This window comes from Antechinus flavipes, chromosome 2 (genome assembly GCF_016432865.1).
Source record: "Antechinus flavipes isolate AdamAnt ecotype Samford, QLD, Australia chromosome 2, AdamAnt_v2, whole genome shotgun sequence".
NCBI classification, from domain to species: Eukaryota; Metazoa; Chordata; class Mammalia; order Dasyuromorphia; family Dasyuridae; genus Antechinus; species Antechinus flavipes.
In genome coordinates, this window is record NC_067399.1 from 479,304,094 (window position 1) to 479,552,356 (window position 248,263).

A 248,263-nucleotide genomic window follows, 5' to 3' on the forward strand; every position below is an offset into this window, starting at 1 on the left:
GACCAATATATGTTAAATATGTAAAAGTATATGTTAAATACAATATATGTATACATGTCCAAACAGTTATTTTGCTGTACAAAAAGAATCGGACTTTGAAATAGTGTACAATTAGTCTATGAAGGAAATAAAAAATGCAGGCAGACAATAGTAGAAGGATTGGGAATTCTCTGTAGTGGTTCATAGTCATCTCCCAGAGTTCTTTCTCTGGGTGTAGCTGGTTCAGTTCATTACTGCTCTATTGGAACTGATTTGGTTCATCTCATTGTTGAAGATGGCCACATCCATCAGAATTGATCATTATATAGTATTGTTGTTGAAGTATATAATGATCTTTTGGTTCGCTCATTTCACTCAGCATCAGTTCACCATGTGGAATTTTTAAAAATTAGCTGTTAATAAAACAGCACAGAGATATAGCAAACAAATGTAAAAAAGGAAGAAAAAAGTAAAAACCAAATTTATAGAAGATAACAAAAAATATATTGATTCAGGGACCAAAAACAAAAGACAAGAGACCCAATAAAGATTTAATGAAATTTTACATAACCAGTGGGTCAAGGACTAAATTAAAGAAACAATAATTATGTTAAAGAAAATGATACTGATGAAACAACATACCAAAATTGTTGGGATGCAGCAAAGATAGTTCCCAGAGGAAATGTCACATCCCTACAAATATATATTAATAAAATAGAAAAAGAGGATTGATAAACTGAATGTGTGTTTAAGAAATTAGAAAACCAATAAATAAAGCTAAAATAAGCACAAAAGTTAATTATTAAAAACCAGAGGAGGAGGATGGAACCAGAAGTCATACTGCAGAGCTGAGAAGTGAATGAAATAAAAGGAAGTTAAGTCAATAAGTGTAGATAGCTTTTTCTAGGAATCTGGTGGTGAGAGAAATATAGGATGATAGTGTGAGGAAATGGGAAGATCAATGAAGTGTTTGGGTTTGCTTTTTTTAAGGGAGATCTGGATAGATTTGTAGGGAACAATCAAAGAAGCAGAAGATGATGACAAGATTATAAAGAAAAAGAGGATGGCTATAGGGGCAATCTGCAAGAAGAGATGGGAGATGATGGAATCAAGAGTTCATGCAGTAGGAAGTCTTGGTGAGAAGTGTGGACTATTCACAGATATTGGAATAACAGGAGAAGACAATACAGATGTTAAGGGTTTTAAAATCTAGAGAAGAAAAGTAGCTCACAGAAAATTACCTTTATTTTTTAAATAAAATATGAGTTGAAGGCCTCAGCTGAGAAAATGGGGAAAGGCAGAGGTGTGAAACACCCTTTGTGGATAGTATGAGGTATAAATTTTTGTTACTTAGTTGTTTCAGTCATGTTTGATTTTTCATGACCGCATTTTGGGGTTTTCTTGGCAAAGATACTGGAATAGTTTGTCATTTCCTTCTCATTTTATAAATGAGGAAGTGAGGCAAACAGGGTAAAGGGACTTGGTCGGGGGGAATTGTTTGGGGTTGGATTTGAATTCATGAAGATGAGTCTTCCTGATTCTGCTCTTTCCATTGTACCACCTCCATGACCCTTAATATAAATCAGAGAGATGTAAAAGGAGTATCTTGGGGCAGGGCCCAGCTGAGATTAGGTAACAAATTTGCAGGGGACCTAGCTGGCTTTTTTGGAGAGGAGGTAGCTGGGAGAAGTAACACCAGAGTTAAGCATGGGTAAAATAAGGGGACGAGAGATTAGGAGTAAAAGGATAGTGTGTATGGTACTGAACTGATGAAGAATAAAGCTGAGACTGGCTAGGGAGAAAGCGAAGCCTGAGGAGACCCGGGGAAGGACCGAGGAGGGGTCGAGGCTGGGTTTTTAAGGCATGGGCAATGGCACATTGAGAAGGGATGGGAAGGCGAAGGTTGTGTTTATTTCAGTGTGACTGGGAGAGGAAGGTAAATGAAAGACCCGAGGATGGAAGGAAACATGAACATATATGTTTGTCCTTTTTATTTAAAGGTATAGTTGGGATAGAGAGGAAGATGAAGAAAGAGTCGAGAAGAAGTGATACAGGAGGAAAGAGAAGTAGTCGGAGGTCAGAAACGGGAAAAATATTAAAACTTCTAGTGTAAGAAAACCCTAGGCACATAATTTCAAGGCAAACTCGGGGGTAGGGCTGAGAAGGGGAGATGCAGCCAAGAGGGAGCCCTTTGCTCTCCAAGGGACTTCCAGAGGCACCCAAATGACCCTCATGCTATGACCCCGACCCGCACCTCTGAAGACTTCTCTCTTTCAAATGCCTTCCCTCAGACCTATCCCTAAATTAGCCGAGACACGCCCCTTTCCCAAAAGATCTTCAGGACACCCGCCTCCTCCCTAAAAGATTCCTCTTCCCCCACAGTGCCCCCCGACACGCCCCTTTTCCATATGACCTCGTGACACGGCCCCTCCCTAAATGACCCCTGTGACCTTCGTTGACCTCCCCGCCCCTGCTTCTTCCCTAACCTCCTACAGCGGGAAACCTGAGGTTCCGCGAGTCCCTTGGGACCAGACACTGCCCCCGCTCTGCCCGCCCTGGCTCCGTCTCTGGTCTCGTGCGGGGAGGCAAGGACGCGGCGGCGGCGGCGGCGGCGGCGGGTGGGGGTGGGGGACGGCGAGCCCAAGCCTGGAGACCGGAAGAAGGCCGGGCTTTTCGGCTCCCTCTTTCCTCACGACTTCTGAGGTTTTGTCGCGACTGGCGCAGTCTGTGACTGCGGCGGGCAGCTGCCTGAGAGGCAGGTACGAGCGGGCCCCAGAGGGGGAGGGCCGTGAGTCAGCATCAGCCGAGGCCCAGAGTCCGCCGCCTGAGCTCAGGGACCAGGCCAGGCCCCGCGCCGCTTGGAGAAGGGGACGGGGCCGGATCTCGCCCCCTTCCCCTCTCAACTGTCGGAACTTGTCTGGACCTGATTCCCATAGAATACTGTCCCTCCCATTGATGCCCTTCCTCAGGGTTCCTAAAAGCCTCGGTTCAAGCTCTCCCCAACCTGGTGGAACCGAGGCGACCCCCGACTCGGGGGCTTCTGACCTCCATGGGCCCAGCGAAGCCCGGGCACCCCTTTTCCAGAGGACTGTTTTCTAGTCGAATCGGGCCCATAAGGTTTTATCTGGAGCCTCCCATGGGCCAGGCCCTGGGTGCTAAAGCTGCCGTTTTAAATGTGTAAAAGAAAACGCGTTTGACTACAAAGGAAACCAGTGATGCTAAAGTACCACGGGAACATTTCTCTTTAAATCTCGTGGATTCCAGGTTGAGAAGTCTTTCGAATGCATCTTAACGGGCTTCTTAAGGCCTTGGGGACGCAAGGGCAGGGCCAGCACAGAGGGGGCCCTTCCAGGAGAGGGTTCTGGGGCTTAGCCTTGCGACTGGGAGGATTTTCGAAAGGTTTTGAGAGAGAACCCTAGACCGTTAGGAGACCCGCGCAAATGTGCCTAGCCAACCCCTTCCTTTTGCAATTGAGGCAACTCACGTGGAGGTGTTAAATGATTTCCCTGTGATCGATCCCATCAATGCTGGTAGGAACCTTGGATTCCCTGTCCCGGCCAGGGGACGCCTTACTGAAGGAAGACTTCCAGCTCTGTGAAGCCTCCTCCTATTAGCTCACACTTTGGAGGTTTGACAGATCAAGGAGTAACGGGGCGGCACTAGACATCAGGAAATTGCTTCAGAGACTTTGCTGATGGGCAAGGTACATTAGCCCTCAAAGCTTCTGTTTTCTCACCTGTATAATGGGGAAGTAATAATTAGTAATGCCCACCAGAGAAATGTGGTGAAGTACCTACTGTGTGCCTGCATTAAGTTCCTACTGTTGTGACAGGCACCAAGCCCTGGAGATAAAAAAAAAAAAAAAAAAAAAAAAAAAAGCAAAAGCCAGGCCCTGTCTTCAAGGAGCTTATAATCTGATGGAGGGGACAACATGCAAACAAATACTAGACCAAGCAAACTGTGTCCAGGTTAAATAGGAAATAATTACTAGAAGGAGGGTATTAGAATTAAGAGGGGTTGGGGAAGGCTTCCTGTAGGAGATAGGATTTTAGTTGGGACTTAAAAGGAAACCAAGGTCAGTAGGTGAAAAAAGATTAGGGAGAACCTCCGGGCCTAGGAAACAGCCAGAGAAAATGCTCAGAGCCAAGTGATAGCGCTAGGAGGCCCTTGTCATATCGAGGAGTATGTCATGATATAAGGTGTAAGATTGGTGAGGTAGGGAGATGGACAGACAGGAATAAGCATTTATTAAACACCTTCTATGTGCCAGGTACTGTGCTAAGTATTTAACAATTATTGTCTGATTTGAGCCTCAGTGCTCTTATTCTCACTTTATAGTTAATAAAACCAAGGCAGGCAATATTGAAGGGACTTATCAAGGATCACATAGCTAGTAAGTGTCCTAGGCCCGAACTCAAGTCTTCTTGATTCTACTTTAGGTCTATCCACTGCCACCTTACTCCCTCTAGGCTGGAATCAGTAATTGTACAATTATATCTCCAAATATTGAGAATTTGAAAAAGTGCAATCACTTCATAGGATTCATTATTTGTCCTAATTGGTACCTAGCTTTACTTTCCACAACTATTTTGTAAATTTTAGCTGATTGCAGGATTTAGAGCTGGAAGCAACTTTAGAAACTATCTAGTTACAGTCCTTATTTTTTAGATGAGGAAACAGGTCCTGAAAAGAGAGTCACTTACCCAATATCAGAAATCAGTAAGCAGAAACAGAAACCAGGTGTCTTGCTTCCAAATTCAATGTTTAATATCACAGAATGTCTTTCCATGGTGTTTGGCTGGGTGATCAAATCATGTTTTTAGTAGCATTGCCTCCTTTAATTACTGAGAATTACTTTGTAAAAACTATAAATTAGTATTCACATATGAATTGTTACTATGAGTATGGATCCATTGTAGCTTTTATTTCTCATCATCAGATCAAGATGAAATTTTATTTTCACTACTGTGTCATTTGTGCCTTAAAGCAGGAGTATTGGTACTCTCGACCACATTGACCTCTCAAGCACCTTGCTAGTATTTGAATATTAACAAAGATCAGGATAGACAGATGATGAGCTGGCACAAATGTTACTTTGTATTAGAACAGTTAACACCTGCTTGGTTAACACCTGCTTGTTTCTGGTGTCATTCTACAAAAGTAGTCTTCATCCTAGATGTATGCTAAGGGAAAGAATTCAATTGAACAAACGTATTAAATATCGTCTTTGTACAGAACACAATTAGGCAAGTGAAGAGATAACCAAGCTTTAATAAAATACTGTTTCTGTCTTCATGAAGCTTATATGCTAGTAGAGACTAATTCATAAATATAGATAACCATAATACATAATAATATGCTATTTTTAAACTATATATAGAAGGTGACATATGATGCTCTAAGGTTTTAAAGATATTTTGCCAACATTATTTGATTTTTAAAACAATGATAGGGACTATATTTCATATATTAACCATTTTACAGATGGAGTAAGGTGAAGGCCAGTGGATATCAAGTTTTGCCCCTGAAAATCTGGACAGATTTTTTTTTTTTTAAATTACTAAAGCTTTTCATTTTCAAAACATATGCATGATTGATCCTTGCATAGCCTTGTGTTCCACATTTTCTCCTCCTCCCCACCCTTATTTGGCAAGTAATCCAATATATGTTATACATTTAAAATATATGTAAACATATTTATAAAATTATCTTGCTGCACAAGAAAGATCAGATCAAAAAGGAAAGAAAATGAATAAGAAAACAAAATGCATATGAACAACAAAAAGAGTGAAAATGGTATGTTGTGAATCACACAGTTCCCACAGTCCTTTCTCTGGGTGTAGATGGTTCTCTTCATCATGAGATTATTGAAACTGGCTTCAATCATCTCATTGTTGGAAAGAGTCACATTCATCAGAATTGGTGGTTGTATGATTTTGTTGTTGTCATGTACAATGATCTCCTGGTTCTGCTCATTTCACTTAACATCAATTCGTGTAAGTCTCTCCAGATCTCTCTGAAATCTTCCTGCTGATTGTTTCTTATAGAACAATAATATTCTATAACACTTATATATCATAAATTATTCAGCCATTCTCCAACTTCTAGGCATCTAGTTTCTTGCCACTGTGAAAAGGGCCACTTTGGGCAGCTAGGTGGTGCAGTGGAAAGAGCACCAGCCCTGAAGCCAGAAGGACCTGAGTTCAAATCTGGCTTCAGACACTTAACACTTCCTGGCTGTGTGACCCTGGGCAAGCCACTTAACCCCAATTGCTTCAGCAAAAAAAAAAAACGAAAAGGGTTGCTTGACAGATTTCTTAACCTCTCAGTACTCTGGGCAGTTCTTTAAAACTATCACTTGTAGGAGTATCACTTTTCTGGGAATTCCCTATACCAATAAAATCACAAGTCTAGCCCTATCCTTTTTCTACAGATGAAGTGATAGCGGAGAGGAGAATGATTTGTCCATAGTCATACCTAAGAAGCAGGAAAAATTTACCATTCTTCACACTTACTCCCCAAAGCCCTATCTGCCTCACAGTGGTAAAATGCAAAAGCAGAGTGACCTCTGAGGTCTGAGGTGGGGCGTCTTTGGAGGAGATGTCTACCATTTGAGCTCAGCTCTAAAGGATGGGTTGAAATCAACAGGCAAAAGAGGATATTTAGGGAACAAGGAACAGGGTGAGTAAAGGGATGGGCATGGAAAAACTCAGGGAATGTTTGAGAGAGTTTGGCTGAAGGTGAGAGGAAACTGGAAAGGAAGGGTGGGTGTTAGCAGATTGTGGCAGGTCTTGAATGCAAAGTAAAGAGGTTAGAATTTTGTTCAGTAGGCAGTAGAAGGCCCCTGAGAAGTATGACCAGATGACTGAGGAGGAGAAGTGTTGGAAGTAACATGAAATGAATGGAGGGTAACAAATAGAAATAGGAAAATTTAGAAGGTGACTATTAATTTCTTTCTTTCTTTCTTTTTTTTTTAATAGCTTTTTATTTACAAGTTATATGCATGGGTAATTTTACACCATTGACAATTGCTAAACCTGTTCCAATTTTTCCCCTCTTTCCCCCTACCCCCTACCCCAGGTGGCAGGTTGATCAATACATGTTAAATATGTTAAAGTATAAATTAAATACAAAATAAGTATACATGTCCAAACAGTTATTTTGTTGTACAAAAAGAATCTGACTCTGAAATAGTGTACAATTAGCCTGTGAAGGAAATAAAAAATTCAGGCGGACAAAAATAGAGGGATTGGGAATTCTATGTAATGGTTCATAGTCATCTCCCAGAGTTCTTTCACTGGGTGTAGCTGGTTCAATTCATTACTGCTCCATTGGAACTGATTTGGTTTATCTCATTGCTGAAGATGGCCAGGTCCATCAGAATTGATCCTCGTATAGTATTGTTGTTGAAGTATATGAAGATCTTCTGGTCCTGTTCATTTCACTCAGCATCAGTTCATGTAAGTCTCTCCAGGCTTTCTGAAATCATCCTACTGGTCATTTCTTACTGAACAATAATATTCCATAACATTCATATACCACAATTTATTCAGCCATTCTCCAATTGATGGGCATCCACTCAATTTCCAGTTTCTGGCCACTACAAAGAGGGCTGCCACAAACATTCTTGCACATACAGGTCTTTTTCAGAAGGTGACTATTGCACTGGAGTAGAATGTATAATGGAAACGGTATTGTGAACAAAAAGGAGGTGATGGTTATGAAAGATGCTATAGAGTTTGAATGGACAGTACTCTTCCTTTCTGTTCCTTGTCACAACCAAAATACTCCCTTAGGTTTTGAATCTGAGATCCTGGATGAAGTTAGAGAAGTCAGTTTAGGGGAATGGAAATAAAAGCTAAATTTTAGATATTTGGAGGTTTGAGGTGTTGAAGTACATTTCTATAGAGATTTCCAACATCCTTTAAAGCGTACTTTTGGAGTTCAGAAGACAAGACAAGCTTGAAGATAGTGATTTAAGAATCATGTTCATAGAAGGTATATTTGAAGCTGTGGAAGTGAAAGTGGTAACCAAGGGAGAGAGGAAAAAGACAAGGACAGAAGTAGTCTTTTTTTTTTTTTTTAAATAACTTTTTATTGATAGAACCCATGCCAGGGTAATTTTTTACAGCATTATCCCTTGCATTCATTTCTGTTCTGATTTTTCCCCTCCCTCCCTCCACCCCCTCCCCCAGATGGCAAGCAGTCCTTTACATGTTGAATAGGTTACAGTATATCCTAGATACAATATATGTGTGCAGAACTGAACAATTTTCTTGTTGCACAGGGAAAATTGAATTCAGAAGGTATAAATAACCTGGGAAGAAAAACAAAAATGCAAGCAGTTTATATTCATTTCCCAGTGTTCTTTCTTTGGGTGTAGCTGCTTTTGTCCATCTTTGATCAATTGAAACTGAATTAGCTCTCTTTATCGAAGAGATCCACTTCCATCAGAATACATCCTCAAACAGTATCGTTGTTGAGGTATATAATGATCTCCTGGTTCTGCTCATTTCACTTAGCATCAGTTCATGTAAGTCTCGCCAGTCCTCTCTGTATTCATCCTGCTGGTCATTCCTTACAGAACAATAATATTCCATAACATTCATATACCACAATTTACCCAACCATTCTCCAATTGATGGGCATCCATTCATTTTCCAGCTTCTAGCTACTACAAAACAGGGCTGCCACAAACATTTTGGCACATACAGGTCCCTTTCCCTTCTTCAGTATCTCTTTGGGGTATAAGCCCAGTAGAAACACTGCTGGATCAAAGAGTATGCACAGTTTGATAATTTTTTGAGCATAGTAGAAGTAGTCTTTTTTTTTTTTTTTTTTTTTTTTAGTTTTTTATTTAATAATTACTTTATATTGACACTCTTTTCTGTTCCGATTTTTTTTTCCCCTCCCTCCCTCCACCCCCTCCCCTAGATGGCAAGCAGTCCTTTATATGTTGGATATGTTGCAGTATATCCTAGATACAATATATGTTTGCAGAACCGAACAGTTCTCTTGTTGCATAGGGAGAATTGGATTCAGAAGGTATAAATAACCCGGGAAGAAAAACAAAAATGCAGATAGTTCACATTCGTTTCCCAGTGTTCTTTCTTTGGGTGTAGCTGCTTTTGTCCGTCATTTATCAATTGAAACTCAGGTCTCTTTGTCAAAGAAATCCACTTCCATCAAAATATGTCCTCATACAATATCGTTGTCGAAGTGTATAATGATCTCCTGGTTCTGCTCATTTCACTTAGCATCAGTTCATGTAAGTCCCGCCAGTCCTCTCTGTATTCATCCTGCTGGTCATTCCTTACAGAACAATAATATTCCATAACATTCATATACCACAATTTACCCAACCATTCTCCAATTGATGGGCATCCATTCATTTTCCAGCTTCTAGCCACTACAAAACAAGGCTGCCACAAACATTTTGGCACATACAGGTCCCTTTCCCTTCTTTAGTATCTCTTTGGGGTATAAGCCCAGTAGAAACACTGCTGGATCAAAGGGTATGCACAGTTTGATAACTTTTTGAGCATAGTAGAAGTAGTCTTAATGTTAATCCAAGTCACTTAAAAGAAATTTTAACCTACTGTTTTGTTCTATATAATCTATGTACTCTGTCTTATATTGTATGAGGAAATCCAGCAACCATAAGTGGGGGTAGGGAGTTGGGGGAAAGTATATTAGGTGAAGATTAGTGAAAGGAGAAACAGAAGCACCCAAACAAAAAGAGGAAATACATGTTTGGAAAACAGCACAAGACTGACACAGAAGCATGCCTATAGTAATGACAATTCTTCATTTATCCAGAAATCTGTTCAAGCTATCTCTCTCTCTCTCTCTCTCTCTCTCTCTCTCTCTCTCTCTCTCTCTTTCTCTTTCTCTCTCTCTCTCTCTCTCTTTCTCTCTCTCTCTCTCTCTCTCTTCTCTTTCTCTCTCTCTCTCTCTCTCTCTCTCTCTCTCTCTCTCTCTCTCTCTAAATAACTAACTTGAAATCCTTAAAGATAATTTCATCCTTTAAGAGGTGGAAAAATCAACAAGTAGAAATTCTGTTCTTTGATTCAAATGGGAAGGAACTGGTTGCTGGGATGGAATGATAGAAACCTTGGAAGATATGAAAGCTGTCTTTTAGATTTTATGCTAAAGAAGGAGAAGAAAGTTGGACAAAGTCTGACATGTGACTGGTTTTGATAAAGTAGTTTTCAGAAGAAGGGTAGATTGGATCCTATGAACTAAAATTCAGTTAATAATGGTGAACTCTCATTCCATGAAATTTTGAAACATAGAATTGCTTTGATGAGGAAAACCAGGAAATTGATGTGATTGTACAGAGAGCTCAACCACCAACTTAGACTTTAAAAAGATTTGAATAGAAGATTAGAGCCAAGGCTGGTGATGAAGGATGAATGCAAAAATGTGCATAACAGTATAAGAATGTTGTCAGGACCTATTCCAAGATAAGGTTGAAATGGGTTCGTGATTTTTAGATATAAAGAATGATACTATAAGCAAATTAGAAGAATCAAAGGATGTCTACCTTTCAGATCTGTGGAGAAGGAAGGAATTTGTGGCCAAAGAAGAACTAGAGTACATTATATAATGCAAAATGGATAATTTTGATTATATTAAGTTAAAAGGTTTTTGTACAAACAAAATCAATGCAGACAAGATTAGAAGGGAAGCAATAAACTGGAAAAAAATTTATATCCAAGGGTTCTGGCAAAAGCCTAATTTCTAAAATATGTAGAAGATTGACTCAAATTTATAAAAATTCAAACCATTCTCTAATTGATAAATGGTCAAAGGATATGAACAATTTTCAGATGAAGAAATTGAAATCTTTTATAGATATATGAAATTGAAATCTAATATTCATATAATAGATATGTGAAAAAGGTGCTTTAGATCATTATTGATCAGTGAAATGCAAATTAAGACAACTCTGAGGTATATACCTCTCAGATTGGCTAAGATGACAGGAAAAGAGAATGATGAATATTGGAAGCGATATGGGACATCTAGGGGCAGGGATGAGGGAAAGGGAGGGAGAAAAATTTGGAACACAAGATTTTGCAAGGGTGAATGTTAAAAATTATGCATCTGTTTTGAAAATAAAGAGCTTTAATAAAAACCACAAAGGAATGGCATCAAGAACACTAAAACATAGATTGAGTTGAGGTTGGGGATGAAAACTAAAGCAACATTAAGGGATGGATTGGAGAGCTTTGTAGAGGAAAGAGAATTAAAGAAGGGATGGCACTATTGATTGAGGTAGAAAGGTTGATTGATCATTATCAACAATGAGAGAAGTTGGTGTCATGCAATTCATTTGCTACTGTTTTTTCCTGCCAAGAACTATGCTCTTTGGACTCAAAGGTCAGAATGGAAATGGTTAATAGAGATTGATACCCAAGATAAATAAGGAGATATGAGAAGAAGATTTGCCGTCCTTAAGGAATTCAAGGCATTTGTTCCAAATGAACTACATCCTTGAGTACTGAGAAAATGAATAGATGTCATTTGGTCAACAGAAATTAATTAAATGCCTGCTATGTGTCAGACATTGTATTAAGTGTTGGGGATACAAAGTTTAAAATAGTCCCTTATTTCAAGTAGCTTATGTCCATTGGAAGAGGCAGTATGCAAACAACTATGTATAAACAAACTCTATTCAGGATAAATTGGAAATAATCAGCAAAGGAAAGGCATTAGAATTAAGAGAGATTAGGAAAAGCTTTCTGTAGAAGGTAAGATTTAGCTGATGTGGTTAAGTCCCTATTAGTGATATTTGAAAGTTTGTAGAGAACAGGAGAACAAGGTTAGGATAAGGCAGATATCCTCATCTTCAAGAAAGGAAAGAAGATGGAATATGCAACCTAGGAAAATTCTAAAATATATTTATGTGAAGTATTATTTTTTTTTCTCATCCAAATTCATCAACTCCTCTAGATTTCAGGTTAAAGATCCTTATTATAATAGCAAGAGAATTGGCCCTAGTCTCAGGACAGCCCAGGCTTGAGTCTTGCCTTTGACACATATTGGACATATAATTGTGAGCCAGTCATTTAAGGTCCTAAAAGTATTTTAAGAATGTACTTTGCAGAAGAGTTACCCCTCTGTCTTACTAGGAAGAGCATTCTTACTGATGAAATCACAAATCCAGATCACAGAAAATAGTGTTTTGAAAACGTTTAGTAATGAAGACAGGAAGGAATAATCACCAAAGAGCTAACATGACTTCATTAAGTCATTAAGACGATAGTAATCTAGTGTTTGACAAACCCAAAGATCCCAGCTTTGGGCATAAGAACTCACTATTTGACAAAAACTGCTGAGAAAATTGGAAATTAATATGACAGAAACTAGGAATTGACCCACACCTAACACTGTATACCAAGATAAGATTGAAATGATCTAGACATAAAGAGTGATATTATAAGCAAATTAGAAGAACCAACAGATGTCTACTTCTCAAACCTGTATAGAAGGAAGGAATTTGTGGCCAAAGAGGAACTAGAGTACATTATGTTATGCAAAATGGATAATTTTGATTATATTAAGTTAAAAGGTTTTTGTACAAACAAAATCATTGTAGACAAGGGATTAGAAGGGACGCAATCAGTAAACTGAGGAAAAAAAATCTATATCCAAGGGTTCTGGTAAAAGCCCCATTTCTTTTTCTTTTTTTTTTTTTTTTTAATATTTTATTTTATTTTATTTAATGATAACTTTATATTACAGAATCCCCAGGGTAGTTTTTTTTTTTTTTACAACATTATCCTTTGCACTCGTTTCTGTTCCGATTTTTCCCCTCCCCTAGATGGCAAGCAATCCTATATATGTTGGATATGTTGCAGTATATCCTAGATACAATATATGTTTGCAGAACTGAACAGTTCTCTTGTTGCACAGGGAGAATTGGATTCAGAAGGTAAAAATAACCCGGGAAGAAAAACAAAGATGCAGATAATTCACATTCGTTTCCCAATGTTCTTTCTTTGGGTGTAGCTGCTTCTGTCCATCATTTATCAACTGAAACTCAGGTCTCTTTGTCAAAGAAATCCACTTCTATCAGAATACATCCTCATACAATATCGTTATCGAAGTGTATAATGATCTCCTGGTTCTGCTCATTTCACTTAGCATCAGTTCATGTCTCGCCAGTCCTCTCTGTATTCATCCTGTTGGTCATTTCTTACAGAACAATAATATAATAACATTCATATACCACAATTTACCCAGCCATTCTCCAATTGATGGGCATCCATTCAATTTCCAGTTTCTAGCCACTACAAACAGGGCTGCCACAAACATTTTGGCACATACAGGTCCCTTTACCTTCTTTAGTATTTCTTTGGGATATAAGCCCAATAGAAACACTGCTGGATCAAAGGGTATGCACAGTTTGATAACTTTTTGGGCATAATTCCAGATTGCTCTCCAGAATGGTTGGATTCGTTCACAACTCCACCAACAATGCATCAGTGTCCCAGTTTTCCCGCATCTCCTCCAACATTCATCATTATTTTTTCCTGTCATCTTAGCCAATCTGACAGGTGTGTAGTGGTATCTCAGAGTTGTCTTAATTTGCATTTCTCTGATCAATAATGATTTGGAACACTCTTTCATATGAGTGGTAATAGTTTCAATTTCATCATCTGAAAATTGTCTGTTCATATCCTTTGACCATTTATCAATTGGAGAATGGCTTGATTTCTTATAAATTAGAGTCAGTTCTCTATATATTTTGGAAATGAGGTAAAGGCCCCATTTCTAAAATACATAGAAAATTGACTCATTTATAAGCATTCAAGCCATTCCCTTATTGATAATGGTTGAAGGATAGGAACAATTTTCAGATGAAGAAATTGAAACCATTTCTAGTTACATGAAAAGGGTGCTTTAGATCTTTATTGATCAGAGAAATGAAAATTAAGATAACTCTGAGGTACCAGAATACACCTCTCAGATTGGCTAAGTTGACAGGAAAAGATGAATGTTGGAGGGGATATAAGAAAACTGGATCACTAATATATTGTTGATGGAGTTGTGAACTGATCCAACCATTCTGGAGAGCAATTTGGAACTGTGCCCCAAAGGACTATCAAACTGTGCACACCCTTTGATCTAGCAGTGTTTCTACTGCGCTTATAACTCAAAGAGATCTTAAAGGAAGGAAAGGGACCCACATTTGCAAAAATGTTTGTGGCAGCCCTTTTTGTAGTTACTAGAAACTGGAAACTGAGTGGATGCTCATCAATTGGAGAATGGCTGAATAAGTTGTGGTATATGAATGTTATGGAATATTATTGCTCTGTAAGGAACGACCAGCAGGATGAATACAGAGAGGACTGGCGGGACTTACATGAACTGATGCTAAGTGAAATGAGCAGAACCAGGAGATCATTATACACTTCGACAATGATATTGTATGAGGACATATTTTGATGGAAGTGGATTTCTTTGACAAAGAGACCTAACTGAGTTTCAATTGATAAATGACGGACAAAAGCAGCTACACCCAAAGAAAGAACACTGGGAAACGAATGTGAACTATCTGCATTTTTGTTTTTCTTCCCGGGTTATTTATACCTTCTGAATCCAATTCTCTCTATGCAACAAGAAAACTGTTCGGTTCTGCAAACATATATTGTATCTAGGATATACTGCAACATATCCAACATATAAAGGACTGCTTGCCATCTAGGGGAGGGGGTGGAGGGAGGGAAGGGAAAAAAATTGGAACAGAAACGAGTGCAAAGGACTGGTTTTTATGATATTTTAAAACATTTTTATTATTTTTTTAAAAAATATTTTTAAAAATATTTTTTAATTTTCAACTTATTTTTTAAATATCAAAAATTTGATATTTTTGGTTCTGAGTAATAAAAAAAAGAAAACAAGAAAAAAAAAAAGAAAGAAAGAAACGGATCAGCAGGCTGATTTAGGAAAAGCCTGGAAAGACTTACCTGAACTGATGTTAAGTGAGATTAGCAGAACCAGGAGACATCGCACACGACAACAAGATTATATGATGATCAACTCTGATGGACATGGCTCTCTTCAACAATGAGATGATTCAAGCCAGTTCCATGATCTTGTGATAGAGAGAGTCATCTGCACCCAGAGAGAGAGGGCTGTGGGGACTGAGTATAGCATTTTGCTATACTGTAGCATAGCATTTTCATTCTTTTTGTTGTTATTTGCTTGCATTTTGTTTTCTCATTTTTTCTTTTTTAATCTGATTTTTCTTATGCACTATGATAATTGTATAAATATCTATACATATATTGGATTTAATTATATATTTTAAACATGTTTAACATATATTAGATGACTTGCCATCTAGGGCAGGGGTAAGGGGAAGGGAGGGAAAAATTTGGAACACAAGGTTTTGAAAGGATCAATGTTAAAAATTTACTCATGCATATGTTTCGAAAATAAAAGGCTATTTAAAAAAAAAAAAACAGGGCAGCTAGGTGGTAGAGTGGATAGAGCACCAGCCCTGAAGTCAGGAGGACCTGAGTTCAAATTTGCGTTCAGTCACTTAACACTTCCTAGCTGTTTAACCCTGGGCAAGTCATTTAACTCCAATTGCCTCAGCAAAACAACAACAACAACAACAACAAACAAGTTAAGGACAACCTTATCTCACTTTTTTTTTTTTTTTTTTTTTAAAACAAACTAGATTGGTCCCACATGGGAATACTGTAGATATCAGTTACTGGATATGGCAAAGTCTGTCCTGCTTTTCTTGTGGGAAAAGGTGGAGAGATGTAGACTAGATAATAGTTTCAAATAGGGTGGATTTGGAAGTGTTTGGATGGGTAGTTTCAAAGAATAGTTATATGCTTCATATTTACTCAGAAGGAAGTCTTTAGTGGAGTGTCCACTTGATCCTATGCTTTGAATCTTTTTGTCAATAGCTAAAATAAAGACATAATGGTATCCATATCATTTTTATAGATGACTCAAAGTTGGGAAGTATAGTTGACGTAATAGATGATAGTTAGGATCTAAAGCTCTTTTACAGGCTAGAGCATTGGGTGTGATCTAAGAAGATGAAATTTAAAAGGTATAAGTGTAAAATTTTACACTTAGCTAAAAAAAAGATAAACCTATCACATGCAAGAGTGTAAGACACTGGAGGCATGATTATATACCAGTTTATTTGGAAAAAATGAATGGAGTTTAGTGAACTGTATCAGCACTGTTATATGGCATTCCAAATGTGACCTTGATGTGATCTTAGGTCTATGGCTCCATTAAGACAACACAGAGTTATACCTTCTAGGAATAAGGAGAAGATATCCCTTTTTAATCTGCTGTGGTTAGACCGCATCCAGAATTTGTGTTCAATGCCAGAAAGAACATTGATAAGCTTGATAGTATCCAGCGAAGGGCCCCCAGCTTGGTGAGAAACTTTGAGTGTTTGTCCTGAGGAATGGTAAAAGAACTGGGGACTGTTTAGCTTGAAGAAGAGGAGTCTTAGTATTCAAGGACTTGAAAGGCAGTCATATGGGAGAGAGATGAAGCATTTTCCGTATGGTTCCAGAAGGCAGAACTAGGAACAATAAGTGAAAATTGCAAAGAGGCAAATTTAGGTTTGAGGAAAGGAAAAATATCCCACAAATAAAGCTATTCAAAAATAGAATGTACTTCCTTGGGTTGTAACTAGTTCACTGTCACTGAAGTGTTCAAGCCAAGACTGAATTTGAACTGGACTGACTTTGAGATCTCTTTAAACTCTGAAATTCCAATATTCTGAATCTATGACTTTTTTTTTTTTTTAACATTTATGTGGAGGTTTCCATGCTTACTGAGGAAAACTTTATCAAAATGAAGTAAGTCACTTAAATATGCATAAAGTAAATTCTAGGCTTCTCTTGAATCTGACCTTAATTATACCCCTAACTAAAACCTATGCTGTTTCTTCATTCATGAGCTCTCTCTCGGCTTACAGACTTTGGAGGGATATTGATGAGTTGGTTTTAATTGAATTTTTCAGTAAACAGATTTCTACCTGAAGAAACTCTCTTAGAAGATAAATAGGAAACTATATATGGCAGAGTTCATTTTAGTTGGACATCAAAGCCTTCTTTGCCCCTTTGTAAATAAATGAAATTACATTTGAGCTCATATTTCAGGTTCTCAACAGGTTCCTTTTTATATTAGTTATTACAGGGTGCATCGAGGTAAATAGTTCTCATTAACTTAGAAGCTTTCTAAATCTCATTGCTTTTTTCACCATCACTTTCTTTTGTTCGGCACAGTAAGCCTAGTTGCCGACTGAGTGATCAGACATACAATATTATTCTCTTTCTCTTCTATCCCTTGAGACCTAAACATTTAATTTAAGAAGACTGTAATCAAAGAGATCAGTCCAGTTTTTTCACAAATAACTAAGGCTTTGGATTGGTATTTGCCTTACAGTGCAGTGGCAGGTGGGTTTTCTGTTCCCTTGGCCTATCTCATAAACAAAAATCTAATTGTGAATTAGGTGGGAGATTAGGTAAGAATCCAGAATTTCAATTTCTTTGAGATACAGCCCCTGACAGAGTTTATGTCCATTTACCATTTCCACACCTTTTCAGTTATTGGAGAAAAAAAAAATGAAAGTATGATTGACAGCACTCTTAATAGCTAACAGACTCGTAGAATTTAAAAAAGCAGTATTTAAGTAAAACTGAAAAATAGTTTATTTCACACTGTTTACCTTTGTATATTTTATGCTTAAGTAAAACTAGATTATTTTGCATCCTTGGTTTATAACCCACTGTCCTCTTTTTCTGCTTTTTTACTTATGCAATGTGCCATACAAGGAGTGGATTTCCTTTCCTTCCTTCAGGAATAAGCTGTGATCGCACCAGGTCTACAAAGCTTTCCCTCATTCCTCTTGCTGGATTGATCTGTGTCTCTTGAGTTTCTCAAAGCATTTGGTATGGACCTTTCCTATGACCAATCACCTTTTGCCCAGTGTCATATAATTGTGGACATGTTCCTACTATTAGACTGTAAGTTTCTTAAATGTAGAGGCTATCTGTCTTATTTCATCTTAGTATCTCTAGCTCTCAGTACTATGTCTTGTACAGAGTATATGCATAACACATTTTTGTGTTTTCTAATCGAATTTATCGAGAAATAAGGCCTGGGAAATATGTTTCTCAGGTCATTTAGACTGGTCATTAATCAATAATGAACATTTATTAAGCATCGACAATGCTTAGGGATAACATGTTAAAAAAAAAAAAAAGTTCAAAGAGGACAAGCAAAAGGAAGCTGAAAAGGGGAAGTTTGGGGAAGGTAGAGTACCAGAGATAGCATTTCTCACCTAGCATTACCAGGTGAGAAATGACATGTTCTGGTCTGAGCTCCCTCCCTCAATAGAGATTCACAGTTATACCCTCAGTGAGAGGGATGCAGGATGGTGATGAGGTGGAGTACCAAGGCTGATGGGATGATAAGGTTGAACTAGCATCCTCATTTTAAAAAGGAGAAAAATGAGTCCTAGAAAGAAGGAAAAAGTGGCTTACCCAGAGTCACACAGCTGGACTTTAAGCACAGATCCTTTGACCCAAGATTCAGCATTCTTTCCACTTCACCATGCTGGAACAAACCTTTCCTCTGCTATTGAAATCTGTTGCTCTTTGTATTTCTGAAGTCATTTTATGAAAAATACATTTCTCTTTGGATTTAGGCAGCTGTGTTTGAGCCAGTACTGCTAGTAAGAGAAGGGATTTGAATTTTCTGGGATTACCAAAGCCACTCTTGGTGGTACTCTTTGGAGTGAATCCATTGAAACATAGTTCCAATCTTCCAGGCTTCCTTTCTTTTAAGCTCTTACACTCCTGGACATCAGCTGGTCCCTCTTTTCCTTCTAGTATATTGAATTTATTTTACTTAGTTTCATGGTACAGTTATGTGACGTCTGTTTCAAAAAAGAACTGATTATTGTCATTAAAAATTTTTGACTTTGTCATCTCAGATTAAAATTGTTGTCAGGAACTTTTTTCTTTCTTAGAAGATAATGGATGAAATAAGATACTTTCTTATTATTTTATATTCTTCCTTACATAGAATTAAACTGGAGTCCTAGAAAATAATTTCTGCAAAATATTTATTAACCTAAGGACAGTTCAATAAGATTGCTACTTGTGAAGTTGCAGAATGTGAGGTTTCTCCATATTCTCTTCAAATATAAAGTTTTCCAGAATTTGATTAGAAAATTCCTGAGAATGCGGATTTCTTCTTCATTGCCTACCTCTTTCACTCATTAAGAATATTCAATGTGTAATATTGAATATGTAAATATTCTTTAACATGTTGGGAGAGAGATACATTTTACAAAAGAATTCTCTATTAAAAGGTATATCAGAGTATTCTTTTGTGTATCAAACTCAAGTTGTTAAATAGATTTGAACTATAATTCATTTTGTCTATATTTAGTTTATTTACTTTGAAATTTTCTGGGGTATCTCTCTTCTATAAAATGATATCTGTACTGTTTCCCATCTATTCTGGACACCTTCTGGGGTTTGTTGGAGTGCCTTTTCATTCTAATGCCAGCTTAAGGTGATGAATCAGATCAATATAGTTTATTCATGGATAGGGGCACTTGTTTTAGTTGACTAACCTGTCTTATAGCATATGAAGGCAGCAGTCACTGTTGGGCAGAACAGATTTGAGTGTACTTACCTACAAAACAAAGTTTACCACCAATTACTTTGCCACATGGGGATCAAGAAGAGTGTCAGATAGACCCTCTGGTCCTGAGCCGAATGGGCAGCGATAAATTTAGTTTTAAAAGTTTCAGATCTTTATTCCAGCCTCCTCCTCATCTTTTTCTTCTTATTCCCAGCAGGTGCTACCTTACAACCATAATTCCTCCATTTCACAGGGACACTTTCCTTGAGGCAAAAGAAAAGACTGCCCTTTCTTGAATGACAGAATGCTTTTTAAAGCAGTTAAGCTAACAGCAGGAAAGGGCAGGGATGATCCAGGCTGCTAACAGCTCTTAATTGGCCTATGTACCCTTCCTCTTGGACCAAAGTTGTCAAAATGGTCATGTGATTAAAGTGAAAACCTCATAGGAAGGAAGCAGCTACAATGAAACGTGGAACCCCACACACTATGATAGAGCTATTTCTTCAGCAATACCTTTTAAACATATCTGGTGGGCAGATCAGTATGGAACAGGAATAGTTAGATACTTTTTCAATATTCACCCAGGTAGTTATTTCACAGACTTCCTTATAAACCATCCAAGAAAATCGGTCTCAGTACCATAGAATCATTCAAGCCTTATGTTTCAATTCAATGGACAATTTGTTAAAGTATTTGCTACGTGTAGAATACTAGGCTAGATGTTATGGGGAGATAAAAATTTAAATAAAATCTTGAGTTCCTTGAGCTTATACCATATTTTTCCAAAGTCATAAATTTAGACCTGGGAAGGATTGTAGAGATCATCTGATTTTTTTGTAGTTATGTGATAGGAGAAGAAATGGTCTCAGAAAGGGGAAATTCACACATTTGATTTGTAACAAAAGCTTAAACTGGAACCCAAATCTCCTGTCAATAAAGTGCTCTTCTCACTATCCCAAGTTATCTACTTAATTATATTATGTCCTTGGAAAAATTAATAGAACTTGTTTCCAGGATAGAGGTACCCTCTGTGTTTGGAGACAGGTTTGTTGAGTACATAAAATAGGGAATCCTCAAACACATTGTTATAGAAGTGGGTTAAATGGACTATTGAGAAAATGTTTAGTATTGGAATTGTTAGTGTATTTGTCATATGCGATAGGAGCTTAAAGAAAGATTGATGTAGGAAAAATTAGTCTCTAGGAAAACAATCAGTATTTGTCAAACCATTTTTACTTAAGACTCTTGTGTAACATTCTGTTAAGTGTATTGAGGATGGGGAGCTGCGAATGAGGTAAGGGAAGAAGAAGGCAGCATTATTTACCAAAAGATGAAAAACAGAGTGTCTTTACTCTCTGAGGTCTGTGCAAGATCATTTAGAAAACTTGATGAAGTTTTTGGTAATACTGCATATTTATGCAAGCATATGATAAATATTTATAGATCACTTACCATGTGTGAGGCCCAGTGAAAAATGTCATGGGGCAATACTATTTTTGTTTCTTCTACCTTTCATCATTCTCATCCTGGAAATCCTTATCCCTTTGTAACCCCCTCCCAGTTCATACTTTTGCATTTGTTGAATTCTTAGCCATCTTCTAAATTTCTTCTTCCATAGGATAATTAAACAGTAATGAAGAAATCAAAAGATTGGGCTGCCTTTACCCATTACAAATTTGTTATATTATCTCAACTAGACTCTTGCTCCTTGATGCTGGTTTGAAAGTTCTTATGTTCTACCCTTATTGATTTCCTCATTCATTTTCCCCAGAGTATCTGTTGTAAATTTTCTCTTCATTCCTTTCCTTCACCTTTTTCTTTTCCCTTAGCATTGAATTCACATCATATATCCTGGCCTTGTACTTCACTAAGAAGATTGAGGCTGTTCAACATAACTTTCCTCAGCCTTCTTTATTCCTCAGCAACATCAGTTCCTTTCCTCCCTCCCTCTAATGACAAAAGGAGATATATCTTTACTCATTAATAAGGCAAATTTACCAGTCTTCAGTCATTCTTCTTGTCTCTTCAAGGATCTAGTTCCTTATAGATCACTTATCTATTGTTGTGTTAAGTAGAGATCATTTCTTCTTTCTCATGCATTGTCAGTCTTTTTCTGTACACTGATTTTTTTTCACCTGCTTTCAAATATGTTCAGGAATCCTGAGTGTTAAGCCAGCTTTCTTGACTTTCCTAGCCAATTGAGCTTCTTTGCCCCTCTCCACCTTTTTCCTAAGCTTGGGGAGAGGGGGAAATGTGTGTGTATGTGTATATGTATGTTCCACTTTATCACTACTTCTTTTCTCCTCAACCCTCTAAAACTGGTTTCATTGTTAAGAGGATTGTCTTATATTGAACATAGGTTTATCTCTCTTCATCTTCCATTGTTTGCTTTTAAAATTAAGCAAAACAAGCTTTTTTTTTTTCTTCCCACAGCATTCATACTCCCCTCCCTTTTGTGTTCCATATTGATTGTTCTCTAGGTTTAATAGTCTCACTGCCTTCATTGGATCCTTATACGTATGGTTTTCAGTCTCATTACATCATGTTTGTCCTCTTTCATTTTCATCCTAAAATGAAGTACCCTCAAATCAAGTCTAATACAGTAGATTTGAGCTGACCAAGGATGGGGACAGTACAATATGAGCATCCTGTTTCTTGGAAATCTTTAGTGCCTTCCTATGGCCTCCCAAGTCTAGTTGAGACTCGTGGCTGACATTCACAACCGTTCACCTTTCCCATCTTTTCCTCATATTACTAACCAATATATTGTATTTTCATATTTTTGTTCCTTGAGTTCTCTGTGCATGCATTTGTGCCTTTACACAGGCTACTCCTTTAGCCTCACTGCTCTCCCATCTTCTCCAACTCCATTCCTTTATTGAATTCTTTTTTTTTTTTTGTTTGTTTGTTGAATTCTTAGCCATTCTCCAAAATGTAACACAAACAGTACTTAAGAAAGTCTTCCCTGATCCTCACCAAGAGGTGAGTAACAATAATCTTCTTCATCAAATGTCATATGACAGTTGTTTTGTACTTCTAGTGCCATCACCTTGTGATGTTGGCTGTTTCAGTAAAGGAAGGAACAGTGTGGTAGCTAAACTTGCTATCTCTCTCAATGTCCAGAATAGGATTCTTTATGTAGCAGGCTCTTAACAAATGTTTATTGAGTGAATGAATGCAATTATGGAACTTATGTAGAAATAGGGCTGAAGATCGTCATTATGGTATATCACTAACCATAACACTGTAGAGAAGCTAGCAAGAATTGGAAGATACCATAGAAGTAAGTCATCAAGGTCATCCTCCTCATTTTGCCTATGAGCTGAGAGCAGAAGAGGTTACCTAAATCTCATAAGTAGTAAAGAGAAAAGCCAAGACTCAAACCCAAGTTCCCTGATTCTAAAACTAGTATTCTTTTCATTGCAAATTTAGCTATAGAATTTACATCTGATATATCAGAAGTCCTTATTTGGGCCAGAGAAAACTTATTCTGATGTCTAAAAATTAGGAAATGTTTTTTATTTTACTCTTGTTTAGTCAGTGCAAACTATCAGTAATGAATTTGTTTAGACCCATCTTCTGTCATAGTGTGGCTCTATAAAGCTTAACTTCTGATAGAAAGTAATGATAAATTCTTTTACCAAATATTTTAATGTTTTTAGCAGTAAATTTAAAGGAATAAGCAGTGCTAGGCACTTACTATCTGCTTAATAAATGCTTGTGTGCTAGCTTGATTAACTCAAAATCTCAAATCTTAGAGTTAGAAGGCCGCTGTCCATCCTCCGTGCTAGACATCATATTGCTTGAGCTTGTGAAAGTACTTCACCAAATATTTCTCACAATAACTTGGTGGGGAAAGATGGAGAAATGGGGGTGGTGAAATAAAGGGCAGAAAACAGAGTATTTAATGTATTTTTTAAAAAGCTGTGACAGTGCTAAAATTACTTCAAAATTAAATGCCTACTACGTACAAGGCACTATCTTTACAGATCATCTCATTTAATAAGTTCTTTCTTTCAGCAGAAACCTTTCTCACTCCTGTTGGTTTGCTTTTCATTCAGTCTCCCTATCTCCCGCCGTGACCTCTGTGACCTAACCAGAGTCTGCTGGGCAGCAGAGAGGCACCTTCTTTTCTTCCTTGCCCCTGTCTGACGATCACATTTGGCAGGCTCCATCCTCTTTTTAAACAAACTTCCCTTCATTCAGAGACACAGCTTTTGCTTATAATGGGACAATGTTTCTTATTCTATTTCAAAGTCTTTTTCTGTTTCGTTTTTTTCTTTTTTAAATGTTCCCAGGCTTTTAGTTAACATGATTTCCATCTTTTTAACAATTTCTCCTAGAAGCAAACCAGAAAGTGAAGTGTGTAGGTTTCCACGCAGTTACCGTTCCCTCACCCCAGAGCAACTGAATAGAACTGCTTAAATGATAATGTCTGAAGAGTGAGGAATGTGTGGAATGGCGTTCTGGTAGAAATAAGCTTGCAAGTATTATTGTAGAAGGGTCAGGGAAGAGAGGCACCTTGGGTTTTAATAGAGTTAATTCGCTCTACAGCCCCAGAACCTGTCTGACCTTGTCCCTCAAAAAGAGTTGCCTGCGTTGTCATTTTGAGAAGCTTCCTAGGCAACAGAGTGTTTTCCTTCAGTTATTCTTCATACCCTTTCCCCAGTTGCTTTTTCTTGCACAAGGTTGACATGTTCTGGACCTGAGAAGGCCTGTGGGAAAACAAAAATGTAAAAACTAAGCATGAGAGGGCTGTGTTCTGGGGTAGAAAGTGCTCTGAATGTAGCAACATGTTTAAAAATGTTTGCGCAATTAAGTCCATTGTTTTCCAGCCTCAATAAGTGAGGCCCCTTCCAGCTCTAAAATTCTGTTTCTAGGATTCTGCAAATATAGTTAAATGCCTGAGGACTCTAATTCTGCTTTGTAAAGAGGCATAGAATAGTATACTCTTTTGTGGGTTAAAGTGAACCAATCATAGAACGGGTTCTTTATCTTGCCAGTGAACGTGTATATGTCTACCTAAGTGTATGTTTGTATCTGGGTAATCAGGTAGGTACAGGGAATTACAGCAAAATATTTTAATTTTTGCTAATTTTTTTCCTTCAGAGTTACATCATGACAATAATTGATTTTAATAGAGATTTTCTCTGTTGATTTTTGTGTAAAAAAACAAAAAGCACTAATTTCAGCAGTGTTAGCTTTTTAAAAAAGGCCACTGTAAAGGCACTGACCCATTAAACATAAATATCCTACCTTTGTGTTCACACAGACATGAACTGTACCAGAAATGGAAAAATAGAAAACAGAATTTTAATAATTCTGCCATTCATATGGGGACTAAGGGATTGCCGGAGTCAGTAGAAAAATGGCTGATGCAAGAGGACAGACTTGATTTACTTGGATGAGGAAATGCTAAAATGGATGGCTGCAGTGGTTGCTTTTGAAATCTGGTCATAAATCAGCAGTCAATCAGAAAGCAAGGACGACCTTTAATCGGCTCTGTTTCTGTTTGCTTATTAACTAAACTCCACTCCTCTTTATCTAAGGAGATGTTTTCACAAAAATTGATCCTTTCTGTCTTGTACCCAAGAGACTTCTCTCTTCAGAGAACAGGGTTCATTTTGTTCAGTAGCCTAAGAAGGTGAACATTTGAATGGAAATCCTGTTAAATTAATTCTTTTAAAATACTCTGTTTCCAGGGAGCCCTGTGCCAGTCAAAATGCCAGTCATGGTAGAAGACATTATGAAACTGCTCTGTACTATTTCGGAGGAGAGGAAAATGAAGGCTGCATTCAAGCATTCAGGGAAGGGGGCGCTGGTGGCAGGGGCCGTGGCTTTTGTTGGGGGTTTGGTGGGCGGCCCCCCCGGAATAGCTGTTGGTAAGTCTTTTTCTCTAATATAGCCACTGAAACTAGAGGAAGAGTGGTATTATGCACATGTATAGCTTTAGTGGCACATGCTTATTGAGTCACAGTTCTTTTCTTTAAAAATAGCTTTGTGTATGTAATTTTACAAATATTTATCAAGTACCTGACACACACACACACACATGTTCTCTCTCTCTCTCTCTCTCTCTCTCTCTCTCTCTTTCTCTCTCTCTCTCCCCCAGGGAGAGATACTAAGTTTACACTTAGGGAAGGCAGAGATATCCAACACACAAAAAAATAGTATTCTAATATAGCCATAATAAGTGCATAAATGATGGGTAGAATGCTATTAGGTTTCAGAAAAAGTTAGGATTTTTTTTTTTTAATTAGAGAAGTTTGACAAAAAATTTATTCAAGAAAATGATAGTTAAGTTGGGTCATGAAGGATTATAGGATTTTAACAAATGGGCTGGAGAGATAAATTATTTTAGGCATTCTACATGAATGAATATTTTGTCACTAAAGGTGGCATTAAAATCACCATTTTTATTTTTTACGTAATGAAGAGACAGTTGCTTCAATATTAAGAAACCCAAGCAAGAAGTTTAGAAGAAAAATGCCCATAGCCCACCATTACTCTTCCCTACCTTGAGGAAATTTGGGGCCTTGCCATTCACCCCATTGCAACACTTCAAGCATCACTTACTTAGTTTTATTTTTTCTGAAACTGATCTTTCCTATATATGTTGCCTCTCCCATTAGATTGTGACCTTCTTTGAGAGCAAGAATTATATTGGTTTATGTGTTTGTTTTTCCAGTGCTAGTCACATAGTAAGGGCTTAATGTTTTTTCATCCATCCATTCATTCATTCTTGCCTCTTGTTTGTACCCAAGAATACTAGCTTGCATGGTGTCATCACTAACCACTTTAAGAGATAGAGATGATGCTTTATGGTGCCGCATTCTCACTCACACTGAACTCCAGGAAACCTACAAGGTCTTGATGATAACATATCATATAATTAAACACAGTAGTGAAAAGGGGGAAAAAACCCCAAAACAACATCCCAAAGATGGTATCTGTCATTTTGTTTTACCATATTTCCATTTTAGGATTGTGTTAAAAATGGATAAGGTGTATGTGGGGCAGGGTGGGGTGGGGGAATGGGGGCAGTGTTTTCACACAAACAGACATACAATTTCTAGGCAATGAATAAATATTTTGGATGATTCCCCAAGAGTACAGTGCAGCTGGATCTGATAATTACCTTGTCAAAAGATCATCATTACTTTGAGGCACAGGACTGAGTTTTTCCCTTAGGCTTAAGAACAGAAGAAACTCCAGTGCACCCAACATTGGAAGATCGGACTGTCTGACTCACAGTTGGAACCTCAGCCTTAGACTGATGAAATCCTAAAATCAGCCAAGTTGTCACTCACTTGTGGTTTTTACAAGGCCAACTCAGTGACTTGGGCCAGATAGGGCTTCCCAAGAGGTACCACTCATATGAAGTGTTCTCCAATCTATTTTAATTGGTATTATCATGATGATTTAGTGTGCTTTATTAACTCTTCCTAACATCTTCCTAACATCACTGAGTTATGTTGTAGTATTCTATTTGTACAGGTGGAGAAACTAAGGCACAGGGAGTTTGAATTATGTTATCTAAGAAGTCCAAAGCTCAGGTGGGATTACAATCAAGTTGTGATGAGAGACATTGATGGGAAAAGTAGTGTGAACAATTAGTCCACATGTTTTTGTCTTTATTTTTCCACTTTGAAATTATGTGTGAACCAATAAATTATGACATATGCTTCTTGCTCACCAAAAAGCAACTCCAGAAAGAAATTACCTTTCTTTATTCTTTGCCAAATAACATCTCATAACTTCTATGCTCTTATCCTTTATAAGTGTTTCAGATTGATCAAAATAAAGAGAAGAACTTGTACAGTGGGTTTAACATGAAACTGTCTTCAGCTGTCAGGAGTGGGGGGGGTGGAAAATGGGGTGCTTCTCTTATTTTGTACAAATTACATGAACATTCACAGAAAGTGGAATGTCTCAAAACCAAACCCAAGGGATTAGCTACTACTATTTTTTTCTTGGGTGGGTAGGTAGTTCTGGTTAGAAAACAAAAGAAATTTTTTCTGTTGAGGTGGTAACTTGTTGGTCGATATTCCTTGTGACTTTTTGTGTTAAGTGCTGCTCTAAATCAAATATTGATGTTCTCATAAAGATTTAGTGTAGATGAGTGCAACTCTTGTCAGCTTTAAGCATTTCACTATCATCCTGGGGAAAAGTTCAGTAAAACTTGTAAATTAGCCAATTTTTACTCTTTGAAATGCTTTGCCCTTCTGGGAAAGAAATGAGCATTGTATGTTCCTTACTGTAGCAATGTATAGCCTTCAGACATAGGGGCAGGTGTTGTCCCTCTTAACAATGGGATCTTGCTCTTGCATGGCTTTCTATATGAGAGCCAAGTCATCGGTAGAATGCTGATGGGGGGGACTCGGGAAGCAGGTGGTGAGAGGGCTGATCTGTAGGGCCTTCCTTTGCTACCATTCTTTAGACATGGTACATGGGTAAGCCAACTTAGGTGGCACTTATCAGATCCAGAAAGTCATTTGCATCTCAAATCTCTTCATTTTTGAAATGGCATATATTTGCCTGTTAATTTTGACCTTTAAGATAATTAAAAAAGAAAATGGGTTATGTTTTTCCCCTTTCCTTATCTCCAGACTATTGTAGACAACAGAAGAAATGGTTGATTACATTAACTTATTTTCTTGTTTCCATATAGTTTAGGGATATTGTGAATAGCCTTAGAAAAATTTTATTTCAAGAGCAAATAGCCTTCTTACCTGCTGCTAAGGGAGTACTCATAAGGATTTTTTACTACTTTAGCTGGTTGGAATGAAGATGATACTTAGAATCAAAAGGGTTTGTCTCAAATCCTGGCTCTCCCATTTATAAGATCTGTAATCTTGGATGAGTCACTTATCCCTATTTTACAGATGAAACACAAGGAGGCAAATCCTGATTTCACAAGGTTGTTGTGAGAATCAAATGATATAATGTATGCAAACCCTATAGCACTATATAAATCTGTTATTTTTGTTGCTATTAGTTGAACAAAAGAGAATTCTCTAAGAGTGTGAGGGCCAGAAACTATATCATTAGTCATGAGGAAGATATGATTCAACTTCACCAATGTGTTGATGACTCTCAAATCCAATTTCTCTGTATCTTTTATCCCACAATGGAAATAGAATTATATGACTAATCAACCAATCTAATCAGTCACTTTATTGCCAAGCATTTATTAAGTGCCTATTATATTCTAGGCACTATAGATGTAAAGAACAAAAGTTCTTTCCTCTAAATCTAGCAAGGGGAGACAATATGAACATACCTAGGTATGTACATGATAGATGCCAGAATCTTGTGGGGAAGGCACTAGTAATGGGAGCATCAGGAAAGGCTTCATGTGGAAGGTAACTATTAAGCTAAACCTTGAAAGAAGGGGAATGAATATTCTAGGAAGCAGCATTGAAGAGGGCGCACATTTCAGATACTGGAAACAATCAGGACAAAGGCACAGAGATAGGAACTGGCTGGAACACTAAAAAGAGCAATTTGGCTGAATTTCGATGTGTGAAGGAGAATAAATGTGTAATAAGACTGGAAGGATACATGGAGGAATAGCCTACACACACACACACACACACACACACACATTCCCCCTGCAATATTTTGGTTCACTATAATTGTGGCTCTTTGTGGGGTTTGACACCAATAGATATGTCTATTGTGTCCATTTGTATATGTACCATTTTGCATCTCTAAATTGAATATACTAGCTAAGATATTAAGTGTTTAGGTATTAAATTGAGTGGACCTTCAATTACATAAGCCCACTCTACAATTCTAGTAATCTAGAGACAAGGATAAAAATTCTTTGCAGAATGGAACTACTAACTCTGATGATAGAATGTTCTCATATTGCTATCCTGATCAGTAAGAATTTAAGTATAATTTATGAGAGAAAATCATGACTAATTAAATCTTTATTTGTTTTCTAGGGGGGACAGTTGGTGGCCTACTTGGTGCTTGGATGACTAGTGGACAATTTAAACCAATTCCTCAGATCATAATGGAACTGCCCCCTATTGAGCAACAGAAGCTTTTTAACGAAGCCTTTGCCATTATCAGAGACTTGGACTGGACGGATGCGGTGCAGCTGACTGCACTGGTAATGGGGAATGACGCCCTTCAGCAGAAATTGGCATCAGTGATAGTAAATTATGTCTCACAAACGCTTCGAGCAGAAGTACAGTATGGAGACTAGCCCTCTCCAGTGAATGGTTTTTACTGTGTAATGCAGGGATTTTCATTTGGATGATTTTGATGACTTTAGTATAGAAAAATAGCTAGTAATTGCTGCTGCTTATGTTTGAGGTGCCGGAACACCCTCATTCCAGGTTTCTCCAGAAACCCGTGATCCTTGAGTTATCCCCAAACTGGGTTAAACTACCTAAATTTATATTAAATTGTTGAAGAAGTATGGTAACAAGTTCCCATAATTATTTATAAAACAACTGTGGATCCGGGTCCTACTCAAAATGATACCCATTAATATACTTTTAAAGACTGTGAAGTTGTCAAAAACAAACAAAATCAACAGTAAAGTTTGTGGCAAACGTTAATTGCACTTTTCTAAATTCACTTCATCTCTTGTAAGAGTTTAAAAACATGATTGCCTTTTGGACTACTTTTCATTTTTCCTTCTTGCAATTACTTTTTTTGTAGCACCTGGGTAGTAGTTTCCTGTTGGTGCCCTCTCTGCCTTCACGGTTTTTAACAGAAAGCATTTGTGAAAATGTGTTTCACGTCTTACTTCTCCCTGTCATTGTATACCTCCCCAACTTAAGAATCTGAATTACCGTGAAATTTCTCAGCAAGGGGGAAGAGTAATCTGCTGATTTCAGCGCAGTCCCATAGGACTGAAGAAAGAAATATAATAAAGGCTGTTCAGTGTTTGTGTCTAAGTCCCTTGACCTCTCAGTGCCTCGCTTTCCTCATCTATAAAATGAGGGTAATTATTATTATTTTTTAATTTTAAGTGGTTATTTTCAGAGCAAACTCTTGTTAGTTCTTCTTTCCCGGGATCATGAGCCACCTCTCACAAATGTTTCTTTTGACTTGCTAATTGATGTGTTGAGCTTCAGCTATGCTCCACTTAAAACATTTAGCAAAGAGGTAGTTCTTATAGCTAAGGAAAAAATTCAGATTAATTTTTTCTGAATAAACCCTTTTTCTTATTTATTTCATGATGACCATTCTATAATGCTTTCCATAACAGTTTACCAGATGAACTAGATACCACCAGGACCTGGAATTAAGGATTGCGCTGTAGTATATAAGTCTTTTTATGTTGAAAACACACACACAACAAAACTCCCTTGAATTGGTTTGAACCTAACTTAGACACAAGTTCTTTGGGGAAGTTTAGCTTTCCCCATCCGGTTACTGCTAAGATATAGGTGCATAGTTCTCTCAGCACCACCACCCCCTAAACCCCCAATTTCTAGTAGTTGCTGGAAGGCAACTGAAATTCTTTCAGAAATTTCCATGCCCTTAAGACAAGTATAAAAAATTTAGAGTAATGACTTTCTGCTAAGAGCTGTGATAGTGATAAGAAGATAGTCAGTTTGTGAGTGAGGTTAGCTGCTTTACTTAGAGCCTTAGTTTTTCATTTAGTTTGTGGGTTGTTTTTTTTTTTTTTTTTTTTTTTGATAGAGAAAAGTTCAGATTGACCCAAAACTCAGGTTAATTTAAATCCATGGCATAGAAAAAAGTCAAAGCTAGAAAATACTGAAGATGAAACTACAATGGAATGGAGACTGTATTTTTCAGTGAAACTTTTCTTCAAAATAAGCTTTATCTTCTATATAGAATACCATATCACAGACTGTATTCTCACTATTTTCCCCACATATATGGTACTGACATGACATAGCAACTATGACATTTAAATGTGTTGTTTATAATCGTGTTGGACATTGCCTCATTTTTCTTGTTCATTACCAAACTCCCAAATGCAATCACTAAAGATTTGTATTACCTGAAGTCAGAATTTGAACTGTATGTTTGATGCTGAGTTTTTTTTTTTCCTGATTTGTAACAAACTCGTAGAAAGTTGCTTTTTTTTCTATGTGAAGGGAAAATTTAACCAATTTTGAAAAAACAATAAAGATCTTTTAGTGTGCATTTGAATTGGAGGACATTTATTTCATTATAGTTACAAAAACGCATCAAATTCTAATTGTAAATATAATCGCCTGTAAAAATTAGAAATTTATTATAATGGCTTTATATATTTAAGGAACGAAGAATAAATGTGATCTCTCGGCACAAAAGGGAACGAAACACAGAGAATTAATAAGCTTGGAAGGGGCCTCCAGGGGGCATGTAGTCCAGCCTGAAAACAATCTCCCTCTACAGTGTGTTCAACAAAGGGTCGTCTAAGAGCTTGCCTGAAGAACTCCAATCAGAGGGAACCCATTACTTCTCAGGGGAGCCTATTGCATTTTGGTTTAACTCTATTTTTTACATTAAATTTAAATTTTGCTCTGTAATTTCCACCCAATTTCTCCTTGTTCTGCCCTTTGTGCCTAAGTAGGACAAGTCTAATCTCTTTTTCACGTGACAATTCTTTTGATACCTAAAGACATTTATCATATCTGTTCTCTTCTACTTCTTCTACTTCTGTCTTTTCTTCCCCAGGTTAAATAGCCCGAGTTCATTTAGTCAATGCATGTATGGCTTGACCTCTAGGTTCTTCACCATCCTGGTTTTTCTTCTCTGATTACTCTTAAGCTTATCAGTGTTCTTCCTAAAATATGGCAGCCAGAATTGAACACAATACTCTAGATGTTATCTGACCAAGGCAGAATTTAGTGGGATTATCATGTCATTACTGGATGTTAGACCTTTTTTAATGTACCCTAAGATCCTGTTACCTTGCATGACTGCCACATTATACTGTTGTCTCATATTAATCTTGCATTTCACTAAAACCTCCAGATCTTTTAAAAACCTATTACCTCGCTGTGCCTCTGCCATCTTGCACTTGTGAAATTGATTTTTTTGAAACAAGTGTAAGACTTTGCATTAATGATTTGTTTCATTTTATTAAATGTAATCCAATTAGATATTTTCATGTCATCTTGGCCAGTCAGTCTGGCTATAGGTCTTCTGAAAATTTGATGTTTGCCATTTATACTTTTATAACAATCATTTATAAAAAAGTTAAACAGTACAGAATCAAGAAGTACTGCACTGTGCCCTTCCTCCAACTTCTCAGGATTGATTTTTGCACCCAAACCAGTCATCATGTCTAACCTCATAATTATATCAAACCCAGACATGTTAAACAAATCTGTCAAAGTCAAAGAAATTGGAACTAATAAAACCAGCATTTGAAGTCGGATTCTTTGACTGCAAAGCCAGTACATTTTGTACTGCAATAAATATCTGTTCTCATTGACAGAGAACCAATAATGACTAGTTTTGGGATCTTGGTATTCAACCAGTTCTGGATTCACCTAACTGTATTGTTTTGTACATAGGTAGCAAACTCAGGCAAAGAGATGAAAATGCAAATAGGAAATGTTTAAAAAAAAAATACAACATAGTTAATGTTAATTTGTAGTTTTCTAAGTCAGCCTACAGGATTCTATTTGAGTATAACATCACTGATATACATCTTTTCCACAAGAGTAAAATGAAGTATATCAAATGTTTTGCTAAAATCTAGATAAAATATATCTACAACATTACTCCAGTTGACAGTGCTGAATAGAGTGCTGGGCCTAGAACTAGGAAAACTAGAGTTCAAATCCAGCCTCCTATAATAACTATATAACTCCTAGCAAGTCACAACCTCAGTTTCCTCAACTACAAAATGGAGATCATAATAGTATCCACTTCCCAGGGCTATCCTGAATGTTTGCAAAGTACTTAGCCCATAGTAGTGCTTAAATACTTGTAGCCTTCTATGTCAAGCTTAGTGCATGGTTTCTTGATGAAGATAGCTTTATTGACCTTTTTTTGTGATTGCTGCTTCCTTTTCTGGCTGTCTGCTAGCTTTCCTTGTGATCTTACATTATAGAATTTGTCCAGAAGTTTCATTGACAAAGAGTTAAATACTCCATTCTCATTTCTGGAATATTGGGACCTTTGCTCTTTAACAGTCCTTGTCCTGTTCTTCATGATACCTCAGATATCACTGACAAGGATTCAGCAATCAAATCCTTCTTTCCCTTTTGTCACCTAAGGTGTAATTTATTTGCTTCAAATGACTTGAACTTAGTGAGGACGGCAAGGTGTGTACCTCAACCTTCACCTTATCTCCTTATTGGCCATCCCTCCCCTGCCCCCCCAGTATTCCAAAGGTGAATTGTCTTTGGCTGAGAAAATAAAACAAAAGTTGAGCAGCTCTGCATACTTTCTACATCCACAGAATTTTTATCTCTTACTTGATTCTTCTCTTTATTTGCTATAATTACACATACACAGAGACACCTACACATGTTTGTTTACATGCCAATCTGAAGTCATTCTAGATTTTAGCACTCCTAACTTTGTTGGCAGAGAAGTCTCCTCCAATTCTCTTTGTGAAAAAAGGAATATGATTTGATATAAAATTTATATATATGTATGTTTATATATATTTGAATGTGTAATTTGAGATCTTTATCAATCTTGGTTCACTCCATCACTGATAAAGTAGACCTGGTCCTGAGCTCCATGAACTAGGCAAAGTTAATTCCTCAAACAGAAATCACTGTGATACTTCATAGGTTTTGGAAGAGTAGTGTTAGAGGTAGACCAGGGATCCAAGAGTCAGCCCCTGCCCAATTTCCCTAATTCTTCCCTCTTGACTTCAGCTTTGAAGAGCCCAATCCTTGGCTTGCTTTTCTCCTTGGTCATTCTCCTCCTGCTACTATTCTCTATTTTGGGGGGTAGAAAACTAGTAGTACCAAGAAGATGGGCCCAGAGGGTAGAAGAAGAAAGGAGGAGACTTTGTTTTCCCAGGCTAGTTTTCTGAGAAGATAGGTCTGACCTGACAGTGCACTGACTGGCCCAGAACTGATCCTCTAAGGATTCACTTTATAAAATCCTTGTTTCCCCAGCTCCAGGCCTGGAGGTTGACCCTCTGTTCTCCACCTGGCCTAGTCAAGGAGAGAATCGGAAGAGGTTTGGAGAAGTCCTCAGCAAATTTGGTCGCTGGAGCAGAAAGGGCACTTTGTAAGACAACGCATTAGCCTCCATCTGTTGCTGTGGTGAGGTTCAGAGCCGTCTTCCCACCCTGGCCTCCCTTGTTGGGATTGGAATCAGTGGCAGGCAAGAGATGGCAACTTCAGAAATCCGCTCCAGCTGCATAATGCCTGTGCTGAGTGTAAGACACACTCATCACCTAGGAAACGAGGTAAAGTGTTGCCAGCAGTTTGAGGAAGCAGCTGAAGAAGAAGCCACTGTGGGGAGATCCGCATATTTATAAAAAGAAACCATCTGCTCCAAGGCCGGTTATTAACCTGGTTCGGTTGTAGATGTGACAGAATCGAGCTCGATTTTTCACAGGCAGATGGTGTATTTTTAGCTAAAATTATCTTTTTTATTTTTCTGTTTTTTGAGATGTCTGGCTTTAAAGTAAACATGATGGGAGAGTGTTATAATAGAGAAGACAGGGGAGGGAAATGGCTTGGTTTTTGAAATGATTAAATTCTTCTGATTCGTTATTGAGAGATGCCATCTAGTGGAGGAAACAGATTTTTGTTGCTTTTTTTTTCTTTTCCTTCTCTGCCATTCCCTATATACATGTGCCCTCTTCACCATATTATCCCCACTTAACAAAGAGAATCTTGACCTTGCTTACTGCTCTATTCCTACTACTAACTCCGAAGCAACTTGTTTTATGAGTTCACCGTTGTGAGGAGGGAAAGACTTTACTGAGGTTTTAATAGGCAATAAACAGATAGACCATATTTCCTGCAACCTTTTTGCATATAAAACAGAATGTCTCTCAATCCTGAACAATCAACATATGGCCATTAAGAAATGCCAGGATCCGTCTAAACCTCCTAGGGAATGGGGAATGTTTGATGCGTTTTCAGTTTCTTCTGGGGAGATAAATTGCTTTATTAGCCGAAGGAAGTTTCTCTGGCCATTATAATAATGGCAAATGAGAAAGCTGGACTGAATCCTGGCCAGCCTCATCATAGCCTCTGGGCCAGCAAGTGTTGCCCTATCAATCTAGGGAGAAATAGATACAAATCATTAAGATAAATAGCCAGGACTTTGACAGTGCTTGTTTTTAGACTCTTTTCATGGTTTTACAATGAAGGATTCCTCCCCCTTCCCACATACACACACCCTTCTCTTAATGTCTACACACTGAGTGCTGCTTGTAGTAGTATCATAAAACTACCGAACATTAGCGCTGGAGGGGGCCTTCCCAAGAACAAAAGCTGATATTAATAAAGCGCTTTGCAGAGTAGTTCATATGCTCTATCCCATCTGATCCTTAATCCTGTAAGGCAGTGCTCTGATTTTCTTGATTTTACAGAGTTGGTGGGGGAAGAACAAGCATTTACGTGTCTGCTCTGGGCCAAGCACTGTGCTGAGCACTTTACAAATATCTCATTTGATCCTCACAAGGAATTAAGACTGAGGTAACATCAACTCTGACACCAAGTCTTCCTGGCTTCAAAGTGAGGGCTCTCCTCTCATCTCTGGCCCACCTCCCTTCATTTTGCAAATATAATGCTATGACACGGATGCCAATCAGCTCAAAACGCCTGCTATTTCATGTATTTTTGGTTTCCTTGAGTAGTAATAAAAAGTCCAGCCTCTCTGATTGTTAAGAATTGGCTCTATCTAGACAAGAGATTATCCAGATTCCTCACCTAAAAACTGGACAGTAGAAAGGAACAAGAGAAAAAGCATTTCGTTGTTCTTCAGTTTCTCAGGTAGAAGGAAGGGACAAGAAAGAAACAGAGATGAAACACTGGTCAGACCATAGTGCTCTTTTCATCTCTGATAGAAAAACTGGTGGGCCTATTAATAATAATTTGAATGTATCTAGGATTAATGATAGCAACAAATAACATTTATAAAGTGCTTTATGGTTACATAATGCTTTGTCAATTAGATGGCTCAGCAGATACAGCACTAGGCCAAAAGTCAGGAAGATCTTAGTTCAAATGCAGCCTTAGATACATTCTTTCCCTCCTTCTTTCTCTCCTTCCCTCCTTCTACTGCCTTCCTCCTTCCCTTTCTTCCTCCTTCCCTCCTCCTTTTTCTCCCTCCCTCTTTCTCCTTTCTTCCCTCTTTCCTTCCTTCCCTCCCTCTCTCCTTCTTCCCTTCCCCCCCCATCCTTCTTCCCTTCCTTCCCTCCCCAATTACTAGATTTAAAAGTATTTGAGACTGAGTTCAAAAAAGACAAGAGAGCCATCATGAATATATACTCTATGTATTAGCATTTTCTTTAATTTTTATGGCTACTTATAAATAAATAAATACATAAATATATATATTTAGCAAGTACTTATATATGCCAGACACCATGCAAGGGAATACAAATTGAGAATCCAAAGACAAAAAAAAAATCAAATGCCCTCCTACCCTCATACATACATACATACATACACACACACATATACACACATACACACACACACATTTTCTTTGATAGGTTATAAGGATATACAAAACAAGTAGCCTTATGTCCACATTGTGAAACAGCTGAGGGGAGGAGAATCAATCAATAAATATTAAGCACCTATTTTGTTCTAGACTCTGAGTTAAGCCCTGGAGTTGCAGAAAGACAGCCCTTGCTCTCACAGAGGATAGTTTCACAGGGGAGATAGCAAACAAACAAAAACAAAGAGGTAAATAAGAAGTCACAGAGGGAAAGCATCAAAATGAAGAGGGTTTGGGGAAGGCTTGTGGTAAAAGATGGGAAGAAGAAAGAACACAGAACCAGAGAGCAGGGGACCCTGCTTTGCTTCCTTCACCACAAACTTGTTGTGTGATCTTATACTCTTGTAGCCCTCAGTTTCCTTCCCTGTAAAAGTGGACCAGCTGCCCTCGAAGGGCCTCACATCTCTAACTCTGTGATTCGACATGATTTCTGAAGTTCCTTTCTGCTCTAACAAGGTATGATTCTATGAAGAGTTCTGTCTAACCATGAATCTGAGTAAAGGCCTCATGTTTGACAACCAAGATCTCCCTGGGGAGTTCAGCTTTTCAAAATCTTAACAGCTCTAATTATTCTTCCCTGTGCTTTTGCAATCTGCAAAGGCCTCCATTTGAAAGCAAGCTGCTGAAGGCAAGGATGATTTAGGATTTTATATTTGTATTTGTGATGCCAAACATAGTGAACTCCACAAAGGGGGGGGAGGGGGGCGGCAAGAGAACAAACATCTATTAAGTGTCCAGGCACTGAGCTAAGTGCTTCACAAATAGTACTGCATTTGAGGTTCTCAACTACCCTGTGAAATAAATACTATTATCTTCATTTTATAGTTGAGTAAACTGAGGCAGGCTGCAATTTAAGTGACTTATCCAGTGTCATACAACTAGTAAATGTGTCGGGATGAATTTGAACTCCTGGAGTTTTCTTGATTCCAGATGTGGCAGCTTTACTCAGTCAGCCACCTGCCTTAATTTAGGCACTAAATAAATGTTTGAAGGACCTGAAGGGGAGGCAGTAATTCCAGGTTTCACTACTGACTAATTGGGAGAGACATCACAGGCAAGAGCCTCAGAAATCATCAAGTCAAACCCTTATATTTTATAGATAAAAAGACTGAGCCCATAGAGGTTAGTGACTTTTCCAATATTACACAGCATGACTGATTAGAGCCCAGATCTCCTAACTCCCAAACCATTATTCTTTCCATTGTAATCAATTTGCATGCATTTATTGAGCACCCGCTATGCGACAGGCATTGCCATAGGTACTGGGATTACAAGCACAGAAGTCTTGTCCTCCAGGAGCTTATATCTGCTGGACCATCCCATGCTGTTTAGTGACTGCCTATTTGTGAACTATCTCTAAGACTAGACAATTGAGAGATGTCTTGCATAGAAGGCCCAAATTACCCAGAAAGGGTGATGTGAGAATAAGTTAGATGATGGTTAGGAGGTAATAAATGCCTTCAGGCTAAAAGGCCTCTGACATTAATGCCCCATTTTAAGAGTAGTTATCACAGTCCATCCCCTTTAACATCACTCCATATAAGTCCCTGGGCTCATTTGACCCGAGCAGTTCTTCAAAAATCAATTTGACTCTAAGCAGTTTACTTCCTCACCTTTGGAGGAAAGATCAATGTACAGAAATACCTTTGAGTCTAATATGCAAGGACACTTGAAGCAGGTTCTTTGCTCTAACAAAGTAAATCATTAGTCTTTCCCTATCTTAGGGAGAACAATGTTGCTTGAGAGTGGGTTGCTTTTGTTTCCCCAAATCAGGTTTACATCTGAATTATGTTCCTTCATGTGAGTTTTGACTCATGTGATAATCAGCTTACTGTGACAGTTTCTGAGTGAGACATCTCATTGTTTTCTTTATTCAAGGAAAAAATAATCAGTGTCAATTATGCTTTTGAAGGTTCTGTTTTCATATCTTGTAGCTTTCCCGTTCTTGTGGAAGTTATCCCTCTTTACTATGATTTTTCCCTAATTGAGCTGAGACTGTGTATATATGGAGCATCCCTAGAGTTGGGCTATATTCTGACTTTCTTCATTATGAGATCATAGGGTAAAGTTTTACCCTTGGAAGGGACTGTGGAGGTCATCTTGTGTACACGCTTATTTTTGCCTTGTCACTCACTCCAAGACACATTTGTGAAGCCGGTTGTCCAAATTTGGATCCTCTGTGCCATCCCTGCAGACATCCCCTTCTGGAGGCTGAAAACAGTTTGAGAATTCACATTGAAATGTCAGTGAGATCATGGTTTAATGTTTTTTCTAGATGTATTTGTATTTTTAACATGGGATGATGCTTTGAATCAAAGCAAGGAATCCCCAGTGGTAGAATTTCAGACATGGGAGAAGATTGGTACATCAGACATTGTTTGGGGGTTGGGAATGAAAGAGGCCTCTGAGTGTGGCTTACATCACCATCTGCCCTTTCTCCGAAGGTCAGCCCTGCTTCTGTAACTAGTCTTAAAGGCTCTATAGTCTTTCTGAAGAATAATCTAAATCAAAATTGCTTCCCCAAAATTCCTTCTTGGCTCTTGAATCATGGAGAAGGGTTTAGAGTAACATCTGCATGATGGTATTCACATTTTATTTAATGTCTCATTTCTTCTAAGGTTGATTTTCCCAATTTTTTCCTTTTTTCTTTTCCTTCCTTCCTTCCTTCCTTCCTTCCTTCCTTCCTTCCTTCCTTCTTCCTTCCTTCCTTCCTTCCTTCTTCCTTCCTTCTTCCTTCCTTCCTTCCTTCCTTCCTTCTTCCTTCCTTCCTTCCTCTTTCTTTCTTTTTCTTTTTTCTTTCTTTCTTTTTCTTTTTTCTTTCTTTCTTTTTTCTTTTTTCTTTCTTTCTTTCTTTCTTTCTTTCTTTCTTTCTTTCTTTTTCTTTCTTTCTTTCTTTTTCTTTCTTTCTTTCTTTCTTTCTTTTTCTTTTTTCTTTCTTTCTTTCTTTCTTTCTTTCTTTTCTTTCTTTCTTTTTCTTTTTTCTTTCTTTCTTTCTTTCTTTCTTTCTTTCTTTCTTTCTTTCTTTCTTTCTTTCTTTCTTTCTTTCTTTCTTTCTTTCTTTCTTTCTTTCTTTCTTTCTTCTAGAATTGCTGCAAAAACATCCTTATAAAAACACTTGGGAATTGTATCAGATAGTGATGATATGCTAAAAGGTGCTATAGAGGTCTATGATAAATGGCTTGGTGAAGGCCATCAAGGAAATTTCTGGCAGGAAATTCAGAGTCTAAATTTTATTAAAATGAACTAATGTGGCATAACTCCTTGGGAAGACAAATTCATATTTGGACTCTTGATACCAAGAGTATCAAGCATCGAAATCCCAGTGAGAAGACCCCTCAGAGGTCAGCTGGTCCTATAATTCTTGTTCTGAGATTTACTTACTTCACGAGAAAAATGAGGATAAAGCCTACCACACATAGTTGTGTCAAGATTGAATAAAATAAGTGATTTACAAAGTTTGAGACCATATGGAAATACTAGTGATTATTAGTGAATACATTTTAAAACACAGCCAGGGTCTTTTGGGGGCAGCTACGTGGGACAGTAGAGATGTGCTGGATCTAAAAGACTCATCTAAGTTCAAATCTGACTTCTTTAGCGTGTGACCTCTACCAAGTCATCTGTAAAATGAGGAAATGGCAAATTGTTCCAGTATTTTTGCCTAGAAAACCCCAAATGGGGCCACAACTGAAGTGACTAAACAAAAGGGGTCTGATACCCAGGAAGGAAGATTGGTTCTAATCCTAATGCTGCTGCTTACTTTACTTTTACTTTAACAGCCTGATGATATAATGGAGAGAGGACTGGGCCTGGAGTCAGCAAGACATGAATTCAAATAAAACCTCAGAAATTTATTAACTGGGTGATCCAGGGTGAGGTCTTTGTTTTCCTCAGTTTCCTCAATTATAAAATGGAGTATAACAAGGGCATATGCTGCAATATGGGGGTGTAAACTCTCAAAATATATTGAGGTTTTGGGCTGGTGTTGTGAAGTATCTCAAAAGAATTGTATATAGATCTTCTCCAAGTCCAAATCCAAAGACAACAGACTAATTTCTAAAAGTGAATTAATAGTTACAGGGGAAGACTCCATTAAGGGGAAAAAGCATATAAATTTAGACTAAGTTCCTAATAAACTAGCTATTGTGAGGTTTAGTAAGTAAACTAACCTTAAAAGGAGTTAGGGAGTTAGCAAAGAAGTGGGGTAGCAGGAGGTACCTTTGTAGGAGGAAAATTACCTCCAGGGTTGACATCATAACTTGGCTTTCTGACTGGATATAGTAACTGGGTTCATGATAATTTTGTCAGGGAAGGGATTCAACAAGGAATTACAAAATAATCCTGTCAATGTTCCTCCCAGCTTGTCTCAAGGAGTGGCTGTGGGAATTCAACTAGGTAGGGTCCATTGCAACAGAGGCCCACTTAAATTCCTCTTGAATTCAACGGAAGCCTTCTGTCAACGCCCTTTCCTATGGCCCACCTAGACTTTGGGTTGCTAACAAAGACATGGCCTTTTGCTGACGTCTTATTATCTACTTGCCAGGCTGGTTGTGAGGATAAGATGAAATAATTGAAAAACTTAGCTGCCTGGTATATAGTAGGTGTTTAATAAAAGTTTGCTTCCTTCTCAGAACCACAGAGTCCATATCTTTAAAATGGGGCTAATAATCCACTCCCTACCCTCAAGGGTTGTTGTGAAGACAGCACTTTGCAAAATGCTCTAAAAGTATGAGCTGCTAAAATGGGAATGATGAGCAGACTCTGCCCTTCTCATCACATAGAGGATCTGAGGAAAATGCTCTGCCAGTCTTAAAGCACCATAGAAATTTGAGCTGATACTGTGACTAATAAACATCAGATGAAATCAATTGGAAATACTCCCAGTATTTATTGCTTTTGACTTTGGACTAATCTGTAAAATTGAGATAATGAGGCGCCAAGAGGTAAATCCACAATCCTGGTCTTTTGATTGTGAGCTCTGATTCTCCCACTGACCAGTTCTGTGACCTTGGTCAGAAGCACAGGACTTTTCTAATCATTGCACCTTGCTGCCTCCCTGAGGGAGATGGGAAACCAATGCTGCTACTGCAGACCTCAAAAGTGCCACCTTTAGTGGTGTTTTTGTTTTGTTGTTGTTGTTGTTTGTTTTGTTTTTTAAGAAAGGAAAATATAGAAAATTTCCCAAACAAGAAAAAAGGAAAAAAAATCCCCATTACTATATTTTATATATAAGCTGGAGAATATCAGGATGCTGAAGAGCCCTAAATCATGTCTTCTGAGGACCTGATTCATTTTCACATCCTTAGGCTAAAAAAACTGAAAAAACCCAACCGTGTGTGTGTGTGTGTGTGTGTGTGTGTGTATGTATATACAGAGAGAGACAGAGAGAGAGAGAGACATATGTATATACTGTATATATTTTTGCATATATGTTGGAATGGAAAGAGAATCAGTTTCCAGGTAAGGAAGATCTGTGTACAGGTTCTGCCTTTAACATATCTTGTTTATGTAATTCTGGTCAAGTAACTTAATGTCTTGGTGCTCCGGGCTAGATTTTAGGATTAGTGGTTGTAGGGCAGGTATTGACTTGTTTTGGTAGAAGAAGCTTCCCATATCCTGATATCAAGAGCACAGGTCTACTTCCTATTCAATTTCTAATTCTTTGCCCCTACAAAAGAGCTGCTATAAATACCTTTACACATATAGATCCTTTTCCCTTTTGTTTTTTATCTCTTTGGGAATACATAGTAGTGGTACCACTTAGTCAAAGGCTATGAATGGTTTTATAGTCCTTTGGGCATAATTCCAAATTATAGATGGTTTAATCAGTTCACAACTCCACTAACAGTGCATTGATGTCTCATTTTTCCAATATCTCTTTCACTATTTGTCATTTTCCTTTTCTGTCCTATTAACTAATCTAATAAATATGAGGTAGTACTTTAGTGTTGTTTTAATTTGCATTTCTCCAATAAATGGTGTTAGAATTTTTTTTTTCATATGGTTTCAGATAATTTTGATTAGTTCATCTGAAAACTGTTTATATCTTTTTGATCATTTTTCAATTGAGAAATGACTATTATTTTTATAAATTTGACTAAATTCTCTATATGCATGACATAAAACCTATATTAGAAACTTGCTTCAATTTTTTCCCACAATTACTATTGCTAACTGTTTCCACCCTAATTTCCCACTTATTCCATTCTCTCTCTACTTTCCAATTCCTCCTCATATGTTTTGCTTCTGACTACCCTCTCCTCCAATATGCTTTTCCTTCTATCATCCTACTCCTCTTTATCCCCTTTCTCTCCTACATTCCTGTAGTGTTAGATAGATTTTTATTTGGATTTTTGTTATTCCTTCTTTGAGCCAATTCCAGTGAGAATAAGGTTCATATACTCTCCCCTTTCCTCTCTATGATAAAAGCTTTTTCTTGCCTCTTTTATGTGAGATAATTTAGTCTATTCTACTTCCCCGTTTATTTTTCTCCCAGTACATTTTTCTCTTACTCCTTAATTTTATTTTTTTAAGCTATCATTCCTTCATATTCAATTCATATTTATGTTTTCTGTCTTATAATTATCCTAACTCCTTCTAACTGCTCTAATAATGAGAAAGTTGTGAGTTACAAGTATCATCTCACTCATTTAGGAATGAACAGTTTATTAAGCCCCTTATAATTTCTCTTTCCTGTTTATCTTTTTGTAATTCTCTTGAGTCTTGTATTTGAAAGCCAAATTTTCTATTCAGTTCTGGTCTTTTCATCAAGAATGTTTCAAAGTCCTATATTTCATTGAATATCCATTTTCCCTCTTAAAGGATTATACACAGTTTTGCTGGGTAGGTGATTCTTGGTTGTAATCCTAGTTCCTTTGCTCTCCAGAATGTCATATTCCAAGCCCTCTGATTCTTTAACATAGAAACTGTTAACTCTTGTGTTATACTGACTATGGCTCCATAATTGAATTGTTTCTTTATGATTGCTTGAATATTTTCTCCCTAACTTGGAGATTTGGGATTTAGCTGTGATATTCCAGGGAGTTTTCATTTTGGCATTTCTTTCAGGAGGTGATTGATGTGTTCTTTTAATTTCTATTTTACTCTGGTTCTAGAATATCAGGGCTATCTAAATATCCTAGATATCTAGGATATCTTTCCTTGAAAGATGATACTTAGGCTCTTTTTATGATCTTGTGTGACTTTCAGCAAATTTTATTCTTTCAATGGAATTTTTTTTTAAAGCTTTTTATTTTCAAAACATATGCACAGATAATTTTTCAACATTGACCTTGCATAGCCTTGTGCGGCAAATTTTCCCCTCTTTCTCCCCGCCCCCTCCCCTAGATGGCAAGTAATCCAATATGTGTTATACATGTTAAAATATATGTTAAATTCAATGTGTCTAAACACATTTATATAGTTCTCTTGCTGCACAAGAAAAATCAGATCAAAAAGGAAAGAGAATGAGTAACAAAACAAAACACAAGCAAACAACAATAAAAAAAGTGAAAATGCTATGTTGTGATCCACACTCAGTCCCCACAATCATCTCTCTGGGTGTGCATGGCTCTCTTCATTACAAGATCATTGGAACTGGCATCAGTCATCTCATTGTTGGAAAGAATTATGTTCATCGAATTGATCGTCACATAATCTTGTTGTTGATGGGTATAATGATCTCCTGGTTCTGCTCATTTCACTCAGCATCAATTCATGTAAGTCTCTTTAGACCTCTCTGAAATCATACTGCTAGTCGTTTCTTACTGAACAATAATATTCCATAACATTCATATACCATAACTTATTTAGCCATTCTCCAATTGATGGGCATTCATTCAGTTTCCAGTTTCTTGCCACTACAAAGAGGGCTGCCACAAACATTTTGGCACATGTGGGTCTCTTTCCCTCCTTTAAGATCTCTTTGGAATATAACCTCACTAGAAACACAGCTAGATCAAAGGGTATGCACAGTTATTCAATGAACTTTGATTCCTCCTCTGTAAACTGAGGTGGGTTGTATGAGATGATTTTTTCAGGCATATTTGTGATCTAATAGGATGTTCAAGAAGATGATGGAAGCAAGGGGAGTTAAGGGAGAGTAAATGTAAGTTGTGGCATAGTCCTGTAAGGATAGCATCAAAATGCCTGTCAATTGGAAAATGAATATTCAATGAACAGAGTGGAATATTACTATGTTGCAAAAAATGACAAATAGAATATAGAAAAACACATAAGCAAAATAACTAACAATACAGGCAAAGGATACAATGGAAAGATCACCATCAGAAAACAATCAGAAGAAAATGCTATAAAATTAGAAAGAAAAATGGCATAAAAAGTCACCTCCCTCCACTTCTTTGCAGAATTAAGATATTCATGATTGGAGAATGTTGTATATAATATCAGATTTTTTTTGATATATTAGTTTTGCTCAGTTTTTTCCTCTTTTTTTCTTTAAAAATTATTTGTTATAAATTTAGCTCTCTGATAGGTGGGTGGGGAAGTGATAGGGGGAAATTTAGATGATATAAAGACAATAGTTAATAATAAAATTTATTTTAACTGAAGAAAAGCAATAACATCAGAGAATTGAAGAAAATCTAAGGACAGCTAAAACTCCAAAGGGTTTTTTAAAATTAGTTTAATTTTATTTTTATTTAAGTATGTGTTTTTTAAAAATAATAATGGAGAAAAGAAAATAATACTGTGTATTATTTTTAAAAATAATAATGACAAAGTTCAGGGGGGAGGGAGGAAGATAACAGTGTATGATGGACAGAAGACAGACCTGCTTAACCTTTATTTGGTTCTTATTGTTTCCACCAAAAAGAATGATGTTTGATGAGGAGACAAGAAAAAAAAAAAAACACTTAACTGCCCTTAACATAAGCAAGGATTATACTTAAAGAATTAAAAGGAACCATAGGTATTTCTTGTCCAAATACCTCACTTTACAAACAAAAAAGCTGAAGCTCCAAGACATGAGCTGATTTACCTGAATTCACAAAGGAAGTAAGTTGTAGGTCCAGGATTTTCATATAGGTCCTCTGATTCCAAATCCCTAATTTGTGTCATGTTACTGAAAGAGCTGGCAGATGTGATTGCTGATCTACTCAGTGACCTCTGATTCTAATAACACTAGGGGATTTTGTAAGCATTTGTAGTCCATGGACCATGAGTTTGATCTCCACTGAACATCTATGTTACCAAGATTTTAGTAAAGCTTGGATGAAAATTCTCTAGAAAATATGGAGGTTTACTATACAACAGTATAGATAAGAGATTTAGAATTGGTCAAATTGTCAAACCCAAAAAATGATCATTAGTAGCTCTATGTCAGCTTGGAAGTCTCCATTGGAGGCCACAAGAAATAGCTTTTAGCTAGTTAACTTATAATTAAAAACTGTATTACAGATAGAGATTTCTTACTTATCAAATTTTCAGATAATATAAATGTGGGAGAGTTAAACTCAGAATTCAAAAAAGATTCTAGAGAATAGAACTTCAAGCTAAAACTATTAAGACAAAAGTTTTATATTTGTGTTTAAACAATCAGCTTCATGTATATAACTTGGAAAGCAATTCATCTAAAAATATTAGTGGGTTTTAATGGACTGTCAGCTCAAAATAGATTAACACTGTGATTCTTCAGATAAATCTATGAGCTAATCAATGTTAACATTCCCTAAAATACAGATTTTGGCCCATTAGCACCTTCTGTGTAATTTGTGTCTATGTCCCCTGAAAAGTTTGTCATAGGGTAGATTATCCAACCGATTAGGGACCAGTCTTGATTTCTGTTGGCATAGTGAAGTTTCTAATGGGGCACAAAGATGAAAATACTATGCTTCAATCTACATTCATTCTTCATACTTCTCTCTCTGGATGCAGACTTCCATTCCAAGTCTGTTGGAATTGTCTTGGATAACTGCATTGCTTAGAAGAACTAAGTCTATCACAATTCATCATCACATCATTTTGCTGTTACTGTGTACAATGTTGTCCTGTGAACCTTCATTTTAGAGAGAATTTAGAGTCATTAAGGAAGTTCTCCATTTACCTATAAGCAATCCAGCCCATTCCTCTCCCCATATTTAATTCTGGAACCATCTTGCTCATTTCCACTGTCTGTCCAAGGTACAGATACAATAATTCATTTCTATCAATTGTTCATATATATAATTGCATGTCATAATATGAGCAACAGGCATTCTTCATCCATTTGGTTTTTCCTGTGTGGATAATTAAACCAAACTGTCTTTTCAGACTTAACACAAATAATTCAATGACACTTGAAAAGAGAAGGAACTAGAGGACATTGCCATCCACAGGAGACTCCTTTTCAACTTGTACTCTGTGATGAATCTATTGCATGGCAGGGTTAAACACTTTTGGCGAGTATGTACCTTCCTGTTAATTCATTCTTCAATAATAATGATAAAAGGTTTTCTGAATAAGCTTATGTCTATTGTTACAGTTTTCAAGGAATATTGCATAATTATGATGTATTAATAGGAGTTACCTTAATGAAAGAAAGCCTTTATGGCAATATTTTGCTCTGTGGAATCAAAAGCTTTTTAAAAATAGTCAATAAACAATAAGCACAGGAGAATCTTGTATTCACTACATTTTTTATACAGTTATGTGTTGTGATACTCTGAAATATCACTTATAAAAGTATTCTCAATTAGTACCTATTAAGAAGGCCTTCATTGCATATTTATATTATTCTCACAGATTTTTTAATGAAAAAATAGCATATTAGTCAGTATTAACAGGTCTGATTTTTATGTTATTACTTCATCCTTCAGATATTTTCTTAATCCCCCATAACCATCACAACTGCATAGGTGTCCTAAATATTCCTTTAGTCTAATCCAGTTACTTTTCTTGTCTTTATTGCCTTTGTGCTATAGCAGATCTACTTTTCTTTTTTGTGCTAAAAGTTCGCTTTGAAAATCTTTGCAGATCTTTTACATTTTTGGTCTATTTGTTGTTTACCAAGTTTTAGTTTTGTCCTTAAATCCACATAGGATGACTTTGCTTAGTTGGCTATTTCATCAGATTTTCTTTAAACTGGTTTTGTATTCCATGACTTCTTTCTCTTTTATGAGATGATACTGCTTATAATTTTTCATCATCCTTTCCCTTCATCTTTTTCTGTATCTTACAAATTTCTCTTTTCCTTGTGGAAAGGGGAAGAATGGGAACATTATTTATACTTTCAGACTCAATTAATAGATTCAGTTGGTCAATTAGCATTTATTAAGATCTCACTATGTGCCAGATATTTTGCTAAATTTTGGAGCTTAATATACCAATTTTGTCAAAATGCTTTGTTCTTCCTTTCCTCCCTTCTTCCTTCTCTCCTTCCTCCCCTCCTTTTCTTTCCTTCCTTCCTTCCTTCGTTCCTTTCTTTGTTCCTTTGTTCCTTCGTTTGTTCGTTCCTTCCTTCCTTCCTTTGTTCCTTCCTTCCTTCCTTCATTCCTTCCTTTCTTCCTTCGTTCCTTCCTTCCTTTTCCTTTTTGTTTTTCTTATGCTTTTTTGCAAAGAATGGCTTTATGGGGAGGAGAGGAAGAATAGATATATTAAGAGATGAAAGCTGTGTTAAAGCAAAATATATCGATAATTTTTTAAGAAAAATTTTAAGAAAAGTTTAAATATGTGTTCCCCTTGGCTACCATATTTCTCTGTTTGGTAAGCAGGTCAAGAGTTTCTGACTAGGGCACTTTGAAGGCTCTTTTGGTTTTCTCATTGTTACCATTGTTTTACATAGATTGAACGTTTATTAACATTTATGTAGCATTTACAATGTGCCACACACTATGCTACAATTATCATCTCAGTTGATCCTTGCAACAACTTCCAGGAGGCAGATGCTATCTTTATCCCCATTTCTATGCATGAGGGAATTGAGGCAGAGATTAAGTGAGCCCATGATCACACAGGTGTCTGAAGCCAGATTTGAATTTGAGTCTTACCTGGCTCCAGGCTCAACACTCTATGCTCATGAGACCTAGATACCCTTAATGAAACCGAAAAGTTGTTTCTATGTCATTTCTTTTATCTGTAATATTCTCTCTAAAATGTAATATTCTTTTGTTGGGGTTTCCTTGGGGTCTCTGGAAGCAGTCTTCCTTTCAGTTCAGTAATCACCACAAGTGCAGCCAGGGATTAAAGTCCAAATCCTTTATTGTCTCTTTCCAAGTCTTGTCTCCTTTCCTGTGGCCCTATTAGTTTCTTATAACCCAGATCCTTGATTATCTCCTTCTTGGGGCTGGGCAGCTTTCTGGAGAGCCTTTCAATCTGGCCGTGGTTCTGAGAGCCTGAGCTCCCCGCCTGCCTTCTCTGGCTTCTGAATCTTCCAGACTGAATCCTAGCTGAGGCTCCTAGCTTATATATGCTCTCTTATCAAAGGTGTGGATCTTGTAAAACTATAGTAAGTACTAAGTACATGTACTGAACTAGAAAACTGTTAAGCACCCTGTTAAATAACAATTGTCTCTATCAGTTCCGCTGACTTAGCACCTTGTTTTATGTTCTGGCCCATAACATCTATCCACATCTTATTTTTTAATTATCAAAAACTTCTTTAGGTAGGTCGGATTAGAATGGTCTTAATTGTATACAATTTATTTTTTCTTATTCTAATTTTTTTCTTCCAAGGTACTGATTTTGATTTTTGTTCTAATAAGTCAGTCTATATTCAGACAGCTGATTCAAGAATGACTTCTACATTAGTAATGAGTAGTTAGCAATTGTTAAAATAAAAGCATTTCTATTTTGTGATTTTTTGCACTACTGGCTATGCCCAATATTTTCTGCTTTTATATTAAGAAAATATTCTGGATGAAGAAATATGAGATACCTACAAATCTTTGATCTCCTTTTTCATTTTGGATCCATATTTTCCAGCATATTTTTTGACATTCTCATCTATTGCTATCTTTGATTGAAATCATGGAATAGCATAGTATATGCTAACTTACTTTGGAAGATCTTATAAAGTTCTTTGTGAAATTTCTCTTCCTCTTTTTGCCACAGATCTCTGTATATCAATTATAGTAATTTTCATGTTGGTCTTTTTGCAAATAATTGTCATGAGCACTGTGAGATGAAATAACCAGATATCCCACAAAATAGTGTTTCTTTTTACCTTTGGATGTATAATAAAACCATCTTTTTTACTTCCCTGACCAAAGAGTATTTGTGATCCATCATTCCCCTCTAAACCTGAAGTTTCCATAAATACACACAGGACCAATAAGTAGAATACATCCTTAGTATACTGGTAGTGAGAGCCAGGTGTAGAAAACACAGAGGGCCGAGGCAATTCATGTCTCCAAAAAGTTACAATTTCTGTGGCACCCACTCTGGGCCACCTTCCCAAGTCATCAATCACAAGTTTGGTGCTGAGTGATAGGGGTTCAAAGATACAACCCCTGTGGATCTGCACTCCTAAAACTATAGTTCTTAAGCACTCAACAGTGAACTTACCTTTGATAGCCCACTGGAAGATTCAGTATCAGTGGTACCTCAGTACTTGTTCATTGGTTCCAGAAGACTTGACGAATGGTGAAAACAATGAGCACCCAAGGAATTTTTCTCAGAAGAAGCATATCTCCAGTCCACAGCCTAACAATCCCTCTCACCCAGTTCCTCAAAGGGGCCAGTGAGGCTTCCAGCTGCAGAGAAACAAGCCAGCCTGGGCTGGGCTCCTTCCTTCTTGGCCCAACTTACTTTCCTTTCTTTTCCCGGAGGCAATTAGGGTTAAGTGACTTGCCCAACATCTAGTTAATAGTGTTAATAATGTCCATGGTTGGATTTGAACTCAGATCCTCCTGACTCTGGGGCTGCTCTGTCCACTGCGCCATCCAGCTGCCCCTACCCAACTCACTTTCTGGGAGGAACTGTGACCTTTATACTCTCCCCTCACTCATGCAGGGCAAGCTTCCTTGGGCGGCTGGGGCAGGCAGAAGCTATGGTCCGCCAGCCTGGGCTTGGGGCTTCCCGAAGTCCTGGTCCTCTGTCTGGGCCCCCACCCCTGCTCCTCCTGAGCACTCCCTCTACTCCTACTGTTTGGAGAGCCGGGAGACTGTGTTGTGTGGCCCATTGTCCTGTAGGAATCGCCTCTTGACTTGTGGGCCCACTGGCACCCCCTCAGCATCCTGGGCTCCAACCTGACAGTCCTGCATCTGCAGCCTTTGCTACCCCTGCCCATGACTGAGTGCAAGAGCAGCAATGACGTGGGCTTCAGGGTGCTCCTCTCATGTCCCCATGGCTCCAAGTGCTGAAGCAGGTTTTTTTTTCCCCTCAAAATGTGTCAGAGATTGAATTTGATGAGTTTTGAAGGAGTGCCGAGGTACCGCTGTATTTCGAAGCAAAGACTTTGCTAAGATTGCATGGTAAGAAGAGAGCTGCACTATATGTCCTACGGTGCTCTGCACCCCGGGCATGGCAACTTTCCTGGGAAAGCCATTCAGCTAGGTTCTCTGGATCTGTTCCTTTTGGTATATGAAGCCCAATACCAGGATCAATCCCAATCCATGACTGGTTTTTCCCTCTGCTTCCAAAGGTCAATCTCCTTGAAGCTAATTCCTGAGCATCATCTCTCTCTGTGCCCATCTCTTCCTAGAAAAATATTTATCTGTGCTCCCTCTGGGTTTCATTGTCTCCTGATGGACAAGCAGCTCAGTTATAGGTTGCAGTGGCTAAGAGAAAATTCCCTTCCCCACCTCTTTTGTCTTCTGGAAGAGGTGCAAGAGTCGCCACTAAATAACCCCTAACCACTTTTCTTTCTTCCTAAAATGTCTGAGGGTTGGCAGGGGCAGCTTTCTAAAGGCCACCAATGGCATGGTCCATCTTCAGCCAATGCTGAAGGCCCCCTTCCAGTTTAATCAGAGAAACCTTTTCACACTTGGTAAAGGGATAGCAGGGTATTAATAATGTGAACAGTATATTCTGCTAATATATACATTTTATGTCTATTATCTGTTCTTTTCTTTCTGTGACTACATTGACTGAGGTGGCCCTTGGGGATGGGGAACCAAATTCCATCTCACCACCCTTGTCTTCTATACTTAGTTCCTTCAATTTTCTGATTTATTTTATTATGAGAGTGGCAAAATGGATAGGATCCAGTTCCTCTAGTAGTATATTTTCTCATTGATCATTGAACAAATATTTTTGGTTTAGAATATCATTAGCTAAGTTATAGCATATGGATGATCCCCAAATCATGTTATTCTTAGCACCCTCTTGCCCTTTTCCCACTGCTTTTGTCTCCCCCTTTTCCTGTTCTGTCATGGTCATGAAGCAGACAAGAAAATGGTTGTAATCTTAGGTCTCATAGAAGGGCAGAGTATCCAAGACTAACAAAAACGACAATTCCCACTGTACCCTGCCCTGGTAAAATGCTATTAATGGTATTTATTCAGTTTAAGAAATCATATATTAGAAAGCACATTTACAAGTTGGAGAATACCCCGAGTTTTGCTTTTAATAGTTATCAGTAAGGAAAAGGATTTAGATTTTGTGTCGAAATGTATGTGAGGGTGTTGAGCACATAATTTTTCCTCTTACATAAGAGATTAAACTATAATCTCTGCCCTGCAGGAATCTATAATCTAGTTGGGGGAACTTCTTCCCATAAAGTGATGAATAACAATACAATACTGTGGGTCAAATAAAAGTACCAAGAGTATAATAATGGCTGCATAATGGGTATTTTTTTCTATTAGCATAGGACAAATTTATCTCCATCCCTTCCCTAAGGGTAACACATTATCACATATTTGGAACAAAGTTTACAGTAATGGCTTTGATCTCAGTGTCTAAGTATTCCCCTCTCCCCCAACATAATTCATAGACAGTACTTTGATTCACAAGTTGATTCCCACTTGTCTCTGCTAACTGTTGTGGTCTCTACCAACTCACCCAACCTGAGCTGTGTGAGTCACTGAGTTCTCCCCCGAGCACTAAGGGCAAAGAGGAGAGAGTCGGAGATGGAGGCCTTTGGGAATGCTTCCCGAGCCTATCACAGAACTCACTAGTCAGTCAGCATGTGCTCAGTTCCAACGCCCATACATGCTTCGGGGTCTCTCCAGGGTACTGCATCCTGAGAATTCTCTTGAATTCTTTGGAGAGACACACCTGTCCTTGAGAATTCCTCTCCCATTTTCTTATTACTATAGGAGACAACCTTCCTCCCAGCCCCTCATGCTTAAAAGTTAGTCCCCAACCTGGCGATTTCACTTCTGCAATAGCCCACCAAAACAATTCCTTTCTCTTCTCTGACATTGCTACCATTCTGGTTGGGGTCTGGTCACCTCACCCCTGGATTATTGCAATTATCTGCCCCTGGACCTGCCTGTTTTTCCCCTCTTCAAACAACTTCCATTCAGCCTTTAAAATGATTTTTCTAAAACACAGGTCCAATCATCACTTCCCTACTCAATAAATTCAGTGGCCCCCTATTGCCTTTAGGAGAAAATTCACAGTATTCTAATTAGCATTCAAAATCCTTCATAAACTTGTGCCTTCCTTCCTGTCTTTCCAATCTTCTTACACCTCTCTCACCTACTGGTGGTACCTTTTTATTTAGTAAAACTGTCTTTTTAGCTATTCTTCAAACAGGATATTTCATCTCTAAGTACTGAGCTTTTTTTCTGGCTGTCCCTTATATTAAATGATCTCCTTATTCATCTCTAATTACTTAATAAGAATTTAAAATGTTTTTTTAAAAATTCTTTTCAAATATACACTAGTGCTTCTTTAACTTCAATACAAAAAGAAAAAAAAAAGAACATTTCCAAGTACACACTAGAGTATAAAAAGAAGATTCAATATAAAACCATGAATTTCCATTTCACACTCTATTTTTTTTAGCTATGTAATAAATACTACATACTGTTTTCAAAGCTACCCTGTTTTTCTGTGCTTTCTTCTAAGTTTTTAGTTCTCTGCTATATACTTTTTTTTCCTCTCTCCCCATCCTGCCCTGGAGAAGGCTGCCATTAGACATAAATATGTATATATATATAAAATCATATTAGACATATTATTATTTGTTTTTTCTCTGAAGGTAGCTAGCATCTTCCTTCATAGATCCTTTCTAGTTGATTTGAGTATACTACTAAAAATGACTTAGTTATTCAAAGTTCTTAAAACAATATTGTTGTTACTGAATACAACATTCTTTTGGTTCTGCTCTTTTTACTCTTCATTATTTAACACATTATTTAATTAATTAATAACAATCAATTATTTAATACAGCATTTAATATTAATAAAACCCACCAGCTCATCATTTCTTACAGCATAGTAGCATTACATTATAATCATATTTTACAACTTGTTCAGCCATTCCCCACTTGACAGGTATCCTCTCAATTTCCAGCTCTTTGCCACCACAAAGAGAGCTCCTATAAGTATTTTAGAACCTATAAATTTTTTTCTTTTTTGCCTAATTGCCTTGGGAAATAGACCTAATAGTAGTATTTCTACATCTAAGGTCATACACAATTTTATAATTTGGGAGGGAGAATAATTTCAGATTGCTCTTCACATAATAGGAACTTTAAAAATTTTGTTGATTGATTATTTCAGTGTTTTCCTTTGTTGTATCAAAAATACTTTTAGATAATTTCTTCTGTTTTGAGAGTGTAGCCCCACATCTGGAGGTGACTAGGACACACAGGGGCAGCTAAAGGATATCACAGTGCTGGCCCTGAAGTCAGGAAGACTTGAATTCAAATGTGACCTCAGACATTTAATATCTGTGTGACACTGGACAAGTCATTCAACTTCTATTTACCTCAGTTTACTCAACAATTGAATGAAAATAATAATAGCATCTACTTTCCAAGTTTGTTGTGAGGATCAAATGAGATAATATCTGTAAAGCACATAGTACAGTGCTTGGAACAAAATAAGAACTTTATATATTAGCTATTTTTATTATTAGTTAATAAGGCCATAATCCAAATCTGTCAGAGTCTGACAGATTTGGATTATGGCCTTATTAACTAATAATAAGAATAACTCCAAAATATAAACCCTTATATTTGAAGAGTGCTTTAAACTTTTCAAAGAATTTTCACATATATTATCTTATTTGATCTGCATCAGTTAGATGATATTCTGTCTATCTATGTAACCTTAGGTTTAACCTTAATCACTTACTCTCTCTGGGACTCATTTTCCTTATTTGTTAAATGAGGCAATTACTGAGGAACTACCTCATATCCATTAGATTAGCAAAACTGACCAAAAAAAGAAAAAAAGGAAAAATTACAAAAATGTTAGAGGGGCTATAGGAAAACAGGTACCTTAATGTACTGCTGGTAGATCTATGAACTGAGTATAGCCATTCTGGAAAACAATTGAAAACCATGTCCCCAAATTTATTAACCTAAATTAAATTAGGTATTAAACCCAGTTTATCTTTAAAAGATCAAAAAAAAAAAAAAGGAGGAAAAGGTCCTATGTATATAAACATATAATGGCTTTTTTTCATGGTGGCAAAGAATTGGGAAACTGAGGGGAGTAGATTCTCAACTGGGGAATGGCTGAAAGGTTATATTATATGAAAATGGTAGAATACTACTATTATGCTATAAGAAATAATGAAGGGGATGGTTTCAAAGAAACCCAAAAGGGGTGGTATGAACTAATGCAAAGTGAAATTTCAGAAGGAGGAGAAAATTTTAAACAGTTAACAGTGAAAAAAAATTTCTTTTCCAGAGGCAATTGAAATTAAGTGACTTGCCCAGGGTCACACATCCAGAAAGTGTTAAGTATCTGAGGCCAGATTTGAACTCAGGTCCTCCTGACCTCAGAGCTGGTGCTCTAACCACTGCACTACCACTTTTTGAAAATATTTTTTGGGGCAGTTAAGGGGTGCAGTGGATACAGTATTAGCCCTAGAGTCAGGTGGGACTGAGTTCAAATCTGGTCTCAGACGCTTAACATTAGTTGTATTATTCTGGGCAAGTCACTTTATCTCAATTGTCTCAAAAAACAACAATAACACAAACCAAAACAAAATTAATAATGATGTTATATGGACAAACAACTTGGAAAGATTTCGGAACTCTGATTAACACAATGGCAATGTATTACTGACAAATACAAAGGCCACCAATGATGGAGCAAGCTGTCCACTTCCTGATAAGAGATAATAGACTCAGTAGGTATGTGTGTGTGTGCGAGCGCGCTATAGATAGTACGTGTATTTATATAGCACACACACAGAGTTAATGCAAAAATTTATTTTGCTTGATTATACATGTTTGTAACCAGTTGTGTCCCTTACTTTCTCAATGCAAGGAAAGGTAGGACGTGAGGAGAAGATAGGAACTAAACATAAAGTATGATTGAATATTTAAAATTAAATAAAATTTTAAAAAATGAAATACATAAGACCAGTTATTGATTTTTAGTAGGCAATTTCAGTAACTAAATTTGAATGTATTTGTCTTAATAAAGTGAGGGAGTTGGACTAGTTGGCCTCTAGACTCCCTCCTAGCTTGAATTCTAAAATCCAATAAACTCAGCTCAGTGGAATGAGTGCTGGCTTTGGGTCAAAGGTCCTAGATTTGAGCCCCCTCTCTGGCTACCCTCTTACTACTTAATCAATCATGGACAAATCACTTAATTTTCCTAGGTCTGAGTTTCTTCAACTGTGAAGTGAAGAATTGGACCAGATGGCTCCTTTCCCATTCTAGAGTTATGATCCTTCATATCACTTCTTTGGGCTTCCATGAAATGAAAGACTTGGGCTCGGCCATTGAAAAGGTCCTTTCTATCTCTACATCTAAACTCTTATGAACCATATCTGAAAATGGGTAGGGAAGCTCTTATCTCCATTTGACAGATGAAGAAACATATGAAGATCCAGAAAAGCTCACCCATGAGAAAGCCTGGGTTGGATCCCAGCACTTCAGTTCTTAGACCAGCGACAGTATCAAGGTGAGTGGGGCAGAGGAATCCCCCAGCTTTCCCACTGAGAAACTCAGGGCTTCCTGTACTGATGTGTTAGCCGCCCTCCGTCCTGGCCTTGGAAACGAACCTCAGGAATGGGATCCACAAGCTGGGGCCTGGATGCCGGCCTTTGACCATTTAACCACTGTGGAAACAATCTGCGCCTGCCAGATTTTCTTGGGAGAGTTTGGTAGGCCTACAAAGGGCTCAGATGTTGATTAGGAAGCCGACCAAGTTGCTCTGGCACTTAGAGGAGTCAGTGGTTTGTGAGCAGCATAAAGTTTCCGTGTGTGTGTGTGTCTGTGGGCAGAGACCCTAGGAGCCACCCTCAGTTTCCAAACCACAGCATGCTGATGTGGGGAGTGGGAGGGAAGTCACGTTTAAAGCACAGTTGTTGCGGCTGAGAGATTCCACAGAAACGCTATTTCCTGGTCATTCTCTTGTACTGTGTTTTCCGTAGGTCCGTGTTACAGGGAAGCTAATCCCTCCTAGATATAGGGGTGGCAGGGTAGCATCCACCCTGTTTCTCTCCCTAGCCATTTGGGGAGCAGCAAGTCTGAAAAAAGCCTTGGGCCGAGGCATTTAGGTGACACAGTGGAGAGAGCGTGAGATTTTGGGTTAGAAAGCCTTGCACACTTCAACTCCAGCTTTAGACACTTACTAGCTGTGATTTCCTACAGCCTTCATTTTCTTAACTGTAAAATGGGGATAATAATAGCACTTATTTCACACTGACCTCATTGTTGTGAAGATCAAATGAGAGAAAACACACAAAATACCAGTAGATAGAGAATTGGTATTAAAGCCAACAAGACTTGAGTTCTAGTTCTGTCTCTTATATTCTGGCTGTGAGACCTTAGCTTAATTAAATCACTTAACTTGTCAGAGAACCGCCAAGACTCTCTAAGTTGCAGAGACAGTGTTAACCTGCTTTGGTAGAGGGAATTCCTCCTCTGGGAGTTTTCTGTATCAATGAAATCATAGTTCTTACTATTTCCATTTCCTTTTGAGACAATAAGAAGTCTGGCAGGACATTGTGATGATCTTTATGGATTAGAAATTTCCCCTTGCTTTTTGACTGATTCTTGAGCCCTTCCCTCCTTCTACATAATTTTTTTTAATATTGAGATTTCAATTAAATCCAACAAATGTTTATTAAACACCTACTGTAGACAGAGTCCTCAGTTCACTCCTGAGGAAGATATAAGGACCAATTTTAAAATATCATGATTTAGGGAAACAGATAGACTGATATGGTATAAATGACATGGTATTTGAAGTCAGAAGACCTTGGTGGGACACAAGATTTGAAGTCAGAAGACCTTGGTTGAAATTCAAGTATATGTTGAAATCCCAGCCCTGTTGCTGTTCTCCTGTATGAACTCGGGGAAATCACCCAACCTTTCTGAGCCTGTTTCTTTGTCTGTAAAATTAAGATGAGGTCTCCTCTAGCTCTAGCTCTGTGATCCTATGAGTCTATAAGAACTGGGTTAGAATCTTTAAGAGTTACTGACTGTGTGATGCTATGAAATCAAGTAATCCTCACCTATAAAATGGGAATACTAACACCTATCAGCCCTAGCCAGAGAAAACGTTACATATGAGCATGGTGTGATGTTTTAGAGTCTTGGACGAGATAATCTTAAAAGTCCTTTCTAACTCTGAGACTTAGTTTCCTCATCATAAAATGAGGGGGAAAGAGCTGAAACTAAGTTGTCCAAAGTCAAACAGATAGTGTAATGGAATCTGCTAGTCTTTTCTGTTCTGAGGTAGGCTACCAGACTAGAATATTGCTGTGTTGAGATGATAAAAGGTGGGTGAAGTGAGCTTGAAGGCCTGATTACTGTGATTCATTAATCATAAAGTATGGCTCTGGCTATGGCCTTGACTATTTCCAATGTCTGAAGCAGAAACAATGGTATCTGTAGGGTTCAATTTTAATTTCTACATAAATGATGCCTAAATCTATATATCCGGTTTGAACCAATTTGCTGAACTCCAGTTCCAAATTACCAGCTGCCTATTGGATATGTCCACTATATTCCATGGGTGTCTCCAACATGTCCAAAACAGAACTCATCATTGCCTACCCTAAAACTCCTCCAAACTATCTTATTTCTGTAAAAGCAACACTATTATTTTAGGCACTTCAACTCTCATGACCTTTTCTCTGTCTCCCTCATCTTTCATGTTCATCCACCAAGCCCTATTGATTCCATTTCTACAACATTTTGTGCAGCTTCTGTTCTCTCTTTTAACATAGTTAATACCCTATTCAGACACTGATCACTTCTCAGCTAGACAATTGCAATAACTTCCTACTTGATCTCTTTCCTTCCTTCTTTTCTAATTCATCCTAATTCATTTACAGTTGCCAAAATACTTTTCCACAAGCACAAATCTGGCCATGTCACTCCACTGCTCAAAAATCTTCAGCTGTTCCCTATTGCCTTTAAGTTAAAAATACCAACTCCTAAGTCTCACATTTAAAGCCTTACACAATCTGGTTCCTACCTACCTTTCCAGACTTATTTCATATTATTCACTTTTATACCTTCTATCTTCCAGGTCAAATTGGCCTCTTGAGTGTTTGCAGAACTCAACATTTCATCTCCCATCTATCTCAATGCCTTTGAAAAGACCGTCCTTCATGTATGGAATGCATTTTTTTTTTGCCTTTGACATTTGAATTCAATAATCATTTATTAAGTGCCCAACATGTGCCAGGTATTCTATTAGATTCAGAGACAAAAATGAAACATTTCTTCTCCTCAAGGAACTTACACTCTATTGGGGAAAATAAAAGGCACACAAAAATTGAATATAAATTGTATACAAATTAATTTCCAGAAAGGGAGGGCACTAGCAACTGGGGAGGATCGGGATAGACAACCTGTAGGTGACAGCACTTGAACTGAGCTTTGTAGGAAGCTAGGGATTTTGTGAAGCAAAGATGAGGTGAGAGTACATTTCAGCTTTTGGGATTTATGCAAAGGCATGAGAATGAGAGATGAAATGCTATGTAAGGGGAAGAGAAAACATGTTAGGTTGGCTGGAATGTACAGGATAGCAAAGAAAGCAATGAGTCTGGAAAGGTAGAATCACATTGTTAAGAACTTTAAAAACCAGAAGTTTTTATTTTATCCTAAAGACAAGAGGGAACCTTTGGAGCATCTTGAGCATGTAAATAACATTGTCAGAACTATGCTTTAGAAGTGTCAGTTTGGCAGCTGTATGAAAGATGTGTGGAGATGAGAAAGACTGAAAACCATGAGACCAGTTAGAAGGTTGTGGAAATAGTACAAACAAGAGGTGACAAGAGCCTAAAAAGGGTGGCAGTTGTGGGTGTAAAGCAAAAGGGCTGGGTATGAGATCTATTATAGAATTGATGAGGTTTAGCAACTTATGGAATGTAAGATTTAAGGAACAGAGACAAGGCTTGGATGATCCTGAGAGTGTGAATCTGGGTGACTTGAAGAGAGATAATTCTCCACAAAAGGAATTAGAGAGATTAGGTAGAGAGAAGAGTGATGGGGAAAGCATGAGTTATACTTTAGATATATTGAGTTTGAGATGCCTATTGGACATCCAGTTGGAGATGTCTAAGATAAAGAATAGCTGAAGTAAGATTTAGGAGAGAAATTATGATCTGGAAGTTGTTTGCCTAGAGACTGAACCCATGGTTATTAATGAGACCATTGAAAGAGTATGTAGGAAAAAAAGAACTCAGCCTGGAGTTTGGGAAGTTCAGGGTGCTGCTGGTTGTTGTAAGAATAACAAGTATGATGATCTTACAAAATGTGACTGAGAAGGAGCAGCTAAGTATATAGCAAAGTCAGGAGTGAAAAGTGCCAACAAAACTAATGACATTGTCTAGGAAAAGGGAATGGTGGTGAAAGAATCAAATGCTGCAGAGAAGCCAAGAATGATAAGAATTGAAAAGATACCAAAATTTATGGCAATTAAGATATTTTGGGTGAAGAGATTAAAGAAAGAAGAAAATGACCCATATGTAAAAAAACTGTTTATAGCATCTCTTTTAGTTATATCGAAGAACTGGAAAGTGAAGGGGTGCCCATCAGCTGGGAAATGGTTGAACAACTTACGGTATATGAGTATGATGGAATACAATTACACTATAAGAAATAATAAAGAACACGATTTAAGAGAAACCTGAGAAGACTTCTATGATTTGATGTAGAGTTATGTGAGCAGAATCAGGAGAACAATTTATACAATAAGAACAATAGTGGATAGACAAACAACTTTGAAAGATTTAAGAATTCTGAACAATGCAATGATTTTTTCAATCATGATTCCAGAGGAGTTATGATGAACATACCCACACCTGACAGAGAGTTGTACTTAGAGTACAGGTTGAGACATAGGCAATATAGGAATTTGTTTTGCTTTTTTCTTCCAAGGAGGATGAAAAGATAATTTATCTCTCTCTCTCAGAAATATATTGAGATTCTAGGGAAAAAAAGGTTAAAATAATCCACTCTGATCCTTATCTCAAGGGAATCATTTAAGAAAAATTAATGAATAATGATAATTAACTGGGTGAGATAAACAGTTTAAATGCAATCCTTGTATTTGCTCCAGTAGACTTTAGTATCATTAATAAGTTGCTTATTCCAGTTTTTCTGTGCTCACATTTGGAAAAGAGAACAATGTGATCTCTTCTAGATGTCCTTGTATTAAGAAAGAATGCAGAGCATTTGATCTAGTAAGGACCTTAGATCATTCCAGTCTACCTCTTTATTTTGCGTATAGGGAAACTGAGGTCCAGAAAAGCAAAAATTCCTTCTCTGAGGTCACAGTAGAGAGTTAATGGCAGAGCCAGCACTAAAACTTTCTGACTCCCAGTTCACACTCTTCACATGTACCTTGTATGTATGTGTATTTATACACACATACATATATAAATATATGTATTTATATAAAACATACATATATACTTAAAATACATATATGTATATAGACACATATACATATATACATTTATATATACTTAAATATATATTTATACAACATGCATACACATATTTATACACATATGTAAATTTTAGTCTATATGTATATACACATATATACACACATTTTAAATGGAAGAATAACGAGGCATCCTGTCTCTTTAAGGAAGAACTTCAAGTCAAAGGTAGAAGTGGGGTATGTAGCATGCTGCTTGCTTTTCTGTCCCTCTTAGAAATGGCTCTAGATATAACCTGTGGATAATTTGGTAAACATCTGTGAAATTTTGCAAGTGAGGAGTGAAGACAGCAAACTTCAGCAGAAACAGCTCTTTGAGAAACATATGCTTAAGCACTGGCTGGGGCACTCTGTCCAAATAGAGAGGCTCTGATCGGATGTGGTAGAAATCTGTCACCCACATGGGCCAGAGCTGGAGGGAGAGGCAGGGCCCCTCGTTCTCCTCTTGAGCCTGCTCCCACTCCCACTCCCCCTGAGGAAAAGGAGCTTCCATCCTCTGCATAAAACCGTTGCCACTCTGTTGGGTAGGCTCAGGGGGATGTGCCTTATTGGAGATAGGAAGTTCCAACAATACTAATTTCATGCTGTAAGTTTTATGGGGTAGGGGCCGTGACTTATTTGAACACTCTTCCCCACAGATCCTACCATAACAGGTGCTTTCAAAGAGTGTGTTGAATTGCTCTGGGCTAGTAGAAAAAGCATTGGATTTAGAATTAAGAGTTGGGTTCAATTCTGGCTCAGCCTTCACTCCCTTTCTTACTTCCTTTCATATGGAGGGTCCCTTTCAGCTCTAGATCTATGCACTTGTGATTTTAGAGACCATGGCGTAAGAGAGGTCAGCATAAATTATTTGCCTCGTTTTATAGAGGTGTAACCCAATAAGATCCAGAGATTTGCTTCTATCTGCAGAGGTTTTGTATGTAGTGGGGAGGTGAGGGAAAGTTGAAGGGGGAACTGGTGGCCGAGGTAACGTGCTTGCATGCTGTTTGAGAGCTCCCTGATGACCTAATCTCAATCTGACCCAGAGAAGCCACTTCCTCAGCTGTGGGGCCCAGCGTTGGCAAGTGACTGTCTCCTTCCCTTGAGAACAGCAGAAGCAGCCGTGGCTCTGGCAGCCAGAATCACACATCCTGTAGTGAGGTAGCTGGTGGAAGATAGATGCAGGGTCACCATGTGAGTTCTAGGGTAGGCGAGTGAGTGGGGGAAGGCGAGTGAGGAAGGAATGACCTACTTTGTGGATGTGACTCAGAAAGAAGAAGGACATTGGGTAACTCCTCAAGTCTGAGCCTTTAAACAGGTTATGTTTTAGCAATTTCTTCCATTAATCACTTAGCCTGATAGCTCTCAAGTTCCCAAAATTCCATTGTCTTTCCTTTTTTTTTTAAGTTTCTGTTCTTAGCACAGATGGGACTTGCCATTTATCCATCCATACCTCACATTTGTTATATATATTACTTGTCATTCATATATTCCAGCACTCATGAAATATATCAACCACCTTTTTAGCACTCTCCCCACCATGGTCACTTGAGCATAGGAAAGTAGATGAGATAAAGAGAGAAAAAGGAATGACTAATTAATTCCAAAGTGTTTATTAAGTGCTTATTACTATGCCAAGACACTACTATATACTGGGGTTAGAGATACAGAAGGGAGACATTCCATGATCTAAAGGAGCTTATATTCTCATGGTCGAAAAATACATGGTGGTCGAGGGAAGAAGTCTGAGAAGTCACAGAAATGGTGGAAATATAGATACCCATGGACATACTCTTTCCAGAGGCAATGTTAGTAGAAGGGGTGGAGGGTGCCTCAATTAAATCGCTCCATTTCACCCCACTGAAAGTAACTGGCCAGGCCACACACTGATACCCTTAGTAGTTAAGAAGTATTTCAGTTGAATCAATCAATTGGAGCTCAGAACCAAATGTGAACAAAGCATCTGTATCTCTATTCAATTCCTTCAATCAAGGCATTTCAATCAGGTACCCAAGAATTCTGTTCAAATTGCTCACACAGGCAGCTCATTTGGAATCCCAGGGGTAAGCAGGTGTTCTCTTCCTGGAGGTCTTCAAGAGAGTTCTGGCTACCTGCTGGAGCTTACGTAAAGGGAACGCTGGCCCAGCTGTGGCTCGGTCTAGAAGGTCTCTGCCTCCCCTTGGAACGTGGGGTCCCTGAGGCGCTCCCAAGCACCAGGCACAGGGATTTCATTACCCAGGGCTGCTCCTCTCGTGACAGCAGCCCTCTCATCTACAAATGGAGGCCAGGCCGGCTTGTTTCCTAGAACAGGAAACATGTGTCTGGATAATCTTTCCTGGAAGTGCTGGCCAGTGTCTGGGGCCTTTGTGTCTCTCTGCTGGAGGGGATCACTCAGCAGGGAGGGCTGTTTAGTAACAACGACACCCCTATTTGGGGGCCTCCCTTTACATCTCCACGCAACTCCCTGTGGCCTTGGGGAGAGAGCAATGAGGGAACTGTTTCCATGCAGCTCTAGGAATTGACGGCATTGGGCCCAGAAATGCTATTTGCATGGTTGCTCTGGGAACACAAAACAGCCCTGGAGATTACAGATAGGCCTTGGGAGACCCATCCAGGCTGCTTGTCTCCACAACCTAACTCAGAATGCTCAGTGCCATCTAGGAAGACCAGAAACACAGGTCCCATTGAAATAGTTAGGAGATTAGTGTGTTTATTATGTAGGATCAAGACAGAAACAAAGTTTTTCAGATACCTTCTAGCTGTAGATTCTGTGGTCCTTTGGAGAGAGTCAATAAATGCTCTTGGACCTATTACCTGATTTCTTTTAGACCTTGCACCCAGGGATGCCCGATTCTATGGCAAATCCAATGAATCCAATGAGTTCCCAAAATAGTGCCTGAAAGTCTATAACATCCAGCTTGTCGCATATAATTCCAAAGAAGTTACCTAAATTTTATAAATGCTTGTAGTGGGTCTTGTTTCATAAGAACTTGACATGAAAAATTCAGATTTTCAAAATGGATGAATCAGATTGATTGCCAGTCTTTAAAAGAATTCTTAGAAGTCATGATTTCTAGATTGCTACTCTAGGGGTCTTGTCCCTCCTGTTAATTACTTATATGTGTAATTTTGAATTAGACATCTGACTTCACTGACTCTCAATTTCCTCTGAAAATGAAAGGGTTGGACCAGATGACCTCAACGGTCCATTCCAGTTGAAAATGAACCTATTTTCATGGGAAAGGAAATAACACTAGCTTTCGAAAGAGAGGATCTTGATTGACATCTCATCTTTGATGTTTATTATTTGTGTGACTTTCAGCAAATAATTTAACCTCTCTAGAGCTCAGTTTCCTCATCTGTCAAAGGAAGCAATGAAATAGATGACCCCTAAAGTTCCTTCCAATTAAAAAAAAAACATAATCCTAGTATTCTACCTTGAATGTGCCACTTTCCTTATTCACGACTTAGTTTATTTTTCTATTAAAAATTAGGGGATTGGTATTGAGGGCACCAACAGTCCCTTCCAACTCTAACATTCTAGGATTCTATAAGGCTCATTTTTCTTTGAAAATCCAGCCAGGACATACCCGTGGAGACAGGAGCTTATTTCTTTGGGGACCTGAAGTCTGCAAGTCAAATCAGCTCCTGGCAGAATCATCACCAGCCTTTGCTTCCCTTGTGTTTTGCGGAAGGAACAAAGTCTTTGTGGCTGGAAACATCCACAGGATGAGACAGTTCCTACTGTTCTCTGCACAGGGGCCAGTGGTTTTGGAAACCTGAAGCAGCCACAACTAATGGAGCTGCACATGGAAATTACAGTTGGCGGCTTCCCACCCCCACATAAAAAGAGTATTTCTTCCAAACCTCAAGCACTCTCTTTAAAAAAAAAAAAGAATATTAATCTCCCCTGACATGGGAGAGGAAGGAGGAAGAAGGGGGAGGAAAGCAAAGTTTAACCTGAAAATTCACAATCCTAGCAGAATCTTCCAGCTGGTCCCGATGTGGGTGGTGTTTTTCTATTGCCATCTTCACATTTAGAAAAAGGGGATAATTTGCCAATGCCAAAAAGCTTCCTGGGGGCACAAAGGCAGGATGCTACAAAGGAGGCCTATCCTTGAAAGTGGGGACGTTAGCCCCCACTGTCCTCCAGATGCCCCGTGCACCACCAGGCAGAAACGGTTGCAGATGTTTCCCAAATTATCCCTCCACGTTCCATCCGCAAGATTCCTCGAGAAGCGACAACCGCAGACTTCAGCGGAAAGGGATCTTCGAGAAACAGAGGCCCAGGAATTAGTTGTTCCCATTCCACATTCCCAATGAGCCCAGACAAGATTGCTGGCTCACATGTCCCTTTGGCTTAGCAACTTATGATCAGAGGATCAAAAGATTGAGAACTGGAATGAGACGTTATAGATCGTTTAGTCCACCCCCTTCACTCTGTAGAGGAGGAAACTGAGGACCAGGGAGAAGTGACTACCCCCACCCCAAACACACACTCAGAGCTAATGGGTGGTAGAGCTAAGATTTGAACCCAGAGCCTCCACATCTCTGAATGTGGTCTCATTCTGTCTCCTGGCACATTATCTTAGCCACCAGCCTGGCCCAGAGCAAAGACCACTGGTCTTCTAGGTAGAAGATCTAAATTCAGATCTTACCTGCGATGTTCACCACTAGTGTCATCTTGGGCAAGGCATTTTTAGCCAGGGGCCTCAGGTTTTTTTTTTTTTTTTTTTTAACTATAAAAATGAGAGACGGTTGGACTGGATGGCCCAAGGTCCTGCCCAGCTCCAGATCTCTGATCCTTTCCCCTTGTCTCCCAGCTGCCCTTTATAACCTTGGACAACTTCATGGGACAGAGGTGGAGGGTGGTCCTATGAGCTCTCAGGCAGAGCAGGCTAGTTTTCAGGGGTAGCAATAAGATCTGCTGTCCAGCTCCAGGGACCCTGGGACCCCAGGTTAGGAGAGGTGCTATAAATCCAGTTCTTTCTCCTTGTTTTCCTGTAGAGACGGGCTCCATTTAATTCACAAATAGGTTTGCTTGAGGAGTTTGCTTTAAGATAAATGAGTTTAGGGTGAGTGTGTGTGGAACCTCTGCTCCCACTTAGTGCATGCACTCACAGTGATTTGTCAAAGAATCAGACTCCAAGTTCAACAAAATTCAGACACAGCTTTGCATATACCCATCGCACAAAGTCCCTAATGATACAGGGACCCTCTCTAGGAGGGTTACGTGTCATCCTTCAGAACAAGGGTCAATACAATTTAATTCTTTTAGGCTATTCTCAACCTTGGGAGGGGGAAGGAGATAGGGAATGGCTTTGTCAACTGCAGTGCTCTATTAGCGGAAGCAGAGTGATGAATATTTTCATTCATGCATTTCCTCCTACAAGGAGGTGGAAGAAGGAAGAAGAAAGAAGAGAGAAACTAAGAGAGGGAAAGAGAGGGAAGGGGAAAGGAGAGCCAAGATGAAGTGCAGAGATCAACAACCTTCTATTCAGGATTTACCATATGCCAAGTAGGAAAGGGGTACTAGGAGCTGTTGGAGACAGTATATGAGTAGAGCTTTTAAAAAAGCTAGGGATCCTTATAATATCCTTATAAATCCAAGCACGGGGAACAGCATATACAAAGGCATGGCGAAGGCAAATGAGGAAGGAACAACCAGAAGACAATTTTAGCCAAAAAGTAAAGTTCATGAATGGGAGTAATATGTAATAAACTTGTAAAGGGAGCCTAGAGTCACATTGCAAAGGGTTTTTGTTGCCAAGCACAGGAGTTTGTATTTTATCCTGGGGGCAATAGGAAGCCTTTCTCTGCTCATTGGGAGCAGAGTTATGACATGGTCAGAGACATTTTGGGAATAGCACTTTGGCAGCTGAGTGGAAATCAGATTGGGGGAAGGAATTGTCAAGAGAGAGAGACCAATTAGAAGGCTGTTGCAATAGTTCAGGCGAGACGGGTGATGAGGTGATTAGGGCATTAAAAGGATGGTGGCTGTATGAATGGAGAGAATTAATGAAAAGATGCAGAAAATGAAATATTGGACAGTTGATGAGCCCTTCCTCCTTGATACTTTCTCCTGAGTTTTTAATTGAACAGGTATCTCTTGGTTCTCTGACTTCTTTGCCAGTTCATCATCTATAACTTGCGCTCCAAATGTGGGGACAACCCAAGGTTCTGTGTTGTGTCCTTTTCTATCTTTAGGCCAGGGTTTCTTAATTTTTTTTGTGACCCTTTTGGCAGTCTCACAAAGCCTACAGATCCCTTTTTCGGATGTTTTTAAAATGTGCAAAATACATAGGATTACAAAACAACTCAATTATATAGGAACTCAGTTATCCTAATATTTAAAAAAAAATTTACAGACTCCAGGTCAAAAACTCCTGTTTTAGGTTATTTCATCAGCTTCCATAGGTTTAAATGTCATTTCTACAGAGATTTATATATCCAGCCTTAGTCTCTCTCCTGAGTTCCAGTATCTATTACTCACTACCTGTTAGACATTTACTACTGGATGTCCCATAAGTATTCAAAGTCAACATGTCCAAGAGAACCTATTTTCTATCATACCCTCTTCCTCACATTCTACTTTCCCAGCTTCAGCATTATTCCTGATTCCTCATTCTTGTTAATTCCGAACATCCAGTCTATTGTCAATTTGACAATTTGACAATCTATTTCTCAATTTGACCTGTAAAACATCTTTCACTCCTATTTCCCCCTCCATTCACATAGCCCTCATCACCTCTTCTCTGCAGCATTGCAGAAGCCTCCTAATTAGTTTCCTTGCCCAACTGGTCTCCTCTCTAGGAACCTTTCCAACCTATTCTTCACACAGCTTCCAAAGAAATATGTACTTAGAGCATGTCTAATCATGTCATTCCCTTGTTCAATAAACTCAAATGGCTCTCTATTATATCTAGGATTAAATACACAGAATTTTGGTTTTACTTGGTATTTACATTCCTTCATCTTGGCTCTAATCTATTTTTTCAGATTTATTATATTACTCCCCTTTGCACACACTACAGTAGGCAAACTGGCCCTACAGAACACATAACAGTCCATTTCCCATTTCCATGCCTTTGCCTAGCTGTATCTCATGCCTTCAACACACTCCTTCCTTAAATTTATCTCTCAGAATCCTTAATTTCATTCAAAGGTCACCTCAATGCAATATCCTGCATAAAGCCTTTCTCCATCCACCAGCCACCTGTGCTTCTACTACTAATTTATCTTGTATGTCTTTTATATGTTTTCTCTATATTCTGAAATGTGTGTGTATTTTCTCTTCCCAGAGAAGCTTCTTGAGGCAAGGAATTTTTTTATGGTTATCTCTGTATTCCCAGCACCTTAGCACACTGCTAAAGTAGACATGGTAGACACTTTGTTGATTGATGAAAGACTGAAGAGTCAGTGATGACTCCATTGTCACCAATCTAAGTGCCTGGTAAGGTGGTGCTGCTCTTAAGGGAACTAGGGAAGTTAGGAAAGGTATGGGTTTTGGGGGAAAAGAAATTGAGTTCTGTTTTAGACAGATTGAGTTTGAGTTACTTATGGCAGTTTAGGAGAAACACTAAGTCTGGATCTTTAGATCTGGGCATTGTCTACATAGAAATAATGAATGAGTCTATGGGACCAGAAGAGATCATAGAAAAGGTTCAAGGTAGAGTCTATGGAGATAACCACAATTGGAAGGCAGGCCTTGAAAAAGGATCCATCAAAAGGGATCAAGGTTTTGTCAGATAGGTAGGGGAGAACCAAGGCAGAGCAGCAAGAAGAAGACTCAGAGCAGTGAGGGTGGTCAGCACTTTGGGGACCAGACAGGAGAAAGAAAGAGAAGTGAGGAGGGAGGATAGGAAAGAAAAAGAGAGAAAGATGGAAAGAAAAAAGGGAGACGAGGAAGGAGAGAATGAAATATAGCTAGATGGGGAGCTCCAAACGATGTGGAGCCATGTGGAATGCCCTCCAACCCACAGGCCTTATTTGCCTGCCAAACCAAGCCCTCTGTCTTGTGAGTTTCCCAAACCCTGAAACCTTTATCCCCATTTGGAGGTTTCTCAGTCCCAAATGGAATCTGGCTCCTGAAAGAAGTTGCTGAGGCAGCTATTACCACAGAAACTTCCCACTCATCCTTGGGGCCCTAGTTTCTCTGGGGAAAGCACTGGACTTGGTTCTGAGGAAAAGGAAGACTGGGTTCCCAGGGCAAGATATTTCTTCATAAACCAGATGCTGGGGGTTGAGGGCAAATTCCACTTTGACCCCAGTCTATAAGGAAAAGGGCTTTATACTGGATTTTGAAGGGAGGAAAGGGAAAAAAGGCTTTGAGAGCTGCTGCTTATTAAGTTCTGAATGCCACCCCAATTTTTTAAAGGTAGGGAAACAAGTCCTGGATTGTGTTATATTTGCTCAATTCCCCACTTTATGTTTTCGCTATTCTTTTGTATTTCAGGGGATTGAACTCCCAGGGGTTGTAGCTCATTAGCAAACCATCCAGACCAATTGGAACTATTAATCTGGGTAAGAGAGAGCCCTTATGTTAAAAGATCTGGGGAGGGAAGAGTAGGAAAGGACTCCTTAACTATGACTAAGTTCTCAATAAGGCTTCAAAATGATGAGGGTCTGAGGAATACTAAAGACAATGCCTCCATTTTTTTGCTGGTTTTTCTTTGCTTTTCTTTTGAGGGCCCATGGCCAAAGAGGAAAAACAATCTCACTTGCATTAAGGTATGGGGAGCTAATTAATTTCTTCTAAGGATAATTGAGTTTTTAAGAGGAAGAGGACCTTTAAATGTGAAATTTCACCCACCCATCTTAGTTACATTTACAGAATGGGGAGATTTATAGTGGTAATGGTGAGATGGAGTTGGCCTTCCCTGTGCCTTCTTCATCCCTGGGCAAAATGAGCTATGTGCCTGAGCCAATGTAGATAGGGGGGAAAGAGCCAAGGGTAAGATTCCCAAAACTAAATGGCCAGAAATATCTATTCCAGGCTAAGACTGTTCCCTCCAAGCCAAGAGAATATATCAAAGTATGGTTTTAAAATAAAATAGCATTCAGCTGAAAGGGATGCTGAAAATTTTTCCTTCTTTCAAGTCATCAATTAGACAGTTTAAACCAAATAAGACAGATTTACTGAATTCAGCCAGGAGAGAGCAGACCTTGCTGAGCTAAGGAAAAGGATGGAGAGCTTTCCTTCAAAGCAGAAAAGCCAAGGAAAACAGATTTCTGCTTCAACAGACAAATATGTCTCTGCATCTGCGTCAATGCCTTATAAGCATCTCCCTCCCAATCATGTACACATGCTCCCCCACGATCTCTTGGCCTTTTCCTCCTAATTCTGCCTTCTTTCCCCTTTCTCCCACTGTACCCACCCAGACTGGTAGCATGAAGAGAAGGAAAGAATGAAATGTGGAGGAGATGTGAGATGTATTACGATTATGAACATTTGGGCTGATACAACATATAGGAAGTCCCACAGTCATGTGCCCTATCCTTTTCTAGACTAAAGAAATGTGGCTTTTTCATTGCTGCACGGCACCTCAGGCAGGGAGTCAGCATCGGGTCCTTCTGGACACCCTGGGGAGAGCTCTGATGGAGAAATTTTGGGGCTCTTTGGATTGCAGTTTTTCTCTACAAGGGAGGATGGCTGCTGAGATCCCTGGGCATCTGGCTTCAGGGTTCTTGGGACCCCTACTGGTTCCTTAGGTCCCTCCCAGAATGGTTCCTGGGATGAAGAAATGTTTCCGATCACCCAAGGAAGCCTTCTGTAGCAATGATGTGGCAGAGAATTCGGACTGGAGCGGCTAGGGGCAGCTAACCAGGGCAGCAGCTTGGCCTTGGGGCAGTTGGCTCTTTTGGGTGTAGATGGTCTTGGGCTGGAGCTCCAAAAAACGAAGGAGATAGCTGCTCCCTTGGGTCTCTGGGGCCTTCCCCCACCTCAGGTTCTAAAAGCCTTTTGCATAATGCTCCCCTGACTCAGGCGCGGAGAGGCTGAGACTACGGGCGGGACCTCCTAATATACCCCGCTCCGCGGTGGGAAGAGCTTGACTAAAGGAGCAGGTCTTTTAGGGGCGTGGGAGCGCTGAGAGCAGCGAGAAGAATGACCTGGTTTCTCCAGCGGCTCACTCCCTAACTATAAAGCAGCACAACGGGGCTCTGTGGACAGCCGTCAGAGAACTTAGTCTAACCTGTCCAGTAGTGTCCAATTTCCAAGCCTGCACCAGCGGGGACGACCCTGCCTGCTTCCCAGCAGACCCCGGACGTTGGCGGACAAAGGTTAGCTATGGAAGGATGACCACTTAACGCCGGAGGCATAGAACTCCAGCCCCGTGGGCCAGGAACCCGCTGAGCCCCCATCTTTGTCCTCATCTGACTTGTCGCTTTCGTCCTCCCCACTGGATGCCCCGTAGGCTGTCGCTGGCGGGTGAGCAAGGCCCCGCTGGGGCCGCCGCTGCCCCTCCTCCCCCGCTTCGCCCTCTTCTTTCCGCTTCTCCGCCGCCAGCTCCCGGTAGCAGAGGCCACAGACTCGGAGGGGCTTGGAGGAGAGGCGGGGCATGAGGAAGCGCTCCCGGGAGCAGTCCCCGCAGACCACGAAGCCGCACTTGCGGCAGTGGTGCCGCCGCGTGAGGGCGGAGAACTTGGTCTGCGTGCAGCGCATGCAGATGTCCGTGGCTTTGTCCGGGATCCAGGGCGCCGCGTGCTCCGTGGTGGGCGGGCGGCCCGTGGCCCGCAGTTGGCGCCGCACGCACTCCTCGATGTGTCTGATCCACTCCTCCCGCTCCGACACGGAGGCGGCCGACACCACAAACGACTTCTTGGAGGTCTTGATCATCCAGCGGTTTTTGGCCTGCCAGGTATTGGGGAGGGTCTCCAGGGTCACCTCCTCCAGAGGGATGATGTGCTGGCTGCTGTACTTGCGTTTGTTGATGACGATACTTCCGTAAACCAGAATGTCGTTAAAGAGGAAAAAGATTCGTGGCTTGGCCTTTTTGCGGCACTCTTTAGTCAGGATGCCCTCGCCGAGGAGCACCCGGCCTGGTAAGGCGAGAGGCTGCCCGGAGGCCCCAAAGCAGTTCTCCACAGCGGCGATTCTCTGGCTGTTGATCTCTGTGTTCACCAGGTGGTCCACCATCTTCTCGATCTTCCCTAGACACAGGAAGAAAACAAGAGAAACTAGTCGGTATTGTAGCAATGACCTAGGTACCACGTCAGGGTCAGTGCAGCGACCAATCAGTGTGTCCGACCCCGTCCCAGGTACCAGCGGGAATGCCAAAGGAGTGCCCCCTGGGCATCCAAGGCGACTTCCAGGATGCCTTCAGGAGTGAGTTCATTTGAGCCAGATGGTAGCCTATGACTCCCTAGGGGCACTTCGTTCATTCAGCAGTCTACTGCTTAGGGTACCTATTACTTACAAAACTGTATGTGAGGTAGGGAACACAATGATGTGAAAGCTGAGGAGGACTCTAGTAGCTAAGTCCATTCATTCACATATTTTTTCATTCATTCATACATTCAACATAGTTAACTCTCATATGAATTAGGTTTGACTTTACCACTAGATAATAAATCCTCCTAGAGTGGTATCTTAAGTCCTCTTCTATGTACACTTTATGGATGTAGATGAATATCCATAACTATTTGTATGTTGTTTTCCCCCATTAGAATGTGAATTCCATAAAGGAACAGATTATATATATATATATTTTTTGCCTTTTTTGTATCTCCTGCACTTAACCTGGCATATATTAAACATTTAATAAATACTTGTTGACTGAAGGTATTCTCTTCAATACTGGAGATATAGAATTACAAAAGATATCAAATGCCATCCAGATGAAATAATGAATAATTTAAGCAAAGTTACAGGATGTAAACTAACATAAATCATCAGTATTTCTGCATATTATGAACAAAATCCAGCAGGAAGATAGAAAGAGAAGTTCCATTTAAAATAACTGTAAGCATTAGAAAATCCTTGGCAATCTACATGCCAAGACAAACCCAAGAACTATATGGAAACAATTACAAAATACTTTTCACACAAATAGAGACAGATTTAAACAACTGGAGAAATAGTAATTGCTTATAGGTAGGCCAAATCAATATAATAAAAATTATAAGTTTATTTAAATTGATTAACTTATTCAGTACTATCCAATTAAACTTTAATTAAAGAATTATTTTATAGACTTAGAAAAAAAATAATAACAAAGTTCAGCTGGAAGCACAAAAAGTTGAGAATATCAAGGGAATGAATGAAAAAAATATGAAGGAAGGTAGTAGTAGTCTCAGATTTCAAATTATGATACAAAGTGGTAGTCATCAAAACAATCTGGTACTGGCTAAGAAAAAGAGTGGTAGATCAATAGAATAGATGAGGTCCTCCTCAATACACAGTAATAAATGATCATAGTAAGTCTAGTGTTTGATAAACTCAAAGATCCAGACTTTTGGGGTAAGAACTCAACAGTTCAAAAACTGGAAAACAATTCATTGCCAAGATAAGGGTAAAAGGAATAAATGATTTAGACATAAAGGGTACTATCATAAATACATGAGGGAAACATGGGAAAATGTACCTGTCAGATCTAAGGCAAAATTAGAAGGAAAGTAAGAAACTGGAAAAACATGTTTTCAACAAGTTTCTTTGTTAGAGACCTCATTTCTCAAATATATGGAGAACTAAGCCAAATTTGTAAAAAGAAGAGCCATTCCCCAGTTGACAAATGTTATCAAGGATACGAACAGGCAGTTTTCAGAAGAAAAAATGAAACCTATCCATAACCATATGAAAAATGCTCTTTATTATTATTAGAGAAAAGTAAATTAAGACAACTATGAGATATCTCATACCTACCAAATTAGTTAATATGATAGAAAAGGAAAATATTGGAGGGGATATGGAAAATAGGTTCACCAATGCACTATTGGTGGAATTGTGAACTTGTTTGACCATTCCATTCATTTGGGACTATACCCAAAGCACTTTAAAACTATGTATACCCTTTGATTCAGCAATACTATTATTAGGTCTGTGTCCCAAAGAGATAAAAAAAAATGGACCTCTATGTAAAAAATATTTATAGTAGCTTTCTTGTGGCAGCAAAGAATTGGAAATTGAGAGGCTACCCATCTATTGGCTGTACAAGTTGTAGTATATAATTGTGATGGAATAATATTGTACTATAAGAAATAGCCTTCCTTCACATTTTTCCCATTGATTCCCTTTATATTCTTGACCTTGTATTCTACCATATGAATTTTATTATTATTCTTTTTGGATGGGAGCAGCAAAACTTGAGAAGACTTATATGAACTGATGCAAAGTTAAGTGAGCACAACCAGGAGAATATTGTAAATAAAAACAGCAATATTTTATTGATAATCAACTATGAAAGATTTAGCTTTTCTGATCAATAAATACTATGATCCATCTAATAATTTCATAGGATTCTTGATGAACAATGCTATTCAGCTCTAGAGAAAAAATGATGAACTCTGATAACATATTGAAGCATAAATTTTTTCACTTTATTTTTCTTGGTTTTCTTTTTGCAACGTGGCTAATATGTAAATATGTTTTCCATGATTTCATATATATAACTGATATCACATTGCCTGCCTTCTCAATGGAAGGACAAGAAATTGGAACTCAATTTTTTAAAAAGAATGTTAAAAATAATGATTTTTTAAAAAGGCTATCTATTCTAATATATACCTGAAAAAGAATCCTATCTATAAGAGGTAGTTAATCCAGTCTTTGGATTCATTACTTTCTGACACAGTTCATTAAGCATTTGGTCTTAATTTTTAGGAAGCTTTCCCTCCCATCAAGCTGAAATCCACCTTTCTGATAGATCTATTCTGTTTTTCATGTGTCTGTTCTTAGGGTAATCTGGCCTAATTGGGTCTCATGACAAGCTTTCTGCAAACTCACTTTTTCTTTCACCTTTATTTGCTGTTTTATGAAGTTAATACAACTAATAATAAGTAGAAAACACAAAGTGCCTGTCCTTGAAGTGTCATGTGGAGATATGAGAGATGAAATTAAGTACAGCTAAATATAAAGCTTTTTGTAAAACTAATGTTTTTGAACCTAAGCATAGAAGGGGAATGATTGGAAAGCAATTCATCTGGGGGGAAAAAAAGGCTTTGAGTGGACTGAATGCTCAAAAGCAGTCAATTTACACACTACTGCTTCTGGCCTTGAGAGCCTAGCAGAACATAGCTATTCCTCTTCCCAAAGGTAGCCCTTCAGATACTCAAAGGCAAGTAGCATACTTCCTTACCCCTTTTCTCTGATCCCATTCCCCTTTTTCTCTCCCCTATTCCCCTTTTCTCCAAGCTAAACACCTCCAGGTTTTCCAGCTGACCTTATTTTGCCCTAATTTTGAAGCCCTTTACCATTCTGACCACTATATTTAGTAGACTCCATTTCATCCAATTTACCAAGCATGTAGAAAGAATCTACTGTGTGGAAATTACTGTGCTAAGTGCTGGCATTCTCGTAGTTGGGTTGTTTGTAGAGAGAAAGGGGACATTGGAACATCTAAGTAAATATTTAATTCTTGTAAGAGGGATTGAGCAGTAATATCTAAGGGGATCAGTATTTGCCTTCCTATGGCAGTTGAAGGGATTCCAAGAGGCAGAGATGAGGAGGGAGGATATTCCTGGCATGGGGAAGAATGAGAGAAGTCTGTAAAAGAGCATGGAGGGGGAAGATGGTAGGGAAGGTATGGGGAACAGCATAGGCCAGTATGGCTGGAATGCAGAATGTCTAGAAGGGAGTAATGTTCACTAAGCCTGGAAAAGTAGGCAGAAGCCAAATTGAGGAGGATTTTAAATGTTGAGCTGAGAAATTTGTGTATTATCCTGGAGGCAATAGGAAGGATGGTTTGAACAGGTCTGTGACATGGTCTGATTTAAATTTTAGGAACATTATTTTGGCAGCTGTGTGAAGGATGGATTTGAAATAGCAGAGATTAGAAAGTGAACGTCAATCAGGCAGCTGTTAAACAGCCTAGGTGAGAGATGGTTAGGTACTGAACTGGCATGGTGGTTATGAGAATGGAGAGAAAGCAATGTCTGATGGTAAAGATATTGTGAAAGCAGAAACTTGACATGGGAGATACCTTGTTAGGGAAGTGCCTTCAAGTCTACATTTTGATCATTAAATGAAATACTTTAAAAAATTCAACAAATAATAATAATATAAACTCAATACATAATAAACTTGTCAGCTTATTGGATATGAATTAACTAGATGATGCACTCAATAAAGATCTGAACTTGAATCAGGAACACGAATTCAAATCCTGCCTCTTACACTTAAGAGCTGTGTAATTCTGGAGAAGTCACTTTACCTCCCTCAATCACAGTTTCCTCACCTGTAAAATGGGGATAAATCATAGCACCTACCTCTCCAAGTTATTGTGAAGATGAAACAAACTTTAAAATGTTGCCATTGTTATTATCATTATTCATGTGGGAAAGAGAGAACTGAGAAACAGACTAAGCTTTCCAAACCCAGGTGACCACAAGAATAGTGATAATTTTGGCATAAATGGGAAACTTGGAGGAGGATAGTGAATTTGAGGGGAAATATGCTAAGTTCTCATTTGGATATAATGAATTTGAAATACCTACAAGATCTGCAGATGCCCAGAAGGGTCAGAGGATGATGCAGGAATAGGAGAGAGAGACTAGAATTAGATATAAGAGCTGGGAATCATCTTCCTGGAAATGATCACTGCATGCACGGGAGCATATGTGAGCAACAAGACAGAGATTGTGGAAAAAGTAGAGCAGAGGTGGGGGATATACACTGTTATCCTGTCCTTTCCTTCCCAGGATATGGCATCCAGAAGAGAACACAATGGTCCATCCATGATGGGACCCAGGCGGGAGACAGAGTGAATGTAATCTCCTGAGTCTTGGACACAAAGTTTCATTTCATGCAGCCTAAGATTACACAAGCATTTCTTTTTGGTGGCCAGACATAACACTGACATATTGAGCTTTCAACCCGCTCAAAACCTTGTATCCTTTTCATATGAATTTCTTACTGACCTTGTCCTCCTCTATTTTGTACTTGGGTTCAAAAAATATCAACTTAGCAAGTAGAAGGCTGCCCTACTACAGTTCAACTTGGCTATCTCTCTAGGACACTTCAAGGTAAGGACGATTTGTCCCCTACTTATTTTTTGCTGTATTACTCCATCAAACATCAAGTAATGGTGGAGAGAAAAATAAATTTGCAGAAAGCTTGTCATGAGACCAAGTTGCATGAAAAATGGAACGTGTATCAACATTTCTATAATAAACTAAGAAATTATTTTCTTCATTGATGGAAGTAGAACAACCACTTATTTGGATGGTAACATTTCAGGCCCCAGTGTGTCTTATTAGGAAGTGCAGATGCTACCAAAGAAAGGAAAAATAGCTAGAACAATCATACCCAGAGAAAAATCTGTGCTGGAGGGCTGGTAGAGGGGAAGGTTGAGGAAATCTTAAGATAGCTAAGAGAGAAAAAGATGATAAATGATTGGAGGAAAAATCAGAGATGATTTTATTCTCTCCCTCCTCCCTGTTCTTTAAAGGAGATACAAAGAGAACAACAGCAATTGTTAAAGTATGCCTACTACTCATCTCTGTAAAAAAAGAGAATAATGTATACACATATGCATACACAAATACACACATATTAAAGATAAAATTATAAGAAGGAAACAAGATATTCACACCATTTTTTCTCCAGCAAATCATAGCTCCACAGTTCTGCAATTCACAGACTTTTATATCATTGACTGAAAGGTGCAGAAAAAATTGAGGTTTTTTGTTCATTAGTCTTGAAAAATTATTTAACTTGGTAGGAAAAAAAATCTATTCTTATAGGTACTTCTCTTACATGATGTCTTCCCTGTGTAAGTTAAGCTCACACAAAATTTCTTGACAAATGTAGCCAGAGGTAACTATTCAACACTTCTTTAAATATCAATATTAACATAATCAGTATTTTGATGGGATCTATGGCCTCAGGCCTATGGATATTTTCTCCATCCCTGCAGATCCAGATATATAGATCTTGCCATCTGGCCAGACTAACTGTTGCCACTCCATCACTGGGACTGACCCAGTCCTATCTTACCTCCATCCCCCACCCTTCTTGCTGGAGAGAGGGGAGGAGTAGAAGGGAAGAGGAGAAAGGAGAAGTAAAGGCTACCCAGAAAAACACCTACTTTTCTTGATTGCATATTTTTATTCCTCCCTTTTGCTTACCTCAACCCTCACCTTCCCTTTCCCCTTCCATCATACTCTCTGAAATCCATTTCATGATTAACAAACCTCCTTTCAGATCAGACTTCTTCCTCTGAGCTTCTTCCATCTTCTTGCCACCACAGAAACTTGGCTCCTCCCAGGAACACTGCATCTCTGACCACTGTCTCTCAACACTGGATTCAACTTCTCTGATTCTCCTCCCCTCCACAACACACTGAATCACGTGGAAAAATAGACAAGCTCCTTGCTTCTCCAGCTATTTCCAGAACCATCCCCTTCAGCCATTATCAATCATCCCTCCTGCTTCGGGGTTCATTCTTTCTAGCTAAATCATTTTGGTAAGATCTGGGTGGGAGTTATCTATTGACCCCTAAGTCATTCCCTCTCAATTCCAAGGAGTTTAGTTCCTAGCTCACATCTTTATATATGTTCCAGGCCTGGATCTCATGGTTAGGACTATCAATATACATGTGGATATCCTGAATTCTCAGTTCATTAACCTTTCTAAGTCTCAAACTGCAACTTTATTACACATCAGTCTCACAAGGGTAAGGGAGGGCATATTCTTTATCTCAGCACACACAAATACTACATACCTCCATCATTTAGAACCTCTCCTAAATCTATTTCTCGTCCTTATTACAACCTTCAGTTACTATTTGTCCTGACTTTCCCTATTAATCACCCCTGTTCTGGTCTCACTTTTTTCCTTTTGCAATCTTAACATTATACTTAACCATCTTAATCTTATGCTCTTGTCTGCCCTTAGAGTCTTTGACTCATAATCAGTAAGCATTTATTAATAATAAAAGCAATTTATTAATAATATATGTCAGACACCATTCTAAGTGCCAGGAAACAAAAAGAGGCAAAGGCAGTCATTCATCTCCAGGCACTTAAAATTTGATGGGGGAGAAAACATGTAAGCATATATACAAAGCAAGTTATATCAATGGAAATAGTTATTCGAGGGAAGGCATTAAAATTAAGAGGGGGTAGGAAAGGCTTCCTGTAGAAGGTAGGATTTTAGTTGGAGCTTAAAAGAAGCTAAGGAGATCAGTAATCAGAAAGAGGAGAGAAAGCTTTCTAAGCATGGTGGACATCCTGTGAACATCATCCCTTTCTAAACTCCAAACTTGGAATATATCTACTATCCAGTCTCTCTAATCTATCCTCATACTCTAGAACACTACATGGCTGGAAGAAGTCACAGAACTGAGAGGCATTGTAATACATGCCTGTAGTTCCTGAGACCAAGAGAGGCTAAGGCTGGCGGATTGCTTGAGTTTGGGAGTTGTGAGCCTCAGTTGGGCTAAAGCCAAACAGGCGTCCCTGGAACCAAGATGGGGAACCTTCCTACTAAGGGGTAAACCTGTAAGGCTGGAAACAACATTCTAGTTAAAACTTTAATATCAGATAGTACTGAGGTCAGGCCTGTGAGTGATCACTGCCCTTTCCACATGGAAAAGATAAAGGAGACCTAGACTTAAAAAAAAATCCCAAGGAGAGCAATTTGGAACAATATCCTAAGGGCTATCAAAGATGAGTTTGAGAGTGCATACCCTTTGACCCAGCAGTGTTACTACTGGGCTTATATCCCACAGAGATTTTAAAGAAGGGAAAGGGACCCGTATGTGCCAAAATGTTTCTGGCAGCCCTTTTTGTAATGGCCAGAAACTGGAATTTGAATGGATGCCCATCAATTGGAGAATGGCTGAATAAGTTATAGTATATGAATGTTATGGAATAATATTGTTCTGTAAGAAATGATCAACAGGATAATTTCAGAGAGGCCTGGAGAGACTTACATGAACAGATGCCGAGTGAAGTGAGCAGAACCAGGAGATCATTATACACAGCAACAAAAAGACTATACGACGATCAATTCTGATGGACGTGGCTCTTTTTTTAATAATGAGGTGATTCAGGCCAATTCCAATAGACTTGTGATGGAGAAAGCCATCTGCATCCAGAGAGGAGAAGGACTAGGGGGACTGAATGGGGATCACAACATAGTATTTTTTACCTTTTTTTTTGGTTGTTTGCTTTTTTTCTTTCTTTTTTTTCCCTTTTGATCTGATTTTTCTTGTGCAGCATGATAAATGTGAAAATATGTCTAGAAGAATTGTACATGTTTAATCTATATTGGATTACTTGCTGTCTAGGGAAGAAAGGAGGGGGAAAAAGGAGAAAAATTTGGAACACAAGGTTTTGTAAGAGTGAATGTTGAAAACTATCTTTGGATGTATTTTGAAAAATAAAAAGCTATTAATATAAAAAAAGTCCCAGAACTATGTTGACTGAATCTACTACCAACTGATGCAACTTAATGTCCAGATACATTCTGTCTTTTAACTCTTGCATGATTATTCTGTTTCATACCCTCTCTTTTCTCTTCAAGTCACCTACCCCACTTCATTCCTTCCTTTCAGATGACTTCATTTCCTCATTTAATGAAATACTTGAAATAATCATGAACTTTCTCCAGTCCCCAATTCTATACCTCAGACCAGCTCAACATTAATTCCATTCTCTATTCCTTTGTACCAATGTCAGAGAAAGATGTTGCCTTTCCCCTTCCCAAAGGCAACCCTTTTACTTATAGCTTTGGTCCCTTTCCTCTCATCTTGTCCATGAATATGTCACTTTGATCTTTCCTTTTTCTAATATTTAATTTCTCTTTATTTAATGGGTCTATCTCTGTTGCTTTTGAATATACCCAAATGTCTTCCATCCTTAAAAAAAAAACAAAACCAAAAACCCTTCACTTGATTCTACATATCGTACCCCTCCTCCACTTAGTATTTTACCTTTCCTCCCTTTCACAGCTAAACTCTTAAAAACAAACCCCGCTCCCCCAAACCAAAAACTACCTGCATTCATTGCTTCCATATTCTTACCTGCCAATACCCTGCAATTTAGTTTCCGATCTGACCACCCAACCATTTTCTCTTAATAGCTAAATCCAGTGGTTCATTTAAAAAATTTCAATCTACTTAATCTCTCTAAAGCTTTAATGCCCAGCTATTACTTTTCTTCTCTTTCTTCTCTGTTTTCATGGCTGGTTCTCCTATAGGTTGCCCCTTAGTCTTTTTGCTGGATATATTTATAAAGAGAGTATAAATATAAAATGAATAAACATGGATACTATTTTGTAGCAGCTAAAAATAAAGGTAGTTGAGATGGAGCACTAGCAGTTGAGAAGATCAGAGAAAACTTCCATGCAGATGATGTTTGACCTGCATCTAAGAGGGAGAAAAAGTACTCTGTGAGATAGATGTGAGAACATGGGATGGACAGAACACAAGACCAAGCAGAAAAAATGGGATTATGTGTAAGGAAGAGAGAGAGAAGGCTGATTTGGCTGGATCCTAGAACACAGGAGAATTCTGTCTAATGAGGCGGGAAAGGGAGGTTGGGGCCAGATTGGGTATGGCTTTGAAAGCTAAACAGAAGAGTATCTAGGGGTAATAGAGAACCATTAGAGTTGATCAGGTGACATAGTCAGATTTGTGTTAAAGGAAAGCTACTTTGATGGCAGTATGCAGGAGGGATAGGAGTTAAGGAAGATTCGAGAGCAATTAGGAGGCCATTGCAGTAATCCAAGTGAGTGGTGAGAAGGGCCTGAACTAACGTAGCAGCTACATGGATAGAAGGAGTCAGATGCAAGAGAAGTTGTGGAGATAGAGATGGTAACATCTGAAAGGATCTGGATACATATTGTAAGGAAGAGTGAGGGGTTAATGATAAGCCTAAGGATAGAAATCTGGAAAGATTGGAAGTGGGGAGGAGATAACTGGGACTGACATTGTGCAGTTTGCACCAGGACCCAATATATTCTACAGCCACTTGAAAGGACTGGGTTAGAAATTCACACAAGAAAAGCCAAGGAGGTAAAGAATTCCTATTGTGCACATTATAACCTGCAGCTAGATAGACGTCCATGGAGCTGGTCCATCAGGTTACATATCTTGGATGGGACATTGCAGAAGGATAATTAGCTGGGACCAGAACTGAACAGAAGAAACAGGTTAGATTGCATTTGAGAAATTACGCAGGGCTTTCAATGATCCCATGCTGCCCCTCGAAACAAAAACAAATTCTTAATATCACTCTTTTTTTCAATGATGATGTGAATTATGGAATGCCACCATTTCTGAAGAATAAAAACCATTGGAGATGCAGAGGAAAATAGAAAGTCATGTGTTGAGTATAAATAGACTAGTCTATTGTCAGTGATGATCTGTGTGCAAGAAATTATATAAAAGATGGTATGTAGAATACATATGGTTGGATAAGGGTATGGGCTGGTCACTTAGCAAGCACAAGGACTGACAGAGGAATAGTCTAGTACAAATGGTAGCCACATGGCATTAAAAGACCTGGTGAATGGCTTCCTATGGACTGGATGGCTCTTTTCCCTTTCCCCTGCTCCCAAATATGAAGAATTTATGGGAAAATATGGCAAGAGTTATGAAGGAAGGAGGGCTGGGAGAGGTTGCAATGAGCACAGTTTGATGAAGTATCCACATAGATGAGATCACAGAGCCATTAAACAATTGAAATAAGAAGTAGCATTATAGGCAAAGAAGATAAAAAAGGAAAATGTTGGTTGTAGGAGGGAAGTGGGAGAACAGGCATCCTAATCTTGCAGGACAGACTCCAATTCTGATGGACCTATGAATTGGTCCAATTGTTCTGAAAATCATTTTGGGATGAAATCCTACACCTTTCCTTCCCTCACTAAATTGTATATGCCCTTTGATCCAATAATAGTGCTATTAGGCATATACACTAGGGGGATCAAAGACAGAAGGAAAGAGCCCACACGTACCAAAATATCTATAGCAGCACTTCTTACTACAGCAAGTAACTAGAAACAAAGTGGATATCCATTCATTTGATAATGGTTAAGCATGTTATGGTATGTGAAAGTAGTACAGAATTACTGAACTATAAGAAATGACAAAAGGGACAGATTTGGCCTGTATCAATTGATGGTGAGTGATGTACACAAAAGCAGAACAATTTATACAATGATTTCAAGAATTAAAAAGAAAATAACTTTGTAAGATTTAAGGCCTGTGATCAATGCAGTGACCAATAATGGCTCAGTAATAAGGCATGCTTTCTATTTCTTGGCAGAGAGAGAGAGATGAACTAGAAGTGAAGTATGATATACATTTTCTGACATTGTCAATGTGTAAATTTATTTTTCTAGATTACTCTTAAATACAAGAGAACTTTTTGGGGGGTAGAGTGGGGGAGAGGCCATGAGAGGAATGTGGGGTAATGCCAAAAAAAGGAAGAAAAGAAAGAAAAATACATCAATGAAATATTTAAAAATACAGAGAATAAAATGAAGTTCAGAAGGAGACACAGAAAAGCAGAGCAGTTTTGGTACCATTATGTTAAATGACAAGATGTCACTTAAAACTGGGAAACACTACCCTCCTCATAATTAATTAAAAATTGCATATAATAGAAATTCAGTTTCACATGGAATTCTCTCTTTCTCTTCTTTGTGGAATAAAAGGTTGATGTTGATTGTCAAAGTCATAATAAAAAGCAATATAATAACACATTTATAAAGCATTTTAAAGTTTACAAAGTAAACTTATAATAATGCAGTGAAATCGATAGTTTCATAGTGAGGATACTGACATTTAGAGAGGGAAAGTGATTTGTCTACAGTCATATAGCTAGTATGTCAATATGTAGTGTAAGGGAGCCAAAATTTTAACTTACTGTGTCCTGATTCCAATGCTAGGCTTTTCCTACTATATTAAATAAATCAGTCAATCAACAAGCATCTATTAAACAGCTACTCTATGCTGGCCAATGTCTTAGATGTTAAGGTGACTCAAAAACAAACATAGGGACCTTTTCACTCAAATTCTCAAAGAATTTACATTCTATTAATGAGCTCTTTTTATTTTGTATCCCACTCCCCACCCCCTAATACCTCAGGCTCTGCAAGATCTCCCCATTTGGGTTTTCATTGCCAAGTTTATCAGCCACAGCTGAAGTTCGCCAACATTCAATCTGGGAAGCAATCTTTGGGAACCAGTTATGTTCTAGAAAGAACTAATTTACACCTCAGGTATCCTGTGACATACAGAACAGATGAATTTGAAACAAGTTGGCTGTACAGCAAAATTCTGTATAGCAAACCTCACCTTCTTAGAGACTTCCTTTGAAAGTGGGAGGTGAGCTCCTTGGGGGGCAGCAGTAAATGCTTTCTTACCCATCCTGATAGCTTATTCTACTAGGCAGTGGGATATCCAACTTGTCAATATGTAGAGTGGGCTTAAAAGTTTTTTTAAGTTCAATTAAATTTAATCATTTTAATGGCTACAAATATGTATATGTGTGTATATATATATTAAAAGATCAGAATGCAGTTAGGAAGACAATAACCTGGACCTCTGACCCTAGTTTTTAAGTGCTTGCTCAACTTTATATATCTAAAGTAATTTTTGGGTATTCTTCTGTGACATTCTCATGGTGCAGAGAAAACAAGTATTTATTAAATGTCTATTACAAGCAGGCAATAATCCTGGGAGCTAGATGCTAGTATTGTATTTATTGTACAATTGAGGAAATTTAGTGAGTCAAAGGTTAAATGACTTACTAGTGTCTTGAGGCAGAATTTGAATTTAGGTCTTCCTCAAAGTAGGCACAGAGCTTTGTTCACTGCTCATCCTTGGTTACTAGCTTTGGTGGCACAGGATCCCAAATCAGAAATTAAGAAGGGATACTATTCCTACCCCAAGGTATTTCTAACCCTAAATCAGAATGAAAACTTTGAATAAGCGTCATCCTACTCTTGGAGAAGAAAAAATGGAATATGAAAGCAATAAGTTAGCAGGGACTAATTTGCATTCTTTTAAAAATTTATTAAAGCTTTATATTTTCAAAACATATGCATGATACCCTTTGATCCAGCAGTGTTTCTACTGGGCTTATATCCCAAAGAAATCTTAAAGAAGGGAAAGGGGCCTGTATATGCATGAATATTTGTGGCAGCCCTCTTTGTAGTGGCCAGAAACTGAGTGGATGCCCATCAATTGGAGAATGGCTGAATAAATTGTGGCATATGAATATTATGGAATATTATTGTTCAGTAAAAAGTGACCAGCAGGATGATTTCAGAAAGGCCTGGAGAAACTTACATGAACTGATGCTGAATGAAATGAGCAAGACCAGGAGATCATTGTACAGCAACAGCAAGATTATGTGATAATCAATTCTGATGGACGTGTCCATCTCCAGCAATGAGATGAACCAAATCAGTTCTAATAGAACAGTAATGAACTGAACTAGCTACACCCAGCAAAAGAACTCTTGGAGATGACTATGAACCATTACATAGAATTCCCAATCCCTCTATTTTTGTCCGCCTGCATTTTTGATTTCCTTCACAGGCTAATTGTACACTATTTCAAAGTCCGATTCTTTCTGTACAGCAACATAACTGTTAGGACATGTATACTAATATTGTATTTAATTTATACTTTAACATATTTAACATGTATTGGTCAACCTGCCATGGGGGGGGAGGGGATGGGGGGAAGAAGGGGAAAAATTGGAACAAAAGGTTTGGCAGTTGTCAATGCTGTAAAATTACTCATGCATAAAACTTGTAAATAAAAAGCTATAATAATAAAAAAAATTAAAAACCATATGCATGGATAATTTTTCAATATTAACCCTTGCAAAACCTTGTGTTTCAATTTTCCCTCTCCTTCCCCCACACCCTACCCTAGATGGCAAGTAATCCAATATATGTTAAGCATGGTAGAAATATATGCTAAATCCAATATATGCATATATATTTATACAATTATCTTGCTGCACAAGAAAAATAAACTCAAACAGGAAAAATAATGAGAAAAAATAAAATGCAAGCAAACAACAATAAAAATAGTGAAAATGCAAGGTTGCATTCTAATTTGCATTCTAAAGAAATTAATGAAGAAATATTCCTGAAGGAAGTAAATGCCTATTTTAGCCAAGGCTCTAACAAAAACACCCAGCCTTTGCAAAGAGGGAAAAATCCAGGGGAGTTCTTGTTTAGTTCAATAAATGGGTGTTTTAAAAGTTTTGCTTTCTAAACGAGCACTATAAAAAAAAATAAATGTTTTTTAAAAAAGCCTCTGCCTTAGCTCCAGAAGCTTGCCTTCTATGGCCCTGAGCCTGGCAGGTTCATGGGATGGGCAGGGAGCAATGCCAGTGGAGACTACCTTTTGTGTCCACGTGCACCATGTAGATTCTGTGCACCCAGCAGAGATCTCAAACTAGGAAAGGCCCCAGGGACCAGAAGACAGTACCCCTGACAGACTCCCCCAGTCCTTCCCCTCTTTCCTCTCTTCAGGCCTTCATGTCAGAAACAGGAGTTGCTTTTGCACTTGTGTGTCTGGTCACAACTCTATGGTTACTTCCTCATGCATGGGTCCTGTCACATACATTTGCAGGGCTGTGATTACTCTTCTCACTGATAGTATTTGTATTTGGGGAAGAAAGTGTTTAGGTCAACAGGAGAAGAGTTTTATTGTGACTTTTCTTATTCCTGACTGCATTTGCATTGCTTGTTCCTCATACCTGCAATCTCTTCTCATCTCTGCCTCCTGATTATCCTCACTTCTTTCATGTCCTAGCTGACAGGAAGCCATGCTCAATCCTCCTAAACTTCAGTGCCTTCCCTCTACCAGTTATTCCCAAGTATCCTGTTGGTAGCTTGTTTGTACATGGTTATTGCACGATGTCTTCCTCACTAGATTGTGAGCTTTTTGAGAACAGGGTCTCTCTTTCACCTTGGCCCTTTGCATTTATTTGTTCAGTCATTTTTCACTTATGTTTGACTCTATGTGACCTCATTCGGGTTTTCTTGGCAAAGCTACTGGAGTGGTTTGACATTTCCTTCTCCAGCTCATTTACAGGTAAGGAAACTGAGATAAATTAGGTTAAGTGATTTGCCTGTGGTTACAGAGCTAGTAAGTGTCTGAGGCAGGATTTGAACTCAGAAAGAGGAGCAAAGTAGGCATTTGATAAAATGTTTTACTGGTTGATGGTTTCTTGAAGACTTTTGATTTGAATTTAGTACTCTAGCTAATAGGATGAAATTGCAGATCCTTGAAGATATTAGAGTAAGGATCTAAAAACCAATTTGAATATGTTCTCTCTCTCTTTTTTTTTTAAAAGATCAAATATTAAAATGGAAATATGTTTAGAAGAATTGTACACATTTAGTCTTTATCAGATTGCTTGTTGTCTTGAGGAGGGAGGGGGGGGGAAAGGGAGAAAAATTTGGAATACAAAAATTTGCAAAGGTGAATGTTGAAAACTATCTTTGCATGTATTTGGAAAAACAAAATACTACTAATAAAAATTTTTTTAAAGGTCAAATAAATCCAGAGGCCCAAGGGGAAAAATACTTTAGCTAATCATGCAATGTAAAAACATCCATGAAGGCTCAAGAGATAGACTTATAGACTATCTTGAACTTGGGACAGCCCTGTTGAAGTAGGGGGTTACATATCACAGATACTAAAAATCTAAATTCTTGGTGACTTGTGTAAACTTTAGGAGTGTTAGATGACTCAACTTGGAGAAGGGAGGATGAAGAATTTTTGAGGCTTAAGGTTAGGGGAGCAGGGACTGGGGAAAAAAGGAGGGGGAAGCGAGAGAAGAGGAGGAGGAAGATGAGAAGGAGGAGGAGAGAGGAAGTGATGGAGGAAGAGTAGAAAGAAACCTTTCTATCACTGGCTCACTTGCCTAATTTGGGCGATAAAGGACAAGGCGTCTGGCTTCTGCATTCTCAGAAACCAGTGCTAGAGAAAGGCAAGGGAGGAAATGAAGAGAAATGTGTTTTACTCAAACTTTACCCACTATGCATGACTCAGTTCCGATCTTTGAAGAGGAAGCAGGTGAACTTCCCACTCCCTTTCTCAAGTACACATATACACAATCTCTACCCGGGCAAAAGAACTAAGCTGTTTTCTGGCCACTGGGCAGTCACTGTGTCCAACTCACTAAGGAAGAAGAATAAATCCTCCTTGATAGAGGAGGCCATGACTGCTGGGTAACGGCCTTAATCCCCACTTCCTAACAAAGACAGAGTCCATGCTGATGGTATTTCCACTATTATTTCGAGAAGTCCACAAATGCCCTAACCCACATATCCCTTAAGTGACCACATCTGGTTTATGTGTGACCATCTGGGGCTCCCCAGTCTTGGCCACTGGGATCCCTGGCTGTGACTGAGTCAGAAGATGCTCAGATATGAAAAGGCAAGGTGGATTAGCTTCAAGAGCATTGGATTTAAAGTCAAGAAGTCCAAGTTCAAACTATAACTGCTATTTTCTACCTGGGTGACTCTTTACTCTCTTTGGGTCTCAGTTTCCTTAATTAGAAAATGATTAAATAAACCTTCACCATCCAGCTGTAAATCTATAAATTTATGTGTATATATCTCTCATTAGGCTACAGAGGAGTGCTTAGTCGTGCCTCATAGTAGATGCTTAATAAATACTGATTGATTGGTTGATTGATTAGTTGATTGAAAGCAATGGAAAAAAATTTAAAATTAATAATCTATAACCTTTTTCTCCCATTAACAAAGATGAGAATATTAATATCCTTAAAGTCACATTTCACCTTTACACTTTTTAAACTGCTTTTATGTGCCTTAGTTCAAATTGCTTAAGTCCTCAGAATTGGAGACTGGTTGAATGAGATTTATACAGCTGTCCAGTTCTGAGCCAGCCTGTTAGAATGCGACCCAACAAGTCTGACAGCTGTAATCAAATGGCTGACTTTCCAAGGATGGCTGTAGAGTTGTCGAAGAATGGCAAATCCCACACCCTTCTCTGACTTCCCACTGAGTTCATGCCCAGATTACACTGGTGACAAGGAAATGCTGATGATAGTTAAATCAGGTGGGTACCATTCTTGGCACTAGTTGCTGTATATTATCAAGAAGGGGGAGAAAGGAGAGGAAGAAGCATGAAATTAGGGTGCAGAGGGCAGAAAAATAAGATTGGAGGAGAGATAATGATTCAGAACAAATAAAGAGACAGAAAAGCATGAAGGAGCTGACTACCTAGGATGGAAGGGAAAGGGGAAGAAGATCAGAATACTGATTCTAATTTTTTGGTAGTCTTCTTTGAAAAGGTCCAGAATTGCAGCCAGAAAGGATCATGTAGACACCATCTTTTTTTTTTTTTCAAACCACAGACTAAAGGGTAACAAGTCAAGAGCCAGAAGAGTGTCTAGTTAATTATATGGGTCAAATACCATTACAAAAGAAGTCTCTGATATTTCAAAAGTCCCAAAGTAATACCTGCTAATCCAAACAGTACTAGATAAAACCAAATTCCAATATAAGCAAAAAACTCCTAGAGCTAAGCATGGAACTTAGCTTTTTATGATTGGATCCAATGGTTTCACTGAAATATAGAACTCCCCTAAAGAAAATTCGCTTTTTAAAAAAATTTGAATCAGTAACTGTTCAGTATTTTAGTTACCAGGGGCATGGAAAATTTAAATGACTTACCCGGAATCATACTGACATCATGTGTCAGAGTCAGGCCTTGAGCCCAAGAATTTCTGGCCACAAGATTGGCTACCATATTACATTTTGGACCTATATATTTTTCCATTTTATTCTAGTACAGACCAGATTCAAATTTCAAAACCATTATCAAATTGCAAGCTAGCTAGAGCATTTAGTAAGCATTATGTGCCAGCTACTGGGCTAAATACTGAGGAGTGCAAATGCAATCAAACAAAATGATCCCTCAAGGAGCTTACTTTCTAATGGGGGAAGGCCCTAGGAGTTCAAAAAGCATGGGTGGGGGAAGAAAGAAGTTAGTGCATGTGGAGGAGGACCCAAAGTCTACTATAGAGTCAGGAGGTACCAAGTAAATATCTCACTCAGTGGGACCAGGTATCTCCAGGGCTGTTCATTCCACAGGGTCCATTTTAAACATGGATTAAGTCTCTTCTGAGAGTCAGTGACTATCAGGAGACAGTGTGGTAAAGATATGATAATACATTATGGAAGATTGCTAACTTTCTGGTTTCCAGTTTAACAAAGAAATTCCAGTGTGTCCTACCCTGGGTGTAAGGCACCCTGCTAATTAGCTAGGAGCCAGTCCACTCCACTGCCTTCTAGGTCAGTCACTTGCACACACTTCAGGCCCCACGTATAACTGTTCAGGTTGCCCCAGAGGCCTGCCTTTCTTGTTTTCAGTGGCTTAAGTATGTACTCACAAAAATGTTTTTCCTCTGTTGCCCCAACTCAGGGTGAACCCAGGCTGCTAAAAAGGCTTTATGTTATATATTCTTCTATTTTGTATAAAGTGAATGAGTTGTTTCAGGAGGTAGTGAGTCCCGTGTCACTAGGATGTTCAAGAGGAGATAACAAGGAAGCTGTACAAGAGATTCCTGTTACTCTCTGAGTGTCCCTTCTAACTCTAATATTCTGTGATTCTAGGACAAGCTATATGTGGCCCAAAGTTTCCCTTCCTTTCAGGTCTGAGTGACTCTTTTTTTATAAATAATACCTAGAATAGTTAAATTAAATATTATATTATAATAAAACATAATAAATTAAATAAAATATTATAAAATATTATTAATTAAAATAGCTTCCTTTAAAGGAAGAGAAGAAACTCCAGGAAGAGAAAACAACACTATCAGTGATAGGTCTGCCAGAGACAAAGGCGAACTCCTTCCCTAGTCCTGAGTGATCCTTCCAGACCCAGAGCTTACTTCGTTTTCCTGAAGAGTAAGAAGCTCATCTGGGAATAGTTCAGGAGACCTGCAGCTCCTCTGGAGGAAGCTTTGCCAGAGATTCACCAATTCTGTATGATAGGTCAGAATCCAATTTCACACTCACCATGTCATAATTGCTCTCACTTAAAGCTCTGCTCTGCTTTACAATAGGTCCTGGTGTGTTTTGAAGATTTTTCTTCCTGCTAAATACAGTGCAATCTGGAAAAATGAAAAGCTCTCATTTTTCCTTACCAGTGAAGTAAAACGCTATCATTTAAGGATGGAAAAGCAAAGAGCAAATTAAAAAGTCACCACTTAATTCGAGGTCTGATTGCTGTGGGATGGAAAATAATAATAATTGTTCTTTCTAGACTCTTTCATATCACTGTTTCCTAGATGACTAGGGGGAAAGAGGCCATCTGCTGAGATGGCAACATCTGGGCATTATCTAATCTTATCAGTGAATATCTTGGGAGTGGAGAAAAAAAATTTCCACATGGATATTAAATAAGCCCCTTTAAAACAACAACTATAACAACTTGGCAATTAATTTTCGATGATACTTTGATATGGAGCCAAAGTTGATGGAGCAAGATGTAACCATTCTAACCTCAAAGGTGAAAAAGCAAGAGAAAGACAAAGTGATCATTAAGGAGGATGGGAATTTCTCAGGGAGCCTTTGGTGCTTCTGTTGCTTCTATGCATAAACAGACTTCCCACAGGAAGTCAATGGTCATTGTTAAGAATCAGCCTCCCCAGGGAGTAGCCAAAAAAGAATTTATAGAGATAATATTTATAAAGTGCATGGCACATAGTAAGTGCTTAATAAATGTTCATTCCCTCCCTTCCTTCCTTCCTGTATGGTACAGCCATCAGAGTGGGGACAGCTCCTTCTTTGATCAGAAAGGCTTTAGAGATGGAAGGGAACCAAATGAGCATCAAGCAAAGCCCTCTCATTTTATTATATAGATGAAGAAACTGAGGTTAAGAGACATTAGTTGATGTGTTTGGTATCATTCACAATAAAGCAGCAGCAGCTTTGTATTTAAACTCATAGTCACCTCTGACTATAAATTCTATTTTCTAGACAGAAGGTGATAAATGCAGTTGATAGAGAAAGAATGCAAGATTTCAACCTGAAATCTACTGCCTCATGTGACTTTGGATACTTCTCACATCAGTTTGACCCAAACTGATATGAGAAGTATTAGGTCATCAGAGAATTATGGGATTTAGAGATCTTTTCATCCAGATATAGGGAGAAACTTGTCCAAAGTCATATGAGGCAGTAGATCTCAGGTTGAAATCTTGCTACCATATGCTCTTCCCAGAGCTGATATAGACCCAGACCCAGGAAAGCTTTTACAGATTACTCATAGTAAGATAGTAAGATACTCTTCCTTTCCTCCTTTCTTTCCTATCTTCTTTCCTCTTTCCCTTCCTCCCTCTCTTTCTCTCCCCCTCCCTGGAAAGGCTGGATTTAAACTCACAGTAATATCTTCATTTTACAGAAAAAGAAACTGAGGTTCAGAGGATAACTTGCCCAGAACCACATAGTTAGGAAGTATCTGCGACAGGACTCATGCAAGACTAACTCTCAGTCCAATTCTGAATCCACTATACTATGTAGTCTCTCTAAATGATCCAAATTAATTTCTGCTCCAAATATGATGACAACTATTGAGAGAATGAGACTTAGCTAAAAGTCTTCAGCTTGAGTTTCAAGGCCCTTTCTAGTCTGGGATATCCTATATATCTAACTTACTATTTCCCATGACTTCTCCATAGGGTCTCTCTGATCTCAAATCTTGGTTTCTTTATGAAATTATTCCTGTGTGCCCAGCTGCTGGTCTTTTCTTTCTAAGAATACTTTCCATTTTATATTGTATATATCTTCAATGCACATAATTTATTTGTATGTTGTCCTTCGCATTAAAACTTGAACTCTTTGAGAACAGAACCTTGTTTTTTGCCTTTTTTTGTATCTCTAGCACTTGGCACTATGTGCCTGGCACATATTAAGCACTTAATAAGTGCTTATTGAATGATTGACTAATCTATCTAGGCCAGTCTTCCCATGGACTCAGAAACATAACTTATTTTGTCCTTACCCTTAGACCTTTGTTCATATTGCTTTTCCTGCTTGGTCCCCTTCAGTTACCCAAATTCCATTCATCCTTCAAAACTCAACTCTATCTAATCCATTAAACTTTTTCTCATCATTTCAGTCTCTACTGATTATGTCAAATTGTGTATATGCCACAGAATTTAAGATTCCATTCTAGTCCATCTTGTTGTTCGTTATTGTTTCACATATACAAATCTTATCTCTGTTAAATGATAAACTCCAAGGACAGGAACCATATCTCATACTTTTCTTATTTCAATAAGGACAGGGCTGCTTAAAATGTTTTATGAAATCAGAGAATCATGGGATTCACAGATCATCTTATCCAGACATGGGGAGAAATTTGTCCAAAGTCAGTTGAGGCAACAGATCTCAGATCCTCTGATTTGAAATCTAGCATTCTTTCTACATCAACTGCATTTATTACCTTCTCTCTAGAATGAGTTACACATGGACACCTTTTACGCCTTTTACTAGACTGTAAGCTCCTTGAGGGCAGGAAATAGATCTTTCATTTTTTGTTTTCTCAAAAGAGGCAAGGTGTGGTACACTACACACTCAAATACATTCAGGTAGACTTAAGAAGATCCCTAGAGATCACCAAATACTTAATTTTTGTAAGTGAAGGAAATTGAGCCTCAGAGGAGTACCTGCAGTTTAAAGCACATTACCACCATATCGGGGCCTGTTGTTTGAGTACCATCTCTAACATCATAATCTCATTGAGTTTCCTTTCTTCATCTGTATAACACTTGTGCAGAGAGGCATTATGGCCTTGTGGGTAGAGACCCAGTCTCTAAGTTAGAAAGGCCTGGATTAATTTCTTGCCTCTAATATCTCCTGGATGTGTGACCCTGGGCAAGACACTTACATTCCCAGCACCCCAAGCAGAGCTGTAAGACTCTTAGATTGCAGAGAAGTGCTGATCTAAACTAGGAGAGGAGTTCTCTATATTAAAAAAGTCGTGTCTTCCCTTCCTCTAGATAGATATTATTAAACCTGAAGTCCTTGGGCTGATTTCAGGAGTCCTGTGATCTTGGCTGGAGAAAAAAACAAGTTAGATCTTTATTTTTCACTATGATTAATTTCTTTTGTAATCCTGCCTGTTTTATTTTATGCATTTAAAAACCATTATTCTCAGAAGGGGGTCTATAGGCTTTACCAGACAGTCAGAGGTCCATGACATAAAGAAAGATGTGGAACCCTGCCCTAGAGACAGAGTTCGGTTCTTAAATCCTGTCCTGGAGTCAGGGAACATTTAAAACTACTCTCTATTTGGACCTGATGGTTCTGAATAAAAGACTTGGATACAGCTTGGCCTGTCAACAAGATTAGACTTACCGTGCCCCTAGCATGGCCCTGTCCCAGCTTCTTTTCCTCAATATTCTTTCTGCCCAATATTCTGAGCCAGGACCAGCTCATGGAGGGCAGTTGGCAGGTCAGGTCATATTTACTCAGCAGAACAGGACCCAAATCACAAGGTCTTGGCAGTCCCACAGGGCTGACGTGTACAATACAATGCAAGTCCAGCAGGATACAACTGACTTCCCTGGTTTTGTGAATCCAGATGGAAATCACAAGCCTTTAGATAGCCAGCCAGTGGGAACAGCTAAGCCAATCCTGCTCACAAACCCAGACACTCAGCTTGGGCCTGGATTTTGGGTGCGGCTAATGAGCAATAGTTCCTGGGAAAGAAGCATCTGGGACTTGGCTCTTCAGAGGAAGACACCAGAGGTGAAGGGGAGGAAAGCACCTTTTATTTATATGTAAGCAAGAAAAGTGGCAACAGAGCTAATTCAGGATACCCTGAATCCAATCACCAACAATCTGGATCCAAAGGAACATGTTGCAGTGTAAAGAGTTTGTAGCCAGAGGAGCTGGGTTCTGGCACTTGCCACAGGTGGGACTTTTGGTGAGTTATGTATCTTCTCTAAGTCAGTTTCTTTGTGTAAAAAATAAAGGGCCTAGACTAGCTGGCCTTTGTGGTCCTTTGCAACTCTCAATCTATGATCCTAGGAGGACGGCTTGCCTTTTAAAAGAGTGAAGCAAGTATAAAATATGAACTTCAATGAATAGCTCTCTTCTGTCCCATAGACCCAGTCTGAGAAGTGGGTCAGTGGCCTGGAGGACGTGCAGATCTCCATGAACAGGGACTTCCTCACCTCTCCATCTGAGGTTCTCCATTTGTCCAATAAAGATTACAGAGCTTATAGAATTGGAAGGGACTTTTGAGATCATGTAGCTCAATCATGTCATTTTATATATAAGGAAATTGAGATGAATTTGAAAAGCAAATCAACTTGCCCAATGACATAGGGATTTATAGTGAATTGGGCAGAAATTAAAATCCAAGTCTTTGGATATCTAATCTCAGGGGCTTTCTACTGCCCCACATTGAGATGATAACATCTTTTCCCTCTATTCCTTCCCAGAGGTCAGGGAACAGAGGTGGAGCCTCATCTTTTAAGAACTCTCTTCCATCTTCCACATGGCAGTAGTCAACCTGCCATCTCACAGAACCACAAAATATTAGAATTTGTAAGTTAAACGGGACTTCTGTAATCATTCAGCCCAGCCCACTCCTAAGAAAGAATCTCCTTTATGGGACACAGGACAAATGGTCATCCAGCTTTTGCTTGATAACCTTTAGGGAGGAGTAACCCATTACTTAAGGAGGCTGTTTACTGTTTGTTGGGGAATTTTCCCTCTTGTCAAGTCTCAGTTTGTTTGTAATTTTCATCTATTGCGGTTAGATCTATCCTCAAATGACAGGCCTTTAAATATCCAAAGAGAGCCATCATGTCCCTTGTGACCTTGTGCTCAATGCTAACATGTCAATTTACCTCATAAAGACTTTGGATTTGATTTTTCTGGAAAAACCACTAAGCTCACTGTACTGTCCAAGTTCTGTTTACAATCTAATGTCTATGTGTGTGAGGCAAGACAAATAAATAAATAACTGATACAAGAAGCAAGTTGTAAAGGAGAGGTGTAGGTTAATTGTGATAAAAATTTGACAGAGATCAGGAAAGTCTGTTCCAAAAATTAGACTGGTATGAGCAGATGCTCTTGTCACGAATTAGGACGAGAAAAGGAATATGGGGAAGCCCAGGCTGGCTGGAACATGAAATATGTGAAATGGCACTAATATGAGACAATATGGATCCTACTTGTGGTGGGCCTTGAATGCCTGGTGTTTTTATTTATATAATATCTCTATTTCATGGACAATAGGGAGCCACTGAAGGTTTGGAGAAGGGAAGTGACATGATCATGGGACTGCAGTAAAATTAATCTGACAGGCTGTGAAGGAAGAACTGGAGATAAGAAGATGAAGGTGGAGGCTATTAAAATAGTCAAGAAAAGAATTGCTGAGAGTCTGAGCTAGGATGGCTGCAGTGACCTTGGAGAGGAAGAGTTAATGGGAGAGCTATTATGGGAGCAGAATCAATAGGCTGGGCAAGTGGTTGTATCTAGGTGGTAAAGGAAAAGGAAGTGTCTGAGATGACTCTAACTCAGGAAGCTGGAAGGATGGTGTTTCCATGATCAGAAATAGAGAAGTTAGGGGGCAGGCAGATTAAAAAGGGAATAGCTCAGCCTGGGAAGAGGCTAGAGAAGGGGGGATAGAAGATGGGGATCAGGGAACAAATGGGAGGTCAGGAGGGCAGGGAAGAAGCAGCAGAGAGTGGGACAAAGGGCTGGGGAGTCAGAAGACAGGGCTCAGGGGCACACTAGGGGTGCTTCCCCAGCAGAGATGCAGAATCTGGACTCAACAGCACCAAGCTGGGTGACAGAGCATCTTTGGGAGAGGAAGGAGGGCAACCCCAAGTTGATCTGAGGTAACTCCCTAGGGGAAAATTGAAAGTGGCTTGAGCCCAGGGCAGAGACGGGGGCTTTTTACCTTATCCCTTCAGGATCCTGGGTGGATTGCAATTGGCCAGTGCTGGCCCCGGGCTGGGCCGGGCCGGGCTCGAGACAGGGAAGCGCGGCGTCAGGAGCAGCCCCAACTCTGGGCCGGACTGTCCCAGGGTGGAATGTTCAGACTCCCCAACATTCCACCCACCCAGACTTCGCCCTCGCTCCCTAGCCAATCAGAGCCTCCCTCCGTGGTTAGCCTGCGCCCCACCCACGCTCGCCACGCCCCTTTCAGGGAGTATCGGCCAATCGGTGCGCACGGGCATGCCAGGGATCTGAGGGGGGCGGGGCCAAGAGGTCCTTGGGTCCGTGGTCATGCCGGGGAAGATAGGGCAACCGAGGGGTCGGGGCTGCAATCTCGGGGAACTGCCTGGCTCCTTCCCCTTGTCTAGGCTCAGAGTTTCTCAAAGCAGACGCCACCAGTTTCCTTTCTCTTTCCTTCTAAAGGCCGAGGGCAGGCGCCTAAGCCGAGCCCATCCCGGAGTGTTTGCGGGACGGTGGTTTTTACAGGTAGACCTCCTATAAACATCCCTCTCAGCCTTCCTTCGTCCCTCCCCCGGGGGCGGGGCCGGGAGACCGGAGGCGGAGCAAGCGTAATCTCCGTGTGTTTCTGGAGTTGAGTGATGCCGGTAGATTGTTTGGCAAAACTAAAGAGAAGTCCCTTTGAGGCTTCGAAATAGCGCTGTTCGGCCCTGATTTCCCACTTCATCTCCCCCCCCCCCCTCTCTTTTGTCCCTCTTCCCTCTCCCTCCCCTTCCCCCTCCCCCTCCCCGCCCCAGTAATCTGCTCGGCAGAGAACCTTGCCAGTACAGCCAAGTGTCCCCAACACTCCTAAGATTCCCAGATTTCCCCCTCCAGGAGTGATTCTTGAGCAAACCCCGTGGGATCACCATAAACCACGAATTTCTTTCCCTTGATGAAAAAGTACCAGTCACAGTGCGGAGCCGAATTCAGGCAGCCTTTTTAGGCCCTAGAGGGGGCAGGACATAGGAATGAGAGGATCCAGGGAATCACCTGGGGAATCCGACTTTTAGGGATCTATGAGGTCATCGACCCCCTCTTATTGTGAGAAAACAGTCCCAAGAGATGTTAGGTTACTTCGAAGCAGGTGCTGTAAGTAGAAGAGGCAGCATTTAAATTCTGGGGTTCTGTCCCCAAATCCTCTCTGCTGTGAGTCCGGTGCCTCTTGTCAGCGCCCCATACTTTTATGGATGAGGAAACCTCTCCAGGAAACGAAGTAATTTGCCCAAGAGCCTGTTAGAACTTAGATTCTCTAGATTCCATATCTAGTGTTCTTTCCACTATCCTAGAATGTCTGAGTTCCCCACGGACTTTGTCATAGACAGGATAGAGGGAGAAAATGAGCCAGAGTCAAGGGGGAGAAAAGGAATTCCATTTCTTCCTCATTCATGGAATCCAGAATATTTAGAATTTTCTTTGCCCTTATGTAACATTTGCCTAGAGCTGCAAGATAACACAATGGATAGGGTACTGGGCCTAGAATCAGGAAGACACAATTTTATTAGTTCAAATCTGGCCTCAGACACCAACTGTGTGACTCTGGGCAAGTCACATCACTCTGCCTCAGTTTCCTCATCTGTAAAATGAGCTGGAGAAGGAAATGGCAAACTACTCCAGTGTCTCTGCCAAGAAAACCAAAAAACAACTTAACAACTATTAGATGATAAAAATTCTTGAGAGCAAGGTCTGTGTATCTTTGTATCATAGGACAGAATTGGGAGGAACCTTAGACATCATTTAGACCAACTCCTTAATTTTAGAGATGAGCATACAGACACAGAGCAGGATATTCAGGACTCCATGGCCAGTGTCTGGGGAGGGATAGGAACTCAGCTAACCTTGACTGTAAAATTAGCACTATTGCCACATTGTCCATCCATAGGACATAAGTAAATAATAAACATGTAATAAATATGTTGACTGTAATATATTATAATAAATTTTTTGAATGAATTAAAAAATAGAAAGAGGTACAACTGATGAGGAGACAGAGAGAACATCATCATGCACAACAATTCTTTGTTTTTGACTTTCTATGTATGAAACCCTCCCTGTGATTAGGACCTTGGGGCTAAGCAAAGAAAACTAAAATTCCATCCTCCACAAATAAATTGTTGATGGAGTTGTGAACTGATACAACCATTCTGGAAAGCAATATGGAACTATATCTAAAGGGTTATCAAACTGTGCATACCTTTTGATACAGCAGTGTTTCTCCTGGGCTTTTTATATCCCAAAGAGATCATAAAGGAGGGAAAGGGCATGTGCAAAAATGTTTGTGGTAGCATTTCTCTAGTGGCAAGAAACTGGAATCTGAGTGGATGCCCATCAGTTGGAGAATGGCTGAATAAGTTATGGTATATGAATGTTATGGAATATTATTGTTCTATAAGAAGCAATTAGCAGAATGATTTCAGAGAGGCCTGGAGAGACTTACATGAACTGATACTAAGTGAAGTAAGTAGAACCAAAAGGACATTATACATAGCGACAAGAAAATTATGTGATGATCAACTGTGATGGACTAGGCTCTTTTCTTAATGAAATGATTCAAAGCAATTCCAATAAACTTATGATAAAGAGAGCCATCTGCATCCAGAAAGGGAACTATGGGGACTGAATGTAGATCATAGCATAGTATTTTTACCTTTTTGTTGCAGTTTGCTTGCTCTTTTTTTCTTTCTCATTTTTTTCCCTTTTTGATCTAATTTTTCTTATGCAGCATGATAAATGTAGAAATATGTATAGAAGAATTGTATGTTTAATGTATATTGGATTACTTTCTGCCTTGGGTGGGGAAAGAAGGGAGAAAAATCTAGAACACAAGGTTTTGTAAGAGTGAATGTTGAAAACTATCTTTGCATATATTTTGAAAATAAAAAGCTATTATTAAAGTAATATCAAATTCCCTCATCAGGGAACCCATGATGGTCTGTTTGGGAGATCAAGATGTACCTTTTAGTTATGTATGAAAGCATGTCTAAAATACTAGGCAATGCTGATGCTAAGTGCCAAATGATGGGTATAGCTAGTGAGTGCTTTAGGAATTTGAGGAGGTAGAGAATTCATTCAGTTTGGAGTGGTCAGAGAAGGGTTCACAGGGGAGTTAGAATTGGAGCTGAAGCTTAAATGAATGAATGAAGCCTTAATTAAGCGCTTACTATATAAAAAGCACTGAGATAAGTCTGAAGATAGTCCCTGCTCTAAGGGAGCTACATTCTAATGGAGGGGAGACAACAAGCTGAAAATCAGATGGAAAAGTCCCATAGTCCTTAGCAAATGATAATATCCTATTTTTAATGTCATTTCCACAGATAGAATGATTTCATTTGGAGAGGAAGAATCATTTGACAGTGCCAAGTGCCATTGACAGTGTAGCAAGAACTTATTTTCCCTGGGATCGTCAATAGCTGTGGCCACAGAACCTGCAGGAGCAGGTTACCAGGTTGTAGCCCCACAGGGGCTGCTTCCTTGGAGGGTAGCTGAGTGGGCTGGAAGTATCACTCTTCCAAAGGCTCAAGGGTTCAAGATATCATGCTATCTCCATAAAGATCTGAGAGAAAAAGGTGGTCAGCCTGGTGGTATTTTCACCTGTCTGACATGTGTTGTCTCCCCTACCTCCTCCGGACACTCTGCTGCTTCCTTTAGAGTGGCAGTGGGGTTGGCTGGCCACTTCTTCCGAGGAGTTGTCCCCACAGAAGTTGCTGCAAGGGATGGCCTGCAAGCAGGACTGAATGATGCTTAATGTGAAATAATAATGCCATATAACTTGCCTGACTAATGTGTCCTGATGAGCTATGTTGCTTTTTCTCTATATTAGGAGAGAGGGTCAAAGAGTTGAAGTTGCTTCAAGGAATGAATCTAGAAAATTAAAGCTAGTGGACTAAAAGTATAAGTAAGATTTCTGTCCATTTCTGTCCAACCTCTCCATTGTTTAGATTTTCACAAAATAATGGAAGTCCTTAAGATATATGGGCAGGATTTTTTTAAAGGCTGCTAGGGTTTCACAAGGTTTTGCTTGGAGGCTAGCAATCTATACTCAGAATGTTCCCAAGAAAGTTACCCTCAGTCCTTGCCAGGGAAGCACAGTCTGTAGGTTGAAAGCAGACCTAGATATGGAGGCTGGTGTTCCAAATGAGTAAAACCCCATGACTGCAGGAAAGACTCATCCAGGGGATGAGTCAGCCTCAACCACAAACTATGGAAAAAGTGAAGTCTCCCAGTCTTCTTTTACCCCTCAATATGAGAAAACTTATATAGGAAAATTTCCTGGGGACCTAGAAGCTAAAGCAAAGCCTTTTAAATAGATCCCCAAAAAGGTATAAAGTGAATCCTGAGAATACAAATTGAGAACTAGCTCAGAAGCCCCCAACAGTTAATAATTTGGAGTTAATAGTTGGCAGTCCTGATGATTAGGAATAAGGGAAGGCAGACTATGACTACTTTTCTTCTGTCCTTCTCCTCCCTACAAAAAGGCATAAAAATTACACCTTTATAAGACTCCTGAAAACTCTGCCCTTATGCCCTTGGATAAGTAGGTGACTTTATTGGGATTCTGTTTTCCCATCTATATAAAGAAGATGGTGAACTAGATGATTTATTTTTCCCTCTCTTCATTTTAATAACATTTTGTTTTTTCCAATTACATATAAAGATAGTTTTCAAAATTCATTTTTGTAAGATTTTGGTTCCAAAACTTTTAATCTTTTATTCCTTTCCCTTTCTTATTCCCCAAGACAACAAGCAATCTGATACAGGTTATTTATATATACACATACATACATACAATCATTTTAAATATATTCCCATATCAGTCATATTGGGAAAAGAAAAATCAGAACAAAAGGGAAAAACCATAAAAAAGAAAAAAAAAAGAACAAAAAAAAAATGAAAATAGAATGCTTCAGTCCATATTCAGTCTCCATACGTCTTTCTCTGGATGCAGATGGCATTTTCCATCCTAAGTCTATAGCAATTGTTTTGAATTAATTATTGTTGAGAAGAGTTAAGTGTATTACAGTTGATCATTAAAAAATCTTGCTGTTATTATGTATAGTACACTGAATACTATGCTGGTTCTGGTCATTCAGCATCTTGAAAGATGATTTCAAAGGTCCCTTCCAACCTCAATATTCTATGATTTTGTGAATCCCAGGCCATTAGCATGTGCTAAGACCATTTCTGGGTAAATAGACAGGGCTAGAAGAAGTGAAAGTACTATTTTCAGGTAGCTACAATTTTACCCAATTTGGACATCCTTTTTTCCCCCTAACTCCACGCTGCTGACTCTGAAACTGCAATAATTTCTTCCTTCCTTCTTTCCCCTCCTCCACTGCCAAATTCCCTTTTATTGTCTTTCTAATATATCATACTGTGGAGGGATGTGGTGAAAATAACCCTGGAGACCTGGGTTCAGTGTCCTACCTTTGGCTCTTAATAGCTATGTAACTTCATCTTTCAAGCTTCAATCTCATCATCTTGTAGATATAATGCTTGCATTAACTCACTTATTGGTCCAAGGATTATACTCATGTAAGCAATTACTATTTTCAGCACCAATATTGATTCTTTTCTGTCATTTGGGTATACTAGGCTTGTTTATGATTCTAGATAGGGACATTGCAAACCACTCCAATATTTTTGCCAAGAAAATCCCAAATGGGGTTACAAAGAGTTGGACAGGCTTGAAAAATAATCAAACAACAACATGTTTATCATTCACTATTTTGTTTTTGTTGATACCAACATATTTCCTTCCTATATTCCTGACCAGAATTCAAGGAAACCAAAAAATAATAAGTATTTTTTTGGGGAGGGAAAAGTGTCCCAAACTGGAAAAATAATGGCAGATATTAATGCAATCCTTAAGGAGGAGGAGTCAAGCATAGTATTTCCATAAACAGAAATGAGATAGTGTATGGTGGTTCCTATAGCTATGACAATAAAAGAAATCAACTCTACTTGTCAGAATGCATAGTTTATGGTATGGATTTTATTTTCCCTAGTTAATAAAATGGAAAAGGAAAGAAAAGGGTAAATATTCCAGTATTCATGATATTTCTGGCTCCCTCCCAGTCAAGAAATTTGCAATTCCTGCAAGTTTCATTAGTAGATCCTTATTTATAGGACAAACACTCATGAAGATATTAGACAACTGATTGATCTATAGTCCCACATTCCTAGGAAGTAAAATGGTGTGACAAAAACATTTTCTCTTGAATATTCCCTTTTCATATTCCCCTAGAAATATAAGGAAACTTTTCTGGTCTGGTCCATAAAGGCAGAGGAATCACTACATCTACTTCTTGCCTTGTTTCTGCTGGCAAGGAAGAAATTATGTCTAAAATTGAGGGAATATTCTAAATGATTGAGGGAAAAAATAGCCAAACATTAATGTATTTACTATGCTAGACAATAAGTTAGGTGCTGGAGATAAAATTTCAAAAGCATGACAGTTTCTATTTTGATGGAAATCAAATTTCAATGGGGGATGGAGTAGAGATAATCTCTCTTATAGTATCTAGAGAAAAGAATTTTGGTCTTAGAAATTAGGGTAATGATGAGTGGAGCTGCTGTAAGACATTTGCCCTTTCCAAAATTAATGATAGTTTTATTAGATTATTATCCACAAGACAAGAGATGGAAAGTGAGGGTGGAGGTAGAAGGGAGTAGGGTTTGGCACAGGAACAGAATCAGATGATACGATGTCAGGGCAGTTGGCTGAAGGAAATATGAAGCATTGAGTAGGAGAAGCAGAGAGATATAGTGGGTTAGATGAGCCTACACTCATCAATAAGGATAATTCATCCCTTGTTCCAAAACTGAGCAGATTAAATCCTTCCAGGGAAGAGGGCATGCTCTCTGGAGTTAGATTCCAGGTGAGAAGACTGGAAAGAGGTAGTGGGTGGGTAACAAGATTATCTGCCAATTATTCAAATAAAAAAAATGGAGGAAGAAGGCTTAAAGAGTCTAGTGTACATTACATTTCTCCCTCAAATCAAAATGCATGTGGTACCTTGAAATTATTCTAGGTACTATAAATGGACTAAATAAGTCATGTCAGGTCCATTTTTTTTAAACTTGAGTCTTTGCTCCTATTATTTTTTCTGCCTGTAATACTATTTCTGTCTCCTTCCTATTTTAGTCAAATGAGGCCCATTCTTCAAATCTCTGCTTTAATTCTATTTCTTTTCTGCTGTCATCAATGAATCAGGAATTCTCTCATGATACGCAGTACTGAGGACCTAAGTCTTCTTTGAGGGATTTTTTGGGTTCTTGTGGCTGAGAGCCCAATTCAGTGAAGTACACAAGAATCCTGAGATCAGCTCCTCACTTACAAGTATACAGTTCATGAAAATATAGAGAAAATATATATTTTTTCTTATAATTATAACTTTTTATTGACAGAATCCATGCCTGGGTAATTTTTTACAACATTATCCCTTGCACTCACTTTTGTTCCAACTTTTCCCCTCCCTCCCTCCATCTTCTCCCCCAGATGGCAAGCAGTCCTATACATGTTAAATATGTCACAGTATATCCTAGATACAATATATGTGTGTAGAACTGAACAGTTCTCTTGTTGCACAGGGAGAATTAGATTTAGAAGGTAAAAATAACCTGGGAAGAAAAACAAAAATGCAAATAGTTTATATTCATTTCCCAGTGTTCTTTCTTTAGGTGTAGCTGCTTCTGTCCATCTTTGATCAATTGAAACTGAGTTAGATCTTCTCTTTGTCAAAGAAATCCACTTCCATCAGAATACATCCTCATACAGAATACATCCTCATACAGTATCGTTGTTGAAAGTGTATAATGATCTCCTGGTTCTGCTCATTTCACTTAGCATCAGTTTATGTAAGTCTCTCCAGGCCTCTCTGTATTCATCCTGCTGGTCATTTCTTACAGAACAATAATATTCCATAACATTCATATACCACAATTTACCCAGCCATTCTCCAATCGATGGGCATCCATTCATTTTCCAGCTTCTAGCCACTACAAACAGGGCTGCCACAAACATTTTGGCACATACAGGTCCCTTTCCCTTTTTTAGTATCTTTTTGGGATATAAGCCCAGTAGTAACACTGCTGGATCAAAGGGTCTGCACAATTTGATAACTTTTTGGGCATAATTCCAGATTGTTCTCCAGAATGGTTGGATTCGTTCAAAACTCCACCAACAATGCATCAGTGTCCCAGTTTTCCCGTGTCCCGTCTAACATTCATCATTATTTTTTCCTGTCATCTTGAAAATATTTTCTTAAAAGGAAGAAAACAGAAATAAGATAATGGACAATCATTAATTCCTAACTGTCAGTAAATCTAGTCATTTATAGTCTTGAGCATGCAGGTAGGTAGGTGACATGTTAGATCGAACTTGGATCTGGAGTTAGGAGGACCTGAGTTCAAATGTGAACTCAGAAACTTTCTAACTATGTGACTTTTGTCTCAGTTTACTCACATATAAAATGGGAATAATAATAGCACCCACTTCCCATTTTTTTGTGAAGATCAAATCAGATGATAATTGTAAAGCACCTGAGACATAGTAGGTCCTATATAAACATTAGCTAGTATATTATTAGATTTCTCTGTGAGGGATCTTTCCTTACAAATCCTATCCTGAATTTCTTCACTCTCAAAGATGACCAAGACATTAGGGTCACGATTCCATGACATGCAAGTGAATTAGATTTGAATGAGGGAAGGCTGTGTAAAGTCACCAGCCTCACTTTCTCCTCAGGAGTCACCACAAGAAAACTCACCTGTGGTAACTAGGTGGACCGCAGGGAGAAGCATTAACTGGAGAAGGTCTGAACTATACAACCAGGAGGCCAATTTCCTCCAAGGATTATCTTGTTCTTAATTGGGCCCTTTGCTGTCCTTAAACTGCTGTCCTTAAACTTAAACTCTTGTTGAATTCCTTTATTTCATTGACGAAATTATCATGATCCCATAGTTCCTGTATCCAGTCAGAAGCCCAAGTTATGATGTCAACCTCATGGTTATTTTCTTGTACAAAAGAACTTACTGATACATCACTACTTCACTAACTCCTTTTAGGGACTTAATCCGCTTACTAAGAGTCAGAGGAACTTGCCCACCTTATAGCATCTTCCCCCTTGTTAAAGGCTAAACTCTCTCTAAGGGCTCTCTCTAACTCAACAGCATAATAAAAGTCTTTGCCTCTTAATTTGGAGGTAGTCTAAGCCTATAAATTCTTTTGAGACACCTCACAACATTAGCCCAGATCCCCACTATATTTTTGGGTACAACTCTTGTATCCCAATAGCCCAAGTTCTTGGTTCATGGAATCTATGGGCAAACAGGACAAACTATCTCTAGATTTCACATCTCTCCCCTGGAAAGGCAATGATTTTTTGCAGGTCAAGGTCACATTTCCCATGCCCTAGTGATACACCCAAATATTCATTTTTATTAGAATCTTTACCCAAGCTAATTCTACCCTGATTCACCCCCACCCCCAGACAGCTCTCTAGCTGAAACCTGTTGTTGGACCAGTCCTTGACTCTATTGTTATTCATTGAATAGACTAACTGACTTTCTTATGGGCAAATGATTTCAAATTCATTGTCTTTCTAGAACCGGGGTCACTCTCCCATGCTATGTTATTAACAGAGAGGTTTCCTGTTCTCTCAGTTACTTGATGTGGTGCTCTCCATTGATCACTTGCCACATGTATTATAGTGTCATTATCACTGTGTAGTAGGATACTCTTACTTGGACTTCCTGACAGAAAACTTGAGCACACAATGTTTATTTATTATTATCATTTTTTGGTGTTCTTTTCTGCAAATTGAGTTAGATGGTAAAGTTTCTTTCAATTAGTCCTTCATTTGCATGACAGAATAGTCACACCTCTCTAGATTTTTGTTGTTCAGTTATTTCAGTCATATCCTCCTCTCTGTGACCCCATTTGGGGTTTTCTCGGCAAAGACACTGGAGTGGTTTACCACTTCCTTCCCTCAGCTCATTTTACAGTTGAGGAAACTGAGGCAAATGGGATTGAGTGGTTTGACCAGGGTCACTTAATAAGTATCTGAGGTCAGATTTGAATTCCGGAAGAGAAGTCTTCCTGGCTCCAGGCCCAGTGCTCTAACCACTGAGCCACCTAGCTATCCTCTGTAGATTATTTTTTGGTAATGGCAGGGGTCTATCTGATAGAAAAAGCGTCTTGACTGTTTATGGACTGGAAAGCCAATGCTTTGCACTTTTTCTCATGTTAAATAAATCTTGCCTATATTTTGTCTCTTATTATCTAAGCACTTTCACGGGAGCTAGGGATCTTTTCCCTATTTTTTTTTTCATTGTATATCTAGAATTTGAAGCTTGGAATATAAAGTAGAAAGGACTTGGAGTCAGAGGAGGTGAGTTCCAATCCTGACTATGCCATTAAACTACTTTTATAACTTTGGTTAAGTCATTTAAATTCTCCAGGTTTTAGTTTCTTTATCGGTAAAATAAAAGAGTTGGTCAAAATAGTTTCCAACGTCCTTTCAACTCTAAACCTATGATCTTATGACTATAACATAAGACAAATTTTGATGCTCTCAGAGGAATCCAATACATAATAAGTGCCTAACAAATGTTTGCTGATTGGTTGGTTAGGGTCTAAATGAGTCAAATTTTGAAGTTTTCAGGGGAGACCCCAGAGGCAAAAAAGAGGCAAATTCCAATGTTTTGTAGGGATTTTCTAGGAGGAGGTCTAGGAAAAAGATCCCATAACCATCCTGGTGCTTGTGAGTATAAAGTGTCAATCATTGGCCATGATTTATATCACCATATTTAATACAGTACAGTTATAGTAATGATCTCCGTGGAATTGGAAAGGTATGGTTCTATAGTTTTTAATTCCACCTAGGTTAAGCACTTCTTTGATTATTCATGATTGATACTGATTTTGGGGGTTGGCATCCACTATGCCCCCCCAATCAGTATTTATCACTCTAACTTGGGTGTTTGAGAGTGAAAGAGGGGCCTCTGTCAATCTCAGAAAGACTTCTTCCATCAAATGCTCTTCTAGCTGCTTTTTGCAAATGAACACCTACCTACTCATTCATCCATCACTATGGGCTGATCACCACCACTGTTATCATCATCATCAACATCATCACGAGCATTAATATAGTATTTTAATAGTTTTTAATTTTCAAAATACATCCAAAGGTAGTTCTCAGCATTCACCTTTGCAAAACCTTATGTTCCAAATTTTTCTGCCTTCCTTCTCCCCACCCCTTCTCCCAGACAGCAAGTAGTCCAATATATGTTAAACATGTGCGGTTTTTCTATACATAATTAATAGAGTACTTTAAAGTGGCAGCTAGGTGGTTCAATGGATGTTGAGCCCCAGGCCTGGAGTCAGGAAGACTCATATTCCTAAGTTCAAATCTGGCTTCAGTTACTTACTAATTGTATGACCATGGGCAAGTCACTCTATCACTTAACTCTGTTTGACTCAGTTTCCTCATTTGTAAAATGAGCTGGAGAAGGAAGTGGCAAATCACCACAGCATCTTTGGCAAGAAAAACTCAAATGGGGACAAAGAGTCAGACATGACCAAAATGACTGAATAATTCAAAATTTTGCAAGTCACTTTACATATCTTAATATAATTGATCTTTACCACATCCCTGGGAGCTAGTTACTGTTATTATATCCATTTTACAGATAAAGAAACTGAGATTGAAAAAGAACAAATGTCTAAGGCAAAATTTCAATTCAGGTCTTCTTGATTCCATGTTCTGTGTCTTGTCCAATTTTCTACCTCACTACCCCATCTAAACAGTGCCTTTAGGTCTCCTCCACCCCAAGGGTCCAGACAGAGGGAGACCACCATTGCTTTCTAGAGAGAGTATTCTTCCCACTTGGTTTTGGCTACAGCCCAGGTCTCTCACTGAGACTGGCGAGAGAGGGATAGTGTAAGGAGACTTGGGCTGCAGTGGATTAGAGGGGCCTCCTTCACAATCATCTCCACTGTCACCATGACGAACCAACCTCACAATGTGGATCCATTATTAAGGACTCTGATGGAAAGAGAAGAAGATTGAGGCAGCTGCTTGGCCATGGTTTCCCTCACTGTGTAACCTGGCCTAGACAAAAATATTCCCGAAAAAGGTCTTTAGTAGATTCTAAGCCCAGGAGAGTCTAGCCCAGCATCTGCGTGTAGTAGGTTATTAACAAATGTTTGTTCAGTGAGTTAATTAATCAATGGATTAATGTGGGTCAACAACGTGACATGGGAACTGAATGCATTTAATGCAATCCCAGTTAGTATCAAGAAGGGCAGAGGTGTTAATAGTCTGCCTTGATCAGAACACACCTTAAGGATTAGCTTTAGTTTTGCCCACTGTATTCAGGAGGGATACTGTTAAGGTTGAGAACACTCATAGGAAAGGGAAGAGGAAGGGGGGGGGTCTGAAGAGCCTACCATATCCAGATGTTTGAAGAAACCTGGAGTGTTTAGCCTAGAGAGGAAAAGACTTCATGAGGACATTGTAGCCATCTACGAGTATTTAAGACTGTCATGAAAAAAGAGAGACTACAATTGTTCTACTTAACCCTAAAGGACAAAAATAGGTACTGGGGGGAAGTTGCAGAAGCAGATTGCAGCCTTTATAAGAAGAAACTTCTTCTTTTTAAAAATTTATATATATGTATGTATATGTATACACACACATATATAATCAGTTTTTAATGTATTTCTATAAGAGTTATGTTGGGAAAGAAAATTCAGAACAAAAGGGGAAAGCCATAAGAAAGAAAAAACAAAATAAAACCTCCCAAAAGGTGAAATTAACATGCTTTGATCCATGGTCAGTCTCCATAGTTCTTTCCCTGGACAAAGATAATATTTTCCATCCAAAATCTATTGTAATTGTTTTGCATTATTATATATTACAGAGAAGGGTAATGTCTATTATAATTGATCATCAAACAGTCTTGTTACTGTATACAATATTTTCCTAGTTCTGCTCATTTCACTTAGCACCAGTTCATTTAAGTCTTTCCAGGCTTTTCTGAAATTTACCTGTTCAATATTTTTTATAAAACAATACTATTTGATTATATTCATATACCATAACTTATTCAGCCATTTTCTAACTGATGGGCCTCCCCATCACTCAGTCTCCAATTCTTTGCCACTACAAAAAGAATTGCTACAAACATTTTTGCATATGTGGGTCCTTTCCCCCTTTTTATGATTTCTTTGGGATACACACTCATCAGGGATGGAAAGATATGCAGAGGTTGACAGCCCTTTGGGTTGACATTAACAGAATGGTTGGATCATTTCACAACTCCACCAACAATGTATTAATGTCCCAATTTTCCCTCTTCCCCTCCAACATTTATCATTATCTTTTCCTGTCATCTTAGTTAATGTGATAGGTGTGAGATTGTGCCTCAGAGTTGTTTTAATTTGTATTTTTCTAATCAATAGTGATTTAAAGACTTGTTTCATAAGATTATAGATGGCTTTAATTTTTTCACCTGAAAATTGTCTGTTCATATTCTTTGACCATTTATCAATTGGGGAAAGACTCATATTTGACTTAGTTATAAATTCTCCATATATTTTAAAGTGAGGCCTTTATCAGAAACACTGGTTGTAAAAATTGTTTCCCATTTTTCTGCTTCCCTTCTAATTTGGGCTGCATTGGTTTTGTTTGTGCATTTAATGTAACTAAGATAACCCATTTTGCATTTAATAATGCTTTTTACTTCTAGTTTGGGCATAAATATCTCCCTTCTCCAATATCCCTTGCTGTTCTAATTTGCCTATAGTATCACCCTTTATGTCTAAATTATATAACCATTTCAACTTCATCTTACTTTAAGTATGAGATATTGGTCTATAACTAGTTTATGCCATACTATTTTATTTTATTTAATAATAATATTGACAGAATCCATGCCAGGATAATTTTTTAACAACATTATCCCTTGCACTCATTTCTGTTCCGATTTTTCCCCTCCCTCCCTCCACCCCCTCCCCTAGATGGCAAGCAGTCCTATATATGTTAGATATGTTGCAGTATATCCTAGATACAATATATGTTTGCAGAACTGAGCAGTTCTCTTGTTGCACGGGGAGAATTGGATTCAGAAGGTATAAATAACCCGGGAAGAAAAACAAAGATGCAGATAGTTCACATTTGTTTCCCAGTGTTCCTTCCTTGGGTGTAGCTGCTTTTGTCCGTCATTTATCAATTGAAACTCAGGTCTCTTGGTCAAAGAAATCCACTTCCATCAAAATATGTCCTCATACAATATCATTGTCGAAGTGTATAATGATCTCCTGGTTCTGCTCATTTCACTTAGCATCAGTTCATGTAAGTCTCTTCAAGCCTCTCTGTATTCATCCTGCTGGTCATTTCTTACAGAACAATAATATTCCATAACATATGCCATACTATTTTAAAGTATTCTCATTGATTTCTGTTAAATAGTGAGTTATTATCCCAGAAGATGGAGTCTTTGTGTTTATCAAACAGTAGATTAATTTAGTTATTAACTATTATGTCTTGTGTAACTAACCCATTCCACTGATCCATCACTCTATTTCTTGTATTGTTTTAGATCCAGTATAACTAGACCACTGTCCTTTGCTTTTTAAAAATTAATTCCTTTAATATTCTTGACTTTTGCTTTTTCCAAATGAATATTGTAATTATTTTTTCTAGTTTTATAAGATAATTTTTTAGCACTGAAAAAGTAATTAGGTAGAATTGTCATTTTTATTACATTAGCTCATGAGCAATTGATATTTTTCTAATTGTTTAGTCAGTTGAGTTATAACACTGGAAAGTGTTTTATATTTGTGTTCATATAGTTCCTGGGTCTGTCTTAGAAGGTAGATATATTGTCTACAGTTATTTTAAATGGAACTTTTCTATCTCTTGCTGCTGCTTTATTAGTAACATATAGAAATGCCAATGACTTATATGGACTTATTTTACATCCTGTAACTTTGCTAAAGTTGTTAATTGTTTCAAATAGTTTTTAGTTAATTCTTTAGAATTCTGTAGACTATCATATCATCTGCAAAAGTCATAGTTTCTTTAAGGAAAAGCTACTTAACAGAAATTAGAGAAAAGGTTTTTAACCTTTTTTGGTCAGGAACTCTCTCATCTTTGGCAGTCTGACAAAGTCTCATAATAATAGTTTTAAATGCATAAATAAAATAAATAGTATTATAAAAGATGTCAAATATCTTGAAATTGAGCTATCAAAATTTAATAAAAAAAAAGTTCATCACTCCAGGTTAAGTATTCCTGAATTAGCATTATCCCAAAATGAAATAAGTTTCTTGGCTTCCCCTTCCCACCCATAGCAGTGGATTCCTCTCATTGGATATGGATTCCATATTGATTTGGGTGAGATAGAATAAGGAGTTAAATATCACATTTAACTTGGGTGACTAAGAAGATGAAGTATACTCAGCAATAATGGGGAAATTAGGAATATGGGAAGGCTTTCAGGGAGAAATTAGTTCAGTTTTGTTCATGATGAATTTAAGATATCAAGATGTCCAATAGACAGTTGGAGATGCAAGTTTGAAGATTGGAGAGAAGTTAGGGCTACATAAATACATTTGATAATCATTAGCATATAGATGGCAATTAAATCCATTAAAGCTGATGAGATCACTTAATGAAAAATTATAGAGGGAAAAGAGAAGAGGGACTAGGGGACAATCAAATATAGCTAGTGTGACCTGGACAAAATTATCTAGCAATAGAGCCTGGGAAGAAGCAATCATATAAGAGAACCAGGAGAGAACAGTGACATGGAAACACTAGACTACTATAATGTATGCAGGAGGAGGTTTTTAAAGTGTCGAAAGCCCCAGAGGTGTGAAATAGGATGAAGACTGGAAAAAAAAACCACATTAGATTTGATAATTAATAAGTCATCTAGACTTCTAGAAAATGTTGTTTCAGTTGAATGATGAGGTTGTAAGCTAGGCTGTAGAAAAATCAAAAGAGTAGGAAGAAAGGAAATAGAGATGCCAGTTGTAGATGATGTTCTCAAGAAATTTAACTTGAAAAAAGCAGGAGAGATATACAATGGTAGTGAGAATGGACAGATCAAGTAGGGGGCTGTTTTGTTTTGTTTTGTTTTTTTGATGATGAAAGAAACATGAGTACTTTTGGAGATAGTTGGGAAGAAGCTAGTAGATTGTGAGAGATTGAAAATAAGTGAGGAAATGGAGATAACCAAGGGGCTGATTTGGAGGAGACAGGGTGGAATGGAATCACTGATACATATGGACGAGTTTAACTTGGCACTGTGCTAGCTGGAAATACAAAGAATAAATGAAATGGACACCGTCTCAAGGAGTTCACATTCGAGTGGAGGAAATAACATGCACATATGTAAGTATAATAGTATAGTATAAATAAGTGGAAGTTGATTTTGAAAGGGAGTATATTAGCACCTGGAGAGAGGGATCAGCAAGGGTTTTTTTTTTTTTTTTTTTGGTAGAAGTTGGCATTTGAGCTAAGTCTTAACAAAGCATATGCTTAAAACTTAAACTAAATCCATCACTTTTATGCTATTCTCCAAGGAGGTAGGAAAGATTCCCAGAAGACTTGTGAGTCTGTTAAACAGATTTTACTTTCCTGTCAGTCTGCACTATTTAAGCAATGATTCTAAGTCAGATCTGGCTAGCCAAGGCATATCTTGGGCTTTTTCAGATCTTCCAGCTACAAAAAGCAAATTAGAAGAACAAGGAATAAAATATCTTTTTGGAATTGTGGTTAGAGTATGAGTTCATGATCAAATAATAGATAAAGAAGATCATAGAAGACAAATTGGAAAAATGTGAATACAAAAAATTGAAAAGATTTTAGACAAACAAAATCAATAGTTAAAATAATAAGGGAAACAGTTAATTGGGGGTGGGATTTTCTGTGGCAAAATTCTCTGATGAAGGTCCAGCATCAAAGAAAAATGAGGAACTAATTCATATACATGTGTGTGCATGTGTATATATATATGTATATGTATATATAAAATGATAGCTATTCTCTGATGAATAAGGATATAAGCTGGCAGTTTTCAAAGGAAGAAATAAAATCTATTAATAGCTATTAAAATACTCCAAAATCATTAATAATTAAGGAAATGCAAGTTAAAATAATTCAAGTTCTACATCAAATTTATTAGATTGATAAAGATTATAAAAAAAGGAAAAATGACAGTTGTTGGAGGGACTTCAGGAAGACAAGCACCATGGCACACTAGTCACGGGGATGTAATTGTTCTAAACATTTTGGAACTTTTGGGAACTATACCTAAAATGTCATTAAATTGCATATTTCTTTTGAGCTCAACTATATTATTTCTAAATCTATATCCTAAAAAGACCAAAGAAATAGGAAAATGATTCACAATTAAAATGTATGAATAAATCATTTTTGTTGTAACAGAGAACTAAGAAATAGGGGGTGGTCGTTAATTGGGGATTAGCTGAATAAATTATGATATATCAATAACATAATGAAATCTTATAAATAATAAGAGAGTAGTTTTAGAGAAACCTAGGAAGACTCTGGATAGAAAGTGAAGTGAGCATATCCAAGAGAATAATTTATATAATAACAACATTATAAGATAATCCTTGAAAGACATAAGAATTTATATCAATGCAATGGTGAGTCACCACTCCAGAGGACTGATAAAGTATACTACTTGCTTTATTTTTACCCCCAATTTTAGTTCCAAGTTCTTTTTTTTTAAACTTGAAGAATAATTTTTTTTTTGCACTTCTGGAGTACCTTGATATTACATGTTTTTTTCTGTGTTTAATTCTTTTCTTTTTCTTTTTCCTTTTTAAAAATTCTCAACTTAAAAAATTAAACATGCCTTTCTATATCAGAATAGAGAAAAGAAGATTTTATATGAAGCTACAAATCTATTATATACAATTTGCTCCTTCTTTTAAATATATAATAAAGTTATTGTGTATTTCTTTTTTCCCTTTCTTCCCCCTCTACCTTAGAGATAGCTACCATTTGACATAAATATATGATGTGCACATATACAAACACACATATGCATGTATATATATTATAAAAAATAAAACCATACTATACTATAACCATATTATACATACTTCTATATATCAGTTCTTCCTTTGGATACAGATAGCATCTTCCTTCATACATCCTTTGCAATTACTTTGTGTATTTATAATAGAATGATTTATTCACTCAAAGTTATTATTTTTTATTAAAACTTTTTTATTTTCAAAACATATACATGGATGATTTTCAACATTCACCCTTGCAAAACCTCGTGTTCCAAAATTTTCTCTTCCCTTTCCTCGTTCCCTCCCCTAGAAGGCAAGTAATCCAATATATGTTAAAGATGTGCAATTCTTCTATACATATTTCCACAATTATATTGCTGCACAAGTAAAACCAGATCAAAAAGGAAAAAAATTGAGAAAGAAAACAAATTTCAAGCAAATAACAAAAAGAGTGAAAATACTATATTGTGATCCACACTCAGTTCCTACAGTCTTCTCTCTGGGTGCAGAAGGCTCTTATCTCAGTTATTCTTAAAGCAATATTGCTATTATTGTATACCATGTCATCTTGGTTCTGCTCATTTCACTCTTCATTTTTTTTATAAAAGTCTTTTCAGTTTTCTCTAAAATCAACAGGCTCATTATTTCTTATAGCAAAGTAATATTCTATCACCACAACTTGTTCAATTATTCTCCAAGTGATAGAAATTCCTGCAATTTCTAATTCTTTGATACTACAGGGAGATATGCTACAATATTTTAGAAATACAAGTTTTTGACCAAAGAAGAACTAGAGATCATCATTGATCATAAAATAGATAATTTTGATTATATTAAGTTAAAAGGTTTTTGTACAAATAAAAGTAAGGCAGACAAGATAAGAAGGGAAGCAATAAACTAGGCAAACCTTTTTACATCCAAAAGATCTGATTAAGGCCTCTTTTCTAAAATATATAGAGAATTGACTCAGATTTATAACAATTCAAGCCATTCTCCAACTGATAAATGGTCAAAGGATATGAATAGACAATTTTTAGATGAAGAAACTGAAACTATTTCTAGCCATATGAAAATATGCTCCAAATCATTATTAATCAGAGAAATGCAAATTAAGACAACTCTGAGATACCACTACTCATCTGGCAAATTGACTAGGATGACAGGGAAAGATAATGCGATATGTTGGAGGGGATGTGGGAAAACAGGGACACTGATACATTGTTGGTGGAATTGTGAACACATCCAGCCATTCTGGAGAGCAATTTGGAACTATGCTCAAAAAGCTATCAAACTGTGCATACTCTATTGTGCAGTGTTACTTCTGGGCTTATATCCCAAAGAGATCCCAAAGAAGGGAAAGGGACCAGTATGTGCAAAAATGTTTGTGGCAGCCCTGTTTGTAATGTCTAGAAAGTAGAAACTAGGTGGATGCCCATCAACTGGAAAATGGCTGAATAAATTATGGTATATGAATATTATAGAATATTATTGTTCTGTAAGAAATGACCAGCAGGATGATTTCAGAAAGGCCTGAAGAGACTTACATGAACTGATGCTGAGTGAAATGAGCAGGACCAGGAGATCATTAAATATAGCAATAACAAGACTATGATATAATCAATTCTAACAGAAGTGGCTCTCTTCAACAATGAGATGATTCAAACCAGTTCCAATTGTTCAATGATGAAGAGAGCCATCTATACCCAGAGAACCATGGGAACAGAGTGTGGAACACAACATAGAATTCTCTCTCTGTTGTTGGCTTGCATTTTGTTTTCTTTCTCAGTTTTTCTTTTTCTTCCTTCTTGATCTGATTTTTCTTGTGCAGCAAGATAACTGTATAAATATATATACACATATTGGATCTAACATGTATTTCAACATACTTAACATGTATTGGATTACCTGCCAGTTAGGGGAAGGAGTGAGAGGAAGGAGAGGAAAATTTGCAACAAAAGATTATGCAAGGGTCAGTGTTGAAAAATTACCCATGCATATGCTTTGTAAATAAAAAGCTTTAATAAAAAAATTTAAAAAAGAAATAAAAGTTTTTTTTCTTTTTTTTCCCTAATTATTTTCAGAAAGAGACTATATAGTCTTTTTGGTGGATTGTATAAGTGGTTTGATAACTCTTTGAGCCTAATTCCTCTCCAAAATAGTTGGATTAGTTCACAGTTCCATCAACTGTGAATTAGTGTTCCAACATTTGTTGTTTTCCCCTTCTATCATTTTAGCCAATCTGATAGATGTAAAATGATATCTCAAGGTTATTTTAATTTGCATTTCTCTAATCAATAATGACTTAGAACATTTTTCATATGACTACAAATTGTTTTGATTTCTTCATCAGAAAACTGCCTGTTCATTCATAGTCTTTGACCATTTGATGAATGACTTGAATTTTTATAGATGTGAAAAAGTACTTTACATATTTGAGATATGAGACCTTTATCTGAGATACTGTCTATGACATTTCCTACCAGTTTTCTGCTTTTTTCCTGATCTTGGCTACATTGGTTTTGTATGTACAAAATCTTTTTAATTTGATACAACTGAAATTATCCATTTTACATCTCACAATGCTACCTCTTATTTATTCATAACTTGTTCATCGATTCATAAATATGGTAAATAATATGTTCCATGTTCTTCAAGTTTTCTTATAATATCTCCCTTTATAACTAGGTCATCTATCCATTTTGATAAATGGTTTAAGATATTGGTCTATGTCTAATTTTTGCCAGATTGTTTTCCAGTTTTTCCAAGAGAGTTGATGGATCCAAGGTAGAGAATGAGATATACACATTTGAACATGGAAAATATGTGAATTTGTTTTGGTTGACTATGATTATTTGTTATAAGAGCTGTGTTTTTCCTTTTCTTTTAATTTGGAGGGGATTTGGGAAGGAGAGGAGAGCCAGTGGTAAGGTTGCCAAAAGAAGAAAAAGAAAAAACAGAGTAATTGAAGCATTTTTAAAAAATGCATAGAACAGGAAGAAGTTCAAACAGAAACACAAATAAGCAAGACAACTTTGAAAGTAACATGTTGAATTTATTATATAATTTAGAAAGCAAGCTGTATGTAATAGAGATAATCTCCTGTTATAATTTGTATGTGGAAATGTTCTCTTGCACTTTCTGTCACTTCTGGCATTTTGTTAAATTCAGAATAAAAAAATATGTATATAAAAAAGGAAAGATAAGTCTCCAAATCATTAATAATTATGGAAATGAAAATCAAAACAATTCAGGTTCTACCTCGCACTTACCAGATTGGTAAAGATGACAAAAAAGAAATATGTCAATTATTGTGGGGCCTTCAGAAAGACAAGCATTCTGGCAGAGATGGGACCTTTAGTCCCTGATTACTTCCTCTGTTTTCTGTTTCTTTTCCTGGATTCAGGTCAATCAATAGCAATAATGAGAAATGATATTTCTAGACTAGAAGCTTTCTCAAGATTTTGGGAGCCCAGGAATTCCAGAGGTGGGTGATGGTCGCCCAGCTAGAGATTCTTGAAACTACACAGTCTTTTAGAGTAGGTGATGACCACTAACCTGATACTTTTTGCAGCTGAAAGGACCAAAAAAGTCCAAAATATGCCCTGGCTGGCATATAGGTCTGCTTGAGGATGGGTCTGCAAAGATCTGGAGCTCTTTGTGGAAGAGAGGTGCTTCCTGGATCTTAAGAACAACACTGAAGACTCCTTTTCAACTTAGATTTCTTTTTCACACTTTTTCCATCTTTTGCTCACAAGAAACTGACTTTTCTAGATAATGATTCACTGCTGGCTACTCTTTCCAGTAATGGTTGCTCTCTCTTTTCTTCTTCTTGCACCCTCTTTTCTTCTTCTAACCACATACTGGATTGGGAAAAGAAATCATCACTCAGAAGCTCTGACTTAGTTGTGGTTCAGAAAATGCAGACTGAGAAAGTGAAATCTGTTCAGCAGGCCAAGAAGTCTCCTGGGAGTCTTTCCTATCTTCTTGGAGAGCAGAAAAAAATGATGGGTTATAGTTTATGTTTTAAGCATGTATTAATGCATGCTTATGAGTCATTTGTGCTTAAAGTACAAATGGTAGAGGAAATAAAAGCTTTCTCCCACTTAATGGCTATGATTTTGTATACAGAGTGACATTTTTAGAAAGGACCTTATCTCCTTTTGGAGATTCCATAGATATGAGCCATTCCTAAGCTTTATTTAAGATATTTTTCTCTAGGACCTTGGGGGAGTGGGGGGGGGGGGTCCAGACATAATTAGCTAAGGAATGAGAGAAAAACCCTGTTTTCCTCTTTTAAAAATCTAGTTCCTTCCAAGACTGATCCTGGATCTGCTTGAGGCTGGTTCTGCAAAGGACTGAGACTCTTTGGGGGAGAAAGAAGCTTCCTGGGTCTTGAGTAACACCCACAAACATCTCTTCAATGTAGATCTCTTTCTCTTGCTCCCTTTACATCTTCTGCTCATAGCAAATTGGATTTTTCCAGGTAATGATTCAGTCTTGACCACCCTTTCCAGCTCCTTCTCTTGCACCCCCTTTTCTTCCTCGAAGCACACGCAGGATCTGGACAAGGAATCTTCAGTAAAGAATCGTCAGAAAGAAAGAAAGAAAAAAAAGAAAGAAAGAAAAAAAAGGAGGAAGGGAGGAAAAGAGAAAGGAAGGAAGAAAAGAAGGAAAAAAGGAAGGAAGAATGGAAAAAAGAAAAGAAGGGAGGAAGGCGGGATGGAGGGAAGAAAAAGAGAGAGGGAAAGAAGGGGAGAGGAGAAAAAAGAGGGAAAGAGGAAGGAAAGGCAAGAGGGTAGGAGTGAGCTTAAGATAAGTCCTCCTGAACTTCAGAACTCTATCTCATGTGCCACCTAGCTGCCCCATTTAAACCTATAATCTGAGTGAATCCTGGATCTGTAAGTTACTAGAATTAGAGTGGTAAGTGAAACCTTACCACTTGGGTGACCTTGGCTAACTTATTTACCCTCTTCAAGCTTCATTTTTCTTATCTGTAAAATGAGGGGAGTAGGGATTAGTCTTAGATGACCTCTGAAAGGCGCCTTTTAGTTCTAATTCTCTGATCCTATGACTCCAGGCTTTCTGTCCCCACTTGGAGGGTAAGTCTTAATTTATTTAATATACATAAGCAGACAAAGCAGAAAAAGCAATCCAATTATCTAATGAGATATACCAACCTCATTTCACCTTGCTACTTCACCAGATGCATCCCTCTATTTATTTTGCCAACTAATCTCTCTGTCCCTATTTTTTGGGGGAAAGGTTTAAATTATTTAACAGACAGAAGCAGACAATATACAAGCCTGGATGAAACAAGATGAAAGTGAATTAACTAATGAGATCTATCCATCTTTTTTCTTTGTTTTCCCCCTACTTTGCTGATATTTCCTATATTCTATCTTCTACTTTCTTAGCTGGGGCCTATTAAGGGCTACCTTCAGCATGTAGTGCTACAAATTCTAAAGAAATGGGCCCAGGAAGACATTGCTTGTGAAAACTCTAGGTCCCTTTCTCTTTCACCCTTCACTGTTATGTTAAATTCTGATTCCCTTCTTTAGTGTCCAGAGCACAGGTGCCCAGACTGATCACATGGATAATGTGAAACAAACTGAAGCTTTTAGTGGATTCCTTTGATGTACTTACAGTGTATGAACTCTGTTGCTGAGCTTAAATAACATTCTGGAGTATAACCTGCAAAGCTTTTATGAGAATGTTATCTGGACAGCTAAAACTCCTTCCCACTGATCATCAATATCTGAGTTACTCATCAATAGTACATGGTCATCAATAAGGGCCAGAGGTCTATTGAGCTAATTTTCACCTATAACTTTCTTCTTCAGCTTATCATCCTTCTTTCTTGGTCTACTTTAGTGATTGTGAAGCTTGGTTTTCAAACAGTTTTAGCTGTCCAGATAACATCATCATAAGAAAGAGAGAGGGAAAGAGACAGAGACAGTCAGAGATAGAGAGATAAAGAAAAGCTGAGGTCAGAGTGAGATTAGCGACAGTGAGACAGAAAAAGAAAGAGAGAGGGAGAAACAGACAGAGAGAAAGAGGAGAGAGAGAGAGAGAGAGAGAGAGAGAGAGAGAGAGAGAGAGAGAGAGAGAGAGAGAGAGAGAAGCAGAGATCAGAATGAGATCAGAGACAGTGAAACAGAAAAAGAAAAAGAGAGAGAGGGAGAAACAGAGAAAAAGAGAGAGGAGAGAGAGAGAGAGGAGAGAGAGAGAAGCAGAGATCAGAGTGAGATCAGAGACAGTGAGACAGAAAAAGAGAGAGGGAGAAACAGAGAAAGAGGGAAAGAGACAGAGACAGTCAGAGATAAAGAGATAAAGAAAAGCTGAGATCAGAGTGAGATCAGAGACAGTGAGACAGAAAAAGAAAAGAGAGAGAGAGAGGAGAAACAGAGAAAAAGAGAAAGAGGAGAGAGAGAGAGAGAGAGAGAAGCAGAGATCAGAGTGAGATCAGAGACAGTGAGACAGAAAAAGAGAGAGGGAGAGAGAAACAGAGAGAAAGAGAAAGAGAGAAAAACAGAGATCAGAATGAGATCAGAGACAGTGAGACAGAAAAAGAAAAAGAGAGAGAGGGAGAAACAGAGAAAGAGGGAAAGAGAGAGAGAGAGAAGCAGAGATCAGAGTGAGATCAGAGATTGTGAGCTAGAGAGAAGCAGAGATCAGAGTGAGATTGGAAATAGTGAGACAGAGAAAGAGAGAGAGGGAGAAACCCCATTCTGTTTTAAGTCCAGACCATGCTGGACACAAAGCTCTAGGATTTGACAGCATTGTTCAGTTCTTGAATTTCTAAATTCTAAAAAGCTAAATAGATTTAGCTAAAGTCCTAAACCCTAAAAAGCTCATAGATTTAAACAGGAGCCTGGGAGGACATCTAGCCCACCACCAACCCTGCATTTCATAGAGGAAGAAACTGATCCCAGAGCAGCAGTGGCTTTCAGGAAGGAGACTGTGGCTTTTCCTGTATCCTTGGAAAATGATTGGGCACCTGGTAAATACTCATCATGTCCTTTTGAGTTGAATGCTATTGTGAGAAAAGGATTCTAAAAGACAGACTTTGTACTCCAGCACTTGGTTTAGTGCCTGGCACATAGTAGTCACTAATAAATTCTTATTTATTGACTGAGAGTGGAGAGAGACTGGGGTTTTAGGAAGAGGTAGGAAACTGGGAAAGGAAGTAAAGGAGTTAGTTTTTTTCAGTTGTTTTTCAGTTGTGTCTGACTCTTTGTGACCTTACTTGGGGTTATCCTGGCAAAGATACTGTAGTGGTTTTCCATTTCCTGCTCTAGCCCATTTTACAGATGAGGAAACTGAGGCTTGCCCAGAGTCACCCAGCTAAGAAGTGTCTGAGGTCAGATTTGAATTCAGGAAAAAAAGTCTTCCTGGCTCCAGGCCTCCTGTTCAGCCGCTGCCCACTTAGCTGCCCAGGGACATTGAAAAGAGAGGAAAAGAAGTTAGAAGGAGAAATTGGAGAAAGAGAGAGAGAGAGAGAGAGAGAGAGAGAGAGAGAGAGAGAGAGAGAGAGAGAGAGAGAAGAAGAAGAAGAAGAAGAAGAAGAAGAAGAAGAAGAAGAAGGAGGAGGAGGAGGAGGAGGAGGAGGAGGAGGAGGAGGAGGAGGAGGAGGAGGAGGGAGACAGACAGACATAAGGACTGGCACTCCTGGAAAGAGAAGGAGAGAAGCTGGAATCATACTGGTTAAAAAGCAGACTTTAAAGGAAATGAAAGAGGCTTGGGCTTCAATAAAGAATAGTCTGACATCTATAATGAGAGAGATCTATCATGTGAAAAAAACCAGAAAAAGACAAATTGATCTAGGAAATCAACAACAGGGAGAAATGGTTGAAATTTTGAGTAAAAGCATGAAATGATAAGAAAGAAAATCTTCATCCTGGAAGGCACATTGATATATAGCAAAGCAAGAATAAAGGATATCTTAGCTAGCAAAAAGAATTGAATTTAATAGCAAAAATAATAGCTAACATTTATATAATATTTTATTGCATGCAAGATGCTTTCTATCTCATTTAATCACCACAATATCTCTGCGAGGTAGATGCTAATATTCCAGTTTCACAAATGAGAAAACAGAAGTGCAGGTTAGGTGATTTGGCCAGGGCCACACAACCAGTAAGTCGCTGAGGCTGGATTTGAACTAAAATTTCCCTGACTTGGAATCCTGCACTCCATCCACTGCACCTACCAGCTTGTGTAAAATCATTGTTGTTGTTCTTCATTCTCGAAGGGGACCAGGACATCAGGGAGATGATGCCATGAGTGCAAGTGAGTTGGATTTAGTGAGGGAGGCCGGGCAAGGTCACTGATTCCCCTTCCCCTCCAGAGCCTCTGATCTAGTGGCCAGACATAGATCGGGACTGGAGGTGGCCCTGAAGGCAGTTGGAGAGCTTGGTCCTTTTAAGCTAAGGTCTTCAACAGGTCTCAATTTGACTGAGACTGCACCCATTCAATAATTAAGGATAGATATTGACTGAAGCAGATGGAACCACTGAGCAAATGTCAGAGTTATGGGACAACAACCTTATTTGCTCCTCAAAAATGATAAAATAGAGGAGAGACTTTTCTACTCTTTATTATAAACAATTATTCTCTGGGAAAGAGAGTGAATACATTGGGAAATATAAGTGATATAATAACAAAAAATAGGAATAATTTCAGCTTACTCAAGGGTAGAGAAGGGATGGGAGGCCAGAGGGAATTTGGAATTAAAATTTTTAAAAAAAGGAATGTTAATTTTTAAAAATATGTAATTGACATTTAATCAAATAAATAAAAATATCTTTTAAAATACTTCACAGAAAGAAAAAAGGGAAAGAAGTTGGAATGGAGCAGTAATTTGGATTGAAGGAATGATTTATTAGAATGGAGGAGGGGGCAGTTAGATAGCATGCGGCAGACAGGTGGTACAGTGGATAGACTACTGGTCCTAGAATCAGGGGGACCTGAGTTCAAATCCAACTTCAGATACTTACTAATTGTGTGATGTTGGACAAAACACATTACCCCAGTTACCTGAAAGGAAGAAGGAAAGGAAGGAAGGGAGAGAGGAAGAAAAAAAAGAAAGGAAGATGAACATACACATAGAAAAAGACAGAGGGATAAATTGAAGATGCCTGAAGCAAGATTCTAAAGAAGAATCAAAGGGAAGAGTTATCCTTGGTCAGGGAGGCGAGGAAGTGGCTCCCCATGTGGTAGGAATTAGATGAAGGCAAATGAGGAGAGAAACTGAGATGGTGGTAAGGAAGCCGGGGAGTATAACAGGGAGGGCTTGTTTGGCTTAAGGGAGAGGGGAGAGGTAGAAGAAATTGTGGTTGAAGATTGGAATTCTAAACTTCAGAATCTTGAAGGTAGTGCAGTTCTTTGTGATGGTGACATCTGAAGTGTGACTGCTAGTTGGAGGCTAAAGAAGGGTGGAGATAAATTGTTAATGAGGCAAAGGAAGTTTGAGGTCATAGTGTGAAAGAATCAATATGAATACTGAGGTCCAAGCAGTATGGGAGCAAGTGAAAAGAAACTAGCTCCTCTCACCCTCAAGTTGCAGCCATCACTCTATTGAGTGTAAAGAAAATCGAGGATTTATATTAAATTTTACTTTAATCTATTTTTGGGAAATCTCTCCTGTTCTGTCCTCTCCTCTTCTCATTTCTCCTTTCCTCTCCTCTCCTGTTTTCTCCTCTCCATCAGATCCTCTGAATCCAGACCTTCTCATTTTAAATCTGACTGTGATATTCCAGTTTGAATGTGTTGGCTCTACTGTTTTTGCTGGTGAATTTTTCTATTCTTTTCTATTTTCTTCATTATCTGCTCAATTAGTTTGATCTTTTGTTGAGCTTTTTTAAACTGGATTTGCCTTCAACAGTTACTTTCTATTTTATAATGTGATAGTGCTCATAAATATTCATCATCTGGTTTGTTCACTCTCAGTCTACACTTGAGGCAGCATGTTATATGGAATCAGGAAAACATGGATTCAAATTGTACCTAAGAACATTCAATTTGACTGAGACTGCACCCATTCAGTAATTAAGGATAGATACCCTTATTTTGAGGTTGCAGTATTGGAATAATCAACATTATGAATACAAAGGTTCCCAGTGATGGGAGTGGGAGATGCAAAGAAATTAGCTTCTCTCACTCTAATTTGTAGCCAATAGATATTCTAGTTAAAGATGAAGAAAACCAAGGAATTATATTAAGTAATTTTAATATTTGAATTGACCACTAAGGTCCTTTCTAGCTTTAAGTATATAATCCTATGATCTTTCTTTATAAGATTTTTAAAAGCAAGTTGATATTCAGTGTTCTGTTTGGCCACCACTTTTCTCTACTTGGAAAATAAGTTAAGTCTTTGCTGACTAAGGTACTCATTTGACCCTTTGGGTCTCCTTGTTATGGCAATTGATTTCCATCAGTTTAACTTCTGCATAAAATTATTTTAATTGATGTTGATGTCATTTCTGTTGTTCGTTATCCGTGTTTCATTATCAATTACTTGTTTAAATACTTCAGGATTGAGTTGTTTTCAGTTGTGTGCCATATCTTTTTCTCATTATTCTTTCTTTTAGCTTTTTACTAATTCTGATCTTTGATCTGACAAGTTGGTGGTCTGAGTCTACACAGACAACTGATTCAGGGCTGACTCTCAACATCAAAAACAAATCTTTTCCTGTCTGTTGAAATATAATCAGTTTCATTGTGTGAGTGAGTGTGTGTGTGTCCTGTTATTTAGTATCCTCCATATCTAGTTTCCACCAATTCTTTGTTTAAAAAAAATTCTTGATAGTTTTGAGACTGCTATGTCTTTAGCATCGTATTTTTTACTTCTTGGACTATACTTTTCTAATATGATTCTTATCATCCTCATGGCATTCTTACTTTCTCATTGAAGTCACAAAGTACCAAAGTACATATTAATTAATTTGAAGGTTTTATTGAATTCTCCCTAAAATATCTTTACCTTTTCATTCTCTGCCATAGATAGTGAGATAGATATACGATAATTATTTTCATGGTAGTCTCTTTGCAAATATGGTAACATGAGGTGACCAAATACCTGTATTTGGGCATATACTGAATCTAACTCTGCTGTTAAGAGATCATCCAGTTCCTCATTTTGCAGAAGTCTTAGAAGTGAAATGATTTGTTTAAAGTTCTATGTAATTTTAAAAAAGGAATTCAAAACCAAGTTATCTAAATCCAAATTCAGAACCCTTGCCCTCACACCAACTTTCTTAGTTTATATCTATAATAAATTCTGTATCATTATTGAATAATATTTGATAATCTTTTAGCTGTGCTACTCAACTATCAATCTGTCTATCTTCTTTCTCTCTGTCTGTGTCTGTGTCTGTCTGTCTGTCTCTATCTGAGAGTGCTTGTAAAAGGGGATTATCATCCCTCTTGTAGCATAGGGGGATTGCTGTGTGGCTGGGAGGGAGATAGAATAGACATCTCTACATTTTTTTTTTCCCTCACCCTTCTCCAAGGGAGACTTCCATTCCTTCTAGGAGAGGAAGCAGGAAGTTAGGGTCAGAGACTACCATTCTATTCTTCTCAGAGAAAAGAGTTATTAAACTAGAATTATAATGACCTGCTCCCTTAAATATTTTTATTCTAAGAGATATGATCAGGTTCAATTTGAGTTGGGATCTTTGTGTCATTATTGGGTGGAATTAAGACCCTTTACAATATGTACAAGTCTTGATTCCTTTCCCAGCAATTACCAGTTCCACAATGAACAAACAACATAGGGAAGAAACCTGTTTATCCAAATTATAACAGAACAGCAATCAGAGAAGGTAACATAAGAGAATATATATATCAGGCCATACAGAGTGCAGTAAGAGTGAGATAACTCAGCGCAACCAAAAGATATTGTTTTAGAGCTCATAAAAGGGAAAACTCCCCCAAATCTCTAGCGTATCAAATTGAGAAGAAAGACAGGATTAAGGGATTACTAACTCCTCTGATGTCTTCCTAGAATCTTTTCTTTCAGTAACCTGAAATAAGGTTTGTCTCTCCCATCTTATTTTCTTGAAGCTGGAAGCCAGAAGCACCTGAAGTGATGTTAAACTTAAAGAGTCTGCAAGAAGATTGAAGAAGGTTGAAATTATCCTGATCTAATCAATTTTGCTTTACATAGGGCGGGGCATTCATTTTCAACTAGGAGAGAGTCCCATACCAATAGGCTTTGGGGCAGGGGCAATATTCCTTCTCTGAACTGAAACACTTTGCAATCCCTTGCAAAGATCACCTAGAACAAATTTAAAATCTGCAAATCTACAATGTAAGCAATTCTAGAATCTTGAATGCTATGCTAGTGGAACATGAACTCTGGAAGGTTCTACCATTGCTAGAATTTGAATACGGCCTGGGTAACAGACCAAGTTTACTTCCTAAGGACCAGACTAGTTAAATATGGAGAGACTCATCACAGAAGCTTATCCCTTGGCAATGCAATTTTTGACTGTGGCAAGCCATGAATAAAGAATAATTCAATATGATTCTCATTTTATGGGCCCTATTTGTGTGGCCTCCTTCTCTTCCTGTAATGATGATGGCAAAGCAGGAGAAAAGGGGAAAGAGGATTATTAAGAATCATAGTTTTTAAATCATGAATGAGCCTGTGGTCTGCTGTTAATACAACTAAATAACCAAAATACACTGACATCAAAATTTTAAAATATACATTATAGAGATACAGGGCCTAACTTTATTTAGGTTAATGCCTTTAAAGTTCTTTTGGAGATAATAGAAAAATGAATCAAAGATTTTACTATAATTAAATTGAAAATGAACCCATTTGTCCATTTGAGTAACACATAATAAACAAAGGCAGGAACATCCCTTCTTTATGGGGACAATAGAATAGGAAGATGCATGATTTTATAATGTCTCTAGATGGATAGTCCATGAAGTCTTGTCTTAGACCCTTATTTTTAGGGTTTGTGAGAGATGGGTTACATCCTTCAGAATTGGGGATGTGATTATCAGGAAGAACAGTCTCTAATTTAATAGCAAATATGAGATGGGGGGATTTAGGGTGATGGCTCTGGGGTGAAGAGGAACATGCTTTGAGCAAAGCAGTTGAGGGGAGTCAGTTCAAGGAAACTGGCTTCCTGGGAAGGGTAGGTGGGAAAGAAGTAAATGAAACTAGGGAAGGGAAGGTCTGGTATACATCAGTGGGATGAGGTAAACAGAATAATGTGGTCAAGGCCAGAACTGAAACAGAAATAAAAGTAAATTGTTCTGATTTCACTTAAGTGACTAATCCAAGAGGATTTGATTTCAGTTCCTTGTATACTTCAGGAGGCCAAGTTGCTATGTTTTTGTTTTTCTCTTGGGGGGTGGGTGGAATGGGAACATTTTTTCCTGGGAAGAGAAGCTGCCACAACCTTGAATCGGATCTCTGATTCTCGGACCTTTTGCTCAGGAGTGGGAGGAGGAGGATCAAGGAAGCTGGAATGCCTTCTCAGATCTCTGGACAATATCTGTAACTCGACCTAGAGAAACATGTTTTATAAATTTCTTGTTGCCATCAATGAGGGGTTGCAGGAGTAGGAGGGGAGCAATGCTGTCAAATCTTGTCCACTCTGGGCATTGTCTTAATTGTTCCTTCATTTCTAGGAAAGTGTTTGTTTGGTCTAGCCTGTCAACATCCCAGTTTATTATTCCCCAACTTAATTTTCTCTCCATTGTGTTTCAAACTGAGACCTTCAATAAAATCTGCACATAACAACAGATTAAATTTGTATAGGGAGGGAGTTTTTCATTTTAACATTTTATAAAAAAATTAAACTTATAGTCAGATTTCTACTTCCAATACAATATAAAATAGTAGAGAACAAGGATCAATTTTTTTTGTCTGTGTACACCTAACAGTTTCTTATGTTTGGTAGGTACTAACAAATGCTTGTTGAATTAAATGTGGTAACTCTCCCCTTATTGTCTTGATACTTTTCTCCTTTTATCTCAAAGGGTTGGAGAAACAGAAGACAACGCATGTTCTCCTTTGGTAGACTGACCTAGTTAAAAAATACGACTTTCTAATATTGTTCAAAAACAGAGACTTCCTAGCCTAGAATTCTCTCAGAAAGTGATTGTCCCCTCTCTAGATCCCAGAGGATATAATAATATTATATCTTGGAATACTGTTGGGGGAAATGGTATTCTATTTGCCTTTTGGTCTCCACTCTCAGGTATAACAACAATAATCATCTATATAGTTTTTTCAAGTTTTTAGAATGGTATACAGCTTGTGTCTTTTGATCTAGCTCTGGAGGTCTGCAGAGCAAAAACAAGACCTTAGTTTGGGATGGAGATGTTCTTTGTCAAGAAGGAGATGCAGTTGAGCAAAGATCTGAGTCGCCTGAATGATAATATTTTGAAGTAACAACTGGAGAAATATGAAAAAGATATATAAACTGAGGAACAGTGGAAAGGGCAAAAGCAAGAAAAGAAAATAATATATACAATGACAATGCTATTGCTCAAAACAACACTAAAAGATATTGGAATTCAGATTAAATTGTGAATTATGATCAATTTGGTTCCTGAGGACTGATGATACCAATGCATATTTCCTCCTCAAGATGGTAAAGTGGTAGGCTCTAGGTGGGGAGTGTTATTATGGTCTATAGTTGATTTTGCTTAATCTTTTCTCTTTGTTTAAAGGTATGGTTGAATGAGAGACATTGTTTATTGAAAACTGACCATAAAAAAGGGCCATTAATAAAATATTTTAAAAATTAAATAAGGATAAACTGCTAAAAAAGAGAAATCTTGACAAATACTTTCCATTTTTCATCTGATTCTCTTCTTTCCAGTTCCATCATTAAATCTCTCTAGGGATAGTTTGGCCTTCTTAAAGCAGTCATAAAGAGTGCCATGGGGCTGGCACTCTTCTTGAAGCCTTTCTAGTGTGGTGGGTGCTTCTGGAGCCTTCCCTCTACTGACATACCTCCGAGCCCCCTTCATACAAGGATGAGCAATGCTAGAGGACTTTGTGGAGGTCATGAGAATCCAAAGAAAAAAATCATCCCTGTCTTCAAAGAGATTACAATTTGCTATGTACAGAAATAAGAAAATATAGGATAATTTGCCTTCATAATGGAGGGGATCAGGAAAGGCTTCATGTAGGAGATGGCATCTGGATTGAGCCATGAAGAAAACTAAGGATTTTATATGAGTCAGAAATGTGCAGGGGGTGCATTCTAGGCACAAGTGGACAGCTTGGGAGAAGGAGCAAAAAGGACATAGAAGGCCAGGTTCAGAGAGCATCAGGGCGACCATTTTGTTTGGAAAGGAAATGAGAAAAGGGAGAGTGAAGCACGATTGTTTGCTTGAAATACCACCCTGAGGAGTACGTGTTGTATCACAGAGGGAATTGGTATGCTCAGACCTGTGCTTTAGGGATATTATACTGTGTAGAGGATGGATTGGAAAGGGAAGAGACTGGAAACAGCAAGAAATAAAACTCATTTATTGGTAAGAAAACACATTTTTGTTCAAGAATTGAACCTAACTGGCGATGCTATGAAGATGGATGGTTGATAACTGGAAGGAAGGGAATCATGAATAAAGGGGAAATTGAATAGGGGAGGCTGAATAATAAGAAGAAAACATTGAACAAAGCACTCAGGAGAGAAGAGGTTCTGTAATTAAGGAGTGGTGGTGGTCATGAATGAAGGAAAAGATGTGGGATGGGAGTATGATATTTAATAGTACATGGCATTCCCCTCAGTACTCCCAAAATTGAGTCAGACTTGGAGCGCATTCTGATCTAAACTTCTGTGTGCTCATGGCACGAGACAAAGAAATGTGAATGTTTACTTTATAAAGGCTTAGGTTATTTTGTGTTCCAAATCCATTGCTATGGAGTGGAACAAAAAAGAATGCATCCTATCTAGTTGATTTTGTTTTGATATTACTTTCTTAGTTCCCCTACCAGACTACAAGTGCCCCAAGGAAAAAAAAATAGTTTTATACACTTTTTTTAGGGCTTAAGTAAGTTTCTCTAGGACATTCTATCCCTCATCAGTATCAGGATGATAGGTTGAGACAAGGAGGAACTGTCACAGGAGGACCAGGGGACCATTTCCTTAGAAATTCATGGAGTTTTCTCCAGAAAATCAACAAGAGCCAATGAGATTTTTGATCAGACGAGATGCTGCAACACCCTACCACCTTTCTCCCATTCTTCCTCTTCTTTCAGTCTCAGACTTCTTTTGCTTTAAAAGAAGAGATGACATATTAATCATTTGTTAACAGATAACAAAAAGTCGAAAGGGATGGGTGACGTCAGCATCAAGTTTCAAAATAATCCTGATTGCCTAGAATACTAGAACTGAAGAAGATAAACTTTAATAGGGAAAAAAGTGTCAAGTCGTACAGTCAGATTTAAAAAAAATCACATGCAGAAGTTCAAAATGGGGAAGACATGGTTAGACAGCATTTCCTCTGAAAGAGATGTAGTTTTTAGTAACCTTAATGTGAGTCAACACTGTGATGTGGAAGACAACAAAACGATTGCTTTTAAAGGTCACATCATGAGAATAAGAACTCCCAAGAATCAGGAGCTATTAGTACTATTCTGAGTCAGAGCATTCCTGGAGAATTGTTTAATTCTGGGTCCACATTTTAGAAAGGATGCTGGATGTTAAGGAGCTTCCAGAGGAGGGTGACCAGGGTGGTGAGAGCTCATGCCGTGTAAGGATCTGATGAAGGAAATGGGAGTGGGTGTTGGGAGCGCAGAAAAGGAAATTTAGGGTGGAACTAGTCAATGTTTGCAACTCTTTGAAAGGTTGTCATAGGCCAGAAGGATTAGTTTTATTTTGCTCAGCCTTAGAGGGCAGAACCAGGAGCCATGGGCTCCAAAAAGGCAAATTTAGGCTTGAGGTGAGGAGACACTTCCTAACTATCAGAATATTACGCAAACATGGAATAGGCTGTTTTGGGAGGGGGAGGGATTTTTCTCATTAGAGGTGTTCAAGAAAGAGCTAGATGATCATTTATCAGCTATATGATAGAGGGACTCACTTCCTGTACTTTCTCTCTATTATTTCCCATTTCTATATATAACTTGCTATTATTATTGAATTATTATAATTATATTGTTAAAAATCATAATTCTTCTATATGAGGAATATTTTGTATACATTTATTTGCATGTTGGCTCTCCAATAGGATTGCAAGCTCCTTAAGGGTAGGGACTGTTCTTTGCCTCTTTTTGTATGCCCAGCTCTTAGCACAGTGCTTGGTACATAGAAGCATTTAACAAATGTTGATTGATTTTTCAGGTGTAGTTTGAACTAGACGGCTACTGAGATTCCTTTCAATTCTGAAATTCTGTGAATTCCTAAAGTTTCTTATGCATCAGGAAAACACGAACCTCTTCTTTCTTTCTAAATTACTTTCTTTCTTTTATTGATTTATTGCTGAGGCAATTACAGCTAAGTGACTTGCCCAGGGTCACACAGCTAGGAAGGGTTAAGTGTCTGAGACCAAATTTGAACTCAAGTCCTCCTGACTTCAGAGTTGGTGCTCTATCTACTGTACCACTTAGCTGCCCCTCTAAATCTCTTTTTTCTTGAAAACTCCCCACTGTCCTTTACACAGAAAATTTGATCTCTTTTCATTCATAACCATCAAATATTTTTTCTCCTGTATCCCAGCTCTGCTCCCCTCCAACCTGAAATCTTTTCCTCCTATTTGACAATACTGTCCCCTCAACCAGTAATGCCTTTCCTACTCATAAAATTATAAACTTAAGAAATGTAATGAATATTATAGGCTACTCCAACTCACCCATTTTACAGATGAAAAACTGAGTTTTTTTTTTTTTTTTTAAATAAAGAAGTTAGGAAAACTTGTCCAAGGTCATAGAGATTGTAAATAGCAGATTCAGGATTTGAATCCAGATCCTCTGGGTCCATATCTAACATTCTCCCCATGGGTGGTACCTGCCTATCTTCCTTTTCACAGACTCTGGCTAATCTGCCAGATTATTTGTTTGTTGATAATATTTATTTAGGTTTCAAAGAATTGACTTTATATTGAATACTATTTGCTTATTGATCTCAGATTCAAACTTTCTCTAAGACTGAGAGAACCTTGGCTATCCTAAGAATGGTACTCTTCTAAATGGCTTTTTTTCTTCCTGTAATGAGCCTTCATATTCCATTCAAGGGTCTATGGGTTCCTCTGAGGGGTTTTAATGCCATTGGCTCAAGATCTAACCAATTGTGTACTAAACCTCCTCTCCCCATTTCCATAAGTTACCAGTGACTAACATAACCAATTCTATTGTTGTTCAGCTATTTTCAGCTAGGTTTGACTCTTTGTGACCCCATTGGGAGTTTTCTTGGTAAAGATGTTGGAGTGATTTGCCTTTTCCTTTTCTAAATCATTTGGCAAATGGGGAAACCGAGGCAAGCAGGGTGAGTGACTTGCCCAGGTTTACACAATTAGTAAGTGTCAGAGGTTACATTTGAACTCAGGTTTTCCTGACTGCAAACCAGGCACTCGACCCACTGTACCACCTAGCTGCCCCTAATCTTTTAATATATGGGCTTCCTACTTGGAAATGGAGGTGGATCAAGTTTGCTTTTTTTGCCCCCTCTCCTTCTAGATGCAACTCTGGAGCATGGAGACCCTCCCCAAAGATTTAAACTAAGATAAAGGGAGGGTCCTGCACAAAAAGTCAGCCTTATGAGTGACATCCTCAGCAAGGACTAGACTCTTTCCCCCCAAGACAAAGCCAAGGATAGAGGCTGGTGAAGGAAGTCAGTGAGAAGAGTTTTAGACATTGGGATGGGGAGGTGGGGATTGGAATCAGAGGAAGCCAATAGGGAGAGGTCTAGAAGAATCTCAAAAAGAAAGCAGAACTTCATTTCTGGGCGGGGGTCATGGGGGTAAAGGTCAAATGCCAAAGAATGCCAAAGAAGTCCCTGACAAAAAAGGGTGAAGAAATTCTGATTTACAGCAATAGGTAGCATATTGATTATATGTCTTTTCTCTACTTTGTGAACCTTGGTTTTTACCTGCTTTTTTCCTGGTTAAAAATATGGCATGAGTAAATTTTTTTTCTTTGAAATTCAACTATGAACTCTCCTTTAACTCCTAGGAAGCACCTCAGGATGGAAGGGTATGGCCTTTGGAATGATCTGGGAGGCTGAATGTCGAGTTGGGATTTCTGGAGAATGTGGGGAAACTGGGAGGTTTTGTGCTGTTTGAAGGCTATTTGCTGCTGGCAAATAACTCTATAAAGGCTGGAATGGAGTGGGTGGTGGAGGTCTCTGGCCTCCCTTCCTTCAATCAGTCTTTTGTTTTGTCCTATTTCATTTGCGTACCAGTCTTGTAGCACTGGGGTCACCTCGTTCCTTGCCATTGGGGGAGGCTTCTTCTCTATAGTTCCTAGTCTTAAAAAAAGTTACCTACCTGCCTTTCTGCTCCTGCCCTCTTTTAGAAAAGTCCTTGGAGACACAAAATGCTGGTAATTAAGAAGCATTGCCTAACCTCAAATCAGAGAGTTAACTGGATCCTTTAAAGTAGATCCTTCTCCCACAGCATCACAACAAATGGTATCCGAGGAAGCTCTATGACCCAATCTGGTGGAGACGCCGAGCAGAAATAAGGCAAGAACCAGAGTAGGATGCCCGTGTCCAGCCATGTTCCCAGTGAAAGGCAGACACAATGGCCAGCAGAGAGCAGCAGCATGGTTTTTACTTCACTAAATGGGGAGTTCTGCAACATCAAAAGTGTGAGAATCCCTGGCCACATGGGTCCTCTGTCTTTGTGTGTGCCCTCCATCCATTTGCCATGGACCTCAGGGCATCTGTTTTAATGGAAATTTCTGCTCTGCCCTAGATGCTGCAAAAACATCCACTCGTTGACAGGAATGGAGTCCTTTTCTACAAATGAGTGCGGTAAGAGTTAAAGCTTGGGGTAGGTACTGTATGTGATCCGGGCCTTGGTCCTGTTCATTTTTTGTTTTTCTGCATTGGATTGCTTAGAGTAAGACTTCTTAAAAAATTGTAATATTTTTGTTTTTTAAAAATATTTTGATAACTGTGCTCCAATATAATTAGTTTACTGTGTATTTTATTTTATGCATTTAAAAAATTTTTCTGAAACGTGGTCTGTAGGCATCACCAGAATGCCAAAGAAGTCCGTGACAAAAAAGGTGAAGAAATTCTGACTTGTAGCAATAGGGTGGCATATTGATTATATGTTTTTTCTCTACTTTCTGAACCTTGATTTTTACTTACTTTTTTCTTGGTTAAAAGTTATGGCATGAATAAATTTTTCTCTTTGGAATTCAACTATAATTTGAAAATATGATCTTCTATCTAAACATTTTAAGAGTTGAAAATTCCCACTTAATATTCAATCATATTGATTCTTACCAATTTTATAGAAAATGGCTCGGAATTCTCTAGAATCTGGAAACCAGTTACAAAATTAATACCTCTAGGAATAATGCAACAATTAAGGGTATACATGATTTCTTCTTTTCTAGAGTGAATTGTAAAGATATTATTTGCTTTCCTTCAGATCTGCAAATAAGCACAAGTGATTCAAAGTTATGTGAACTCAATATATAATAGAAAAGTAAAATTAACATTTCTTTAAACATTAACAAAGGGAACCCAAAATCCTAGAGAAGCTCACCTCTAATAACTTGAATTCTTGTGGAAACTTTATGGTCTACACTCCCAGATTCTACAACTAAGGGATCCTAATTTACAAATTCTCATACATCCCATCCTATTGGTCAAATGTGAGGGGTGGAGATGGGGAGGGTGAAGAGTGGGATTCTTTTTTCTCCCTTTTTTCTATCAGATAAAGAAGGTAGAAGATTCTGGATAAATAGGGAAATCATATAAGTGAGTCCTTAGAGATTATCATTGTTAATGAAGCTCAGTCTGGGAACTCAATCATTGTGAGCTCACCCTTGCTATTTGGGATTGGGTGGACCGAACTTTTTCCTGGTTGTTGATTTAGTTGAAATCTGCAAAGGAAGTTATTTTAAAAAATCATGTGCTTCTCTAAGTTTAACATGTTTCTTTGAAAGCTGGCTTCTGCTTGTTTTTCAGATTACAGAAGTGAAGAGTTTTCACTCTAACTGATAATTGCTTATAGGAGCTCTGTTGGACAGAAGACTCCAGGAAGGTTACCATGCTTGTGGTTGAGAAGGAACAAAATCCAAAGCAAAGACAAATAAGAAAGGCTAATCTTAGAAGGTGAGTAAGATCATTAGAGAATAGATTACAACTTTGATGATTTTAGGTAAAGAAGAAAGAAAATTATCACTTTTTGCAAATATTATATCTACTTAGAAAACCCTAAAGAGTCAGCTAAAGTTAATTGAAATTAAAATCAATAAATTCAACAGCATTACAGAATATAAAACAAATCTACATATATCATTTTGATATATATAAGCATACTAATATATTAGTAGCAAAATTTAGCAGGAAGAGTTAAAAAGAGAAATTCTATTCAAAATAACTATAAAAGGCATAAAATATTCTAGAGTATAAAAAGATAAATCCTTGAATTATATGAATGCAAATATAAACCACTCTTTGGAGTAAGCCAGATTTAAATAATTAATTGTTTAGTCACTTCTTAGTTGTGTAGAATCTTTGTGACTCTATTTGGGGTTTTCTTGGAAAAGATATTGGAGTGGCTCACCATTTCCTTCTCCAGCTCATTTTACAGATGAAGAAACTGAGGTAAATGGTATTAAGTGACTTGCCCAGAGTCACACAAGTAGTAAATATCTGAGGATTTCAACTCATGAAGATGAGTCTTCCTCACTCCAAGACTGGCACTCTGTTCACCCTACCACCTACCTGCCCCTAAATAATTAGAGACATATTAATTACCCATTGGTACATCAAGCTCTGATAATAAAAGACAATACTACCTAAATTAATGTACTTATTGAATGCCATACCAATTTAATTACTAAAGGATCATATTATACAGTTTGAAAAAAGATTCATATGGAGGAGAAAAAGATCAAGAATCTTAAAAAAAAAAAAGTGGACAGAAAGGGGGTCTATTAATACCAGGATCTTAAACTATATGACAAGCTAGGATTTGTTGAAATGATTTGGTACATGTTAAAAAAGGAACAGGTTGACAGTTTAGGTACATAACACACAGAACAAAGCAGATACAGCATTGTGGTATTTGATAAACTCAAATACTGCACTAAGTTACTGCACTAAGAACTCACTCCAACAAAAACTGCAGGGAAAACTAGAGAGCATTCTGGCATTGGTATAGACAAGTGTTCAAACCATCTATCAAGATAAATTTTAAAATGGAGGCATAACTTAGACAAAAAAGATGACATTGTGAGCAGTTTGAAAGAGGAAAGAAGAAATTATCTTTCAGGTCAATGGAAAAGGAAAAAGTTCATGATTAAACAAGTCATAGAGAAAATCACAGAGAATAAATCTGAACAATTTGGAGTATAGGAAATATAAAACTTGTTGTACCAACAGATCTAATGGGATTAACATTAGAAGAAAGCTGATAACTGGATCTTTGAAGTAAGTTTCTCTAGTAAAGTTTTCATATCTAGGATACACAAAGAACTGATTAAAATTTATAAGACAAAGAGCTATTCCCCAGTAGATTAGTGTTCTATTGGGGAATAGCTCTTGTGTCTCTGAACAGGCAGTTTTCAAGGGAAGAAAGCCAAGCTATCAATGACCATATGGAGAAATGCTTCAAATTGCTCATAATTAGATAAATGTAAATTACTCTAAGGTCCTACCTCATATCCATCAGATTGGCAAAGATGACAAAAGAGAATGACAAATGTCAGAAGAGCTGTGGGAAAACAGGCACACTAATATACTGTTGGCAGAGCTCTCAGTTGATTTGGCCATTCTGGAAAGCAATTTAGAACTATACCCCCAAAGTCACCAAACTACTTTGCCCTTTGACCCAAATATAAAAAGAAGAAATTTATATTTCTATACATAAATATATTTTATACTACTAGCACTAAACATATACATATATATATGTATGTGTGTGTGTGATATTTATAGAATATTATATGTGTGTAATATATATTTTGTGGTAGCATCAAACTGGAAGGTAAGGCGCTACCCATCTGTCTGGGAAAATTAAACAAACTATGGTATATTATTTTCACCAGAAGAAATAACAAGATGGCCATTTTCAGAGAAAACTGAAAAGACCTCTATGAATCAATATAAAATAAAGTGAGCAGAACTAGTAGAACAATTTATATGGCTACAACAACTTTATAAAGAAGAACAATTTTAAAGATTTTAGAACTCTGATCCATGTCATGACAAACCATAATTCCAGAGGACTATTATAGATGAAACGTGATATTCACTTCCTGCCAGAGAGTTGATGGGCATAAAATAGAGAATGGGACATCGATTTTTAGACATGGCCTTTGTGGGAATTTGTTTTGCTGATTATATGTATTTGTTTTGAGAGTTTTCTTTTTTCTTTTCTTTTAATTGTTCAGTTGGGTGGGAAAGTAGGAGGGGGAGAAAATAAATACTTTTTAATTAGAAAAAAGCAACAAAATTAAATTTTAAAAAGATTGAAGCATAACAGATGGACAGTCCACATGCTGCATGGGTACTCAAATTCTGTGGAGAGATCTAAAGGAAGGCCACCAGCATTTTAAGTGAACCTCTTGGGGAATCTTTATGGGAGGTCATGAAAAAGAGTACATGGGATGAGAAGGCACGGATGGGGTTTGATCCTCCCTGTTGGCAGGAGTGCCCTCACAAATGAGATCACAGATGCATTCAAATGAAACCACAGGGGAAGTAGGCCCTGAGTGTCATCCCTCTGCCTGAGAACTTCAAATTGCTTTCTATATTCTTGCTACTGTGACTTCCTGAAATTTTTAAAAATTCTAATAAAAAACAGCTTTAAAAAAATTCCAGCTTTTTTTCTCCCTTCTCATCTCTCATTTCCCTTTGGTCACTCTCGATAAAAGCATAGCAGATACCCACAGAGCTCAGCACTAGCATCCCTTGACCAGAAGACTGAATAATGTTCCAGCAAACAATACAGCTCTGGTGGTGGGGATGACCCGAGCCCAGTACTTGGGAGCCACATCTTAGGGAATGGGTGTAGCAGAGCCTCCAGCTTCCCCGTGCACCATCCCCCTTTCCCTCCACTCCAGCCTAATTCTTTGTTTGTGGGTGGGTGGGTGAATAATAATTTTTAATAGGAAAGCACAAGACACAAAGACTTTGTGTCTTCTTTCCTAGAATTTCCCAAGCAAGATTCCTCCCCAGAGGACAGGCCCTGGAACAGCTTTGCTTTCCTGTTCACTCAGCCTTTGGTTAGAGAGACATTTAAGCCTTTATTAAACCTTTGTAAACTTCTCAAAGTCCCGACTCTTTGGTTCTATCTGAAAATGTATATCTTAGCTGAGAGGTATGTCATCATCACAGAAGCGGAGGGTCAAAGCTGGCAGGGGCTGCAAGGCCCCTCTAAAGCACAGCTGACAAGTGTTCTCTGAGCTTTTGGTGCAAGATGGCTCAGGGGCTCTCCCAAAGCACCCACTGAAGCCATGTCCCAAAGCAGAATGTGTCAGTTTTCCTTCTGATCTCAAATCTGAACTTGTCTGTTTGTGACATTTACCTTCTACTCCTAGTCCTACTCCCCGGGGAAAAGCAGTCTTTCCTCTTTCCTCTCCCATTTGGACTTCTCCAAACTAAGCATCCCAGCGCCTTTAACCATCCTCATATGATATTATCTCAAGGACCCGCAGCATCCCACTTGCTTTCCTCTGGATACTTTCCAACTTCTCAGTCTCCTTTGTAAAGTGCGGTACATGATACTGAACCTAATACTGGAGATGTGTGGCCCGACTAGTGCAAAACCCATCAGAGCTATTATTGTCCTCCTGGTCTTAGACACTATGTCTCATATCATGAAGCTAGCTCACGGTGATCTTACAGTCTGATGAAACTCTCACATTCCTTTTGGACCACTATCTGTCTGGCTATATCCATCCTACCTCAGGCTTGTGAAATTTGAATTCATGTAAGTCAGCATTTATTTCTATTAAATTTCATCTTATTTGTCTTGGCAAAATGCTCTGTCCTACCAAGGTCTTTTGGGATCCTGATTGTCACCTGGTCAGCCATCTCTTCCAGCTTTGTGTGATCTGCAAATCTGATAAGCATGGCTGTGCTTTTATCTAAATCAGTGATAATAATATTAAACAGTACAGGGCCAAGCGCTGATCCCTAGGTGACTGCCATGCAGGCTTCCTTCTAAGTAAACATGAAACCATTAATGATTATTCTTAATTCAGCAATTCAACCAATTCTTAATTCTCTGAATTGTACTATTGTCTAGCCTCAATCATTTCATCTTTTCCCAAAGGATAAAATGAAACTTTGACAAATGTTTTGCTGAAATCTAAACTATATTGATAGCATTTAGAAAAAGGAACGAAGGAAAGAAGGAAGGAAGGAAAGAAGAGAGAGAGAGAGAAAGAAAAAAGAAAGAAGGAAGGAAGAAAAGAGGAGAGGGAGAGAGGGAGGAAGGAAGGAAAGAGAAGAAAGGAAGGAGAGAAGGAAGGAAGAAGGAGAGAAGGAAGGAAAGAAGGAGGAAGGAAGGAAGGAGGGAGGGAAGGAGGAAAGGGAGGAGAGAGTGAAGAGAAAGGGAAGGAGGGAGAAAGGGAAAGAAGGAAGAAGGAGAGAAGGAAGGAAGGAAGGAAAGAGAGAGGGAAGAAGGAGAAAGGGAAGGAGGGAGAGAGGGAAGGAAGGAAGGAAGTTGTTCTGACATGATTTCCAATTGCCTTTTGGATATTTCAATTGTATGTTCCCTAGGCATCTCAAACTCAACATGTCTAAAGCCAAAGTCATTATTTTTTCCTTTATATCCACCCTCCTTTTTGATTCTTGTTTTTGTCAAGGACACAACCTTCTGAGCTAGCCACCTAGGTTCACCATCTAGGATTTATTCCTCTTTAGCATTTTTCACATTATTGTAATTTCAGTGTTGTCTTAACTGTTTTGTTATTTCCATTTCCTTTGATGTTTATCATTGTACATATTATTTTCCTTATTCTTCTTACTTCATTATGGATCTGTCCATGCCTTAAAAAAAAATGTAAGTGGATTGGAGAGTTCCTGGTGTATCCATTTAGATTTTATGGTCATAGGTTTCATTCAACCAAATCTGTGACACTTAGGAAGTCATATTTACCTCCTTGAGTTAGGATCTTAAGTTCACATGTATGCAAGCTTGTTACCTATACTTTGTGCCTTTATATATTGAAATCTAGGATTGTGGGTTTTCTTGCTGGCTTCTTTTAAAAATATATTATCTCCTGTGAATTTCTGGGAACCTCTACAACAATTTTTCTTCCTTAATTGTGCTATGTTGGTGAGTACATATGAGTACTTTTTTTGCTCCCATTCCCTTTTCATTTTGAAGCCTTTTGGTTTGCAAATTAATTCTTATCAGCCTTGTTAGGTTATTCAGGATCCCAATACATTTTAAGGCATGTTTCAGAAATAAAAATTTTCTTTTCAGACACAATCTTCTTTATTCACATCTTTAGCACTTTGACCAAGTGTTAGAGTTCATGGTGTCCCCGGCCTCTTTTGTCATTCTCAATTTTGCCCTTAATACAAAGATGCTACTAGTCTTTTTTCAAGATCTCTTTATTTTTCTTTCTCTTAGTATAAATGTTTCAACCATTCTATGTGTTTTTAAGGTGCTCTATTCAATAATTTACTTACTAAAAGTGAGGTATAAAAAAAGAAGCAAGCCAAATCTCTCTTATTCCTATCACACTTTACTTGCTCAGATCTCAAATTTTTTTTCTTCATATTCCAAGTTCAATGGAATTTTATCTCATGTACAACTTTAGGAAATTAAAACAGCTACTGTATCATTAAAGGCTATAACTAGCATAGAGATTCATATAATTTCAATATTCTAAATAATTAATAAAATAATGAAAATACTCTTGGAATTCACAAATAAAGATTTAAAAATAATGAATTATTCTTCTGTCTTATCTCTTTTCTCTATCTTCTAATGCACAGATTGGAAAATCAGACTGAATTAAAAATAGGTGAATAGTAAGAGTAAATGTATGTAATAGGCAGCTAAGTGTTTCAGGAGATAGAATACAGGCCGGAGTCAGACAGATTCATCTTCCTAAATTCAAATCTGGTTTCAAATATATACTAATTGTGTGACTGGGCAAGTCATTTAACCCTGTTCACCTCAGTTTCCTTGTGGCAAACTGATCTTTGCCAAGAAAACTCCAGAGGATGTCATGAAAAATTGGACCTGACTGAGATGAGGGAAAAACAACAATGACAAAAGTAATGGGCTTGGGACTCAGCACTTTGCCATCAAGTCACTTCTCATTTATTTGGGAACTGGTCTCAGTTGTCCATAGTTGCTCAGGAAATCTTACCTATTTCTGAGTTTGGAGTCAATAGTATCATAAAAGTTACCATGTGAAAATAACTTTCAATGAGACATTTGTTAAATTGGACTGGGGGCATTGCCTAATATTCAGTGACTGCATAGGTTTCCCAGTTGCAGAGAGAGTAAAGGGTAACCCTTTGACTGTAGGTCATGGTTTTTTCCCAAAGGGTTTGAGTAAGTAAACTTTGTCTTTCCTTGTGTTTCTGAGGTGAGAATCCAGGCCAATTTCTCACTCTCTTTGTGAAGAGTGCCCTTTTCTTAGTGTAGCAGCGGTCTTAAATTAGTATAAAAAGATCTATCCATTTGTGATTGGCTGACACAGATACATTACATGTTCACATCAGTCCTACAACCAGGGTGTGGGCACCTGACATCTCTGCTTAGGACATAGCTACAGGAAAGGGAGCAAGTAAAGGGAAGAACTAGGGAGATGAGAAGAAAGTGCTTAGGATGTAGGAGATTCCATAGTGGAATTGTCAGGGTTGGGGGAGATCCAAGGGAGAACCATTTGTCTATATGAAGGGCTAAGAATATGGCTGAGTTAGATTGTGGGGATAACCTGCTAGGGCCTATTCTTTCACTTAGTTTTCCCTGTGACATAGAGAAGCAGACAGCATGGTATATGGTCTTGGATTCAGGACTATTTGGGTTCAAGTTCTCTCAGGTGAGGGTATGATAGGATATTAATTGATGAGTAAGTTCTCTAACCTCCAGTGCTCCAGGCTACTCCCTAAACACATAAAATGGAACTCAATTAAAAAGTGAATAAGGGAGATGGAGAGAGACCCTGGCTGCCTGAGGAGAGCCACAAGGAGATGGAAAGAAGAAACGTAAAGTTCAAAATAGCACAGTACCTAGGGTAAATTTTAACTGGGCAAAAGGATAAGAGTCCAGAAATCAGAGGACCAGATTTAAGGTCCTTACTGTATCTTTACCTACAGTTTTCTCATCTGTGAAATAAAAGATTTGTATTTAGAATTGAATTCCTGTGAATTTCTGGGAACCTCTACAACTATTTTTCTTCCTTAATTGTGCTATGTTGGTGAGTGCTCCCATTCCTTTTTAGAATTTTTAATTCAGTAATTCAACCAAATTAGAAATGAGTTGGTGATCTGCACCAGTGGAGGGAGTTTCCATACTGAGAGTTTCCTACACCAATATGACAAGTCTGTCCCTCATCCTGAAAGAAAAATCCCCTTTCACCCTGTTTATCTGCCCCATCCTTACCCTTACCTGGACTTCTCCAAATAGTCAATGGCCTTTTCTCCTCAGCCCAGGAATGCGTTGGATTTCCTCTCTTGTGACAGGAGGACCTACTTACAAAGGTCTTGTTATCAGTTTATCTTGAAATCACATTTACTTATGTCTTTATCCCTTGGAGTCCGGGTGCTGGGGTAGCTGCTGACAGGGATGAGTGTGATTGCCCTGTACATTCTGGTCATCTCTCTCTCTCTCTTTTTTCTCCTGAGGCAATTGGGGTTAAGTGACTTGCCCAGGGTCACACAGACAGTGTTAAGTGTCTGAGGTCAGTTTTGAACTCAGGTCCTCCTGACTTCAGGGCTGGGGCTCTACCCATTGCCCCCCCCCCAGCCTCCCCAGTCATCTTTCCAGTATGTGTCTTATGGCTGGACATGGGGACATTTGCATGTGAAGGATTGTCTTCTGGCAACCTCTCTTCTCTTCCTGTACCGATGTAGCAGTTCCTATTGCTCTTGGCTCATGGGCTTTTCTTACCTTCTGACCATCCCCAAATTTAGTGGGCAACATAGATTAGGAATCAGAGAAAAGACAAATTATGCATAGAAACTGGAGACTTGTCGGCCAGAAATCTCTAGGAGCAGCCTCACAGACTAACACCTCCACCTCCCCTACCAGGGAGATCTGCCATGATGACTTCTCTCCTTTCTACTCCACATCAAATGGCTGTAGATAGAATCAGTTTTTAATATTTGCCAAATCTCACCTTGGCTGCTCTAGTCCAAAAGTTCATCAGCTTGAGGCAGGAATCAACTGCCTCTCCAACCCTGAGAGACACCCCAGGGCTAAACAGCTCTTTGTAGATCTGGCCCTGTGATGGGAGAGAGGGTAGGGAAGGGAAAGAAAAGGAACAGGGAGACATATGGATTTGGAGAAGAAAGAGGTGGGGAAAACAAAATGAAGAAGGGCCTAGCATTTGTTTCTGAAACTCAGAATACTTGGGCTTACTTTCTGGCATAGTCTCACTGAAGAAAGCGTGCTCAGGAAGAAAAATAATCTTATCCTACTGACTTGAAATTGAGGAGATGGGAAAACCCAATTAAAAGTAATTGGAGGATAATTTTGAAGATTTCATCCAGAACTGATCTTACCCTAATCCATGTCACCTTTGGCCCAGGTGATCCCTTTTCCCATAGGTAGACCAGATTCATTCCTAGGAAAGCCTAGCCTCAAAGTCAGTTTTTCCTGTAACTCTCTGGCTTCTTATGTTTCCGCTGTAGGGTAGAACTCCAGGGATAATTTTTAAAATAGCCATGGTATGGTTTATATTTATAATTTTCCCCAAAAGGATTAAAAAGAGTCCTTTCTAAAAAAAAGTGCTCTTTGTATAAGTAACTATCAAGGATAGGACTGCTCATTATTCCCTCCCCATAAAAAAACTACTTAAAACACAAAAACTCATAAGCATTCATACACTTAAAACACAACTCTATACAACACAAACATAATAGCTTCTCAATTCCATTATTCTTTCCGGGGAGGTAGAGGTTAGGACAACTGACAGACTGCAGAACATCTCTTAGATTTCTATTATCTGAGTAACTCAGGAGTTCATATTTCCAGGACATCCAGAAATGGTTTTGATTTCAACCTATTGGCTTTCACACAGTAGCTGAGCATCGGGATCCAGGAGGACTTGACTCCTGCCATGTTTATGAAACAACCATTTCTTAAGATCACAGATCAAGCTTCAATGGTTTCAGTGAAGGAAACAAAGAAATTGGATATCATCCCTCCTAGTTCATCTTATATCCGATTGTAAATATTTTTTATGTACTTAGTTATTTGCATGTGTGTCCCCCATTAACATGGAAGCTTCTTAATTTCAAAGCTCATATTTTGCTTTTCTTCATTTAGCACAATGTCTGGCCCATGGAAAGAACTAAATAAATGCTTGTTGACTGGTTGACTGACCTAACCTTTAAGTGCCCCCATGCAACTAAGACTATAACTCTTGGAGAAGATACCCACCTGAATTGGTAGAAACTCCCTATGGAGTTCCCCATTGTCCCCAGTATCACATTCCACTCCCTATTCCTATTTCTATTCTTACAAAAAAAATTATTCTGTCAGTTGAATGAAGAATAGATTGGAGAGGAAACAGAGTGAGGAAGGCCTGACGCTGAAACAATAATACAGAAAATTTAGTGAAGATATGCTGCAGGGATAGTACTAATAGGATCTGATAATTGATAAGATATAAAAGGGGGAGGGAAGAATAAGAAACTGAATATCAAAGACTAGGTGAATGGAGAAAACATTTTCCATAGACAGAAATAGTGGAATCAGAAGGAGAAACATGCTTAGGCAAGAAAGAAAACAAGGTCAATTTTGGACATTGAATTTGAAGTACTGGTGGAGCATCTAGGTGAAGTTTTCAAGGGGCATTTGGAGAATCAGGTCTAGGGCTCAGAAAGAATAGTCAGAACCAGAAAGAAAGGTTCAGAATTTTTCTACATGGAAGTAGTTGTTGAAGCTGTAAAAGACTGAGATTGCCAAGGGAGAGTAGTGAGAGATAGGAGAAGGCAGTCTAGAAACTGAAGGAAAGTGATGAGACTAGCGGTATTGGTCAGTCAGAAAGCAAGTAGCCTACTATGTGTTAAGTGCCATCCTAGTACTGAAAGCACAGATCCTTCCTGTTCTTAAGGAACTCACAGTCTAAATCAACTATGGACAAATGATAAATAGTAAATAAATTAGTGACAATCAGCAAAGAGAAGAAGGCACTGATGATGATGTGGTAGCAATTCCTAGCACGAGATGCAAAGTATGTGAAAAATTCACACCAGTGTTCTCTTTGCCCAAAGGTAACTTTATTTATGAGAAAAGTTTACAAAAATAATGAAGAGGTAAAAAAGGTACCAGGGGTGCTAAATAAGAAATGGATTCGAGAGAGCCTATAGTTAGCAAGAAAAGGAGTTTTAACAATTCACAAAGAAAAAGGCAAGTTCTCTAGCGGAATTCACAATTAACCAGGAGAAAGGGAATATTCTCTGAGGTGGAGTTTGCCATTGGCTGGCAGGTTAGATCCACAGAGAAGTTTAGCACTCTAAAAGAGTTAGTTAGCTACAACAAGGGGAAAGGTACCATGAGGCATGGGGAGGGAGGGAGAAGAAAGATACCACAAGAAAGAACACCATGATATTTAACATCTACTGGTCATCCTGCCATTTAGGGGAGGGGGAGGGGGAAGGAGGGGGAAAAATTGGAACAAAAGGTTTGGCAATTGTCAATGTTGTAAAATTATCCATACATATAACTTGTAAATAAAAAGCTATGGAAAAAAAAGAACACCATGATGGACTAACCTCAACAGAGATTCAGCAAAGATGGCACAGGCCATGGGCAGATAAATAGGGGAAGTTTCACCTGGGGAGGTTGACCTCACAACTCAGCTTGCTTTGTACACAGTAAGGTGGGGGTCTCTGAGACCCCCTGGGGGTAGGATTACAAGGCCCACCAGTGCCTTTCCTTGCTTGCCTCTTATCAGGCTTTCTCTGCTAACCCCATCTAATTACTTAGCACCTTATTATTGAGGTAAAAAAAGGGTGTGGAAAAAAAGCATCTTGCAGAAGGTAGGACTCTGAGATTTTAGGGAGGGAGGTGAAGATGAGCTGTTCAGTTGTGTCCAGCTTTTGTGACCTCATAGACCACTTCTGTGAGGTCCTTCTATCGTCCGCTATCTCTCAAAGTCTGTCCAGGCTTATGTCCATTGCTTCCGTGACACTGTTTATCCACCTCATCCTCTGCAATCCCCTTCTCTTTTCTTATCTTCAATCTTTCAGGGGCTTTTTCATCAAGGAAGATGAGTAAGGAGAGCATATCAAGTATGGGGAGCAGCCAATGAAAATGCCTGTAGTCAGGAAGGGGAGTATTGTGTAGAACGTAAGGAGGCAACATACTGGGTTGTAGACTACATTAAAGGGAACAATTGTAAGAAAGAGTGTAAAAGGGCTTTAAGATTATGAAGGGCTTTAAAGTCAGAGAGAGGATTTTACATTTGATCCGCAGGTAAAGGGGAGGCATTAGAGTGAGAGATGATGCAGGGAGACCAAATCAACCAGTTATTGTGAAAGTCTGGATTATCTGGACTGATAAAAGTCTGGCACAGGTAGTTGCAGTAGCAAAGGAAACAAGGGGAAATATATAAGAAATATTATGAAGGTTGAAACTCTAGGAATTGACAGGATGTTGATGAGGTTCTGAATGGTGTTTTGGACCAAGAGAAGCTAAAGAACTGATTACTGAGGCAAGCAGGCAGAAGCCACTGAGAGAGATCAGTTTAGCTCCATGGTTCCACTCTCTGAGGAGATCATTCAATCTGAAATCTGTTATGTCAAACTCCTGAGACCCATCCTCTATAGAGGTCTCGAACAGTCTCACTTTGCTACCTGTAAAAAATCCCTGAGGTTAAATTTCCCCTTTAAAATGTGCTCCCTCCACAGCACTCTGCCTCATGGTATCTTTCCCCTTCCCCTTCCCCCATGCCATGTGAACTCTCTCCTAATTCCACTAGGCTTCCCAACCCCACTTCTCCTTATAGCTGGCTAGCTCCTTTGGGGTGCTATATTCCTTTCAGGAACTTGTCTTTCATATGCTCTCCCAACTCTATTTTACATTTACCATTCCTGGTGTTTATTGTATCTTTCCTTTTATCTGTAAACCCCTTCCCTAAATAAATCTTCTTTTGTCAAAGAAATGGCCATTGTGAATTCTTCACATGACCAAACCCCAGCTTTTGATTCCTATCATCATCTGGGGTTTATATCACCCTTATCATTTGGTACTCAAGCCACATCAATATGGTGAGAAGTGAGAGAGAGAGAAAGAGACACACAGAGAGAGAGAGAGAGAGAGAGAGAGAGAGAGAGAGAGAGAGAGAGAGAAGAAGAAGAAGAAGAAGAAGAAGAAGAAGAAGAAGAAGAAGAAGAGAAGAAGAAGAAGAAGAAGAAGAAGAAGAAGAAGAAGAAGAAGAAGAAAAAGAAGAAGAAAAGGAGATAAAGACAGAGCAGGGGAGGGAGAAGAAGGGAGGGAGAGAAGGGAAGATGACATATAGATTTCAAACCTGTGTGACTGAGAGGATTGTGGTGATTTTAACTTTAACAGTTATAAGTTTTAATAGTAATAACAAAGTTTGGAATATGGGAGAGTTTGGAGAGGAAAGATAATGAATTCAGTTTGGGACATGATTTTAAGATCTCTATGGGAAATCCAGTACCAGATGTCTGTCTAATGGGCAGTTGGAGATGCGAACCAGTGGTTAGAGAGAGGTTAGAATTGGACAAATAGATGAAGAAACATTAGTATAAAATTGATCATTGATCCAATGGGATTTGATCTGATCATCAAGTAAAATAACATAGAAGAGGAAGAGAAAAGGGCTCTGGACAGAGAGCCATGGGAAACAGAGCCAAAAGTGTTGTGTTGAGAAAAGAAAGAAATGAAACAGACCCTGTCCTCAAGAATCTTACACTGCATTTGAATGGTAATTACTAAATTTCAATTTCCTTTAAAATCCACAAAACTCTCTATATATTCATTTTATTCTCATAGGAATAAGCCTGTGAGGTAAGTAGGATAATCATTATTATTCTCATTTTACAGATGAGGAAACTGGGGCCCCAAAAGTTGAAGTACCAATCAGCCAGTAAGTGTCAGAACCCAGATTCTGTCCCATGGTATTTCTTGATGCTTAGATCCATGCACTTATACTTCCTTCTTAGGAAGAGACTACTAGAAGAAGGTTTGGTGGCAGACCCTAATATAACTCCAAGGCTAAGTTGTTTATTTTTCTCCCCTTCCTTTGGGGGCACTTTTGGAACTTCACTTCAGGAGGAGAGACTGCTCTAACTTTGGAAATAACTCTTGACTCCAGGACCTCTCACCAAGAAGGGCAGAAGAAGGAAGAAGAGGAAATAGCTCCCAATATATTGATGTGATCTATGATGTGGGATTTGGCAGGCACCAAAAGTTGGGTTCAGTCTGTGAAGAATCCACAATGGCCATTCTTTTTGGCAAAAGGTAGACTTATTTAGGGGAATGGGTTACAGACAAAATGAAGGGATACAATAGAGGGGAATGGTAAATATGAAATAGAGTGGGAGAACATATGACAGACAAATTCCTCAGTGGAACTCACATTTACCCAATAGAAAGGGAACACCCCGTGAAGTTGGGATGAGCTCCCAGCTGGCAGACCAAATCCTGAAAGGGATCTAGTGCCCCAGAAGAATCATTTAACTATAAGGAGGATAAGTGGGGTGGGAAGTGAGGGGAGATACCATGTGGCACAGGGGAAGGGAAAGACACCAGGCCTTGGGCCTCGGTGGACTGACCCAAAGGAGGGCACAGCCATGGGATGACTCACAAGTATATTTTATAGGGAAACAATAAATAAACAAACAAGCAAACAAATAAATAAATTCTAAAATTTAGTTTCAGGGACAGGACTAGGATTTCTTACAGGTGACAAGGTGAGACTGCTCAAGACCTTTACAGAGGGTAGTCTCAGGAGTTTGACATAACTTGGATTTCAGATTGGACCACCTCTCCCCAGGGTGGGACCATGGAGCTAAACTGATCTCTGTCAGAGCCTTCTGCCCACTTGCCCCAGGGATCAATTCCTCTTCTAATCACATTTAACACTCAAGACCACATCAGTATGAACAGATCCTGTTGATTCCATCAACAACTTAGCCTGGGGAGATGCCTAAAGATTTTATTGCCACTTGTGGTGATGGAGGAACTTTCTTTTGGGGCATTGGTCTCCTGAGTTGGGCATTCCCTCCTTCTCAAGGAAGCATTGGTTTGGTTTGTGGTTGGGCCCCCACTGTGAGGATTGAGCAGCCTGAGCGCTGACCTGTGGCCCCAAAATTGAGCTCATTAAAATTAATAAGGTCTCAGTACAAAGAAGTACATAATAAAGTTAATATAGCTTTAATAATGGTATAAACCAAAGTAAGCTTAAGATTCTGCAGGAAGTTAGTTGTAATGTAAAGACTAGCTTCCCTCCTTAAACACAGTTAAATTGTTCTCATTCCCCTCTGAATATGGGTTCTGGGCACATTTCCATGTTAATTGGATACCTGTTTCCCCCATTTTGTTCAGATGGTTGCAGTGAAAAGAAAATGTCACATTCTTTTCTAGCAGAGTTCCCCAAGTAACTATCTTCAGCGGTCCTATTGGTTAGCCTCCCAACATTGGGCCTTTCCATTTGGGGATGTGAGATGGGTTGTTTGCTTCTGTAGGTCTGGGGAGTTGGAAAGAAAAAGAGCTCTGTATCATCCCATTCTTCATTCTGCCACAGACCAAAGCCCCAGGAAATTACCAAAAGAGACCCTTCCCATTAAGGACCAAAGTATGAGCAGAAATAGGAATGGAACTACAGGAAGGAAAATTTAGCAAAGAATCAACAGCTAATCCCCAAAGTTTGTGACTTAACCTTGTGTTTAGTAGATTAGGAACAATCATGTGCGTTCTTGGAAGCCCACCTGGGGATTGCATCAGTCCCATGCTCAGAAGAGCTGGACTTGGCCCTGTTACAAAGGTATATGAAAAATTTAAAAATTGGAACATGATTGACTGGGCAGGTCCAGAACTGGGTGGGGATCCAGGGCTGATGTTAGTTTCTTAATACTTGTAGAAAAATCCAAAAAGAATGAATTTCTCCATTTGTCCTTTATGAGATCCTAGAGGCCAGCTGGTCTAAGCGGAGAACAAAAGAGAAATCTGGGGTTGTTCTTTTCGAATCTTAGTGGGGCTGGCAGTATTGACAAAATTGAGGTGAGAGATAAAAAGGGAAAAGAAATGGACTTTGGGACCCAGACCCCTCTCTAACAGCTTGGTGCTTGGGTTTTTTTTTTTTTTTAATTCTCATTGCAATAAAGTCACAGAAATTTCCTTTCATTCCAATAGAAAGCTGATTTCCTTTCTTTTTTGTCCCCTGTGTTCTTCCTCATTTCTCATTTCCCTTCAGTCCCTGATAGAATCACAGCAGACACTTATACAGCCTGGGCCCAGGGATCCATGGCCCAGAATACTGATCCTTATTTATGCTGTGTCTATCATCCTCCAAGCTAGGCTTGGTTCAAATCACAGCACTCAGGAGCCAGATTTAGTCCTTTGAAAAAGGGAGAAGGCTAAAAGCACAGGTAGTAAGGGGTATATGTGTTCACAAACATATCCCCTACCCTTCCCAAACAGAAAGGATCAGGCTGTGGGAAAACTCATAGGAAGAGCTGAAACAACCAGAACCTTCATGTATGTCTCTCTTGTTGTTAATTGTTTTCCTTATAAATGTTTTATTGACATCCATTTCTTTATATTACTTCCCAATCATTTCCCTCTACTGGAACTTTTATAAATGTAGCCACACACCCAGGTAGTCCACCCTTCTGGGACAGCCCTGTGAAGCTCTGTTGCAATTAGGCAACTCAATGGTTAGAACGCTGAACTTCTTGTCAGAGTCAGGAATACTTGAATTCAAATTTGCCTCAGACAATTCCTAGATGTGTGATCCTGGGCAAGTAATATGATGTCTCTTAGCCTCTGTTTTCTTATCTATTAAATGGCAATAGTAATTGTAACACCTACTTCATGGGGTTGTGAAACTCAAATAAGATAACTTGTTAAGCATTTAAAGCACCCTATAAATTCTCATTCTAATTTATTATTATCATTATTGTTATTATTATCATTATTACCTACAGAGGGAAACGTGTTTTAGGGGCAGAAACACTGGCTAGAAGGGAGAAGCAGAAAGAGCTTAGGTTTTGAATGGGATAATGAAAGCTAGCACATCAACATGCCCCTTGATTCTCAGGGCCTACACGCTCAGAGGGTTGTGTTGAGGTACCAGTTTTCTCACAGATTTCCTAGAACAGTAAGAATGAGACTCACAATCCGAGTATGAGGAACAGATTAAAGCCAGAGTATGGAAATGTGTAACTTTAGTCCATCATATCTCCTGTTCTATCTTCCTTCCAGTGTCCCAAATTCTGGAAATGCTGGAGCCCTCAGGTAATAGAAAAACTAAAAAAGGCATTTGCTGCATGTAAGCTCCCTGTCTTCCTGATGTCATTGCCCAATTTCGAGCTTGCTTTTTAATATCTGGAACCCTAAAGTAGAACATCTACAAAGTTCTGGTCTGTTAGGTTTTGCGTGGTTCCCATCTCAAGTCATCTAGACCTATGTGGTCTTCTTCGTAGACTTGCTCAGAGTAGACTAGCTGCAGCCCGTCGTTTAGACCAGGTCTTTGTCTTCAGGAAAGGGCTGGACTTAACTCTAGGAGCTCTCCATCTGGCTAAGAGTAAGTGGTGAAGTGGGTATAGAGAGTCAGCTTCCACCCAGCCAAAGCCAGGAGCTCATTCGGAAGGTAACTTAGAGACTCAGGTTGGACTGAGGATGCCTTCCTGGAACACGTGGCCTCCCAGCATCTGCCAGCAAGCTTCCAGCAAGAGGGCATGCACTGTCCACTGCCAGGGAGTCTTGGGACTGCTGCCTCCTGAAGCAGGGATGAGAGATGCGTCTGTTCCCCATACTGGTATTGCCGATACTTTTCTCTCTCCTTGACTCAGTCTTGACAGTCCCAGAGATGTGGCCCGGTCCCTTAGTACCAGTTTCCCACAGAGTGCGGTCCCACAGAACATCCTTGGGCTCGAAGGGCCTTTGAGAGTTCTTCCAGTCTGGGTGTACCTGCCCCTGAGTGCTGAGGTGGTGTTTACCTGTGACTAGTCAACACCTCAGATTAGCCAGAGGTTACTGTTATAACTGACGCTGGCAGGGATTTATACGGCTTGGACTCCTAAGGGATGGAAGGAGCTTCAGCTAGGTGTGACGATGCTCGTCTCATCCCTGCCAGACTGGCCATGGGGAGCCAGTTAAAGGGCTTGCCTTGTGGTACCCCGCTCTCCACTTCTACACTTTTCACAGTTGGGTGGTGGGGGCTGCGTGTGTTCTCCTCCAGCTCTGAGATTCTCACTGTGTACCCCACATGCAGCCCCCGTGGAAGCCCAGTTTTCATTCAGATGTGGAATCTCCATGTCTAAGAAGCTCAAAATCTCTCTTCTTTCTTCAGAATGTTGGGATTCACGAACACTGTTCTTAAACTCCCCTCTCAGGGGTCATGTAAGGACGTATGCATCTGTGGGAAGTTGCCAATGAGTTACTCTGCTCCCTGAAGTCCCTCAGCTTTCTGGGAAAGGCCTTCATAGCCAGAATAACACGGCCTGAAATAGAGAGAAGAGATTGAACTTTATGCAGAGCTGTTCGTGGCTTTTTGTTCCCTTTGGAGAGGTCTAAAGAGCAGGGTTAAGCAGTCAAAGGTCTGTTCCATAAGCCAACCTAAATCTGCATAGGAGTTAACCGTGCATCTCCCTTACACAAATAGTAATGCAGATTTCAGTTAAAGACCTCTAGTGATTTACCTCAGAGTCAAGGATATCGGGAACTGTCTTCCACCAAGGCAGACCTAATCCTAATTCTGGTAGTTGAAATGATTGTGTTTCCCTCTTTCCTGAACTCCCCCAGAAATGTTTGAGATTGGCTTTTATGGCTTCAAGGAACTAATTTATGGTAGACAGGAAATTGTCTTTCCTCCTCTTCCTCATTCTATCCTCCAACAAAACACTTGAATGGTGCCTTCATTCAAAGCCCTCGTCCCAAGTCCTTAACCTGGCTTCATTATTGGGCTGCCTGAATAACCAGGGGAACGAAAGATTCCTCAGGTGGCCAGAATCTTTAAAAGTCAGTGAGTCCTTGCCCCTACTCTAGACAGGACAAATCCTTATATCATTTGAAGAAATGTAAAGTTAATCTTGTCCTCTACATCCTTCTGCTAGAAAGAATCATTCCTAATCAGAGAACATTTTGAGCCAGAGATGAGATTGACCTTTATGCTGATTTTTCTGTATTTTCGCTTTGATTCTTTGTTCCCCACTGGAAAGGCTCTACTGGGGACTTTTCCCCAAGAAAGCTTCCTCCGCCCCCTTCTGCACCTTAATCCTTGGCTAGCCTACTTGTGCGCCAATGGAAAATTTAGTCATAGACACTGGAGTCAAAGCCTTCCTTTGAAGTCCTTTGGTCCTTTCTCCTGGTATCCCTGACTCCTAATATTATTGACAAGGAGGAAATTTTCATCCCCCATCATGGACTTACATGGCTCCAAAGCAGTTAGAAATTATGGGTGATATTACTAGTTTCTTCCTAACTCCTGATTCCTTTCCCCAACTCCCTCCAACTTCAGACTGAAAGATCTGAACCCTGAGTTTCATAAAAAGAAATTCTTTAATGCTCCCCCAATTCCATTCCCTTCTCCAGCGACTTTTATCCTCTTACTCTGGTGGTGAGGCCTCAGTCCTCTGAAAGAATTAGATTCAATTCAATGAGCATTTGTTTATTAAATCATTCCCATATTCCAGGCATGGTACTGTGCCTTCAAGAATCTTGCATTCCACTGTGGGACAATAAAATGTACATAGATAAGTAAATATAAAGTAATTTCAAGGGAACCCCAAAGAAATTAGGGGGGAGGGCAAGACAAGATAATAATTTGGAAAATCAGGAATAAATGGCTTTTGAAGTAACATCTGAGGTCCTAAGATAAGAGAGTATAGTCAAATGGAACCTAGTATAGGATAAGAGAAATATCGAGTAGAAACGTGGCTCTCTGCTTGCCACCTGCCTCCTGAAGCAGGGTATATATTTTTTCTTTTTTTTTATTAATTATTAAGCCTTTTTATTTTCAAAACAAATGCATAATTAATTTTCGACATTCACCCTTGAAAAATCTTGTGTTCCAACCTTTTTTTCTTCCTTCCTTCCCTCTACTCCATGCCCTAGATAGCAAGTAATCTAGTAGATGTTAAACAAGTTCAATTCTTCTATTCATATTTCCACAATTATCATGCTGCACAAGAAAAATCAGATCAAAAAGGAAAAAATGAGAAAAAAACAAAATTCAAGCAAACAACAACAAAAAGAATGAAAATACTGTGTTGTAATCCACACTCAGTTCCCACAGTCCTCTCTCTGGGTGCAGATGGCTCTCTCCATCACAAGACCATGGAACTGGCCTGAATCACCTTGATGTTGAAAAGAGTCATATCCATCAGAATTGATCATTGTATAATTTTGCTGTTGTGAGGCAAGATATTTTCAAGAATTTAATTGGTATTGGGAATCCTTGTGTCTTATTCTAGCTTTGAGAAAACTTTTGTTGTTGGGTCTCTTTCAAGATTTCTTTACAAGAATTTTCTCTCAATATATTTTCTTCATCACAATGGAGACAGCAGTGCTTTATTCAACATACTTCCTACAAATGAGTTGGTAAAGAAACAATTGAACTTGTCCTTCAATCTCCCTTGGAGCTCAGATTCTTCATTTTCTTCCTCATAGTCAAAATTCAATAGAACACATCTCAGGTACAATTAAGGAGATGCTAAAGTAGTTATTGCCTAACCAGAGAAGATAGCTAGGTAACAGATTGACAAAATCTAAATACTTTAAAATAAATTTCTAAACAAAATAATAAAACAAACAACATTTGAAAATAATATATCATTCTCCTGTCCCTCTTCTCTTGTGTGACTTCTGACACAGAGAAGCAGGCTAAATAAAAAAAGCAGGTAAATAATGAGTGAATTTATATATAGGTAAGGCCAGCAATGAACCAGGGAAACAGTACTCTGCAATAGAGTCACTTTGTCTTTATTTGGGAACTGGGCTCAGTTGTCCATAGAAAGGATCAGATCTGGCGTTAGTGTCCTAAAAGTTGTCTCTGAAAATGCTTTTCCTCTTTAAAATGAGACATTTGCCAGATTGGAGGGGGAAGGATTGCTTAATGCAATGACTCCATAGGTCACTCAGTTCCAGAGGGGGATAAAGGCTAAACCTTAGAATATAAGTCATGATTTTCCCAATGGCTTTGAATAAGTAAATTCTATCCTCTCTTAATTCTCTGAGAGTGAGTCCAGGCCAGTTTCCCACCCTCTCCCTGATCAGGGCCCCTTTCTCAGAGTAGTTGTGGTGGTCTTGGGATGGTGGGAAATGATCTGTCCTCTTAGATTTTCTCATGGGTGGGACTGAGACAGATGTGCTGCTTTTTACATCATCCTCAGAACAAGGGTGCGGTCACCCTGGCCAGATGTGGTGAGAACATTGCTGAAGAAACTGGAACAAATAAAGGGAAAAATGAGAGAGAATGAAAGAGAATCCTCGGGGAAAATGGGATTCCAAAATTATATTGAAATTGTTAGGGTTGGAGGAGACTTTTTAGGGGAAAAATGTGTCAAGTGAAGGGCCAAGGGTGGGAGAATGGGTGTGAATTGGGCTAGGGAATAAGGTAATCCAACATAGTTATTGGCTTGTTTTTTTGCTCATTTCCCCTTCAAGTAGATTGATTGACCTCATGGTTACAGATCCTTCACCTAAAATTGCCTCTTGTCTCTCTCAATCAGGCAATAATGACCTTTTCCCCCAACCCCAAGGAGTGTCTATTGATTCTTACTATTTCATCTACAATGATGACATATTTGGGACATCACTGTCCCTTGAGATGCTGAGGCAGCCACTGACAGGTGAGGCTATGAAGACCCTGTCACCCAATATATTTCAGTGGGAGCTTATAGCAGTGGAGATCTGGACTTGAATTAGTGTAGGGAAAGGGACTGGAGGTCTTCATTGCCTTCTCACCCCCAGTTAAGCTTGGTTTCTGGTCCCCTTCCACTCTCTCGCCTTTCCTAAACTCCATTTTTAAATTTACTTCATCATTTGGAGAAAGTATCTCAATCACTTAATAAATATTTATTTATTAAACCCCTAGAGTGACTGATAGAAATAGTCTCCACTTACTCAAATCCTACTGTTCTTTAAAGCCCCACCCAATGCTGCTTCAGACAACATGGATTTCTCACAATGCCATATAACAATTATTCAGAACCTTCTATATAGTGGGTACATATAGTATGGGAAAGATATAAAATTTAGTTAAAATATGGCACCTGCTCTCAAGGTTAATATAGACAAATAAAGGTTTAAGATTCTTTAAAAATTCAATTTTACTTTGTTTTCAGTTGCAAATTCTCTCCCTTTCTCCATCCTCTCCCTATTTATTGAGAAGGCAAGAAATACAATACCCATTATACATAGGAAGTCATGCAGAACATATTTCTGCATTAGCCATGGAGGGATAAGATTCTAGCATAAATAGTTATAATATAATACAATATTACATGGCATGTGAAGTAGATAGTGCCAAAACAAAAGTGCTATTTGGGAGAGGGGAAGTCAATACCAACAGGGGTGGATTAAGGGTGGGATGGAGATTAGGAAAGTCTTTCTGGAAGAGATTGCATTTAAGTTGGGTTTTAACAATAATAACAAGGAAGAGAAAGAATTTACCTCGAAGAAAGAGGAAAAGCTCATTCCACACCTAAGAACACTGAGCAAAAATGTTTTCAGAAGAGGTTTATTCACTTTGGTCTCTGCTTTAAAAGGCAAGCAATAGTGTTTAAACTATTTGGTAAACAATAGTGAGCTATGGAAAGCATTTGACTTTTAGATTCAGCTAATCCAGCAACTTCATTTATAAATCAGAAAAATAAGACAGAAGGACATTGAGTAACTTACTTAAGATAACCTTCTGTAGTGGGTAGCATTTGCTAGTAAAGCATTTTGCCCATCTAGTAGCTCAGAGTAATCTGCAGGACCAAAGGAAGAGTAGTCCCTTTTGTTATTTATTTGGAATACCAATCTTTTGCTATGTCAACTTATCCCCATATTTTTCATTTCTTGGCTCTGGAAAAAATTCTGCATTATCTTCTCAGCAATAACCTTTATTCATAATCTGAAGTAGTCCTGGGGTGAAATAAATTTTCAGGATTAAGAAGTTTCTATTATGTAGTAGAGAAAATCCCAAAGAAATGAATCAGTAGTAAATGGTCAAAGGATATGAACAGAGATTTTTCAGGTGAAGAAATTGAAACCATTTTTTAGCCTTATGAAAAGGTGCTCTAAGTCACTCTTGATGAGAGAAATGCAAATTAAGACAACTCTGAGATACACTACACATCTCTTAGAGTGGCAAAGGTGACAGGAAAAGATAATGATGAATGTTAAAGTGGATGTGAGAAAACTGGGACACTGATACATTGTTGGTGGAGTTGTGAACGGATCCAGCCATTCTGGAGAACAATTTGGAACTATGCTCAAAAAGTTATCAAACTGTGCATACCCTTTGACCCAGCAGTGCTACTACTGGGCTTATACCCCAAAGAGATTTTTAAAGGGAACTGTATTACAAGAATGTTTGTGGCAGCCCTTTTTGTAGTAAGAAGAAACTGGAAACTGAGTGGATGCCCATCAGTTGGAGAATGGCTGAATAAGTTATGGTATATGAATGTTATGGAACATTATTGTTCTGTAAGAAATGACCAGCAGGAGGATTTCAGAAAGGCCTGGAGAAACTTACATGAACTGATGCTGAGTGAAATGAGCAGGACCAGGAGATCATTATACATGTCACCAACAAGATTAAAGGATGATTAATTCTGACGGACATGGCTCTCTTCAACAATGAGATGGTTCAGTCCAGTTCCAATGGTCTTCTGATGAAAGAGAGCCATCTAGACTCAAAGAGAGGACTGTGGGAACTGAGTGTGGATCATAACATAATATTTTCACTCTTTTTGGTGTTGTTTGCATTTTGTTTTCTTTGTCATTTTTTTCCCTTTTTGATCTGATTTTTGTGTGTGTTTTAAAAAATATGTTTAACATATATTGGATTGTTTGCCATCTCGGGGGAAGGGTGGAAAAATTTGGAACACAAGATTTTGCAAGGGTCAATGTTAAAAAATTATCCATGCATATGTTTTGAAAATAAAAAACTTTAATAAAAAAAGTCAATTTTGCATATAATGCCAGAAGAATTTTTAATAAGTAGGGGAATATGAAATATACATAGTCCATCTTTTAAGTTTTTTCAAAAGTTTTCAGGCATGTGTAAGCTTTGTATAATGGTTGACATGAATTTGACCCAGAACAAAATATTATTTTGAAAAGACAATATAACTTCTTTGACCATGACATGGCATGAGTTAGATTGATTTTCTTCCATTGAGAATAGTCACCTCCCTGACCCACCCAAAAAAAAGAAAAGAAAAAAAAGAACAGAATCAGTAGGATAGTCTTGGATAGATGTTTGGAGATGCTGTCGGCCTCATTTATTCTCTATATGTATATGTCTAACTAACTTCATATTTTAAATTAGGAACCATAATTATTTGGAAGGAAAGAATGACCCCAAGATTTGGGGATATTGTTTTATAATTGTTGCACTTGCAATTTCTTTTCAGTAAATAACCTTTTGTAAAATAAACCTATTTGATATCAGTTGGTCGATTGATATTGGAAGGCACAGCATATGGGGGCCTTGTGAGGGGTCCCTTTCTTCCTCTGGAAGCTAGAGGGCACGTAGATAGAATGCAGGCCTAGAGTTAGGAAGAGTTATCTTAGTGAGTTCAAATTTGGCCTTAGACACATATTAGTTATGTGAACTTAGGCTGTCGCTGAACCCTACTTGCCTCAGTTACTCATTGAGCTGGAGAAGGAAATAGCAAACCACTCCAGTATCTTTGCCAAGAAAACCCTAAATGGAGTCACAAAGAGTCAAACATGACTGAAAACAACTGAACAATAACAATTTTCTTCCTCTAAGTTTTTCATATTGATTAGATACTTGGTTCCTTCTATAGCAATAAATATCAGAATTAAAGTCAACATTTTGGTTTATATGCTAACACTGTTTGTGATATAAGCTTTTGATGGTCCTAAGGAACACAAACATCCATATCCAAGAGATTGCCCTAGAAGGGATAATAGGGCTAGATATTGCAATTACCTGGTTGATTCCCCCTTATTTATTGATGAGGAAATAGAAACTGGGATTTGAATCCAAGTCTTGTGGCTTCAGATCCAGTGTCCTTTTACTATACCATGAAACTTCCTTCCCAGGTATCAGAGAAGGTTATAAATATAGTTAATTTCTGAAGGTTTTCTAGGAAGCAAGAGATTCCTTATAGTTGTATGTACGTCTAGCACCTAAATCAAAGAGATTCTCCCATCAGCACCTGGTCCTGCAGGCTAGAGAGGTAAAGTCATGCATAGAGATGGTGGAGGAGGAGGAGAAAGGGATGCAAGGTGGGAGAAATTAATTTAGTCCTGCGTGATTTTCAGAAAGAGACCAGGATGTGTGTCATAGGAAGTAACCTGATGATGGGGCCACTTGAAAAGGCCAAGGTGTTTGCTTAGCTCCAAGAGAAGTGCCTACAGTGGTCAATGAAAGGGGATGTCCCAATGACCCCATGAGTTTCCCCATTCAAGCATTTTGGTTTTATTACACTCCATTTTAAAAAGTAAAATTTTCATTGTAATATTGTAATTGCATATTGTTTTTCCTTCCAGGTTTTCTAGATATTGACCACAAAGGAAAAGAGTAAGAAAATTCCCTAAAGTGTATGTTGGCTATGTTTATTATGAGAATTCTATCACAAAGGTTACAAATGTTTAAATTTTTTAAACATAGTTTATTCAAAATAAGATAATCTGACTCAATTTTCCCTCCTCAGTTCTACAGAACACATCCCTCCATTCTCCAGAATTTTCAGAAAACAAAATTATATTGTACTCTGCTGTGGAAGAAAATAATCTTTCTCTCACTGTCTTAGAATTCTAGATCTAGGGATTCAAAGAAATAAGAGATGTTCTTTGGACTTTAGGCTTATCCTGCTTCCCCCCATTTTTTAGATGAGGAAACTGAGGTCCAGAGATTAATTTATTTGATAATGAGTGGTAGAGTCAGGTAATTCCAAAGTCAGTGTTCCAACATCTTCCTTCTCTTGCTTTAGAACTGTCTTGAACTATAGAGCTAAGAAAACATGAAGTCTCAGTATAAAATAATGACAAAGTACTTTTGAGATAGATCCCAGACCAGAAATTTCACTTGTTTAGGGACTTCCCAGTATAATGCAGATTAGTAACTTTCAGAGAGCTGATTGACAAGTTAAATGAATGAATACAGATAGGCAATTTCTCCACTTTGATTTGAGGTTTTTCTCTTTAAGGAATGAAAGAAAAGAAAAGCAATAGCTTGTTTTATGTATTCTGACACTGTGGACAATATAATTATTTTTAATGGTCATCAGACATTCAGGGGACTGTCTCTCTATATGTTCTTAGAGATAGATATGAATATAACCTGTGTGAAAGAGCTTTTGAGAAGCAATGGGAGTAATTATAATCCCTCCATCAAGGGCCAGTGTTTCCCTAGGGGCTAAGTCAACCTTAGGGAAAAGCTTCTAGGTAGCAGGCTGGAGAAGCCCTTCTGGGAGGCAGAAGATCAGGAAATGATAAACACTGATATGTCCAAAGGATCCAGGTGTGAGATGGAAGGGAAAGGAATCTTTTCTGCCTTCCATAAAAGAATCTGTTAAGAGAATTTGGTTCAGACTCCAAGAACTTCCTGTTCTAAGTCCTCATTGTAATTTTTCTTCTTTTTGACTGTGGAGAAAATTTACTTCCTTTCCTCAAAGTCAACTCCTGAAGCCTGGGTTGTTAGCCAGCAGACAGGTAACTGCAAGTTCTGGGCAGCAAGATATTTTAGGAAAGACTGTAGACTGAGGCATCCCCAGCCAGGCACTTAAGAACTTCTCTTGATTAGCCACCCTCCGCATCCGTGCTTCCTGATTGAAGACGGCTTATTAGCAGCCTTAAGGATCTCTGGTGGGAGAATCTCTTTGGTTTAGGAGCTTTTTTTTCCATCATGCCCTTCTCTTCTTCAATTCCTTCTCTACCCCCCAACTTTTTCAGCTTCCTTTTGTGTTTTGCCTTCCTCCACTAGCTTGCCCTCCTTGAGAGCAGACATTATTTTTATTTCTATTTGTAACCTCAGTACTTGGCAATAAATATTGATTGATTGGATTCTTGTTTGTTTGTCCAGAGCTATGATTTCATTGTTGTGAGAACTTGTTCCATCAAAGCAGGTCCACAAATCCTTTGTAAGTAATAGCTATAGAAGGTTGTCTGGATTACAAATTATGGTTATGTGGTTACAATTCTATTTTTGTGTCAAGGTAAGCTGTAAACTCAGGTTTCTTGCCTTTAAGTGTGGCTCTCCAGTCCACTAGGCTATGGGGCTTATCACTTCAGTGTATTGCAGAATGAAAAGCCAGTGTCCTAGTCAATTATGTTACTGAAACCCAAAAGATGTTTCCATTTTAGAGGGTCTAGGAATAAAATCAATAAACATTCTTCCATGTCCAGCATGTGCCAGGCATTATGCTAAGCTCTGAGATACAATGAAAGGCACAAAAATAAAACAGAATAATTCGTGTTCTCAAGAAGCTCACAGTTTAACAGACTGGGCAATAACATGCAAAACAAAGATTCATACAAGGTACATTAGAAATAAGCTCAAAGAGAAGGTTCAAGATTCAGGAGTTCAAGATTTAGTGGACTCAGGTTGACTTGCTCCAAGCAAACTTACCTGAGATTGAGAAAGGGACCTTTGTAGATATCTGACTCTACTTCATAACAACTTTTGAGATTGATAAGAAACAATTTTTAATCCGACTTCCCAACCTTCCAGGGAAAACCTGGGAGGGGCTTCTACTATATCCCATATATCAACAGCTTGTCAACTGAGGCAGAGTGAAAGGAAATAAAGTTTTCATGTTAGGAGGAATGCAAGTGAGTTATTAAACTTGCTCAATTTTTCTATTGGTCTATGAACTCATCAAAGTTATTATTCTCCAAAGTGGATAACTTTGGGCTGCTCATAACTTTGTTTCTACAGAGATTATTGAAAAATCACTGGAGGAATAATTGTATTTTTTTTATTTTTAAGTCAAGTTTTTTGCACTAAATGTTTGAGCAATTTCCTAGATGCAATCCAACCTTCTCTCTTACGTCTATTCAGTTTTGAGTTGAATTTTTGTCTCTCTGTGATGCCTTTTCTAGATCAGTGTATTGATATATTGGTTCAATGCACTGATAATTTTTTCATCCAACTTAGTTTTTCTTGTGTGGATGGTTAGGGTGATCAAATAATCATTGAGGAGATTCAGTGGTCTGGTCTTTATATTATCAGTGTGATATCATTTGCAGACAGTAATATTTGGAGGTCTTTACCATCCTTCTGCAATTCCTTATCCATCTGGATCTTGTGTAGGACAATCTCCAGAACAAGTGAATATTTTCCAGTATTGTATCTTCATCAAAATTTGTAACTGGAACATCATTAGATAGGCAGTCATCTCTGTGACTGCATATATGAGGGGATCTTATATGATCTTTTAAATATAAATGTGTTTAAAAGTATAGACACCTTGTTGGAAGAAAATGATTAAAGCTGCATTTTGCTCTGCTACACTAAATACTTTTTAAAATATCAATTAACAATAAACAAAATAGGTTCCTGTATTCCCAACACTTTCTAAGCAATGTTTGATGATAAAAATGTTCAATGTTAAAGAAAATGATTGAAAAAAAGTCTGTCAGTTTCCTTCTGTTTTCATCAAGGATACCCTTGATAAGTATATAGATCTTTCTCATGAAGAGTTTTGTGAAGATGACAAGTAGACATTTTATTCATAGTCCTTTATTGATATTATTGTGTTTGCCTTTGGGGAAGGTAATAATACTGTCATTGATTTTCTTTCTCTTCTTTTGCTATCATCTTCCCTTCGAGATATATTATAAAATGGCTTTAATCTTTTCAAATGTGTTATCAGCAGTACAAGTTTATTTGTATGTACATGGTACAGTCCAATTTTGATGAGGTATTGCTGTAGGGTTTCTGACATAAGAAAAAAGATTCAACTTTTCTCTAATCTATAAACATTAGACTTCTATCTGAATCTCTAAACGTCCATTTAACTTTGACAACTCCAAATTTTTTTTCTATTAGTCTGAGTTCAGTAGAATGTATTTCAGGTACTAGTAAGAAAATATTAAAATAGCAATCACATAAATAGAGAAAATAATTAGGAGGCATATTAACACAATTTAGCTTTACATAAAATTAATAAAAGTAATAATATTAATAAATAAAAAAACCAAATGAACTATTTCCCTGAGTCTCCATTATAGTTTGATCTCCAACCAACCTACAAGTGAGAAAATCAGGCTGAATAAGAAATTAGGCGAATAATAGTGTGTATAATAAAAAGAACTAGAAATGGGCCAGAACTCAGTCCCTTGCAAGTAATTCACTTTGCATTTATTTGGAAACTAGTCTCAAATCTCTGGTTGAGGAAACTTGACCCACTTCTGGGTTTGGTGTCAATAGTATCATAAAAGTTGCGTCTGAAAATCATCTTCCCTTTTAAAGTGAGACATTTCCCATTGAGCTTAGATTGGTGGAATTTATTAATGGGTTGAGTTCTTAGGTCACAATTACAGAGGGAATAAAGAGTAAATTATTTTTTAATGTAGGGCATGATTTTCCCAATGGTTTTGAGTAAGTAAATTCTGTCCTGACCTGAATGCCTGTGAGGAAAATTCTAGGCAGTTTCCTGTCCTTTTAGTGATCAGTCTCTTTGCTTGAGAAGTTGAGGTGTGGATGTGAAGATCCATCCATCCAGGTTCTCCCAGGTGGAGGTGCTCTTCTTCACACGGGCCCCCAGATAGGGAATGTAATTCTGATCAAACAAGGGGTTATGGATGGGACAGAAGCAGGCACAAGAGAGAACAAAAGGAAGGAGTGGGAAGGAAAGCCTTAGAAAATGGGATATTCCAAGCCTCCCCTGGATCCTGGATCCAGGAGAAATAAAAGAGACTTCAAGAGAAGAAATGTTGCCAAGTTGAAAAGCCCAGTGTGAGAGATGGATGTGAATTGGGTTTTATGGAACTAACAAAATATTTCAGTCTCTGTCTCCTCCACTTTTTACTAACTAGGGGCTCCATGGTCCTAGTTACCTAATATTGGTCCCCCCCCCACCATTCAGCAGCAGTGATTTTCCCTTTACCCAAGACAATTAAGTTGCCTCTCTTGCAAAATAATGTCAATCTTTCTTAGAGAAATCCTGTGACTAATCATCTTTGTCAGAATCTCTGGTTCTGGAATGGAAGGCTTAGGTGGCTGATGATTTGCTGATGAGCATTGACTACCAGCCATTCCTTGGGCCCTCAGCAGAGACTCTAGGGAAACCACCTAAACACAGAAGGTATAAAGGGAGGAGTTAAATATATAGAGACAGAGAGAGCGAGGGAGAGAGGAGAGAGAAGGAGATGGAAACAGAGAGAGAGGGGAGAGGGAAGAGAAAGAGGAGGGAGAGAGAGGAGAAAGAAAGAGAGAGGGGGGAAAGAGGAGAGAGAGAGGGGAGAGAGAAAGAGAGAGAGAAAGAGAGAGAGAGAGAAGAGAGAGAGAGAGAGAGAGAGAGAGAGAGAGAGAGAGAGAGAGAGAGAGAAGGAGATGGAAACAGAGGCGGGAGAGGGAAGAGAAAAAGAGGGGACAAAGAGGAGAAAGAAAAAAAAGAGAGAGAGAGAGAGAGAGAGATGGAGACAGAGAGGGAGGGAGAGGGAAGAGAAAAAGAGGGGACAAAGAGGAGAAAGAAAGAGAGAGAGGGGAAAGAGGAGAGAGGGAGGGGAGAGAGAAAAAGAGAGAGGAGAGAGAGGAGAGAGGAGAGAGAGAGAGAGAGAGAGAGAGAGAGAGAGAGAGAGAGAGAGAGAGAGACTGACTTAATCTCTTCCTATCCCCCTAGGAGAAGCAGCTATTGCTTTCCATGGTCTATGCTCTGAAGCCTTTATCAAATTCACATCTCATGGACTCTGTGCACCTACTCCCAGACTCAGAATAGGAGATAATGAGATGATGTAGCACTCACTTATCCCACAGCCTGGGTAATTCCAGACTTTCTCAGATATCTCTTGAACAAGCCACCTTATTCTTTCCATCTTCTTTCTTTCATCCCAATAACTGTCAATAAAATTTTTTAAAAATTTCATTGTTGGGGGCAGGTAGGTGGCGCAGTAGATAGAGCCTTGAAATCAAGAGGATCTGAGTTCAAATCTGGTCTCAGACATTTAGCACTTCCTAGCTGTGTGACCCTGGGCAAGTCACATAACCCCAATTGCCTCAGCAAGAAAAAAAAAGTCATTGTTTAATAGTTAATGTTTATTTCGTTCCTGCTGTGTACCAGGCATGCCGATTGTTTTACAATTATTTTCTCCTTTGATCCTCACAAGAAGCCTGGGAGGTAACTGCTACCATTTATCCCCATTTTACAGAGAAAGAAAATGAGACAAACAGAATGATTAAGTGATTTGACCAAAGCAGCACAGCTACAAGATGTCTGGGGCCATATTTGCATTGCTGATCTGGTGCCTGCTTAACATGGGGGCTAATTAGCCATTTCTTTATCCCTTAAGGATATTTCTGAGTCAGCAATGCCAGGGAAATAGTTTTGTTTTGGGGAGAAAAAAAAAGGAGTTGAAACTAGGAGAAGAGAATAGGATGGCTGTAGGGTTGAGACTGGGAGAAAGAAAAAAGAGAAATGGGGCAATAGGACAATTAGAAAGGCTTGTGCTATCCCTTCGTGTTATATATGGGGAAACTGAGCCCCACAGAATTAAAGAGTCAGCACTATGTGACTTAACTGAGTCCATATGGGCAGTTGGTAACATGCCAGGATTTGAACCTGGATCTTTAGACCCTGGGTTCAGCTCTCTGAATACAGGGATGGGTCTAATAGCAATTGTTTACATTTACTTACTTAACCAAGTTAAGCAACTTGGTTCCTCCCTGCCGCTATGTAATCATGTGATATAAGTAACATTATTCATTTAGACATATGTATACATACATATACATATGTTTTATATTACTTTTGGGGGGATTTCATATGTTTAATTTTGAAGCAAACTCTTTTTGCCTATATACAACTATATCAACTCCACAACGTAGTCTTGGAGAACCACATGGACTATTGATGGGTCACTCAGCCAGTAGGTATCAGAGTCTTTATTTGATTCAAACCTTTTTGATCCAGAGACTGATACTCATAATATTCCCATTTTAAAGACAAGGAAACTGAGTATCCAAGAACTTGATTCTGTGCCAGGTGATTGGGAGCCAGGACTCTACCTGACCACATCTGACTCCAAGACTGACTCCAGGCCAGTCATCCACTAGACTTTGATTTCTTGTTATCCATCTCACTGGGAGGAATGAGCCCAGGATCCTTCTTTATTCTGCTTACTTTCCTCATTAGACTTCATGGTTGATGCTTCATTCCTTTCTGCTAAAGGGGAGATCTAGCTTGCTGTAAATAGCTTAAAATCAGCTCTCTCTCATCCCTCATCCTTTCCTAAAAATCCTCTACCCCCTTTCCCATTTAAGGAGACGTATTAATTTTTGAAGCTGTTTGTTCCTTTGCCTCCTCTACCACGGCAAGCCACCACCCCTCCCACAAATTTAATTGTCGAACTGCTGGGGTCAGGGGAATGTGCCCACGGGATCTGAGGCATTTTAAATAGGTGGAGTGATGTATGGGAGCCATCCAGCACAGACAGGCTGTTCTGAAGACCTAAACTGCCAGCTCCATCTTCCTCAAGCACAAAAAAACCCACTTATTTCCCCCCTCAATGAAGACTTTTTATAATAGCAATAAGACAACTCTGGGGAAGATCATCTAATATTAACTCCGGGGAGTAATCATCTAATCCCATTCTGGGGGTGATTTGAGGCGCTCATCTGGACCAAATGTCTCCCCACACCCCAGGAGCGTTTTTATAGCATGGCAGCAGTACCCCATTGAGCCTTATTGCTTAATTAAAAACAAATTCCCAAGTAATTTATTTTTTAATTTTTAATTTTCTTTCTTTCTTTTTTCTTTCTTTCTCTTTTCCTTTTGGCTTTCCTATTAAAAAATAAAAAAGCCATGCATGGGGTGGGTGAGACATGCATTAAAGGAGGGTGAGGAAGTCGAGATTTATGGGCCAGGACTCGATTGGTTGCCTTACCGCTTGGGGTTGATGTTAAATGGAAAACCATTTCGCATGATTTTGTGCACTGCTGTGTTTTTAGAGGGGGATAAATATGGAAGGGAGGAAATGTCAGGGCGGGAAGCCTGGTTTTTATTAAATGATGTGATCTTTGGTCCCCTAACCTGGGGATTTATGGTTTTCCCTCTGAGCTGGGGGACAGACTCTCCAAAATGCCATTTCCCTAATTGGGTCCTTAAATCCTATCTCTGAGCACCTGTGAAAGGGCTTTTGCAGAGGGTACAGCACCAGCCCTAGGGCAGCATGCTCCTGATTTCACACAGTTCCTCACACAGAACTCACTCTCACATCTGTGTCTTTTCTCCAAGCCTCCTGACTAGAGCCAAACGTTCCCTCTGACCCTTCAGAGTCCCCTAACCCAGCCCTTCTTCTTTGGGTTTCCTATCTCGGAGGTCCCCCCTCTCCCAGTAGCCTTTTCGTTGGCTTATCTGTCCACACATAAATATAATTGGAACTTCCCCTCAACCTTCCAGAGATGCTCTGCCAAGCCAGCTGTTTCATAATAGCAGCTTCTGCACATAGCTTTTACTATCTTCTTCTCCCTTCTCCTCTTCTCTGAGATTCAGCCAAACTGACTTGCTGTTGCTCATGCTCAACAGTTCATCTCTGATCCCTGTGCCTTTGAACAGGCTGCATCTGTAACAAGCTATCTGCACGTCATACCTGCAATGCATTCCCTCCTCCCCGCTACCTGGTGGACTCCTAGCATCCTTCAAAGCCCAGCTCAAATGCCCGCCACCTCCATGAAGCCTTTCCTGATTGTCACAGTAGCTAATGCTCTTCTCCTGCCCACCCTTATACATTATAACATATATATATGATATATAAATTAGATATATAATTAGATATAAATAATATATTTATTTTGCATATGTCATGCACCCTCTGGGTTATTTCCCCAACTTGGCACTTGCAGATTGGGTCCCCAGAGGGTAACTTATTATTCACAGTTTATTTTGTAGGTCCATACTCACAAAATCTATGAGCCCCAAGCACTGCGTTTAACTTTAATAGTAAATCAATAGACAAAGGAAAGATATTTACTAAGATTGCAGAATAAAAAAGTAACTTTAAAAATATTCCTCTCCAAAAATCTGGGGTGTACTCTCCCACAAATACACACAGGTTCTGTGGAAAAAGAGTGTCTAAATACGATCATATATATGTATGTGTGTGAGTATGTGCAGACAGAGGGAGAGGGTACATCCCAACTGCAAGGAATCCCCATGGGAGTATATGGAGGCAACTCCTGCCTCCCACATGGGAGGGTCTCGTTCCTCTTATTGCTCCTAACACTTCTCACCGCTTGCAGCTTCTTTGTTGTTCAGGATGCTCAGCCGAGCTCACGGACAGGCTTTTCTCTGAAGCTTCACCCCTCCCTGCCAGGGCTCCCTCTTTCTTGAACCCCTAGCTGGCCATCTTGTCAGCTACCAGCGGTCATTCTCCTTGGAGCTGACCCCTCTGAGTCAGTCTGTTCTGAGTCCAGTGTGACAAGGGAATTCTAAGTGGGGGAACTCCCCTCCCTGCCCTTCCATAGTTGCCTAAGAAAGGAAGAAGAGCATCCCCTCTGCAGAGCTGGGCTCTTTCTCCAAAGCTGGTTCTCCTCCAGATTGCCAGGAGTTGGACACTTTGAAGCTGCTTCCTCTCCGGTCTAGAGACAGAGCTGGTGGGTTAGCTTTTTAAACTCCATCTTGTTTGGCTACCCTTGGTCACTCAATAGCTGGCAGGTCTCCAGTTCCAAGCAAGAGAACTGTATAGTTCAGAAACTCGGAGGCAGGATTCAGTCTTTGTATTTTGTTCAACACATTAACATCTCTGTAAACTGCCCTTTTTTGATTTTTTCAACTGGGCTGAGGGTAGAAATAATTGATGTGTTGGCCAATATTCACCATGTACAAGATACTTTTGTGTATACACACACACACACACACACACACACACACACGCTTATAAATGTGTGTATATATCATTATGCACATACGTGTATATAAAAATATACTATACTAATCATATAACTTCTTGATTATACATACACACATACACATCATACACATGTTATATATATTTCCTCTGACAGATGTAAGCCCCCTGAAGGCAGGGTTTGCTTTTCTGTTTGCATCTTCAGTGCTTACCATAGTTCCCAGCACATTTGATAAATCTGATAAATTTTTGTTAATTAATTGATTTCCTCTCCCAATCAGGGTTGTGTTTAAGAACTATAAGAAAGAAGTTAGTTTGGCACTGTACACAAGGCATTTTAGTCTATATTTGGATGTTTAATCAAAGTGAATTGTTAATTTCACAGAGTAGGTCCTTAGTATGAAAGATTCCTGTTAAGGGTGCCTCACCTTCCTTATAACCAACTCTTCAGAGTGGTTCCCTTCTCTTCCTTGATCTGTTTATCACTGCCTCTCTTTGGTTTGGTACGAATGGACCAATTGAAATTCAATAATAACACCTTAAATGTATAGTGTAGTATATTAAATAGCATGTTGTTTTTGGCTAGGAAGATCTGAGCAAGTTGTTTCATTTGCCTTAGTTTCCTGATCTGTATAATGAGAATAATATTCCTTAAAGTATTTACTTCACAGGGGAATTTATTTACAATAGTCATTTTGTCTAATGTCATAGATTTATAGTTAGAAGAGACTTTTGGGATCACTAGATTAATTCATGTATTTCAAATATATATATATATATACAACCAAAAAACCCAAGGCTTGAGGACATGAACTAATTTGCTCAGGGTCATGTAACTGGTAAGAGTTGGAGTCAGGACTTAGCACTTCCCATGTCATTTCATTTAAACCTCAAGACAGCTCTGGGAGACAAGTGTGATTAATATCTGAATTTTATAGATAAAGAAACTAAGACTGAGAAAAGTTAAGTGACTTGTAGGGTGTGTACAAATGGTGTGAAGGCTGCTTTCCACCTTTGGTGTCCACCTGATCCACCTGACCCTCTCACCTGTGGCTCCAAGAAGCACAGCCACAGCCTAGTAAACCATTTCAGCAGACCAGCTGAACCAGGTCAAGGTAACCCAAGGGTCTCAGACCCTATAGGTGAGTTGGGGAGGGTGTCTACCCCCAACATGTATAGTCTTCCCCTGCTGAAATGGGTGAATGAGAAGATTTTGTTCCATTGACCATGAAGGCAGGTAAAGCAAGGGTTGTGGAGCGCTTAGACCTTGGTTAGACACTGAAGATGTCAAAATCATCCCCCTACATCTTGAGCCATCATCGGTTATCCTGACTCTGTCCAGACACTGGACAGTACTGGCTTTAGAAGTGAGAGTGTGGCCAGAGACTTCGTGTGACTCTGCTTCACTTAAATCCACTTTACATAGAAACTGAATCAAAAAAGAGATGTGCTGGAGTCAGCTCTAACTGTGTTTCTGATCGTTAACGTGAGTATTTACTTCTCTGAAGACTACAGCCCTAATAATCAAGGCTTGATTTATTGTTTCATTTACTGCCTAGACTTAAGAAAATGATAGAGAGAATGCTAATAATAAAGACAAACTTAAAAGCATGTTCATATTTTTAAAAATTCCTGGACAACCTGATTGTTAAATATTTACCATCACACCCTTGTACTAGTATTCCTCTATAAACATTGTTTGAACCCAGCAGGAGAGCAGTCATAGGTTCAGAGAATAAAGTCAAAACCTGTTAGGGACATTTCTCTCTGAGAATTGCCATGTATGCCATGTAGGCTGGTAGGGCGGGTCCAGGAGGTAAAAAGTGGGGCTTGGCCTTTGAGGCAGGAGGTTGTGGTAACTAATCCACATGACACACCAGGATTTTTAGATAAGGGTCAGACTCTGATATGCTGGGTGCAGCATATAGAGCAAGGCAAGCCTTGGGCCAATAAATATGTTAAAGGAAAGCCATTTAAAGGGCTACTTGACACCAGAGCTGATAGGTCTGTTATCTCACAGCTCTTCTGTCCCCTTCATGGCAGGTTTGTGCAGATGCTATGATGGTTAATAGGGGAGGAGAAGCACAGCAGGGATGGATTGCAGCAGAAGACCTGCCCTGGCAGTTTGTAGACAAACAGGGAATATCAGACCCTTGGTGGTCACAGGTCTCAGATACAATCTATGGGCCAGGGACATATTGAAGGCTTGTGGGACCTCAGTTTATATACCAGCACCACAGGATTTTTTATTGGGAGTCATTGGGTGTTTGGGTATCACCTTTCATATCACACCCACACCATTAAATCTAATAACCAGTTTGGGTACCCCAATGGCTCCTCCCAGTAGAAAAAGCCCTAGTGAGTCCATGGTATACTAAAGGTCACCCTTGTTAAACAGAAAGGGGGAGGAAGCAGACAGAATCCCTGGTGGCCCACACAGATGCACGTGGATAAGATCTTATATACTTACAATTTTTTGTGCCTGGATAGGGATACAGGTCTCTTCCCAGGAATGATACATTTGGCACAATCTTATAGACAAGACAGAAAACTAGACCCCATGAAAACAGGGCTTCAAGTGCTGGAGAACATTCAAAGGTCCTTTGGAAGAAAGAGGAAGGACACTGGCAAGGTCCAACCTTAGTACTAGAGTGGGCTGGGATATTTATATCTTGCAGGTCCTTATGGGGAAGGCCACTGGATTCCAGAAAGAAGAACAAGGAGAGGTGATTCTTCCAGACTGTGAATCATGAAATGCCATCCACTTGGTCAATCTGAAATCACCTTAGACCTGATCCTGACACTCAGTACCGCATGCTGCTGCTGCCGCCTACAACTCACTCATCTCTCCTCCTCAGTCTGAACCCATTGGGCAGGGCCACCTCTATGCTCCTTGTCAGCCTGAAGCAGTTCCAGAAGATGAGATCTTCGACCCTTTGCCACAGATGGGTCTGGGTCTGGACTGCTTGAGGTGGCCCCTTATAGAAAAAATAAAGATCAAGGATTTTCCCTTATCCTGACTCTGGCTGATTTTAATATATTCTGGGTGTCAAAGGCAGTCATCACAATTACCAAAAAAGAAAGGCTATTTTGCACCTCAAGATCGGCTCGTCTTCATGTGTATCCGGGATATCCCAAAGACTGGGATGTATGGCCCTGGCAGTCTAGGATAATGTACACTGATAGTCTGGCACATTCACCAGACTGGAGGTCTGGTTTTCCTGGGCTAGTAATAATAATGATGTAGAATCAACATCAACAACAATAATTGGCATTTATATCATGCTTTAAGGTTTATAAAGTATTTACATTCATTATCTTAATGGCTAATAAGTGTCTGAAGTGCGATTTGCACTCAGGACTTTCTAATTTCCTTTGGGTTCAGGCCCAGCTTTAGGTCCTGAGTGTATTTATTATACATGATACTTAGATGCCTTCACAACCTTATGCTGGAACTTTTGATTCCAACTCCTATGCTCTATCACATTGCCTTTCTTAATTCTAGAATTCAGAATATGATTCTTCTCCAAGGCTGATTGAGCTTTCTGGTTCTGTATCTGGGTGCTCCCTCTCCTTTATTTCAGTCACACATCTGGGCTTAGAAGGTTTTTTGGTTCAAAACTGTAATTCACTGAAATTTCTTCCACTCACAGTAAACAATTCATTTGTACACTTGTACATTAGCATCTGAGTAAACTGAGTTATTTTAGGCCATGAGAGAACTAGAGATCTGTCAGAGTCACCTAGCCAGCACCTGTCAGAAGTAAAACTTAGATCTAGGTCTTCTTGACTCTAAATTGGGTTCACATTCACTGCCTTCCTTCTGTTTACTCATTTCTTCTCACACACTATTACCAAAATAAAAACTTCAAGTTATCACACCAAGTCAGATTTACCACATCCTATTAGATCTACTGTGATCATAATTCAGATCTACTGGCAACTCTATTCAAGCCACAACTATATTTTCCCTTGGATCTTTATAAAGAAAACAACTATTTACAGAACTAGCATTTGTAAGATTTAGATAACTAAAAACTTCTGAAAGATTTGAACCAGCAATCAAACTGAAGGCTTAGCAAGCTCTGGAAACTCTCCTTACCAGCTAATATTTTTCTATAGTAGTTCAGTGGACCATAATTTTCCCCTAAAGCCTAAGAATCTTGTAGCTTTTTTCAGCCCCCAAATGAATGCTACCTTTGCTCATCTACTTCTAAAGACTAGAGGTTGGCCCAGCAGGACCTCTGAATAAAATTGATTTCTCCAGAACTTAAATCTGAGGCTCCTTTAGCTAGTCAGGAATCGGCTTGATGTAGATGGATTTAAATGCTCTAAAAATACTTTTGCATTTAATCTTAACCATGACATAATAGTCATATTCTAACCCCAAGTGAAATAATCCAAGAACTCAGGATTCAGTGTCATAAGGGGTAATCCCATGATTTAGAATCACCTTCCAAAAACGCCAAATGGACACTTTTCATGGCATAAGCAGGGAGTAGCCTCAAAAGATCTTCGGGAACAAGCCATTAATTGCCAATTAAAGATATGAGAAAGTAGTATTCAAAAGAAAGGGAAAGAAGACTGCCATGATTAAACAAAGTCTTACTCAGCAGCTCTTAGTAAGACATAACTGGTCTTTCATAATAACAGCTGATTTTTATATAAGATTTTAAGGTTTGCAAAGTAGTCTGGCTTTGTAAGATATATATTCAAATACTACCTTGGATGCATCCTGACTGTGTGACCCTAGGTATAGAACTTAAACTTTTAATATCCTAGTCAACACTCTTGGTGGAGTCTGAAAATTATTATTATTATTACAGTTTCAATGTAACTGCTCCCCTTTGTAATGCTACATATATTTTTTTTTGTGCATGTAAAAGGGGAGAAGGGATTCAGGACACAAGAAATTGCCAATCTGCATTGGTCGAGGGAGTTTCTCTATCAGGAGTTATCACTATCCTATTTTACAGATTATGAGAGAGGTTGTGACTTGTTTATGATCAGGGAACAAATAAAAATCAGGGGTGAGATTGGAATCCAGCTTTCCTTTGACTCCACGCTTATCTGAATTTCTAAGAGGTGGAACCAGGAGTTACCAGTAAGAACATTACTTCCAGCAAGTGTGAAGTGTGAGGAACTTTTTCAGTGACCTATTGAGACTACATATGTTGGTGTTTTTGTGGTGTTGAGTAACTGCCATTAATGCACAAAGTATAGGCTGATTTGGAAGAGAAGTTGAAGGGGCTGGATGAATACTTCTCTATTCTCCAGGTTATTAGGAAGAATGAAGTGTTTCTTGAAGAAATGGGGAAAGGGCTGGAAGGTAAAAACAAAGATTAATGGATCTGAAGAGGCAGGAGGGAATTCTAACCTGCTTTAAGGGTTTAAGGGTGAAGGAACGTGACACAGAGAGGAACAAAAGGACCACTAAGCACCTGGAGGCAGGTAATAGCTTTGAGGTTCTTCCTTTAGTGAGGAATTTGGACCCTCTGAGGAAGGAGGAGCTTCTTTTGCTCTATGAAATGATGATACAGATCCCTAGATGCTATCCACAGGACAGAGGTCATCCAGTAAGGTTCAGAGGAAGAACAGATGATTAATGATGGCTGGTGACTTCCTGCTGAGGCAGCTATTTGTCCAACTGACATTGACAATAGAGTAGACTTTTGTCTTCCTTGTGTCTGGGAGTGTCTAAGATCATCCCATGTTGTAAAATCTGACAAGTACTTTTAGTGATTCACAGGGGAACAACTGGCACTGCTAGAAGGAATCATTGCCGAGGGTCATCATTATGGATTAAGAAAGATATGAATGAGTGGTGATGGAAAGTACATCACAATGGATAAACCAGGAAGATCTGAGTTCAAGTTCAATCTCTGACAAATACTGGCTCTGCAACCCTGTTGTCCCTGTTGTAACACTTTAAGATTCTAAAGCTGTAAAAAAAAAAAAAGGCAGTGGCTGATAATGAAGAAATCAAGGTTTAGTCCCTGTTTTTATGAATATTTAGAGTCTTTTTCCCCAAGGAGGTTAAGAAATTAAAGTTCTTAGGAGCTTCAATGGCATTTTAATCACTGCTGTTGACTGAAGGTAGGGGATTCACAAAACAAAGGAAGATCTAAGAAAAACAAATTTTAAATTTCTGGACCAGTTTTTTTTTTTAAAAACTTTTTATTTTCAAAATATAGGCATATAGTTTTCAATATTCACCTGTGCAAAAGCTCGTGTTCCAAATTTTTTTCTCCCTCCCTTCCCTTTCCCTCCTCCCCAGATGTAGATCTTAGAATTCATGATAGAAAAAGTGAGGAAAACTAGGCAGAGTATGATTAATCAACAAATAGTTTTAAAGGATCTATGATAATATTAGGGTTCTGGAGATACAAAGACAAAAGTCAGCCCCTGCCTTCAAGGAACTTATAGTCTCTTGGGGGGAAACCACATATTCACGTGAATAAAATATAAAATATATACAAGATAATTACACAATGCTTGGGAAGAGGTACTAAAAGGATCAGGAAATGCCTTTAAAAATGTAAGCTGTTCTTAGAAAAAATGAGGGTTTCCAAGAGGCAGAAGTGATGAGAGAGAATTCCTTGGCTTGGTTTAACATAACAATATATGTTAAATATGTGCAATTTTATACATATTTCCATAATTATCATGCTGTACAAGAAAAATCAGATCAAAAAGGGGAAAAAAATGAGAAAGAAAACAAAAAGCAAGCAAACAACAAAAAAGTGAAAATGCTACATGCTGTGATCCACACTCAATTCTCACAGTGGCTCTCTCCATCACAAGACCACTGGAACTAGCCTGAATTACCTCACTGTTGAAAAGACTCACATCCATCAGAATTGATCATCACATAATCTTGTTGTTGCCATGTACATGATCTCCTGGTCCTGCTCATTTCACTCAGCATCAATTCATGTAAGTTTCTCCAGGTCTCTCTGAAATCATCCTGCTGATCATTTCTTACAGGACAATAATATTCCATAAGATTCATATACCATAATTTATTCAGCCATTCTCCAACTGATGGGCATCCACTCAGTTTTCAGTTTCTGACCACTACAAAGAGGGCTGCCACAAACATTCTTGCACATGTGAGTCCCTTTCACTTCTTTAAGATCTCTTTGGGAACTGCTGGATCAAAGGGTATGCACAGTTTGATAACTTTTTGAGCATAGTTCCAAACTGCTCTCCAAAATGGTTGGATCTGTTCACAACTCCTCCGACAAAATTTTTTTTAGTATCTGGAACAGTTTTAAGATACAAGAATGATAGTCTCTAGGCCTGCACTGGGTTGCAACTAAAGAGAAGTGATAAATATGTATACACTAGATAAATATTTAACATTGCAATATGTAAATAGGTAATAACATGTTTACATGTATACACAATCATGTATACGATACATTACAATGCATGCATGTAATGCATAAACATATGCATGTGCGTAAGTATATGTAGTGTATATCTATACATCCACATCCCCAGATATGTTTATAACATATATGTGTGTTGATATAGGTATGAAGGTATGTCCTATAAAGGTATAGAATCTGGACCTGTGATTTCATTGGTACGAGACACTCAAAATCATTCTACCATTGCAGGTCAGCATCTTCTCTATAGTCCTAAAGTTGCTTAGAACAGTTTTACCCAGTCAGCAGGTGTCGGAGGTGGATTTGAACCCAGTCTTTTTGATTCCAAAGCCAGCTCTCTATCTACTGTCCCACATTGCCTCTTACATATATGTGATGTTTTATGTGCACATCATAATCTTCACGTATGTTAGGAGGCCCAGCAATAAAACTTCTGACTCCAAATGTCTCTATAGAAATAATAAGGTGAAAAAGAAGATTCTGACATTCACAAGGAAACAGACTTGATCTCATAGATTTAATTGACAACTTTTGGGCTGGTATTCAGACTGTGGCTATGAAAGGGTATATACCGTTTTTTCAAAAGGAACAGACTTCATAAGAAGGGTAAGAGGTGCCTTAAGCATTAAGCATTAAGAAGATAGACTCAGGTGAATGAACTCAGGGGACTGTAGGGATGAGGCATAGTTGAGAGCATCTGAATGAAGATTAAGGAAGGAAGAGACAGAAGTAATATTTTTGGGAGAGTCTTCTACAGAACACCTGGATGGAAGGAGGAAATAGTTCAGAAATTCAGCAAAGAGATCACAAACCTGGCCCAGAGGTATGATATAGGAGTAATAGGGGACTTCAGCTATCTAGACATCTGTTGGGATTTGCTCTATGCCAAAAAATGTAGGGGCTGATGAATTCTTGGCTTGGTTTAATGATAATTTAATTCTTCAAAAAGTAAGAAGGGAAATTGATTCTGTGCTTTGTTCTGAACAATAGGGAAGAACTGATTGCTTGAATACAAATGATGGCAATTTTGGAGGAAATTAACCACCTGATCTTAGAATTCATGATAGAAAAAGTGAGGAAAACTAGGCAGAGTATGATTAATCAACAAGTAGTTTTAAAGGATCTATGATAATATTAGGGTTCTGGAGATACAAAGACAAAAGTCAGCCCCTGCCTTCAAGGAACTTATAGTCTCTTGGGGGGAAACCACATATTCACGTGAATAAAATATAAAATATATACAAGATAATTACACAATGCTTGGGAAGAGGTACTAAAAGGAATCAGGAAATGCCTTTAAAAATGTAAGCTGTTCTTGGAAAAAATGAGGGTTTCCAAGAGGCAGAAGTGATGAGAGAGAATTCCATGGACAGAATACAATCTGCGCGAAGACATGGCAATAGGAGAAAGACAATCAAGTATAGAGAAGAGTGGGCAGGCCAATTTTGTTACAGCATAAAGGACATGAAGGAGTATAATATATAATGAACCTAAGAAGGGAAAATGGAACAGACTGTGTGAACTTTAAATGTCAAGTTGAGGAACTTGCACTTCATCGTAAAAGTAATCAGGAAACACTGAAGCTTTTTGAATGAGGAATAACAGATTTAGACCTGGGCTTTAGGGAAAATGATTTGACATCAGTATGGAGAAAAGATGGGAGAATGTAGAGACTGTAAGCAGGGAGACTAATTGAAGGCTATTATAGTTCATTCCAGAAGTAATGAGGGTTTGGATCATCATGAGTGTGATGTGAGGAGAGAAAAAGAGTTAGATGTGGAAGATACTGCGGAGGAAGAAGAGGAACTGACAATAGTTGGCAATTGATTGGAGATGGGTGAAGGTGAGTGAAACTTAATACATTATGACCAAGTAGGATTTATACCAGGAATGCAGAGCTGGTTCAATATCAGGGAAACTATTACCATAATCAACCCTATTAATAAGAAAACCAACACAAATCATATGATAATCTCAATAGATGCAGAAAAAGTGTTTGACAAAATACAACACCCATTCCTTTTTTAAAAAACTCTAGAGAGCATAAGGATAAAAGGGAGCTTTCCTTAAAATAATAAGCAGTACCTAAACCTACAGCAAGCATTGTTTGTCATGGAGAGAAGCTAGATGCATTCCCAATAAGATCAGGGATGAAAAAAGGATGCCCATTATCACCACTATTAATCAATATTGTACTAGAAATGTTGGCTTTAGCAAAAAGAAAAGAAAAATGAATTAAAGGAAGTAGACTAGGCAATGAGGAAATAAAACTATCACTCTTTGCAGATGATATATAATATACCTAGAGAATCCTAGAAAATCATCCAAAAACCTACTGGAAATAATTCATAGCATTAGCAAAGTTACAGGATATAAAATAAACCCACATAGAGAGTGAGTGAAAGAGAAGACTCTAGGATAACTTCTAGGTTATGAGATAAACATTAGAAGAATAAATTCTAAACAGAAACAGGGATATCAGGAAGAGACATTGAGGCAAAGACATTGAGATTGAGATGCCTATGGGATCTCTCTATAAGAGGAGATATACACTGAATGATTGGAGATGTGTGACAGGACCTCAGAGGGGAGATGACGACTGGATAGACAGATTCGTGTATCCTATATATACATATGATAATTGAATCTTCAGGAGCTGGTGAGTTCACTATTATGGTAGCAAGTGTACATAGAAGAGAGGACCCGAGACAGCCCCTTAAAAAACATAGTGCATATCTTTGCAGGGGATAGGATATATAGATATTGATCCCATAAAAGAGATTAAAAGGGAATAGGTCATCAAATAAGACAATAACTATGACAAAATGGTATCATAGAAGACTAAGGAAGAAAGAACACCCACAATAATGGGCTTAGCAAAGAAACTGGAAAACCTTAACAAAATACTGAATATTCTGAAAAATAAAATAGGGAAGATTGAAACAAAAAAAAAATAGCAATGCAATAAGAAATATTAAGTCAAGAGAAACATGAAATCAGAACACTGATGTGTATATACACATATATATCTAAATATATAAAACATGTACATATAAAAACATAGATAGTTTTTATAGTTGATATGGAACATACTAGGAAAGAGAATCTAACAAGCATTGGCTTCCTAGAAAAATATAATGAAATAAACCAAAAACTCCTGAATATTATTATTTCAGAAAATAATGAAATAAAATATCTAGAAATAATGTTACTAGATGGCAAAGTACAGATAAATAGAAACCATAATTTACCATCAAAATAATCTCAAATTTAATTTTCTCAGAAATTTAAATTTCTCAGAATCTCAGAATGGAACACCAAGTTCCAGAGTATCTATTTTAAAGTGGAAATATTATTAAGTACGAAGGAAGAGAAAAGTCACTTATGAAAGAATTCCAATCAACATTCAAGACTTCTTATTAAAGGAAAGTGCTCTAAAATATAATTAAAAGCAAAGGAAAATTATTTCCAAACAAGAATACTTTATCCTGAACCTTGGAATATATGGGAAGATTCAAGGCAGATTAGCACCTCTTATCTACCTTTGATGCCTATTTGGCAATCAACTCTCAACTGTGGCTCCAAGAAGTTGCAAGCCCATTGGTGACTTGGGTGGGGGGAGGATGTCTACCACAAACATGTGAAGATTTCCTCAGATGGAATAGATGAAGGAGAACAATCTGTTCCAACAATCATGAAAACAACTGAAACAAGCATTATGGAATAGGTAGAGCTGGCCATTACATCAAAGATGCCCCAAGTTATCCATTGCAAGTCATCTTGACTCAACTTTTCTCTTGCCATTGGACTTGGAAGACTCTGGAAGAGAGGAGATTGACAACTTTGTGCAATTCTACTTTACTTAAATCCAATTCACTCACAACTCTTAAGATAACCTGTGATGTCATTGAACCTCTTCATAAAGGAAGGAAAGACAATAACATCCTAAACCCTTAAGCATAATCCTACAAAGTATTTTTTTTTATTAAAGCTTTTTATTTACAAAACATATGCATAGGTAATTTCTCCAACATTGATCCTTACATAAGCTTTTGTTCCAACTTTTCCCTTCCTTCCCCCCCAAGATGGCAGGCAGTCCAATACATGTTAAATATGTTGAAATACATGTTATATCCAATAATGTATATACATATTTATACAGTTATCTTGTTGCACAAGAAAAATCAGATCAAGAAGGAAGAAAAAAAATTGAGAAAGAAATCAAAATGCAAGCAAATAATAACAGAGAGAGTGAGAATGCTATGATGTGTACCACACTCTGTTCCCATGGTTCTCTTTCTGGGTGTAGATGGCTCTCTTCATCACTGAACAATTGGAACTGGTTTGAATCATCTCCAAGAGAGCCACATCCATCAGAATTGATCACTGTATAGTCTTGTTGTTGCCATATATAATGATCTTCTGGTTCTGCTCATGTCACTCAGCATCAGGTCATGTAAGTCTCTCTAGGCCTCTCTGAAATCCTCCTGCTGATTATTTCTTATTGAACAATAATATTCAGAAACCACAATTTATTCAGCCATTCTCCAATTGATGGGCATCCACTCAGTTTCCAGTTTCTGGCCACTACAAAGAGGGCTGCCACAAACATTCAGGCACATACAGGTCCCTTTCCCTTCTTTAAGATCGCTTTGGGATATAAGCCCAGTAGAAACACTGCTAGTCAAAGAGTATGCACAATTTGATAACTTTTTGAGCATAATTCCAAGTTGCTACAGAGAACTTTTAACTGATTTGATGATTTCCAATCATTCCTTTGGAGAAATCATTTCCCAAAGTTAAGTAGATCCACTGAAATGAAAAGACTTAAGAAAGGTAAATAAACTTGAATCGTTCAAAAGTAATAAGTGATGCTTTAGTAATCCCATTAATGATGGGGGAGACACAGGTGTGTGTGTAGGTAACAGAGCAGAAACCACAGATGCAAGAAATGGAAGATAACAGAACGAGAGGTGGTGCTAGGGGGAGAAAAATATAGGAATGAAGGGAATCAAGAGGAAATGGTGAAGGGTTTGCCTTTGCAAGGAGAAGGTGATGAGATTTGGCACAAGGCAGAGAGTTATAGGAACCCCTTCTGGTCAGCTCAGGTCCTTTGTAAAAGAATTTATGAACCCGAAAAGTTAGATTGGCAAAAAAAAAAAGTTTATTGTTGGAACTAAGAAGTCAGCTTTTGCTAGGAAGACTGACTTCCTTTGTGGCAAGGTCCCAACAGAAAGAGATAAAGTTCCTAGCAGAAAAATCCTGACAGAGAGATAAAGAGGGTGTAGTCCTGTTAGGGAAATAGGTGAGAGAGAGAAAGAGGGAGTAACCCTGAAAAGAGAATGCCTTCTCAGCGAGCAGAGGGTTCTCGAAGGTAGCTATGCCAAGGAGAAGGAGGTTCCTTGGCAGGATTCCTGCTTTTGGCCCTCTGCAAGGAAGTGCACCAAGTTGCTCCTTTTTATAATTTGAAACTATAGCTAGGGGCTGGATGCAGTTTGAGTTGAAATTGGACCAAAATCTTCAAATTGAATAGAAATTTTCCAATTGAATGAGTGTCCCTGGATTAATCTCCAACTCAATAGAGGTGGATAGAAATCTAGATTGCCAGTTCAGGCTAAGTAGGAGTATCCTGGACTCAATTAGTCCCACCCAGATAACAGAATGAAACCACTTTATCTTGATTCCCTGGGGTGGGTCTCTCAGGGGAGAGTTCAAGTAGTTTCTCTCCTTTAAAGAGTTCTCAAGCATTTACCTCATGGTCCCCCTCCCAAGTCAGGACAGTATTGGGGCTCCCCCATCAAAGGGACATCTCAATCTGAACCTGGAATGAAGGAGAGGAGTGGAAGAATAGGGTTGAGTAATATGAAATGAAGAAGAAGGAAGAAGAGAGAACTATTTTATGAAAACACATAGAGGAGAGAATATCCAGGAGGAGAGGATAGTCAACAGTGTCAAACACTGCAGAGTTTGACAATTAAGAGGTCATTAGTAATTTGGGGGAAGAGAAGTTTCAGTTGAGTGAGGAGACCAAGAGCTAGTGTGCAAAAGATTGAAAAGGTCAGAAAGTAGTTGCAGTGAGTGTAAGCAGCTTTTTGGAGAATTTGGTTATGAAAAGGAGAAAAGATCTAAGATGGTGGTTTGAAGAATTGTGAGGTTTATTGATAGGCTTTAAAGAATGAGATGTGGGAATGTTTTTTAGGCAGTAGGGAAAAATTGGTAAATAGAAATAGAAGATTAAAAAGGGAAGGATGGTTAAAGAGGAGCCAGGAATCAGCCAGAGAAGATGTAAAAGGATGGGATAGACAGTACATATGAAAGGGGTTAACTTTGGTAAAAAATGGAGGATATTATGGAGGCATTGTGAGAGACAAAGAGGGAAGAAGAAGAAGAAACAAAAATAAAAAGCAACACTAAATAATTCTATTAAGGAAAATAAGAGCATATCAAATTTTGTGAGATACAACTAGAGTAGTCATTATAGAATACTCTCTGAACCATTATATTAATAAAAGAAGATAACAGAAAACCAATAAATTGAATGTATAACTAAAAGTATATAAAATAAACAAGTACAAATAAAATGTTAAAAAAGAACAAAAAGACCATTTAACTAAATAATGAAATTTAAGAACTTTTAAAAAACAGATAAATCATTTGATTAAAAAAAAAAAAGAAAGGAAAGCCAAATAATCAAAATCACAAAAGAGGTGGAGAAAATTCAAAATGAAAGGAGATGAATTAAAAAAACCATACCAGAAATGATTGTACCAGTTTCATTAGCAACAGCGCTACCAATTTAAGTGAAATGGCTATTTTCTATTTTACCAAAATGTAAGATAATCAGATGAATAAAACAAGAAATAGAAAGTATAAACAATTTAACCCCAAAATAAAAATTTAGTAAGGCAAAAATGAATTAACTCTTAAAGAAAAAACCCAATGGGATTTACAAGTAAATGATAAAAAAAAATTTCAGGAACAAATAGCTCCCTTGCTACATAAATCATTTGCAAAAATAGAGAAAGAAGGTAGCATAATTAAACTCCTTTTATGAGACAAATATGTTTCAAGAAGAAACATAGAAAAGACTGAATATGAGAGAGCAATATTAATATTAACCCAAAAAGATTAAATCAAACTTTAGCAAAAAGGTTTTAGCAGCATATTCAAGAATTATTCACTATTAACAATTTGGATTCATACTAGGAATAAAAGGATATTTTAACATTTCAAAAGCTATAGGAATAACAAAAATAAATAACAAAATGAACAAAAAACTATAAGGGAAAAAATCTTCAAAAAAGTACTGCATTCATTTTATGTCAACAATACAAATGAAGTTAAAAAACACAAGAATAAAAGAACCTCTTCTAAATGTAATCAAAAGCATTTATCTTAAACTTAAAGCTAACCAACTGTATTTGTAATGGAGAGATGATGATGAAGACTTTCCCAAAATTAAGAGGAACATACCAAGATTGCCCATTGTATTCACATTTCCTAGATTCAGTGCTAGAAATGTTAACCATAACAATGAGGCAAGAAATATAAATCAAGGGGATAAATATAAGTGAAAAGTTTATAAAATTATCTCTGTCTAAAGAAGATATGATGATATGTTTGAAGAACCCCAAAGAATCAACAACAAAATTAATTGAAATAAAAATTTCAGTAAAGTAGTAGAATATCAAATATAACCACAAAAAACATCAGTCTTTTTGTATATTACTAACAAAACTCAAGAAGAAAAGATAGTAAGATAAATTCCATTTAAAATACCTAGGAATTAATTTACCAAGATAGGTGTCTTGGTACCTATCTGTCCATTCACTTAATTTTTTAAATCATTTATTTGTTTATTTATAGGATATCTGATACCTTCATATTCAAACTATACTACAAAACAATAATTATCACAGTTATATGATACAGGGTAAAAAAAAATAGAAAAGAAAGTATATAAGACCTAGAAATAAATGCACATAGAAGTCAGTGTTCGATAAACCCAGGTATATGAAATACTGGAGAGAGGATTCTTCATTTGATAAGAATTGCCAAGAGAATATGGAGTGCAATCTGTTGAAACATCAGTTTAAATCAGCATCTTATACTTTATTCAGCAATAAATTCCAAATTTTGAATGATCTAATAGGTCATATCTTTCACAATAATGAAAAAGGTATATATATATAAAACTAGACACAGGACAGACAATATTATTAAAGACAAATTGATAATTTGGATTCCATAACATTTAAAAACTTTTAAACAAAGTCAATTCAACTAGCATCAGAAGAAAAGATAAGAAATGGAAAAAATGAACCAAATCAGTTCCAATGGAGCAGTAATGAACTGAACCAGCTAGGCGCAGTGAAAGAACTTTGGGAAATGACTAAGAACCATTACATTGAATTCCCAATCCCTATTTTTTTTGCACACCTGCATTTTTGAGTTCCTTTACAGGCTAATTGAACAATATTTCAGAGTCCGATTCTTTTTGTACAGCAAAATAATGGTTTGGTCATGTATACTTATTGTGTATCTAATTTATACTTTAATATATTTAACATCTACTAGTTATCCTGCCATCTAGGGGAGGGGGTGGGGGGAAAGAGGGGAAAAATTGGAACAAAAGGTTCGGTAATTGTCAATGCTGTAAAATTACCCATACATATAACTTGTATATAAAAGCTATTAAAAATTTTTTAAAAATAGAAATGGAATAAAAAATCTTAGCATTAAATATTTCTGATCAAATTCCCATATATAGTGAATTTACTATCATTTAAGAGATTAAAAACCAATCCTCAATAGATACATGGTTAAAGCATATAAACACTTTTCAAATGAAATACAAACTCTCAATAACCATGTAGAAAAATGACAAAAATCACTTATCAGAGAAATACAAACTGAAGTAAGCCTGTGGTATCATTCTTATACTCAGCAAGTTAGCAAGAATGGAAAAAGGAAAGCTTACCAAGATCAAGTGGGAAAAGCAGCCATGCTAATACACTGCTGCAAAAGCTCTGGACTGATTTTTACTATTATACAAAACTTGCAATTATTCAAGAAAGGTTGGTAAATTGTCGATATCCTTTAGCCCAGAAATTCTGAATATATGACTTTATATTCCAGGAAAGTTTTTGACAACAGGAAAAGATTCTTATCTACAAAAATATTTTTAGTAAAATTATTTGTGATAACAAAAAGCTAGAAATAAAATAGGCTTTCAACAACTGGGAATGGTGGTATAGGAATGTGATGGGATATTACTATGCTATAAGGAATGAAGAAAATGAAGAATTCAGAGAAACATGGGAAGATTTGCATGAAGCAAGGCAATGTGAGAAAAGGAGCACCAAAAAAACCCCAAACTACATAATAATTATTGTTATTGTTGTTTGGTCACTTTTTTCAGACTTGTCTGATACTTTCTGATCCCAATTGAGGTATTCTTAGCAAAGGCATTGGAGTGGTTTACCATTGCCTTCTCCTTTACTGATGAGGAAACTGAGGCACACAGCATTAAGTGATTTTTTTCAGGGTCACAAAGTTACTAAGTGTATAAGGCCAGATTTTAATTCATCGAGATTAATCTTCCTGATCCCAGGCCTGATGCTCTATACACATAATGTTTACAATAGTGGAAAATGTAATTAGTTTATAGAGACCAAAAAACAAATCACCTCAGCAATATCTTCATCACTAAGATGAAGATATTGGACTCGATGGCCTCTGAGGTCCCTTCCCTCAAGAGATACTTATGCTCTTAAGGATTGGAATATACGTGTCTAAAACACAGTAGGAAATAATTCTTCTGTATTCTGTTTAGATGAGGACTCAGCTATTGTTTTCAATTGTGGATACTACATTTTAGGAGGAATATTGACAAGTTGGAGCAGATCCAGAAGGGAAGGGCCAGGATGGAATAGGAAGGATGTGGAAATATTTGGCTTGAAGAAAAGATAATTTATTGGAAAACTCATCTTCCTGAGTTCAAATCTGGTTTCATTCACTTTCTAGCTGTGTGGCCCTGGTCGATCATTTCATCCTGTTTGCCTCAGTTTCCCTATATGTAAAATGAATTAAAGAAGGAAATGGCAAACCTCATCAATATTTTTGCCAAGAAAACCCCAAATGGAGTCACAAAGAGTAAGACACAACAAAACAACAAAGTTATTCACAAATGAAATGGGCTTCCTGGAGAAGAAAATGGGTTAACTCTACTTTAGACCTCTAGACTACCGTGTCTGTTTCACCGAGGTCTCCCACAGAGATAATAGATGCTATTACGGAATGTTTAAGAGCCAAATGGAATTTGTGGAAAAGGGCAATTTGGTATGGAAGTTTCGAGTTACAGTTGTGACTGTCAGTCTTTAATGTGTGTCTCCCTATGGATTCAAGGGGAGTATGTGTTTTTAATCTTTGATCTTTGAGGATGTATGAAAAATCTACAGAGAAGGAAATCTTGTAATAACTGTTTTAAAACTGTTATTTTACAAAGAAGCATTAAAATTCCATGAAGAGTTTGCAAGGAATTAACAGTTTGCTTCACAGAGGTAAAGGGAAAATCTACTCTTTGTTGGAACATTATAAAGGGAATTTCTGTGCAAGTATGCATACATACTTTTAAGGTTAATATTTATTATTAACTTTTTAGTAAGTCTAGACAATCAACAAAATAACTCCTGGATCTCATCTACTTCCATGGGTGTAACTGACCATTCCAGATAATGATTCAATTCTTACAGAGGACTCCAGAATCTATATATCTGGCCCAAATATTTCTCCTGAGTTTTAGTCCCACATAGACAACTTTTCAGCCAATTTAGAGCTACAATGGAAAGAATACTAAGTCTGGAGTTCAGAGGAGGAGGACCTTGATTCAAATCTGCCCCTGACATGTATTGCCTAGGTGACCTTGGCAAATCACTTAACTCCTGTGAGCCTCATCTGTAAAATGAGGGAGTTGGATTAGATGGTCTCTGAGGTCCCTTTCAGCCCTATGTTCTCACATATAAATTAGAACTCAGCTCTTAACTGAGCCTTGTTTCAACATTCTAATTTAGGTTCAGGACATCCCATCTTCCTGATTCAGCAGGCTTTTAATTTGGGCGCCCACCCTTTCTTTTTCTTCATCCTCAATCCCACAACATTTGGTACTTCCATGGCCACCACCCCAAATCCCTCATCACCTCAGGTCTGGGCTATTTTTTTCTAGTCTCTTTGCTTTTCCCTCCACATAACTGAAAATCCAACCATGTCTCTTCCTTTTTCAAAAACCCTCCCTGGATCCCTATTATGTCCAGGATCAAATCCCTCAGCCTAGCATTTAAGGCTGTTTATAGTCTGTCTCCAGATGACCTTTCTTGTTTTATTAAAAACTACTTCCTCTAAGACAGTAATGTCAAACAAAATAGAAATGGCCACTAAACCTTAGAAATCTCTGTGGTGGCATTATTGATTTTGAAAACCACATGTTAATATTATTTATTTCTTATTGTATTTTTATATATCTTGTTAAAATATTTTTGTACTATGTTTTAATTTTGTTTTAAAGTGTCTCTGATACCTCTGCTATAAGACATTCAATTTTCTAATTCAGTAAACATTCATTAAGCACCTACTATGTGCTAGGCACTACACTGAGCATTGGGGATACAAAAAGAGGCAAAAGACAGTCTGCTTGCAAGGATCCCACAATCCCTAGGAGAAAAAACATTCAAATAAATGGATAAATAAATAAAGCAAGCAAGCTCTATAAGAGATAAATTGTAGTTCTGACTCCTCACCATTCTGTGGACCATACTGTCCTTGGGATTTTCTTGGCAAAGATAATGGGGCAGTTTGCCTTTCCTTCTCCAGAGGATAAAGAAAAACAGGGTTAAGTGACTTGTGCAGGCTCACATAGTCAGTAAGGTTCTGAAGCCAGATGTGACCATGTCTTCCTGACTCCAAGTGCATGCTATTCACGCAGTCACCTAGTTGTCTTTGATATAGGATAAATAGGAAATAATTAACAGAGGGAAAGCACTAGAATGAAGAGAAGTTGAGGAAAGCTTCCTGTAGAAGGTAGGATTTTAGTTGGGAGGAGGAGGGGGAGAAGAAGGTGGAACAGAAGGAAGAAGAGGAAAAAAGAGGAAGAGGAGGAAGGAGGAAGAGCAGGAGGAAGAGGAAGAAAAGGAGGAAGAGGAGGGAGGAGGAGGAGGGAGAACATTCCAGGCATGGGATGGTCATTCTCCAAACTTGACACCCTTGCATTCACTGTCCCAAGTCCTCATATTGCATTGTCCCTCTCTTTTTCCTCTCTAAATCTTTATCTTCCTTCCAGGCTCAGCTGGGAGCTAGGTATTAGTGAAGCCTTTCCTGATTATTCTTGTATTTGTCTTTCTCTACTTCTTTCTTCTTTTAAAAACCTTATCTGCTTCCATATTATATTTCCTCTAGCCTCCCCCCATATAAATTTCATGAGGGCAAAGCCTAATTTTATCTTTGTTTTTGTATACTGAGCTCTCCTCATGGCTCCACAAATTGAACATGGTCAGTGAATGGTGGTTGGAAGGGAATTCAGCACTTAGTGAGTTATGGAAGACCTTGGGTCTGGTGCTCTGGGGCCCGGTGGGAATCTGCCCTCTTGGAGTCTGGTAAGGGATATTGGACGTGAGGTGCTCCCTAGTTGTGTGACCCTTGGCAAGTCACTTAACGACGTTTGCCAAGAAAGCCCCAATGGGGCCATGAAGAGTCAGAAGTCACTGAAATGACTGAGCAACAACAAACACAATTAGCACAAGACACAGTCTTCTAAGAAAAGTGCAGAGTATTCTCAAAGCAAAGGAGAGAGGAGAGGGAGGTGGTGACAGTTCTACTGACACTGGACTTGTACAGGGAGAGTAGCAGGGAAGGCTTTGTTCAATGTATGCGTTCTTCAACCTGCCCCTAATCCTTCTTCCCCTTGTCTTGCTGCCTCTCTCAGTGGCACCTTCATTCTCTCAGTCACCCCGGTTAAGTTTGGTCTTAAAATTTGTTGATGTTTTCATTTTCCCATCACAGTTATTTTCTGGATATACTTCTTTTTCCCATCCTGCAACAGTAAATCTTCCTTAGTCACAAAGAAAATAGTTAAATAAATTTGACCAACACAGTAATTATTTCTGATAGCATATGCATTGTTCTGGACCCATAGTCCCTCATCTCTCAAAGGAACAAAGGATGATGCATTTTAAAAAATCTCCTCTTGAGGGCCAAGATCAGTCAAAACAATCACACAGATTACAACTTCATTTAAAGTGTGATAGTCATTGTACATGCTGTCCTTATTTCCAATCTGCATTAGTTCACATATGTCCCCTTATATTTTTCTAGATTTTTTTTAGACCGGTCATTTTTTATGACACAGTATGGTTTGTTTCATTCATAGACCATAATTTGCCAACCTATTCTGCCAATCAATGGGCACCCACCTTGATTCTGGTTTTTAATGCTAACACAAAGAGAGCAGCTATGAATCTGAGTACATATGGGATTTTTATCTCTTTCACCTCCTTGAGTTAAATGTCCAGCAGTAGGATTTCTGAATCAAAGGGTAAGAGCAGTTTAGAGACTTCTTCCCACGCCCTCTAAGTCACAGGATCCAGAGAAGCCAACTAGGCTGGAGAAAGGGGAGAGCGAGAGAGAGAGAGAGAGAGAGAGAGAGAGAGAGAGAGAGAGAGAGAGAAACAGAGACAGAGAGAGACAGAGACAGAGAGACAGAGACAGAGATGAAGGGAAGAAAGAAGAGAGGGAGAGACAGAGAGCGGGGTGAATCAGTGGCAAAGATAAAGAAAGGGGAGGAAGAAGAGGAGACTTAGTAGAGGCAAGTGAAGGACAAGAAGGGGAAGAAGAGGCCAGGAGTGGGAGAAGTGACACATGGACAATGGCTCAAGTTTTTTCTACACTCAGTTCTTCCTAGAGGGGCAAGGGAAAACAGAAGCTGGGATCCTAGGCTAGGGCAGTGGTGGGAAGACATGCCCAGCCCTCCCCCTCCCCCCCCCACCCCCGGCCACAAACTCCAGAATTTTTCCTTTCCTTGGACCTGGTCAAACAGGGACTGCTTTTCTCCAGTTCATCATTCACTGGGCCTGATGAGCACTTGATCAGAATGGCCTCCTGCACCTTTCCCTTTGTGTCCTCCCTACCCCCCCACTCCCTCAGAACAAGGAAGGGCCCAAACGTCCTGTGCCCTTGGGCCTGTCAGCAGGATGGGCCCTGACGATTGTTCCGAGTGGCCGAGGGTCCTGTTCCTGGGACCAGGGGGCTCCTGACTTACCGAGAGCCCTGGCGGCAGCGTGGGCGCTGCCTGCCACCTACTGGCCCAAGCATGGAGCTCTTGCCACCATTTTCTGTGATTCCTTAAGAAGGAATAAATAGCATTAGAGACCCCTTTAAAGGCCCAGGAGAGGGGCTTTTCAGTAGAGAATGTAATGTTCTCTCCTCACCAACAGCTGTCACTGCCTAAAGGGAGAGGTTCAATAGAAAGAGTGTTGGGCTTGGGAGTTGGCTTGGGAGCCATGAACTCCAGGGGCTGGGGTTCTAATCCTGCACAGAATGTGTAGCCCTGAGAAATGTAGTTAATCTTTCTGGGTCTAGTTTCCCCATCTGTAAAATGAGGGGGGATGGCCTCTCAGGATCCTTCTAACACTAGATCCTATGGCTTGGTTTTAGTCCCAACTCTGATATTTCAATCCATCCATGCATCCAGAAGCATTTATTTAGCACCAACAGTATGCCAGGCGTCATGTTAACTGCTAGGGATATAAATACAAAAAAGGGAACCATCCCTACTCATTAGGAGGCTTTGTTATTCTCATAACTAGCTAACTCTGGGCATTCCTCTTCACCTGTCTGAGCCTCAGTTTCTTTGTCTCTAAAATGAGGATATGAATACTCGCCTTTCTGTCTCACGGGATTGTTGCAAGGAAATTCTTTATAAACTTTACAAAGCAGTATATAAACATGAATTATTTTTATAGTGCTGGCAAATTTCTTCCCAGCCTTAAGGCTGGAAGGAGCTAGATTTTGGCAAACATGGCAGTGGGGAAGGAATGTTTCACTAGGCCAGAAGTTGGTGAGACCCTCCTCACTGGGGGTCTTTAAGCTCAGAGCGGTTGATTTCCTTGCTGGGGGGACTTAGGGTACAAAGGGAAGGGAATAAGTATTTACACAGTGCCGACTTTTTACAAACGTGATCTCGTTACTTCTCTCTGTAAAGTAAGGTGCTGTTATGATCCCCATTTTACAGGGAGGAAATGAAGCCGGCGAGTTAAGTGCTTGGCCCAGGGTCACACAGCTAGAGTGTCTGAAGAAGGATTTGCACTCAGGTCCTCCTGTCTCTCTCCACTTAGGCCCCTGCCCCCTTCCTCCACTACCGACCAATAGTGACACAGTACTCTGCAGTGACACAGGTTCTGAGCCTCAGCCAGGAATTCTGCTATTTCTCTTGTTGCTCCAGCCCTACAGCTTCGGCATCCTCAGGTTGTTGCCCAGACCATTTCCCACAAACTCCAGCGCTCCTCCATCCTCTGCCACTGGATGGCCAAGCTGTCAATCAGCCTCCCCCCACTCACCAACAGGCAAACCACCAATTAAAACCAACGACTGGCTGGCTAGCTGCTGAAAGGCAGAGAGAAGTGACCCTGGTAGACTGAGGGGCAGGAACAGCTTCCACCATAACATGATTGTGCGCCTGCAGCTGTTTCCGAGGCCCCATTAGTCCAAAATCCCTGCCAATTAGCCTTTCCTTTGCATCTTGGGACAGTTAATTGCAGTGGCCATAATTTCCCCTCTGGCACTGATTTTCTCCTCAGAAAAAATTTACAGTGGCATTTAAAGTTCCTAGAATTTAAAGCTACCTCCACCATCTAACTCCAACCACCTCCTTGGTTTTATTCTCTGTTATTCTCCTTTGTTCGCTTTTTTATTTTTGCGAAATGGAACTATATACTAGCTATTCATCATAATTGACATTCCATCTCCACCCTCCAGATCTTTGCAGTCAGTCCTGATTGCGGGTCTAGAATAAGCCTCCTCCTCATCTTGTCTTTCAGAATCTTTTCTTACTGCTGGGTCCATTCAGGTGGCCCGATTGTTAGTAATTCCTCCCTTCTCACAGTATCTGGTATTTCCTCATCGGTGTTTTCATATCGATTTCCCTCTGCCGGATGGAAACTCTTTGCATTGCCTTTGTAGTCCCTGGCGCTTGGGCAGTGATTTTCATGTAGTAAACTGTTAATGAAGGTTTGTTGAGCGGAGTTTCAAGCATCAGTGAGACAGAAATCTAAGAGTCAAAATAGTATTAGTATTTTTCTCTTTATTGCTCTATGGACCTTTTAGGGCAAGCCATGACCTCTCTGAGCATCTGTTTCTCTGTTCTGCACAGTAAGACCATAGTATGCTTATGAATAAAATATATTGTTACCATAAAAAGCCTCACAAATAATAAAATTCGTTTCATTTTGGGAAAAGCTAGGCAGGGCAGGCAGAGGGCATATTGACTTGTTATATGTCTATAAATAAAGGTCAAATACCATTATAGCAACTTCCCAAGACTTGGTAGATGGTAGCAATGAAATTTTGTAGTTTGCATGTTGCTTGAAGTGGGCTGTCCCTTGGGTCTTGGGGACTTTATTTTCCTCTTTGTTTAAGGTGGCCTTCGTTGTCTTCAGAGCTTAGATAAAAAGAGAAGTGATATTCCTCCTACTCTTCCTAGATAGAAGGGTTTTTGTAGGACGTTTGAGACCTGCTTACTGGCTTCTTAGAAAGGGGTACTCGGGAGGGGACAGGCTGAGAAGGTGTTGTGTTTTTGTTGTTGTTGTTGTTTTTTTGTTTTTGTGGCTTAGGACTGCAAATGCTTCAACATCCTGTGGCAAAGCTGCAGCTACCCCACCTGAGTTGTTTGTTTTTAACCTTTTCATTAAATTTTTTAGGATTTGGAGCTGAAAGCTACCCTGCAAATGATCTTCATCCCCATAGAGGTTAAATGATTTTTCCTGAGTTTGACTGGATAACCCAGTAGGGATTTGAAATCCTGGTCTCATGACACTTAATCTAAGATTCTTTCTATTAAACCAAAGAAAGGAGGATCCCAAAGTTGAATCCCATTTATTCCATTTTACTTGAATTTGAGCTATTTGGAGCGTAGTCTCCCATCCAGGGAGAAATGTCTCTTGGGTTTGTAGACTCAGTTCTCATTCTTCTTCTCAAACCAGGGAACAGAAGAGTTATATTGATCTGTGACTGGGAAAATGTTCCTGAACAGGAGGAGCCCAAGTTATGAACTGACTGGGAGTAAGTACACAATGGGGAAGTCTTCCTAATGGGGCTCTCCACATAGTTAACAATGTAATTGACGGGTGATTAAAATGCAGATCTGTCACATAACATTGACTGGGCTAGATAAACTCCTGCTTTATAGGTGTCCCCTTAGGGACTTTCCAGGTGGAAAGCCAGAGATTCTATTATCCAGGGGTCCCAGGAATTATAGGAGGCCCCCTCTGCCTACAAACAGACAGAGAAAGATAAAAAGTCCTGAAGCAGTGCCTGAGTGGCAGTGTGGTATAATGGAGGGAACCTGGATCACAGATTTGAGGCTGGGCTGGGCTAGTTCTTAGGTCATTTAGTCCAACACTTTTGCTTTCTGATTTTTAATTGATAAGGAAAAGCAGTTTCAGAGAAGTTAAATGAATGGCCCAAGATCGCATAGGTAAGTCAGAAGCAGAGTTAGAATTTGAATATGAGTCATTTGACTACAAATCTGCCCCTTTCCACTGTACCACACTGCCTCCAAAGGTAGTGAATTGGGAGTCTGGGGATCCTAGGGTCAATTATGGGAAAGCTAGGATCATGTGGAGGCAAGTCCATTCTGTGCTTCGGTTTCCCATCTAGTAAAAGGTATTGGATGAAATGATTTCTGAGTTCTCTTTCCAGCTCTAATGTTCTACATTAAAGCAAAATCAATTGTCCCTCCACTATAAATAATGACACTGTAAAATTTCTAGTCATAACTCAGCTGTCTTAAACTTAGTCAAAGTTATCTTAAATCCAAAGGAAAGTATCTTTAGAAAATATTAGTTCCTGGATAGAGCTTTGGTATGATTTGGTATATTTGTATTTGAGCCACAACACAAGTGTTATGGCTCTGATACGGGGCAGATGGCACTGGGCCTAGAATTAGGAAGACCTGAATTCCAATTTCCCCTCAGACACTTACCTGCTGTGTGACCCTGGGCAAGTCACTTAACTTTGTTTGCCTTAGTTTCCTCATCTGTCAAATGAGCTGGAGAAGGAAATGGCAGACCACTGCAGTATTTTTGTCAAGAAACCCCAAAGTAAAGTCATGAAGAGTCAGACCCGGCTGAAATGACTGGATAACAGCAACAAAACCCTGACATATTGCCTGACTGTTCTACCATGCAGACTGAGAAGCCAGATGGGGTGAGGACAGAGGGAACCAGGCAGCAGGGCTTCCGACCACACTCTCTGGCAGTTGAACACATTTTGTTAGAGCAAATACCTAGATGTATTCTAGATACTGGAAACGTAAGAGGAACATGACTCTGTCCAAGCCTGGAGGGAGCTTGGTGGCTCATGGGGAGGAGATGCTAATGTGTGAAAACATGGGAGTTAGGCATAAATGTAGCCGGAGGTGAGAGATCTAGATTCTCGCCCCAAGGCTGACATTTTACTTGATGGGTCCCTAGACAAGCCTCTTCTCTCTGGGCCTCAATTTACTCTTCAGCAAAATGAAAACCTAACACCTGGACTGCCTTCCTTGGAGAGATATTCCCTTCATCCAAGCCCTTCCTTTTTCAGATGAGGAAACAGGCTCAGGAAGGCAAAGAGATTTAATCAATGTCATATAGAAACAATTCAATTCAATAAACATTCATTAAACACCTAATGTATACCAGAAAATGTGCTAAGATGTTCTCTGCCCTCGAGGAACTTACAGTCAAAAGTGTGTGTGGGGGGGAGGAACAAAAACATACAAAGCAAGTTATATATAGAATAGGAAATAAGGAAGCTCGGGAAAGCTCTGGAATTCAAAGGGCAGATTATGGGGAAGGTTTCCTATAGAAGGTGGGAATTTAGGTGGGATTTGAAGGAAGCCAGGAAGGTCAAAGTGGAGGAGGAAGAGTGCTCCTCAACAGCCTAGAGACCAGATTTCAGCACAGGCTATAGCACTCCCTGAGCCACGCCATGTTCCATTATATCTATTTTCTTTATTTTCTGTGTTTCTGGGGAACTCTGGGCAGGAATTTGGGAGCTTTTCTCTGGACAATACCTTGCTCTGGTAAGAAATTAATGTATGCTTTTAGGTGAGATAGGATAAGCAGACAGCAGAACCTCTGCTATAGTGGAGATAATGCTAAATATGGAGTCAGAGAGAACTTAGCTCTGTCATCATCCATGTGAATTTGGGAAAGTCCCTTTACTTGGTTGGGACACAACTTCCTATTCTAAGGAGTCAAACTAGATCATTTCTAAGGTCCCTCTGCTTGAATCCTATACATCTATAAAAGGGGAGAAACCAAGTTCCTTGGAACTTTTGTTATCTTGGAAAAGACACCTTATCTTTCTGTGAGTCAGTTTCCTCGTCTGTAAAACGAAGGATACCACAGTTTAAGGACAGGAAAAGCTAAGAAGTAGTTACAGGAGGGCATCCAGGGTGGTAAAGGGCTCTAAGTACATGCTATATGATGATTAGTTGGAGGAACTGGGGATACTGAGTCTGGAGAAGACTCTGAGGATGGAGTAGGGGGACATGTTAAGTTTCTAAGAATTTAAAGATCTGGCACATGGAGGAGAGGTATTAGACTTCTTCTCTTTGACTGTCAAGGATCAATGAATGGAAATTGCAAATAAGCAAATTTAAATTTGATTTTAGGAAAAAACTTTTCCACAAGGAAAGCAGTCCAAATGGGATACCAGAGGTGTTGGCTTGCCTCTTCTGGGAGTTTCTTCAGTTAGAGGCCAGATGCCCATTTGGTGAGTCTGTTTAGTGAGGATTCCTTTAGTATATGGCTGTTGAGGTCTCTTCCAACTCTCCAATTCTGTGATTCTGACTCTGTGATCACTGTGTGTATGGAGACAGAAGACTTGGATTAAAATATTGCCATCTTTGTGCACATCTCTTCTGTTCATCTTGGACAAGTCACTTTCTTCTCTGGGCCTCGTCTACTAAGTGAAGATTTTAGATTAGATGACCCGTAAGATTCTAACTCTGAATTCCTCTGGTCCTGTCCCAGGTGAGATCAGTAAGTTTCTCTGTTCCGAGATTATGTTCAACTATCTATGCATCAAAGTGTTGACTAAAGAGCACCCATTTTAAAGTCCTGGGATGGTAGCAACTTCTCTGAACTGATAAGAGAACTACAAACTAAATGGATAGGTGAACCCTTGCCTTGCCAGGTGAGTCAAATCTGCTTCCTCTCTTATTTTTGGCTGCAGCTTAGAAAAGGCTGGAAAGGCTTTCTTTTAGCAGCAGAAGGGCCTGGACTATGCAGCCAGGGTGATGTGGACTGTGCTAATCCAGAGATGGCCACGTCTTCAACACTGCAAATGGGCTACATTGTTATTAAGATGGTTTTTTGCCATCTGATGGTTCTAAAATCAGGCTGTGCAGGAGGTAGAGGTAAATGAGAGATGGGCAAGTGGGTAGTTCTCCACTGAGCTCAGACCACAGGATCCAAAGAGCCACAGGTGGACATCTCAGAGGAGTGAGAAGAGATAATTTAAGGAAGGCTGGGGAGTGGAGAGAGAGACTCCATTTGGCTTCCTAGCTCATTCTTGGCCCCCCAGTGCCACCTTTTGCTCTGCTCTGTTCTTTCTGTTGATTGTCTGAATGAAGTTTACAGGCCTCTGCCTCATGTAGGTGTTATCTATATGGCATCAGACGTACCTGGCTCCTGAGAACCGAATACATCTTCCTGCCCAAAAGGAATTTGATGTAGATAAATACAGGGCACTCCCAGACTTAAATGTTCCAGGATGGTTATCAAAAGCCAGAGAAATGGATATTAAATCATCCTAGATAGAAAAGATAGCGACTAAGGGCACTGGAGATGGTGCTGGGGGGTGGGGGGAAGGAAAGGGAGACTTTAGGAAAAAAGAAAAGCTTTCAAAGAAAGACAATACAAACTTGAATAGTTTAAAATTTATATGGAAGTGGGTGTTTTTTTCTTCCTTACCAATCTGAAGGTCTTGGATCTCATTAATTGAAATATGAAATTTGTTAGGAAGGGAATGGAAGATTAGAGTTGTTCCTATACGACCTCAGAGGACAGAATTTGGGGTGAGGAATTTATAGAGGAACTGTCCAGAAATGGGATGGCCTTCCCCAGGAGATAGTGGGACTCTGTTGATGACTGCCTTCAAATGTAGCATGGATGCTCATTCATAATAGACACTGCAGCTCAGGCATTCCTATTCAGCCCACAATTTGGAGTAGATGGTTTTTGAGTCACCTTCTCCTTCGGAGATTTTGCAAGTTTTTCACCTCTACGGACGGCCCTGTACCTTGGGCTTACACACCTGTAACTCTGGGCATGAGGACCCCGGCCTTCGCCTCTTTCTGACAGGGATGATGTCAACGTCACACTTAGACATCTAAGCCAACTCTGCAAGAGGGGGAACTGGGTTCACCCTGAGAAATAAAGGGTCTCCTTTCTCCTTTGCTCCCACGACAGGGCACTTGTAACTTTTTCCACATTGGAGTTTCCTGGAGAAAATGAAACACCCTGGAGACCTGAACCCAAACACACTGGCCCCCAGGCCCCTTCCTTCTCATTACCCCACTCCTGCAGTCAAACTAATTTGGGAAATAAAAGCCCACAGCCTGGCTTTCTTTATGGGCCCCATTAAACCTTCTGTCTTCATTATTTAGGACGATGACTTACCTTTTACTCCATGAAGCCATAATGTGCCTGCTTCCATAAAAGCGACTAGAACAGTCTCGTGGCTGTTAGCAGATTTTCCTCTGAGTAACATAATCCTCGGTGAGCGTGGTATAACTATCATTTACATTAATTAGGCAGCCAGATAATAGGGTGTTCAATAGTTATTACAGCCTTTAAATTCTGTAGCAAACACCTCCGCCACCCAAGAACCAGGAAATGGCCCCAGCCCTCACTTGCAAATAACCATCCACATGCCAGGGTGTGAAGGGGTGGCCTGCACCTTCCCCAGCAATTAGCCAAGGCAAGCCTGGATTTGAGGGATTTTCTTCTGCTTTTGTAGGAAGGCTTTCAAATATAGGGAGGGGCAAGGGGTGGTGAAAACCCTTCCCAAGCTTCAATGAGTAAAAGGCAAGATACCTAGATTCCAGTCCTGATTAGGGTACTAATTTGTGTCTTCTCTCTGTTTCCTCTGTTGTCAGATGAAGATAATTAACCTTAGCCTCATTCCTTGCCAATTATGAAGTTAACTGAGATGGAAAAGTATTTTGAAAAGTTAAGATTTCTATATGAACATTAGACATTAATACAATAATTCTCTTGCATTTAAGTAGGTCTTTGGTGCTAGAGCACTTTGACTCTCATACTGGGGATAAGTAGGGCAGGTATTTACATCTCCACTTTATGGATGAGGTAATTGAACAATAGATATCACAAGATGACAGGTCTAAGAACTCAAAAAGAGTAACTGAGGGAAGAACAAGAGGATAACCAGAAAATAGTGGGAACTGAGGCAGAGGGGGGTCACTGTGTTAAATTTGGTAATTTGGAGGTCACAGTTTACTTGGGGAGACATATGAAGCTGGTGGCAAAGTGATTAAAAACGTTGAACTTGGCTTCAGGAAGACCTGAGTTTAAATATGGCCTCTGATATTTACTAGCTATGTGACCCTGTGCAATTCTGCTTAAACTTAACTGCTGGCTATCTCAGTTTGCTCATCTGTTAAATGGTGATAATAATAGTACCTGCCAAATGGGATATTTGTGAAGTGCTCTGTAAACCTTAAAGTGCTATATGAATGCTAGTTATGATTTTTAGTGTACAGAACACAAGTCAGAATGGGAGGGAGGCTGTGAAGTAAGAAAGTGGCGAGTGCTTCTTTTCTAAAATTTAGCAACAAGAGGAAGCAAGAGAGAAGACAACAGTAAAGTAACTGAGGTGAAGGATTTAAAAAAAATGTTTAATAGGGGCTTAGGGAGAGGTGTGCAAAAGGAGGCAGAGATGAAGGAGCCAGTAAAGAAGTGAAGACTGGAGGTTGGGAAGGGATGTGTAAAGAAAATGGTGTGGCAAAATTGGGGTGGTGTTGGCTTTGCTTAGGAGAAAGGTCTCCTCCTCTTCCCAAAATCGGAATAAAAAAGAAAAGAGATGGGGAAAGGGGAAAAAGTCATCAGCTGAAGCTGAGAGAGATGTGGTGAGGGGAGATGATTTTGAATAGTTGTGGGAATGAATGGGACAAAAAGTCACTGAGAGCTGCTGGGCTCTGATAGCACAGTTGAACTCAGGCAGTGTATGTTTGTAGAGGGCCTACTCAGGACAGAAGGGAAGATTATAGCTATTAATCAAGGTTGAGAATATGCAAGATGGAAAGAATGCATAGGTTGGATACATGCAAATTAGGAATATATATGCATGTGGATATACACATACATACATACAAATATACATTCCTATGTGAAGGAGAATTTTATTATTAAAATGGCTATCCACATGTAGGGAATCCTAGTGAGGAATTCCAGTAAGTCTTGGGTATGACTATAAAATTTTTTTTTTATTATAGCTTTTTATTTACAAGTTATATATGCATGGGTAATTTTTCAGCATTGACAATTGCAAAACCTTTTGTTCCAACTTTTCCCCTCCTCCCCACCCCTTCCCCCAGATGGCAGGTTGACCAATACATGTAAAATATATTAAAGTATAAGTTAAATACAATATTTGTATACATGTATGACTATAAATTTGTTTATTGAAAACTTTGAAATGCACTCCTAGCTATCTGATAAATCTCAGGAAGCATTACATCCTCCTGGTGCCTTTATTAATTATTATAAGTTTTCTCTTTTCTTATATCTTATTTAAATTAAGATTCTGAGCAGCAATTTATCACCTATGACTAATCTATCACAACTATGACAAGTAATAAACTTGTATCCCTTCCCCCTTTCCCCCTCCACCCCAGGACAGCCGGGTGGGAATGCCTGGAGTCTTGAGATGGGAGTGAATCGTTTAAGGAGCAGTAAGGAGGCTTGAGAGTGTGTGGGGGGTGGGGAAGCAGGAAGGGGCATAAGAACACAGGAAAGGTGGGGGCCAGAGAAGTGAGCATTTGATTCTGGCCTGGAGGGCAAAATGGGATAATGATAGGGTTAGGCAGATCGTGGAGAAGGAAGCTGGGTTGGTTGTGCTGGGCACTCACCCACAGGGACTGCCCCAAGGAGGCAGCAATGGAGGGGAGTGAGCAAGAGATGGCCACAGGTATAATGGACAAGCCTTGGCTATCCAAGGATGGGTGTGCTAAGAGAAAAGACTTGAGGATGACAACTACAAGCCTTTGTTAAGGTATTGTGGGGCAGTGGAAAAGAGGGGTGCATTTGTCAGGAGGAGCCTCCTGGGTGACTGTGAGTACGTTAATTCTCTGCGCTTCGGATTACAGCTCTAAATCTATGACCCTGTGAGGCCCAAAGGCCTAAAGGACTTTAAGTGAATCAGTGATGAAGCTAGGATTAGGACTCGGGTCTACAGACCTGGCACAATGTCCTGATGTCCCTGAGCGGCCCTCCTCTTTTTCTCTTTCTTTTTGTTCAGTCATGTCCAACTCCTCTTGAAGCTATTTGGAGTTTCTTGGCAAAGGCAATGGAGTGATTTGCCTTTTCCATCTCCAGCCCATTTAACAAGAGGAAACTGAGGCAAACAAGATTTAGTTTCTTGCCCGGGGTCACATGGCTAATAAGTATCTGAGGCTGCATTTGAACTCAGGTCTTCCTGACTTCAGGCGAGGTACTCCATCCACTGCATCACCTTGTTTTTCAGTTGTTTCCCCCTCACTCTAGAAAGGTCCCTTGTTCCATCTCTTCTCAATCTTTCCACTCTCTTTTCTTACGAAATCTCAGCAGGTTCCCTCCCTCTCCTCTGTAACCCTGAATAACTTCCTTCTCTTCCTCAAGCAGGTCACTAACTAGCTTCATGGCTCTCTTAGGGGACTTGGGATCCTAGTTGCCAGAGGCTGAGAAGGGTCATATGGAGGCTGAGCCCAGATCTGTGAAGATGGAGCCTTATGTTTTAGGAGTGCTCCATGTTGCCAGGAAATCTTTATTCATAATTAGTGTAGGATTCTGGCTCAAGGTGACCTATGGTGCAGCCAAAGTTATTAAATTGAATGAAGTGGAGCAATCATAAACTGTGAATTCAGAAAAACCTTATTAATTTGAACTCCTCATTGGCCACCTTGGAATATGTAAAGATTTTGACAAGGGCTGACCTAGAATTGATCTTTGTATATATCTATGAAGAAAAGATCTTCAAAATGAATTAATATTATTGAACAAAATCTTATGGGAGAAATTTGAGACTGAACTGGTTTCAGGTACCTAAGATCTATTTCAAACAATTTTGAAAGAACAAACCATTCTCACGTGTTCATTAAAGTAGGCCTTTGTAACACCTCTACCCAATAATACTTTGTTACCTTAGTGGAGTTTCTTATACTTGAATATAACAAAATTGTTTTAAAAAATTCTTCAATTTAGTTTTGTTCTAGGTAATCTAAGTTAATGAAAACATTCTGTAATAATGTGTCAGAATCAGAATGCAAATACTTAGGAACCACTGCCCTAGCCTGTTGGCTCCTGGAGGTCAGGGCTCACATCCCCCATCTCTGACACTAATAGGCAAGGTCAGTCACCCAGCAAGTGCACAAAAGCACACCTGCTGCCCACCTGTTTTTCTGGGCCCTGTGGTTGGGGTTTAATTAAGAAATACTTGGGCAGGGCTTTTAGCTCCTCAATAGAGAGGTGCCAGATAAATACAAGGTGTTTGTCGTTGTTCCTCAAAGAAAAGTAGACCAGCAGAGCGTAAATAAGCAGAATGTTTGCACCGTTGTTTAGCAAGCAAAGGATCCTGGCTGTTCAACACAGCCGGCTGTTGTGCATCATCTCCAAGCCGGCCTGCAAACTGCCAGAGGATTCTTCCTAAAGCATTGCTCTGATCATGCCATCCTTGCTCCAAAACCTTCGGTGGTTCTTTGCTGCATGGAGGGATGTTATAGGAGCCCTGAGCTAGTCCTGGAAGGGCCCTTGGGATAACCAGGTCCAGCATTCTCATTTGGCAGAAGAAACCTGCCTAGGGAGGTTATGTGGCTTGTCCCAGGGAACATGAGTGGGGAGCAGAAGTAAGACTTCTCTTCCTGACAGCGACTGCCTGCCATGTTCTAGGCCTGACCTTTCCTGCTTTCTCTCTTTTATAATCTCCTTCATATATTTTTTTCTCTTGGCAAATCAGACCACTTGCTATTCATTCTCCATGCAGTCTCTAATTTTTCCCATTTACATATATCACCCTCCCTCTACATGTCTTAATAATAATGATGATGATGATGATAGTGATAAAAGCATTTATATAGCAGCTATTATGTGCTACAGCCAGCTAGTTGACTCAGAGGATAGAATGCTGGGCCTGGAGTCAAGAAGAGCTGAGTTCAAATGTAGCCTAGGACACTTACTAGTGACTTACTTAGTCACTTAATCTTTAATCTTGTTACCTCAGTTTCCTCATCTGTGAAGTAAACTGGAGAAGGCAAGGGCAAACCACTCAAATATTCCTGCCAAGAAAATCCCAAAAGGGGTCATGCAATGTTGGACACAACTGAAAATGACTTAACAAGCCAGACACTTTGCATTTGATCCTCATGACAATTCTGGGAGTGTTATCATCCCCATTTTACAGATGAGGAAATCGAGGCAAACAAAAGCTAAGTGACTTGCCCAGGATTACCCAACTAATAACTATCTGAGGCTGGATTTGAATTCAGATCTTCCTGATTCCAGGCTCATTGCTATATCCATTGTTCCCCCTCACTGCCTGCCGACATCTCACCCAATCTTGAGCTTCACAGGGCCCCGCTGAAATGCCGCTTCTTTTAAAGCCTTCTTTGATTACATTCACTCACACAGCACGGTATCATTCGGAGGATATCTTCTGACCTATACAATACATAGGCCTTACATAGGCCAGGTGGTCCCTGTTAGACTGAGCTCCTTGAGGAAAGAGACTTCATCTTATTTTCCTCATCAATCTCTCACCCTACCCCCAATACTCAGCATGGAGCCTAGCACATATCAAGTGGCTGACAAATACTTTTTTGAACTTTGGGATTCTTGTAAGTGTGAATGGGGTGCTCTAATTCTAAAATGGCCAAGGATGGAACACCTATTGCTGACCCAGATGGGCTGATCCCCAGGAAGCAATGTCAAGGGGCAGAGTATTCATCCCCAAGAAATAACAAAAGGTGGGATGGGCTGAAGTCCTGGATATATAGGTCCCCATTAAAGCATAATAAAATATTAATGCCGAACCTTAGAGATTCATCTCCCTCACTTTATGAGATGAGAATGAGCTCAGAGAGAAGTGAAATTGGTGTGAGCTTTATTTGTGACAACATATAGGTTCTATTCCATTGATAACTTTGGATTTTTATTTATCCATTCGTCAAGTCTATTTTGTATCTACTGTGTGCGAAGTACTTCAAAAACAGAGAGAAAGACATTATTTTGCTCTTAAGAAACTTAGAACCTACAAGACTGTAACTTGATGCCCTCAAGTCTCTAGGTAGTTCTGGCTTCATTCTGAGAATGTGTCTTTATCTTACACATACAAAATGATTATGCAGAATTTAGAGCTCAAAAGGAGTTAAAAAAAATTCAGTGCAGTGCCCTCATCTACATCATCAGTAAAAGATGGTGAAACTGAGGGTCAGTTAGATCATTAATGATCTGCTTGTCTCCCAGTTTCTCACAGTGCTAAGACTCAAATCTAAGGCCCCCAATTCCAGGTACACTGTTCTCTCTACAACATAGCTCCAGGATGCAGTCACTGAAGATAAGAAGATGGTTCCTAACTGAGGGATGGGAGAGAAGGCAGGGGAAAGTCATGGTGTTTCATGTGAATGTGTTTATACTTTTGGGATAAAGTGCTTCACTTTGAGTACAAGGCACAACTGGAAATTTGAGTTGTTTTTTCAGGAGGAGAGTTAGCTCAAACTAAGCCATCCACACTCCCTCAGTATCTGTAAAAAGGTCAGCAATGAAGCAGAATTTTGCTGTGAAGAGTTACCTGGATGGTAACGTTTGATGCCATGACACTGGATTCAGTCACACTGGGCAATAAACTCTGGACTAATTGGCTTAAATATTATGTATCTGTTTGTGGTTAAGTAGATATACCTTGTACATGCATCTACTTGGTAGTATGTGTCCTTCACAGCCCAAGAAAAACTGCCAAGAATGTTATTGAGTCTAATTTTCATTTGTCTAGCACTCTCGTTAATGATGTCTATTTAAGACATCCATTAAAGGCCCATGAGGTTAATTAAATGGACAATTCCAATAAAGTTCTATTAGAATCCCCCTATTAAATTAATATTATAGACTTTTAACAGATGTCTTAATTAGGCATTATAGTTAAGGAATGCAAACTAAATTAAAATCAAAGCCGCTGTCCAGAAAGAAAGCTTTTTACCATGATTTATAGTATTCTGAATCTTCTCCTGTTTACTCTTTGAAATTTTGGAGAGAATAAAGTCACTGGTCAACTTTTCCAGAAGGTGTCAATGATGGTTCCAAATCATCTGATTTCTGGCTTGGATAAAATTTGAAACTCCTGACTTTTAGGGGCCCTCTACCAGGAGGTCTTCCCAAATTTTTTCTCAGAGTGAAATAAACCAAGAAAAAACACCTGAACCCAATGATTACTTGAATGGACCAATTCAGAGGAGATTTTTACTATTTCCCTATAAATCATGGAGGAACAGATCTTCAATGATTATATTATACTGGGACTTTGACTCTATTACATCAACACCAACTTCAAAACCTCTCTCCTTACTGTCTCCAAGGACATAATTAATTTTCACATACTTTTATTCAATCTGTTCCCTTGGTTTGAGGAATACTTTTTCTTCTTCTACACAAATTCTCCTCTTCCATTAAGGAGTCCATCAAATCCCACCTCTTCCAGGGAGTTTTCCTGATCCTATAATCCTAATCACACTAGACGGTTCTCTCTTTTTGAACTCCTAGAGTACCTTACTGTCTGTTACTGTATAATAACAACCTGATTATAGATTTTCTTGTATTATTTACTAATAGTTTGATCCATTCATTTGTTTGTCTCGTCTCTCTGATTAGACTGAGAGCCAAGTTAAAAGCAGGGATCATGCCTCATACTTTTTATGCATTCCCTACATGACAGGTGCTCAATGAATCCTGTGAAACCAATGGGGGTTAGCTAGCTTCTCAGAATTAGAGTAGTGCAATCAAAAGGCACAATGACTTGAAGACAAAGCCTGGCTCCTAAACTAAGCTTTTTCCCTTACTAGCTTTTGACCAAGGCATGAGCCCTCCGGTTCTGTATAAAAAGACAATTACCATATGTCTTCATTTGCTCCATTTGTTTTACTTTTTATTTAAAGAAAAATTCTCATCAATGACCTTGAGCAGTTTGGAAATCGAGAAAGGATCAGGACTAACTTTCTTAATACACTGATAGTCTCCTTTGTAAATTCAGACTTTCAGTTAAGTAAATCTTTTCTGCTATACATACATACACCTTCTCTTCCAAACCCAAACATTATTAAAACTAGCTAGGAACAGCTGGATGGCACAGTGGATAGAGCACTAGCCCTGGAGTCAGAAGTTAAAATCTGGCCTCAAACACTTAATACTTAATAGCTCAGCCATAGTAGTAATGTATAGTTTTTAGTATACACACACACACACACACACACTTCTATATAATACCTTTTAAGAGAGGAATCATGTAAGGGGGTAGGATATTCCAGGTCAGGTCCTGGTTACAGCAGTTGACCTTGGAAGTCCTTTCTGACTCCTTACACTCCATCTGTTGTGAGGATCAAATGCTTAGCAAGTCCTTTGTAAACTCAAAGGTGGTGTACAAATCCAGGCTATTATGATGATGAGGGCTCTGAGCATGTATAGGGAGGTTTAAAACCAGGTGCCAGAAAATAACAAAAGCATTTTGGGATTAAATATGATAGGAAGAACTACTGGGGACCTGCAGAGCTTAGAGCAACTAATGAGCAGTTAAGTCAGTATCTTGACTCCACTTGGTGCAAGTTACCCCAGGAAGGGAAACAAATGAAATAAAAGGTACTTCTCAGGGCCTGAGAAAACTATCCCTTAAGCACCATTCATCTAAGTTAGAGACCAAAGGAAAGTACTCAATAACATACAATACATATGGTACTGAGCAGGTGAAAAAGGGAGGGAGAAGCTCTTTGGAGGTGAATCTTGACTTGAGCCTGGGTTATCTGGGGAGGGGGCAGGGGGAGAAAAGAAAATTCCTGAATTTGACCAACTAGTTTTTTTTTTTTTAATTAATTTTTTTTAAAAAAAAATTTTAATTTTTTTGACCAACTAGTTTTTTGCCTATCAGTTGGGGAAGGCCAACTTCTTTCCCCTAGACTCAGATGGTTTGGGTGCATACACTGAACATTCCTTCCTCCTCACTGGTAAAGTCCTGACTTGCCACCTATATCCCTGCAGTCAATCGCTCCACTGATGCTGTGACTATCTCTATGCATCTTTGCCCTGCAGGTCCCTAGTATCTGAATCAGTAAATAGTCTCACCTTTCCCAGTTGGCTGAGGGTACTTAGAGCTTGCTGGCCCCACTGTCTAGTGACATTAGTGACTTTCTGTGTTGAATTGTATTCTTGAATAACTGTTAGACTTTTAGAGGTAACTCCCATTATGCTGCCACTCCACCTTATTCCATTCCCTCTCCTTTACCCTCAACCTCCTACAAAAAAAAAAAAAAAAAAAAAAAAAAAAAGGTTGCAACCAATTTCCCACTAGCCAGTCGTAGGCTAGAACATCATCACTGTGCTGTTCACCTTGTCTCCCCAACTCCCCAGTTCTCTGGTCTAGTTTGGGCAGACAGAGCAACAGGGCCCTGGATCACTGACCACTTTGCTTGTAGTTGGCTGCTGGTATGGATTGGACAATGCTGTGTCTACATGGAGGATGCCTCACTTTTTCTAGCTCTGAAATGGGAATACAAGCACTAACCAATTGCCTCCCAGACACAGGAGTACCCAGAACCTTCTTCAAAGCAGGATAATCTCTTCAAGTTCCCTTAACTGTGGGTAAAGGAGGAGGGAGGAGAGGACAGGAAGTTTGTGATTTAAGTAGCAAGCAACTCACACTGAAACTTGAGTCAATGCCAAATGAAAAACAGATTTCACATGGCAAGTGGCACCAACAACTTTTCTGGAAAGCAACTGTATATTTATACAACATTAGAAGCCTTTTACAATGAGTGCTGGCTGGAAAGAACAGGATGGTTTAGGAAAGAAAGTTATAGCACCTATTAAGAATTAACGATACTCAGTTATGAATGTGGCACTTTTAGCCAGTTAAAACAGAACAAAAACCACTTTAATAACTAAGAGAAAGATTTATTTCCCCATCAAGAAAGCAGGTCGTTATGATTATAGCTTACAAATAAGGCAGAATAGTCAAAACAATGCTCGCGAAACTCGGAATAAGGGAGACATCTTATCAAGCTACATGGGATCATGGCACCCAAGGTCACATGACAGAGTAAATAGGTAGTCTGGGGCATGTCCCAGGTCACAGCATTCTGGTTCTCTGTCAGAAAAGCCCACCAACTGCTCTGAATCAATACTCAGTCATCTTGTGTGCAATGTTCTTGGCTCCTTCATGGGGACTGTCTGTAATAAGGGGCACTAAAAAGCCTTGCTTCTGGTTTCTGGGGGTGAAAGGAGAGGATGCCCAGGATGACCTGTGGCACATACCTTGTCTGCCAAAGGAAAGACACTGAGGAAAGGACCTGATAGTCCTCAGGACTTCCCACCAATATGACTGAAATGATTTCAGGACAACTTCTCCCCCCTACTCCCCCCAACCAGCAGTGAGATAACCTCAGAGAACTTCACTTGCTTTTAGCACAGACAACACTGGCCTAGTGCATTAGAATCAACAAAAAAAGTAAAACTTCCACATTTAAACATCAAGGTACAAAGCAGCTTATTTTAAAAAATAATCTGTATATTGCATAAATAATACAAATTCATTTTCTTATTCAGATTTCAAAGTTATTACAGATACAGTTTCAAAGGACACCTCAGGTGGGTTTCTGGGAAGTAGAGAGTTATAAAATTTGTGGATCTGAGAATGAGCCCCACAATCTTCTCTTTCTTCCCAGGGGCCTTGGCTTTTCTCTGATAATAATTCTCTGCAGGCTTGGCACTGGAAAATAGTACATTCTGGTCTGTTATCGAGATATAAAGACTAGATGATACAGATCTCGATATGTAGGTCCCAAATACTTAATCCAATATAACTATGATTTGCAAGATTAAGAGCCAGTGAATTTGTAGCATCTTTTTCCTGAGATTGCTACTAGGGGGGCGAGGGGTATGCAATAGACTTGAATGGACTCAGCAATCTCACTAGAAAATAATGCAACAAAAAAATCATCTGCTTAACCCTCAGATTCTTGAACTGTGGTTCACAACTCCATTTGAGGTTTATAACTGAATGTGGAGGTTGTGAAATTATAGTTTATTATTAGTAAATGTGTGATTTGTATACCTATTTTATAGACCTATATATCCAAGTTATGTAAAAATTTCTCAGGTGAAAAGAGGTTGTGAGTGCAAAAAGTTTAAGAAGCCCTGGTTTAACCAAAGAAGCAGGCAGACCACATGCAAAATTTCAAACAAAACAGAAAGAAAAGACAATTAACAATTGAACTGGTGAAATGAGCTGAAAATGAACTACTCACTAGCCCGGCAATATTTTTTTTTAAGAGCAAGGCACCAAACATGAGTCAGCTGCCAGTTTGGGTTTCCTGCCTCCTTCACACTATTCTGATATTTTCTTAAATAGCCACGAGTTCATAGGTCAATTGTTCCTTTTGCTTTGAACTTCTTTGCAGAACGTTCACTTGATCGAAGTTGAAACTTGCTCCCATAAATATAGGAAATGAAGCCATCGATCTCTACAGTAAATACACAGTTTAACTTGGGAATAACTAAAAGAGAAGGAAAAAAAAAGAATAAGTGACAAGAAATTCTGGCACTCATTAAGCAGTATTATAAATGAGGAAAAAGTTAAATAAACCTGATTTCTGGTAGTGATGATGTCTACAGAATGTATGGGAAAATCTTTTTGCAACAAGACCAATTTTTAGCAAAGACATCAGACAATGTGACTCCAACACCTAATTTTCACAATCAAAAAGCACTGGGACCAGACTCAAAATACTACCATGGGGAAAGAGCTGCCTATGATATGTTTTCTAGTGAAGATATTAGTAAACAAATGCCAAATTTCACCTTGGCTTGATTCTTATGAAGGAAATTATCTACATATTATATCATCTTTCCCTGTTATTTAATTAGGAGAAAAGTTAATCTATGAGTCAGAATACCAAACACAAAATAAATAACTCAACAACTAAAACAATTAAATGAATGTACCTTTGAATTAATGAACAGAATTCTAAGGATCTGAAAGCTTTGAGTCTGTGAGTAAGTAGGCCACAATATGGCAACTTTTAAGAACACTTTTATTTCTTATTCTTTTCTTCCTCCCAATTTCTCAAGCTTGAAAATACTGTTCTTGAACTAAGAATGCTGCTTTTGGATGCAGAGATGTCCAAGAATACAGGAAGGAACAACAACTCTCCATTTATTCATTCATTCATTCATTTATTTACTATAAAGTTTAACCATTTTTTAATCAAAAGTAAATACATGCTCTATCAACAGGTATTGATTTTTGTTCCAACAAATATTTATTGACCATGTACTAGCATACTGAAACAAGAGGTATAAGGAGGAGGAGGCTAAGAATAGGCAGTTTTACTGGAAATAGTTATTTTCTTCCTCTATCATCTTTGGCTAAGTGGAGCCAAATGAATTTTAAATTAGTCAAAAAGGACTGTGATCCTTCCTTGACAATCTTTTATTGCTTAACTATATGCATTCTTGTTTTAAAATATTAAAACAGTATTTTGTTTCTACTTGAAACTTCTTTTGGAAGACACTGCTATATATTTGTAATTTTTTTTTTTTGGGGGGGGGCTAAAGAAACAGGAAAAAAATGGGTATACATCTCTTTCAGACAGGGAGCAGAAACAGAACTTGTCAAAAGTTGGACAGCAAGTCACTAACAGAGCCAAAAAAATTTCACCCCATTTTCTAGCTCCTTGGCTTGGCACATAGAAAAAAATTATAGAAATACTTATTCCTTTCCCTTATCCATCACCCCTCCACACTGTCTCTCACTCACTATCCCATTAGTGAAAATCCAGTTCTTTTCCTGCTAGTATTATTTACCAATCAGGACAATTCTTTACTTCTTTATTCTTCTCTTTCCTTTTCCTAAGTCTCAGCATTTTAAAAGGAGCCTGCTAAGCATGCCAAAATCGCTACTTGGCATCCAGGAAAAGGCAAAAGGGTAAACTGTCCTTCTGATGCAAAAAGGTACTAATAGCAAATCCTTCCCACTGGTAGCCAGCGTTTTCTGTTGGTTTGGCAACCCTGGTAACCCATAATTGCAGTTACCAGCCCATTTGAGGAAGGCTATGGGGGTCACAAGGGAACCAGTTTCTGAAGCTGGGTTAACCCTCTGCCTGTGCCTGAGTATTCTGCAAAGCAGGTTTTACAGAATCGGACAGACGGACTACCCAATTTCATCCTGTGACCAGGACAGCAGTCACCTGCTTACCGAATGTGTGTGTGCCCTCAATGGTCCTATGCCTGTGGGGAAGCGGCCACATACCTTTTAATTTGTCATCTTTGGTGATGATTTTGAAGATATGCTTCATTTCCTGAAGAAGAATCCCCGTAATGCCAACATAGGAGGGGCATTTAGATTTTGTGACTGAAGAGCAAAACAGAGATTATGGTGATGGTTTCTATGGCTGCTCAGACTTCATATGTCAAAGATCAGAGTTGACAGGACCACTCACAATTAATCAGACCAATCTTTATCTTCCTTCAAACATCTTTATCTCCCTTGCTTCTTACAAATGAAAAAACTGAGGCTTGAGCACAAGAAACCACTGTCCAGTTAAATATAACTGGATATGGCAGGGCTGAGGCAAGACCCCAGGTTTCTCAGTTCCTGGTTTGTGTTCATTCCACTGCCTTTCATGTCTACCAGGAATGTACTTTCTATGGTGCAGAAGTGGTAACTGCTTGAGATATGGGAGGTGAAAGTACTTTTGACAATATATAAAAGGCTATATAGATATGTTATTATTATTTTAGTGTGAAGCACCAACAAAGGGTTGGCCAATTAATCACTAAGTATACTTTTAGTACTGAATGTTCATAAATATGACTAATATTAGATAGTATCAAGAGGTCTCATAGCCCTACAGAATGAAAGAAGAGAATCATTTTTCTACATGAGTAATATAAGGAAGAAGTCTATTAAAAGGTTTGAATATACTACCTACCATGTATCCTTCTACTAACACCTTCTAATATGCCAGTTGTAATGATTTTCCTATTGTGGACTATCTCCCACTTTTTTCCTATACATATTCCTCATTCAAAATGGACTATTTGCCATTCCCCCAAAACACATCTTGAATTTTTCCACTTTAATAATACTTCTCCTTCTCTTCTTCATCTCTATTTACTGAAATCCTTTCATTCTTCAAAGTCAGTTCAAATGTGACCACTCCTTGGTGCCTCCAACTTCCTGAGCATTCTGAACATTTTATAGCTCTCTTATAATGCTGATCACATTCTCTTTTGTATTAATTCTATGCATATATTATATTATATATCAGACTTACCAACCCATCCCCACATTGTCACCTTACAATTATCAGCTGTACAACGGCAGGGGCTGAGTCTTTGTGTCTTAACTTTTTTGTATCCTGTCCAATAACTAGCATAGGGCCATAGACATGGTAGGTTCGCAGTATATGTAAGCTGAGTAAATGAATGATTAATAAATAAATGAAACAAATAAATAAATAAATTAAGCTGACAAGTTTCCATCTAGCAATGACTTTTTCTATGTGATTAGTATATCATGAGCAATCATAGGTTCAATTATCCCTCCCCAAAACTCATAGCTTGAGGCTCCTTCCTCAGGCAATTTTGATTTTCAAAATGTTGCAGCTGGGCAAAGGGGAAGGAGAGGAAGTATCATCTTACTCCAAAAGAAGTACCAGTTAACCATTTTGGCTAGTAACTTATTTTTGTTATTGTTATCCTAGAAGAGAAATGTAATGTACTTCATGTTTTAGTCCCAGAGTCCTCAACAAATTCTACTGCTAGTGATGACCTCGGGGAGTTCCATGGAATTTCAAAGAAAAGGAAATGTAATTCTTAAACCAAGTAAAAGAGAAGGACTCTAGTTCTAAATTAGAACATGTAAGATAAGAACCTCATGAGAACTACTTTTACTTATATTGCATCCCCAGCACAATGCATGGCACATTGATTTGAAACGTTATGGACATTTATTAAGAATGTAAGCATGACAATATCAGACATAATTCATCAAATATACCTGTAATAATAGCACCATGAAGATCTGCTTTTAACAACTTGGCTTGAATCATCTGTGGTTGCCTATAAGACAAAAGATTTAACTACATTATACTCCAAACTCAGAGTTCTGAAAGAATCAATCACATGCACACAATTTCAAACTGATACAGTGAGAGAACCACAAGGCTGGTTCTTGATGTTACATTTCCAGGAGCAATAAGAGCTAGAATTTAGAGCAGAAGAAATTTAACTTACGTGTCTGGCTTGAGACCATTGCACAAGTCCCGGATATACTGTTTCCAGAGATTATGCAGAGGGAGAAATAGGCTGTATCTAAAATAAATTCAGGAACAGGTCACAGAGGTTAAGCAAAATGAACCGAAGATTACTATGTTCAAGGTTTGTGAAAATACAGCATACTGGGGAGTTTCAAGGTTCATAAACTACATTAAAAAAAAAAAAAAGCAAGGATTATACTTTCTGAATTATTGGAGAGTGGCAACTTATAATTCCTGTTCAAATTAGTGAAATACCTTCATTTTAAGCAATATCAGCAGGAAGATATACAACCAAAGGACTGAAACAAAAGCATTTATCTTGCTTGGGAGGTGATGGTTGAGTGTGGATGCACAAGACTAGGGGAAATGACTCTTTGGTGCTCTATTTCCCAAGCATTACCAACAATTCAGTTCTTCATTCAGAAAGCTTTTGATTACTGCCTTTAGGCAATTTTGACTTTGATGATAAAAATTCTTTTGACACAAAACTGTTCATGTGAGAACTGATTTTCAAATACTAGGTAGACCCTTTTCAATACTAAGTGACATTGTAGACAAGTCTGTAGCTGAGGAGGCATGCACTTTTCATGAACAGTGTTATATAAAAGAAAGAACATTGAATCTGGAGTCAGAAGGCCAAAGGTGTAGTGTGGTTTCTGACAGTAAATAGCTGTTGACTATGGTCACATCACTTTGATTTTTTTGACCTTTGGTCTTATCTGTTAGACAGGACAATTACCTCGTGGGGATCTGTATTTTGTACAATGCTAGAGAAGCTTATATAAGTGTGAGCTAATGAATAGTAGCTCCAGTTCTTAGATGTATTCATCCAGATGATACCACTGGAGGCAGAAACTTCTTTCCCTAATCAAAACATGCTGTTTTTGTGACAAGCTTCCACCACCACTATACCAACACTTGTAAATCAGATTTCTCAAATTGTAGTCTAGAATGTGGGAGGTTGTTAGCTACAGTTCTACAAATAGTGGCTACAAGCAATCATAAGATGGGGAAATTAAGAACTATGGCTAAGGAGAAATGAAGCATCAGCCAAAGGAAGGAAGATGTACTCCCACACCACTGTGACAATTCTTTTTTAAAAGTGTTCCAACATTTGTGGGTGGTACCTTCCTTAACCATAAAACTATATCTAATGTTATTAAAAGTAACAACAAAAAACCTCAAATCTTAAGAAATATCAATTCCTCTTTCCTACAGTAAAAACTTAAAGTCAAACTGCTCGTTGCCATAGTGGATGGTTTCGTTCATGACACGGATCTTAGCAGTTAGAACCAAGTAGGAACCAAATGAGAGGCGCCCTTCCCTTTCAGGCCATGCTGATTTAAAAAAAAAAAAAAAAAAGCTAGACACAGAGAAATATTGGTAAAGGAAGGGTTCCCCCTTGTGGCCACACATTATACAAACAAGAATAAGCTCCATCTCACCACTGCTGGACTTTCCAGTTACAAAGCCCTAAATAAGCCTTCCATCTCCATATGGTGGGAAGTTGGGGCACAGATTTTTCACCTTTGCTGCTCTGGTCTAATTTCAAAGAGGCGCAGCTCTCGTCTCTGCTTTGCAGAGAAGCCTTTGGATTTTCTTTTCCTTTCCTTGGGCTTTTTCAGGGGATGGTGCTCCAGAACAACGGCTTTGCGATCCAGGTGGTCATGGAGTTGGGTTTCTGTCACACGGGGCATGCTCCGCTTGAGAAAGGCTTTCAAAAAGGCCTCCGCCTTGTGGGGTCCCTGATGCTGTGTGGAAAGAGAAGCACTCCAAGATGGAATATTCAAGTTGGGCCAAGTTGAGTCTGCTACCTGACAGCTTCATCCCAGTCTGTGAATGTCTGAAATGATCCTTCTTAAAACCACTGGCTCATTTTCCTGACTTTTCTATGCCTGTATTTAAATGTATCACATGAAGATAATAGTAATAACAATAATACCTTTATTTTCTACTTATTGTGAGAGTCACAATGAGCCACATAAGCATGCTAGCTGTTAGCTTTTAAGTATTCTGCATTCTCTAATATTTTTTCAATACTTTGATCTCTTCTTCTGCCTCTTTTTCTCCTTAACTCATATTATATTTAGTTTGAGTATATGTCAAGTGTCTCTATGCCAATCCTAAGAAGCTCAGCATCCTCTTTCAAGGAAGATATTTTTAATTTTAGTCTAAGTAACCACAGTACCTTGAATGCACATGCTTAATAAATGTTTGTGGAATCAAATTTCTTCCCTTGCTTTACTTGCTTAGTGTCTTAAAAGGAAAACAAAACTCTTTCTTATGGATTCCTGTTCTTCTCACTCAGTAAGAATTAAATGAGCTCACAGGAATTACTGAAGGACTAATTAAGCATCTGACATGAAATGATTTTCAGCTTAACACCCGTCTTAGCCAACAAGTTAGCAAGTTGTGTTCATTCCACCTTCATGGCATCTCACACTGCCACTACCTTACTACAATTTTCATATTCCTAATTACATGCATATAAACTATGGCAATACTGTTCAAAACACTGAGTTTTAATTTTTTATCCAATGTTTAATTGCTGTCTGTTTTTCTTTTATGAAATCTCTTCCAAACAATTCTCTCTTTACTTTGTCCTCAATATAGACTCTTTCCTTTTAACAAGGAGTATTGTTGAGCAATTGGTCCTGACCTATAATATATGCCTCATTCCACACTTATAGTTTATCTTTTTGCTCCCCTCATAATTTCCTAAAGCCACAGTTGGTTGCTGCATGCAATACCTCTTAATAGATGCTCCTACATCCCCTCTTCTCTATCTTCAATTTCTTTTTCAAACTGCTGCCAAATAATATTTCTTACACATAGATCTGATTATATCTTAGAAATTGATCTCTGCTCCAAAGTCTTTAGTAGTTCCCCTACTGTCTCCTGAATAAAGTTCAAACTCGTCTGAAAATCATTCAAGACTTTTTACAACTTGGAAAGATCCTATCCTTTCAGCCTCCCACAAAACCAAAACAAAAAGAAAAGTTCACATACTATATGTCCAAGGATAAAATTCCTTGGCATGTATAAAACAGAACTCATTATCTTTTTCACCAAACCCTCTCCTCTTTTTGAGTTCCCTATTATTGGAGAAGGTGCTACTACTCTCTAGCCAACCAGATTTGCAATCTAGATGTCATCACTGACTTTTCCTTTTCTCTCACTCTTCAAATCTAGTTTGTTGCTAGATCCTGTCAAGAATATATTCCCAATATCTATCATATATGCTCCTTTTCTTCTATGCTTTCACGATCCTGGTGCAGACGATTATGACTTCACACTTAGACTATTTCAGTAACCTTCTGGCTAATTTCTCTGCCTCAAGGCTCTCCTTGTCCAATCCATCTTCCATTCAATTGTTAAAATGATCTTCTTAGAATTTAAGTCTAGCTATATCATTATCTTACGCTATAAAGTCCCCAGTGTCTGCCTATCATTTTGAGGATTAAATACAAAATCCTCTGTTTGGCTTTTAAAACCTTTCACAACCTGATTCCTTACCTTTCCAATCTTTCACCTTATTCCCCTTCAGATATTCTTGTGATCCAATGACATTGGCTCCCATGCTTTTCCACACAACACTTCAGCTTTGAACTCCAAGCATTTTCAGTAGTTGTCTCCCACATATGGAACTCTCCCCCCTTGCCTCTGCCTTCTGGCTTCCTTCAAATCTTAGCTAGTCACTTTCCATAACATTGTGAGAGCCTCAAGAACAGGCACTATGTTTTGCCCTGCTTAGCGAGTGCATGCCCTCATGCCTCTCTGACTGCTCCTGGCATTCCTTGTGCCTGAGGCATCCTTTTCTTGCTAATTTCCTGGTTAGTCTTTCCAGTCCAACAAATGCCACTTCTGTTACACAGCCTTCTCTGGTCCCTTTGGTTAGTAAAGGCCATTTCCCCCCAGATATCATATAATCTCTAAAACATGGTAATATATCACACATAAATTTATCTAAACTTTTCTGCAATCTGTTCTCATTTGAGGATTAGTATGGCCTCTTCTATTCTATTCCCAATATTTAATACCCACATATGTCAAAGAGAGGCTTAAGTCAGCTACTAGCTTACATCCCTCATGGAAAAGTTTTGCCACAGAGAATGGTTCCACTAACCTCCAACCTGCTTCTGAGTTTTCCTTTTGAAAAAAAGAACTATAGACAACATGGTGACAAAATCCTGTCTAGCCCTCAGCAGGAAACAATACACAACACTCTTATGTGTATATTGTCCTTGGCGTACTCTCTTCTCTGATACTTTCCTGTGGCCTGGGGGGTCACTTGGGCGTTGTTGAGGCTAAGTTCTGGCAACTGGAAACTTAAAAGAGGTGGAAGGAAGACCCACTCCCACACCAATGAAATCAAAGGTTCTTTAATTACAAGCATATGTGTCTTGAGGTACATGGCATGGGCATTAATCTGCCCAGATGAACAAAGTCCATTTTAAGGTTACAGAGAAAGGTATTAAAGATGGCTGCTCCAAGAGGGCTAAGATTTGTCAGGTCACTGTGGGGTACAGAAAGTGGCATGTTGACCACTAAGGAGAAACCCAACATCATTTTCCAAAATCTTTTACTTCTTACAATAACCTTTGGAAATGGGAGGACTTCCTAGACACTATTCCTTCCTCATTTTTGTTTTTGCTTTTTGCTAAGGCAATTGGAATTAAATACTTGCCCAGGGTCACACAGCTAGGAAGTGTTAAGTGTCTGAGGTCAGATTTGAACCCAGGTCCTCCTGACTTCTGGGCTGGTGCTCTCCTCCTTTTTTGAAAGAGAGAGTTTATGTCTTTGAAAAAATAACTCATTGGATGTATTCTGATAGAAGTGGATCTCTTCGATAAAGAGATCTAATTCAGTTTCAATTGATCAAGGATGAACAGAAGCAGCTATACCCAAAGAAAGAACACTGGGAAATGAATATAAACTGCTCGCATTTTTGTTTTTCTTCCCAGGTTATTTATACCTTCTGAATCCAGTTCTCCCTATGCAACAAGAGAACTGTTCAGTTCTGCACACATATATTGTATCTAGGATATACTGTAACCTATTTAACATGTAAAGCACTGCTTGCCATCTGGGAGAGAGGATGGAGGGAAGGAGGGGAAAAATCAGAATAGAAGTGAGTGCATGTTGTAAAAAATTACCCTGGCATGGGTTCTGTCAATAAAAAGTTATTTAAAAAAAAAAAAAAAGATTAGGCTCAAGCCAGAATGGAAAAAAAAAAAAAAAAAAAAAGAAAAGAAAAACCAACTCATCACATGGCCTCAAGCTGGAATTGTTAACATGGCATATTCTGATAACTTCAGTTTCCAATGTTATTTGCTTCTCCAGAACCTCTATGACACTATATAGGACACTAATCCTATATAACTCAACTAACAGTAACTGGTAAGGCCAGAAAACATATACTATCTTTTCAGATATGTTCAAATCTTGTCTGCCTATATAGACTAGGCTATCTCCAGATAGGTACCATGTCTTATTTTTTTTGCATCCTTAAGAGAGTGGTTCCATGGGTCTTTGTATATAATTGTTAGATGACAACTTATTTTTTAAAGGAAGGGCTTTAATAATTTGATGATATCAGAAGATAATATTTTTATAACATTTTACAAAATCATTTGTAACAGTTCCTTTTTGAAGAATAGTTTAAAAGGTGCATTCAGTTTTCAAAATTTAAAACATTATTGCCAATATTATATGGCATAAAGGAAGTGGATAAGATCCATTTGATGCTAGAGGACATGACATAAAAATCCCTTCTACATAATAGTTTTTAGGGGCCAGAAAGGCAGAGTGACAAGATCACACAATGGTTTAAGGGGCAATTTTGTAATGGCCACGATCAAGTAAGTATCTCTTACTTCTTGTTTATACTCTGTACTACATCAAAGAACCAAACAACTCTAACCAATTAAATCTTATTTTAGAAAGATGGGAAACAAGATTTGTTGGCATAAGACAGACTACTGAACAATGATTTCTATGGTTAAGTCTGTTAATCCAATCAACAATTATTCATTAAATGCTTACTATATGCAAGGAACTATGCTAGAAGCTGCTTCAGCTAGAAGGCACAGTAGATAGATCTCCTGGGCTGGAGTCAGGAAGACCTGAGTTCAAATCTACCCTTATCCACTCATAAACTGTGGGATTCTGGGTGAGTCACTTAACCCTGTTTGCCTCAGTTACTTCATTTGTACAATGAGCTAAGAAAGAAATGGCCAACCACTTATCTCTGTCAAGAAAATCCCAAATATTGAAGAATTGGACATGACTGAAATGAATGAATAAAAAAAGGCCAGAAGCTAAGGATACAAAGAAAAAACAGAAATATACAGTTCTTCCTTTTTACTCTTTCCACTTTACCTCCTTTCTGCTGCCCTTCCTCCTTCCCACAGAATTTATATTTTTAAAAGGTTTGGGGTAAATATAGCAGACACACACACATGCAGGCCTGCATGTGTGTGTACAGTATAACAGAAAACACAGAGAGTAAAACTAAGATAGTTATAACAGCATCTAAGATATTGCTATAGCCTATTTTTAATCCTTAGTACCCTCTTCTTTCCTGTTTCTGTCTCTAATAGATGAAGTGACATTTCTGCTTATAAAAAATAGCAAATTACAGTAAACAGTGTACCTGAACATCAAGTTCTTTGGCCTCTTCTTGAGAGAAAGCTTGGTAAATCAAGCCTGGAAAACAAACCAAAATATTATCACTTTCAGGCCTCCATTTAAGTGTAGCCCCAATATTTAAGAAAACATCTCATCAGTGAAATCAAAGGTGGTTATTTAATATGGAGGGAAAGAAGAAGTGGAGTTTCAGGGGTTCCAGGCATTTTCTCATTTTGTTCTGGGACCATTTTTATCTCGGGAACATTAAGAGGTGAGATGCTATAAAACTTGGAGTCAAAAAAAAAAAAAGATTACACAAAGTAATCTTAATGACTACACATAATGTAACTGTAGCTCAATTTATTTACATTTCCATATTAGTTATTCTAGTGCTCTACAATTTATATAACACAGGCATATTATTTCCATGTTACAGATGAAGGTATTGAAGCTAAGGGAAATATGATGTTGGTGAATTGTCAACAATTATACACTGGGGATTTGGGAAGGAAGGACTCAAAACCAAGTCTTTTGGATCCTCAGACTAATGCTCTTTTCCTTATCTTTATGATCCTTATTGTTACTTATTTGACCTCTTCATACACATCTGGTGTTTTTAGCTCCTAAGATTAAATTCTCTCTGCTGCAATGGAACTTGGAGATTAGTAAATCTAATTCTCTCCTTTTACAGATCTGGAAATTATGGCAAAGGGAAGTACCGTATATACTCGAATATAACCTGAATTTTTTTGGGCAGAAAATCCCCTCCTCGGCTTATACTTGAGTCACTAGATAAAACATGTGTAAATATCCCTTTGAATGCTGGCAACCGCTCTATATACGTATACCGGCACCCGCTCTCCTGCTCTGCGGGCACCGGTGCGCTACCTAAACCTACTGATATAATAAGTTTTCCCAGATTTTTGGGTTAAAATTAGGGGCCTCAGCTTATATTCGGGTTGGCTTATACTCGAGTATATACGGTAATTTACCAAGTTTACACCAATTGTGCTATACCTGAAATAAATAGAGCATTTCATTTACACAACAGTGAAAAATGCATTAGCTTTGTAATGAGAAGATCTGGGTTGAACCCAGCTCTACCACATCCTATCTGTTGGACTTCACATATACCCCTTCTCTTGTCTGAACCTGTTCCCTCCTTTGTAAAACATACCAGATTGAACTAGATTCCCCACCCACTTTTAACATTTGATGACCCTATGAACCTAGAACTGGAAAACAAGTTATTTTTTAACTAACCAGGGGGCTTCCTCTTTTTTTATACATTCACATTGCTTTCCACTCTTAACTCTGGGACTACAGGCCTACCCCTGGGCTCCCCTTCATGTTTCTCTTGGGATACTTAGCAAAGGGTCACAGGTGCCCAAGTGGCATTTGCTGAAAGAGACTTGTGGAACGCTAACGTCTAGAACAGATGACAAGTGACAAGATCCTCTCTGAAGGGGCTGAAGAATATCAGATGCATAGGTTTTGTCAGATAGTCTAATTGGCATATGATCAAAAAGTCCTTCAATAATATTCCTAACTATGCTCCAAAAGTTATCAAAAGGCATACCCTTTGACCCAGCTGTGTTATTTCTGGGCTTATACCCCAAAGAGATCTTAAAGAAGAGAAAGGGACCTACATGTGCAAAAATGTTTGTGGCGGCCCTGTTTGTAGTGGCCAGAAACTAGAGAATGATTGAATACCCATTAATTGGAGAATGGCTGAATTAATTATGGCATATGAATATTATGGAATATTATTGTTCTATAAGAAACAGGAGTATAATTTCAGAGAGGCCTGGAGAATCTTACATAAACTGATGCTAAGTGAAATGAGCAGAACCAGGAGATCACTGTACACAACAACAGCAAGATTATACGATGATCAATTCTGATGGATGTGGCTCTCTTGAACAATGAGATGATTCAAACCAGTTCCAATTGTTCAGTGATGAAGAGAACCATCTACACCCAGAGAGAGACTGTGCGAACTGAGTGTGGACCACAACATAGCATTCTCATTCTGTTGTTTTCTTTTTGTTTTTTTTTTTGTGCAGCAAAATAACTGTATAAATATGTATACAAATATTGGATGTAGCATATTTTAACATATTTAATGTATTGGATTACCTGCCATCTAGGGGAGGGGGTAGGGGGAAGGAAGGGAAAATTTTCAACAGATTTTGCAAGGGTCAATGTTGAAAAATTATTCATGCATATTTTGTAAATAAAACCTTTTAATAAAAAAAAAATCTTAAAAAAGTGTCCAATTTTCCCTTGAACACCTCCACTAAGATGGAATCCATTGCCCTTTGAGCATAGTTTTAACTGAATGGTCTTTGAATTCTCTTCCTTTCTGCCCTGAAGCCACCAAGAGGGAATTTAATTTCTCTTAGACAGGGCGGCCCCAAATACACCACATCCTTCCCTACATCTTCTCTTCCTTCAACTAACCTGATTTCCAAGGGCTGCCTCTGATAGCTACTACTTTTGAGACTTTGGCCAAGCTAGCTCCCTCTCCAGGTCTCAGTTTTTTGTTTTATTTCATTTTATTTTCTATGAAACGAATAGGGAGGACTGGAAGCGCCCTCCAAGTCAGAAGAGAAGGGAGCTTAGAGATGCCCGGTACAGCTGCCTAATAAGAGAGAGGCAGGGGAGCCGGCTGGCCTTGGGCCGCCCCGAGGGCACCAGGCCGAGGAACGAACTCCCAGGCCTCCTTCCACGGACGCAGAAGACAAGGGTAGCGGGGCTGGCCCCCGGAATTGCGGGCCGCCCGGTCCCCACTCACGCTCCATGCACGCGCCGCTTCCGGCTCTGTCTGATGACATCTCGAAGCCCGCGCCGCGTTCACGACGTCGCCTCTCCGGCCTCTCTTGCTGCTCTTCTTCTCCCGTCCAGCGGCCCTACGCTGCCCTGACTTGGCAGCCGAAACGGGAGGGGCGAGGCGAGGTCGTGACTCTGGTCGCTACTTGAGAACGAAGCGGAGAAAAAAGAAAGGAGGCGACCGAGATGCTTTAACACCGGAGTAACTGAGGAGCAAGAGGGCGCTAGGGGATTACGCCAGAGGAAGAGCGTCATGCGAGCGCGCCGATGAGTAGCGTAGACGCATGCGCCTTTCTGAGCGCGTCTTCAGGCGCCACTGTTGAAGAAACTTTAGAAAAATGCAATTGTCCGCCTTGGCTCCTACGTTGAAGGCGTCTCGGGGCAGGGAGCAGAGAAGGGGATGGGGACCGAGAAAAGGACACTCTTCTTTCTAAGAGGAATGGCAGTCGGTGGTCGGAAAACAGCCTCGCCTCTCGCCAGCTTTCCCTGCTGAAGTGGGGCCGGAGTCAGACTGCAGGAGCGCTTAACTCCGGCCCTCTGAACGTTTTGGGTTGTTTAAAAGGCTGACCACTCCATTGCTTGGTTCTCTTTATAATCCTCCATTTTATTTCATGTATTTAAAAGCATTACTCTGCGAGGGCCCGGTTAATTCAGGCTGCCCAAGTGTTCCAAAGACCAGGAATCCCCGAGGCAGAGCTTATTTACAATATATTCTCGGTAAAAGTAACTTACTTGACTATATAGGCGCATTTAAGATCTTAATGCTTTGGGGACTTCCTCCTCCCCCAGGGCGTTTCATCTATATGACAAGCATTTGTTAAATTCCTACCATATCCCTGGAGCTGGAGAGTTTTTGTTGTTTTTCTGGATCTGAACTTCATTGCTATTGAAAATTCAACCGATACCTAGACACTGACCTTTCCTTTTACAGATTGGAGAGGTTCCTGAAAGGTAGGGATTTGTCCTGGGCCACAGACCTGATATGTGTAGAAGGAGGATTTGAACCCAGGACTTGTTGAGCCCTAGGCCAGTTGCCTTGAAGAGAGCTAGGGATTCCAAGAGTAAATACTTTCCTGATTCAGGGGAACATCTTGGACAAGACACACGTGACAGAAGATAGGAAACCTTAGACTTTATTATAGGAAGTAATGTGAAATTCTGAAGAGAGTAAAACCAGATTTTAAGGACTTTACCAAGCAAGAGTTTGTCTTTTATCCTAAAAAGGATGGGGGAATCACTGAAACTTTTTGAGCTGGGAAAGGACACGGTCAAATCTAGGCTTTAGGAGTACCAATTTGGTGGCTGTGTGGTTTAGATTAGAGAGGGGACAGGTGAGAGGCATTGAAAGTTCTGTTTGGTGTTGGTCCATATCCTCCCATGAATCTTCCATAAAGAATACACACATGTTGGAACTTTTTCTCTTCTAGGTTTAAAATAAATAAGAAAACCAAGGCTACTACCATTGCTGCTCTCTAGATGTATACCTTTTATATCTTCCTCTCACTAAGATTGTTTTCATTCCTTTTCTGTTCAGATAAGTTCTCTATGTCACATTGAGCCTGTGGAATAAAGATCAGTAAATATGTGGGACAGATCAATCAGCAAGCATTTGAATTAGGGCCTTTTGATAGACTTAAGCACTGCTAAGTGCTGTGATACAAAGACAAAAATGAACAGGGACTTGACTGTGAGCTTTCATTCTATTGGGAAAAACACAAAATCCATACAATGTAATTGCAGACCCAAAACTAGCAACTGAAGTGATCAGGAACGCTTTCATGTAAAACTAAGTGGTACTTGAGAAGACTTTTAAGTGAAAGTAAGGATTCTAAGAGGCAGAAAGAGCAAACTAGGCATGCAGTATACCTATAAGTGAGAGTTGGGTGATGGATTGTTGTGTCTGAGGGATAGCAGATATTTGAGCTTGGTTGGTATATAGTATGAATGCAAAGAAACAAGTCTAGAAAGGTAGATTGTGGTGAACTTTAAAAGCCAAGTAGAGGAGATTGCATTTTGTCCTAGAGGCAATAGTGATAAGTAAAATATGGGGAAAATCAGTTTCTCAAAGCCATAGATACTTATTAGTGCCAGTATTTACCATTATTTTGAAAAATCTGCTTATTGTATCTTCTTCCTTCTGGGATCAAAACTTTTTGTGTACTAGATTGTTTTTGTTGATTGCTATAGCAAAAATAAATAAATAAATTAATTAATTAAATTAAAAAAGAACCTATTAGTGCCAACCTTCTGGTGAGGAGTCTCAAGACTCCTTGAGTTGAGTTGATAAGTATTAAGTGCCTATTATGCTTTGGGATGCACATGCAATAATTTGACGAAGGCCTTTGCTGGCTTTATACTGCAAGCTTTTCCATCTTAAGTCCCATTTACATAGTCTTTGAGAACCCAGGGTTGGCTCCATGCTGGGGTGTGGTGGGAATAAAAAAACATAGGAATTGGACTGATGAGACCTGTGGTTGAATCTTGACCATTAGATGTTTTAAAAATTTACTTGGCATTTCTAAACCTGTATTTTTTCATTTACATTTGTACTTTCTATTGATAAGGGATCTCTTGAGCTTATCTTTTTGAGTTGCTATATTTCCCAGAAACACTGGACCTAGAATATGCATGTATCAAGGATGAAGGCATCCCCATTTCCATCTCCACCACACCCCCAGTTGGTATAATTTGTTGTTTGCACTCGAACTAGATTCCCTGTGTGTCCTTGGGAGGCAAGATGAGTGCCAGCTAGTCTGTGCCAGGCTGGGAAAATGCTTGTACAGCTGTGTCCTTTGCAGATAAGTGGACCCTTCTATGTTCATAGGCTAGGGTTTCTTAAGATAAAGGAATGTGACTTTTGCCAAGTACTTGCTCTTCCATTTTAAGAGGGATTACTATACCTGTTCTCTCCCATGCCATACGCCTTTCTGTTTTTTTTTCTCCTTTTGTTGTACTGTTATAAATATGCAAAGTTCTGTAAAGGTTGTGAACACATTGGGTTCCACATGCATGTTTATTTTTTGTGGTTGTAAATCTTGTTTTTACATAAGTTTTGGTTCATAGTAATGGCCTGGTGACAACTTCACAGTGCTGTGAGGAAAATATTTTGCAATCCTTCAAACTCTTAATGTGAATTTTAAATTTTATTTATTTATTTTAGATTATGCATGTACATTCATTTTTAAAATATATTTCCATATGAGTTATATTGGGAAAGAAAAATCAGAACAAAAAGGAAAAAACATGAGAAAAAAAAACCCAGAAATAAAAAGAGTGAAAATAATATGCATTGATTTATATTCAGTCTCCATAATTCTCTCTTTGGATGCAGATGGAGTTTTCCATTCAAAGTTTATTGGAATTGCCTTGAATCACTGAATTGCTGAGAAGAACCAAGTCTATCATAGTTGATCACACATTCTTGTTGCTGTGTACAATGTTTTTTTGGTTCTCCTTGCTTGAATGTGAATTTTTTAAATGGGATGTCCGAGTCATTTGGTGATGTGTATCATTGTGTATATTGGGCCCTATGTTGTATCAATGCTTCCAAATTAATAGCCACAATTGGTAGGCATTTTTATAGAACACTTTTATAGGATAGAGGTATCTAACATGCTGTTCAGGCTTCATTAAAACTTCAATACTCCTGAATTCTGCCCAAACCAAATTAAAATGTCATTGGCAACTTTAATACAATAAATAAAAATACAATAAAACATAGATAATATTAATAGGTGATTTAAAAAATTAATCCGTGGCCCCAGAAATCCTTATGAAAGATAGAATGGTTTTATTTCTGTTTGAGTTGACACCACTATTATAGGAGCATTTGCCACTGTTAGTTAAAATTGACCACCATCATATTTTGTTATGGAAAAAACTTAGTCTGAAACCTGGAAGATTTTAGCTTCAATGCTAAATAGGGGGATTATTTTCCTGTTTTTTAATAGAAAAAAACAATAATTCCATTGATGAATTAATTCTTCACTCTATATGATTTATCAACTTTAATGGTATCTGCAATAGCCAGCTCTCATCTCTCTTTTATGAGATGTATCAATATATAGTATCAATTTTGTATTTTGTATAAATATCTATCTTCTTGGAAATCTCCACCTAAGTATCCAGTAGGATTCTCACACAATGTCTGAAAAAGAATTAATCTTTCCCCCAAAACTTATCCTTTATCCAAAATTCTTGTTTCTATGGATGATCATTGTATTTTCTCAATTTTCTCAATTTTTTATTCTTCTTTATTCCCAGTAATCTGTCATTTGCTAAGTCTTTTCAATTGTACTTCTCCCCTATTTATCACATCCACCCCTTTCTCTCCTTTCACAAGACCCCTATCTTAATTCAGGCCCTCATCAATTCTCACCTGGACTTAGTAGCCTCCTAACTGATCTTGCTTCCCATCTGTGATCTCTAATCCACCTTTTACAAAGCTGCCAAAATAATTACCTCAAAGTATAGATATGACCATATCATCACTTCCTTCTTTGGGAACCATGAGTGGCTTTCTATTGTCATTGATAAAATACAAACTCCTATGTTTATCATAAAGCCCCATATACCCTGGCTCCATCTTTCCATATACTTCTTGCTTCCCCTCATTTATGCCATGTTCTATCAAAGTTATCCTACTTGCTATATCTCTCATCTAAATGGCTTTGCATAGTCTTTTCCCCATTCCTAGAATACACTACTTTCATCTTTATATGGGAGAAACCCTCTTTTTTTTTTTTTTTTTTAAAGGTTTAGGTGCTATTGTTTTCCCCTAATTGTTAGTACTTTTCCCTTCCTACAGTGATTTTTGTATATACTTTGTCCTTGGGTTGTATTACTGCTCCCTCTTCCTACCAAGAGAAGGCAAGCCTGAGGACAGACACTGTTCTATTTTTAATAGCCTTTGTATTGTTCAACACCTAAAATAGTGCCTTGCATGTAATGGATATTTAGTAATGCTGGTTGAAATGACTTGACTCTTTTACTCAAAATTAATTTTAACTTCCTAGCCTTTGATTTTATTTCTCACCATGTTTTTAGAGCTCAGATCTAAGATTCTGTAAATTCCTGCAATATCAGACCCTGCGTTCTTCTTTAGGAAATAGATACCACTGAAAAATGAAAGCATTGATGACAAAGGAAACAATAATTGTATGAGAGTATTATTCTGTAGTCTCTTGAGAAGGAAAAACAGCAAAAATAAATGAAAGTTCAGCTATTTGGAATATTCAAGTGTAGTAACTTAGCAGTACAATTTACTATCAAATGGTTTGTGAAATTCAAATTTCTTCAAGGTTTTTCCTCCTAAAAATCACTCTTAAAGTCTATTTTGGTGCCTAATATATGCACCACAACAGACTCTTATCTTTGTGTCCTAAAGGAGATTTTACTCATTGAGTTGTCCTCATTAAGAAAAGCTCAGTTCTTGTGAATGGAGTGTTTAGATGAGTACTACAGCTCTTTGGGGCCACATGAGTGTTCCTTCATTGGATTTATGGAGCAATTCCTGAGGCACTTAAGGGATTCACAGTGAAATCACTGTTGGCTGTGCCAGTGCCATAAATCCAACCATCCAGGTGAAATGGGTGCCTGGGGAGTCAAGTCCACACTTCTCTTGCCTTGTCTTCCCTGCTCTCAACTTTGATGTTGGAAGGGGGCCTTTGGGTGAATTTGTGTATAGCATTGCTTATTCTGATAGAACATTTTGATAAGAAGTAGGATGGGACAAGCTATGTGTTGATATGAAATGTTAAAAATATCAGCATTGAAAAGGGATGGGGAAAAGTTAAAGCAGTGACTTGACTCATTACATTTATAGAACTCTAGCAGGGAGAGAGAGTATAAAGATTCAGAAGATAAAAAGGTACATTTGAAAAAATCAATTAACCTGAGTTGGTAAACAGGTAAAGGAAGGTATCAAAAGACAAAGTTATAGAGGTTGAAGGATATTTATGTAACAACACTTTAAGGTTTGAAAATCACATTCAATGAATTTTACTATAACTTGTGAACTACTATGGATACTATTACTTCTCTTGTACATAAGAGACTTGCCTCTGGTCATATAGTCAGAAGTACTGTGTCAGAAGTACAATTTGAACTCAAGTCTAAGAGCCATGCCACATTGTCTCCCAGTAACACTTATCTTTAAAAACACTTATGATTAAATACCATATCTGTGATCTTTACTGACATATCATGTGGCAGGTGTATACTGCCTGTTTTATTGGTTTTATTTCTTATATATGTCGTATCTTTACATCTAGACCTTAAGAATTTTCAGGGCAGAGATTATGTTTTATGTATTGTTAGAGCTTTCCTCAGTGTCTATTGCAGTGCTCTTTACATTGTATTTATTTAGTAAATGCTTTTTGAATTGAGGAAACTTTTGCTTTTATATTTTTCTTCCTGTGCCTGACAGTCTTTCATGTGGTAAAATCAAATTAATTGTAGGAGTTGGAATGATATTAGAGATCATTTAGATTAACCTATTTCAGATGAAAATACTGAGACCCAAAGAGATTAGCATTATTAATTAAATATTTGTTGGATGATTCACCCCTTAGGTTCAGTATCTTCCATCCTAAGCCAGCTATATTAGCAAATAGGACTTCTTTATCTTGTCCCCAATGAGATTATGAAATATAGGGGCCAATTTGGTATGAAAAAGAGGTAACCTGAAAGGGGAAACAAATCTTCTGGATAATCCTCATGCCAAATGATTTGCCCACAAATAATATTGAAGTAACTCTAGTCAGAGCTGTGGAGTAAGAAAAAAAATTGTTCAGGGATTGGGAAACTATCTACTTTAAACTATAATCCCTATGAGTTCTGGCTAGGTCCTTTTCTCTTCCATACCATCCCTCCCTCTAATCTTTTAGCAAACCTGATCATCCAAGCACTTGGTGTGAGGTCTAATGAGTCTAGTTCTTGAAAATTCTTTTTCAGTTTCCCAGAGGAAGCGTCAATCTCTATTAACATTGTTTCATCCTTGCACACTCAGTGGGAGATAAAAAGAGAAAGAACCATGCCTAATTCCCTATTTGGTACAGATCAGCAGAGCAGCTCATGAACATGTGATGATGATGGAAAAGTCCGCTTCATGAGCAGGATTTGGAAACTTCCCTCTGAGTATTGTCGTTCTTTCTCTCAGCTCTGTAGTCTTGGCTGGGATCCCCAGATTTGAGAAGGAATTATGGGTGTGCATCGAAGGGAGGATAAATCCTTAACTATTGTACCTGGGGTCCTATTATCCTGTCACTTCTAGCCCATTGATCTCACCTTTCAGAGGAGGTTGGCTGGGATAAGAACACAGTACAACTCTGTCATTTAAGTTTTGGATTGTAGGCATTTTTCCAGGTAGAGAGCCCTCTGCATACTGAAGCTGAGCTAGAGGATGGTCCTGAACCCCTTTCTAACATAGAGGCTGGCTTATGTTTACCTACTTTACTTGGGAGAATGTCTGCTGAAAAAACAGATGATGATTTAAAAGCAATTGACATCCACCATGCAATGGTTCTCTGTAAATAAGATGAAAACCAAGCTTCTTTATACCCTTTCCTTGAATCTGTCCAGCACCAAGCCCTGCTTTTGAAAAATTAAATGTTTAAAGGAAAGGAATCAAACTGCAATTATACTCAGAAACTATAGGGATTGGGAGACTCCCTTGCTCCAAAAAGACACTTTCCCAACTCCTATTTGCTTGATGATGTTAGAAAGTCCTTTATCTGAAGAGCATGTCTTTTGTCTATAATGAAAGGCAAGACATAAAGTGCATATCCTTTTGAGGGAAGGAACTCATTAACTTACCTTTAGAGGGGATGCATAGTAACTTGACAGCTACTTTTGATTTAGGTAAGGGAGTTGAGGTAAAAGATACAGTGAGGATACTGGATGTTCAAAAAGGGAAATAGGCAAGGCGGGATTGTGGATTGAAGGAAAGCAAAGAAATGGAATGCCAGGGGCACTAAAAATAGTGGTTATTTTTAAAAGAGGTACATATTTTCCAAAGCTTCTGATGTATTGAAAGCAATAATCTAATTTTACAAGCATCTTTGAACTCTCAAGAAGAGCCATATGTATCTCTGTTTGTTATATTTTGTCCTTGGCAAATTATACCAGAATATATTACTTATGAGGGTATATTTTCTTACTTCCTATGAAGCCTTGGAATAAGGAACATACCAGTACTGGAGGGCAGCCACCTCCATTCGGATGCAGATGTTACGGATTCCACTAGGGGGCAGCCTAATACAAGAATTAAAATAGAGTCCATAGATACCTTGCGTACCTCCAAAACTATCAGAAATAATTTTTTACCTCTCATTTCACAAAATCATAGCCTCTTCTGCTTGAAAGTGCCAACATCTACGAAGCAGGGCAGTTCTTTATAGTACAATGAAGTTTGATTTTGAAGCACCTTTCCACCCAGAGTGGGTAGCATGGAGTTAAATAGTTTAGAATAATATAAAGGTTAAAAGAAGAGATAGAATTATGAGACCCTGGAGAACAGGCTTGTTTTCCAATGACATTCAGAAATTGATGATATGTCTAGGAGAGGAGCAAGCTCTTCCAGATGGCAGGATTTATGTTAGTATTTTTGGTCCAAGTTTATTGTGAGTAAGGTTGAAGGGTGGATTTCCAGGTCCACTTTGCCTTTTTTAAGATTGTGAAACTGCAGTGTATTTATGCTGTAATGATTTTTTTTAAAACATTGACCTTGATATGAAAACAGTTACTTGTGCCCCCAAAATCAATAATGTAAAACTTGATAATGATCTATAGCAATGAGCTTATATCCCATGATAAGGATACCTTCCTTTGTTATGTTGGTTTAGAAGAAACTGAGGCAAAAAGAGCCAAAGTTCTTTAGCTAAATTGCTACCAGATAAACATAATTCATTTATTAAAGTACATGGCCATTTGGTGAAATTTATTGGTCTCTCCTGAATAAAGGAAATCTTGATTCCAGCTTTTTTTTTTCTTTTTTAGGCAAGGCCATTTATACTTGAAGGAAAAAATAAAGGTATAGAAAAATGGTACCAAGGACACACTTCAATGATTTTTTCATTTTGTCTATGGCCTTTAACATAGATTTTCATCTGGATTAGATAGTCTCAAGAGAGAGAGATTGGCTTTTCTCTATAGTTTGTAACCGGGGAAGAACAAATTATTTAATAATATGGTGTAATGGAAAGATCATAGAGTGGGGAAACGGGGAGTGGTTTTTTGATATGGTTTGTGGAATTGCTTACTCTCACTGGGTCCCAGATTCCTCATCTTTAAAATGAGGACATTGAATTTAGATCTTCCTCCTTCTAAGATTATCATGTATATAATATGCTTATCTGTTTAATAAATGTTTATTGCATTTGGATTGGAATAAATAATTGAGGACCCACTATGTAAAGAGTACTGTGCTAGGAACTATAGGAACATTTTGGTGATCACTGAGGCCCTTTCCAGCTTTAAATGGGCAAGTGGTAGGAGGACCCACTATCTGACAAGGTATCTTTCTTTTCTACCTCCTACCAGGGTTTGACCAGAATCTGTCTGGTCTGTTTGATTGATCGTATGCCTTGTATGATATGATAGAAACTGCAGCCCTTTCAATGAAATGGAAGAGTACAGGCCTTACCATCTGCTAGGCATCTATGCCTCCAGAACCCCTGTCACTATCATCAGACATACTATTGTAATCTAAGAAATTCTGGGCTTCATTATCTGGCCTTCTGTGACACCCTTAAGACTTCTGAGCTTTTCTATGTACCTTATAGCAGAACTGTTGTTAATATACTACTTTCCTAATTAGAGTATGAACTCCTTGAGTACAGAGACTGGTTTTTTCTTTTTGTATCACCAGCACTTAGAGTATCGTAAACACTTTTAAATTAATTTATTCATTTGTCCATACATTCATGATTTTGTAATTATCTGCTTTACCTGTTCCTCTACTTGGAGACAAAGAAACTGAAAAATCCCATTTTATATCTGAATGGTGGTGAGGAAAACTAATGGTACCCTTGAATTTTGTAAAAATGTCAAACTTGTCATTGGTGGATTGGATGTGTGCTGTGTCTTGCCTAGCCCCTACAGCAGTTTTTGTTTGATGATATCACTGCCCCGTCTGGTAACTCACACAGACTTTTCTTGAGAGTACTAAATAGCACATTTCTCATTTGGGCTTGAAGTGTTTCCTGTTATTAATATGGGATCCCTGAGCATAGACACAGTTACAGAGAGTATGAATGCTCCCCTGTAGGAACATAAATTTACTCTGTGGCACAGGCAGAGGGCTTACTTATTTTTTATTAAGTAATTGATCGGCAGCATTGATTGGAAAAAAATAGGTCTTGTTGACCATTTTCTTGGATGTCGATCAATGATATTAATTTACAGTACATCATTTCCTGCAGCTGGCACTAATTATTGAAGAAAAAGTAATGTGTATATCATTCGGGGAAGTACATGACAGCTGTACCTGAAAGGGGAAAAAAAAAGATTGAATTCTACCAAACTATTTAGCTAGTAATGTGCCCCTTCCCCAAAAAATTTCTTATGGGCAGAAACCTAAACTATGTGATTGAAACATCTCAGCCTGGAATTTAAAGCCCTGTCTTCAAAATCTGACTTCAGCTTAATTATCTAATCTCAATCTCCCATTCCTATACTAGATGATCCCTTTGCTCTAGTCAAACTGGCCTAACCTATTTCACATATTTTGTGTCTCCATGTTCTTAATTATGCTTTCTTAATTTTTGAAACATTTTTTTCTCAGCCCTTCTATTTTGTGCTTGTTCATATTCTAGGTATCCTTAAAGGCCCTGGCACCTTGAGCTCCAAGAATTTCTTGAAGTCTTCCCTACCCATTGTAAACCCATAACAATCTCTTCCTTCTTTGAATTCCTTTTTAAAAAAAAAAATGTAAAAGTATATGTTAAATACAATATATGTTTACATATCCATACAATTAATTTGCTGCACAAGAAAAATTGGACTAAGACATAAAATAAAAATAATCTGAGAAGAAAATCAAAAATGCAAGTGGACAAAAACAGAGGGAGTGGAAATGCTATGCTGTGGTTCATACTCATTTCCCATAGTTCTTTTCACTGGGGGTAACTGGTTCTCTTCATTATTGAACAAATGGAACTCATTTGGTTCATCTCATTGTTGAAGAGAGCTATGTCCATCAGAACTGATCATCATATAGTATTGTTGTTGAAGTATATAATGACCCTGGTCCTGCTCATTTCACTCAGCATCAGTTCATGTAAGTCTCTAGGCCTTTCTGAAATCATCCTGCTGGTCATTTCTTACAGAACAATAATATTCCATAACATTCATCTACCACAACTTATTCAGCCATTCTCCAATTGATGGGCATTGAATGGATACCCTTCTTTGAATTTTTATAGCATTTGCTGTCTTTATCACTCATTTGTGTCGTATATACTGCCTTGTGGTATAGGTTGATTTTATATGGACTATAGTGTTCTAGAAATTCCATCTGGCTCTTACAGCCTGTGAAAGAGCACAAATTGTATAGAGTGGTGAAATTATCATTTAAATAAATTCTCTCTTTCCTAAAGTCCTATTTTGGTCCTGGGCACATAGTATATACACAATAAAAACATAATTTTGTAATTCTGGAGGTCAATAGGGCTAAAGTCTTATTATTCATTGAAATTTTGGATCATAGCTTTAGAGCTGGAAGGGACACCTAACTTCACAGATGAAGAAACTGAGATACAGAGAAGTGACTTTAGGGATTATAGATAGAAGTATCTGAAGCAGGATTTCCTGATGCCAAATTCAATGTTCTGTCTACTCTATCACCCAACTGCCAGAAAGACAGAAACAAGGAAATAGTTCCTGGCTGATTCTGTTTGCACTGCAACTAAAAGTAGAGCTACCTTGGGATAAGTCTTAGGACTCAGAGGAGAACTGGACTTAGAAACAACTATTGATTATGAGTAGTAGAGTGCGTGGGAGGAAATCTACCTGTTCTAGTATAATCTTACAATTCTGAATGTAGTTGTATTCTGTACTCAGAGTGTTGTTCTGTGCCTGAACACAGATAACTGAACTAACTTTACTATCATCTAAAGAGGTCTATTTTCTATTAGTTTTTTAAGAAAATGAATGTCTCCTCTATTCAGGTCAGATTCTTTAAGGAGAAGATGACAAATCCCCTCTTTCCACCCTCCCAAGGTGCCTGTTAGGGACTACCACTATACTTTTCACCTTCAAAGTTAGAATTTCCATCTGCCCTTCAGCTTAATTGTGGGTCAGGGAGTGAACTCTTCCCTTTGAATTTCTAAACTATATTTCCCATAGTGAAAGCAGGAACTATTTTCTTGCAATGCAAAAGGCGGTCAACCCCTAAATAAAGTTTATTTAATAAAACAATTAGTTCCAGCTGAATTCACGAAGGTGGAATTATGGGTCCATTTGAAGGAAAATGAAAAGATGTCAAGCTAGAAGGTCGTAAGAGGAGCTAATGAAATCTTCCACCAAGTATACATGATGCAGCATCACAAAAAACACAAATGTTTCAAGAAGGACATTCTCATTTCTGGAGCATGCACAAAATCAACTTCACCAGAGAGTAAAACTGCAGCATGACACAAAAGGTTATTATAGTAGAAAGAATGTTGGATTTGGAGACAGAGGACTTGGGCTTAAATATTTATTACCAGTATGGCTGTGGGCAAATCTTTGGGTCTCATTTTCTCATCTGAAAAATGGGGATGTTAGACTAAAATCCTCTCGAACTTATAAATCTGTTAAAATCTTGTATGAAAATGCAGAAATAATACTACATCTGAAGATTAGAAGGGCATGGGAAAAGTTCTAATAATTTATCTAATCCATATTTTTTATTTGGCAAATAGGGCTTAGAGGTACAGGCCTTAGAGTCAGCTGCTAATCTTACTGTCTCTGAAGTATAGCTGAAGCCCTACTTATTCTCTCATATCTGTCTTCTTGGTCTTCATCCCCATTTCCTCTAGGTTGCCCCAACAACAAACCACTAAACTGCAATCACAGAATTATAGGATTGATGAGTGGAAGAAATCTTAAGGATCATATGGATCCAAGGCTCTCATTTTACATTTGAGGAAACTGAGGCCCACAATCATTATCCACCAATCCACCTCTCCTCAGTAACTGTAGATTTTTAAATCTCAAATAAAGAGTAGTTCTCAGGGCTAGGCCTTAAGAGCCTTTTATTCTAGTCCTAGCTTAGCCATTCACTCCTCTTGGAATTGTAATCATTCAGTGATTCAGTTTCTTCCTCTGTGAAATAGAAATAAGAATACTTAGTGTATAAATCTTTCAGTGTTGTCATGAAAGTAAAGTAGATCTGAATATAACTTAAAAAGCATGAAGTTCTATACAATATATGGAATTATAATTTTGTTAGCTCTGTTATGCATAGGAAAAGCTATGTGAGTCTCCAGACAAGAAGGATGTCCTTTTTGAGATGGAAAAAGATAACTGGAATATTGGATGCAGAGTTCATAGAATAGAGAATTTGACAGAACCCTCAACAGGAGGCATATCACTGATAGTTCCTATATCTTTCTGAACTAATTTTGGGTCTTGTTCAAGTCCTAAAAGGGTAAAGGGAAACTATTTCTACACTAATTATCTCCATTCTGGAGTCTCTCCATGAAAAGTTAAACTCTTCCTTCTATTACTTCCTTCTCCCTCTTTCCACTTTCCTCCCCTCCCTCAAGCTCCATAGCTTTGGAATTATGCATTTCATTGCCAGGTAATTAAGTAGTAATGTGTGGTGATACGGTTATCAGTGGGGCTCATTCTGAAAATGAACCATTTTTATATTTAGCTTGATACATTGAGAGATAAAAACATAAATATTTTTAAAGGACTTTCTAAGTGAAGAGATATTGGTCTCTAAACAGTTGTAGATTTTATGATTCATCAAATCTCCCAGTATTCAATCACCATCTTTCACATACCTCTTTTAAAATGTGCTTAGAAAGTCTATATGTCCATTATGTTCATTTCATTTATTTTAATCACACAACTGCACTAATTCCACATGAAAATTTCCTCCTCCTTCCTCCACTCCCCTTTTACCTTCCATCAACCATTGCCATACTTTATGTGGTTACCAGATGAAAAACCTCCTGCTGTCTTTCCCTGGCTTCCTTTTCCCAAATTTAATTAGCCTTTCAGTGATAGAAAAGCCTGGGCTGCTGTGTTTTCTCTAGCTCTATAAATGCCATCAGCAATGTAGGCATGCTCTATCAAAAAGAAACACACTCCATGGACCACATGGTGTTTTCATGGCTGTTCACATTAGCAAGGATTTTTTTTCAAGCAAACTCTCTCTAGATTGGAGACACTTAGCAGTGAAGAGGTAACCAGATCAACTTTTCCTGAGTTAGTCAATTTGACTAGGCTTTGTAAACAAATAAGATTCAAAATATCAGTCTTATGTTTCCTCTTTATCCCACTGGTGGAGGGAAAAGCTAAGTTTAGAGTTTTGATGATGGGGCAAATAGATCTATTGAGTTCATTATTGTCAATACAGCAAAAGTCACTCAGCCTTGTTTTCTCAATGTCTCTTTAAAGCCAAAACTGTTTGAAAACCAAAAAATTAAGTCAATCAATTTTTAAAATTTCTAGGATGTTACACAAACAATTTGTTTTAATTTTTCATTATAATAATATTTTAAGAGGTGTGATCCTGTACTTGGGGTCCAGAATAAGATGCATTTTTGGAACATAGCTAATGTGAAATTTTATATTGCTTGAATATGAATATTTGTTACAAGGTCTTGTTTTTCTTTTTCACTGATGGGAGGGATGAAAAATAGATTTGTGCTCATTAAAAAATTTAACTTAATTAAAAATCTGATCACATGATTTTAACTTAGAGTTAGGAGCAGGAGGTGTTCTGGTAAATGTTTAACAGTCAGCACTCTGGGGGAAAAATACGGTATGCATGATACACTTTAACATTTAATCTGCATTCTTAACATTTTATTCATCACTTTCTTAAATCTAGATAATCAACAAAATAATAAATCAAGCTTTGGTATGTGATATTTGCTGATTTTGAGGTGTATTAAATGCTTATAGTAGGCTCTACTGTACCAGTTTGAACTGGTTCCAGCAAATCCCTACCTGGGAGAGACACCAGCCCCCTTATTCTACAGAGGAAGAAACTGAGATTCCAAAAGTTAAAGTGAATTATTCAAATGCATATAGTTAGTAAGTGGGAGAATCAAAATTTGAGATCTTCTGTTTCTAAATCCAGTGCTTTCCCCACTATATTATGCCGATCTAATGAGTCTTGTCTCACAAGTATCTCTTGATACTTGTCTGTGTCTCACAGTATCTCTTGAGTTGCAAGAGAGCTCCAAAGTCAGCACTGATTTGGGGTCAGAAAGACTTGTATTTGAAACCTCTCTTACACATTCTTGAGCTGTGTGACCCTGACAAGTGACTTCACTGCTCTGTTTCCTCATCTACAAAATGAAGATAATAATAGTATCTACCCTAAAGAATACTGTGAGTATCATATGAGATGATATAGGCAAAGTGCTTTGAAAACCTTAAAACGTAAATCTCAATCTTTATAAGGACCTAATCCAGTTTACATGAATAGACATTCTCTCTCTATTGTCCTTGACAAGGAGTTATCTAGCCTCTGCTTATAGAAAAACTGCATAGATAGGGTATCCCCTAGCTTTGAAGACAGCCCATTCTACTTTTATTTCTAACTGTTAAAATGTTTTGTTTTTTTCCTTATAGCAACTATAAATTGACTTCTCTCTACCTTCCACCCATTTCTTATAGTTCTACTCTATGGAGCTAAGCAAAAGAAGGTCAATCCCTCTTTTAACATGGCAGCCTTTTAGCTATTTGAAGATAGCTATCATATCCTCTAAAGTTCTCTTTTCTTTAGGATAAACATCTTCATTTCCTTCAATTCCTTCTTATATACTTAAATAAAACACTATGATTGTTAGCAAATGACTATGAATGGAATTGAGTTACCTATAGTACAATATCTGGTTTTCTTCTCCTTTTGGGATTATGGTGATTTAGAGAGTTGTTTGTTTTAAAATTCCCGAAGAGAATGATGCCAAGAAGTCTCATTCCTGCAATATATATTTAAAGCATTTGACATGTTGGGTTTTTTAATTTTTGTGTTTGGAAGACTAATTAATAACTTTCATTAATATTCAGGTACCATGCTTTAGTCCCTCTCACTTTTACAGAAAAGTATTCATCAATCATAAAAATGGATCCTTGGCAGCTTTATTTTACGAGTTACAAAAGATAAAATCTAAACTTTTCTGATATTTATTTTTATGTACTTTGTTTCCATTTTGTGGGAATTGCATCCTATATCATGCTAGATCCCATTTCTTCAATAAGTAAAAGAGATTTCCAAGAATAGTTTTTCACTAGACAGATCCTTTTTTTGGTTAAGTTCTTACTTCATAAAATTTAGGGAGGAAGTAACCAATTGCTCATTAGTTGGTCTGATTTTTAGCTTGATGTGTGGATAAAGAATGCACTTCCTAGAGTTAGACTTACTCAGGCATATTCTTCCTAATGTCAGTTTTTGCTATCCTAAGTTTAGTTTGTGTGTATAAACCCTGACTGAGTATAGCAAAAAGTAATAGCTGATGTTTCCTTATATGACCTTGAGTTTTTCCTTGTTATATCTGATTAGTGTTATGTTCAACTTGCACTACACATTTGTCTTCAATGATGACAGGAGCCCTTTGATTCACATGGTGCTGAGAAGCTTCTCTTAGGTATATCTCACTCTGAATTGCCCTGAATGTGTCCCCTTCTCCCCTCAAAAACTGACTCAACCCATGGCACCTGCTATATGTCACAGTCCTTGTCCAAAGATTTATCAGCATTCTTGAGTAGGCTCTGAAAATCCCATGTGGACTGATTTTTAATTTTTTTTTTGCTTAGATACCCCCCAAATTGCTTATCCTTGTTTTTCTATCTCAGAGAAAGATGTAATAAGATTGTCATTTCCAGTGACAGTTGATTGTGAAAAGAGTCCTGAGGTCTCTCCAAAATGGCAACAGTTCTTACTGCATCCAGATTCCAGCTGTGGCTAATGCCTATTAAGAGGCTTTAAAAATCATGCCCAAAGAGGAAGGCCTTTCCCACAAGCTTCCTTCCATCTTTAGGGGCCTATAATCAGAGAATCCAGCCTTTTCCTATGGCGCCCTTGAGAACAAGTTTCTTTTCCAGTCTTATTCTCATCCACTTTCCTAAACGTGAGATCATAGATCCTGAAAGGATCTTTGGAGGCCATTTAGTCCAGCCTTTCCCCATTTCCCCCCATTTTACAGATGACAAAAGTAAGGCCTAGAGAGTTTAGCTATATTTCTTAAAGTTGTACAGGTTATTGCTGTGGGTAGCAAAGCTGAGATTTTAATCAGGGTCTTCACACTTCAAATTCAGTGTTGTCACTCACCAACTTCTAGACCATCCTTTGATCCTAAGAGCCTCTCTGTTAACTTCGGGAGGATTTTCACTTACTGCTAAGATTCTTTCAACTTAAGACCCTGGGGGTTTTGCTCCAAATCTCCAGAGTAAATTGCAGAGAGGACTAAGAAATTAGACTCTTGCTTTACACAGTCAATATGCTTTTGAAAAGTTGTGTGCAGGCACTATTTTTGTAAATACAATCCTATTTTAAATGCACTAGGGGAGCTCTTTGTTTAAAGGAATTCTATAGTCAATCCTTTTTTCAAAGTGAAGGATCCTTTTGTAAATGGAATAATTTATCTGTTTTGTAAATATGGATTTTTCTAGATTGAGCTTGTTTGCAGGAAGGGACACCTGTATTGACTTAGATACAGTCTAGTTGCAAAAGGCTCTTTATAGTTTTGGGGGCTGCTGACCTTTGAAATACACACACACACACACACACACTTTAATAGAAGGCATTCCTAGCTTTTGGGTTGGGTTTCAGTGCTTGGGAGACTGACATTAAAAGACTAGCAGGAAAACTGAGTGGAGTTTGAATTGAGTCCCCTAGGGTGACAGCGAGCCACCAACCATGCACACATATTTATGGTGTCCCTAAGGACCACGTTCCGCTGCAAAAGATTAACATCCCTGCTGCACAAATTAAAAATGGTCCATGATTTGCAGCATGGAGCAGACTCACTGAAGATCAGCATCTTTCCTTTGAACAACATAATTGAATGTCTCTCGGTCTGAAACACTCGCTGTATCGATTTGAATTAATTATTTGTACATTTGTAATCTTTGTGCTTTCTGAAGGCCTGGCATGCCCCAAACCGCAATGCTGCTAATCCTTTTCCCATTGAGTAGACAGCCTCCCTTCCCATTACCCTTTCCAAACCCTCTCTCTCTTCCTTTTCCCTCCACCTCCTCAGTCCCAGAGCATGTGACAGCTTCTGAGGACAATCCATCAAGCCCAGTAGACTAGTTTTTGCTGATAAAGGAGAGTTTTTAAACTGACTGACAATTCTACTTTTAATGAATTAACAGTTTCAAAACATACTTACTTTGGCTTGTCTTAAATAAAAGCACCAATTCATTAGAACCTGAAGGAAAAGACAAACCTCTAACTTAAAAGTGTTAGGATTAAAGCTTGTAAGCTACAAGAAGTTGAATAGCTAGAAGCTGAAATTTCTGAAATTTGGGGAACCATCATTTCTCCCTAAGTTTTCTAAATGAGCTGGGAATTAAATTTGTATAATAGATATGGGAGTCAAGTTATAAAAAGGTGGATAATCTGTAATGTAATATACATATTACCCTAAAGGAAAGGGGAAATTTAGGAATTTTCTTTATACATAGCGAACTATAAAAAGTTAGCCCTTTCAAGAGAAAATAATGAATAGAACTCAAGATGTTGCCATCTAGGTATAACCTCTTTGAAATACTTTTCTTTAGTCTTGAGTTGGGTATATAATGTAGATTAATGCATAATAACTAGAATATTCAGGAAATGTTTTGGTTAATTGTAGATTTTAGTTAACCTCTGAACTCTATTTCTTGGATCCATTTTTTGAGCATTTTTCCTAAATTGTTGTTTTTCTGATCCTATAAGTCTAGTCCTGAAGTCTCATATTTAAAGGATGACTTACAGACTTAGGATCTGAGTGCAGACTTTCTTGACTCCTACTTATCTGGCCTTAAATGACTTCAGTTGATTCTCTAAGACTGTATATTGCAGAGTAAATACAAATTTGCCTTGAAAGTGTATGTTCTCATTAGGAATTCCCTATACCAAGGGAATAATAGGTCTAGTTCTCCCCTACCCCCTTCATGTTCAGTCTGTTGATGATGATGGAACCTATATTTATTTATAAAGGATCTCACAGAGCAGCTCAGGGATTTATTCTAAACATCCGTTCTCATTATTTTGTTCTATAGCTAGTAATGGAAAAGGTGTAAAAGATTGAGCTGAATATGCCACGATCTAGGGTGTCCCTTAGAGGATCATTTGATTTTGTGTATGTGTTTGTTTTTAAGTTTTTATTTTGCTGAGTATTTGATATAAAGTTTTTTTCCTTATTTTCCTCCTTCCTAAAGGTAAAGTATAAAATAAAAATCTATTTATTTGTTGACTCACAGGCAGGAAGAGCTGGATTTAGGTCCTACCTCTGACATATCCTGGCTCTGTGATCCTAGACAACTTACTTACCCTTTCAGTGCTGTAAAGTGTCTGTGATTTAATTTGATTTGATTTTACCCTGCTGAGTATCTTTCTAAGATTTTAAGTTGCAGAAAAGTGCTGATCTGCATTTTTTTAAATATAGTTTCCCCACCTAAGAGTTCCCTATGATGATGAAATCACAGGTCCAATCTCTACTTCCTATACCCAATAATTGAATTCTGTTTAAATATTGGTAAAAATATAACTTGATTTATATTGCCTTTGTAGGTTTTAGGTGTAATGGAGCTCCCTAAAAATGTTTTTTACTTTCCTCATTCATTTCAGGAAGTTAGAAATCTGGCCAAAGTCTTAAAAGGTCCAAAGCTGTGATGCTGCTATAAGGAGCCTCATCCTTGCTCACTTGTAGGCTGAGATGTTTTTCTCAGGCTATGTAGGCAGAGGATCAGCTTCACCAAAGACTGTGGAAAGACCAGGACATTAGGAGAATCTAAGCTCCCAATAAATCCTGTATCCTTGAATGGAAAACAAAATCTATCCAATGGAGAAATATAAGACCTTCCTCTGGTGCTCTGCATTCACATGGTGCCATAGCTCTCCTTTTGGAGTTATAGGACTCTGTATCAGAAGCTTAAGGCCTTTGCCTTTCAAACTCCTCTCCTATTCTCACAATCAAAATTTTGATCCAGAATATGCCTTGTTCAATCCTACTATGCATGTTATAACCATAGAATTTCAAAGCTAGAACAGAATTTTGTCATCTATTCCAACATGAATAGCAGTCTCTTCACTAATATTCTTAAGAAATAGCCATCTAATCAATACTTGAAGATTTTTTGATGGGGAACTCACTACCTCATAAAGCAGCTCTTTCCATTTTTGGATAATTCTAATTATTAGGGAGTTTTTCTTATTTTGAGCTGAAATCTGCTTAGGTAATTTCAGCCTGTTGTTCCTAATTCTTCTCATTGGAGACATGCAAAACAAATCTAATCTTTCTTCTACATGGCAGTTCTTCAAATAGTCAAAGGCAGAAATTATGTCCTTTCAAAGACTCCAAGCTAAAGATTATGCTCCTAATTCATCAAAGAACCTCACTGGATAAGTTACTTTTGCTAGTTTTAATATCAATGCCTCATCTGTTCAATGCTAAACAATTAACCAGATCTTCATCTATAAGCAACATTTTTTCATATTTTTGTCTGCACATTAACAATTTGGGATCCTTATGACTATTTTTATTCTTGGTTTTGTATTTTTAAAGCAATTTACTTTTCTCAAAGAGTTCACTTTAATTATCCACTGGGCAAAATCCACATGGGCAGACCATGCTACTGTCTTCCTTTTCTAATATGTATAATCTATATTTTGACATCTACTTTAATACTACCTCATTAGCTATCTTGTTTTGTGTATTTGTGTATTGTCTTCTCAACTAGATTGTAAAATTCCCAAGACCAGATACTGTCTTTTTGTAGGGCTCAACACATAGTAGGAATTCAGGAAAAATCTATTGAATTTAACTAAAGACAGTTTTTGTAGTATAAGTACCCCTTTCCACATACTCCCACTCTAAAACTGTAGGATACATTTTAAAAAGAAAGGCAGTTTCCATAGCTCCTTTAATTCCTCATGTGTCTGAGAGTTATTAACAATTTGTCTTTTATGAATATGGACTGGTTCTTTTAAGAGGTGGTTCCCTTAGTTTCTTGCACTCTTGAAAAGAGGGACCATGAAAAGAACAGTCAGGTCTTCATCTGTATTTTCATATGGAAATGAAAAAAAGACAAACTTCATTTCTCCTGCAGGTTTGGATATGACTCAGCAGGTCTTCAGTTCTAACAGGTGTGATGGACATGATTCCATATGTTCCCAGGATATTCTGGATAAATGATTTCAATACAAATCAGCAGTCTAGCCATTAGCATACAGTAAATTCCTTATATCAATCCACTTTTCTCATTTAGCTACTGAGTTTGCATCCCTGGAACAGAAGGCATGCTTTTGAGTTCCTTAGCTTTAGGACTTGTTCCTGAAAGTTGCTCATACTTTCTCCTTCTACAAAGGAGTTTGAGAAAGATGATTAGTCTCTTGGGAGAAGGGTCAGGTAGTTTATTTCCATGTCTTGAGCACAGTACTGCCATTTGTGACAAATCACTACGTAAAATTGGAAATCTACCTTGGCTCCAACTGTAAGCAAGAAAATGCTTCCAAACCAGGCCATCAGCATCCCTTTTGCTTTTCTCTCCAGCTAACCAAACTTATACATTCTTAGTATAGCCAGCACTTCTGGGGGGGAAAGAGGCCAAACTACTGCTGTTGTAATGAAGAGCCTGGCATTGATTGTAATGGAAAAATTGCATTACTGTTCTTGGGATTTCGATTTTTGTTGTGCATGGTGTCTATAGTATCTATATTTAACTCAGAATCAGTACTCTTCCTTATTCTTTTCAAACACAGCAGGCAGCTATTTAACATGACAGTGCCTCACTGCAGGATCAAGTTAACTTAAAAAAAAAGATTCTTCTGGACAGAT

General features: G+C 38.5%; 3 protein-coding genes and 1 long non-coding RNA gene across 13 annotated transcripts; 2 read left to right on the forward strand and 2 right to left on the reverse strand.

Moving 5' to 3' along the window:
• The first annotated feature begins 870 nt into the window (after positions 1–870).
• C2H19orf12 (chromosome 2 C19orf12 homolog) lies at positions 871–35,552 on the forward strand. Of its 3 annotated transcripts, none has more exons than XM_051979768.1 (4): positions 871–2,738; positions 25,339–25,514; positions 29,586–29,755; positions 34,701–35,552. In XM_051979768.1, exons 1-4 carry the CDS (start codon positions 2,416–2,418, stop codon positions 34,830–34,832), a joined length of 801 nt encoding a protein of 266 aa, XP_051835728.1. In that variant the 5' UTR covers positions 871–2,415; the 3' UTR covers positions 34,833–35,552. The 3 variants fall into 3 exon arrangements, with proteins under 3 accessions (XP_051835728.1, XP_051835730.1, XP_051835729.1); XM_051979770.1 differs by lacking the exon at positions 34,701–35,552 and adding an exon at positions 31,889–32,258 and having other exon boundaries at positions 879–2,738; XM_051979769.1 differs by lacking the exon at positions 34,701–35,552 and having other exon boundaries at positions 1,285–2,738; positions 29,586–31,779.
• Positions 35,553–63,823: 28,271 nt separating this feature from the next.
• Positions 63,824–98,466, reverse strand: PLEKHF1 (pleckstrin homology and FYVE domain containing 1). Of its 2 annotated transcripts, none has more exons than XM_051979772.1 (2): positions 98,319–98,466; positions 63,824–73,377 (listed from the first exon to the last, which is right to left on the reverse strand). In XM_051979772.1, the coding sequence occupies exon 2, from the start codon at positions 73,361–73,363 to the stop codon at positions 72,509–72,511; it is 855 nt and encodes a 284-aa protein (XP_051835732.1). In that variant the 5' UTR covers positions 73,364–73,377; positions 98,319–98,466; the 3' UTR covers positions 63,824–72,508. The 2 variants fall into 2 exon arrangements, with proteins under 2 accessions (XP_051835732.1, XP_051835731.1); XM_051979771.1 differs by lacking the exon at positions 98,319–98,466 and adding an exon at positions 79,576–83,531.
• Positions 95,977–175,169, forward strand: LOC127550663 (uncharacterized). Of its 7 annotated transcripts, none has more exons than XR_007950910.1 (4): positions 95,977–96,329; positions 136,305–136,382; positions 137,534–137,680; positions 174,833–175,169. It is a non-coding gene; the product is annotated as an uncharacterized LOC127550663 (long non-coding RNA). The 7 variants fall into 7 exon arrangements; XR_007950913.1 differs by having other exon boundaries at positions 137,580–137,680; XR_007950911.1 differs by having other exon boundaries at positions 95,977–96,317.
• Positions 175,170–211,206: 36,037 nt separating this feature from the next.
• On the reverse strand, positions 211,207–226,310 carry POP4 (POP4 homolog, ribonuclease P/MRP subunit). Its single transcript, XM_051979774.1, has 7 exons — positions 226,021–226,310; positions 223,249–223,301; positions 218,121–218,344; positions 216,571–216,648; positions 216,335–216,396; positions 214,583–214,684; positions 211,207–212,828 (listed from the first exon to the last, which is right to left on the reverse strand). Exons 1-7 carry the CDS (start codon positions 226,058–226,060, stop codon positions 212,692–212,694), a joined length of 696 nt encoding a protein of 231 aa, XP_051835734.1. The 5' UTR covers positions 226,061–226,310; the 3' UTR covers positions 211,207–212,691.
• Between the last annotated feature and the right edge of the window lie 21,953 nt (positions 226,311–248,263).

Excerpts from the sequence above, each read along its gene's own strand:
- C2H19orf12 (XM_051979768.1), top strand. The coding sequence starts at position 2,416 with ATGACCCCTGTGACCTTCGTTGACCTCCCCGCCCCTGCTTCTTCCCTA. Across the intron at positions 2,739-25,338 it reads GGCAGCTGCCTGAGAGGCAG|CCCTGTGCCAGTCAAAATGC; the intron begins GTACGAGCGGGC and ends GTTTCCAGGGAG. Across the intron at positions 25,515-29,585 it reads CCCCCCCGGAATAGCTGTTG|GGGGGACAGTTGGTGGCCTA; the intron begins GTAAGTCTTTTT and ends TTTGTTTTCTAG.
- PLEKHF1 (XM_051979771.1), bottom strand. The coding sequence starts at position 79,660 with ATGCAGTGTTCCTGGGAGGAGCCAAGTTTCTGTGGTGGCAAGAAGATG. Across the intron at positions 73,378-79,575 it reads GAAGTCTGATCTGAAAGGAG|GGAAGATCGAGAAGATGGTG; the intron begins GTTTGTTAATCA and ends TCCTGTGTCTAG.
- POP4 (XM_051979774.1), bottom strand. The coding sequence starts at position 226,060 with ATGTCATCAGACAGAGCCGGAAGCGGCGCGTGCATGGAGC. Across the intron at positions 218,345-223,248 it reads CCAAAGAACTTGATGTTCAG|CATCAGGGACCCCACAAGGC; the intron begins GTACACTGTTTA and ends CTTTCCACACAG. Across the intron at positions 212,829-214,582 it reads CAAAGATGACAAATTAAAAG|TTATTCCCAAGTTAAACTGT; the intron begins GTATGTGGCCGC and ends CTTCTCTTTTAG.